The 288,358-nt window shown below is 38.9% G+C and overlaps 6 protein-coding genes across 9 annotated transcripts; 3 read left to right on the top strand and 3 right to left on the bottom strand.

The window, feature by feature from the left end:
* Nucleotides 1–829: 829 nt before the first annotated feature.
* bin3 (bicoid-interacting protein 3) lies at nucleotides 830–25,665 on the bottom strand. The gene is made up of 5 exons (XM_065235729.1): nucleotides 25,085–25,665; nucleotides 13,631–15,753; nucleotides 2,085–2,303; nucleotides 1,875–2,021; nucleotides 830–1,810 (listed from the first exon to the last, which is right to left on the bottom strand). Exons 2-5 carry the CDS (start codon nucleotides 15,638–15,640, stop codon nucleotides 1,193–1,195), a joined length of 2,994 nt encoding a protein of 997 aa, XP_065091801.1. The 5' UTR covers nucleotides 15,641–15,753; nucleotides 25,085–25,665; the 3' UTR covers nucleotides 830–1,192.
* Nucleotides 25,666–35,275: 9,610 nt separating this feature from the next.
* Nop60B (dyskerin pseudouridine synthase 1 Nop60B) lies at nucleotides 35,276–38,203 on the bottom strand. Its single transcript, XM_065235870.1, has 4 exons — nucleotides 37,980–38,203; nucleotides 36,519–37,852; nucleotides 36,059–36,223; nucleotides 35,276–35,990 (listed from the first exon to the last, which is right to left on the bottom strand). The coding sequence occupies exons 1-4, from the start codon at nucleotides 37,990–37,992 to the stop codon at nucleotides 35,928–35,930; spliced, it is 1,575 nt and encodes a 524-aa protein (XP_065091942.1). The 5' UTR covers nucleotides 37,993–38,203; the 3' UTR covers nucleotides 35,276–35,927.
* Nucleotides 38,204–44,187: 5,984 nt separating this feature from the next.
* LOC135712744 (stromal membrane-associated protein 1) lies at nucleotides 44,188–61,921 on the top strand. The gene is made up of 3 exons (XM_065235790.1): nucleotides 44,188–44,512; nucleotides 59,289–59,602; nucleotides 59,664–61,921. Exons 2-3 carry the CDS (start codon nucleotides 59,354–59,356, stop codon nucleotides 60,813–60,815), a joined length of 1,401 nt encoding a protein of 466 aa, XP_065091862.1. The 5' UTR covers nucleotides 44,188–44,512; nucleotides 59,289–59,353; the 3' UTR covers nucleotides 60,816–61,921.
* Nucleotides 61,922–72,482: 10,561 nt separating this feature from the next.
* On the bottom strand, nucleotides 72,483–74,604 carry NiPp1 (nuclear inhibitor of protein phosphatase 1). The gene is made up of 6 exons (XM_065235878.1): nucleotides 74,440–74,604; nucleotides 73,942–74,368; nucleotides 73,802–73,882; nucleotides 73,568–73,733; nucleotides 73,229–73,501; nucleotides 72,483–73,171 (listed from the first exon to the last, which is right to left on the bottom strand). The coding sequence occupies exons 1-6, from the start codon at nucleotides 74,466–74,468 to the stop codon at nucleotides 73,068–73,070; spliced, it is 1,080 nt and encodes a 359-aa protein (XP_065091950.1). The 5' UTR covers nucleotides 74,469–74,604; the 3' UTR covers nucleotides 72,483–73,067.
* A 5,295-nt stretch (nucleotides 74,605–79,899) lies between these two features.
* gek (serine/threonine-protein kinase gek) lies at nucleotides 79,900–242,377 on the top strand. Of its 4 annotated transcripts, XM_065235684.1 has the most exons (22): nucleotides 79,900–80,675; nucleotides 134,779–134,847; nucleotides 170,282–171,024; nucleotides 181,621–181,994; nucleotides 182,138–182,242; nucleotides 182,502–184,390; nucleotides 184,451–184,765; nucleotides 184,836–184,942; nucleotides 217,907–218,016; nucleotides 218,092–218,403; nucleotides 225,822–226,217; nucleotides 226,289–226,384; nucleotides 226,457–227,159; nucleotides 227,223–227,321; nucleotides 227,383–227,493; nucleotides 227,561–227,746; nucleotides 227,846–227,939; nucleotides 228,001–228,148; nucleotides 228,220–228,289; nucleotides 228,341–228,468; nucleotides 239,897–240,012; nucleotides 242,020–242,377. In XM_065235684.1, exons 3-21 carry the CDS (start codon nucleotides 170,973–170,975, stop codon nucleotides 240,008–240,010), a joined length of 5,409 nt encoding a protein of 1,802 aa, XP_065091756.1. In that variant the 5' UTR covers nucleotides 79,900–80,675; nucleotides 134,779–134,847; nucleotides 170,282–170,972; the 3' UTR covers nucleotides 240,011–240,012; nucleotides 242,020–242,377. The 4 variants fall into 4 exon arrangements, with proteins under 4 accessions (XP_065091756.1, XP_065091758.1, XP_065091757.1 ...); XM_065235686.1 differs by having other exon boundaries at nucleotides 228,365–228,468; nucleotides 239,897–242,377; XM_065235685.1 differs by having other exon boundaries at nucleotides 228,344–228,468; nucleotides 239,897–242,377.
* An 8,643-nt stretch (nucleotides 242,378–251,020) lies between these two features.
* Nucleotides 251,021–282,572, top strand: Acsf3 (Acyl-CoA synthetase family member 3). Its single transcript, XM_065235754.1, has 3 exons — nucleotides 251,021–251,898; nucleotides 280,533–280,625; nucleotides 280,700–282,572. Exons 1-3 carry the CDS (start codon nucleotides 251,520–251,522, stop codon nucleotides 282,199–282,201), a joined length of 1,974 nt encoding a protein of 657 aa, XP_065091826.1. The 5' UTR covers nucleotides 251,021–251,519; the 3' UTR covers nucleotides 282,202–282,572.
* Nucleotides 282,573–288,358: the final 5,786 nt, after the last annotated feature.

Below are 288,358 nucleotides of genomic sequence, written 5' to 3'. Positions count from 1 at the left end.
ATCAGTAGTATACCAACAACAGACGTCGGCCGGTGGTGTAGTGGTAAGCGTGACTGCCTTTTACGCCGGGATTTTCTGGAGGCATAAAATCTCTGATCCCGCCTTCCTTCTAAGTAGCCGTTGGTCTCCATTCCATGAGTTTGTGATTGGTCCCGGGCCCAAATCATTTGTGTTTGTCACCCCTATTCTGTATTTCGTTTCGAACGAAATTCTCATACAAAAAAATATTTTTTTGTATGAGAATTTCGTTCGAAACGAAATACAGAATAGGGGTGTGTGTCTTGGAGATCTCAAACTCCCAAAAATCTTATATACGTTTTAGGCAAATTTAGTATTGCAGACATGAATAAATGTTATAGGTTCTGAGACATAAACATGTTCAAGGTTCTAAAATTAACAAAATATTCAAAATTCGAACATCAGATTTATTTATTTTATTTCTAAATAAATGTTTGGTATCCCGTACTAAGGAAAAGTTCGAAATTTCAAACTTCGAGCGTGTCACAACTATTTTTGCATTTTAAGGTAACAATCAAATGCCCGGTTATTTCCTGGTTTACCCAGGTTATTTTCGATTCCCTGTTGATTCCCGGTTCAGTGGCCACGCTGCAATTATTACATATAAAAATGATATAAACTTTAAGATGGCCATCTTGCCCCGTCTACTCCTACAGCAGAACATCCTCTCAGCTTCAGCCGGGAAATTCCCACGATGGACTTACCTACAACATGTCATAAGAGTCGGAGAGCACCAACAGTAAGTGTCCTAGACGTTTGTCATAGAGGTTCGAAGAATTCCATAGCAAGAAATCTGAAAAATAAATAAATCGTACTTCATTTATCGTTATTCATCGACAAATACCTAAGATTTATCCTCTTATCAACTATATACAACAACTACTCCTCGTTCCTATCCTAAAAGCAAATGATTTGAGATGCATCAGCTAGAAGACAACTATTGTTTTGTGGGCAACTTTTAATCTACACTAGATGCTGTATTTTCCGTGATACCAGAAAAATAAGTTCCACGAAGCAAACGGACTAGTTTCGAAGCAACTGTTGGTTATTCTGTGAAATTTCGTTAATATTTGCCAAATTTGAGAAAATCCATTTTAATCACAGCATATGGAAAATATTTCAACAACGTATTATAAAAAAAACTGAAACCTGTAGTAAATAAAGGTACACTTGTCTACTTGTCCGGTTGGGAGTGCGTAGTGCTGGGTGAATTTGACGATTGGTCCACATCGTACTGCGAGCGAGTCGGGGTTTGTGGTGCCGAATTTGACGATGGTTCCGAATCGGAATCTGTTTGCCGTACGCTGGCCGAACCGGGTACAATCGATCGTCCGGCCGATTCCAAAGAAAAAACCTCCATGGGAGGATATACATGTGGGCGATGCTGTTGTGCGTATTGTTCGTCGTTTTCTGCGCTTCTAATACTGGCCGAATTGGGCGTGCTGGAAGCGGATCGACGATTTCGCAGATCCGACGGTGGCGACCAGGTCGTGGAGTAGAGCGGCGAAGCGAAACAGTAGCTACCACGACGATTGCCCGCATCGTAGCTTGGCCGGTAGCTGTCCGTTTGCCTTGGATTGTAATATGGTGACGTGGCCATGAAACTGTGCGACGGTGTACAACGGGTGCTATAGCTCGGTTGATACGGTGTTGTCGAGCCCCAGATGCAGTGGTTCTGCGTCGGGGTGGTTATGTCTGTGTAGATATTGTGGTGATTGACGTATGGCGTCTGTGGATGGTATGTGTCACTCCACTGAGCCTGACTCGGGGTAAAGTCACCCTTTACGTATAGCTGTAACGGGATGTTTGATATTAGAACATGTGTGCATAGGAAAATGGGTTTCCATCACCCTTACCTGAATCGGTCTCCGAAAACCCTTGCTCAGGTGCCTAGGGATACCCAGTGGGTAACTGTGACTGAAACCAACCTCGGGACTTAGTAAATAATCATGAAATCTGTTCGGGAAAAACTCAATGTTTTTGTAGTTTTCGCAAATTGTATCCTGTAAGAAGAGACAAGTGATCACCATGACGTTGCTTATCATAATATTTATCGCATAACTTACCGTCAGCTTCTTCTTCTTTTTGTAGCTTGCCCAATTTTGTGCTTCGAGGATCAATTTTCCACCCGGACGCAGATGGTTGAACATACGCTTGAATGCCGTCTTCAGGCCGGTGTCCCCAAAGTTCAAATGAATCCACTTGGTAACCGACAAGCACATAATCAGATCATACTGTTGAGTATCGTAGTTTATAAGTGACTCGTCCTTGAGTACGTAGTTCATCTGCAAAATAAGGAAACTTGATTTAAAGAAGAATAGTTTTACAGAACACCCCATTTCCGAAATGGTAGCAGATAGGTCTTTCGTGATGGCATACAAAACAAGTGCTTCATTTGCAGACCTTCTCGGAAACACGAGCGACAACTAAGAGTACCATTCGAATGTTTAGCATCTGCACATTGAGACATAATACAACAACATTTACATATTTTTGTATATTGTGCATTGGGGGCTCTTCTCCCCATTTATTGGAGCATCTTCCTGTTGGATGGCTTGTTTTCTGACCAATTGGTTGATCAAATTGTTGGAAGGCGATTCTTAACAGTACCAAGGAAATGAATAGGCGAATTGCCTATCAATCCATCCATTCGTTATTGGCCTTTCCTGATGAGAATCAGAGATTATTAAGCTTGATCAAGTTCAACAGTGAGGAGAGCCCAAAGTTAACGGACTGGTTTCCGTGCTACAATGAGTGGTAGACCACTATCACTATTATGCATTGTTTCAATTTGAAACCCCCATGTAACATATTGGATGTTGGATTTTTCATAGAATCGATAAGCTGGTATCTTAGTTATTAAAAATATCTTTGTCGAAAGATACGAAGGACAAAACGTCGGAGGGACAAAAAATAGAAGACACAAGGTCGAAAAAGCTAGAGCGCCCCATTTGGCATGACGCCGTTTGGCAATAGTTTGTTAGATTTGTTTAAACCATCATTTGGATAACGGTCATTTCATATAAAATGTACAGAAAAAATAGTATGGCCGCTTGGCATAATTGGCATTTGGCATAACAGTCATAAGGCATAAATATATTATATGCAATATGCATGTTCTATAATTTTAGGAGGACATAATATAACACCCTTTATGTAGATGCCTATGATAAAAAAGCCAGTTAAGGCACTGTAATACCAAGGCAGAGGCAACGATTTAGATTCGATTAATCAAATTCAGATACTTGTAGAGATTCTATTTGACAGCTCATCCATTCATCATCCACTAGCTCAGTCGTATTCAGATGAAACATATACAGTTTATGCGCATTGAATTTTTATAATAGAGTAATTCTCATTGAAACCAGGCCGTCATTGACCTAGTTCTTTCAAAATTGGTTGAAAATGATGAAAAAATTAGAATGCTATTTTCCTCAGCTCGAATGGATGAACCCCTCGCTTGCCGAGGGACTAAACAGTTTTAGATGAGTGGTTTTAGGTAGCATGCTAAAGAGTCTCGAGTATCCGTTTCCTTGATCTCTATTAAGCAATGTTGATGGATTATGTTTAAATATTTCTAAACTTTCTGCTGCGTCTAGTTTCCAAGGCGAAGGTACACTCCGCAGGATATTAATGTTATCCTTTGTCAAATTGTGCCCCTTTGTAAAGATATGTTCTGCAACCTTGGATTTAAATTCATAATGAAGTCCTTTATTCTTCTCTTTGTTATCCTTTTTTTCCAAAGTCTTTTTCGTCTGACCAATGTAGATTTTATTGCAATCTGGACAAGAGATTTTGTAGACTCTGGCTTTCCCTAAGACATTTATTAAATGTTTTGTTGATCCTATCAGTGACTTTAGCTTGTTTGTCCTGCTGCTGAATACTAAATCTAGGCCAAAACTTCTAAACTTCGAAATCAATGGTTTGGTAATGTTTTTGTCGAAATACACCGCTACCCAAGGGGTAAGTCACTCAGCACATTGTGCCGAAATTATATTCGGCACAGCTTGCGCACATCCATCGGCACATTTTCGGCATATCTTCGGCACAATCTCATTGGCATTAGATTGTTGTAAATAAAATGGGAGCTCTGCTGGACAACTGTCATTGAAGCAGTTCACTTAAAGATCTAAATACGAAATGTAGATTCCAGAGTGGGCTCAAGAGAAAGAGGCAGTTCATCAGACCTCATTAGTACTGTTCCCGTAAGTCGGAACTAACACCGTTCTTCTAGTTGCGTACTCAGCAGCTTCAAAGCTGTAATTTATTACGTTATGTTAGTGGTGATACAAAGGTAATTATATAATAATTATCTTACATTTTCAGTGTTCTTTTACAGATTATTTCAGGTCAACGTTTGCCATGGAAGGACGATTCCAGTTCAATCTAATAGTAAGTACAATCAAGGGTAAGTATTTTAGGTCCTTTTTAGGTTACGCGACAAATCAAAGGTAAGTGTTATGTTTATGATTTCAGGGAAAACATACCTCAATTATATCTAAGTTACCACTTACTACGTGGCAAATTCAGCAAGGGTTGAATAAACCGTTTAGGTGGCTATAATAAACAGCGGTCGCGAATTTACAATTGCTTCAGCCTCCAGCATGATCGTTTCCAACACCTCGTCGCTAGGATGTCGCTGACTATCGGAAATAGCCTTCATCGCCACCTTCACGGACTTGACCATACGTTCCCATGGTCCTCCCATGTGCGGAGCTGCCGGAACGTTGAAGTGCCACTGGGTATTCGCATTTGTGAATGTAGCGGCACAGTCCTCGATGATGTCCTGGATCTTCTGCTTCTCTTCTGACAACTGGCGATTGGCTCCAACAAAGTTTGTGCCATTGTCCGAAAATACCTCCAGTGGTGCGCCCCGTCTGGCTACAAATCTCCTGAAGGCCATCACGCAGGCGATCGATGAGAGACTGTGCACCAGCTCTAGATGTACAGCCCGTACTGTGAGACAGGTGAACAGACACATCCATCTCTTCACCACGCTGCGTCCGACTTTGACTTCGAAGGGCCCCATGTAGTCTACGCCGACGTACGTGAACGGTCGAACGAATGGTGTTAGGCGCACCCTTGGCAGTGGCCCCATCATCGGTGGTACAGGAACTGCCTTCTTCACCTTGCAGTACTGACAACTTCGGCCAACTTTTCGTACGAGCACCCGAAGCTTGTGTATGTAGTACTCCTGTCGTATTTCATTGCAGACTGTTTCCCCGTTGGCGTGCAGGAAACGTTGGTGGAAAGAATCCACCAAAAGGAAAGTGATACGATGATCTCTTGGCAGCACAACGGGATGTTTCGCTGCGTATGGAATGTGTGGTGCGCTTCCGATTCGACCTCCTACCCGAACGACTCCGTATTCATCCAAAAATGGAACCAGGGAGTGCAATGAATTTCGTTTTCCAACGCTGTAACCATTTGTTAGCTCGTGAACCTCCTCCGAATACGCATGCGCTTGAGCCTGGCGCCAAAGTGTATCCTTTGCTTTCACGAAATCGTCTCGATCGAGGCCTTGCCGTCGACTTTCTTCGTACATAGTTCGCTTCCAGATCCTTACCGCACGGTGAACGTTGGCCATCGTTCGGACTAAACGATTCCATTTCGAAAAGCGTTCAACGACAACTACCTCGTCAGCCGTTTGATGTACGGCTACCATGCGAAGTTCTTCGCTTGCCGCATCCGTTTTGTCTACTACTACTGTTGATTCTCTTGGCCACTGCTCTTTTGCATCTCGTAGGAATGTTGGGCCTTGAAACCAACGGTTATCTGGATCGAACGATGGTCCCGAATTCCACTTGGTGGCATCGTCAGCCACGTTGAGCTTTGAGGGTACGTAATGCCATTCATCCACACTCGTGATCGAAAGAATTTCACCAACCCGAAAAGATACGAACTGATGGTATCGGCGGCTGTCCGATCGCAGCCACGCCAGAACAGTAGCTGAGTCCGTCCACAGAAAACGCTTCCGAATGTTGAGAGTGAGCGCCGAACAAACGTTTTGCAACAAACGTGATCCCATCATGGCAGCCTGAAGTTCCAGGCGAGGGATTGAGAGCGCTCGAAGTGGCGCGACTTTTGTCTTTGCTGCTACCAACGAACACCAGCTACCTCCGTTGACCGACAACCGCAAGTATACTACGCATGCACATGCTGTGACACTAGCATCCGTGAACACGTGGATTTCTATTTCGTCAACTTCCTTCGGCAGAAGATGCCCGAAAAAGCAGCGAGGAACTTCCACTTCATTAATTGTCTCGTACAGCTCGATCCATCTACTCCATAGATCGTGTAGCTGCTCTTCTATGGGCTCGTCCCAGTTGGTACCCATTCGCCAGATCTCTTGCATTAGGATTTTGCCCTGTACAACGAAGTGCGCAACGAATCCCAACGGATCGTACAGCTTCATCACGGTTCGTAGAACTTGCCTCTTCGTTGGAACCACCCCGTTGCTGCCCAAAACTTCCTTGAGCCCTGTCTGATCGAATGTGAAATGATCTGCTGAAGGGACCCACACCACTCCTAAGACGCGTTCGTAGACTTCATCTTTATCTAGGTTCAGCGACTTGCAGGCTGACGATCCAGTCTCCCCTAGACGATCGAGCACATCCTGCGAGTTAGACAGGATTTTGCCGAATTCGAAGCCTGCTGCTGCGTGGATGAGCTGCACTTGTTCGACAAGCTGTACTGCTTCCTCCACCGAGTTGACACTGTCGAGAAAGTCATCCACGTAGTGGTTATTGATGATCGCGTCTACTGCTCTGGGATATAGTTCCACGTAGTCGAGAGCGTTTTTGTTCTTAACGAACTGCGCCGTGCATGGAGAGCTGGTTGCACCGAACATCGCTACGTTGATCACGTAGACCTGCACTTCATCCTCTGGACTGCTACGCCATAAGAAACACTGCGACCACTTGTCTGCCTCCCTAATCAGGATTCTCAGGAACATTTCGCGGATATCGGAGCACACCGCAATCTTGCCTTCCCTGAATCGTAACAAAACTTCCACGAGTGATACGAGAAGATCCGGACCCTTTAGCAGCATGTCATTAAATGAAACACCACCCGCCTTTGCAGCAGCATCCCACACCATTCTGATTTAGTTCGGTTTCTTAGGATTCGTCACCACTCCTAACGGAAGGAACCAGACTCGCTCAGGGTTCGTGTTCTCCAGCTCTTCCGACGACACCTTACAGACGTACTGCTTCTGTTCGTAGCTCTCTATTTGCTCGTTTACTCTTCTGCGCAGCTCTGGATCTTTTGCCAACCGTTTCTCCAAACCTCTCAACCTGCTTACCGCCATTTGAAAGCTATCCGGGAAGTTCACGTTGTCCTTACGCCAGAGCAAACCCGCCTCCATACGAGTTCCTCTCCGTACCGTTGTTGCTTCTAGGATGCTGCGTGCTCGCTTGTCCTCCTCGGATTCGAGCTGCTTCGTCAAAACGGCATCCTCAACAGCGAAGAACTTTCGCATTGAATCGTGTAGATTGCTGTTACTCATCTCCTCGCAGGCATGGAGGTTCAGCTGTTCAATTGAACCTTCGCTTCCATTGTTCCTCCCATACACGCACCATCCCAATCGTGTTTTGGTTGCTACTGGTTCGCTGCTATTGCCTTCACGATTCTTCAGACTAGTCAGCAACCGTACGTGCTCAAGACCGATGATCATGCCCGGTTTGACGTTGACATAGCTGGCCACGGGAAGCCCCTGCAAATGTGGGAATGTATTTGACAGCTCTGTGTAGTGCAACGTTTGACTTGGAAGTCCTAGCTCGTGTACTGTTCGTACGTTGCTTAGTTGAAACGTTTCCTTCTTCCCAGCACCGGATATCTTCACGCTTAACCTCTTCGATGTCTTTTCGTGTCTACTGATCTTTCCGGTCCAACTCAGCCACAGGTTGTCTGGTTCACCTTCGATACCCAACTGTGCTGCGATTCCTTCTTCTAGCAACGTCGATGACGATCCATCATCCAGGAACACGAAAGTTTCGACTTGCTTCCCATCTCCGTATAGCGTAACTGGCAGATAACGGAACAGAGAGAACGATTTCGTGTGGTGATGATTATGGTGAACCGTCTGCCTGACTTTGCACCGTCGGCAGCATCGTTGCTACTACTGTGCAGCAGCATATGGTGTCGAACACGGCATCCATCCTCCCCACATTCCTTTTTCGAGCGACACGGCCACTTTCGATGCGGTATCAAGCACAATCGGCACAAGTTCTTCTGCCGCATTGCCTTCCATCGGCCTCCGATGTCCAACGACTTGAAGCTGGAACAGTTCAGGATCTGATGGCCGTCTTTCTCGCAGTAGGAACACGCTTTTGACGTACTTTCTCCGACTGTACTCTCCTTCTTCGGCACGCTCGGTGCCTCGCTCGCGTGAGTGAACAGCTTCTCCTTTTGTTTCAACTTTTCCACTCTGGGCTGCCGGTGGTGATTTTGCGCAGAGTCCACTCCGATGTTCAGCTCGGAAGCTAGATTCACTAGTCCCGACATGAAACTGTTGAACGTCGCCAGGTTGACGTGTACGAATGCTTGCTTGAAGGTCCCCCACTGCATCTTCAGCGAGGTGGGTAATTTATCGATCAACTCCTGTAGCAGCATCGGATTCGATAAATGCGCTTGCTGATCGGCCAGAATAATGTGATCGACGAGATTCTGAATCGATAAGCCGTAAACAACGATGGTGCCTAAGTTATCCGACTTCGGTGGCGGCACGTTCCTCACCTTCTTCAGAAGAGAACTGATCAGTATCTCTGGTCTTCCGTAGAACTTATGCAGCGTTTCCATCACGTACGGAACAGACTCGGGTAGGAGCAGTCGACTTCTAACTGCCTCCAGTGCTGATCCTCCCAAACTTCGCTGCAGTCTGGCTAGATTCTCGGCATCCGTGTATCCGCAGACCTCCATCGTGTTCTTGAATGAACTATAGAAAATAGGCCACTCCTCGGGATCCCCACTGAACTTCGGCAACTCTCGTGGCATTACTTGCCGGGCTGCCAATTGGGCACTAGTTGGTCCTGCCAAACAGGCTGAAGAACTGATCCTAGTCCCGTAGATTCCCCGCGATGTTGGTATTCCTGAGGGTGTTACTTCCGGCCTTGTAACTAGAAACGCAGTAGTTGTGGCTGGGTACGGAAATGATGCTAAGTTCCCGGGAAAAACATTTGGATTGTTTAGAATTCCCGGAAACGAATTAAAAGTGATTGGGGTTGCGAGCAACAGTGGATTTGCGGGTAAGGCTTCATTGGCCAAAGTTGGATACTGGAACGAACAACTCGTGGAAGGAACAGGTGGATTCCAAGAAACTGCTGGTACTGTATTCGACGAAATCGAACTCGGCAACTGCTGTAACGAACATGCCGTGACTGGAGCCGGATACTGTTGCGGATTTCCATAGATTCCACTCAAACCATACGACATTGACGGAATCATCCCAGCTGCACTCGAGAGCATTGTACTCGTTCCAGGATACGAGTAGACCGGAGCAATACCAAGACTGATAGGCGGATTTTCTATTCCTGTCAAAGTCGCTGTAGGAATCGTTGGTACTGTTGGCACGGTCGACACTATCGACGAAGTAAACGCAGGTGCAGCGACTACAGACGTGATCAAGCTTCCACCAGCTGTTGCCACTACTGTCTCTGGAATCGTTGAAATTGTGGGCGGATATGACAATGTGCTTCCTGGTATAGTTTGCACTACCAAGGACTCGTAGGACTTCGCCAGAGCTGTGACGTTGCCGCCGGGAACAGGAATCGTTGGATCCGAATACAGCATACCCAGATTCAGTGGAACTGAATTGCTCGAATTTCCTATCGTCGACGAAACCGTTGTTGTTGATACCACTTGGATTTCAGGATTCACCTGGCTGACAGTTGGGACCGGCAGGGTAGCTTTATGTCCAGGCGTTGTTGGTTTCGACTGTCCAGTTCCGTCCACTTGGGCTCCCTTATTAAGTCATTTCTCCATCCGTTCACGCCTACTCTTCACGCTGACTCCGCTTTTCCTACTCGACGAATCCTTTTCATCGCCAATCTGCATCAACAGCTGGTATTTCTGCCTCAGATATTCCTGTTCGTCGTCCATTTCCTTCAACTTTGCTTCTTCTTCCAGTTTTCGGCTCCTGCATTCTTCTTCCGCTCGCTTTTTCTTCAAGTTCCGTTGCTCTTCAAGAAGTTGTAGGCTGAGCTGCAATTTTTGCGACACTCGACTGCTTTTGCTGACAGACGACTCGTTGAATGATACAGCAGACTTCGATGCACCATCCCAATTTGCCAGGCAATCACTGCACTTATAACTCCTATCCGGTTCCGCAATAGATTCACTGACACCCGCGCACTGAAAGTGTATCCACGATTCGCATTCATCGCAACACACCATATCATCGTTGACATCGGCACGATTGCACTTTCTGCAATGTTTATCATTGCTTCCCGAATTAATGTTGACATTCATTTCGGTTCCGTCCGACATCTCGAGATCGACCTAACTATCCTAAGCTTTTCAAGACTTCCCTGACGACTCGCTACAACTAACAGCAAAGCTCGCGACCGGCGACGGTGACAGAATCAAATACAGATACCGACTTTATTTGCACTGCCCGCACTCTATGCTGCACTCCAAGTCCAAACTCGTTGTGGCTAGTTGTCTTCAACAGTGGGCCGTCTACTGTTGCGGAATGTCCTTCCTCCGATGGGCAACAATCATCCGACTCAGGATGAAAATCTTTGAAGAAATGTTCCCGTAAGTCGGAACTAACACCGTTCTTCTAGTTGCGTACTCAGCAGCTTCAAAGCTGTAATTTATTACGTTATGTTAGTGGTGATACAAAGGTAATTATATAATAATTATCTTACATTTTCAGTGTTCTTTTACAGATTATTTCAGGTCAACGTTTGCCATGGAAGGACGATTCCAGTTCAATCTAATAGTAAGTACAATCAAGGGTAAGTATTTTAGGTCCTTTTTAGGTTACGCGACAAATCAAAGGTAAGTGTTATGTTTATGATTTCAGGGAAAACATACCTCAATTATATCTAAGTTACCACTTACTACGTGGCAAATTCAGCAAGGGTTGAATAAACCGTTTAGGTGGCTATAATAAACGTTGTTTAATCAATGTCTTCGAATTTTGAATTTACTTAAACTTACGAAAAACGTCTCGATTTTATCTCACTGCACTATCAAGTTTTCTTCAATTTTGCTGACTAACTCGCCTCGTATTGTTCTGTTTGTTTACTTCTATCGTTCACTTCGCCCGACAACGGTGTTTCGCTCGCGAGGGTTCAGTCAATTGGTTCACCACCAATTCGCCGCAACGAGGGGTATCGGCGACAAGTACCCTCAATTCAAATAATGCTGCAACTCATACTAAACAAACTAAAGAAGTCTATTCATCACCCTCTATAGTCGGTCTCCAACAATGCTTCCCACCGGTTCCGGCTCTTTCCGGCATTATAAAACACTAAAACACAGGACTTTTATTACCCTATGGATCACAAAACACCGAAATTTCGCACACCCGCCACTTCCAGCGTCATCCTCAATCCGACTTATTCTTGCGATTTCAAACCAAAACATTCAAGGTGTCAGAAATACCGGGATGCCGGGATGGGTGTTTTACAAACAATCGCAGGTTTCTCTATGACCGGCACAATCGGCATACTTGCGGCACACTGACAAAAAAGATGACCCAAAACTGGTGTGCGGAGTGACCTACCCCTTGCCGCTACCCGTTTTAAACCCTCAGTTACTGGTGGAAGAGCTGTCGAAGTACGCCTAAAATGATCCCTTGTTCTTTTATCGATTACTGCTTGAATTGTTTTTTTCCTTGATACCCAGCGATTTAAAAAATGTGAGCTATTTCCTTTGATTTGCCTGTATCGCTAAGAGGAAGAGTTTGCATCCTGTGAAACATGTGGTGAAAAGCAGCCATTTTGTGTCGATGGGAATGGTTTGAAATGCTTGGTATTATTCTCTTTGTATTTGTTGGTTTCCTATAGATTTCGAAATTGAACGAAGACGTTTCCCTGATGATGAGAAGATCTAAGAAGGGGAGTTTGCCGTCTCTCTCTTCTTCGTGAGTAAATTTGATGTCCTTGTGAACTTTGCTTATGGCCTCCAAAGTTTTTGATAAATCTTCCCTTTTGACAATGCTACAAATGTCATCCACGTACCTATACCAACATTTGGACAAAAATTTTCTATCTTCCAGAGTATTTTCTAGGTTAGCCATGAACAATTCACATAAAAATGGAGAAAGCAGATTTCCCATAGGAGCATCTTTAGTTTGTTTATAAAAATTTCCTCTGAAAATGAAATGATTTTCCTCCATTCAAAGACGAGTAAGCTTGAGATATGACCGAACTTTGTTTTTCCAAGTAGAATCCTCACGTTGCTTCAGAAGCCAGTCCTCTAAAAGGCTGATGGCTTGATTTACTGGTACACTCGGAAAAAGCGATGTGACATCAAATAAAACCATGACTTCATCTTCACGAATTTCTCCTGATGCCTGAAGTTGATTTGCAAATTCCTGTGTGCTGTTAACTGAGCGAATGGTTAAGGGTTTAGGCATATTTTGAAATTCCTTTACTAGCCATTTGGCAAGCTTATGAGTGGGGGATCCTTCAGCCGCGATAATCTCTCTCTCATTTCGTTTCCTGGTTTGTGAATCTTTGGTATACCTTTGATCCTAGATAGAAAAGGGTTTGAAACTTTCAATTGATTCAAAAGATGAGCAATTATAACGGAATTAAAAGGAAATAAACCAACACACTCAAAGCTCTTCATAAAAGAATTCCGTTAAGAGGTTCGAAAAATTTAAAAGATTTTTGTGATGTTAAATCTCTAAAATTTGCTAAGGAATCCCTTGTAAACAGCACGTTATTATAAAGAGGATGGTTAGAGCTATAATTTGAAACAAAAAAAAAGAGACCATTTTGGTTTCGAAAACGTTTTTCACCGATGTCAATTTTGAGGCCACCATCAGAAAGCTGACAAAAAATGCTATCAGATACATTCGATAGATTAAGTGAGCAATGTAATTAACGCGATAAAATAACTAATTTTCTGAGATTTTCTGTAGTTAATTTCATAAATATAGACGCATGACGCGCAATCAACGTCAAGGCAGCAGCTAAATGAAATGAACCTATTACGCTGCTATTATGCAAAGCAACCCAGTATTTTATTTTGATATTAAACCAAATGACTGTATGCCAAACGACTTTATTAAATAGTTTTTCCTCGAGAATAGTATCCATATCAACTCAATTCAAATTATCGACAATTTAGAAATATTTTGAAATTTTTCAAAATTGCGCGAAATTAGCGCTTAGGTCAGCAAAATTACTGGCACTTTACGGTAAGCAAAATCATTTGCCATAATTGGTAAAATGATTAATTTATGAGTGGAACATTCAGATTCCTTAATAATAATCTATTCGTAAAATTCAAACCGCTAATGGTTGAATTTTCTTTCAACCATTTGACCTTAACGTCAATTGACTTTTTGGTTTAAATTATCCCTTAATGACAAACGACTTCTGAATGGGAATGGAATAGCTCGTTATAAGTCGTAACTACAACACTTTAAACTTACCGTTTTGAAGATAACATTATTCGGAAACTTGTTATCCGATGCGGCCATGGTCAATCGACACTCCTTGGCACCGACATTGCCAAGCGATAGCGGGAACGAAATCGGAAAGAATTCCGAACGTCCTTTCTTGGGATCTTTCTTCTGATGATGGTGATACTGATGATGGTGGTGGTGTTTTCCATGCCCATGGCGCCCGGAAAATCTCCTGCGGATCGACTGTGGCCCCTTCTTTGTAGCGGAACCACCTTTGGATGAAGTCTCCGCCGTCGGTTGATCATCTGGTTCCTTCTTCACCTCGGCACTGCTTTCTTCTTTAGCTGGCAGCTTTTCTTCCTCAGACGACAACTTTTTGGACACCTTCCTTTTCCTCTTCTCGGCAACCGGCTTCCCTTCTTCTGTGGATTTTGGTTCCTCTGGCGGAATTCTGACGTGCGTCGTTAGGTTTCGCCTTGCTTTGGCTATTAGTTTACCATCGATATCGATACCAGTGATGCTTTTAGTGTGCAACATTTTTGCCACCGCAATTGTCATCAGCCCTACGTTGCATCCAATATCGAGAACGTCCTTATCGCGAAATAGGTACGGATTGCGTAAGAATACTTTCAATCGAACGTCGATAAACTCGTTCAGATTACGATACCCGTAGTATCGATCGTAATTACCGTAGTGATATTTGGTATCTTCCTGCGGCTTACTTTTAGCCTCTTTCTCAGCTTTATTCGGAGTTGGTTCGACCAATGGTTCTGAACTTTTAGCCTGCACTACCGGTGGTTCCGCAGGTTGAGGTGTTTCCGTAGTCACTTCCCCATCAGGGGCTGCGAGCTTTGCAGGAGGTTCATCACTGTTGGAAGTACATGATTGTGTTCGAGTACGGTTTCGTCCGCCAACGGGCAAAGTCGGCCAATGTCCACGCTTCCAAGCGCCTGGTTGAGGGATTACCGGACTAACAATCTTATCCATCGAATCCATTCTACGCACCTTATTCTTACTAGCACAAGTGGTTTCACTAATCCGTCGCTTTCTGCAAATCTCCAAATCCAGTCGCAAGCAACGGGTGGCCTTATCTCGATCTCCGGTATTTCCACCTTCCAGAGGTGGTTCTGTGATTTTTCCAGTGCATCCAGGCGCTTCCATTTGAGCTTCTTCGGCTGTAGTTGCTTCCGCTTCGGAAACGCTGGTGCCAAGTTGAACCCCAGCATTTCCAGTACTACTATCCAAACTTTGGTTGTTCTTGTCAGATTTGGACTTACGCTTCCGCTTATTCCGGGCCCTCTGCTTCTTCTTCATTGGTGAGCACAGTTGCATTTCATACTCAACAGAATCAACCGGATCCAACAGATGCAGCGGATCATTAATGTTTGGCGGAATGATGACTTCGATCTTATTCTTATAATGCGGAGGAGTCGGAATGGGTGACGATTTAGGGGTTACTGCATTCTCCGATTCATTCTGCAAACTGTTTAAATTCAACGGATCCGATATGTTTCCACCAAGCAGAAACTTCGTCGGAGGAATAATGCAGTCCTTCCTAGGACGTTTATCCGGAAGGAAGAACTTCGAAACCGATTGCAATCGTTTCGTTCTCGCTAGCATCAGACTATTGCTATTCTTGTTCAAGTGTTTGTTCTTCCCTTGTTGCTGTTTGGATTCCGTGTTCGTCCCGGACAGGTTTTGTTTTTCATCCCCTTTCCCTCCGGCTAAAACACAATCCAATCCTTTTGCTTGGTCCTTCTTCTTCCCACCACCAATGCCATCCTTTTGATTGCGCCTAAATTTGTTCATTTTCCACTTTTTACTCTTGTTCTGCTGCCGCGAGAAATGCTTGTTCTGTTGTTTCTTATTACCACTATGAGATTGCAATGGAGGCTGACCGGGTTGACCCTTCCCGGTGGATTTGCTTCTGCCTTCATCTTCCCCAACGGAAGCGAAAGCGCGCAATTCTTCCGTGCCACCACCTCCTCCCCCTTCATCTCCTCCTCCATCCGGCAAAATTAACGTTTGTCCTTCCATGAATGAAACAACACCCTTCTCGGCTGATCCCTAGCGCCGATTTACGCGCGCACCTCGGAAATCTCTTTTCTTCTTTGTACACAATACGCAAAACGGGCGGTATTTTTGGCAACCTGGAAAATAAAAGAAAGCACAAAAACAAGCTATTAATATTACCAGTGATTAGTAACGGCGAACCGAATCGGAGATGTTGGTCGAAATCCAGCGGGCAACCAAAGATGACGATGATGTGTGTATCGGAGGCTGAGAATAAAAACAAAATAGAGATAGCCAAGAGAAGAATAACACCATCATCAGCAGCAATGATTACTCGCTCGCAGTCCCAGTAGAGATGTTCCTAATATAAGAACATAATTTGTTATAAGAATCGCACTTATGATCAAAACCCTACGTCAACGGGCATTCTAAATGGATGGTATGGCACATGGAATTGAAGAGAAGTTATCGATTTTTCAGGTAACGGAAATAATTTAACGAAATTCGGTAACATTTGAACGAAGTGCCGACAAGGCCGGAACAAATGAATATTTTTACTTTTGTCACACATTTGAATCTGGCAATAAAACATAAATCTGACATCTGAGTGGGCGTGCCTTGAATTACTAGAAATCACAAAGAGAAGGTTTTTTTTTTAAAGCTGTTACGACCTAATTCCAGCTCTATCTAGATTTATGTTTTATTGGCGAGGGAGCCTTTATCTAGAAATTAAAAAAAATATATAAAACTTGAAATAAGTATATTTCAACCTTTTTGCTTGCATGCACGCTTCTCAACTGCGGTGTGTTGGTAACTTAAGAAAATGCAAAAATTCAGTAACAAATAAAATTTTCTGAATCTTCATATGTGTTGGTAAATTTAGAAATTTGCCAATTTGGTAAACTCCAAGACTGTCACAAATATAAGAAATACACTCTAAATTCAGAAAACTGATTCAACTTCATGATTTCAAATGCTTTCTAAGTCTTAGGGTTTTAAAATATTCGGAGGGGTTGTTCATAAACTCTTCCTGTCCTTATATTGAAAATCAACCAAATATATTTTTGTTAATCTCTGCACGCAAAACAAATAGATCACTGAAAGAAAAGAAAATGAGATGTAAAAGCCATTGGATAGGCGTATACTCTGAGGAAATAAATCGTTCGAATTTCATACGAAATGTGTATGGATTTTAATCGAATTTAATACAAGCCGCCCTGGAAAAATATAAAGTTGGACATACCGAAGAAACAAATACGGATCGGAACAACCGGCATAGACCTACGCGACGAACTAAGGACTACGATTGCAAATCTATCGGCTTCCCGGGCTACGATAGGTTAATCTATTACGAACTTTTACCACGAAACTTCGAAGCCGTAGCACTGCAGGAACTTTGCTGGACGGGACAAAAGGTATGGAAAGGCGGGCATCGAGCGGCTACTTTCTACCAGAGCAGTGGCATCACCAACGAACTGGGAACCAGCTTTGTAGTGCTGGGTAAGATGCGCCAACGCTGAATTGGTTAGCAGCCGATCAACACGAGGATATGCAAGCTGATGATTAAGGGCCGTTCGCAATCGTCATCAGCGACATGAACGCTCAGGAAGGACGGGAGGCAATGTACAGACCGGCAATCGGGCCAAACAGCCTGCATGCCGTATCGCTCGACAACGGTTAACGATGCGTGAACTTTGCAGCCTCCCGTGGTAGTCCAAAGTACCTTTTTCCCCCAGCAAGGATATCCACAAAGCCACCTGGAGATCTCCTGACCAACACATAGAAAACCAAATTGATCACGTTCTAATCGACGGGAAATTCTTCTTCGACAATATCAACGTCCGCACGTACCGCAGTGCGAACATAGATTCGGACCACTACCTAGTTGCAGTATGCAAACAGACAAACAGACATAACACTCGCAAGTTGTTCATCGAACAAGCATTTAACGGTCAATTTAAAAGTATCGTAGTTGGTAGTACCGCCACATAGTCAATTCCCTTGCGTTTGACGTTTACACACTACCGCCATCTATTCAGCGTACTACCCACCACAGTGTACTCAACAGATGGCGGTAATGTTTTAGCGACGATGTTTTACAGTGATAAATATTCAATGTGTTATGTCTGTTTGTCTGTGGTATGCATGCGCTCAAAACTCTGACGGTGCATAACACCCGTCGAAGTCGAACGCCGCTACCCAACATTGAGCAATTACGGGACGCCTGAGTTGCCAAGGATTACGCGCAGCAGCTGGAAGCTGCGCTATCCACGGAAAAGCAGCTTGGTGCAGCTACTCTTGAAGGGACATCCGTACCGTTCATCGATTTCAAATCCGCACGACACAATCGATCAATATCAGCTATGGCAGATTATGCACGAGTACGGATTTCCGGATAAATTGACGCCATTGATCAAGGCGACGATGGATCGAGTGATGTGCGTTGTTCGAGTATCGGGGACGCTCTCGAGTCCCTTTGAATCCACTACGGATTATTTTAACTTTTGGTTAAAATTTGACAGATGGAAAGTTATCGATTAACCCTGCTATCCGAGCGGGGTTATTTCTGATAGACAAGAAGTTAAATGTTGACAAGCGTGGCTGAGTTCTTCTCGAAAACCGGTCGATCAACAGCACAGGGATTTTCGAACATCAAGAATAACTTTCGAAATGTCAGTTTTATCCACGAGTTAAATTTAACTCGGCAAATGGTTCACAGCCTTAAATCTGGGGGGGGACGTGCTGTCAAATCAGCCTACTGATCATCTTGTATGAAACTGGTTCCAAACGTAAACAAACGCTGTAGGTTTCTTATGGCTTGTTTACGTTTGGAACCAGTTATGCGAGGTAGGCGAAGATTGTTCGTATTTGACAGCCACCTCCCCCCCTGGCCTTAAATACGGCCCGTCTGACGTATACATGAAGGAAAGGGACGCAAATCGTGTTGTAAGCAGAAAGACAAGAGTAGATGAAGCATCAAAAACACGGCCGCCAGCCAGGCACCTGGTTTTTTTGGATTACTAATCTAGAATGTAATGAATGCGGTAAGCACCAACTGATAGTATCCTCGGTTTAAATCCCGATAACGAAAGTTGGGTTGATTTGGTATCGACGGTGCTATTAACCAATTCAATCTTAAGCAAATATTTGGCAGATTTTCCAAACAGGAACGGTATTAAAAGTAAATCCAAGTTGAAGCTTACCGCTATTAATGTATTCGGCGCAAAATGTACTAACACGATTTGATGCAAAAGCGCACTTTTATGACCGATACCGCACTTCCAACACTTCTTTGTTCATTTTGGAGCGAAATACGCAATAATAAAACTACACACCCATTTTTTATTGCTGAAATTCAGCAATATTTTGCTGGATTTTGCCGAGTTGGAAGTTCAGGAATCCATCCAGCAAAATACTGTTTGCTGGACGTTGCTGGCCGTCAAAGTCAAACTGACAGCACTTTGCTGTAAAACCAGCAATGTATACGGTATCCAGCATAGCGTAATGCCAATCATTTTGCTGGAAGAACAGTTTTTCTCAATTGTTTAAATTGTTTATAACATTCTTGATAGAATTTTATCTGAAAAACACTTTATTACACTGGTTTACTGTATTATAATCGTACAAAACTTTATTATTTTCATATGAAGAGACAATTTTTCAACAGACGATAAAAAACTGGGCTTATTTAGGACACATTCCATTGGCCATTCTATAGTTTTCTTCAGATAAAAAGGCTATAAATAAAGAGGAAATAACCTTTTAAACTTAGTCAAATTAAAGTTAAAAATACTTACTCCATGATTAAAATACCATTCATGTAACTTATGGGATGATTCAAAAGTTGTACACTTCTTGACTCGAAAAATAAAAAAAACTGCAGAGAAGTGAACGATGGCCCCGGTCAACCTTGACGTTTCAACCAGATTACTGTAAAATCCAGTATTTTTTTTATGGATTACTGGTTCTTCAGCAAGACATGTTTTTGCTGGAAGCAGTTCTGCAATTAATTTTGCAGGAACTCGATTCAGATTTTTGGTGTGTATACAGATATTGATACAGATTTTTCGAAGAATAAATACAGATGAAAAGATTTGTATAAGCAAAAATACAGATTTGCTTTTGGCAACCCTGCCGATGACATCGACATCATGGCGGAAACGCACATCAGATTGAAGGCTGAAGCTAGGCGGATTGGACTTGCTATCAACGCATCGAAGTCGAAATACATGAGAGGAAGAGGTTCAATGTTAGCCTCCCACCCCGAGTTCAGATTGATGGTGACGAAATCGAGTTCTTGTCTTTGGTCTCACTGGTGACCGCCGAAAATGATACCAGCAGAGAAATTCAAAGACGCATTATGGCAGGGAGTCATACCTAGAAGTTGACTATCTTGGTGTTTTCGAACGGAAGGTGTTGCGTATCATCTACGGTAGAGTGCAGATGGGTGACGGAACGTGGAGGAGACGAATGAACGACGAATTGCACCAGCTGCTGGGAGTAAGTCGTATGAATTAGAAACGAGAGGAATACAGCTTCCCTTAGCTCAGTCGGTAAAGGCGCAGCTACAAAGCAAGACCATGCTGGATGCGGCTGGGTTCGATTCCCGGTCCGGTCTAGGAATTTTTCGGGTTGGAAAATTCCTCGACTTCCCTTGGCATAGAAGTATGATTGGACTTGCCACACAATCATATCAATGCAAAAATGGTACAGGCATCGAAAGCTCCCAATTAATATCTGTGGAAGTGCATCTAGAACACTAAGTTGAGAGCACGCAATAAGCTAATATGCGATATGCAATAAGCTTAAAATGCGCAGAAGAAGAAGAAGGAATACGAAAAGCAATCGAATCAAATATGAAATTCATTGTAGCTATTCCTGTGGATTCTGATGTTCGTTTTTCTTTTTAAGCAAATTAGTTATATACCAAACAATCTTATAACTTCTCGCGTAATACATATTGGATTTTTTTTTGCTTTATTAGAGAGATTTTCAGCCTTGGGCACATATTGGAAATATAAATTTATATTTATTTTATGAACAAAGAAAAATTAAACGTTGGAGCGTTGTTTTTGATTTTTTTGTATTATAATCAACGTCACACAAAAAGTAACTTTAAAATTTTAAGCGCCGTGACTATAAATCTACCTGGCTATTGATGTCACTGCTTACAACTTTAACTCAGTTACGTCTGTTATCGCACCTGGAATTGTCAGTAATAACCGCAGTTTTTTTATACTAGACAGATTCTGTGGAGAACTTGATAGAACTTTATATTATCTTTTTACGTTTTGTTCTAGCCATTCCACAATTGACGCCCAAATCAAATCGCTCTTCTGGATCTACGGGTACGCGATAATGCTTGTTATTAAAGCAACACACTCTATAATTTTAAGAATGTAGGTTAGGATCCGGAATATCATTTAGAATTCAGCGTTTTTACCTCGCAGTACAGCCCATGTTTCCGCCGGAACTTTGACATACGCTAATAATTTCGGCTCGTACGCCATATTGTTTTGTTTTGCACAAATCATATGAGTGTTTCATACGAACGACGTATGATTTTTTTTTCACACAAGATCAAGAATGGATACAAGTCGTATGAAACTATTTCCAGAGCGCAAAATGCTCGTTCATACGAAACATATTATGAAAATCGTAATTCTAGTTTCTTCAGCGTAGAATTTTCGCGTCACCTTTCAAATAGGCCAATCTACATTGATCGATTCTCTTCATCGACTCTCTCGTTTATGAACTATCGAATTTTAAGGTCCCACTTGTCCCAGTGTACCTTATCTGTTTGATTTTTCAAAGCGATAAAAAGGACATCGAATGAAATTTAACGAATTTTTCCAATGAAGATTACATATGATTTAAGTTCAGTGTATGGAATCTACTATTTCAATAACACTATCGAAATTACAGGGCTGGTAGTGGGTATGTAATATAAAAGTAGTGACTTTAGTGACTAAAATAATGAAAATAGTGACCAAATAATGACTTTAAAACAATAAAAAAGTGACCAATAGGCTACGAGATGAACTAGCCTACGGCTAAAAATCTCAAAAATAAAGTTATTATGATTTTAAACCAATATCTTTCGTTGATTGCGATTGCCACTTCAAGAATGTTTATAAACTCACATCATGCGTATTTATCATATTTAAAAAAATAAAACAACTGGTTTGAGGTATCATCAATTTTCAAAAATTCAAAACTAATTTCTTCGTTCAAAACCAAAATTAATTTCATGAAAATGAATTCATTGCATTCTACTTGCCTACCGAAAGATAGATAGTAAACACATTTTCATTGACAGAATTTCGGTTTTAAACGAAAGAAGTGCATTTGAATTTCCAAAAAATAATGCCGTCTCCTTTTCCCTTAAGGATCCCATAAGTTTGATCTCAAAAAATAAGTTTGAATTGAATAAATAAGAGCATAAATCCAATTCCAACCCTCATTTCTCGCGCAACACGAGTAAAGGGCCTTTCATTGTTGATCGATTCTCTTCATAGGTTTTCTCTTTCGCGAATAATACGACTGCAAATGAATTTTCCATTCAGTGTATTATTTCAGGCGCAAGCTAACATCATCTTATGTCGAACTGTGCTGAGAAATTAGCGAGAAATTCGTTTATGTTGCCGTGGTAAACCAAAGAGAAAGTTGATGAAGAGAATTGATCATCAAGGATAGGCCCTTTTCAAATGTTACGCGAGATTTCCTCTTTTTAAACTCATTTCCAAACAATTTACTAAGCTGATATCAAGCTGAACATTGCATTAGATCCTAAGTAACATTGATCGATTCTCTTAGCCGACTTTCTCTTTTGTTAATAACTTGAGCACATAACCGTTTATTGTTGTGTTTGTCGTATTAGATGCTAGATAAAAGCTTCTTTTATCAATCTGTGTGCTGAAGATACCTGGTCAACGAAGCGGATCTGTCAATGTTACTTAGGACGTAATACAATGTTCACCTTAATCTCTTGGTTGGGTGTATGATACTTGTACACTAACCTCCCTCTCTTGGTTATTTACACTTCCAAACTTACAGAATACAAATTTACCGAATACAACCTAACGAAAGTAATCGAACCGAATGGTCGATAAGATTGAATTTTAAAATTGGAATATGGAATGCTTGAATCTTAAAATATTTAGGAGTTAGATAATGAGGATTGGATCGATACTGAATTTTGGACATTTTAATAATCTGAAGAAACTTTTGATTATGATTAAAATTCCAGGCAAATTTTAAGGATAAGTATATGATCTTCTGATGAGAATTTAGAAGGATTTTTGAGCAAATAAATATCCAATTATCCATAATAGAAATGTATAACCAATTTGAAATACTAGAAAATAGAAAATATATATCTGTAAACTATGAACGGCAATCACAACCCGATGATCGTACTGATGAGCACGGTAAAGAGTTTAAAAAAATCATACATATTCTTGGAAATCAGTTTTATAATTATAAAATATTTTACAATTAAAGGGTGATACGGTCAAAATTTGGTCAATATCAACTTGACGTATTTCTTTCAATTTTGCATTTAAAAAACCTGAACACCCCTCATTTTGAAGGTGTGTGTGTGTAGAATGTTGCTCCTATTTTGATTTTGGAATTCACTCTTCAGTTGTCAAAATGCCGTCCAAGCAAGAAGAGCAGCGTATCAAAATTTTGCTCGCGCATCGCGAAAATCCGAGCTACTCGCACGCAAAGTTGGCAAAATCGCTAAAAGTTGCCAAATCAACCGTTACAAATGTAATTAAAGTGTTTGGGGAACGTTTGTCGACAGCCAGGAAGTCTGGATCGGGGGGAAATCGAAAACTGGAAGCCGCTGAGACGACAAAGAGAGTTGCCGGTAGTTTCAAGCGAAACCCTAACCTCTCTCTCCGAGATGCCGCAAATAAGCTGGGTGTATCGTCTACAACCGTGCATCGAGCCAAAAAACGAGCCGGACTATCGACTTACAAGAAGGTGGTGACTCCAAATCGCGATGATAAACAAAATACGACGGCCAAAGCGGGATCCCGGAGGCTGTACACGACGATGCTGACGAAGTTTGACTGCGTGGTAATGGACGACGAAATCTACGTCAAAGCCGACTACAAGCAGCTTCCGGGACAGGAGTTTTACACACTTATTTTTTTTCGCCGAGATTCCAACAGCCGAGTGATTCTGCAATTTATTTTGCTGAGATTCAGTAAAACAATTGCCGAGACTCAGCTAACAAATAAAATTTTGCTGAGATATCAGCTAACAAACAGATAATGTGCAGAGATATCGGCAAAGGCAAATGCCGAGGTAATCGGCTGTTGGAGATTTTACCGAGCTAGATTAAGTGTGTATACGGCAAAAGGAAGGGGAAAGGTAGCAGATGTTTTCAAGCACATGAAACTGTCAAAGTTCGCAAAGAAATATCTGGTTTGGCAAGCCATCTGTACCTGTGGCTTGAAAAGCAGCATTTTCATAGCTTCCGGGACTGTCAACCAAGAAATTTACGTGAAAGAGTGTTTGAATAAACGTCTGCTGCCTTTCCTGAAGAAACACGGTTGTTCCGTACTGTTTTGGCCGGATTTGGCATCTTGCCATTACGGTAAAAAGGCCATGGAGTGGTACGCCGCCAACAACGTGCAGGTGGTTCCCAAGGACAAGAACCCTCCCAACATGCCAGAGCTCCGCCCAATTGAGAAATACTGGGCTATTGTCAAGCGGAACCTAAAGAAGACCAAAAAAACTGCTAAGGGCGAGCAGCAGTTCAAGGCAAACTGGCTTTCTGCGGCGAAGAAGGTGGACAAGGTGGCTGTACAAAATCTGATGGCAGTGGTCAAGCGTAAGGCCCGGCAATTCGGATTTTGAAAAGCGGAAGCCTAACTGAATATTTTTCCTGAATTTTATACTAATTGAACATGAAAAAGAAATTTAATTTGATTTTTTAAATAAACGATTTCACCGATTACACGCGTTTTCCCTTGACCAAATTTTGACCGTATCACCCTTTAGGTATACATTTTTTTTTCAGAAATTTTGAAGAGGGTGATAAAAGTTAAAATTATTATTTTGTGTCGGTAAATATTACTTTCGTTTTATGTCCGACTATCAAATAGGTCGAGGGTGAGTGGGAAATAAAATGGTCGGGGGGGGGGGGGGTGGGAATAAATAACAAGGGACAAATCGAAAGTATTTAAATAATAAATTAATTTGAATTTGTTTTGCCCCTTCAATACTTTGTATTTTTTAATGGGGGGGGGGTGGTTGACATAAAATTAAACTTGCATTATTTCTGAGGTTGCATAACAAATTTCTTGAAAATTTTAAATATTATTCCAAAAGTTTCAAATAAAAATTAGCAAACCATTAACAAATTTTGTTCTTATGATCATTATCAGCCTACTGGGATAGACGCACCGTTTCCAAACCCCCAAAAATATATAAACAAACAACAGAAACACAAACCTGTTTCTCTCCTTGCTCACGAGATTCGACGTTCTGCTGTTGATTAGCCAAACGCACGAAGATTCACACCGCCACTCTCTCACGCTACCACGAGCCAAGTTCTCTTGTTGGACACGCTCTCGCGCTCACCGTTCGTAGTAATTCTTGTTGTTATTTTTGCTACTTTTCACCACTAGTGCCCTACTGCTGATGCATATGCAGGAGAATCCGAGCGCTTCTCTCTCTTTTTTGCACAAGGCGAAGCACAGACCAACGATACAAAAAAAAATGAAAAACCTTCTTCGCACTACTTCCTCCCTTTCCCACCCCTTACTTCATGAGAGGAACAGAAACTGTCTATGAACATGAACCACTACTTCTTCACTTTGGCGCTCCTTCTATGCAAAATACCTAACGTCGTGAAATTCACGTCGTGACACGAATCATCTAGTCAAGTCACTTTACCAACCAATTACAACGACTTTCGAGGAGATAATTTTCTTCTTCACATCACTATTTTTTCACTTTTCTCATCTAATAGCACTGCAAATCAACACAAATCAGACGCCGGTCAAACGCAGACCATCTGCACGCTTCCAACTCTCAGCACCGACTGAAGAACGACTACTCGCGAGAGCAAAAATTACACGCTTCTGTGAAGCATACTGTGAAGTTTTGCCAGCTTTGCTACAATTTGACAGCTCGCAAACCACTGGGCAGCACCGAAGGGAGCTGAAAAATGGCTGCCATCGCATCACTTGCCGGAAATTAGGTGGAAAACTATGCTACAACGAGGCGCGTGTCGTTCTTCCGGATCATTACCGACGGAAATGGAGGGTAGCAAAATTGGAAATTATAAATTACAGGTAAGAAAATCCGTGAATGGCATCTTTTGTGACGAGGGTTGATTTTGCTCCGAGGAGGTCTTAGAAAAATGATCCCCATGATGTAAAAGAAATGCATTTGGGCGGCGCTGAAAAGACGTTCGTGTGATAAATGAAGAGGGCCTAAACCATGATGGGCAATGAAATTTGAAGTTGTTTTTATTTAAGATTTTTCTATCAAATGGATCAAATAAATACAGTACCATCATCATTTGCTTGTTGATACTTCATCCAGTGTCTACTAATTTTGCTTAATAAAATTTCGTGAGATTTAAAGGACTTCATCGGAAATTTTCCAGGATTTTAAAGAAATATTTTTATAATATTGCACCTTTTTTTAGACTCCTGCGCAAAGAATAATAGCACAGGTTAGAAAATGTAAAATCGACTTATTTGAAAGCAGTACCAGCTTAAGAACAGTACTGGCAAGTTACGCTAATGAATTACCATAGAGGTAACTCTAAGACTAGAAGGTCCCGAAATAATGTGCTCAACTTTTTGGCTCAGCTCTGGTACTCTCTTCGGTCCCAAGCTAATCGATTCACCCCTCGAAACATAGGAAAAACCAATAACCCCTCATTTTATCTGTCAAACTTTCATAGCGAATCAAAACAAACATTGCGTAGTACTAGAATTTCGACTAGTATGGGGTACGTTAATCGTTTGCTTGGGACCAATAGGCTAGTCAAGTTTAAAAATTTAAAATCGTTAGTTTCGTATTGATTGTTGGAATTACGCTAGGAATTCTCAGTCATTCTCCTGAAAATATTTCTCCTCGGTATTCACCAAATATTCCTCTAAAATTCCCATGGTATTTTCGGAATTCCCTCTATATTCTGATAAGAATACTGCAGGTTCCGAGAATTTCTTGAAATGAGCCTTAGAATTCTCTAGAAACTCTTCTTTGAGTTCTCTAAAGATGATTACAGGAACAACCTTGAAACTGTCCAGTTTTCCTTTGAAATTAACCTCAAAGCATCGATGGAAATTTCTATAAATCTTTCATCAAAACTTCCTTGAAATATCCTGATGTATGTGGGCGTTTGGTGGAATACATGTATAGAGAGAGAAGGATTAGTAATTTCCATTTAATACCAATACCTTATTTGCTTATCCTTGACAGATGCGTGTATTTCGTCCACCGACAAACCTGACCAAAGCACACTACTGACATCTGGCTCCGTGTTCGCGGGAAATATTAAGCTAAGCCATGAACCCGCATGCAAAAGTTATGAATTGATTCGTGTATGATCTATTCTGGACGAATTTTTTTTTATCTACATCAAAAAATCCTATGGTTTTGACAGTTTGGATCACTGCACATTTAAATCGACCGTTTACGATTTTCGGGCATAAGTCAGAATTAAGTGTCATGTCGATTTGTCGGTGTTTCAGCTCCGCGCTTTGAAAGTTAAACTTGGATTTTATAAAATGGACATTACTGAATCCATTCAATAACAATAAGATCGAAATTCTCGCTCAGCTGCAAGATAAGCGACGCATCACTCAATCTGCTTTGCGCAGAGCTGAGGATAGACTATAATATTATCATCTCTCATTTTTCAACGATTATTCATGTTCCTCTCCCATCCAAACCATGAAAATATCGCTCTCTCAAAATCGGTGAGAACACTTTTTTTATCACCCATTTAACACCGACAATATTCGATATAAACATGTTGACTGAAACCGTTTGGCAGCATTTGCAAAAGCATTTGTAAACAAACTTTCTAAGGCCCTTTACACGCGAACCAAAGTACGCCCACGCAAACCAGCAACATCATCGGATAGGGGCAAGTATCAACTTTCCGAAAGTGGTATTGGTTTGCGTGAAATGAAAATCTTCGTCTCCAAAGCTCATCCATTCTAGTGTGTAGTGAAGTCTTAGTGAGCTAACATAAGTGTGAGTCGCCTCTCCGTGATCTTGTTGTTTGCTCTTTCTTTGCCTGGTCATTTTCCGTGGGATAAAAATGAACTGGATAAGGGCAGGGGCGTAGTGAGGGGGTGACGAAAGATTTTATAGTGACAAACTTGTCCACAAATTCATTCAATTCCCTTTCAAAAAATAAATAGTACATAAATTAACAGTGTACTGATGCTAACTGCGAAAGATACGCTCCTTGCCTCCCATAGCCTAAATCGTGTCGGAGTTCATACAGCCAGTACTTCACCTATACAATGATAACCTTCTTCGGAACTGTACAAGAAATGTTCAAATATTTCAGTAACTCAACTACGCGATGGAGTATTCTTAAAGTCCTTGGGAGTATCGTTGAAAGGGCATCCCTAATAAAAATTGTATGGTTAATTTGCTTAACGACGTGTTCTGGGTATCATCCAAACCATTTGTGAAATAGTTCAATAATTTGGGTTATCGTTCGTTTATGGTTATTTTTTATTAGGGATTCCGGTACAAGATGGTCGTCTAAAAGCAGTATCAGTATCTAAAACGATAACAAAATTGATTTTTTTTCGTTTATTTACTAGACTCAGTCGTGTGTAACACTTTGCGGAATCCGTATTTTTTTAATTAACATTTTATACAGCACTAATCTAGTTTAGTATTGGGTACCAATTACTCGTGGCGGGCTCGAGGTTAATGGGTAACAATTTCGATTGGAAGGAGCTAGGTAGGAAACAGGTTTCTGAAGCCTTCTTCAGCTACTACTCTCGAACGGTTGACCAAATGCTGGCTGGGCAGGGGCAAGTAGCACAGTAACAGCAGGATATTAATACTGGGACACAATGGCTGGAAGTTGTTTGGAAATGGATGGGGATGGGGATGGTCACACCAGACTCTAACATCAGACAAACAAAGAAATTCGTAGATCGCCTGCGTGTTGGGAAGATCAAGGGTTTCCAATACATCTTTTACTTCACGGAAGAGTTGTCTCGAGGGGGACGACTCTATCTACGATGCAAAAAAGATTGTGTTTTGACACAATCTATATATATATTATAGACATATAATATAGAAAAAATAATTTCTTTTCATAATTTTAGGTGTAGACATTGGCAAATCAAAGTTGGCACTCGTGGAGAATAGAAGAACTATGAAAGTGATGATGGTTTCAAAATTTTCCACGGGGAAGTATACGAGTGCAATCTTAAAATGCTTTTATTTTGAAAATGGAGCATTTTATTTAAATCTGGTTACTGCTACAGTGGTAGAAAAGCGGAAGTCTATGTTTACACCTAAAAATCTGAAAAGAAATTATGTTTTCTGTATTATATGTCTATTGAGTAGTCCTGAAGTTTTCTACTAACGTAGCACTAACCAGATTTAAATAAAATGCTCCATTCATAAAATAAAGGCATTTTAAGATTGCACTCGTATACTTCCCCGTGGAAAATTTTGAAACCATCATCACTTTCATAGTTCTTCTATTCTCCACGAGAGCCAACTTTGATTTGCTAATTGTGTATAGAGTTCTCCAGATGCACAAAAGTGTGCGTGAGACCGCGCGCTACCTTTTTAAGTAGTTGTGATATCGCGATACCTTTTTGTTTCTTCTTCTTCTTCTTCTTCGTTTTTACGTATGGATGTTGGATTTTAGTGTTCGTGAGATTGCGCTTGGAGATCTCTATACTCTGTTTTGTATTGTACACAGCAAAAAAAATTGTGATATCGATCAACGTAATTCAAGCTGATGTATGAAATAATGATGTAATAGCAAAAAGCAGATACAATCCCCCTTATTCTGCGAGTCACGTGACTCTCTCTCACCGGTGAGGTGACAATAATCACCTCGTGTGAGGTGACTCTCCATTTGATTTGCATGGAGAGTCACCTCACACGAGGTGACAATTGTCACCTCACCGGTGAGAGAGAGTCACGTGACTCGCAGAATAAGGGGGAATACTACATACTACAATACTATGACGTACATCGTACAACGTAATATTACACAACCAGCGGAATGACCTCTGTGCAGCTGTTTGGATGTAATATTCAACAACTTTTTTTTTTCCGTGTTTTTGACAAATAAAATTATAGTTCGTATGCCTCCGCCATGGCAGGACGGCCAAACCAATGGTCGTGTTTAACTTTATATATATTTTTTTTAATTCTTTATTAAAGAGATTTTTAGCCTTAGGCTAGTTCATCTCTAGTTTAACTTTATATATTACTCCGTAAACACAACGTAAATGGGGTCCAGCCCGTGCGCGATCATAATTTGGTGCCGTGACCAATCGTTAGACACCTGCGGGCAACGTTTTAAAGTCCATGTAACCAGTGGAAATGTGAAGTAAATAACGCGATAGACTGCTACAAGGATTCCGCTCCACTTCCAGCTACGATGGTGTGTCCTTCATGGTAGCCATCTAGCTGAGCATGTACCTTTCTGACTCACCGTGGACTAGGACAGTTCTGGTCAGGGGTTAGAGATGAACTAGCCTGAGGCTAAAAATCTCTTTAATAAAGAATTAAAAAAAAAAAAAAGTTCTGGTCAGGGAACATGCTCACTCCAAAAGGCGAGTGGTTATGACGGATACATGTGCAGTTATAGTGTTTGTCGCTCATCTTCGTGTTATATTCGTAATATTCATCTCATAAATATCCGTTTCATCAATGGAAAATCGTTTGTTTTGAGGGGAGAGTAGTATTCACATGTGTCTCTTTTGTACAGTACACAACAGAAAGACACTTGATAATACAACTGTGGCGATATCTGTGTGAGGATAGATGTACCTCTTGAGCTAGTAATCACTACGTCCCTGTATAAGGGAACACTCAGCCTGAGCTATCCAGAATGTAGGGGTATTTTTTTTTTTTTTTTTTTTTTTATTTTTTTTTTATTGGGTATCAAGCTGGAGCTGCGTGACAGCTTAGTTTTCAAGACTTGACCCATTTGAATAAATTTTGCTTCTATCTTTGACAATACAGCAGAAGGACTAGCCTATGTTGGCCGCTTGAACACTGGATTCCGTATGTATTGTTTCAAGATAGTTATAGAAAAAAGGCTGTGACGTGTGCGCGTAGATACATCCGCGTAGTAAACCGATTGAATACGTAAATCCGTTTCGAACGAAATATCTAAATTATGTAAGTTACGAAAACCGCGCGAATTCCGAAAGCCGTGCGAGACAACCGAAGCGAGAAAAAAGGCTTATTATCATTTAAAGAGTGCCACCAAAATAAATGTGATAGCCTATGTTGGCAAGTTGATTAATTTTGGTTTCCTCCCTAGATATTCTACTTACTTACTGCTGAGCTTTGTATCAAATTAGTTAATTTAAAGAACGTATCAATTATTTCAAGATTTCGCGACCGCACCGAACAAATTCTATGAGCTCAAAAGCGTTTGACAAACTTTACCGAATTGCGTATCACTTCTGCGTAAGCTCCGTAGACGTAGGCGCGTTGAATCCGACAGTCGGCAACGGTTTAACCTGTACCAACACCGCTTAAGGAACGACCTCAAGTCAGTGAAACCGTTTATAGCTAAACATCTAAATTACGTAAGATACGAAAATCGCGCAAATTGTGAACGCCACGCGAAACAACCGTAGAGAAAGAAAAAAAAAACAACTTATTATCACTTAAAGAGTGCCACCAAAATAAATGTGATAGCCTATGTTGGCAAGTTGATTAATTTTGGTTTCCTCCCTAAATATTCTACTTATTTTACTGTTGAGCTTTGTTTCAATTTAGTTATTTTACCGCACGTATCAATCATTTCAAGATTTCGCGACCGTAACGAACAAATTCTATACTACAGAAGCTCAAAAAAACTTTTGGTGAGCTCTACCGCATTTGCGAATCACTTCTGCGTAAGCTCCGTAGACGTAGGCGCGTTGATTCCGACAGCCGCGAAAAGTTAAGCATGCATCAATACCACATAAGGAAAGATCGATTTTACGTATGGTTTAGTTCATAGATTAGCATTGACTGCTGTTTACAAATGTAAGTACTTGAACACTAAGAAATAAGTTAACTCAAATGCTTTAACCGCATATATAAGAGATTTCGCGTATTGAGAGAATTATATAGTAATCGAGTACAACAAACTCAGGGGAATACAATACCTCCAAAAGTTTAAAAGCTATTAATTGTCACATACCTTTACTTTTACTTATTTCCTAAACTATTCCTCTCCTTGTTAATCTGCTTAATAGTATTGGTCTGCCTGCGTTTTCTTGTTAATGTTCAAACCTAAATAAGAAGATTTATTCTACAACTTTAAAGATTAGTTGCCTCCTAAGCGGACCCCCCGCATCCTAATTCTTTTGTTAATCTACTTAATGTCATTAGACTTTCTGAAGTTTCTTATTTAAGTTCATTTGATGATTATGATATCTCATTAGTCTAATTTAATAAATTATTAAAAGCTCTAATTCACCTAATCAATCATAACCCATGCTTTATAAAGTACCTGCACTTGTGCTTGTAATCTAAAATTAAACGTGTTTCAAGTACTTTTGATTTAAGCCTATACCTATTTATTATATCTTAGTTCGACCCAGGTAACACCTTCATGTGAGTAAAATGCTTCATTTTGAAGTTAGTTTCCTAGCTGATATTTACATTATATAGGGTATATGTTTCAATTACGCTCTCACGCTTCCACTATGTCGCACCACAAAAATACATATGGGTATGTCACAATAGAAGCACACCACAGTGGAAATCCCGAGCCATAGTTCAAACACTTATCCCAAATCAAAATGAAGCACATATAAGATTAGTTACAATACCATGTATAAAAATGGTGTTTAACATTGTTCCCTGAGTAATACCTCAATTAAAACAACAATGAAAGCTTGTCACGCAAATAGAAGGAGCACCGATGGGCATTTTCTGAAATACTTCAATAGTATAATTCCCTTGCAAACCCAAATAAATCTATCGTAAAAAATAAATAAAATAAGAGTGATTTGCGGCAAAACCCGCCAGTATCACACCCAACGTCAGTGCCTATACGTAAGCGTACTACGACGCGGCTCTCAATAAAAGGAGTAACAAGTGTGATACTATCACTGCTAGACTAGATCTTTGGTTCTCTCATGCAGTGGTTTATCAGAGAGGGGAAGCTTAGTAATCCCCATTGCCTGCCCATGACGCCATTCTATCGCGGCATGAGCCAGCAACGCCGACCATAAACCTACCGTCTCCAACACTCCACTAGCATGAAATTAAGCCCGCCCACCAACAGCAAGGTGCAAAAACTAGCCAAGGGGAGGGTATCCAGAATGTAGGGGTATTTAATACTGATATTCCTCGTAAATGCGTTATCTCCATTACACTTAGATGTACTTTGGTATTTTAACGATAGTGGAAATGTTTACGATGTGCTATGTGAAAACCCCTAGGACAGGCTTACCCAACCTATCTAAACTAGCTTTTTTTAAATGACTGTATCTAATTTCAATGAACATGTTTCAAACTGCATTTTATTATTATTCATTCATTGTGAGTAAAAATTCATAATTGGAATTTGTAATTTATCAGCCCTCACCCTGGTGGCCACTGCCAACCCATAGTGTTAGGTGAGAACCTACCAAGCATAAGCGTTAAAACATGCCAGACCGTACAGCATGCCGCAATTGTGACTAGCCGGGGCAAAATATCCAAATTAGTACACCGATACATCAAATAGGGATAGCAAGAGATGGAGAGGGAAAGAGCACAGACAAACAGACGAAACTCTTCATTGTGTATCTTCGTTCATGCATTTAACGGTTGATTTGAATATTATCAGTTCCGCGAACTACTCGCCGCAGCGCTGGCATCGGATCACTTTGAACTTTCTATATATTCTATAGAACTTTTATGCAATATTGTTTACGAGTTAGCGAGCAAGCTTGTTTTCCGCGAGAAGCCAGAGAGATGTCGCTACTGAGGTTATATGTTTTGAGATACTATGTTTTCAAGAACAAGTTTTTCAAAGTGTTACGTCTGTTTGTCTGTGGAAAGAGTAAGAGATATCAATTTGTTGAAAGAAAAGAACAATAAGAACGAAAATATTAGTTGCCTCCTAGGTCCACCGCTATGGCTGATCCGTACGGTATACCGATACCTGGCACTACATTGACCGTTCCATAATTGGTTGAACCGTACGGTATATTAACACCTGAAATTATACAAAAACAAATTAAACTTTAGCACCAACCCCCCACCAACAGCTCCAAGCCATGCAACAGGATCATTTCGTGCCCCATGACAACTTGATTCAGTTGCTTCCAGGTTCATTTTTTTGGCGCCAGCCGGGAGAGACTTGGTCCTGTACCCAATGCTTTCCTTGTCTCCATTCCGCTCAGCTACTCGCAATTGATTGTGATATAGTGGGCGGAATATTACAATGTTAGACAAACAATGCAGACGTCTTCCAAATTTGGCCGATCGTCAGGTAATCAGTGGGTTACCACCTGGTACCTCTTAGCAAGCACTCCCCCCTATTCTGCGAGTCATGTGACTCTCTCTCACCGGTGAGGTGACAATAGTCACCTCGTGTGATTTGTCACTCTCCATTTGATTTGCATGGAGAGTCACCTCACACGAGGTGACAATTGTCACCTCACCGGTGAGAGAGAGTCACGTGACTCGCAGAATAAGGGGGATAGTCTGGCGGATAGAATTTCGATCTATCAAAAAGCGGAACCATTTCAATACATTGTAGACCAACAATTGAAAAGGTACTATCAACTATTATAAACAAAAGGTTGATTATTCTTTCCTCGCCAGTCGAAGGTAAATTTACCAGCATCGTCGGATAGGGGAAATTTTCCACATCCTTAAGATGGCCTTAGTTTGTGTAGGTGATCTTTTAGTCTGAGAAAACGGTTTCCGAAATTTTGTTCGCAATAGCTGATATGCTCTTTTCTGTTGTTGGTCGTGATTTGCTCGATTGGTTCCGCTATTTGACAGCTTAATTGATTCCCGAGATTCTATCCGCCAGACTATGAATATAGCGACTATAGGGAAGACTTCCCCTACCCGATGGATATGTTGGTTTGTGTTGTAGGCGTGCCTTGAATTCTTAGAAATCAACGAGCTGTTACGTCCTAATTCCAGCATTATCTAGATTTCTTGCGTCTACTTTGAGTCATCGTCATGGCTCTCCGTGGCAAATCGACATCGACCATCGAGTAGAGGAAGACTTCTCCTACCCTATGGTTATGTTGGTTTGTCAAGGCGTGTCTTGAATTCCGAGAAATCAACGAGAGAAGTCATGGTTTACAAAGGCTGTTATGCCATAATTCCAGCTCTATCTAGAAGTATTCAACGTTCGAAAAAAAATGTACTATAGTAACAATTCTAAAAAAATGTAGAGAAAATACATTGCATTTGAGGAAATTTCGAAGCATAATGACAAGTGAGCCAATGTAAACTTACATTTACAAATAGTGATTATAATTCTATATCTGTATCTTTTGAACGTAAAAAAAAAGTTTGCTTACTAGAATAAACAAAAAATAAACACCAACAAAGACACCCACATTTGTTTGGGTGTCTGATGCTTTGTTTGAGTTGGTACACACGTACGTTTGTTACGTTACTATACTATCTTATCGAGCATACAAACGTCGAACCTTTCTGCTTTGAAACTATTCATACTCTTCATTTTGGTTTTGTACGAAACTAAGAAAAAAAAACACATGACTGTATAATTGTAGTTCTCCGGGTACCGATTTTTGTAAAATTCGTTCCACTATGGACCTGAGCTTTTAATTCAAGAAAACAAATGCCCTTTTCTACTCGCGAGCTGCAAGTTTCGATGAAATTTACGAATATATTAGTATCATCAACCGGAAATTGCGTTGACATAACTAAACCTATTAAACGAGAGTGTACTCTGTTATACTTTCCCCCCTTCAAACCGTAGGATGGCAAGTAAAGAGGAATTGGTTTTCCTCTTCCAAGCCGGCGGACGTGTGAATCAATGATCGACTTAAACGATGATCAGATGCGAGATTTGATGAAAGTACCTATAGGTATGGTTGTTCAAGAAGTACCACTCCAGCTGATGAAGGGCACATTATTCTGCATCCTCCTCTTGCTTTTTGTCCTTCTTCTTCTTCTTTTTCTTGGTTTCAGAGGGCTAAGAAATATACAAGAAAAAAATGGTTAACGTAAGAACAATCAGATCCGAGCAAAAGCAAATGTTACCTCTGCGGCTTCAGCATCTACGGCTTCAGCGGCCTCAGGTTCTTCCGGCGAATCTTCGTCCTTCTTGTGTTTTTTCTTCTTCTTCTTTTTCTTCTCGCCGGCATCAACCTCCATGGCTGAGACGTCCAACGAGTTGTCCGCTGCACTAGTGACGCTCAATTTGCGCTGTTGAAGATATATTGATAAGTAGATGTTATTCAATTTAGAATCTATTTGTGCTACAAATAAAGTTTAATGATCACGGCAATTACAGCTATTAGCAGGGGATAAAGAAAATGTAAGTCAAACAGTTAACTGTCCAAGTTCTAAATTACTGCAACTAAGTCCTCAATTGGTCCTGTATTGGACTTTAAAATCGGTTTGTTATCAATCCATTTGGGATGATCTAACATTGTGGCTGGCAAATGACTTTGGATAGAACCCCTAAAATAAGTAAGCACAATCTCAGGTCAAAACTCACCTTTCCTCCAGCGAATTCATCGTCTTCGGCCGCCGCACCATTTCCATTCGTATCCTTGCCAGCAGCAGTTGGTTTGTTGAAATCTACATAACCGGTCACCCACTCTTTCGGGGTCTTATCGTTCGGTTTGCCATACTTGTCCAGCTTTCCGCTGGCAATCAGCTGCTTCTTCATCGAAGCCTTCGGTCCCAAGCCCCACTTGCGCGGATAGGTGTCCCGTTCCATGATGACACGCTTGATCTTTGCGCACACTCCATGGTCGCAGCTGGCCATCGTAGCCGTCGTCATCAGTGCAATGGCCAGTGCCACAGCTTCTCCCTTCGTAGTCACAATCACAATCTCCTGATCCATTTCGATTCCGTCTTCATAACGGAGCACACCAGGAAGCATAATCTTAGCACCATAGCAAACGGCATTCACCGAGCTGTCTTTCATGATGATACGTTTATGACCGACCAGAAGGCCCTCCAAAGGCTTAATCACCCTTCGGAGCATTGTTTCGTCCTTGTGGTTCTCGTACAGATACTGGGCATCGATAACGTCATGCATGGTGACCATGCCATCCTTCTCCGACTGGATACCGGAGCGAACGCGACGCAGTTCCAACATCTGACCTCCTACGCCGGTTACCAGACCCAAGTGGACACACATGGTACGAATGTAGGAACCTGCCTCGCAGCTGACCCAGAACACACCCATGTTGCGCTGATCATCGTAATCCAGCAGCTTCGAATCGTACACGGTACGAACACGGAGCTGACGCTTGACAGCCGAAATCAACGGCGGTCTTTGGAACAGTGCTCCACGAAGCTTTTCCAAGCCTTGGTTGACCTTAGCCACGGAATCCACTGCCGAGTGTAGTTTGAAGACGGCCACGTACTCCTTGCCAGCGCTCTGTTGGCTCTTAACCAACCGCGTAGCCCTATCGATACAAACGATCAAACAACCCGTCACCTTGGGGTCCAATGTACCCGAATGGCCGGTCTTATCGACTTTCAAAATTCGCTTAATCCATGCGACCACCTCATGAGAGCTGGGATTGGAAGGCTTGTCCAGATTGATAAATCCAGACGTCACATACTCCTTGACCTTCCGATTCAACGGCGACGATCCGAATGGCAGTGGGGTGTAGTGGTTGGTTCGGACGTTCAACCGATCGAAATTCTTCAACAACAACGGCCATTTCGATGTGTCCAACTTGGCAATCGCCTCGGACGGTTTGATCTGGAAGTTACCAGACTTTTGAATCTCGCCTAAATTTTCAATTTCGGCTCCCGGTTCCTGTTTGATCTTCTTCTTTTTCTTCTCCTTCTTAATAGTCGGAGATCCCATTTCTAAAATTGAAATGACCAGACTCAATCTCTTGCTGTTACGATCCACCAGACGATGGAACCTCGTGACAAAACCACGAGCTTCCGAACGCTGCATAATCGAAAAGTAAATAAAATGAACAATACCCACCATAGTCCGACATTTTGATGCAGCTTCGATATTTTAACTTCCCGTGCACCAAAATTCACAGCAATACGCACAATTGAGAAGCGATTTGTTAGAAAATTTAACGAAATAAAACTAACACGCCATTCGAAGCTATAGTTTCGGAATGGCTGCTCTCCGAATGAGACCAAAATATTATGACGAGCACGCGTGCTGCTTGTGGGGAACGCTGGACGTATTTGAGGTTATGTTTTGTAGGTGCGGTTGTGTTTGTGACATCGCTGTTCTCTGTTTTGACTCTTTGCTCGGCAGGGGTGTAACGAAATGGAAACCACTGGGATCAATCAAGATTGTTATAGATCAGTGCACGAAGATTTGCTGCACTCTTCTTTCACCCGTAAATTTTGACAGTTTTGGGGGGTTTGTTTTGGCTCCCATTCGTTGTCATCTCTTTTACTCAGAGACAAAATGATAGGAACCAAAAAGTGAGGTTAGGGACCGTGCACTGCTCTATAACAGAAGGACGTTACACTGATAAATTAAACTATTCTCATTTTGCTTAAAATTTAATCACCTTGACATTAAACTCAGTTTAATCCGATCCGAGGTTTAATCACATCGAATGATTAAAAATTAATTATCTGTTGCTAAAAAATAATCATCTGATATTAAACCCAATTTTCATCTTCTTTGTTTATTTGTTATGTTTGCATCTACAGACTATAAATAGTCCCAATGATGTGTTGTAAAAAAAAGTACAGATTATACAGACTACACAGCAAAAAAAGTTGTTGAATATTACATCGAAACTGCTGCAACCAGGTCAATCCATCGGTTGTGTAATATCACATTGTACGATTTACATCGATTTTGCGAACAAAATTACATCAATTGATGTAATATTGTATCTGTGTTTTGCTATTACAACATTATTTCATACATCATAGCTTGAATTACGTTGATCGATATTACAATTTTTTTTTTGCTGTGTACATATCCTTGATTTAATCATGGTTGATTAAATTGAAAGTTATCATGTTTGAATAAATTTTAATCATTTTTACCCTTCTTACAAAGAAGGGTATAGATATCACTTGAAAAACCGACTATCGATCCGAGGCCCGGAGGACCGAGTGTCATATACCATTCGACTCAGCTCGACGAGATCTGAACATGTCTGTGTGTGTGTGTTTATGTGTGTATGTGTGTATGTGTGTGTGTATGTAACGAAATGAATGCGTTCACGTTTCTCAGCAACCGCTCAACCGATTTGGACAAACTCGGTGCCAAATGATAGGTCTTGGGGTCTTATTGAACGCTATTGAACGGTTTTGGAATCAGTGAACCGGTTCCGGAGATATGGCCAGAATAAGATCCGGTGAATATGGGCCTTCACGCTGGATTTAACGGAAAACGTATCAAAACCATCATATACCATTCGACTCAGCTCAGCAGTGTGTGTGTGTGTGTGTGTGCGTGTGTGTGTGTGTTTGTGTGTGTGTGTGTGTGTGTGTGTGTGTGTGTGTGTGTTTGTGTGTGTGTGTGTGTGTTGTGTGTGTGTGTGTGTGTGTGTGTGTGTGTGTGTGTGTGTGTGTGTGTGTGTGTGTGTGTGTGTGTGTGTGTCTTTGTGTGTGCGTGTGTGTGTGTGTGTGTTTGTGTATGTTTGTGTGTGTGTGTGTGTGTGTGTGTGTGTGTGTGTTTGTGTGTGTGTGTGTGTGTGTGTGTGTGTGTGTGTGTGTGTGTACGTGTGTATGTGTGTATATGTGTGTGTGTGTGTATGTAACGAAATGAATGCGCTCACGTTTCTCAGCAACCGTTCAACCGATTTGGACAAACTCGGCACCAAATGATAGGTGATAAAGGCGCAGAAGACGGTACTTTTTTCTCCGGCCATTTCACAAAATCTGGTAGTGGCCGATGAGATCAAGAGTTGGACGGAGCGACACTAGAGTAGGTGAATAATGAACAGTGACACGTTGTTACCGGGGAGGTTTTCCGGAAGATAACCCATAATTCATGTACGAAAGAAAGGACGATGAAGGACTGGTCCCTGGATGATCCCTGCATACGGATATGATTGCATCCGGATCATATGATGACGATAATGCAAATCAAATCGCACGATGGTGATTTAACCGAGGATTTAACCTAATTGTTCACTTTTGTTTGGTTCATCGCGCATTCAAAAATAACTCGGAAAATAATTTATAATAAGAAATAGAAAATCATACACAGAAACTGCTGCAACCACGTCAATCCATCGGTTGTGTTATATAACGTTGTACCAACAATCAATACGAAACTAACGATTTTAAATTGGCTCACCACTTTAGTAGCCTATTGGTCCCAAGCAAACGATTAATGTACCCTATTCTAGTTGAAATTCTATTACTACACTATGTTTGTTTTGATTCGCTATGAAAGTTTGACAGATAACATCAGGGGTGTGTGGATTCATGCAGAACATGCAGGGGTGTTGAAATAGCTTGGGACTGCTTGGGACCGTTGTTCTGGTACTGAGTGAGCCAAAAATAATAATGATTTTCTTCGGGACCCAGTGGTCTTAGAGTTACCTCTATGGTTGTACCATAGAGGTAACTCTAAGACCACTGGGTCCCGAAGAAAATCATTATTATTTTTGGCTCACTCAGTACCAGAACAACGGTCCCAAGCAGTCCCAAGCTATTTCACTCACCCCTGCATGTTCTGCATGAATCCACACACCCCTGATGTTATCTGTCAAACTTTCATAGCGAATCAAAACAAACATAGTGTAGTAATAGAATTTCAACTAGAATGGGTACGTTAATCGTTTGCTTGGGACCAATAGGCTACTAAAGTGGTGAGCCAATTTAAAATCGTTAGTTTCGTATTGATTGTTGGTTGTGCGCAGGGGGAACGACACTTCAGGATTATCCCATTTTTACCCAAACCTCTCATATAATTTTCAACGTGCACAAAATTTCAATCCATCCTATCTATTCTTTCTATTCCCAACTAAAGAGCCTAAATTTATAAAGAGGTGACATGTCAACATTGGAACAATCGATTATCTGTCAAAATCATAGGAAAAGTCATTCCAATCGAGCAGAAGACCTGTCAAATGGATAAGATGTCGTCTTTTTATAAATTCAGGCTCTTTATTCCCAACATATCCCTTCTGCATGCACACAAATTGTCAAGCAAGCCGTGCAGTTTCTCGAAGTTTTCAGGTCGATCGCGAAGCACTCTGCCATACTCACTGTCAGTTTACAACACTCTCCACAACAAACACCACGTATGTCAGCTGACCATGCCGGTAAAAAATCGGTGCGAAAACTAAAAAAAGATGACGGACCATTCGTCTATAATCGGTCTCGGGGGCAAAAAACATCAAGTGCATCACGGAGGAGACGGCAACGCACATCCATTTCCCGGACTCAAACCGATCGAATTCGACGGATAAGAGCCCGGGTCTCTGTGTGTTGTAGCATGGAAGTTACCGAACAGGCGCGAAGCAACTGTTGATTTCGTTCGAACTGCTGATTCTAGCCCCGGGAAAAGCCTTACCAATGAAACCCCCTACGACAAGCAGGTGGAAAAGGAATTCAGGTCTAGGAGTTACCTCTATGGTATCATTATAGCGTCTAATGGTTTTGAGATTTCTGATTGCGTGAAATAAATTTGTGAGAATATCTTTTTGAGATTTTAGTAGTCACGTTCTGTGTGTAGTTTATATTTTATTTCTTTCATGTAATTATCTTTAATAATAGTTATTCAATAATAGATAGTTCATGCATATATTCGTACTTTGACGCGAAGTGTTATGGTTATGAGATGCTCGATGACCCTGGAGGGATCGTTTTTACTTACTGAGCAGAAAATCATGGGTTTAATCGAGGGGGACGACTCTATCTACGATACAGAAAAGATTGTGTTTTGCTGTGGCTAGCTGCGCGCACGCTGAGTAGATAGAAAGAAGATTGATGACGATTCTGAAGATTTCCTGCAAAAAGATGATGCGCGATGCAAGTAGATGCGACAAATGAAAGAAGATTTTTCGAAGATTGATTCGCTAGTTTGAGATTTGTTGAGCACCTAAACTTGAGATTTAGATGTGTTTACGGTTTAATCCCAAGCTCTCCGTCATGACTCTTAAAATTCATTTTAACTAAAAAAAATGAATATGGTTTTTCGATAGCCGGCTATCGAGAGAATAAATAAACAACAAATAAACAATATATACTTTTGGTTGCATCGCCAACTTGAGGTGAATCCTAACCCTAATAAAAATTGTATGGTTAATTTGCTTAACGACGTATTCTGGGTATCATCCAAACCATTTGTTGAATAGTTCAATGATTTGGGCTATCGTTCGTTTATGGTTATTTTTTATTAGGGAACCGAATACCCTACCCAACCCTCCAACTCCGTAGCACTTATGAGGGTGTCGCTAAGTCGGTGGCCTCTCGTTAAGTAAGTATTATAATCAACATTTCCTTCCCTATCCCTAGTTATGGTAAAGATGGGCGTGGCCGGGAATAGCGACAGTCATGCTTCTGTTACTCTTGTTTAGATTGGATCCAATGTTTACTCCCCAGCATTATTCCTGAAAGTAGTCTAACTGAGAATATCAGAAGAGACGTGAGTGTCGTTAGTATCCAATCTACGAAGTATATCATAACAACGCTAACGCTAACGCTAACGCTAAAACTGTGCTATTGTAATCGTTTTATTCAATAACAGAAAGCAAATATGAACAGAAAAGTAGCGCCGGTAAGAATGGTAAGTAAATCATAATTTTTAAATCCAAAATTATTGAGATTTCTTCAAAATGATAAATATGTTGCTCCCAGCAAAACATCAACAAATAATGCAAACAAGATTGAATTAAATCAATCAGTTTTGCTGTTTGAGGTGAGTTGTTAGAACAATTTTACATATTGAAGCAATCAAAACAATATAATTGTTCCATCCGCAGGAACATCATCTTTCCTATAGCTGAAGGAATACAGCCGAACCTAATCTCTTTCTGCTCTGTCATAAATAGAATCTCTCTGGTAAGTAGAATTAGATATTTAAGTGCTAAATTATTGAAATAGCATTGAAATAACACAAATCGTAGAACAAACATGATAAAACCAACAATAAAACCAACTAAATCCCTGCATGCTTCGATCGATGGTTGCAAATCGTATCCGAATACAATCCTACCGTATTAAACCAACAACAAGCATCGGGTGCCTGCATTGGAATACATTTTACAAAGGGGCTCTTCTATTTTTATTTAATTTGGTTAGTCACGCCCTAATAAAAATACCATAAACGAACGATATCCCAAATCATTGAACTATTCCACATATGGTTTGGATGATACATTGAACACGTCGTTAAGCAAATTAACCATAACATTTTTTTTTAGGGTCTCCATATCAACATTAATCGATGTGGTATGGCTGTTAGCATAACCATGTCCATGACCTTAGCATGTTTTTTCAATTTCATCTGAAAACTAGTAATTTTTATTTTAGGATAGACCTCGGGATAGACACATATCACAATAGTTTTTTAGGTTTTGTACAAGATTCGTTCATTTTAATAGCATATTTACACTGTAATTTGCAAGGGCTGTCACTATCTGATCACTTTCGAATAGTGCTTATTCCTGTCACCAGGCGCGCATTAGTTTAAGTTGGATTCGTCAATACAATAATCAGTCGAAGTATTGCGGATGTTTTCGCTCAGTGACTTCTGGCTTCATTCTTTGCGGGACTCTTACACAGAAACAAAATCCATTGGCAAAAATACTATATTGATGGTTTAAATTAAATACTCCCACCAATAGATTTGTGCAGAAACGAAATTCATTTAATTTTACTATTGTTTCTATCAAAACTACTATGCCGTTTGAGTAAGCATAGTAGTTTTAACAGAATGGCAGTAAATTTGATTATATTTTTAGTCAACTATACTGAAATCATGGTAGATTTAACGGCATTAAGCGTAGTTATACTGAAAATAAGTGTTTTCTGCAAAATAGTATTCCTAACTATGGTCTTTGTTTCAGTGTATTATAACATTGACTCTGGCCCGGCCCCAACGAAAACCGCAGGGCACCGCCTTGCCTAAAAGCGCCCACTCCCCCGTTGCGCTGTCACGTATACGTCTCGTCACTGCGAAATGTCAAAGCAAAAATTTTATGGCGTTTGATGGGTGAAAGTTTGGTCAAAAGGAAGAAGAAGCAGCAGCAGGCAGTCAGGCTGGAAGAAAATAAAAATCCAATCGCGTTTTTGCACTGTAATTTCCATTCATTTTATCCACGGTCATTGATTAGTTTCTGAAAAATCAGTTTTTGATTGAAGTGTGGTTGGAACAAGTGAAACTCCATCCAAGGATCTACCGCATTTGGGAAAGGCAATTTTTCCATCGAAAAAGGGGCAGATCCCAAATGTGTGCTGCTACTTCTGCTGCTTCGCTGGTGGTTACTGTAATTGTAAGAGGGAGGTGCTGCTGAGAGGACAGAAGAAAGGAAAAACACGGAGCGCTGCTTGCAGCGGAAAAGGATTTTTCTTCATCAGGTAGGAAAACTTGCACCGTAACACCTAAATCAATGCTTGTGCTTAGTGGGAAATCCGTTACCAACATCAAGTCGGATTGTGATTTTGGTCGGGCTCTTGAAATCGTTCGAAAACAAAGCAGAATCCCAAAAAGTAAAGAAGAGTAGTTAATTTATACACCACCTCAGAAAATGTTAGTAGGAAAGGAATGCAAATTGGATTTATATGCGTTAATTATTCGATTTTGTTATTACGCTACTTTTTCGGGGGTGGATCCGAAGGAATTTTATGATTTTCATTGTGGACTACTCGGTAGCAGTCAATGGAAACAGTACACAGAGATAAGATAGGTTCACGAACTTTTCCTATAGGAAGAAAGCGCTTAAAGATGATTCATTGGGAAAATGAATATTTCTAGTAGGGTGGGTGCGATAATTAATATTTAGCAAATATGAAGATTAGTTCATTAATTTTTATCTGATTTTCTCATCTGAAGTATCTGACTTAAAACTAACGTTAGTAAAGCGGGGGCCGATTACTCGCGGCTGTCTCGAGGTTAGGGGTAACAAATTGTAACAAATGGATAGCAGGGTAGGGATTCAGAAAACATGGTTTCGATAGCAATGTGGTCTCGATTTCTTTATTATAGAGACTTTCAGCCGTTGGCTGGTTCGCCTCTGAAAAGATAGTGTGGGGTCCAGAAGGGACCTCATCTAGTTACAAAGTTTTTTTTGTTTTCTCCTTTTTTATCATGTAAGGAGATCTATAAGAGGCTTCCTCTAGTTAAGTACTGAGGCTGTCAATGTGCTGTCTTTCTTCGGAGTTTTGATTGTTAAGTTGCTGAGGATCTTCCTTTGGTTTGAGATGTTGGGTGATAAGATTGCATTGCGGTGGTCGGAATTTTGGCAGGTTTCATATTTGATCGAAGAGGCTGGCCTCGCGGAGGAAGCCCACTAATGCTGTGATTCTAGTCGGGTCGTTACTCAGTGCGTCCCTAATGCTGCCCGGTATGCCGTACAGCTCTCGTGAGCTTTCGTATTGAGTACAGTGGCAGATTATATGTTCCACTGAACAGTTGGCTCCTTGAAAAGTTATGCGAGATTCTGGTATGGCCTGTTCTGAGTTGCCAGGACAACCTTAGTTCGGTGGTAAGGGGGGTCTTTTTATCTTCGTGTGTCAGCCTTCACTTTTCTAAGGAAAATGCTTGTTGATTGGGACCATGTATGTGACCATACGTCCCAGATTTTTCAGGTCCCCCGATGGACACTCCTTGGTAAACAGTTGGGCTTGTCTTCCAGGACCTCCCTTAGCTCAGTCGGTAAAGGCACAGCTACAAAGCAAGACCATGCTGGAGGTGGCTGGGTTCGATTCCCGGTCCGGTCTAGGAATTTTTCGGGTTGGAAAATTTCTCGACTGCCCTGGGCATAGCCTATGATTGTACTTGACACACAAATATACTAATGCAAAAATGGTACAGGCATCGAAAGCTCTCAATTAATAACTGTGGAAGTGCATCGATAGAACACTAAGTTGAGAGCACGCAATAAGCTAATATGCCATACGCAATAAGCTTGAAATGCGAGAAAGAAGAAGAAGAAGTTGTCTTCCAGAAGCCGCTAGATGATCCGCCTCCGTATTACCACGAATGCCGCAGTGACCCGGAATCCATACAAATGTAGTGTTTCTGGGGGCATACCGCTGAATGGCTTGGATCCATGAGTGCTTGATAGAGTCTGAGTTGAGGGCTAGAACTACACTTGCGGAGTCCGTAAATACGGTGATCGGCTTGTTTGAAGTAGTGGTAGCAGCAATAAAAGCAGAGACAGCTTCTGCCGAGAATATAGCGTACTGGTGTGGAAGTCGATGAAGTACGGAGATTTGGGGGCCCGTGATGCCGATGCCAACCCCTTCACGGGAAACCGATCCATTATCTGGTTCTCTGGAGTTCCGTGACGGATCTCACAAGTGCCGTAGAGTTGGATCCTGTCTTGAACTTCTTCTTTATTGCTAAGTCGATAATGGGCTCGGGCAGGTTACAATCTCTGGCTCCATACCAATGTATGCTAGACACCGGGGGAGCTTCAGATTGGTAGTGGCTGAAAGGAGTTGTTAAGCCTCGGTAAGGAGGAAAACTCCTTCATCTGAGCCAGCTGTCTTCTCCTCGAAGCTAATTGATCGGTTGCAGATGGTCTGAGTAACTAGAAAGTTGAATGGTAGTACTCCACTTTCCACGCAAGCTGCAGTTGCAGGTGTGGATGGTAGTAGGCCGGATGAGATACGGATAGCTTGATGGTATGTAGAGACTAGTTTTGTAATAAGTTGTTCGCGAGCGAGACAGGTAACTTCGATTCCATAAAGGAGACGTGATTCCAAAATTGCTCTAGCAACTCGAAGCCGAATGGGCCGGTTACTGCCTGGGTGTCGACCTGCGATGGATCGTAGCAAATTACAGGGTGGCCAGCGAACCGGGAAAACCGGGAATACCGGGAAATATCCGGGAATTTGAAAGGTAACCGGGAAAACCGGGAAAAAACCGGGAATTCGGTGAGAGAACCGGGAAAAATAAATTAACCACACCATAGGAATACATTTTCACAACAGAATTTCAAAATAAACCAGAGTGATTTTTTACCGAATGAATGTCTCTCTATTTGCTGCATAATTTTCTTCAGATTCCCGCCTTATTGTTTTTAGAATTTAATCACTCAGCAATATTTCAAATTGATTTATCCGATTCAGTTTCAGATGTTAAGTGCATGGGCCTTAAAACAAAATATTGAAGATGCTGGACTTAAGAAACAAATATTTGTAAAAACTGAAACTGCCTAACAAACATTGAATGTTTAATATGTGCTTATTCAGGCAAAAATAAGCTTCTTTAGCTAAAAAATTGCTTATTCAGCTGTTAATCAACTCAAATTGTTTGTTGGGTGAACTATTCTTTTCCCGGGTTTTAATTTTATTCAAAATTCTCATGATATGAATTTCAGAATGAACTTGAATTCTGCTCTGAATTATTATAGAATTCTTCTAAAATTAACCAGAAAACACTCTGCGTAATAATAACCGTTGAATTCTTTCTGGAATTTCCTTGAAACCCCTTCTATGAAATTGTTTGGAATTGCCTTAAACCTATTCGGAGACTTTGATTTCATTGAAATCGTTTTCAAAATTTTCTTTTAACTCTTAAAACAGCATAAATCTTTCGAAATTTGGAATTATTTAGAAACCCCTTGGAGTATTTTAAAGAATTAGCATTTTTTTTTTGCAATGAATTTTGTTGGAGCTCTTTGATGAATCTTTCACACTAGGGTTGAAATAATCGCCAGAACACTCTTAGAACTCTGTGTCTGCCTCTTGGGATTCTTCAATTTAGATTAGATAATTTAATTTAGAACTTGCAATCTTCTCCACAGAAATCCCTCCAAATTCTTCTAACAATTTCTAAGGACTTCATGTCAGAATAATTCTGGAATTCTGCTCAGAACTTCTCCTTCGACAACTTTGTGGAAATCCTCCTCAATAGTTGTTTGAAATCAACACTTTGAATACTTTTAAATTTGACTCAAAAATTCCATACAATCCAGTTTATTCGCAAGATTCTATCGATTGTTCTGTAATTTGTTTTAACCCTTAAAATGCTTCCAAGTCTCAGAGCCTTGACAAATATGACTGCACGATTATTTAATAAACGTGATATTTTTTTTTCAAATCTGTGATCTTGGAAAATTTTTAAACTCTCACACTTTAACTATTTTTTCTACAAATCTTGCATCACGAATATTGTTATTAATCCCAAATTTTGAAGAAAAGTTCTATTTTCAGACTCTACACAAATTTCAAAGCTCCATAATCTTGGGAATCTATATTTTTAGTAAATAATCTTTCAGTAATTTATTTTTTCCATGTATTGGTCTATTGGTCGCGAGTATTAAATTTCATGAACCATGTTTAGTTTCACGTTGAGCGAGCTCAAACGTTAGTAGGTTTCACATATTTTTTTTTTCGTGTTCAACTTTGTACATCAGCGCGAGAACTGAAAGGTTAATGTTTATGTTAGTATAGACAATGGAGTGAATACAAATTTTCTTTATCCGAAAGCACTATCAATTTGCTCTAAATCTCATTTGTATCAAGTTCATTCTTCTGAAACATTTTTTTAATTAAATCTCGTATTCTTCACAATTCTGTCTTATAACTTATTCATCCAGATAGCATTTGACCCAGTGATCTTAATCTCTGTCATTCAATAAATTCTAGGGCTTTGAAATCCTAAGATGTATCGAGCATAAAAAGTGGTAGAATTCGATTTATCAATGTATATCGAAAGATCAATAAATTGTTTTGAATACATTAAGTGACTCATAGAGTTGAATTTTTCCTATAGCTTTAGAAAACACTTTCTGTAATTTGGCTTTTATTTTTCCCACAAATAATCACTGCAAATTAACAGTTGGACACGTTTTAAAAATGCGTACAATTTCGTTTTTTGTTGAATATCAATAACCGGGAAATTTTTAAGATTTGAACCAGAAAACCGGGAAAAAAACCGGGAATTTCAAAATGAAAAGTCACTGGCCACCCTGAAATTAAGACATGTCTTGCAGGCGTTCTTGACTTCGTCGAAGTGGGCGATCCCCCGGTTTTTTCTCTTCCCACTTAAAGCATTAACCTTTCCCCACAGATCAGCTGCCGATTGGTTTGCGCTGATTCCGTTGAGAAATTTCTCCAAACTTGGGCTTTCGCGTCCCGTGGAAGATGATGATGACGTGTAGGCAGCTGGATCAGCAAATCGGACCGGACAATCCCTTATTCTTCGGTTCAATGGTTGGGCACTCGCAAGAGTCTCGGCCCGTCTGCTGCTGGACTGGGGGTTGAACTGGTGGCTGCGACAGGTTGGAAGGCCACAGAATATCAGAATAACTAAAGCTCCTCCTCTTTTTAGTTTTTCTCGTTAAACTCCTTCTCTAAACAAGTTGGTAAATATTAGCCTTTAGCTGAAAGACGCTTAACACTTAACATTTATGATCCTGTTTCACGTCATGGTTCTTCTCTATGCCTGTTCAGATAAATTAGTACTTTTATTTATTTTCTCTACTGCGCTATATCAAACGAGTAGAAATAAGGGATGTCGGTTATGCGCTCGAATAATTGAAAATTCGATATTTAATCTAATAGCTGGAAAAATCTTTTCGATTAATCGTTAATCGAATAATTGGACTTTTAGGCATCCCTAGAATAGTGTAATTTCGTGTTTTATTTTGTGGTCCTTCGAAAATATCGAACTGCAGAATTGCAACCAGCAAGTGTAACCCAAAAACCAAAAGCAGTGCGATGCTATTTTTCATTTCTATGACGACGACTGAATTAAGGGGCTTAGAAGCAGAACAACAAACGTATCAATGAATGTGTTTGCCGTCGAGTTTATAACGAAACAGAAAGTCGATGAAGAGAATCGATCAAAATCATTTGCACCCCGCTTTCAAGTTTGGTTACAACATTACAACTCTGGAGAGCATTTTCTGTGGTCGTTGGTGGCGTGTGATTCTGAATATGGCGATGAGTGTGCAAAATGTTACGCAATTGATCCCTATTCACACACGCCCGAAGAGGCGAATACCACATCGACTTGTTTCGTCTACTAACGACTCTCTGATGACTGTGGTGGGGAAGCAGCATATGCATGTACGTAATTGGTGGATTTATTCATTATTTCGACGCTTTTGTACAATGCTTGACATTTACCAGTTTTTCAATAGTTTCTTGTTGAAAATCAACAGTCATAAGCATCGATTATATTCTTACTTATTTAAGCGTCCTGTACACCACCGGAGGTGCAAAGGGCCAACGTAAAAGACTTCCATCCTAAGTGGTTGCTTGATTTTGCCTTGACCTGGGCCTAGGTCAGATTCATATCGACTTGCTTTATTTCCTTGTTAAGGCTCCGCCGCCATGAGTCCCTGGGTCTGCCTCTGCTGCGATGTCCTGCTGGATTCCAATCCAGCGCTTGCTTGCAGATTTCGTTTCCGCCCCGTCGAAATGTGTGGCCGACCCACCTCCACTTTCACTCTCAAATTTCCGTTGCTATCGGCTTCTGATGATATCGACGATGGACCTCGGCATTCGAGATCCATTTGTTAGGCCACCACAAATTATATACTGCAGGCATCGGTTGTTGAACACCTGCAGCTTCTGAGTATTCTCCGCTTATACACACCACGTCTCGCTGGCGTAAAACAACACAAATTTCACGTTCGAGTTAAAAATTCCGATTTTGGTGCATTGACTTCATCTGGTTTGATCTCCATACGTTTCGTAAACTCGCAAAGGCAGCCCTAGCCTTCTTGATTCGTGCACCTATGTCGCTCTTGGTCCCGCCGTCCGACACTATTTGGCTGCCAATATATTGGAAACTTTCGACCTTCTCCACAGCTTGCCTCGCTACATTAAAGTTAGAATGGTTGCCCGTGTTGAAACCCAACGATTTGGTCTTGTTGACTTTGATGGTGAGACCCGCCTTACTCTGCATATCAGAGCGCCGTTGTGCTAGTAGAGCAACATCATCAGCCAAGTCGTCAAGATGCTCCAAGGTGATAGCCAAAGCAGCCCACGGTTCGGTACACGGTCAATTGCATCCACCATGATCTCGTCGATTACGATGAGGAACAGTAGCGGTGATAAAGGGTGATACGGTCAAAATTTGGTCAATATCAACTTGACGTATTTCTTTCAATTTTGCATTTAAAAAACCTGAACACCCCTTATTTTGAAGGTGTGTGTGTAGAATGTTGCTCCTATTTTGATTTTGGAATTCACTCTTCAGTTGTCAAAATGCCGTCCAAGCAAGAAGAGCAGCGTATCAAAATTTTGCTCGCGCATCGCGAAAATCCGAGCTACTCGCACGCAAAGTTGACAAAATCGCTAAAAGTTGCCAAATCAACCGTTACAAATGTAATTAAAGTGTTTGGGGAACGTTTGTCGACAGCCAGGAAGTCTGGATCGGGGGGAAATCGAAAACCGGAAGCCGCTGAGACGAAAAAAGAGTTGCCGGTAGTTTCAAGCGAAACCCTAACCTCTCTCTCCGAGATGCCGCAAATAAGCTGGGTGTATCGTCTACAACCGTGCATCGAGCCAAAAAACGAGCCGGACTATCGACTTACAAGAAGGTAGTGACTCCAAATCGCGATGATAAACAAAATACGACGGCCAAAGCGCGATCCCGGAGGCTGTACACGACGATGCTGACGAAGTTTGACTGCGTGGTAATGGACGACGAAACCTACGTCAAAGCCGACTACAAGCAGCTTCCGGGACAGGAGTTTTATACGGCAAAAGGAAGGGGAAAGGTAGCAGATGTTTTCAAGCACATGAAACTGTCAAAGTTCGCAAAGAAATATCTGGTTTGGCAAGCCATCTGTACCTGTGGCTTGAAAAGCAGCATTTTCATAGCTTCCGGGACTGTCAACCAAGAAATTTACGTGAAAGAGTGTTTGAATACACGTCTGCTGCCTTTCCTGAAGAAACACGGTTGTTCCGTACTGTTTTGGCCGGATTTGGCATCTTGCCATTACGGTAAAAAGGCCATGGAGTGGTACGCCGCCAACAACGTGCAGGTGGTTCTCAAGGACAAGAACCCTCCCAACACGCCAGAGCTCCGCCCAATTGAGAAATACTGGGCTATTGTCAAGCGGAACCTAAAGAAGACCAAAAAAACTGCTAAGGGCGAGCAGCAGTTCAAGGCAAACTGGCTTTCTGCGGCGAAGAAGGTGGACAAGGTGGCTGTACAAAATCTGATGGCAGGGGTCAAGCGTAAGGCCCGGCAATTCGGATTTGGAAAAGCGGAAGCCTAACTGAATATTTTTCCTGAATTTTATACTAATTGAACTTGAAAAAGAAATTTAATTTGATTTTTTTAAATAAACGATTTTACCGATTTACACGCGTTTTCCCTTGACCAAATTTTGACCGTATCACCCTTTAGTATGCATCCTTGTCTCACACCAGCGACTACCCGGATAGGGTCAGACAAGGCTCCGTTATGCAGAACTCTGCACGTGAAAGCCTGATACTGCGCTTCGATGAGGTTGACGATTTTATCCGGGACTCCCTTGCGTCTCAGGACGCTCCACAAATTCTCGTGATTGAGTCGATCGAAAGCTTTTCGTAATCAATGAATATCAAATAAGGGGACTCTTGGAATTCATTTACCTGCTCCAGGATGATGCAGAGCGTGACCATATGGTCCACACAAGATCTGCCTGCTGCCGCCGGAGAGTTGCGTCGATCTTCTCCTGTATCCGATTCAGGATAACTTTGCACAGAACTTTGAGAAAAAAACACAGTAACATGAAACCTCGCCAATTGTCGCACACAGTCAGATTCCCCTTCTTTGGGACCTTCATTAAGACGCCCTGCATCCAGTCGGCCGGAAAAGTCGTGGTGTCCCAACATTTGAGCGGATAGCATGGATCAGCTTTGAGCATCTCTGCTGATATGCGATCGACCCCCTGAAACCTTGTTGGATTTCATGCTTCAGATAGCTGCTTCAATCTCCTGCAGTGATGGGGCCTCGGAATTGACGCTAGTGATGCGCCGCACCCTAGGCGGATCATGCCGAGATGTTGATGGCTAGTTGGCCGTCGAAACTTGAAGAAGTTGTTCGAAGTGCTCAAACCATCGTTTCAGCTGGTCAGTGGGGTCGGTCAGCAACTGTCCAGTCGTGTCCTTCACTGGCATCCTCGGGTTCATCCTTGCTCCACTCAGGCGCCTTGAGATATCGTAGAGGAGGCGTTTTCTAGAGCCGAGTACCGTTGACGGGCTCCTCATTCTTCCGCCAGGTTTCTTCAATGATCCACTCTTTCTTCTGGGTGCGCAGCTCACCCAGGTTGTTCTCGCTTGTTTCTATAAAGGCATTCTTCTACGCTGCCACCTTCTGGAACATCCGCAGCTTGAGTCTCAAGTTCTTTAACGAAAGACTCTTTTACTGCTGGATCTTCAAGCATAAGCATCGATGCGTAGAAATATTTCTGATCGACTGGTTATAAAATTATTGAAATTGGTCCAGGAGCAGCTGAGTTATTAACGTTCAAAATCTTTCATAATTTCGTTACATGTTCCATTTTCGGTTTTCACAAAGTGTACCCCCATATAGAAATCACAGATGTAGTCCTACGTCAAAAAACAGTTGAACCTGGACGAATGTTTGTTCCCCCACTTTCCCAAACATTACGATCAAATCCTGTTGCATTGTATAAACGATAGAAACGATATTTTTTTCCATGCGGTCTAATTTTTTTAATACAACCCTAATAAAAAAGTAGAAGGGTCTGTGCCTAGGGGCACGAACGGAAGCTTGACGTAGGACCGCTAGTGGACGGAATAAATGTGAAGAGCATTTAGTTCTTTTAATTGATCAATTATCTATTATCTCAACTCTTTCCGTTTTTGAATTGTAGGCGTACCAAATTTGTAGTAATTTTTTCAAAGAGAAAGTTGATTAAGAGAGCTTGCACCCCTGCTTCCAAGTTTGGTTACAAGATTACAACTCTGGAGAGCATTTTGTGTGGTCGTTAGGGGCTTGTGGTTCTGGATATGGACAAACAAGCACAGATAAATTCTATTCCAACTCTTTACTGATGTAAGCTTGATGGCCCTGAAAAGGGCCGTTTTATTGAACAGAACATCCATGGCCACTTACGCTTGGCGTGTTTAGCGTAGGTGACAGCACCACGGACCTCATTTTCCAGGAACACCTTCAGCACAGCTCGTAGATCAGACCGGAGATACGTTTGACACCACCACGGCGAGCCAGACGACCAATGGCGGTTATCTCGAAGAACTTTGCGATGACGCTTGGCGCCAGACCTTTTCCTCCTTTGCCACGACCAGTCAATTGTTGCTTGTTAGGTGTGAAGGAGTGGACTAGCCACCACCTTCCTACTGCTGCTATTGCTGTTCACCATGCCGTCCGAAGCGAAAATGAGCTAATGCCATACAGCAGCGCTCTTTTATATCTTTTCAGGTTAAAGCAGAATGATGTGCAACCAAGTGGTATAAAAGCTACAAAGACTCCTCCCATTATGAATAGTTTGCTATCAAGAAGCGACACTGGCTCTTTTCCTTTTGCGTACACGGCGAATGAGAACGACCCAAGTTTAGTTCACTCATAATCGCCAAAAGTGCAGGAGCTCAGCGATGAGTAAATTTGTCTCATGGTTTCCTGTGCAAAACCTAAAAAATCTGCCAGAAATTGAGGAAATTGACGTTTTTTAATTTAACGTTTAATTTTATTCAGTCCCGGAGTAGTACCAATAGACTGAGTGAATCCAATCTTTACTTTTCTCAAATTCTGAAATTTTTCCCTGGAAAATCCTAGAAAACCTGGAAAAACAAACTCATCGCTGAGTTCCTGCACTTTATTTCTTATTTCTGAGATAACTAAACTCAAATTTGGGTCGTTCTCATTCGCCGTGATATCGCCTTGAAAGATATCGGCGCCGGTGGTTAGCGTGATTACCTCTCACCCCAGCAGGCCTGGGTCCAATCTCAGTCGGCGCCACCGGCATGTTCTAAGGCATAACATCTCTGATCACGCCTTCCTTCGGGAAGTAAAGCCGTTGGTCCCCGGTTGAGTTGATGGGTCGATTAGTAGGGTCCAGAGCTGCCTCCCTGGCGTCGGTAGCATTGGAGCTCAGTACGGAAAACAAATCTCGCGTCACTTTTTAATAGGTCCTCGATTCTCTTCATCGACAGTCTCTTTCGTAAATAACTCGGCTTCACAAATGTTTCCTGCCGTCTTCGTCGAATTAGATGCTAGATTGGTGCTTCTTCCATCGAAAATATCCGGCCGTGGCGATTCAAAGTTGATCAAGGTTGATCAAAATAATTTGTACACCTGCTTCCAGTTTGATTACATGAGCAATTTGTGTGATCGATGGTTCTGAATATAGACAAACGGGCAGATGAATTCTATTCCTACTCTTTACTGTAATAAGCTTGGTTGCCCTGAAAACAGCCGTTTTGTTGCCAAAGTTGGTGATGATTTAACCTCCGAAACCAAAGAGAGTGCGTTTCTGTCACTTCAAAACGTAGATGACATCCATGGCCGCTTACGCTTGGCGCGTGTTAAGTGTAGGTGACAGCATCACGCATCTCATTTTCCAGGAACACCTTCAGCACACCTCGTAAATCAGACCGGAGACACGTCAGACACCGGCACGGCGAGCCAGACAACGGATGGTGGTTATCTCGAAGAATTTGCGTTTGGTTCTGAATATGGGGCTTAGTGCGCAATTCCATCCTCCCTATTCGCACGCGCCAGAAGATCGGAGGCGAATGCAACTTCGACTTGTTTCGTCTACTTACTACTCTCTGACGACTGTGCTGGGGAAGCAGCATATGCATGTAGGTAATTGGTGGATTTGTTAGTTAATTCGACGCTTTTGGACAATGCTGGACATTTACCAGTTTTTCAATAGTTTCTTGTAGAAAATCAACATTCGGAAGCATTCTCATCGATGCATAGCCATATTTCTGATCGATTTGTGATAAAATTATTGAAATTGGACCAGGGGCAGCTGAGTTATTAACGTTCAAAATCTTTCTTAATTTGTTACATGTTCAATTTTCGGTTTTCACAAAGACGTAGTCCTACGTCAAAAAATACCATAAACGAACGATAACCCTTATGATTGAACTATTCCACAAATTTTTTGGATGATACCACGAACACGTCGTTCAGCAAATTAACCATAGCATTATTATTAGGGAAGAGAATCAATATCGAACATTTTTAGAATACTAAGGTGTCCGGTAAGATCATCTTCAATAAGGAAGTAAAGGGTGGAACGGTCAAAAATTGGTCATTGATTAAGTGCACACTGATTATGTTATTGTATCTGTTGTTGTTTAAACCTTCGTCAATTTACCTTGAACTGTTTCTCATTTCCAACTGTTTTCTGAGTCTTCTTGAGGTTCCGCTTAACGATTGCCCAATATTTTTCAATCGGGTGCAGCTCCGGCGAGTTTGGAAGGTTTTTGTCCTTGAGTACGACTTGCACGTTGTTGACGGTATACCGTTCCTGAGCCATTTTTCCGTGACAGGAAGCCTTGATGTATATTTCATCGTTCATTATAACGCAATCAATCTGCGTGGGAATAATTTAGATTTCGCTTATGCGCGAGCAAAATTTTAATACGCTGCTGTTCCTCTTGCTTCGACATTATTATTTTGACAACTGACAACAGTTTCTACATGGCTGGATCTCGTCAAGCTGAGCCTATTGGTATATAACACTCGACCCTCCGGGCCTCTAATGGAAAATCAGTTTTTCAAACGGTACCCTTCTTTGTAAGAAAGGAAAAAGCACGGGACAAGACGACTGTAATTTGTTATTTGAACATTCGATATCCCACGAAATACTGTTTGAAAATTGAGATAAGGTTCCTTTTTACGATATGAGTTTTTTTAAATGTATAGTTTATGAGTTGGTATATAATTCGCTGCTTGCTATGGACCGATCTTTTTACCAATTACACTTCCTTTATTAGTTTATTACCTGAGTGGTGCGAAGACGGACCTCAAAATCGAACCACTTTCGAGCTGTCAAATCGAACCACTTTTTTATCATTGTGGTTCTTTGAAATAGATAGAAGTATTGTTATCGTCCAAAATAAAAAATAAATATTTCAGTGCCAACATTTCAAAGGGGCGTAATTGCATTTGTAAACAATGGCTTTAGCCATCGATTTCTCGCGAATAAAAGCTCACTCATGAAAAATAATGACACCATTAGGTAGAGGAATGTTTCCTCTACCAGCTAGCATTGTTATTTTGAAGAGGTAAGATTTCATTCGCGAGAAATTGATGGCTAAAGTCATTGTTTACAAAAGCAATTACGCCCCTTTGAAATGTTGGCACTGATTTTTCAGTAATGTTTTTGATCTTTTTAAAAACGTGATTCGAAACGACTCAAACAATTAAAAATAACAGTATTATTGCGTATTTTGGACCAAAGTAGACTCCTGCGCTGAAAAAAACCCCTCCGATATTTTTTCGCTCAGGAACGACTGTGACTTCGGAGAACGTTCTAAGGAGATTTGTGATGATAGTACAAAATTTCCAGGAAATTTCAACAGATTTGGATATTTTGGTTGCTGCCAGCGAGGTTCTACGGGGGTTCTATAGAGTTTTCATGTTCGAGTTTCACACGATTTGGAGGGAAGTCAAATCGTTGCCATTGGAGGTCCCAGGGAATTTCGACAGCACTTCCATAGATATCGTCGGCCACATTAAATATTTGCATCTGATTTGCAACAATTTATACAAATAAAAATTACTATGTTTGATTGCAAGTCAGGTAGAGGATGTGTCAGGGTTTTATTCTTTCTTGACTTCCCTGAAATGAAAAGTATATTTTGCAGACAGAAGCAAAACAAGCGAACAAAAGGTGTAAATATTCATACGTTGTCCTCTTGAAGGCATCGTACCAAACGTATAATTGACTCGTTAATGCCGAAGTCGTAGATTTCATCGTTTTGGTGTTCAACTTGACCGACACTATTTTTAATTCTTCCTGCACGATAGACCAACAATGGGGGATTAGGCCGCAGAGGCTCTCTACCCTATTTTGTTTGTTGATTTCAAATTCAATTTAAAAAATGTCTCACCTTTGCTTTGCAATATTTTCCAGTTCCGGCGATCGCCAATCTTCATCGTTAACAACTTTATCACTTTCGTCAATTGTTTCACTGATAAATGGACCTTCATCATATGTTCGCAGTGTAGGGATTGCATTTTTATCACGATAAGCAACTGAATTCAGATGTTTTACACAATTTTTATCAAAATGAATACTGCACAACCGGTCACTGGGTTTGATTTGAAAATTGAGATCCACCTCACAGAAACTGAGCCACTCTTTTCGTACTGCTGAATCCTTGGGAAACCTGAATAGGCTTCGCTTTTCGTCGTGTCCATCTTTATAATTGCAAAAGGGAGCAAAACACTTCATTCTGAATTTTATTCCACTCCGTAAAAACTCCAGCTATGAACAATGTCAACAAACAATCACAAAGTCACGAATCGGCTCTGCACAAAAAGCCGTTTGACACTTCTCTCTACCAACCGACGGTGATGAAACGTTTATTTCAACACTACCAACATGAAGAAAATTTCACTTCGCACCACTCAGTTTATTACTAGCGCACTGTAGCTATGAAGCACAGAACAGAAGTGGAACTTCGGATCAGAAAGTGGTTTCACTTTTCATTGGCGAACACTAGCGCACCTGCGGTAGAAGGCATCTTCTGTCTGTCTGTGTGGAACGCTACCACAACGCATCGCTTGTTGAGCAGAAAAACGTATCATTTTTTAACTCACCGATTTGTTTGCACTTTCCCTTCTGTTCTGTGTATGAAGGCTAGTCGGATGCAAAAAAATCACAATTCAAAGAACCGCAAAACATAGTACATAGACTGACCGAAGCGATAACAGAACAATACTCAACGCACTCGGCCAACACCCCCTTCGTTAGTGAAGGTCGCTCGCATGGTATAGCAACAAGTTCTGATTGTCTTTTCTCTTGCCATGTATCTCTGTTGTACTAATCATTAATAAAAAAAAAAACAATATTTCTTCTGACCACCGCTCGTTAACGTCGCTATAATATAGTCAGTGAATTATGTATGACACCAAAGATTCGCATTCATGCGAATCGCCTTCAGGTTTCAAGTTCACCCAAACCGGAAACGATGGTTCTCACGGCTAGGTTCTTTCTTCTTCTTTTTTATTTGTCAGATAAAGCAATTCAGTGGATCGAGGAAGTTCTTTGCGAGAAAGCGAACCGTTATTAGAACGTCGAGATGAGTCGAAAAAATGAAACGGAACGGCAGAAGCAGATACAGGAGAAATGTCAGATGCTGCTGACGAAGATGCTGCGGGATGACGACAACAAATACTGCGTGGACTGTGACGCCAAGGGACCCCGCTGGGCCTCGTGGAATCTGGGAGTGTTCTTGTGCATACGATGTGCCGGCATCCACCGCAATCTGGGGGTGCATATCTCCCGGGTCAAGTCGGTGAACTTGGACAGCTGGACACCGGAGCAAGTGGTGAGTTATTTTTGTGACCCCGAACTATCTACTTGATTAGTAATGTTGGGTGTGTTTGTAGGTTTCCTTAGAGCAGATGGGCAATTCTCGCGCCAGAGCCGTGTACGAGGCACTTTTACCGGATGGATTCCGTCGACCGCAGACCGATTCCGCACTGGAAAGTTTCATCCGCGCCAAGTATGAACATAAAAAGTATCTGGCTCGGGAATGGGTGCCACCTCCGCCGCCGAAAGTAGACTGGGACAAGGAAATCGACGAGGAGATTGAACGACAGAAGCGTAAAAAGAAGGCTGCCTCCAGTGGAGGAACCATTTCGATCGGCACACCTGCTTCTTTGGTTAGTTCTTCGGATAAAAAGAGTATAAGCAGTTCGGCATCGGCGACTGCTGTTCCTCTTCCAAAACTGAAAGCTCCGGCCAGTAGTACCAAGACTTCAAATAGGAATTCGACTGAGGCGGCAACAAATTCTGCTGCTGTTGTGAGCAGCAGTCAGGGATCGTCGGATTTGCTTGGCTTGACGTTGGGAGGAGATGTGACACCCAAAAAGACGAACGGCGAGAGCACATTGGACATCCTGTCGAGTGGGTCCGATCGGCCAAGTGAGAAAGCCGCTGGCGGCGATGAATTCTCCAATTTGGCCAAGGAGGAGGCCGACTTCTTCAACCAGGCCCCAAGTAAAGGATTCGATGCGCAAGGGAAACTGACAAAGGATAAGATTATGGCATTGTACGGTTCGGCTCCGACGACGATGGTGAATAACAACTTTGGTGCTGCGTTTGGCAATTTCAACAGCTTTCAGCCAAATGCCTTTCCTCCGGCACCAAATGCTGCGGTGAATCCCTATCATATGAACAATGGCCAGTCAGCTGCGGCATCCGGTGGTTTCGGTGCTTTCCAAGCTTTCCCTGTGACCAATGGGCAGTTTATGGTTCCGGCGGCAGCGGCGGCTAATCCACAAGCTGCCAACCTTATGTACAACAATGGACCATTCCAAACAGCTACTGTGGCTGCGACGCAATCTCAGCCAGCATTCGGTGCAATACAGTTCCCCAATCCCCTGCAAAGTCAACAGCAACAGGTCCCGGCCTCCGGGGGCTTCGTCGGTATGACCGCGCCTGTTGCTACCTTTGCCAACTTCCCCCCGCAGACTCAGCAACCCGACAAGCTAAGCAATCAATTCGGTAATATGAACCTACGAGACGTGTGGCAATAATTTCCATTACTTAGCAAAAATGCTACCAACTAAGTTCTGAAATACTTATTACATCCAAACACCCACAGACAAAAACACACATACTCCTTAAGGGCAAACGCGCTGTGCTAGTGAAAACGAAACCCATGAATCACTTACTTAGACGAAGGAATAACGAATCCTACCTTAAACAGAAGAAAAAAACTGAGGAGACAAGAGAATGAAATATATTTACTTATATATTTTAATACTTAAGTAGGAGAAACACTACAGACATGGGAAAAGTCACAGAAACAGGAAATTGCAGACTGTAGACAAATTCAAGCAGTATGAAAAAAAAATGGAAGAAATATAAATGAGGCATGAAAAATTCATCTGATTAATCATGAGTCGTTTATCTCGCTACCGGCAAACAATTTCATAATCATACATATTGTGTATTAAGGGTGTGACAGTGTAAACTCGCAGCCAGTATTCCATCTACAAATGAAGGAGAATTCTGTGTCTACGCACTCTGCATCCTCCCCACAGGCGACAAGCAAAAGCGGCCGTCCTTGTTTCATCGGTATTGACTTTCAAACATTCTTGCTAGGTTTTTTACACGTTAGAGCTATATATTGACGGGTTAGCACAGGAAAAAAAAACATTTATGAAACAAGTGTACCACAGCATGATATCAAACAATCAATCCTTAAACTGAAACAAAAGAAGAACAAAACTCATATTACAGGAAACCAACAGAACCAACCCTGACATCGCTGGGGAGTGACACACTAGCGGAATGAGCTTAGAAGCACCCTGGATTAGGTACGACCCATCTTTCTAAAACAGAAACCAACGCGGAAACGCTCTGCAAACAAGTGCTTTAGTAAAAACGGAAACGAAATTATTGCTTCCGGTGGCTTTTTGCTATTCTGCTTTTCTGTCCCTCTCTTCCACACACACACACACTATAGCAAACTGAAACACATACACAAACACTTACGTGGACACATATGCAAGAAGATAAAAAGAGAACAATAGTAGGTATTACATTTATATTACGATACACATATACTTTAGTAAGTGAAGGAGAAAATAAAAAGTGTATGAAACCTTAGATAAAAGATTCAATTAAAAATAATGAAGCAAGAAAAAAAAATACACGATAATTTGTAATGATGAGTAAATGTAATTTGACTATGGAACATAACAAAAAAACAACTATTATCGATATAAAAAGTGGATAAAAGTGAATGGTAAATAAATAGGAAAATTGAATACAGAATACAATGAAGAAATCTATGAATAGTGTTGTTTCATGACTAGAATCCCTCAATCCTATTGTCATCGAGCTTCTATTGTGGATCTTCATCAAGACTCCAGAGTCGTTGGATCCGGTTGACATGTGATATTCAAAGATATCTCTGTGGTTGAAAATTGAATGTCGTTTATTTTACGGTTTTGACTTATCCTAAACTTTTCATTTTCTATATCACAAACATGCAACGGTCATCGGACAAGCGATTTGATCTCATATAGAGGATACTTATTCCCTGCGCTTTGGTCAGAGAGCGTATAGGGCGTCGTTGTGCCAATTTGGTCGTGGCACATTTCGAGTATGAGAGAGTGATTGCAGTTTGCTCAAAAGTGCCTGAGTAAAATGCAAGTATTTTCGATGATTACCCGTAGTTGTTACAGTGAAGATATACACCCATATTCTCGTCTATGTCTGGACGTGTTTGCCATACAGAAACATTTTTATTTGATTTTGTGTGGTGGATGGGTTTCGGGCTTGGACGGGCATATGGGTGATAATATTAAGTTTACGTTAGGATAACGTTGAAACATTGAGAAATGTATCGCTTCAGTTTAAGAAGCACTTCACTTCGCAACCGATGAACCATTCTGACGGCCCACATTGCCGTGCAGGCGCCGTGTGTTGGCAGGGTCCAATATTGGACAGTTTGAAGTTTATAAAGTACCATCAGTTAAAACTGTATTTTTGAACTTTATCTCTATACATTCTTAGATGTTTCTTAGTACATTATCATGTTTGTGTAAGCTGATTCAAAGAGTAAATGGTATTAACATTGAGCTGTCCATAGTTGGGCGTTGTTGAACTTCTGGTACTTGCACAACATTTCATGTGAATACCAAAGTAACCATATAATCACAAAATAGCTTTAGGTGTGGGTTCAGAGTGGTACAATGTCACTGAGATATGGTTAGTTGGGTACTCAGATGAAACTATTACTTTAAAAAACTAATCCTGGTTGTATCTCTTTTTCGTTTTTTCGTTTGCATGTAACACTGTTTGATATTACTAACCGCACCGAGCCTTCATTCCGGGTGGTGAGCGAACCTGAAGAAGAAGAAGAAGAAGAAGACCATAAACCCTTCTCGGAACGAGTGTTTTGTTAGTGGACCTGGTCTGCGATTCAAGGTTGGACTCTGTGATGATAAGTATCACATAACAGGTAAAGTAGGCAGCACCATCTTTATCGAAATGTAAGTATTATTGACAATAATCATAACTAGATTATATTATTATTATTTAACTTTATTAGCTAGATTATATGCAAATTTATATGATAGGTACCTGGATCAACGTTGTTTAAACATGCGCATTCAATCGTGACGGCATCTATTTCTGCATTTTAAACCTACCCAACCCTTTTCCTTTCTACAATCCCTGAGCCGCTGGTTCACCACAAGTGTACCTCGCAGAACTTTTTTAACCCCCATGGGTAAAGATGCTGTGTTGCTCACTCCTCTCCCCTTCCCTGGTGTATTATGGATGGTGTGAATATTCACATCGGTGACATGGCCCCTGACCCCCTTGTACATCATAAAATGAAAATACAATGAAAAATATAGAGGATACTTATTAAGGTGGGCCGTTTTTGTTTGTTGGATCACAACTCCCTTCTCCCCACTGCTTTTTCATGATCTGTATTGAGGTCAGCAACAACTTTGCCAAATTTGATCGAATTTGGTTAAACGTTATATATATGCCCTATAGTGGATATTTATAGGAGTTTGTCCATCGTATTGCAAGTTTATAACACTGCTTTCATAAATCAACAATGTAATACAAATTAAATATCGTCAAAAGTTGTTTACGATTTTTTTTCAAAAGGTCATCTCAAAACTTTTTTTGAAACTGCCATGGGGCAAAAATGCCTTGCCGAGGTTACTTTTACTCACAATAAGCCCCGCATGTATGCATCAAATGAAATATTCAAATCAGAGACAAACAGACATAACACTCACAAGTTGTTCATCGCACAAGCATTTAACGATCAATTTAAAAGTATCTCAGTTGGTAGTACTGCCACATGTGGCGCGCATAGTCAATTCCCTTGCGTTTGACGTTTACACACTACCGCCATCTGTTCAGCGTACTACCCACCACAGTGTACTCAACAGATGGCGGTAATGTTGTAGCGACGATGTTTTACAATGAGAAATATTCAATGTGTTATGTCTGTTTGTCTGTGTTCAAATGTTATCAAATGAATATTGGTATTACATTAAGTCGGTGAATAATACACCGACTCTAGTATTACAAACACACTTCCAGGTTCAAAAATATTCTTTTCAAACCTGGCGCATATTGAGTTTAATTTTGATATTTAATTTATAAATCAGGCATAACATTTGAAAACGGCTGAAAAGCTTGTATAAACAAAAGTTGTAATGCCCTTTACACGTGAACCGAAGTACGCTCACACAAATCAATACCATTATTCAAGAGCAAATTTTCATTACGTCGAAAGTAACAAAAGTAAGCAAAGTTAAGCTATCAGTGTCAATCGATGCAATGTCAATATAGGATCACATACCATTTTTAAATTTACTTACCAGTCAAATTGCTTTTTGACGTAATCACCTTCCGATCAAAATATTTTTCGATGTTACTTAAGTCACCCAATTTCTATGGGGATGCCGTTTGTCTCAAGTAACAGTGCACAAAAACCCGTGAAAAGTGTACGTTCGTCGTTTCGCTTTCTCATTATTAAAGTGAATAAATCAAACTGAAATCTTTTAAATTTGTCGAACCTCTTAACGGAATCCTTATATGAAGAGCTTTGGTAATAAAATACGCGTATCTGTCAAAAGATAAGCAATTATAACGGAATTTAAAGGAAATAAACCAACACAATCAAAGCTCTTCATAAATCAAACTGTTTGTTGCAAGGGGGGAGGTGGCTGTCAAATACGAACAATCGTCGCCTACCTCGCATGCCTCGCATAACTGGTTCCAAACGTAAACAAGCCATAAGAAACTTACAGCGTTTGTTTACGTTTGGAACCAGTTTCATACAAGAATGATCAGTAGGCTGATTTGACAGCACGTCCCCCCCCCCCCCAGGTTTGTTGCTAAGATGATTTCGGTGGTCCTAAAATGACGAATGGGCTGCACATAAGGAGACGTGATAGATAATTCTTCCGCATATTCTGGTAAATACACTTTGACTTAAGCAACATTAGGGGCCACCAAACGAGTATTAGTACAAGACACTGAAGAAGTCTGCACATTGTAGACGAAATACGCGTATCTGTCAAGGATAAGCAAATAAAGTAGTGGAATAAAATGGAAAATACTAATCCTTCTCTCTCTCATTATACAGGTATTCCACTAAGACACCCACATTCATCAGGATTCATCATGGCAACCAAGCCGTCGGAGCCAAATAAATTCATCTTATTGAAGAAAACCATCGCATCGCTTCACAAGGACGTAGCATTTCTGAAGATAGCCATAGGATTAAGGTACGGACACCCACCCCACCCAGCGTAGTAAAGAGGATGGAAGCAGAGTTCATCAAGGATAGCATCAGACGGCTATATAGTAAACTGGACATGAAGGTTTTGGAATGTTATTATCTACATCTCAAATTGGCCAAGGAGTATCCAATTAAATTTCAGGAGTTTCTGTCTAGGGCCAAGGTAGCAGAGGAGTGTGAATCAGATAGGAAGCGGAAGCTGCAGGATAGGAAGCTAAACAGACTACGATAGGAGTCTCAACGGAGACGGACGACACACCGAACGGGTGAACAGATCCCATCAACCATCACCACGACGCCAAGGGTTCACTCCAGTGATGGGTTGGTTGTCAACCGATCGTCGACCGCATTCACGGAAGAACAATTGACACACCTCAACAAGGGGCTAGGATACGCGGTTACAACCAAGCCAGACGTGGAGCAGATCATCATTGACGTAGAAACAGCGATTACCAAGACGCTTCCAACAACATCACAGAATACGGTTAGGACTATCAAATCGAACATAATCAAGGACGTACAGGAACAAAGTCGCGCCAACGAAAAAGAAATTCGGATTGTAAATGAGCTAAAAAGTAAAGCAGTATACTACGTGAAGGCGGACAAGGGAAACGCGGTCGTTATCATGGACAAGAACGATTACGATAATCAGATGACAACGAAGATTAACAACGGACCGTATAGACAGCTTCGAGTAGACCCCTTACAGAACATAGTGAGACGCGTGGAGAAAGCACTGAAGGAGTGCAAATCGATATTAGGAGATGGAGCAGGTCGTTTACGGGAACCCAATCCCATTCTACCCAGGAGCAAAGGTCTCCCCAAAGTCCACAAACCGGGAAATGAAATACGAGAGATCGTGTCTGCAGTTGGTTCCCCCACCCAAAAACTAGCGAAGTGGCTAGTCATAGAGTTCCAGAGTATGCCGAATCAGTTCCAGAGTAAGGCAGTTAGTAACACCCAGGAGTTCGCCCAGGAACTACAATCTTCAGGAGACATCAACGAGGACGAGATTATGGTATCTTTCGACGTCACAGCCCTTTTTCCCAGTGTACCGGTCAAAGAAGCGATCAACCATTTGGAGGACTGGCTATTAACACAACGAGAGGATGCAGCATGGAGAAACAAGGTTCGAACGTACCTTTAGCTGACCCACCTTTGTATGGAAGAAAACAACTTCTCTTTCCGAGGTAACTTCTACAAGCAGACGAAAGGAGCCCCAATGGGAAACCCCCTATCCCCCTTCTTGTGTGAACTTTTCATGGCCAACTTGGAGACAATCCTGAAGGAAAAAGGACTATTACCAAACCGTTGTTGGAGGTTTGTTGGCGATATCTTCAGCGTAGTTAAACGGGAAGCCCTTCTACAAATTTTAGATGAGATCAACAGCATTCACAAGGATATCAAATTCACTCACGAGGTAGAAAAAGACGGGAAACTCGCATTTCTCGGTCTTCTAGTCATCAGGGAATCGTCATCATCTTCCTCGTTTGAATACGAAATTTACAGGAAACCAACAAACACCAAAAGAGTTATCCCCTATACTGCCGCTATTCGCATGTCCGTCCCATAGCGAAAATCAGCAAGCCGAGAAAATCGCGGTTTAAGTTAGGTTCGTACCATTGCTTCTTATGTGATGGGACAACTAATTTGACTGTCTTCTCAAACTTTTTCAGAACAAAGTTGTTGAGTTCATCCAGTATTGTGAAAATATGGGTGATTATCTACCATTTGCATTGAAAAACTCAGTTTTGACAAAAACAACTATGGGACCGACATGCGAAGAGCGGCAGTATACTTCCAACCATTCGTTCCAGCAGAAAATGGCCGCCTTTCACCACATGATTCATCGAATGCAGACTCTTCCACTCAGCGATACAGGAAAGGTTAAGGAATTACAGTACATCTTCGAAACAGCAAGACTCAACAGATACAAGGAGACCACAATCCAGGCAATCATCGATAAAAAGCGAGAATTCTACAAAGGAGATTATATACAACCCTCACCGCAGCACCTGAACCATTGAAACGAGTGTCCGTTCCATTTGATCAAGATATTACTTGCAAGCTAAGACCACAGTTAAAACAATTCGGATTAGATTTAGTTTTCACCAGTAGATATAACCAGTTGAAATCATTGTTAGGATCCACTAAAGACCCAGTTAATGTTTTAGGTAAAGCAGGTGTATATAAAATAAGCTGTAATCATTGTAACAAAGTATATGTAGGACAAACCAAGAGAACTTTAGCAACTAGATTTAAAGAACATATAGCGGAGGTTAATAAGGCCAAAAAGCAAGAGGAAAAAGGCCTAACATATGATTTCAAATCAAAGGTTGCAGAACACATCTTCACAGAGGACCACCAACTATCGACGGAGGACATCACGATTTTACGAACCGTATCTACACCATGGAAATTGGATGTTGCAGAAAGCCTCGAGATCAACAAACAACGTAATTCATCTTTACTCAACAGGGATCAAGGAAACGGACACACATGGCTTTTCAAGTTACTACCTAGGACACATCAACGAGTAAGCAGCGGAGTACCTGCTCCTATAGAAAATTAAATTTAAGTTTACCTAGTTTCTAAGTGAAAATGTATATTGGGGGAGGTAGCTCATCGATTCTTCCGGTTCGCCTCCTAGCATCGTGCTATAAGCACAAACGAAGTTACAGACGACTAACTGGCGAAGAAACCCATTAAAATAATGTGGTTCATTGTAATAGAATTTTCTTGGAAGCTTGTGCCATCATCCACCAGATGGGTTAGTTTTTTTGTTTTGATTTGAACAAAGTTGATTTTGTGTACAATGATTCTTTGACAGTGTGCAAAGAGTGCGTATCATTTTGTCATTTTTTTATGCATTTCAGTTTTGAGTAGAGTGAATGATATAGAACCAAAACATTCTAGTACATTTGGTGAAAATGCTAGTTCAATCTAATAGTAGTGTTGCCATGTGGTACAATCCAGTAGTAGTGGTGTTGCCATGTGGTACACTGAAAAATTGCAATAGCAGGTTAGTCACCAAAGTTTTCGAGCCGCTCCGTCTGTCACTTCGTTTGTGCTATAAGGTACCAGGCGATAACCAGGGTAGTTGATCGATAGCTCGATGACGTCATTTCGTTGGCGTCTGCAATGTGAAATTCTCATAGCAGGCGTTGACGTTGGGACGTTGTCGAGTTGTTGAATAGCAACTATCGTGGTAACTCACCGATTACCTGTCGATCCGCCAAATTTGGAAAGACGTCTGCATTGAATTATCTCATATAATAATATTCCGCCCACTATATCACAAGAAATTGCGAGTAGCTGAGTGGAATGGAGATAAGTTAAGCATTGGGTACAGGACCAAGTCTCCCCTGGGTGGTGCCAAAAGATGAGCGCAATAGAATCATCAAGTTGCCATAAGGCACGGAATGAGACTATTGCATGGCTGGGTAGTCAAAGTCTTCCATTCGTTAGTCATTTCAGGTGGATTAGAACAGGTTTAGGTTTAGGGTGGGCGTTGGCCAGATTTGGATAGGATAGGATAATCCTAAATAGGACCTAGATTATTTAATACACTAGTAACCTCAACTTCTGTCACAATGTTTCATTGTGACTAATCAACACGCAATGGGTAAAATATCAAATTTGCGGTAAATTTGAAAAAAGGGAACTTGGAGTGTAGAGCGCACTGCCCACTGGACGATTCTGAAGCCTCACCAAGTGAGTGGGTTACGGGTTTATTTGATTGTACGTCATTTCCAAGTTATATATAGATACATTCATACCATTGGCATTTTGTATTTGAGATAAGACAGAGACAGATCGTTATTACATTTTTTTTTGCTGTGCACTACACCACCGGAGCCAGCAAAGTTCAACAATCCATCGTTGCTTATGCCTTTGTTGTCGTTTGGAACCAGTTTTGCGAGGTAGGCGACGATTGTGCGTATTTCTCGCGTAACTTTTGAAAAGGGCCTATTTATAGCCTGAACAATACGTAAAGAGCAAATTAAAACATTGAACGTCGCGTGAAAGTGGAACTTAATGAAGGCCTAAGTACTTTTTCGTAGTTTTTAGTTTGCGGATTTGAAAGATCGTTGGTTACAGTGGCCTGCTTACTGAGCAGAAAAACGCGGTCCCAGGTCAGATTTATGGTAAAATCGCTTGTGTATCGTGTATTTTGCGAAACTCGTTGTTGTCGTTGGTTCCGGATTTGAATGGATACACAAATTTGAGCAACGGTATTATGTGATATGAGGGGCTCGGTGGCCTTAGAGCAACCGTTTTTGCTTACTGAGCAGAACATCATGAGTCTAATCTCAGGCCCATCCACATTCAAGATTCGTCAATCGTTTTATTTGTTAATATGACTAAATGGTAATAACAGCAACTCGGTGATTAAAAAGGTGCTCGTCTGCCTAGTGGCAAACGTTTTTGCTTACTGAGCAGAAGACCGTGGGTTTAGTCCCAAGCTCCTTCGCGTTATATGATCGTTAGGACATCAATTCAGCTTATCGTTTACCAAAACGAACCCTGCTGCAAACCCAACCCTCTTATCCAACATCCCAGTGATTCCTCGTGGAAGTGCAGAGGTGTTCTCGGCTTCCATCAAAGCGAGTGTCATGTCAACACAATCCTTCCCATTCCTTTCTTGACCTGTGTTCGGGCGCGGCCGGCGCTGGTATTGCCTAATTTAAGATCACCAGTTTTTACACATTGAGGATGATTGCTAGTCCCAAGCATCGTCTATTGGTTCTCTGTGTAATTACAGCTGATCTGGCAGTAACAGAGTAGCAACCGTGGGCGGTCAATCAAACAAAAAATCAAACAAACAAACAACTAAGTGAAAATGTATATTCGGTAAATGCGATGTTTTTCTTCAGTCGAGTATTAGTACAAGACACTGAAGAAGTCTGCGCATTGTAGACGAAATACGTGTATCTGTCAAGGATAAGCAAATAAAGTAGTAGAATTAAATGGAAAATACTAATCCTTCTCTCTCTCATTAGACGTATAATAACTTTTAACTCAAAAACCAGTATTTTTTAGCATGAAAGCTAGCGATCTGCTTTGTATGATTAAAACTCTGTTTAATATATTTAACATTGCTATCAGTATGAGATTATGTGTGTTCAATTGGAAATAGGAGCAACTTTTCGGTCATCAAAATAAAACTTTATTTTTCTCGGATCGGTGCGAATGTTACTTTCGACATAATGAAAATTTGCTCTTGTATTGGAAAGAGAAGAATATTCCCAAAAGGGCCACCCACATTAAGGCCAGCGCACAATAGATACGTTTTCAGGTTTGACAGTTAGCCCATGCAGCCCTGTCAAAAAACCCGAAAACGTATCTATTGTGCGCTGACCTTTAGATCCTTTTGCGTTGCGTTGACGTAAATTTGACCCTTAGACCACAGACAAACAGACGTAACTCTTCATTGTGTATCTTCGTTCACGCATTTAACGGTTGATATGAATATTATCAGTTCCGCGAACTACTCGCCGTAGCGCTGGCATCGGATCACTTTGACGTTTCTATACATTCTATTGAACTTTCATGCAATATTGTTTGCGAGTTAGCGAGCAAGATTGTTTTCCGCGAGAAGCCCGAGAGATGTCGTTACTGAGGTCCTATGTTTTGAGATGCTATGTTTTCAAGACAAACTTTTTCAAAGAGTTACGTCTGTTTGTCTGTGCTTAGACAATAGATTTAGCTGTCACTTTGCCGCAACGCGTCCGATCCGGATCTAATGTGCTTGGGCCTTAATCGATGATGTTGTTGGTTTGCGTTGGCGTAATCCGGTTCGCTTGTAAAGGACTCACAACTTTTGTTTGCAAAGGCTTTTGTGCCGTTTTCAAGTGTAACGCCAGAAATAAAAAATTGGCCCGGTCTCACCAAGTGCCACAGGTCTGCCGCCGTTGTTTGCTTCTTTTGGAATCCCTTGTACTTTTTCTCTAACGCTTCGTATTTCATTCCGTGCTTCACCGGCAATTTCCTTCCGTAGATCGTCCTTGGTCGGTTCTGACATGATTTCGCCTTTTCCGGGTTTTTCTTGTTTTCCAAGGGAGATAAATCCGCCCTAATATCCGTTCCTGGTTCTATGTTGACTCCATCCTCGCTGGTTGGTCTGCGCGAAAACGATTAGAATGGTTCATCGATTGCGACGTGAAGGATTTCTGAAAGTGAAGCGCTTTATTTCTAAATGATTAAATTTTATCCTTACGTAAACTGCCCATACACTGTCCGATATGAAAAGGAAATCAAGCAAAGATGGGACAATTATGCTTTTATGGGCAGTAAATTAATCACCTATATTCCCGTTCACGCCCAAACTTAAAATTCAGGCACTTTAGAATAACCTACAATTACCCTATTTTACTCGAACCGTGCCATTACTAATTTGGCACAACGAGCCCTATATGCTTTCTTACCAAACCGCAGAGAACAATTACAATACTATTGTTTTAAATCATGTTTTTATTCGATAAATTAACCGTGAACAGAATACGTTTTGTTTTAGCCCTTTTTTTAAATGTATTTTTTTCATCTCAATCATCAAGTCGCAAAATCTAAATAGGGGAAAATTAGGCTTCGGCAATACCTTAACCTATTATCGTCTGGGGGTAAACAACGTCTTTGAGAGCTCAATTTTGGCATGTGGATACATTATGTTTCAGAGCAACTATTGGCTAAATTAGAGTGCTCTAGGACTTTTTTTTACCCCCTGACGATAATAGGTTAAGGTTGCAAAAGTGCTTATTTAGTCAAAGTCTACACATCCAGAAAATTTTATTGAAATCTGAGAGGGTGCTGCCAGCTTCGATTCGATTTGGTGCGAAATGCGTCTATACTAAAAAATATTACCGAAGCCAACTTTTCCCCTATGTTTTAAAAGTTATTTTTTTAAATCGGTCTATTTATCTGAAATCGCGATCTCGTAAATTGCTCAGTTGCAGACTATTGAAAATTTTTCTATGTCCAAGATCTTGAAAAAAATGCTCAACAGCAAGGAGCTTAAATTTCTTCTATGAAGGTGGGTTGGTTTTTCTTCATTGTCTCGATTTATTTATATTTTTTTAAATATAGATGACCTATACAATTGTTATGTACCTAAGTCAAAGATTGTCTAAACAATATTGAGGTCCCAGTCTCGAGAATTTTCCAATGTCTAGATTAGCATAATTCTGGATTTTGACAACTTATTAGATTACTGACTAAAAGGAAAAAATGAGCACCGCGGACTTTAAAATGCAAATTAATCATAAAATTACCTTAACACTGCAATCAAATTAACAGAAAAAAGTATCCGTAAGTTTCTACAATAGCTATAAGTTGCGTATTTCCAGGAAGTTCTCACTAAATATCAAAAACATTTCACGTTCCTATGCTTAACGTGTTACGGCATAAACATTCGATTATGTATTAATTATTATTCAGTAATTTTAGCAGGCTACCAAATAGTCACACCAATACCTACGATTAGAATCGTAACGCTGCTTAAAATTTAGAATCCTCCCAGTCCGAGTGGTTTCCTCCCAGGCCACTGTTCCTTTGCGTATTTCTTCTTCTTCGGTTCGTCAGATACATCTGGTTTTTCTGCAATTTTCACTGTAATTTGAAACATGTGAATGGTGTATCAGCACCAGAATGCAATAATTAGCTTACCCCTCTTGGGTGCCATGTTGTTGTACATTGGAGGAGGCATTATAGATGTGCTGGCACTAGCTGGGTCCACATCCGGCGCTGGATTTGGTAGAATAATACCCAGTTGTGTGGTCATACCGCTGGGTGTCGTGTCCATGTTGAAACCAAAACCGGACCCATTGCCGGTGCTACCTCGGCCATCGTGCGATTGCTCATCGATTCCATGGTACAAACTCGGTACCAAATTGTGAGAATGCTGCATGGCTTTACCGGAGGAAGGTGACGTAGAAAGACCTGAAGATAAGGAATGATTCTGATCAACGAGGATGGCTAAAAAGGGCTTTGTATGGCTATTAATACCCATTGAATGGACTTCGAGTTTTGCCCGTTTGGCAGCTACTGGGACGACTGTAGACGAAACGAGATTACGGAATCGTCCTATACTCGGATCAATATCTTCGGGATTGATGACGATTTCATCTTCATTGAACTGGACACCTTTCCTCTTTCTCTTATTCTTCATGTTCTTTGATTTAAAGATTGTAAAATATTCAAATTTCTATGCAATTCTATGATTGTACAATCGGCTCTTACCTTTTTAAAGCTACTAGTCTCGTCAGCTATTCCTAGCATCGTGATCCTCCGATTATGAGCGGTATTATACTCTGTCAAATTCTGAAAATTAAGCCGATTGTAAAACATATATAAATCAGACAAAACCCAACCCATCTTACATCCAGTTCCGTTTGGCTTTCAGGGAGTCCCAGATACGTTCCGTCGCTCGTATCCATCATCGGTATATCTTCCATTATGTTCGATCGCACATTAGGTCTCTCGCGCAGCATGTAAAACCTAGTCGATGCCCCAAAGTGGAAGGTTGAATTGATCTGCAACTGCGTCGGTTTGTGCGCTTCCAGTCGAACCGAACCAATATAAGTTCCATGCGTGGAACCCAAATCTACCAGATACGCTATGTTCAGGTGCTTGTGATAGACGAATGCAGCATGGACGCGGGAACAGGATGCATGATCGATGCAGAAATCGTTCATCTGTGGATTTCGCCCGAAAAGGTAGCACTTCTTCTCGTCGATCATCAGCTTCTGAACCAATTTGTCATCTTTCATCACGTCCAGGTGCAATCCAGTGGGCGGCTTGCCGGCCCTACAAACCAAGAAAAATCAGTGCCATAATTAAAAAACGCCACCGAATGGGCGAATAATGCCGAAACATACCAGGAAGGTATATCGTAGTGATTGGACATGTTTTACGCGTCAATGTGTCGAAATAGATCAGCGATGTCGGAACCATGAATTCTAAACCTTTTTAGAACAGTTTGTTAGTAAAAACTAAAAAAATTAAGCCAAAATGAGAAATTTATGCACGAGCGACATTTTGGGCGATTTATTTTACAAAACAAAATTTTGACATTTGAGTTTAAAAACATAAGGGAACTCACCTTGGGTGTGTTGATAAATGCAGTGAAAGTGTATCTTTTTTGATACACTTTCACCACAGACAAACAGACATAACTCTCGCAAGTAGTTCATCGAACAAGCATTTAACGGTCAATTTAAACGTATCGTGGTTGGTAGTACCGCCACCTGTGGCGCGCATAGTCAATTCCCTTGCGTTTGACGTTTACACACTACCGCCATCTGTTCAGTGTACTACCCACCACAGTGTATTCAACAGATGGCGGTAATGTTTTAGCGACGATGTTTTAAAGTGAGAAATATTCAATGTGTTATGTCTGTTTGTCTGTGCTTTCACTGCATTTAGCTGAGAAGTATCCAATTTTAGGTATTTTGCGAAAACATAGTTTTGAGTAAAATGTAACTGTTTCAAGAATAGCGATTAAGGGCCACCCACTTTAGATCCGTTTGCGTTGCGTTGACGTAAATTTGACAGTTAGACAATAGATTTAGCTGTCACTTTGCCGCAACGCATCCGATCCGGATCTAATGTGCGTGGGCGTTTCTTGAAAAAAAAACTACTTAAAACGGGTCCTTATTTTAGCAAATTTTGTTGTTAACAATGATTTTTTAATTGTGTTTTATTTTATTTTCAATGTTTACGTTCAGCATTGATAAGCAAACAAAGCACTTTTATTTATTCTTATGAGCACTCTAACAGATTTAAAAAAATAAAAAAAAATCGTCCCTCGCCCACCAACATCGACATTGACAGTGATATCACAGACAAACAGACGTAACTCTTCATTGTGTATCTTCGTTCACGCATATAACGGTTGATTTGAATATTATCAGTTCCGCGAACTACTCGCCGCAGCGCTGGCATCGGATCACTTTGACGTTTCTATACATTCTATAGAACTTTTATGCAATATTGTTTGCGAGTTAGCGAGCAAGCTTGTTTGATGTCGCTACTGAGGTCCTATGTTTTGAGATACTATGTTTTCAAGAAAAACTTTTTCAAAGAGTTACGTCTGTTTGTCTGTGGTGATATCACGATATGGTGATACTTCGTCGGTGGTGATACTAATTTCGAAGCGTTTTTCCAACTAGATATAGTAAAATCCAACCAATTACCGGCCACCCGTGGCGCTGTTGTTGTAGCGGTGATAAAAATGTAAACATCTGTCAAACGTGACTCACATTAGAATCACAGACAAACAGACATAACACATTGAATATTTTTCAAAGTAAAACATCGTCGCTAAAACATTACCGCCATCTGTTGAGTACACTGTGGTGGGTAGTAAGCTGAACAGATGGCGGTAGTGTCTTAACGTCAAACGCAAGGAAATTGACTATGCGCGCCACAGGTGGCGGTACTACCAACTACGATACTTTTAAATTAACCGTTAAATGCTTGTTCGATGAACAACTTGCGAGTGTTATGTCTGTTTGTCTGTGTTAGAATTTTCACTTGTCTTGTCTTGGTACGTTTTTGACCACCACCCACCAAGCTTGTAGAATTGTAGGAAAAGCGTCCTGCTTCAAAGTGACAAATGACACCAATGATTTTTTTTTTTTTTTTTTTTCATTATAGTCATTTTAACACTCTTGGGTCATTCGTGACTTGTCCGGGGGTGAGATTTGAACTCGTGACTTTGGCGTGAGAGGTATGGATGTTAACCACTACGCCGGGGTCACCCCCGACTACAATGATATCACTGCTTGCAATCAGGAAAATATTTGAATTTTTAGACAACGTAAACACAAGCTCCACCGCTTAACATTCTCATTGTTGTTGCAGGATCGTTGCATTATCCCGGGATGCAACGAGAACAAATTTCAACTTTTTCGAGTTCCGAATTCGAGGAGCAACAAATTCGTGCAGTGGAGAAAGGTTGCCACTGTTTACGGATCAGAAGAATATAAGTTCCAAAGTTTTGGGGGGGGGGGGGGTAATTTGAGATTAATTTCATGTGGCCGCTCTCCGGGATGGGAACTTTGCAGAACAAATCCATTCCCCTCAATTGTTGCTTTGCTGCTGATCCCGAGGCTGATCCACTGGTGTAGCCCAGGCACACAATATGCTTGGTCTCTAAATCCGCTAGCACGGAGTCCCCAACATCATCCAGTATATCCAGCAGACTGACTTGGACGTCGATTTCAATCATACAAAACATAACCTAAATAATATCGGTGCATCAAAAAACGCATTTTCATTATCTTTCAATGACATTGCAAGGAAAATTGTCATAACATTACATTATTTGACAAATTTCCTACATGTATCATCCATAGTAATGCTCGTATCTCACTATTTTGAACTCTTTTTTCAATAATTTATCACTCAAACTCTGGAATTTAAACCGGCTGCCATAAATTTATCACCATCGACTAGTACTATTTCCCGCCACTAGTGACGCATAAATTTCACTTGGATTCTACTATTGACAAATCCATGTTTCAATCGACCACCGTGACGCTGCAATAGCAGCGGTGATCAGTCCGAAATAATGTGTCAAACTGAATACATTTTTGAAATTTCCACCAAAAAACTATTATTTTCTATTCATTCTAGCGAGTTTCTGTGGAAGTCAAAACATGATCCGAGCAAAAAATTAGTACTCGAAATAATGGTATATAATGCTGAATTTTATCGTGCTTTGTTTCGAAAATATCTTCCAAATAAACAAACATCATCCAAATCACCCGATGCGTCCATCGACTAAATCCATTGCCACTTAAAAATTCATTTCAGTCGGTGTATTAATCAGCACATTAAATCGTTTTTCGTCTGGTGCTACTCCGAGCAATCGGCCTATTTAATAGTTTTTCGTCGATTGATTTAGTCGGCCAACTTTGTCTGCTGTTTAATCGGCAGATGATTTCAAACCTTAATATGTTTTCAGTGATTTATAAGTCTTGAAGTAGCTATTTATTTAAGAACAATGCATTACAAAATAGTTTTATGCATTTTGTACAAGATTCATCCATGCTGACAACAAATTTTCATGAAATCACATTGAAATTAAATAATTTGGCATTAATCAATGAAACTTTCAAGGGCTGTCACAGACTTATCACCGTCGGTAAGTGCTTATTCCTGCCACCAGGCGCACAGGAGTTTAAGTTGGATTTCTCAATTGTTACTTGGGAAACTTTTTTTTAGAGCAGCGACGGCAACAGGCAGCGTTGGGAACAGCAACTCTCCATTTCGGAAGCGGAGGGAACAGAAACTCCACTAAAGGCCCGCGCACAATAGATACGTTTTCGGGTTTTTTGACAGATAATGCATGCGCTAACTGTCAAAAAACCTGAAAACGTATCTATTGTGCGCCGGCCTTAAGCAACCCTAATAAAAATAACCATAAAAAAGAGCTTAACGACGTGTTCGGGGTATAATCCAAACCATTTGTGGGGTAGTTTACCTATCCGGGATACAGTTCGTTTATGGTATTTGTTTATTAGGGAAGACCAACGACAAAACTAGAACGGCAGGAAATAGGAAATTTCTCTCTCAGAGGGATTCAGCTGCTGCACTTTTCAATCTACACGGTGAATGAGAACGACCCAAATTTGAATTTAGTTCACTCATAATCGCCAAAAGTGCAGGAACTCAGCGACGAGCTCAGCGATGAGTAAATTTGCCTCATGTTTTCCCAGGTTTTTCCAGGATTTTCCAGGGAAAAATTCCAGAATTTGAGAAAAGTAAAGATTGGATTCACTCAGTCTCTTGGTACTACCAACAATCAATACGAAACTAACGATTTTAAATTGGCTCACTACTTGACTAGCCTATTGGTCCCAAGCAAACGATTAACGTACCCCATTCTAGTCGAAATTCTAGTACTACGCAATGTTTGTTTTGATTCGCTATAAAAGTTTGACAGATAAAATGAGGGGTTATTGGTTTTTCCTATGTTTCGAGGGGTGAATCGATTAGCTTGGGACCGAAGATAGTACCAGAGCTGAGCCAAAAAGTTGAGCACGTTATTCCGGGACCTTCTAGTCTTAGAGTTACCTCTATGGTACTACCATAGTGGAAACTCTAAGACTAGAGGGTCCCGAAATAACGTGCTCAACTTTTTGGCTCAGCTCTGGTACTCTCTTCGGTCCCAAGCTAATCGATTTACCCCTCGAAACATAGAAAAAACCAATAACCCCTCATTTTATCTGTCAAACTTTCATAGCGAATCAAAACAAACATTGCGTAGTATTAGAATTTCTACTAGAATGGGGTACGTTAATCGTTTGCTTGGGACCAATAAGCTAGTCAAGTAGTGAACCAATTTAAAATCGTTAGTTTCGTATTGATTGTTGGTACTACTGCGAGACTGAATAAAATTTTAGTCAATTTCCTCATTTTCCCGCATTTTCCGGCAGATTTTTTAGGTTTTCCACAGAAAACCATGAGACTAATTTTACTCATCGCTAAGTTCCTGCACTTTTGGCGATTATGAGTGAACTAAACTCAAATTTGGGTTGTGTGTTGAAATAGCTGTGAATATCTTAATATGGCCATGAGGATGCAAAGAGAAAGTCGACGAAGAGAATCTGTCAATGTCACTTAGGACTGAATGCATTGTTCAGCTTGATATGTACCACTACCTCTGAGTAGAAGTGACTCTTTCTCTGAGTTATTCTCAGTGGCCGTGTACGAAGCATAGTGGATATGACATTTCACGTACATCAAATATCGGCTTATTGTTTATATTCAGTCACTTCACCGAAAAATCCAATATGAAAGTGTCGGTGGAGCTCGTGCTCGGTACACTCGTTAAATTCGACACATTTTTATTGACGAATTTCTATGTGAAATTCCACATGATTTTTGTGTGACCACACCTCGGACCACACATAAACAGAATCCACTCAGAAGTACACATGATATTTATGTGTCAAATAAATAGTATGTGTCCGACACATGGATACCATTTGTTGATCACATTGCAAAAATTCATTGAAATTTTCTTAGTGTAGAATGACAGAATAATTTTCAATGGAGTGACCAATGAGTGACCGAATTCGGTTGAGTTTTTTTTCCGTGTAGTGACTGAATAAGGAATAAGCCGCCATGTTTCCAGCCCAGACTGACGTTTTTTAATGGGATTTCCTCGTAGGAGTAAGGAGTTCAGAAGTTTCGATGGCGTTAATACTACACATCTCTACCTAGGAGAGCTACTTCTGTGTGTGTGCAATCGTTTTATTTCTCTCTGCTGCTCTGACGACGACGAGCCTCGACCGTCGATCATTTTCATTCGTCGCCGAACCACGGTCGGGAGCGTGTGTGATTTTTCAGAATCGTGCGTCTGGTTTTGTGCGTTTCGCTTCTCATCTCTCACTTAGAGGTGGGTCATTTCTTTGAGTGAAGAAAAAAGTTTTATTTCGGAATCCGTCGCGGTGGACTCCATTTTCGGGCTTTCAGTTCGATAGTTTGTGAGACTGTTTTGGTATTGATTGTGAAGTGGACTTGTTTTGTGCCGTGGATTGCATGAAATTTTCAACAGCAAATGCGGTTTTGTGACGGTGAAAAAAAGTGAATAAAGAAGCAGAAGGGAATGCACACAGAGAAAAAAAAAGTTCCCACATCAGATGCCCAAGTGAAATCGGGAAAAATCTCTTCGTCTCGCGTTTCCACCCGCACTCGCCGTGCATAGCAGCAGCAAACAGCATCAACAACAGCAGGCATCACACAACGGGTTCTTGCTGGGTGAGTGGTGAATGCTGGCTAGCGAGTGGGTTCTTCTCACCTTCACCTAACACATCAACAAAGCCGTAGCGTAAAGTGAGAAAATGTGATACAAGTGCGTGTGGTAGTGTGTGAGCAGCAGAGAAAAAGACGGGAGAATGGTGTCGGAGAGAGTGAGAAGTCATTCATACGAATGATCTCGCAGGCGTAGAAATTACTGTTGGTGTGTAGTAAAAGCTGTCATTGAGCATTTTTGTCGAATTGACGCTTTTTCGGTGGTGTGTACTTTCTAGCGGTACTGTGTGTGGTGAAGTGTATCTATTGTAACAAGACGACAAACGGCATCGGTGAGCATACTCCAAAGGTGAGAGATAGTAATACATATTCCTAGTAGAACATAACATGTTTTCTCGATAAAAGCTTTGTCCACCAGGCTTACGTTATTAAATAAATAGATTACAAATTACATAACATAACACAATGTTTACCCTTCACATTATATTAAATATCAATATTTACTATGTCTATTTTTATCTTGTGATTTTAATATGCGGTTTAGAAAAAAAATGTATTTTATATGTATCTAAATTGATTGAGATGAATGCATTTAATTTCCTTCTTAGCTAAGTTACATTTTCTTAGCTTATTGGTATTAAAGTTGTTCTTATTTAGTTTGTGTTTATCACCCCTATTCTGTATTTCGTTTCGAACGAAATTCTCATACAAAAAAATATTTTTTTGTATGAGAATTTCGTTCGAAACGAAATACAGAATAGGGGTGTATGTATCAATCCAACATTTTACTGTGCTGTTCGATATATATAACAGCAGCGCATGGCAATTTTCATATAAAATGGTCTACTATGACATGCTGTAACTTTGTTCTCTTATGATCAATTGAGCTGAAACCTACACTACCCATAATCGCATATCAGTCCCATCTTTGCTTGATTTCCTATCCATATGGGACCGATATGCGATTATGGGCAGTACAGTAGAATAGGTGGAATAATGTCATGACATTTTTTTTAGAAAAAAAGTTTCGTGACCACCTCTGCTTGTAATGCGTTACTAGTGTACACTAGTAAAAATCCACACATATCTAATAGAAAATGTCTTTATCAAATGCAGCATAATATACATTTTTAATTTTTTCCTTGATTTGTTTTCCGTCGATCTTGTTTTCCGTGCTGAGCACCAATGCTACCGACGCCCACGTGGACCCTACCTATCGACCCATCAACTCATGAACCGGGGACCAACGGCTTTACTTCCCTTCCAAAGGAAGGCGTGATCAGAGATGTTATGTCTCAGAACATCCCGGCGGCGCCGACTGGGATTGAACCCAGGCCTGCTGGGGTGAGAGGTAATCACGCTTACCACTACACCACCGGCGCCGCTAAAATATTCATTTGGCCACACATAACTAGAAATCACGCAATGAAATACAAATATTATCTGTCATATGAACTGTATGTCGCACATACAGGTGATATGTGCGCAGGAGAATTATGTGTCCGGCATATAGAAACTATACGATGAATCTAATTGCAAAAATCTATGTGTGGGACACATGGAAACAATTATTGGCCTTTTATCAGTGTAGTGACTATTGTACTGCAGTATTGTATGCTTTCGTAGTGTACAATATTGAGTTCTGTTAGCCGGATTTAGATTGTTTTTTTGTCAACTGTTAACCTTTACCTACCCAACCTTTCTCTCCCAAATAATTTGATATTGCTTCCATAGCATAAACGTAAACTACTTATAAACGCATAGCTGTCAAATTAAAATAGGAAATCTAGCAAAGACGTGACTTTTATGGGCAGTTAAGCATAATATACGTTTTACTCTTAATGTAATGCAACACGTTTCTTTTAAATCGTCAAAATCGGTTAATAACTGCCTCAGGCTTGTTTTACCTAGTGCACCCAGTTCCGTCCTTGCTTCTAATTAATTTAAATTTATTGTTGATTTGCAATTGATTTTTTTTTCCTCATTTATATGGCAAATTAGCCATTTAGTTTAGTTTTTTATTCATATAGATTAATTTGTCAAATATGCTATGATGTAGGGTTCTTGATTAAGGTGTCACCCAGCGTGAATCATTGTTTTCTACATGTCCGGGTGGTATGGCCATCGTTGATCTTGTTTCCGAATTCTCATATGTTTTGAGGTGTCGCATGATAATTATGTTTGGCATGATGCAGGTCTCTTCTAGTCTTAAGTCCGGTATTCGGCATAACATGTTCCGGCCATATCTCTAGAATAAGTTGACCGATTCCAAAAATATTCAATAGCGTAATTTTCGTTCGGTGGTACGCCTCTCAAAAATTTTCTAATTTCTAATCTCATCGAGCTGAGTTGAGTGGTTCATGACAAAACAAATGTGGTGAAACATACAAAACTTAAGATAATGATAAGAATTGTAGAAAGTTGCATTGTATTCCTACACTGCAAAAATAAAAAAAAAATATTAAAAAGCTGAAAATGATTTTTGTTAAACATTGAATTTTTGAAAATAATATTTTTCTATGGATATTCAATTCAATTATCTTAAACTTTTTTTTTACTTTTAAATTTCTGCACTGAGTACAAAGTCATTGCATGTGAAATACTAAAGGGTCAATGGAGCTGGCTGCACACTCTCAAATTAAACAAACAGTTTGTGGTGTAGCTTTGTCTAATTAAGCAAGTTAAATAGAGCGTAATATGATTTTGTTCGATGCAGACCTAGGACACGCAATGACCATTTACTCTAAGGTAGTTATGCACAGTAATTAAATTCTGTAAACTACTGTTTTAAGAACTTTAATTACTTTAATTGCTAGGCTGAAAAACTGTACTGTAATTTCAACATTAAAGTTCATTAGTTGGATGTACATTGCATGCATTCCATACATGTATGGAAAAACTAATTTTCATTACCCTCATTACTACTTTGAAATATAATAATTACCACACCCACTTTTGCACCAATAATGCCTCTCACCCCAAAGGGCCTGGGTTCCATCCCTGTCGGCGCCGCCGGGATTTTCTGAGGCATAACATTTCTGATCACGCCGGAAAGTAAGGCCGTTGGTCCCCGGCCATGAGTTAATGGGTCGATATGTAGGGTCCAGGTGTGGGAGCTGCCTCCCTGGCATCGATAGCATTGGTGCTCAGCACGGAATACAAGATTGACGGAATACAAATCAAGGAAAAATATATCCTCCACTCTGCACCAAATTTAAGGGTATATCTTCAGCTATAACGATTTAACTTTTGAACATGATTTTATAGTGATATTTCTTTCAGTGTATATTTACAACTTCTTCTCAGTCGTTGTTTTGATTATGTAATAGTGGTCCTCAGGAAAGCTGTAGTTTAGAAAAATTTATCTAAGTGCAGATAACAAGCTTACCAGTAATAAAGATAAATCAATCAATCAATTAAATTGTTATGGCGAAAAGCTAAGATAAAAAGAAGACCAGTTCCAAGCCAAATAGAAAATAAAATTAAAATTATGACTCGACCTTCTCCGATTTGCATGAAACTTTGCATAATTGTGTGTTATGGGCTATGGGATCTTGTTTTTTTTTTAAATAGCGTCTTTGACATTATTCAATAAATTGTAGCACAAAATCGTCACTTCTGAGACAGAGTTCCTAGTCTTTCTAGGAAAAATATACACGGTATTTTTTTTAAAGTAATTTTGAGTAAAAAAATGTTAAAAATGAGTATCTCCTATCTTCTTTATTTATATATTTATTTTAAATAAAGCTCATGAAAAATGTAAACTTTTGAAGTATTTAAAACTAAGGACAAAATAGTAGAACACCATCGTTTGGGCATATTTTTAAACTTGTTGACAAGCAGGCCTGAACATACTCATTATAGCTAAAATACTACTTTTCGAAATTATGAAACTATGAGATATTATAATAATAATTTATATGCAAGAAGAGGAGGTAAAGTTTGTTTATGACACATAAATCCCAATGTTAGCTCTTCCCATAATCAAATAATGAATTAGTTAACAAATTTCTTAGCTCATGATCTTTTCTATATTCGATGTTCACTCATACGTGTGGTTTACTGAGGGTTGCCCTTGTATGCGCTTAAACTAAGTCATAATGTTAACTCTTAACACTAGTGCACTCACTGATCGCTACCTGTAGCCATTGCCGCGGGCTGCCGTGGATAGAAGCCTTCCCGAAGCTGCCACCACACGGTCATGCACTTTGGTTCGTTCGTCTCGTATGCCGACAAGATATGCGCCTCGCACCCTTGACTGTGGCCGACGTATCGCTTCTGCCGTTCCGATGCCGGATTCAGCTCGCCCTAATCGGTGACGTCCGGAATCGAGTCGCTCCACCAGCACCACGTGAGCAAAACTGTGTATGAGAAAAGAAGCCCTACACGGTGGTGAATTTTTTCATCAAAACTTCACTTCTTCTAAAAGTGCGTCGGAGACTGGGCTGATCAAGACGAATACTTGAAATTTAACAAAACTTGAGTGTGAAACCCTCTTAGCTCTCCAAATGTAGAGCTTCATACTTTATACTAAACCAACACCAAAACAGCAGTATGTTTTGCTCAAAACGAATGATCAGAATGCCAACGTATACTTGGCCAGAATGTGTTCGACTCAGTTCTTGTTTGTTTTCCAAAGCGTCACCCACTACGGTGAACATTCATATGATCTTAAGCAGTATAGGCGTTGAGTTAAACTGTTAGATCTTACAGGTAACGAATATAAGCCAAATAATTGTCTGAACCATGGTATGGATTCAGCACACAAAAAACTCTCAACCGATAGCTATCGGTTGGGAGGTGGTCGTCCTAATGAGGAAAGAGAGGATTTACGCGTCTCCAATCACCATGAGTCTGTAAAAAGGATACATTCAGTGTTTAACGACTGAACTGCCGCGACCTTGATTTGCGTTGCGTTTGTTTGGTAATGTCATGATGAAGGCTCTACGACCGTGAAGACCTTGAAATCAATTTGAATCACTAGTTCCGACCTCGTGAATACCCAAGCCGAGGGCTCTTGGCTGTAATCGTCCTGCCTGTACCGTTCCTGCTTATTGGTCCTACTGGTGTTAATGGTCGTACCTTGGACCGGTGAATGGCTGCTTGATCAAGACTGCTGCTACGTGGCTTTCCTGGTTGCTTCATTGTCCTCCGATGAACTCGGATGATAGGGGAGGTTTCTATGCATGTTGTGGGGCCTCAAACCATATCCGCATCGCAGTTACGTATGTACATAGTTGGATCATATTTTTTCTTCCAGAAGGTCACAATTAGCTATTTTAGCTGTAATGAGCAATCGTCATGAGTGAGTACTATTCGTTATAGCTAATCGCTAATTGTGACACTCTGGAAGCGAAATTGACAGATCTTATGTGCCATACACAAACTTTACCTCCTCTACTTGCATCTTACATGTACAAATTATTATTATAATATCTCATAGTTTCATAATTTCGAAAAGTAGTATTTTAGCTGTAATGAGTATGTTCAGGCCTGTTGACAAGCTTTTTTATATAATTTGTGTACTGATAACAATTTAGGATGTCTCGAATATATTTTCCTGTGTAGAAATTACATAAAAAAACATACTAGCAAAACTTCAAAAAAAAAATTACTAAAAGTTCTAGTTCAACGATTTTTGTCAATTTTCAAGAATCCATAATGTTAAATATAGGCCAGAAGTTTGCTATTTTCATGTGTTTAATTTATTTTAAATTGAAGATAAACTTTTTAATATATTTGATATAACGCCTTTTTTTTAATTGCTCTCAAAATTACCTAAATATTTTTCTATGAAAAACTTTATCAGAAGTGACGTTTTCGTGCTACAATTTATTAAGAAAATACAATATCAAAATGGCAGAATTATTGTAAAAATGTGAATGATTGCCCACACAATTATGCAAAGTTTCATGCAAATCGGAGAATGATGAGTTTTTTCCGATTCGTCATTTGGCGTGGAACTGCTCAGAACAATAAGTTGAACTATTCCTATAGTAATTTCCGAATAAACTTTAAAGAGCAGTATGAGATCGAATTCAATTGAGCTCAAATTTTGGGAGAATTATCAGGACCTGATTTAGAATCGATTGAGCTTGGTGTAGCAAAAGCGTTATTTTTAACCACCTTATCATCTATGGTCTCGACAAGGACTTTTGATTGTATTGGTCGTTCTGGAGCAACTGGGTTGCCCCATATCATTGTTGATTTAAATAAACTATATGACAGCTTTTCCTCCGTGGTTTCTCTTGAGCAGGTTATATATAGCCTTATGCTCGCCGGGAGAATCGGTAGTAGAACAATTTAATGGAGGGCTGCAAAAAAGGGTCCATCAGCTTTTGTAAACAATGACTTCTCTAGATAATTTATAGAAAGTTAAGACGCCCACGTAAACCAACATCACCAGGCTTCCCCTACCCGATGGTTATGTTGGGTTGCATGAGCGTTTCTAAAATTCCTATAAATCATCGAGATAAGTCATTGTTTACCAAATCTGTTAGGCCCTTCTCCATCTCAGTACTGAATTGTTGTTTCAATTCAAAATATGCCATTTGACTTTTCTTATTCCATGGTTTATGCGTCTATAACTTTCAATAGGACCCTTCGAGAAGGTTTATTAAAACGAAATCAATAGTAACATAGGCATAGACGGTTTAAGTTAGTTCTCATATTTGGCATTCAAATGCAATCGAATTGATCATGTACCAACGAAGTTACTAAGTGGAACTGTTGAAGTCGGTACTTTTTTTCGATTTCTAATACTCAAAAATTCGACTGCTTAATACAATGTAATCCTCCTTGAAGCATATCAATAATTAGAGCGATGTTATTATGAACAGTAGAAATCGTCGGTCGAATCGTGTTATTTAACACTCTATTTTTTGTGAATTTCGATCGAACTGATTTGTTTTTTTTTACCTCATAAAACGTTTTACTCGGGACTGTTTCGGCTTTGTAATACACTTGAACGCCGAGGCAATGGTGTTCGTGAATTCTCTAGTTGCCCCGACTTCTAGTATTGGTACTGGCCCCTTCTATGGTTTGTTTCTCGTATAAAATACACATATTTTTCCACCCTGTTCGCCGTAGTAGCAGCAGCTCGCATCTCACGCGTTGTTCTTCGCTCTCACCGATCAAAGTATATTAAAGCACAGGTATAATATTCGCTACAATGTTGACGTAGTGGTGCGTAGAAGCAAAAAATAATGTTGAAGATTTTGTGCAAATTTATGAGATTAGAGCAGTTTTGCTAAATGAAAGGAAATTGGAAAAGTTTTTCGTTTTAGGTATTCAGCTATTATTGCATGTTAATCTAGCATGAACATTAGTTTGCGTTTATATGTGACCGTAGTTAAAAAGCTTAAGACATTACGTTTCGAAGAATTTAACACAAATTAGATTTTTTTTATTTGCTAGGCATATGTTCCAAAATGTCTCCAAATTGGATTTGCTTGATTGATTGAAATTATCATTAATTATCGGCTTTACAGCAGGTTTGGAAAAGTCCAATCTTTCAAATGCCCAACAAATGTTTGAACATTTTTCACAAAAGCTCTGGAAATTAATAAAATCTTGCATAATTCCATACCACATGATGTGTTGGTGCCCAGACCACAGATGTGCGAAAAATTTGATATAAGTTACCTTCTCTTTAAGGTACCTTGGTATACGATGACGGTCTGCTTCTGGTCTACCATCATCATCGCATCGCCTAGAGTAGCGAGTGAGTAGTAGCGTAGAGTAAAGTATGTAGCGAAGCAAGGAAGGCGTAGATCCTCTGCATGCACCTTCCACTCGATGTATAGTCATGAAAGTACAACCGTGCTGTAAAGGTGAACGTGTGAAATTTGCTGTTTCTGCTTAGACCGCTAGCAGTTGTTCAGTTCAGTTCAGTTCAGTCTTTGGGGCTTATTAGAAGACGGGAAGGAGAACTGCTGTGGCCTCAGTCGTCGTGTGTGTATTTTCGGAGTGGGAGGGGTATTGGTAAATTTCAGTCTCAGCAGAGCAGCCGAACAGAAAGTAGTCCCTGCATAGAGCGCAGTAGGTATGGGCAGAGCAGTCGAGCGAAGCCAGCAAGAAAAGAAAGACGACGTCGACGACGAAGTTAGTCAGTATATTTGAGTGATTTTGGCTAATGAATGAGGTTTTTGCATATTCGATATAGAGTGACAGTGTGAAAAGAAAAGTCTAGAGTTATTTTTATGAGGTCGCCGAGGGAAGAAACACCGTGCTACAATGGACTGGAATGAGACAGATTAGTAGTTCCGGATTCCGTGTGAATTTCAGTTTGGATATCAGTGCTGGTAGGTGTGATTTTTTTTTTCCGGAAAATCGTGACTTCTGTCGCTGGAAATATTTGACAGGAATGGTGCCACATACGAAGATTAACGAGTGAGTTCCCATGGGAATGAAACAGACATTGGAAATCGATCAGACGGATAAAACGATTTTGAACTGAGAAAAGCATTTACTGAAAAATACAAGTTGTAGGGCAAACACAACTTTTCAATCAAGAAGTGAAAGATCCCAAAGTGATCTATTAATGTAGCAGCAAAAAATAGTGTAATTGCGAAGAAGACAACTAGGTAAACTGGCTAGTAGGAGGAAGAAATAGCAATAGTGAATATTTTTCTCGTAAAAACAGAAGCAAAGAAAAGAAATAGACATAGGAGCGCCTTGTGTATGTGTGTATCTTTAGTAGTGCCAACCAGTCACCATTAGTCGGAGCGCCACCACCGGAGGCAGGTTTGGGTCCAACCAAATAGTGCAAGTACTTACCAATAGCAGGGTGAGATAGTTGAATCCGCAAGCAGCCAGCAGTAGTAGTGAGCCGTGAGCAGTATAGGCGACATCACATCTGAGACCTACAAAGTCGGAAAGTGAGTGTGAACAGTGAGTTTGTGAGTTCGGATTTGTGTTTGTTTCATGCGAGATATAGTGGAAAAATATGAATGTATGCAGCGTAAGAATGAAGGTATCGCAAAAAGTATGAATAGGTATTATGCCTTTGCAAGAATAATTATACCGATCTACGGCGACGGGGGAACACCCTCACTCAGACGGCTGCCCAACAATTTACAGTACCGGTTTCTATAGAGTGAACATTGTGCGCCGCTGGAAATTGGTAAAAAAAGTGCACCAATTGATTAAACCTTTTGGAACATCTATTGAGTATGTCTCGCTCCAAAAAAGAAGGGGGGAAAGGTTTAGAAAATTGATAAGGGGCCGTTTTTTTTTTTTTGGCGGGCCCCGGTTTAATGTATGCCACATCAGGGTGTTGTATCACTATTTGTTTGAGTGATTTCCACTAGCTGACTATAGGCATTGTCCCAGTAAGGTATTATAGAACGAATGAACTTTATTGCCTTACTGGGATAAGTCATCCATACTTCTGAGGGCTGTATTAAACCCTTATCGAAAAATGTTTTCCTTTTATGAAAAAGTGCTGCATAGTTACATAGTAAATGTTCCGAGTTTTCACTCTCTAGGTTGCAGAATCGACACTTGTCATCTTCCAATTTGCCTAGCTGTTTTAAATAATATTTACTTGAACAGTGGCCCGTAACTAGGCCACTAAAAGTACATAGATCTTTTTTGGAGAGACTAAGAAGTCTTTGAGTTGCTCCTTTATTAGGTGATATAAATCTTTTGGACTGTCGAGCTATTTTAGTGTTTTTCCAAATGTTATCTAGGGGAATTTACGTATTCTCGTCAATCTAAGCAGCGTCCGCACTTCTATTAGCATTTTGTCAGCGTTACGCACATATATCACGTGTCTGTTTGTTAACATTCATCTGCTGCTTGCTTCTCTATCCATTCCAATCGACAGAATTTTTCAAACCGGTTTGAAAGCGATTTTACAACGCTCCAAACTTCTCAGGTGAGTGTGACTATTGTCGGCAGCCTCTTTTTCTTCGGCAACCTTCCCATTAGAACTGCGTGTTAACCAGCTGTTCTATTATCGGCAACTCGAAATCAGCCCCATTTTGTAGTGCGTATACTTAATTTGAAGAAAAATCTGGCATAATAGGATTGCTCGGTCGTACAAATATAATCAGATTGAAGCTGAAAGACTACAGAATCGTTTGAATACATTCAGGGAAGTGTGTTGATGGGAAAACATAGTGAAATTATCGTTTAAATTTTGGTTGCCGAAAACAGTCAATGGGTGCCGAAGCCAACATTTACCCTATCATCGATTTTTCCCAGTTTTTTAGTTCCATTTTGAGGGTACATTCTGAGGCCCAACAAAATGGTTCTGGACCTAGGAATGGTTTTGATGATCCCAATCTTGCTAATAAATCTGCCTTTTCATTACCTTCAACCCCACAGTGAACAGGTACCCAAAATAAGTTAACTGTACTATTTTTAGCCACCTGCTGTAGTAATTGAATGCATTCCCAAACCAGTTTAGAACAACATGTAACTGACCTCAATGCTTTTAGGGCAGCTTGACTGTCAGAGAAAATATATATATTTGTATGTTTGTAATTACGACGTAAACAAACCGTCGCACATTCAATAATTGCCTGTATTTCTGCTTGAAATACGGTTGGCCACTTACCCATAGATATTGATATGTTGACACCAGGACCCGTTACCCCAGCGCCAACTCTGTTGTTTAATTTGGAGCCATCAGTGTAGAAAATTACTGATCCTGGTTGAATACTAGGTCCCCCTGATTCCCATTCAGTGCGACTAGGTTCAGTGACGTTGAATAGTCTTTCAAAGTTATACTGTCTATTCATCCAGTCTTCATGAGTTAATAAAGAATTAATTTTAAATTCCTTCAAAATACTGAGATGACCCCTAAGGTCCCCATCAAAAAACTGTTTTGTTCTTTTTAACCTTAGTGCGTTTCATTCGGCTTCTAACTGCACAAATATATGTAAGGGAAGCAGATTTAGCATTGTATCTAGCGTTTTAGAGGGCGTGCTACGAATTGCTCCTGTGATGGAAATTGTAGCAAGTCTTTGCAACTTTTCGAGTTTTTTTTGAGCATATTTAACTTTTGTTTTTGGCCACCAAACTAATGATGCATATGTTATTCTGGGTCTTATTATAGCCTTATAGATCCAATCGATCATTTTAGGTTTCAGTCCCCATTTATTACCAAATGTTTTTTTGCTTATCCATAGGGCATTTGTAGCCTTGCTTATTATTTTATTCAAATGTAAGTTCCAATTGAGTTTGCTATCAAGAATTACTCCCAGATACTTAACCTTTTGAGAAAGGACTAATTTAGTATCCTCCAAGTGCAAATCTAGTATTTTTATTTTCCTTTTATGTGTAAATGGTATAATAGTAGTCTTATGAGGGTTTATGGACAACCCCTCATCTTTACACCACGCCATCGTTAAATTAAGAGCATATTGTAACCTATCTCTGATAACGTGTTCATATTTTCCACGAATAATGATTACTATGTCATCGGCAAAACCAATTATTTCAAATCCTTGCGCTTCAAGATGTAATAGTAGTTCGTCGGCTACCAGTGACCACAGCAAAGGTGAAAGAACCCCTCCTTGTGGGCAACCCTTCACGGTCCTTACCGTGACCGTTGAACTACCATGACTGCATGTTATTTCTCGTTTTTGCAACATTTCAAAAATCCAATCTATGATAGTTTTATCAAAATTTCGTTTTATCATAACGTTCCTCATTGAATAATGAGATGCATTGTCAAATGCTCCTTCAATATCTAGAAACGCAGCTAACATAATCTCTTTGGCTTCAAAGGTTTTTTTCAATTTTTGTCACTAGTGTATGAAGTGCTGTTATTGTTGATTTTCCGTGTTGGTATGCAAATTGCTGTTTATTTAATGGGATCGAATCTAAATACTTTGACTTAATATAATCATCAATCAATTTCTCTATTAATTTCAACATACATGACGAAAGGCTAATAGGTCTAAAGGATTTTGGACTCTTTTTATCCTTTATGTTAGCTTTAGGAATAAAAACCACACGAATTTGTCGCCAGAGTTTTGGAATGTGGTTCAACCGCAAACTGGCCCTGAACATTTCAGTTAAGCAGGGAATTAGCATTCCTTTGCTTTTTTGAATCATCACAGGACGGATTTCATCATTTCCTGGAGATTTAAATGGTTCAAACGAATTTACAGCCCATTCAACTCTTGCTTGAGTAAAAATCCGACTTGCTAGATCTTGCGTGTCCTGCCTGGCCATTTTTTGCCCAGTTATTTTTGCAATATCATGAGGATCCTCGAAAACTTCTGTGCTGGTCTTCTCTGATCCAGTCAGTGTATCTAAGGAAGTCGTATTTTCATTCAAGACCGGTAGAGATCCTGGAAAGTGTACTTGCATCATCAAATTCAAAGTTTCTGATGCATTAGAAGTAAAACTCCCGTTATCCTTTTTAAGAGTACCTAGACCATTAGAATGATCGTTTGACAAGACTTTTTGCAATCTAGCAACCACTGGAGTACTTTCAATATTTTCACAAGTGTGCTTCCAAGGGGCCGTTCATTAACTACGTAGACAGTTATGGGAGGGGGGGGGGGGGTGACAATTATCCACTACTCGTAAATATTTTAAATATTGTGTATGGACAATTGGCTACGCAGAGGGGGGGGGGATTCAAGAATCCCAAAAAACAGTCCCTTAACTTGGACATTTGGTACACAGTAAAACCTATTCAGTAATATCGCATTGAAAATTGTGCACTTCACCCATGTCGATTTGGATATCAAGTTGGCAATCATAATTAGAAAATCTTTCCTATAAATTTGACTTCGATGTCTGTGTTTGGGGAAGTTTGCTTTCGCGACCGACACAGATACCACTTAATTTTTCGTCAGTTTAGGTACTTGAAATGGGCGGCTGTGTTAGGGATTCCACCACGTTGCTGCCAATGAGCTTGGGTCTCACTGCGATACTTTTTCGGTTTTTTGTCAGTTAATTTTACTAGAGTAGAAGCGTTTCGCGATCTATCAGAGTGTGAAAATTAAAATGCCATATTCGCAGCAGTATTTGTATGTAGAAACACTGACTGCAACCACTTAGACGACATTTTCAAGTTGGTTGGGAGCAAAGCAAAAGCGTTGTTAACCAGTAATATTACCTCTTTATTTATGTAATATACCTTTGAATATTCGACCTCGTTGTAGTGCATTTCATTCACTACAGCCATTAAGTTATATTAAAGAAATTTACTGTAATAAAGCTACTATTTTCTACACATTTCCTAATCATTATTTTTTGAAAAACATTTCATTTTCATACAATTTCTTTGATTTTTATTACCATTCAATTCGTGAGTTCGGTAGGTAGGTAGTATTCGAGAATTATGTGCATGATTCAAATTAATATAAACGAATGTGCAGTTAGTTAATGATGAACAGCACATACTCGATACTTTGCCACCTGCGCAGTACTGTGAGCTACTAACACTTTCTTTAGAAAAAATAATATCAGTGAGTAAAGGCGCCGTCGTACTATCGTTTGTATCCGTTGATAAATACATACGTACACGTTGAAGTTTTTTTTTTAATTTATTATCTTGATATTAGCCGTAGGCTAGTTCATCACTTAACCATATTGAATGTGTCATAGGGTTGCGACGATTGTTGTTATTAGCTTGCAAGTGGAATTTCGACTAAACTTAGTGTCTTAGATTCAATCTCAATTAGTTAAAAAAAAATTCTGTAAAATGGTTCTATTTTTAAGAAATAAATGGTTTTCTGTGCAATGCAATTTCCATGCAAAGATTTATAAAGAAATTGCCTACATTTAGGCTCATCGATGAGTTTTATGAAATCTGATTTGAAATATTTTTGCCGAAAATACACAAAAGAAAAAAGGAATTTAACATTCGATTTGAATTCACAGATTTATTATAAATGCACTCGGAACAAGACTGGGAAGCCATTTGGGGGGTTGATCAATATCGACCCATGTCGATATTCTTAAAACTGACATTTTGAAAATGTCCTCAACATAAATTGTTAAATTGCGTTTGTTGAATCTGGGATATTCACTACCGACAAGCACATATTACTTTAATCTCTGGGACATTCGACTGCTCAGTCTAGGAAAATGTTTCCCTGAATAAGCAAACAAACGTAATGTTTATTGATATCTCAGTAAATTGTGTTACTGCGCTCACGGCTGTGCGCAAAATAAGTTTTCATGTAGAACGACAGAGTTATCATAGCTACTGATTTCAATACCCTTAATTTGTCAAAGTCGTTTTTTTAAATTGATGTCTATATTTACGTGAAGAAGGGATCAATTTTTGCCCTTATTACAATGCATTTCAATGAAAATTTATCGGTATTGATTCGCCGCAAATGCAGGGTGGTCACTGAACCGGTAGAACTGGGAATCAAAATCAACCGGGAAATAACCGGGAATTTTATTGGAACCATACAATATTTGTTTGTACCTATATTAGGCGAATTCTGTTAATAATTATTATTCTCTTAGTATTATCTTATATATTTCTTCAATAGCGGAATTTTTTACTTTTCCACAGTACAGATTATCAACAATTAAGACTGTGATTTATAAAAAAATAGCGATGTCTCAGAGCCTGCCATTTTTAATATTTTTATTCATTTTTGAACGTTGAAAACGAACATTCCATACTGTTACATTTTTCTGAAATTTCTAGTCCCATAATCTTGAACAGTTTTCTAAAACATGCATATTGAAATTTGTTCTCAATGACAGTATCAGTATCTTTTAAATTTTGGTTAATCCTGGACCATGAATTTCTATGCACGGAATCTTGAAACTTTTTCAATGTTTGAAATTACTAAATTATTTATTTAAAACTTATCTCGTTACACGGGAAAAAATACGATCTCCGAAATGAGATAAATGACTCATGATTTCATGAACACAGCGTATTTTCATGTTATGAAAATACACCATGAATAATATTCATGATATCATGAGCAACTTTTGCGTAACGCAGCAAACATTCCCAAAATCATGAATCATCCGAGTTGAAATCATGAGCTAAATTCATGGGTTTAACTTTTAACCAAAAAAATGTAAAAAGAATAAAATAATGCAACAAACTGGATTCGAACCAAGAACCTTGAGATCACTATACCCACACTTTGACCACTATTTTATAAGATGGAAGGCAAAAGGCGAATAAGAGATGCCTATGTAGTTCGGTTTATGAACACAGTTTGCCAAGTACGTGTAACGCTTTTAGCGGTCTTGATTCCTCTGCATTATGAAATCATGAATTTCCATCCCGAAATCATGAATCATTGTTACGATTTCATGGGATGGCTAGTTTTTTCATTTCATGATTTTTTATTCATGAAAATGGAATCGGATTTGTTTCCGTGTATATATTTGCAAATTTCTCAAAAAATTCCTTAGATTATTCCGAAATGTCTTCAGATTTACTTTTAATTTCAGAATTCTCTTTAACAAAAGTGTATTCTCTAGAAAATTATCTCTTCAACAATATCACGAAAACACGTTACGTTAGTCTAAACATGGCATAAATGTAATCTTATTTTCATAAATTATTTGGAGGATTATGCATATTAGTGTTCTGTTATTTAAAATTTCGAATAGAAATCTGCTATGTTGGCATGACTTAAAAAATATTAATACATCATATTCAGAGTTATTATAGTATTCTCCTTTAACTTATCAGAAAATTCCCTTGGAAATCGTAATTACCATTAAATTCGCTATAGATTTCCCTTGATACTCTCCTAAGAATTTCTTTGGAATCCTGCTTAAATACTCTCTTTGACACGCTAGTAAGAAGTTCTTTAGAATCCTTCTTAAAATTCCTTTGCGATTATTTTGAAAATTAGATTCCTTTGAAATTATACTCAAACAAATGTTTGAACTCAATTCTCTTTGAATGATCGGCAGGCCACGTGTGTATGAGAAAATATGCGAAAAAATCTACGGCACCGATGAGATTTGAGCCCACAAAATTGTAATTCTAGGATGAATTTGATAATAGACGGATCTGCTAAATTTGTCAAAATGCTCGTCCACGCAAACCTCAGCAATACCATACAATAATCGTCTACTTCTCTCTTCTTCCATGGAATGCACGTCTTGAAAGTTTCAAAAGAATTTCTTTTAAATTCTCTGTTTTTGTTTTATTATTCTCAGAATATGCTACTTTTGGTATTCTTCTTGTAATTCCCTTAAAGTTTTGACGTAGTTCTAGTCTGTGATTTCTATATGGGGATACACTTTGTAAAAATCAAAAATGGAACATGTAACGAAATTATAAAAGGTTTTGATCGTTAATAACTCAGCTGCCCCTTAACCAATTTCAATAATTTTATCACCAAACAATCAGAAACTGTTGATTTTCAACAAGAAACTATTGAAAAAGTGGTAAATGTCAAGCATTGTCAAAAAGCGTCAAAATTACTAACAAATCCACCAATTACGTACATGCATAATCTGATTCCCCAACACAGTCATCAGAGAATCGTTTCTAGGCGAAACATGTCGATGTAGCATTGCTGCTTCTCCGACACTGTCATTAGAGAGTCGTTAGTAGGCGAAACAAGTCGAAGTGGCTTTCGCCTCCGATCTTTGGGCGTGTGCGAATATGGAGGCAATTGCGAGAAAAAACTAAAAAGGGGACGAGCTTTAGCTGGGTGGACACTGATATTCTGCAGCCTGCCAACCTATCACATACACCCTGTCCAGCAGCAGACGGGCCTAAACTCTTGCGAGTGCCCAATCATTCAACCGAATAATATGGGATTGTCCGGTCCGATTTGCTGCCAGCTGCCAACACGTCATCATCATCTTCCAAAGGTTTTAAGCCTGTACTACCATCATCCCTTTTCAGGGCCACCAAGATTTTCCAAAAGAGTTAAATTTCTGAACATGTGCCAACTAAAATTCATATCAAAAGGTTCTTTTCAGGGCAATCATAGTCATACTAAAAAGTATAAACAGGGAAAACACCGCTCAAATTCCTATTCCTACACAAAACATAAGCTCCTGCTGCAGTTAACAAATAACATGTATTATATAAGACCACGTAGTCCTACGTCACCATTGCGTACAACTCCTTAGGGCTGTCCCTTGTAGTTTTTTTTCTGAAATTTCTTCGGTATTCCTTTGAAATTATCTTCCAGAACACCCTTTACATTCTGCTTATTATTAGCATTGAATTCTTATCAAAATCCTCTTGACATTCTCCTAAAAATTCACCTGATAGTCTCCTCACTCCCTTGCAATTCTCCTCAGAACCACATTGGAATTTAATTCAGAACTTCCTTTCTCAAAAATCTCAAAATATTCATGGAGTTCTGATCAGAACTATCTTTGATATTTTTCCCAGATTTTTTTTTTAAGAATCCTGCTCAGCATGTCTGTAGAATGAACACTTCAATTCATTTAAAATTTACACACAAATTCTATAATGTAAATTAAAAATAATAATTTAATTTATTTTTTGACGTAGGACTACGTCTGTGATTTCTAATGGAACATGTAACGAAATTATGTAAGATTTTGAACGTTAATAACTCAGCTGCCCCTGAACTAATTTTAATAATTTTATCACCAATCGATCAGAAACATTTCTAGCAATGCTTCCAACTGTTGATTTTCAACAAGAAACTATTGAAAAAAAAATACGTACATCCAAACAATGCTTCCCCAACAAAGTCATCAGAGAATCGTTTCTAGACGAAACATGTCGATGTAGCATTGCTGCTTCCGCAGCACTGTCATCAGAGAGTCGTTAGTAGGCGAAACAAGTCGAAGTAGCATTCGCCTCCGATTTTTGTAGTTTTCTGTAGTTTTGCTACTGAAGATGTTTTTTTTTTCCAAAAATCACTTCAATCATTTATACGTGACCATGAACACTTTCGTTTTTTGCTAAATACTAAAAACCGGTAAAATTTTGGATTTTTCACCGAGAAAAAAACGGGAAAAATGAAAACTCACTGGTCAACCTGAATTATTACACTAGGTTTAATGAAGCGTTTGCATTGCCGATATATGGGATGGCCCCCAAATTGTTCACAACCGTTGACGTTAATTTCATTTTTATAGTGGTAGGGTAGAGCTCTACTTCGTCGTAATCGCTCATTTCCGTTCTATCGATCAGAAAAGATCAATAATATCAATGATTTCACCGTGCACAAATCAATAATAGGTTTGTTCCGATGTGTTAGTTCATTAGCTACAACATAAATCCTATTAGAGCGCATTGTATGAATATTTTCGCTCATTGTTCTCAAAACAAAAGGTGCGCTCCTAGCGAATCCCCTTTTTCTACGTTTATCCGTAGGACGAAGAAAATCTAATGGCGTTTTAATGAGTTGGGACGGAATTGAAACTCGTAGGACGAATTTAGAATCAAGAAGCAGTATTAGATTTTAAACAATATCTCAACAATTTGTGACTCTTTATCAAATTCAACGGTACGTATGGAAAGGTGAAAATCCTACTAGGAATCTCACAAAATGGTTCTGGACCAACAAAGTCCATAGCTGATTCTTGTCCATAGCTAATCGTATCGGTCTTTACATTGCCTTCAATTCCACAGTGTCTGGGAACCCAGTACAACATTACATGATTCCTAGTCAGTTACAGTCAACGTGCAGCTACAAAGCATGCTGGGGGTGGAGGGCTTAATTCTTGCTTTATAAATTGCACAACAGATGATGCTTTAAAAAAATATTACAAATGATGATGATGTTTTAAAACCATCCTTCTTATTGCTCTCGGTCTCGTTTGAGCTATTGTATGCCACGAAAATATTACGGAATGATCAAACACGATTGCATCAATCCAATCCTTTTCGGTTCAACATTGTGCGGAAACCGGTATCATTAAGCAACGAACACATTCTTCTTGCCTTCAAAATTCTAAACAGTCCACTCGTCTTTTCATCTCTAGTCTCTCGATCAGATGATATGGCGACACACGCGGTCTATGAAAATAAACATTGCGCTGTTAGTAAACATCATTTATTATTGGGTCAGTCCCCATATATTACCGACGGTTTTCATTCGCTTTACTATTTTCATTTTTTGATGCACGACTAGGCCTCATTTTCAAACGAACGACCAAACGGTTGGTCAATAAAAGCACGAAGGAAAACGTCCACCATCCGGTCAGGCCAAAGAAAAGCGAAAACAACTTTCCTTGCTCCGTTTGACGACACAGCCAGCTGCGTCACATTCTACGTACCTGAGGAAGGCATTCATTTTTTTGACGTTCAATGAAATACCGCGTAAGCTAATGATTATCTCCGAGTGCGCGCCAGCTCGTCTGATCGTTAAATGAAATTGATAACGATGACAACAAATATTGGAATCTCTTCCGCAGGCTTAGATCCTGCAGAAAGATAAGGGTGTGGATCCTAACACATTTTGCTAATCAATCGGGTTTCCACTGAAGTACACAATTTGATAAGATATTAAACTATGCTACAGTTTAAAGGAGAAAAAACGCTTGATGCCTCGCTCTTGTTTTCTTAGTCTTGCCTTTCACCTAAATCCCACATCTAAGCAGTTTATTGTCCAATAATAATTTTCGAACCATTCTAATGATGCTGTGTGTATACGCAACAAGCGCGCAGTGAGCGACGATTGTGCCCATGTGAATTGGGGCGGTCCACTTTTATTTACGGAGTGTAGTAGCCCCCAAAGCAATTTCGCGCGTGCATCATAAACACTTTCCCACACTGACCTTCCGCGCCAAGACCAACCGATCACCATGATGGTGCGGTTCATGGATCATACTGTTTTGGACTGCGAAATTTTACACGGAACCATCGGTACCAAAAAGTGCTCACGCGCACGAAGAGAAGTATTGTGGTAGATATTGCAGCAGCAGCAGCAGCTCGAGGCGCCATTAAAGTCTATAAACGCGTGAAATAATATTATTTTTAAAAATGAATAAATAAACGCGGTGGAAACAAAGTCCGAAATAACCACACAATGCTGTTTCTCGAACGGTTGTGCGACACATAATCTCTACGACTACGACGATGACGACGATGGACGCGACGAATATTATTACACGGTCGAGTTTTTACCTTTCTTCACATGACTGACTTCATGGTACCACCGATTTGCGATTTTTATTATGTAGCTGATCTGAAAATTTTGTTTCTGTTCATGTTCTCTTACGTTTTGTTTTAAATTCATTTGGTTTTTCCAGGGTTGGAGGCGGATGATTAGTTGCATGACGGATTCTTTTTTTTTTCTGTGCAACCATCTCTGAGTATATTTTGAGCGATCATTGGTATCAGTATATAACCTACCAGGTGCTATAATGCACTAAATTTGTATTATTTCAGTAGCCTGAAATTGTTTTAGGGGTCTATCCATAAACTAGACATTCATCCATAAACAACTTCTGAAAATTCATATGAACCGTAAATCTTTGACCTGATTTTAACAGCTAGTTTTCCAGAAAAATACTTTGTTTCGGTCTTGTTAAATTCACAGCAAAAAATAACTTGCCAAACTTTTGGTGTGATATTACTTGCCAAAAAGGACAAAATTATCATTAATACAGTGCATGAGCTGACATTACGCATTTGTTTATTTTTGTGGCTATAAAAATTACATGAGATTTTCGACATGAGTGAATGGATGCAATATTAAAATTTATTTTTTGCTGTGCTGACCATTGAATGGACTTGGATGGCAGTGGGGACCTTGATACAAAACAAAAACAGCATTACAGAGCAGGGTGTTGTAAACTTGACTCACCCTCACTGACCATATCTATTGGTTGTAGAGGAACTGTCATGAAACTTAAAATTCCTAAACCAATTATTCTAGAAGTAAGGATTTTACCGTTCAGTTCCGGCTGTTGGAAGCTCGGTAAAAAATAACTGAAATCAGTGATACCTAGTATCTAATTATGTATACTTTGGATTTGTAAATATCAGAGCGTAAAATTATTGACTGCTTAGGCTGAGTGTGAAAGCAATGCTGTTGTTTCCAAACGGTAAAGGACGAGACAATGAAAGAGCCAACAAAAAATTCAATCACTCACGAACAGGTGACTCACACCGCTTGCCTTCGCTCACACAGCATGTAATTGAGGCATTTTTCCATAGAAAATGTACGCCCATTCATTCAAAACAAGTATTGGGTACCATCACGGAAGAATAAACGTGCGGACTGAGCTACTGACTGAGTGCTCGGCTGTCAGTGACTCGTTTACCTCTCAATCATTCAGACTCTCACGAGGCAGTGAATGATGAGGCAGATGGCAGTTCATATTAATATGAAAATGACTCATTGAACCTGATTATTTTGCGCACTGGTAAATATGTCATGGTATGTATCTTTAAGATTCTAGACATAGATTTTTTGAATAGCAATAAGTGAATGGTTATTTTCAAGAAGTTAAACGTAGACAACTTTTCTTGTTCACCGAGGAGGATTTTTTTCTAATTTCAGACCTTAATTAAAAAAAAATCAAGGACTTATAGTAGTTAAGCTATATATACCGTGCCGATTCAAATTTCGGACACTTAAACTCGAATTTCGGACACTTTTAAAAGTTGATTATCTCGGTCGAATATGATCCACATGTCTTGTAAATTTTAAATCTTTTTTTTTTTTTTTTTTTTTTTTTTTTTTTTTTTTTTTTTTTTTTTTTTTTTTTGACTAGTGCCCTCCACGATCATCTAACATTATTACTTTGTTTCTAACTGGATGTAATATTTAATTAAAAATGAAAGTGTCCGAAATTTGAATCGTCCGAAATTTGAATCGGAACGGTACTCAGTTATTTCTAAAAAATTTGAAATTCTGAAAACAAAATTGAATGTGCTCTGAAAAATTAAAAAATCATTTATTGCACTTCTGTTGCATCACAAAAAAAAAAAAAAAAAAAAAAAAAAAAAATTCTAAATGCAGTCAAAACCCGGAATTTGCTTTATCTACACCCGCGTATCAGTCCAATGTAGTGGTGTGTAAAGTGGTTCTGAACGGTCAAATAATGCCATTTTGATGATCCAAACATCGACTAAAATGCATTTATTGCACTTCTGTTGTTTGTACCACAAAAAGCAAAGGTTTTCTTCACACAAAATCAGATATAAATCGTTATTCACGGGTTCCTGACTGCTTCAAACTAGGGGAACAGGATTTCAGGCATTCAATAATACACTAATACAGTCAACTCTCCACAACTCGATGTCAACTAGCTCAATATCGAGGTTTATATTAAGAATGAATTTCATGGCTACTGTGATTGTGATTTTGTATGGGATTGTTATTCTATAACTTGATGATCCCTTCAATATCGAGTTGTAGAGATTTCACTGTACTCGTATCTGATAATTATCTCAACTGATGTACACATTCGTAAAATTTGCTCGGACATTCAGCAAGTAAAGTTATTTCTGCTGTCTGGAAATCCATATAACATGGGCTGTTATGCCATACAAGGATAGTTACAATATTTTAGAGAATTGTAGTGCATATTCAACTTTTGAGCTATAGCTGTAGCTTTTCAACTAAATTATCGTACCAAACGTATGATTGATTCGTTCACGCCAAAATCATAGGTATATTTGTTGTTTTTTTACTCGATAGGACAAAAATAAGCGCTTAGCCGCTCATGAAGTAGATACAGTGATAACAATATAATGTTAAAGGATGTATCAGACTCTGCATTGAAAAACTTTCAAAGTGGTGGGTCAATAAAATAAGAAACTTGTTTGCCTTTGGACCAATTTCCGTTCAAAGATATCAGTTTGAAAAATCTCGAAAAAGCCCAGATGGAAGCAGCTGGAGGTAGCAGCTAGGGAAAAATATAAAAAGACCTACCGTACAACCCCGTTAGTTTGAATAGCTAAAATCGCAATTAAACGGCGCTCATATAGAATTTGTTTAACTGGTATCCCTACACTGCAGTGTAACGCCACTGGGCACCACTGTAGGAGCGGTATTCTTAAAATAAATTGACATGTTAATAATGTTTTGTTGAAATCATTGGCATAGGCTGCAGCTTTAGAAAATTTGGTGTCTTAAGATGAATTGACCCTTATTCAAGTGATACTTTTGAGCTCTCAGTGATTAGTCTTCTGTTCCCACCCTGTGTATCATTTTGACTAGTGCCGGGACTCAAATTAACCGGATATTTTTAGTTTTCAATTTTAGTAAATTTAGGAAATTAACAGATCTGCCATTCTACATTCACATCGGCACCTAAAAACCAACTTTTTGACAAATATTTAGGACAGTTAAAAAGAAAAGAAATAAATGTGAAATTTCACTATCCGGATATCCGGATAGTTACTATCCACCTGATAACCATCTCAACGTTTTCTCAATTTATTTTATTTCAATATTGGGCACTGAATATTAATTGAACGATATTTCATTCGTATGAAATTAATTTTATTGAAAAAAAAACTTAAGTATCCTTAAGTAGATAGTTGAAGTCCCAGCTCTAATTTTGACGTAGAACTACGTCTTTGTCGACTATACTGGGGTGCAAATAAAAAAATATGTGTGGTGAAATAGTGCTAGGTTTTGAACGCTTGTAACTTTGTCATTTATAGATTGAATTAAAATCCAAGTACGCCAATCGATAGGATATGAAATTATAAATCTATTGAAATATTTTGTTTTCCAGTTTTCTATAAAACAAACTTTTGACAAATGTACAAATGATAATTTTATCACTGTTTTCATAAAATTAACGTTTTTCCCAAACCCAGTCGTCATAATCGAGTACCACTTGGTTGCACACCATTCTGCTTGAACCTGAAAAGATATAAAACAGCGCTGCTGTCGTGCCTTTGCTCATCATCAGTCCCCCATCATTCACTGCCAGACTGTTGAGCAGTTCAGTCGATTTGAATTCTCTCTAGTTTCGTTCGTTCGTTCGCAAGTCGAATTAGCTCCGCGTTGTATAGTGACGCTCTCGCTGACCCAGCCATGGGTAAGAAATCGCGCGGTAACGCGAGTGCCGGCTTACCGGGAAAACAGACTCTCCCAGGAGACGGCGCGACCACCGAGCCAGCTCAGAAGAAGCAGAAGAAAACCCCATTGCCCGTCCCGACAGGCGTTGCGGACCCGCAGCCGGGGCCTCCCGGAACTAAACGACCCAGACCTGAAGACATCAGCGCCACCGCATCGGCAGCAAAAAAGCTGCTGAGCAACAATCCGTTCTCCGCCCTGCAGAACGGAGCCCAGCCGCAGTCGGACCCTGAGACGGTGCCTAAAAAAGTTAAGTTGCCACCCTTCTATGTGAAGGGCTTCCCTCCCGGGCTATGGGAGCAGCTGGATTTCTACATTAAGCAGGGCCTTCGCTGCACCATTCAACGGTGCACGGAAGGCTACAAACTGATGGTCTCGGCCGAAAATCACTACAACGCAGTCCAGGCCCTCTTGGACAGGATGAAGCTGGAGTACTTCTCCCACGACGTCGAGGCCACCAAGCCGCTGAAAGTGGTGCTGCGCGGGCTCCACGACATGGACACCACCACCTTAATGGACGAGATTAAGGCGAACGGCCTCAAGCCGGTCGAAATCCACAAGATGACCCGCAGCAAGGCCATCAAGTATCGTGACCAGCTCTACTTGGTCCATCTGCAGAAGAACTCCACAACCGTGAAGGATCTCCATACGACACGCACACTGTTCCACATCGTAGTGAAGTGGGAGCGGTATAAGCCAACCCACCGTGGCGTCACTCAGTGCTCGAACTGCCTATTGTTCGGGCACGGCACCAGGAACTGCCGCATGGCCAGCCGCTGCATCAAATGCGGCAAAAACCACAAGATCGACGACTGCGACAGCATCGAGGAAGCCGCTCCCACATGCGCCAACTGCGGTGCTGCCCACAAGGCCACGAGTAAGGCCTGTCCGAAGCGGGCCGAATACGCCGAGATCCGGAAGAAGGCCTCGTCCAACAACCAGCCCGGTCGCAAGAAGGTCCCGGAAAACAACGCGCAGAACTTTCCTCCGTTATCACCGGTCCAACCACGGCCAATTCCAGTGTTGGCGCCGCTCCCGCTCAACCAACAGTTGGCTGCTGCCCAGTCGGCTGCCGCTGCAGTACCTAGTCAAGCCTCCGGCCCATCGACGGATCCCCCTGCTCCGGGATTGGCCGGTACAACCGGTGAAGCTACAGATGATTCTCCGCTGTCAACGGATGAGATCGTCACACTGTTGGCCCAGGCCATCATCATCAAGCGCACCTGCGCAACAAGAACACAACAGCTCCAAGCTATCATCTCCTTCGTCGCTAATTATGGACCGTGAACCCATAAAGATCGCCAACTGGAACGCTCGCTCCGTAGGGGCGAAAAACATTGAGCTTGCAGACTTCCTCCGCAAGCACGACATCGACGTGGGCCTCCTCACCGAGACCCACCTCAAGACCGGTGACAGCTTCTGGCTGCCCGACCACAGCATTGTCCGGCTTGATCGCACCAGCTCCAGGGGGGGCGGTGTCGCGGTCATCATCAAGAAAGGCATCAAGTACTGCACCCTACCCCACTACCGCACTTCCATCATCGAGGCCGTCGGCGTAGAGGTGGAAACATCGACCGGAAACATCCGGTTCATCGCCGCCTACTGTCCCCGGCAATGTACCGTTAGCAATGGTACAGCACAGCAGTTCAAGAACGACCTTGCCATCATAACCCGCACCAATGCCCGCTTCGTAATCGGAGGGGACCTGAACGCCCGGCACGAGGCCTGGCGGAACTACCAGCAGAACCAGAACGGCCGCCTGCTATTCGACCATTCCCAGCATGGTCTCTATTCCGTCTGGTTTCCGGACGAACCAACCTTCACATCACCGACGGGCAACCCATCGACGCTGGACCTGTTCTTGGCAAACACCAGATTAGCCAAGCCGGTTGCCGTCAACGACCTGAGTTCGGACCACCAACCGGTGCTGACCGAGCTGGGCTACAACGTGGCCCCTGCACCGTGCCAGCGGAAGGACTACCATCGAGTCAACTGGGTCCAGTTTCGACGCGTGGTCGACCGCCACATCGACGACAACCCACCGCTCGACACAGTGGAGGACATCGACCGGGCCCTGGAGGGTCTCCATCAAGCCATATCCGTGGCTGACGAAGAGTGCGTTCGACGAGTTCCTGTGAGGGGTAAGTTTCAAGCAATTGATTCCCACACCAAACTCTTGATTCGGCTCAGAAATGTTCGTAGACGCCAGTTTCAGCGGACTGGGGATCTGCAGCGTAAATACGAAATGGTCGATCTGAATCGGCAGATCGCTTCCAGAATGGTCTCAATCCGGAACGAGAGTTTCGGGCGGCTCGTTCAGAACCTGGACGACCGTTCCAGACCATTCTGGAAGGTTGCCAAGGTGCTGAAGTCTCACCCCAAGCCCATTCCACCACTTAGAGTCAATGACGAACGGCTTATCACCAACGAAGAGAAGGCCAATGCGATTGGGGAGCACATTGCCCAGTCGCATTTGCTTGGCTCTAAAATCCCAAGTCCACTCGAGAACCAGGTTGCGCAGTGCGTCCTGACGTTAGATGCCTCCCCTTGTGCCGTCCCTCCAGAAGAACGGATTACAGAGGAACAAATTTGCTCAGCGCTGAAATACAGTAAGAACATGAAGGCTCCCGGGTTTGACGGAATATTCATCCTAGCGTTGAAAAATCTCAGCCCGAGGGTGCACTCGCTGCTAGCTGCCACCTTCAACAGATGCTTGGAGCTGCACTACTTTCCAAGCATCTGGAAGGTGGCAAAAATCATCCCGATCCGCAAACCTGGGAAAGACCCTTCACTACCGTCAAGCTACAGACCGATTAGCCTGCTCTCAGCGCTGAGCAAGCTGTTCGAAAAATTGATCCTCAGCCGACTAAACAAGTTTGTGGAGGAACATGACATTCTTCTTCCGGAACAGTTCGGGTTCCGTAAGGGGCATTCCACCAATCATCAGCTAGTGCGGGTGATGAATAACATCCGGAGTAACAAAGCTGTATCCAAGTCCACAGCCATGGCCTTGTTAGACGTCGAAAAGGCGTTTGACAATGTCTGGCACGACGGACTTATATACAAGCTTTGTAACTCCAACTTTCAACCATACCTTGTGAAAATCACCCGTAACTATCTCCAGCAAAGGTCGTTCAGGGTGTCGTTGAATAGTTCCCTTTCGGGACAATTTCCGATCCCAGCAGGTGTTCCGCAAGGGAGTCTGCTGGGACCACTGCTTTACAGCATCTACACGTCGGACATCCCTCCTCTAGGAGACGGTTGCGTGTTCTTTCTGTTTGCAGATGACACCGCGATAGCCGTCAAGGGTAGGATGCCTCGTGAAATTACGAACAAGCTCCAACGATGCCTTGACACCTTTACTGATTATGCCACCACGTGGAAAATCAAAATCAACGCCTCGAAAACCCAAGCGATCATGTTCCTTCACAGACAATCATTAAAACTTAAACCGTCTCCCTCCTGTACCGTAATAATGGATGGTACAAGGGTCGAGTGGTCCACTGATGTTACTTATCTCGGGATGTTGTTCGATGAGAAGCTCCTGTTCCGCTCGCACATAGAGAAAACCCTAGTTAAGTGCTCCGCCTTGGTTAGGTGTTTGTATCCGCTCATTTGCCGCAGATCCCGCCTCTCAAGGCAAAACAAACTGGCTGTTTACAAACAGATCATAGCCCCCGCGATCTTCTATGCCGCCCCGGTGTGGGAATCGTGCGCTCAGACCCACAGGAACAAAATCCAGGTTGCACAGAATAGAGTGTTGAGGATGATCCTAGATCGTCCATTCGACACAAGAATAGCAGACCTCCATCAAGAGGCAGAAATTCCCAAAGTAGATTCCAAAATTGATGATATGACAACTAAATTTATTCAAAAATGCAATCTTTCTGAACATGCTTTAATAAGCAATTTGTACATAGTAGGTTAAGTGTATATAGTAGAGTAGGTTAGTTTTAAGCTGTAAATAGTAGTATTAAGTAGTTTCTCTTCAAATTCTAAAAACAAAACAAACCAATCCCACCAAGGTGGTCGACCGTGTACTAAGTCTAGGACTAATCCTGTAAAACAAATTTTAAATTTTGCCCATACCTAAAGATGAAGAAAGCAATTAAATCACTTAGTAAAAATTTATATGGTAATCGTCCAAGTTAAACTAAAATAAAGATCATTTAAACTAACTAAAAAAAAAAACTAACTGCCTTTGCTCATTACCGCTTCGGACGGCGTGGCACTGCATTCTGCAGTGAGCAGGAGCAAGTCAGCGGTTTAAGGTGGATCACGGCATGATCACCTTGACAACCAGCGAAGGGATGGAAGGTGACTTGGGTCCCGTTCAACCAAGGGGCCGTTCATTAACTACGTAGACAGTTTAGAGGGGGGGGGGGGCAAGAATCCCTAAAAACTGTCTACGTAGTTAATGAACAGCCCCTAATACGAAACGCGGAAAAGTTATTTATGCAAAAAATCCCCCACGCCCTCCTCTATAACAACAACATGGATTTTCACGACCACTTTTTTTCTGGGAAATAATTGTTAAGCAAACTACAATTAAGTAAAAATAGAAAGTTTAATTCCGTTAATTTTTTGCCCGCTTACTAGGGCCCATGCATTAATTATGTCACGCTAAATCGAGCAAAAAATTACCCCCTCCCCCCCTATCGTGACGTTTTTCCTATACCTAATGCATTGCTTATCACATAATCTTAGATCCCCCTCCCACCTTAGAGCGTGACATAATATATGCATCAACCCCTACAAGCTTACCGAGAGCTTCAAATTTATGTCGCTCACGATATGTTGTTGTTATTCTGTTGGTGATTTATCACCAACTGACTCAAAACCTCTATGTTTGCAATTAGATAAACGTCCGAAGTCCATCCTCTATATATGCAATTAGATTAACATCCGAAGTCCATCCTTTATTACATATTCTGCACAAAAGATACTTTCTGCCCCGCCCCATTCATAAAACAAAACGGCGGGAAATCCTGTCAGGGGCGAGGCTTAGAAAGTATTTTTTGTGCAGAATATGTAAAGAAGCAGGGATGTAGGATGTTAACTTAAATGCATATACCGTGCATCATAGAGAAAGAGGCGCGTGGGGAAGTTGAACCGGTAGATGTATCTCTTAGTGGAAGTGAATAATCACTGAGATTATTTCTAATATAGTAGTTTTCGGTAGTATACGTACCGTTTCAACTTGCCCCGATGTACCTTAACTATGATGCTTACTATCAAAGCATTGAACAGGTGGAGAACCTGTATACGAGATTTTGTTCTGACTTTGAAATTCAATAGCTGAATCCCCCAATTTTCATGAGTTATGATTTTTTAAACAAACAGGTTAGGGTGGCCCCTGAAAAATTGGTTTTCTATAAATATCTTTTCACACGTTCATTTCTCGTAAAAACGATGTTCTGGACACTTTTAGAACTTTCAATGAAAAATATTTTTGCTGAAGCAATCAAGTTGCTATCTTTTTTAATGGAAACCCTAATAAACATTAGGGTATTAAACATGGTATTAAACGAACAATATTCCGGATGGGTAAACTGTCTCCCAAATGGTTTGGATGATACACATTGTTAAGCTCTCTTTTATGGTTATTTTTATTAGCGAAGATAAAGGCGGGTTTCTTAAAAAAATGGCCCTTTTCAATTGTCAATATCTCGAAAAGGAGCAAACAGATTTTCAAACTTTTAATTCCATTCGAAAGATCGTTGTTTTTTTACATTTATGGTGGGAAAACTGCGAGAGCCTTTAAAGCATTTAATTTTTTTTAATTCATATTTTTATGCAAAAAACTGTCATAACTCTTCAAATGAAGGAGATAGTATCTTGATTGCTTCGGCAAAAATGTGCGCCATCAAAAGTTCTAAAAGTGTCTACAACAAAGTTTTTGCGAGAAATCAATGTATGAAAAGATAATTAAAGATAACCTTTATTCTACGGTTTACCCTAGCTTATATTATAAAACATCACTGGGACTGTGTTACAAACCTTATTAAATATTACAATGGTCTATTTTCCCTGGAGTTAGTGATTTATAAATATAAAAAAGTGCGAGGATAAATTTAATGATATTTATTGTTTAAATACCCAGTAAGCTATCAATAGTTGACAATTAAAATTTTAAGAGCTTCTTCGGGTAGAGTTTCGTCATTTTGATTATTCCTGTTTCTGTTCATATGCGATGTAATCGGATCAGATGTAAGTAGGTAACAATCGATTAAATACATCTTCGGCTGAATTTGCGAGAATGGAACTCACGGAATTTCCTTATGGATTTGTTGCGTGTTTCTAAAGCTTCTTCGCTTAACATCCCCACTGTAACAATAGAGTGTTTAACAATCGCACTACCGTGGACGTAGAACATCGTTTTTACGAGAAATCAATGTATGAAAAGATAATTGTGAAAAAGTGATTTTTAGGTGTGGTTTTAACAGATTATTCAGGGGCCACCCTAACCTGCTTGTTTAAAAAAATAATAATCATAACTCATGAACCATAAGAGATGGAAATTTGATGTCTTGAGCAAAGTTGTTGCAAATCAATTGTTCTACAACTTTCTAGAAAATTGCATTGGTCTATCTTAAACAATAAAACAAAAAATATGAAGAAACTATCCCCAAGACACCATATGCCTAAAACCAACGGTTTTAGCGCTAACATTTTTGTCTTCCTAAATTCGGCTTTGGGACCATTGTGCATTGTGTGGTCCTCCTCGTTGTTCTTCATCAGCAGTTCTTTCGGTCGATGCGTCGTCGACTTTGAAAGCAACCGTTTCGTGATGAGTGTGTGAATGATGACCACGTTTTGCGTCCATTGCTGCAATGGAAGCGCTCTGTCTCCCGTTGGCGATACTGCTATACAATGAAACCACTGGAAGCGGATTCTTTTCTGATGGAGGAAGCTAGATAGCGGAAGTTTATTGTGTTGTACCTTTTGACTATAGTTTAACGATGTTTTGTATAGTGAAAAAAAATACCTCGGCTCTGTAAAGTAAATTCGATTGCACCTTATCAAATAAATTAATAAACAATACAAAATAATTTGAACAGGGCGCATAGTATTCTAAAAAAACATATAACCTTTCGTTTGGGGGTTGAGTTTAATTCGGTCTAGTGGTTGCCGAGAAACAGAAATTTTTTTGTAATTTTTCATACCTGCACTGAAAAAATAAATAAATCATAACATACTTAGCTTAACTTACTGGAGTCAAAGTCGGGTTTCTTACGACCTGCAATCCCAGTATTTTACAGGGGCAAATTCGTTCCATTTGCAGCGGGTTTGTTTATATTCCCAATCGTCTAGAGTACGAATTAATTTTGAGAAGTTCGGCTAGCTTGGTGGCTGCCGCTTTTGCTTACGTGGGTTTACTCCCAAGCTCCTCCAAAACAAAACAATTACTATGGTCGCATCGCCTGCTTAAGCGAATCCTGATTCATCTCTTACCCAACTATCCAACTCCGCATCATCTATGGGAGCGTCGGTAAGTCGCTGGCCTCTCGTTAAGTAGATGTTACATCAACAATATCCTTCCTTTCCCCGTAACGGAGAAGATGGGCGTGGCCGGCAATGGTAATTGTCATACTTTTTTTGTTCTGAACTTTGATTGGATACCTATTCACTTCCAAATAGTTTTCCTTTAAGCAATCATAATAAGAACGTTTAAGTAGATACATGACAGTTGTCAGTAGGCAATATACGAATTACTCCGTTACAAACGCAATGCAACGCAAAGTCTTCGCAACAACAATGTTTTATTCTAATAATGAAGGGAACTGGATCAAATTTCCCATCTTGGAATGTATTAACAACTTGTAGATAATAAGTATATCTTTTTGTTCAAGAATCAAAATTTGATTTTTTAAGACTAAGAAGGGAAAGCTTACATAATTTCCTACAAATCAATCTTGAACAACATTGTTATAGATCTTGTAATTTTTGAGTTATAATTGTTGTAATGTTATAATTATAATTTATTGTAGAAAAAGTTTAAAAAAGTTCGGCCCTGTTGAAATGGTAAGTCTAGATTTTTTCGTGGAGATCAAGTATCAGGGTGCACTGGGACATCGGGAAACAGCTGGAAATTTGAAGTCATCGAGAAAAGTCAAGAATTTTGATGACAAATTGGAAAAAAATAGTTCGTGCTCTCTTCGAAAATAAAAACAAGATTTTGGACATTGAAAAAAATTCATACTGGACTAGATTCTCAAAATACAGTCACTTCGAAGCAGTGTTGGAAAAAAATATCAAAAGATCAAGTTTCACCAATGAGCATAATCTCATTTGATTATCTTATGCAAACATCAACAAGCAAACAACAGCGGTTGATACTACAAGCTGAGATATCATACTAACAGAACTCTTTAGCTACAATTCTCACCAAACTGTGGTTCAACAAGATTTTTGCTGTGATCATATTAAACAGATCCAGCTATAATTTTGAAAAAAAAAATCGCTATCATCGCGGGATTAAACCAAAATAACTGTTTTTTGAACAATTATCAAAATGAATGTATGTCACATTGTCATCTCACGGCAGTCAATCGTATTCACTTTTATGCTTAATTAAAATGTATATCGCACAACCATGAAAATTTCCAAAATTCAAGGAAAAAATCCGGGAAATTGCTAATCGGTATTTGCTGGTTGGTGAGTATGCAAAGTTGCTCAAGTACGAAATATTTACATCCACAAAGTTCCATAGTCGAGCTGGCGTGAAATCCGTCATAGGCAAATTTAATCGCTTCAACATTGGTTCACTCGGCTAACTATTAATCAAAATTGTTTACCGATAACTAGCAAACAATAAATAGCAAACTCCAGATAAATGTTAATCCGGAACGCCGGATGTACACTTTTAATGTTTCTATCACTTGATTTTTTGTGATGTAGGTACCACTCATAGTTGTTGCTGAGTACATAACTTTCTAGAACGCACACAATGTGTATTACCAAAACTGAAGCATTTATTTTATTTTTTTTACAAAAATCGAAAAAAAGTAGCGCAAATCAAGTCATTAGCTTTTGTTCCCGCAATAAGCTTGAAAATCAGGTCAACTTAATCGACGAAAGTGTACCCACATGTACAAGCGGCATTCGTCGCACAAACAATAGAAACGCCAAACGATAAAGAACGAAAAATGCAGCACATCACGTGAGTCGGATGAACCCTAAGCTCAACGTATAATGCAGGTATACAGGGGATGACATAATATACCATCTCTTTCCTGAATGGCAAGTACGGATGGGCACCGAGAGGCAGACAAGTGCCATCGTTACTTCAATAATAACAACAACAAAAATAGCAAACCATGCAGGCAGAAGACAGCACGAGTCAGTGCCAGGGCGAGAACAAATGTGTTGAGGAAATGTAAAAATTACGTCATTCAGGAGAATTCCTCTTCTATATATCACAACGGCCACGGATGACTTCGAAGACGACGACGACGGTACTTGGTGGTGCAGAAAATGTCGAAATTCCTGCCTAAATGGGGCGGGGAAGTGAGTGTCCGGAGTTGGGGGCTTTATCCTGGGGAGATTGGCAACGTGTGTTGATGTGCGATTTGTAATGCTTGAGTACTTTACGAGAGATCTCGTCGCCGGACGAGGCGTCGAAATGTAAAGATGAAGCAAATGGATAGGTTGAGAACAGAGAAGCATCATCATCATCAAGGCATACACGACGAGAGCGAACAGACCGGCAGGCGAAATAAATGTTGTACTTTGTCTTTCTTTTTCCTGGGTGACAACAGGAAACTTTAAAAGTGTTGCTGAAGTGTTTTCATATAATCGGTGTAGTGCCCTTCTGGGAGTACCCCAACTTTACTTTAGTAGAACATTTTGTGAGTCATCGAAGTGAGAGCAGTTCAGTTGGAATTTTGTTCATTGGCAAAGAATTCAGACGCTTTGTTTTCTTCTACGAAATTTGGTAGTCAAAACGAGTTCCATTACCAATTAGAGCATAACCTAAGCTCTAACTTCTTGGTAAAACTACGTATATAGGAAAAGCCAGCGAAAAAAAAAGAGGAACACTTTGCCATTCAAATTCAATGAATCATCCGTCACGTTTTCCTTATGTGGTCTATCCTCCCCACCCGAAGCACAATGAATGTGTACATAATCGTGGCACAATAGAACAGAGGAACTGTAAGCAAGGTGGACACTTAGGATAGTCCATCAAACTTTGCTACCTTAGCATATTTCATTTGGGTCTATTCCTCCGACTTCATTCGCTCATTTTACCCCCTACTTCTCTATTACGTTTGACCAGCTATCGGTGTATTGATTTTTCCGCACTCTATCTGACTGCCCTATCCTCCACCACTTGCTCTACCACACAACAGAGCTACGAATGAATGGAGTGAAAATTGGAACAACAACAGCAAATAGCCAGATTCAATTTGCAGAGATGAACAGTCGGCTAGTCGGGGATGATAGCCAGAAGAGATTCTTGATGGTGATACAAACTTTCCGACATTGGCAACGGAAGCCAAGCCCGGCCGTACGATCCTTCCGGAATCTCAGTGAAGAGTGACAAGCACAGAGCTCGTGTTGTTCAATATAGCCGCAACCTGCTGGTACTGGCGCTAGTGCAACCAGCCGGTAGATTCCCGTCTAGACTGACTTTCGATTTCATGCGTTTTTATGTTTTATTTAGCCTTCAATTCACAATGCTACCGTCCGGATGGGCAGACGTCGTAGTGCAATGTTGGTTTGGTTTTTAGAGGTTTTGCATTTTTATTTTTATGTTGCTTAGTGCGGGTTTCATGGAATGGGAGGGATAAATTATGATAATATCCTTTTCCCCCATTCGGAGTCGGACGGTATATTTGCTCGACTGGCTGATGCGAAGTGGTGGATGACTATGTGTAGGTGTAGCGCATATTCGGAAATATGGATTTTTCCGTACGACAGGCGGAGTACAACACTAAATAATGGGGATTGGGAAGAAAATCGACCAGTTTAACACACTAGTAGTGGAGTGAAGTATTTTTGCCACTGAGAAGGTTGAATGCTCGAAATTATGATGCGTTACGATTAGGTACCTACTCTTTGGCTTATGAATAAAAGAAATGCTATAAATTATTATTTGTTCGAGGTGAAATAAGTGAGTGGAAGGGTTCGAAATAGAATCATTTATTTGGTGAAAATGACGATCAAAATCAATGTTATTCAATTTGGAACTGGATTGCGTGAGAAACGTGATTTGTACATTTTTATTTATCTAATCGTTGAGACGGGTCTTCAAATGAAGCTTATTCAAATCCATCTCGTATTGCTGAAGAAAATCGTTTCAATAAAGTATTTAAAAGGTATTAGCGTTAGCGTTGTTATGATATACTTCGTAGATTGGATACTAGCGACACTCACGTCTCTTCTGAAATTCTCAGTTAGACTACTTTCAGGAATAATGCTGAGGAGTAAACATTGGTTCCAATCTAAACAAGAGTAATAGAAGCATGATTGTCGCTATTCCCGGCCACGCCCATCTTTACCATAACTAGGGATAGGGAAGGAAATGTTGATGTAGTACTTACTTAACGAGAGGCCACCGACTTAGCGACACCCTCATAAGTGCTACGGAGTTGGAGGGTTGTGTAGGGTATTCGGTTAGGATTCACCTCAAGTTGGCGATGCAACCAAAAGTATGTATTGTTTATTTGTTGTTTATTTAATCTCTCGATAGCCGGCTATCGAAAGAACATATTAATTTTGTTTAGTGATAATGAATTTTAAGAGTCATGACGGAGAGCTTGGGAATAAACCCATGATTTTCTGCTCAGTAAGCAAAAATGATCCCTCCAGGGTCATCGAGCATATCAGGACTACGTTTTCGCTTGATATGCAAATAGTTTCCGAGGTTAATGTTCAATATCAAATATTCAAATGATGGTGGCGATTTATTGTGCTGTGGAAGAGCTTGGGGTTAAATCCATGATTTTCTGCTCAGTAAGCAAAATCGATCCCTCGTGGGTCATCGAGCATCTTATAATCCACAGCGCTTCGCGTCAAAGTACGAATATATGGATGAACTATCTATTATTGAATAGCTATTATTTACGATAATAACATGAAATAAATAAAATATAAACTACAAACAAAACGTGACTGCTAAAATCTCAAAAAGATATTCTCACAAATATATTTAACGCCACCAGGAATCTCAAAACCATTAGACGTTATAATGATACTCTGCACATGTTAGACACAAGAAACGGCCAAAAAGCAAGCGTCCGACACACAAAACCCACCAAATCCACTTGCAGTCACAATCAACGATTCTACGAATCGCGAGCGCTCATGAATCATAAAACCGCTGACTGCGACACTCTGAAAGCGAAATTGACAGGCTCTATGCGTCAAACACCCGCATCCAACAGCACAAATCTCTATTACAACATCTAACGAATTCAAAACTCCGAAAATCACTCATCTATAGCAAGTGAGTGGAAGCAACCCTGCATGCAACCATTCTTCATGATACACTTTTTCTGCCTATCTTTCTATTAGGCCTGTGGACATGCGTTAGCTTCGAAACTTCTAACCAAACTGGGTAAATTTTCAGATCATAAAAAAAACTTGAAAAAAACTTTCAAAGATAATTACAAGTAAAATAAATATTGATTATTTTACTCAAAAACGAGCAAGTAATATTAAATCTCTTGTATCATATGCTAATGCAAATTGACTGTAACAAAAATAATATGCTTAAATAAAATAAAATATTAATTAAATTATATGCGAAATTTACTAGAAGATCATTACTTTATTGGTGAGAAGTTTTTAATAAGCCCTCCCAGTTCCTCTGCATACAGAACAAATCTGATACTATAATCAGAATTGCTCAGTCTGCATAAAGCAGCCGATTTCATCAAGGAAGTTCTATTAACAACCAAGAATTAATCGTTTGAGGCATACTGAAGCATTAAGAAGGTGATATGTGTCACTATAGGAAATTATCATCGTTGCAAATATAAAGAAATTAAACATAACCCTTTGCTTCGGTACCGTCAACCTCCATGTCCATGGGGAGGGACAATAAAGTATTTAAAAGGTATTCATCCAAATCTAGAATAGGGTCAATTTCAGTGCACAATTGCAATGTGCAATTTCACATCTCTTTAATGAAAGCTTATGGTTCATCAAGTGTTTTCATATAATCGGTGTAGTGCCCTTCTGCACAGCTAAAAAAAATAGTGTAAATTTCCGTTACTATGATGCACATAAATGGAGCGTCATATATCATACAAGTTTAGATTATAGATCGTGTAAATTTATAAGACATGTCGTGCAATATTCCATATATTGTATGCAACTGTCCACTTTCGTTTGCAACATGTCTTGCAAGCTGCTAGTTTACGTGAAAAGGAAGTGTACATGTTTTAATGTTTGCATGCATGGATGTTTACATCGCCAGTAAAATTCAGAATTTTTTGGTGTGTGGGAGTACCCCAACTTTTTTTTGCCATTTAATTCAAGGACGTTCGAAACAAATGCTGGATGTGCCTGCAACTGCAGACGTTCGGTATAATCGCTAATGAATCTTTAAAGTTCATAATATTTAATCTATCACATAACGAGTGTTGTTTCTAGTCTGGTTTTGGTCACTTCTTTGAAGGAATTTGCAATATTTATGGATTGTGGTACTATCACCCTGAGCACTCAATAAAACTGTTTTGATCAGTCTCATGTTAGGTTTTGGAAAAATGAAGGGACCACCGAATTCATCGAGTTATAGATAATATCAAGTTATAGAATATCGAGTTGTGGAAAGTTGACTATATTTCATGTCCTTGGGCCTTGACTTCTTGCTAAAAATTTATCTAACACTGAGCTTTACGTCCTAAAATCTTGAGGGGTTTTCTTAGTTCAAGGTCTTGTAAAATGAGATCAAGACCAGAACTGTCGAACATTTCCCTAAACTCTAATAGTTTTCGAAATTTGTTGAAGCTTAAAACCAATTCTAGTCTTATTATCATAAATATGTTTTCAAATCCTGGATCTAAGCCTTTTTACTGTGCCTGATATCTAAACGTAATATTGAACCCTCTACTTTCCCATGCCGCTTTTCGGCGTGGTAAATATAAAGAGCTAGGAAAAAAAGGTTTTTTTTTATCAAATGTTGTGTCAATGGTTGGAAAGATACACTATTTATCTACCTTCTAACATTTATATGAAAATTTGGAATAAATCGGTTACAAAATCATTCTGTGAAGTTAAGTTGAACAAATGTGTTCTATGATTTTAAATAAAAAAAATTATATCATTGACAAAATGCTTATAACTTCAACAAGAAAATTATATTGTAATTAAATTTTGACGGAACAGTTTTTTTTTAAAATTTAGGCCAGAATTCACTCAGGAGTTGTAGTTTCAGCAAACACTGTCCACTAAAAGCATAATATAGGCCAATACCCTTAAACCTAGAAGTTTTTATTAACTAAACCATGTTTCTGTGTTAATCCTTAACAAATTTGTCTTTGTCTAAAAGTTTAAAAACTGCCAAAGTGCTCATGCAGATTTTTTGTTTTCGGAAATTAATTAATTGCACATGAAATTATCTAGTTTTATCTCTTGCTCCCACTATGACTACTTTGCATATCATCATAATTTGGAGTTTTAATTCGTTTACGTTTCGTTTTGACAATTTGTCCATTTTGTTAAGTCCTACACAGGTAAAAAAAAAGTAGTGTAAATTTCCGTTACTATGATGCACATAAATGGAGCGTCATATATCATACAAATTTAGATTATAGATCGTGTAAATTTATGAGACATGTCATGCAATATCCCATATATTGTATGCAACTGTTCACTTTTGTTTGCAACATTTCTTGCAAGTTGCTAATTTACGTGAAAAGGAATTTTACATGTATGAATGTTTGCATGCATGGATGTTTACATCGCCAGTAAAATTCAGAATTTTTTGGTGTGAGAATATTGAAAATTTGATGATTAATAATAAAAAATCTTAAAGATTTTCTTTTCTACAGAATCATGAAGAAAAAAATCTCAGCTGATCTCAAACTTGTTTCTCCGAATTTGATGTTCTTCATTTCTAAGGTTTCTAAATCCATTTGCCTGTTCAATCTCTCTTAACAAATTTGGTGAAAATGCATCTCTCTCTTCTCTTCTAGGTACTTTACGCTTCTGTAGCGCGCGTTTCGGTGGCTCTCAATTTAGTACTCGAATTGAACTTCCACAGTTATTAATTGAGAGTTTTCTATGCCAATCAATGCATGAATTTTTACATTGTGTGGCAAGCACAATGGCACTCTATGCCCAGGAAAGTCTAGAAATTTTTCAAGAACAAGTGTTCTACATTGAGCGAAATTTTGTTGCTTCATAGCTTGATTTTAGATGACATTTGACTATTTTCCAATTTTCCATCTAACAAGTGGCCGACAATGTATGCAAGTAAAATTGTATTACTCTTCGAAGCTTGATATTCGGTCGAATAAACCGATGGCGAACGAAGTAAATTGCTAGACGTAATAGCTTTCGGAGTAATGTTGCATTCGAAGTATTCAGCTTAATAGCATTTATTAAGGTTCAAAATTGAGTAATTCAGAAAAACATAAAATTATGAGACTATTCGATATCTTGAGCTCAGAATAATTACCTAAATGCTGAAACTTGATGCATATTTTGAAATCTTGGACTTCAAAAAAAATTGCAAGATCGCGTACTCAGGATTTTTGTCAAGGTTGTTGGACTTTCACAAATATTGATTCGTCTGCACATATGCCACTATATTCATTCATACATACTCATACTTACCCTAATAAACAAATAACATAAACGAACTGTATCCCGGATGGGTAAACTATCCCACAAATGGTTTGGATGATACTACGAACACGTCGTTAAGCTCTCTAAAGCCTGCGTCGTAATTGATTAGTACTGAACTATTTCCAAGGAGTCTTCTTTATGAACGGCTTGATGGGCCTGCTTCAACCCCCTGTTTGGCCGGTGGACCATTGTGACCAGCGCTGTTTAGAGTTCCACGCTGGTACGAGGACGATGATCAGCCGCCCCTAATATGGGGAACAGACGTTGTTTGAGCCGTCGCCAACATGGCAAACAGGCGTACTGGACAATAGGCTCAGTGTATCTCAAAATTGAACGTAAAACTGTCCTTAAATTTTGGAAAAACCGCAATATGAGCACACTTTAAAAAGATAGGCTTCTAAATTGTTGGATGTTGGTTCATCAAACATTTATCGGTTATCGGTATTACGCTTAATTGGTTGAGTTGACGTTGAGTTGAAGTAAGAAGTTAGAGCTATTTTAGAAAAAAAAACTACTATTTCTTAAAGGTGTAGTGTCATTAGGCCGAATGGATTATTAGGAAATTAGGGATTTTGAAAAGGAAAATCTAAAATCTATCGAGATTTCTTATCTAATGTAAAATCAATCGAGATTTCTAAATAAACGTTTCATAAACAGTTGCATAAACCAGCATTGATAGATTTTCTTCGTTAATCACTCAGCTGCATAACCTTTCCCTGTTCTATTTGACGTTTTGGATGCTAGATAAGAACGTCCGTTATCAAACTATGTGGCGAAAATAGCGCGAAATTTGTTTGCATAGCAGTGGTTATCAAAAGAAAAAGTCTAAAAAATCGATCAAAGCAGATACGATATTTTTAAATATTCATAGAGATTTTCAGTGTTCGAATCAGCCATATTCGACCTTCCTATATTTCTGGGTTTCCCCGTTTTGTTCATGATTGTAACAGTTCTGATTGTACGAATGAGGATGTATGTACCAAGATTTTAAGCGCGATTATTGTTAATATATTGTCATGTGTAACGTCTGCTTATAGACCAAGGTTATGTGAATTGCTTAATTTGTGGGCAAATGCAGCGCGGGGCGCCCGCTATTTTTAAACAACTCAGAGTTGAGGAGGATCTACTCATATGCGTCAAAAATAGTGCTACCCAAAATTGAGTAACAAATTTGGGACTGACAAGATGACGAATGGACAACATCGACCAAAATTCGAATGTTTATTTGTTATCTTGTCAGTACCAACCTTGTTTACTCAATATTGGGTAGCCCTACTTCTGATGGAAATTAGATGGGCTGTTTAGAAGTAACGTGTGCAGGAAGGTAGAAAAACTCGCTGAAGCAAACTCAGAGGGACAAAATCCAACTTATCTTATTATAATACATTGAAAAGTTTGAAAAAATCTCGGTATAGACACAGTACAAGTGCGTACGATTTCTTCTTCAAATGATAACGCCCAATCTGAACATTATGCTTTCCCTCGAGCACCGAAAAACTATATTGATCGGATAAATCATCTCGGAGAAAGCTTGCCTAGATTGCTACACGTCCAAAGACACACATACAGACATCACCAAATTTCGTCTTGCCGAGCCGATTTATCATATTCAATTTCTTTCTACGATGTCGAAGTCAAATTGTCGAGTTGGTGCGAATAAAGACCTATCGATTGAACATGTTTTACATAAGTGAAATAGTTTGTGTGGCTGGCAATTGATCACAGACGAAAAGACGTGTTTAATCCAATTTTAGAAACCTTTAGTTACACGACAAGGTAATAGGACCTAAATCGCGAAATTAGGGGTATTCTGGGGTCGATTTATTTAATCTAGATTATCTCCGTAAATAAAGCCTAAAAAGTGATTTGAGAGTAACAATATTAAACCACTATTTTCGCCATAAATAAGGCTGCGATTTTATTGGTGTTTTGGGGCGGAATTCTTAATAACTAATGGGCCGTATGAAAAGAGTTTACTTTACTTTCCCATGCTTTTCTTACGGGAAAAGTAAAGTAAACGGTTTTATTCATAAGACCTAATGTCTACATTGTGATTTTCAGTATATGATTTTTTCAATCGCAATTATCTCCGTAAATAAAGCCAAAATCGCGATTATAGAGGTCAAAATCGTGGTCAGTGAAATTATGTCTCTAATGTTGACCTAAGTGTCCCTAATATTGTTCCATGCATAAATTTCGGAATTAACTTAGTTACTTAAGTTCTGATGATTGATTGACATTGTAGGCCATTTCTATTACCACAGTAATCCCATATTGAATTCTAACAGCATTTAGCCAACTAGAATCAACATTTTCTTTCCGACCTGAAGCAACCTACCATTCATCACAATCAAGTGTGTCCCACTTGACTACATTAGGCAAATTATGACAATTGTTTACTAATGGCAAATTTGGCAAGCTAAAATAAACCAGATATTTAGCTTGCTTGAACGTAAATTCAACATCCAAAGTAGCTCCACAAATGAAGCCATTTTTGACCAACTCAAACCGAAACCCCTCGTTGGGTCTCGGTCGGAGATGAGCAACATAAACACTTGAGCCTGTGCTGTGTATTTTACATTGTACTTCATTCTGTCTACCAATTTCGTCCTCAAGAAAAGTATGGCAATCAAATGAAAATGCAGCATCATAGCTACTGGATAGACCATCGTTATTCTTAAAAAAAAAATCAGAACCATCAACACAGAAACACCAAAAGGTAGATTAATTGTGAGCATTTTCTTTCCTCATTTTTCTTTTTCTTTTGCGTACTTAAACCAGATGAACCTCCGCATAGTTGGTAATTATTAGCGCACCCTTGGCACACAACAGTCTGTACCACTATGGCATCGTGTATAGCTAACCACTACTGCTACAACAACGTTGTAGTAAACGAAGCCCCAAACGAAAAAGAAGCCCTTTTAAACACTGTAAAAAAGAACTCACTCATTAGACTGTAATTTGGTAGCTAACCAAGCGGCTTGTGGAGTTTTTTTTTCGCCGTCGTTATTTTTTGTGGCACAGCCATTGCAATCCATCCAGTGCATTTCTTCACACGGAGCATTATTAATAACAACACCATATTATAAGTATGACAAATACTAAATTATCTGCGTTTCATCTGTGTCTGCAGCTTTTTTTTCACTGGTCGTGTTTCTCGCGGCAGGGTATGAATTGTTCGGCATGTTGTTATTATTCCATTTAAAACGATTATTCAAAACAATCTGCAAATTGGTGATAATTATAGTACACGAAAGCTTGCGATGAGATGATGGCGTGGTGATTGGGCTTGGAGCTAATGTTCCTCTGCTATTTTTCGCGGAGACTACAGGAGGTGTTAGCGTAGTTATATAATACGCCGTAGGACCAGAGGCTGAGGTGAGGAGCTGCGATTTAAGTTTTTTTTTGGAGGTCAGTGCAGTTTTGCATTTGATCGTAGTAGTAGGTACATATTTTTCGTTTACTGGTTTCTACACACAAACGGTGAAATATGGTGCAACCGTGTTGCATGGATGTTGTCCAAGGTGAGTGTCCTCCTGAGTGAGAGCCACCACCAATGATGTGATACCGTGCAGGTACACATGGTTGGAATGTGGCGCAGCCTGGAGGGAAACCAGCATATGAACCAGTGCGCACGTACATGTATCAACCTCTTTGTATTATCGTGCCTTGTGAGTGAAGAAGAAACCGAAGATTGTACATGGTACAAAATGGGGAGACATAGACATGTTTTCTTACTATAGAGAGTAAATCAAACCACGTGTTCGGCTAAGAGAGGATCCACTTTGTCTGAAATCGATTTATTCAACCAAGTGGAAGAAAGCAACGGTGTGTAGCAACGTTGAAAGGGGCGTACTTTAAACTGCAACGTTTGCATAAAAAAGCTACATGTATGAAAGAGTGATCACTCCCAAAGTCTACTTCACGCGAATCAAAAAAGTAATCAAACTTTTTTCTAGATAGGATGATCCGGATAATCGATAATCGAGCTGTGGTCTTGAAAAAATGTAATTTCGAAACAACCTGACCAATTTATATGAGGCTTTTCGTCAGATATATTATACGGTAAACCATCTCAAACAATGTTTGAATTCAACAGTTCGTTGGGTCTCAGCTAAGATATGATCTAACTTTCAACAGATTTCAAGACACAAAGTTGAAAATGTTACAAAGGAAAACTTTGATCAACAATCCACAAGTGCTTACATAGCCCAAGAGTTCAAAGTATCGACCGCAGCAGCATTTTAAAATATGTAAGTCTCTACTTCTATTTTTATGCTATTAAAACAGAAGCTACACCAGAAAGCGGTGATAGAATGCTGCAATGTGACAAACAGGTGATGACCCCCTCTTGAATGGCAGGGGGGAAACGACGACACGGAAGAATTGTTGAAAGTTTCTTAATAGCCGCCAGTGTGGTGGTGCGTTGAGAAAGAAAGCAAAAAAAAAAACTTACTGACGCAGTACTAAACGACCAGAGTAAAGTGTAACGATGAAATTTTCTAGATTGCTATACCATCCGTCGTTGTTTGCAAGAGTTAAGAGAGTAGACGAGGAAAAACATAGTTGAAGTAAAATAAAGTTTTGAAAATGTTGCCTGCTGTTCGTAGCGGTAAGTTCCGTCTGCGTTGGTGGATTTTGCGTCAATGAAAAACAAACTATTGAAATAAAATATTTACTGCTCCAATAACAATGATTGTCTTTGTCCTCTGCACACAACAAATTTTAAAATTTGCTCCTCCCGTTTGCTTAGAATTCAGATCCTGATTTTTCTATCAAATTATGAGCTCATTTGTTTCAACATGGTAGCATTGACGTTTGAATTTTGTGTGGAAATTATTATGAGGAAAAGCACTTTTACAACAAGTTTAAAGAACGTTAGTAAGGTGGTCATTCACTGGGAATTTGAAATCACTGGGAAACCCTGGGCATTCGGTGAAACCACCGCACAGAGTCCGAAAGCCGGACGAAACCTTGAATACATTTTCCTGGTACGCTACGGGATGTAAGATCTACCACCGATTCCTAGTCATGAGGGGAACAGGATTTTTCAGTAATCAAAGGAACATATCTTAGTCCTTGTTAATTTTTATGCCTTGTAAGTAGTGAAATAGTTATAAGTCCTCGGGTTGGCTGGGATGATCTTGAAACAAGGAAAAAATAGTTAGTATTAATCTATGTGATTCCTAATCGTCTATTCGTTGTTCCTTAGTTTGAAATTGCTTAATTTTGTGGCTAAGGAATCAAATTTTGACTGACAAAGAGGCGCGCCTTTGGAGGGTGTTCTAACGCATAGCAAGGTATAAATAGCGGGACCTTTCAACTAGATTCGATTCCTTGCGATGAAGGCAAGAATGACAACTGTATCAAAACCGGATACTTCATCATTTCTCAATAGTAATGGAGTAATACGACAGGCACTAATCTAAGGACACGGGATATACTACAATAGATAAAATTACTGGTCGCAGTGGTTTTATGTTCCGAACAGAGGAAAACAAATGATGCTAATCACTTGGGCCAGAGGGGCAGTATGGGGCTAAATATTCAATAATTTTGAACAAAGCATCAACATATCCGTGCAGTGTGGCCACTAAACCAAGAAACCCTGGAGAATCGGGATATAATAGGGAATCGAAATCAAATGAGTAATAAAGAATTTTATTTCGATGTTAAAATATATTTTTTTATAACTTCGTTGATAAAATTCTGTTATGATGGTGAATTCAAGAATTTCATTTGATGAATCATGATAAAAAGTCTTAAGAGTTACTTTTTCTGATTCTTTCCGAAATTCATTTGAAATTTTGTCCATGACATTCTCGGGACTTTCGATATAACTCTTTAGGAATTCACTCCTCACACTTTTCCCAAAAGCACGATGACCAGAAAATGTTCTCGTTAAGGTTTTATACGAAAATATATATATTTTTTTTGACTATATGTTTTTCTAATATCTATATACAATCTTCACACTGCCGTACTCTAACGGAACTATCAACTCTATGCTTTCATCTACTCTATCTATCGTATAAAAATTACCACTACAGTCTGTTATTTGAAATTAGCATCTTCAACTACGAAAATATTTATTCTGGAAAACTTGCACTTGCACTTCATTGCAAGAACTGCCATTAAATTTGTTGTGAGAAAAACTGCAGGGGATGTATGAAATCCACCGTGATATTTGATATTCATGCCATTTCTATAATAAATAGTTTGCTTAAATTTATCTCTTGAATTCCATTTCAAATTGGCTTGAAATATTACTCAGAAATCCCTTGGTCTACCTTTTAGAATTGGCCTCCAAATTTCGTAGATGTTCACCTCAGAATTGTATTGAAATTCTTAGCAGCATGATCTTTTAATTCAAGATTTTCATTAAACTTCCCTTGTTGGTATTCAGCTCAACAAAATTACTTTGGACCTCACCTCAGAATTCCACGAGATTTCCCCTCAAAATTGCTTTGTGATTCTCCTTGGAATTTCCTTGAAAATCTTTTCCCTGATTTCTTCTCGGAAGTACCTTTGAACAATCTTCATTTACGAGATTCTCCACTGCTGGACGAGAGTAAGAAGGCATCGAAAGATGCTCTCCTAGCCAAGGTAAAACGTAGTTACAGTGTTAAGGGCCAAGCGCCATGCATTCGGAACACTTTGTAGCAACTGATCAGATTTGGATGCATTTTGTGCGGCTCTTTTCAGTGTTCATATATTTAGGGAACAATGATCATTCATAATTTGAAACTTTAGTGATTAATGTCTTATACTCATAAAATAAATCACATAACCAGTGGAAAATATCCATGTGAATTTCACATAACTTTCATGTGATCCCATAATTGGAAATTGCACCACTAAATCATATGAACGTTATGTGTCCAATGAAATCTATAAGATTTCTCATATAGAATTTTTATGCTATGTGATATTCAGATAACAATCATTTTTTTTTGTTATTGGAAAAATGTTATGTGCGTTCCTTATAGAATCTAAGTGAAACTTTTTTTTCAGTTTCGACCATGTATAACGATAACTTGATGGGGGGGGGGGACGAGGTAAGACGGCTACTATATAAAATTTCCGTGATACTTTCGATAAATACATTGATTTTCAGGACACTATATATACTACAACAAAGAAGTCTACATATTTTTTTTAAAGAGTTGATTGTTTCAATAATGTAAAAAGTGGTCGTTAGACTTATGCAAAATTTGAAATTTTCGCTCCACAGTGCTCAAACGGTTCCAAATTGGGCCCTGATTAGCCTCCGACAGTTTAAACTCATTTGATAAGAAACTGACTTGGCACAAACCATTTGAAGTTTTTATGGAAATTACTATGGGAAAACAAAACTTTTTGTTGATTGTCTTCTTCTTCTTCGCATTTCAAGCTTAATGCATATCGCATATTAGCTTATTGCGTGCTCTCAACTTAGTGTTCTAGATGCACTTCCACAGTTATTAATTGAGAGCTTTCGATGCCTGTACCATTTTTGCATTGGTATAATTGTGTGGCAAGTCCAATCATACTTCTATGCCCAGGGAAGTCGAGAAAATTTCCAACCCGAAAAATTCCTAGAACGGACCGGGAATCGAACCCAGCCACCTCCAGCATGGTCTTGCTTTGTAGCTGCGCCTTTACCGACTGAGCTAAAGGATTGTATTCTAGCCTTTTAACATATTGTACTATTAACACATTCTACTGCTATTCTTATGGGAATTTTTAGCAGCTACAACTTTGCAGTCGTCTTACCCCGTCGTCCCCTACCTAAAATGCGTTTGCTTAGTCGTAAGTGTGGAAGCAAATTGAAGCTGAAATACTAAACAATCGTTTAAGTACATTTAGTGGAACGGCCTACGAGATTTGGACGCCACTAAAGGCTCAGGACCAGATGAAATCCCTCTTATTTTTATGAAAAACTTAGCAACTGATCTCACAACCCCTTTATTCTGACTGTTTAATGTCACTTGAATCCGGTATATTCTCGAAGGAATGGAAAATCCTACTTAATACCCATATATAAATCTGGTACAAATCCGATATTCGAAATTATCGTGGGATTGCTATCATTTCGTGCATTCCAAAACTCTTCGAATCAATTATAAATAATTTTTTTTTGGTCAAATAAAACAAAGAATAACTAGTGCACAAAAAGGCTTTTTTCAAGGCAGTTCAACCACCACAAACCTTTTGGAATTTGTGGACTTCGTATTAAATGCAATGGACAGAGGTAACCAAGTAGAAGCTCTATAAACGGACAGCAAAGCGTTTGACAGAATTGATATCCCAATGCTGATTTTTAAATTAGAAAAAAAATGGGAATTGAGATGATGCTCCTCACCTGGATTAAGTCGTATTTAGTTGATCGCCAGAAAATTGTAACATTCAACTAGGAAACATCTAAGCCAATTCATGTACCGTCAGGGGTTCCCCAGGACTTGCACCTAGGTCCCCTTCTTTTTATTTTGTACATTAATGACGTCTCTCTTATTTTATAAAATATCAGAGTACTTATATGCGCTGATGACATGAAGCTATTTTTAGAAATAGAAAGCGGTAACGATATGAATGTGTTTCAAAATGAAACACATGTTTTTTTTCCGATGGTGTAGCAAAAGTTTATTGAAACTACATATTGAAAAATGTAACCTTATAACGTACAGTAGACAACTAAATTGACATTTGTGGACCATTATAACACAATAATACATAGAGCAGGCGTTTCGGTCTCCACTTTAAAGATCCTTATACAATAAAATCATTTTACGTTGCTTATGTGAGGTCAATATTAGAATATTGTAGCGTTGTTTGGTCACCTTATATAAAAAAGCATGAAGAACGAATAGAGTCAATCCCAAAGCAATTTTTATTATATGCACTACGTAAGTTAGGTTGGACGGCTTTTCCTCTCCCGTAATATGAAGCACGTTGCTTGTTGATCAGCATTCAAACATTGAAAGAACAATATCATTTCGCAACGCATTGACTCAGCTGATCTATTGTCATGATTAAATTTGTATGCACCTTCTCGACAATTACGCAAATGACACTTGTTCGCAGTAGATCGCCATCGGACCAATTACGCTAAATCTGGACCGCAATTTGGGATGACTGTTTATAATCATCATTGTGAAATGATTGACCTAAATATGCCCTCAACAGAATTAAAAATATCCTTCCTTCGGAAGGGAAGTAAAGCCGTTGGTCCCCGGTTCATGAGTTGATGGGTCGATAGGTGGTAGGGTCCAGGTGTGGGAGCTGCCTTTCTGGCGTCGGTAGCATTGGTGCTCAGCACGGAAAACTAGATCGACGGAAAAAAAATCAATGTAAAAAAAAGAATTGAAAATATCTTTCAGAACCCTGCAAAGTCATAGAACCAATCTTAGATCCATAGGCCAATATTAGAGCCATTACATAATTTAATAATTTTTGTAGTTAGTGATCTTATCTTGTATTTTTTTTTTTCAATGTTCGAGGTCTAAATTTAAGTACCAGAATTAAGATAACTTTAGTTAATACGCAATAAATAATCCTAAAAAAAAATAGAAATTCATACGGCAGTCAAAAAAATGTTATTTTTGACTAATCAAAATTTATGATTCCTGTATTCGGAATTAGTTGTCCCTAACGCTATGGCTATTTTCAGATCGTTTCGGCCCAGTGAGTTCACGTGTCACAACGTAGACTCGTACGTTTCATCTTTTGATTGTCATCTGCCAATCACCGTCCGACCATCCTCGTCGCAGATGCCCAAAAACCGAAACCTGCAGTGTGCTCTGATGTCCACAGCGAAATCTTACCGAAAACATCCATCGTTTGCTCTAGTTTTTTTTATGTTTTGCTGGTTGCGGATGACTAGGTATCGTGACCGGATACATTTGCGGTGTACTTCACACCGCTGAATACCGGTGCCGGCAAGTCAGTCTAGAAAATCGATTCCGGAGAATTGTCGTAACTTTTTTCCAGATTTCATTCGGTTCCGTACTGAAGTTGATTATTCTCGGGTCGGTTTCCATTACTGGGTGATATTAAATATTCAGATAAGATACGGAACTTTTTTTTTCGCGTCGGGTATTCGTTGAATACTGATCCGGCAGTGCTGCTACTCTAGATGTAGACTGGTGCCTACATCTTTCTTCGTTGGCGTCATTGTGTGACAACTGGGAAGAGTATTTTCCAAAGCGCAACAGAATGTTCTGTGAGTATGATGGGGAAAAGTTTGCCAACTTTTACAATAGCTGCCAGCGCGTCGTCGTCGGAGTCGACGTCATTCGGCAAACCGCTTTTGTGCTATTTTTGGATAAATTTCGAAGCGTTGGTGTATTGTTGTCTGAGTTGGAGTTGACGCTACAGCCAGGGAAAAGTTTCCTATGTGTGTGATAGACTGAACAGAATGTCAACATTTTTGCAACCTACCATATCTCGACCAGGACATGAAGAGCTGGACGGCCGGCACCGGCAGAGGTTATGGTTTTCATAATTGATGGAATTAGTTTTGCCTGCGCGCAAGTGCTATGCTACGAAAGGTTTTATGCGAGTATGAGGTGGGTGCAAAGTTTGAAAAAGGTCTGTTGTTGTTGTTGTTGTTGATAACTTTACTTGTTATGTTAGGATGGACACCTACCGCTTAACTGCTCTATCTGACCGGTTGGCGCCACCATTGAGGAAAAGTCAGCCATCGGAATTGACGTCACTACGAAAACATCACAGGAGAAAATGGAATTGTCGACAGGTGTCAAGCCAAAGCTGGCGACATTTACTGTGGTGTTGAACCCCTACCGTGTGTAGTTTACTTGTACGGACCAGAGATATAGGGGCAGCTATTTGAAAATACATAGGTTCATTAAACTTCAGCCATAAAGCTGTGGTAATATATTTAACACATAAGAGTTTTTGTTTTGGTGCGTTGTAAACCAAATTTGTTTTTTAACCCTACAAAAAATATGTGCAAAATCATTCACATTATTAACGATTTACTACTTACTTTACAGAACAAAAACGTACTTTTATTGGACAATACATAATTGACTGGTCCACAAAAATAAAAGTTCTAATTTTCCACTGGCCAACCCCTAGATTTGTGCCATTAGGAGATGGAAACCATTATCCGAAAGTTTTAGCTCATTTGGTTCTAAGATAAATTGGCGTTTTTAGTATGAATTTTGTATGGAGAATTTGGATCAAATACGGTGCCGACGGTCAACAGCCCTATTTTTAAATAGCCGTATCTTGTTCGATGGTCATATTTCAAATTGAATGTTGCGTATTTCCCAATCATTTCGGCCAGAAATTCAAGCTGAGGTTGTTGCATCATAGAGATCCAAGCACTTTGGCCATCACTGATCTACTACCTTCATCTTTACTTCTAGAACATTTTATCATCTTCTATGAGGTTCCCCGAACTTCTGCCAAGTTCCATAATAGAATTTTGACGTAGTCTTTGTGGAATATACTGGGGTGCAAATCAGAAAATTGTGTCACAGAAAAGTGTCAGGTTTTAAACCCTTAGAACTTGGCCATTTATGGATGAATTTCAAATCTTATCATACCATTTGATTTAGATTTGAAGTAAGATTTCTTTGGTATTTGTTCTATAGTAGTTTATCATATACCAACTATTGAACATTTATCAAACATTTTGGCCGTAATCATCAAATCACGTACTTGCTTGCTATGACTATCGAGATACGAGCCGATAGCGAGGTTATTAAAGATCGTACTTGACGTTTCATGTCAGTTCGTCTGTGGATGTGACGGTTGTCATATCGTTAGACGCCTTAGATTTGTTCTAATATCAACACTCCGACCAAATAGCTGATTGCTGTTTTCGCCAAAGTTTCTCAGATGGACGTATTGAATGGTTTCCAGTTCAGACGAGAATTTCCTCAGAAGGGGCGGCTTTTGGCATATAATTGCTTGCTTTAACTTATCATATCGACTAGATAGGTCCTCATCAATGGTGTTCAGAAGAATAAAGCCTGTTGGATAATGAACAGCTCAGTTCAGAATTCGCAATTTGCTTTCAAATTACTTGCTGAACTTCTAATTGTTTAATATATTCCTAATTGCTTATCAGGATTCTAATTGCTTGCTTTAACATGTGACCTCGAATAAATAGAATAAATCCGATTCACTAATCAGGTGACGCTAGTGTGTAGTGACACTTTAACTTGACAAAACGACTAGATAGAAGTTTTCTGTCTCCAGTAAAGTTGTTCTGAATGACAAGACCTATCGTATAATCGGTATCTTAGTTCAAAATTCACTCACCACTAGTGCCATTTGGTTCTAATCGTTAGCTTAAGTCAACACCTCGACTAGATTGATGTTTTCAGTACAGTTTTTCAGATGAACTACACCTATTATAAAGTGGACGGATCAGTTCACACCAGGCGGCGCGAGTGTACGATTTGACTTCTAATTACTTGCACTTACTTTACTGGTTAATTAGATAGAAGGTTGCTATCAGCAGATGAACAGTTTAGTTGAGAATTTTCCCACCAGGCGGCATTGCTGTCTTTGGAAAAGTTGTTCAGATGGACAAGACCTTTTGGATGGTGCACAGTTTAGTTCGGAACTCATGTCTCTTTTGTAATAATATCGATAATTTTTTCCATATTCTTCATAGTTATTACGTCCCAACTGGAACTTTGCGTTTGTTTTAAACTTTCATTTCATTTGCGATTTTGAGACTACCGTCGTTACTTGTAAAATGGTGATTGATCAACATCTGTTGGGAGTTGTGACTTTCAATTTATTGAAAGACAGCGTTTGCCATTTGATAGATTTTTTTAACACATATAAAAGACAAACAGAAAGTCTGTTAGCTCAAATGAGATTCAGTTTATCTGCCAGAATGCTGCAACATCCAAATGTTATACGGTGTGAGACGCATTTTGAAGTTTTTTAGACTGGTTTGTTATATGAAATATATTTTAATTAAAAAATTGTTGTTCCGGTATCTGAAAAATAAATATTATTGAGTAACTCGAAGTTAAGTGGATATATTTGGAACCTTATTTTGAATAGAAAAGACAATTAATTTTAAATTTTGAATATAACCTTAATTAAAAAAAAAATCATAATTAATTGTATATTGCATTATACAATAACGTACAACAACAGTACAATAACGTAGTTCTACATCAATGCATTATGCGGTCGTGCTTCGGACACAACCCTTAGCTTTTTTCCAATCTGTCTCATTCGACCAATATCTTAGAACATCCATAAACATCTCCAAACTTCCGAGAAGACCCTGAATATTTTCTATTAGTTTTACATCTGTGCGAAACGAAGTTTCCAAAATTTTCAGGAAGTTCCTGAAACACACACTGAAGTTCTAAGAAGTTTTATGAACTTCTACGCAGTTTGCTGAACTGTTAAATAGTTTGCCGAGCTCCAATGAAGATCTTTTAACCTTTATAAAATTCCCTGCACTTTTTATATGTTATACGAAGTTCCTCGAATGGCTACGTAATTCGCTAAACTTCTAGAAAATTAGCTAAACTTCTATGCTGAATACTGAACTATGCCAAGTCCATTAAACTTTAACAAAGTGCCCTGAAGTTAAAACAAGGTCCCGGAACTTAAATGAAGTTACCTAAAATTACTCAACGTCCAGAGATGAACCACCCAACGACTGAAAGTCTTTCTAATAAAGATAACTAAGTATGTAACAAAGTTAACTTCAACGAAGTTCTCCACATTTGTACAAAGCTTTCACTGTTACGAAGTTTCCCGAGAGGTTTGAACCTAGTTTACGAAAAATCCCTGAACTTCATCGCAGTTTTCCGAGTTCCTGCAAAACTCGTGGAATTTGTCTAACACTCGCTTGATTTATACGAAACTGAAGTTTTCTGAAATTGTACAAAATTTGCTGAAGTTCTAAGTTCTAAAAAAATCTCTGCACTTCTATGAAGTTCTACGAAGTTTACTGATCTTCTAACAAGATCGCTGGGCTTTTTCTATGATAGCTGACGTCCTAAAACACAGCTTCCGGAACATCTACGAAGTTTTTTTTAACAACGTTCCATGAACTTTAACGAAGCTCCCTGATCTTCTTAGTCTGATGTTCTTTTAACTTCTACGAATTGCCCTTGATTTCTAAGAAGCTTCCCGAACTTCTGTAATTCAGTAGACTAAGTTTTACAAATCCAAAATATTGAACACCTTTCCCCCCCGCAAATTTTTAAAGTAGCGCGGAAGACATGAGAAGACATTTCTTTTTCAATTAATTTATTTGGTTGGCTCAATTGTTTTAGCTTTACGGAACCGATATACACGTTTTTTTGATGTTTAACTAGAATGTGAAGATTTTTTCTTAATAAACCTGGTATCGCTGATAATTGTGGCTTATAAAATTTTGAGTAATAATGTTGAAGACTGTATACTTTTAGGCTTTCATCTAGAAAAGTTGCTGTTAATCAATTTAAATCAAAATCATTCAAATAAACGGCGCAGAAAAGGTAAACGTTTAAAATTTTTAAATCACTATCGTTGGATTATTTCCAGTGTCACAGAGGTGAGGTGAGGTGAGGTCAGGTCCTATCTGTATTGATGCATTGATTCAAAAGATTTTATCTAAATTGACGTCATCAAGTTTCAAATACCTACACCGTCGATCAAAAACCTAAGTTTCAAACGATTATGTTTTGTTTATTTTCAAATGATTCTTAAACGATTTGTTTTGTTTATTTTCAGATTCACGGAATATATTTGCAAGGTGGAAAACTTTAATCCGCTGAACACTGAAGTCTGCGGCCATATAAAGTAAGTAGTTACATTCTATAAAATCCACTGTTCTTGTCATACCACTTGATGCACCTCTATTCTACCACGAAATGCATACAATTATGAATATTGATGTGATCTTAAATGCTTCCATTTATTTAAAAAATCCATCAACAATGATAACAACATTCGCATTTCCATTTGCATTTGCCAATGGCTAGATCTAATATTTCAACGGCTTTGCATTGCAAACTCGTCAATCAGATACGAAAACACAACCAGCACATGCTCCGGTCGGCGTGTCCGGCGACCGGTCATGTCTCTTTGTCAAAGCCCGATCCAAAGTGACGGAATAACGAAAGTAAAAAAAAAAAATCACCGCTGCACTAACCGATCGAACCGTTTTGAAAAATAACTTGCCATTCTTCGCATTTTGTACCGTTCACCGCTTGCGCTAAATTTATTTACCCCACTGCACTGCTGCGCGCACCAACTGTCATTGATTTTACTGTTATTCGAAAATGAGAATAATAAAATGAATTTTATTCAAATGCGCAAATTGTGTGCTTGCGGCGGTGGTGGTGGCATACCGAATCAGTGCAACTTGGCACGACGATGGTGAACTTACCTGTTTAAAGTGTATTTTTTCCCATTTACTGTTTCTTTTGCACTTGCTTTTGGTTCTTGAGGTGCTATTTTCTGAGGTCCTGTAAAATACTGTGAACCAGTGGCAACAATATGTTTTTTATTGTTTTTGCTCGTCTCGTAAAACAACCGAATGAATAACAAATGAAATGAAAGATACGGAAAGGTTGTTGGCAGCAATGAATTCTGTGGACGGCTGAGATGCATTTGAATTTATAATTATTTTTCCGATTAACCTTTTACAACTTGTTCCATTTTTTACAAGGAAATTTAGATGAGCAAAGTACGGAAATTGCTTTTTAACAGCATTTCAAATTTGTTGAATTCATAGCTGCCCATAATCGAAGAAATGGCTATTATGCCAACCATGTCAAATCGCCAGTATCACGGGGTAGGTATGATCTGTATCCTTGATCGTGTGGTAAAAGATTGCTGTTAAACAGAAGGTGAGGATTGTCGATTGGAAAATCAAAATGGCTAAAATGCCATATAAAAATAAAGTATTGTTTAATATCTAATAGATTTTTTTTTTAATTTTAATCACAATGAAATGGTTTCCAATTGCACTTCTATTGATTATTATAGCTTTACATGCGATATTTTCGAGATTTAATTGATTTATGACTTAAAATATTTAAAACCCTTTTTACTCAGAATTTTGAGTTTGGCATTATACTGAATTATACTTTTCCGGGGCTTTAATTTTTCGTTGTTCAAAATTCTCCTGATATGAATTCCAGGATTAACTTCGAATCCTGTTCTGAAATAAACCAGAAAACACTCCGCGTAAAAATTACCGTTTAATTCATTTTGAAATTTCCTTGCAACCCCTTCTAAGAATTTAATTGGAATCCTTCTTAGAATTCCCCTGAGCCCATCCGGAGACTTTGTTTCCTTCGAAAATCTTTTCAAACATTTCTTTTAACTTTAATCAAAACAGCAGAAATCTTTCGAAATTTTATTTAGAAACCCCTTGGAGTATTTTAAAGAATTTTTTTCTCATTATCAATTTTGTTGGAGTTCTGTGATGAATGTTTTTCGCACAAGTGTTAAAATTATTGCCAGAACACTCTTAGTACTCTGTTTCTTGTTAAATTCTGATCATAATTCTCTTGCAATTCTTCTTAAAATTCATCTGTCATTTTCCTCATGATCCCCATACAAATCTTATCAGAATCTCGTAGGAATTTTCCGCAAAGTTTTGTTTTTCACAACTTCAAATCTTCGAAAATTACCTAAATTTTTTATTTAGAACATGCATTCTTGTCCACAGAAATCCCTCCAAATTCATCTAACAATTTCTAAGGTTTCACGTCAGAATAATTCTGGAACTCTGCTCAAAACTTGTCCTTCGAAAACTGTGTGGGAATCCTTCTCAATATTTGTTTGAAATCAACACTTTGAATTCTTTTAAATTTTACTAAAAAATCTAGGGTTTGTCCGCTAGATTCTATAGATTGCTCTGTAATTTGATATAACCCTTAAAATGCTTCTAAGTCGCAAATCTGTGATCTTGATTTTTTTTTTCAAAATCTCACATTTTAATTATTTTTTCTCCAAATCTTGCATCACGCAGATTGTTATCAAGCACAAATTTTGAAAAAAAATATTCTAGTTTCAGACTCTACAAAAATTTTAAAGTCTTAGAATCTTGGGAATCTTCTCAAATCAATCACTTTTTTTTTATCTTTTCAGTAAATTCCTTGGAGCACGTTCTTAAAAATGCGTTTATTTCCGTTTTGTTGTTGAATATTAACAACCCGGAATTTGTTAAAGATTTGATCCGGTAAAACCGGCAAAAAACCGGGAATTTAAAAAACAAAATATACTGGCAACCCTGCTGGTGCAACAGGTTCAAATTAATATAATAATAACAAAATTCTCAGAAGTCTAATAAATTTGCAGTTTTTGACAAAGTTGTTCTGCATAGTATTCCCAATATGTTTCAGAAATTTGGCGATATTTGAGCAATATTTGAATTTTCGGCAAGCAAAAGAGTAGGTTCGTTTCGTTCCCATACAAAACTTAAAATTCTCCCACAAATCCAGATTATAACCAAATTCGTTCAAATTTGCCACCGGAAGAGCAGTATGGAACAGGGGGTTGTGACCCACTATACACAGGGCTGGTAGCAGGTCACTTTTTAGTGACTTGGTCACTATTTTAAGCCAGTCACTAAAAAGTCACTTTTTACACCAAAAAGGCACTAAAGTCACTATTTCCCTAAAAATAGTCATCACTACTGAAATAGAGTGAAATTTAAAAATATCAACAAAATGCTTAAATTTAGTACTTGGCACTAAGAAAGTCTACAGTAGTTTTAACAAAATATACATATTTGTCAAAAAATTGAAAATTTTATCCAGGGTGACCAGACTGCAAAACTATTGAGAAATGCCTTCAATTTAGATTAAAAATCTGGGAAAGTATACCTCATTTTCCAGAAAATAAATTGTTAATCTTGTAAACTTTCCAAAGGTATTTGTTTGTGATAGATTTTCAATTGTCTTTCAAGTATGATTACGTACTTTAATAAATCCAAAGTAAATTTAAAGAGAATTGTATAGGATTCTAGGGATGAAACCAAGATATATCAGAGAAGAATAAAGACTACGAAAGTCTCATGTAAATTTAAGTGCTCTGAAGACCGATTTCTTCATCTCCGCTTAAATCTTAAGCCAGGTTAACCTATATAGTTAAACTAGGCTTAACACATACGAGCGTCGCTTTTGACTGTTGTTTAAATTATAAGAGACGCAAAATTCAGCTCCGAAACAATTTTGGTAATAATTCCAATATAATTGAGAGTGCATTTTAACGAGAGTTCTGAGAAGATTTCTATGATGATTGGATGAGGATTCTAGGTCCACTTCTAATAAGAATTCAAACTATTTCTGAAATTTTGCTTAAGTGAGCTCTGATGAAAATTCCATGAAAATCCCGTGAACTCCAAAGATGCGGATAGGATAGTTCTAAAAGAATTCTGGGGTGATTTCTGAAGATACCTCCAAGAGAATTCTAAAGAATTCGAAATAAATTCCGAGAAGTATTCCAATATTATCGAATTTTGAGGGTTCAATCTCAAAGGAATTATGAAAAGAGTTTCAAAGTTATTCTCAGATGGATTTTTGTTTTGAGAATTCTGAAGAAATACTATGGGAATTCTAAGGAGAATACGAATTGAATTTCCAATTGAATGCAGGGGAGAGGTCCAAGATTATTCTAAGCAGAAATTTATGAAATTTCTGAGGATAATTGCATGGAAATTCTAAGGAGAATTCGAATAAATTTAAAATGGATTTATGGAAGGAGCCTTCAGGAAGTTCCTTGAAGAATCAATAAAAAATCGAAAAAATGTAATTTAACTAATCATGTGTTATTACTTCATGCGTGAATTTAACGATTTACATAGTCGGAGATGCTAACATCAAATATCAGACTTAAAGTGGAGATTTTATACGATAGATGAGTTCCGTTATAGTACGACACTGTGAAAATTGTAAATGCAACGAAGAAAGCGATCAAAGGACAATTTTGAGGAAGGTACGAATCGGGTAGTTGTTTACGTCAGATGGCGACTTGAGAGTGAAACAATGGATAGAACTGTTTCCGCACATCGGAGGTACATGAGCAAATCGGCGATCATTCCTTTTGCCGGTGGCAGAGGGAAACATCCCTCACCATCCTTCATTAACGGATGGGCTTAATAAAGGAGATGTTCTACCCGATTCGTACCTTCCTCAAAATTGTCCTTTGTTCGCTTTCTACTTTCTGTATACAAATTTCACACTATAACGGAACTATCCTCTCTTTACTTTCATCTCTTCATCGATCGTATGAAATGTCCACTTTAATCATGACATTTGATGTTATGCATTTCCAACTGAGAAAATAATATATTTCCAAGAATTTTGTTGATTGTTCTGCAAAGAATTTCAAGAATGCAATAATATTATTTTTAAACCTTATTTGCCTCAAAGTTTAAGAGAAGGGGAATTATTCTTGAGATCATTCTGAAGAAATTCTGTAAAAAGTTCTAAGCGAATTATCAAAGCTATCTACCTAGATATATCAAAATTTTAAAGATTTCGAACGCAGAATCAAATTCAAGATCATAACAAATGGGAATTACTATTTTCTAGTCATCATGTATAACGTTAGTAAAAGTAAATTAATCAAATCACTTCAAATGCTCTTCACAGAAGATTCCGTTGTGAGAGTCGATTAAATTAGAGGAGTTTATGAAATTTCCATGACAAAATTTATTTCAATATCAAACCGTATTTGAATCTCTAAGTTACCATATAAATGGTTACTTATTTAGTATTTACAAGTCACTATTTGGTCACTATTTCCGTAATTTTAGTCACTAAAGTCACTACTATTATATCGCATCAGCACTACCAGCCCTGACCATACAAACTTGACCCACCCTATTGCTCATGTGTGTTCTATTACGTTTCCATCGAATAATGCTAAAACAAGACTAATAACTTTGAAATAGGCCAAAATCTAAAGCAATGCATTTTTGGTCCGGAAATCTCATAGGTGTTTATTGGCGTCTTTCAGTGAAACTTTTCCAAGCTTTCACCACCTACATTTCGAAGTGAGAACTACTAGAAAGAGGATAGTTTCCTAATTTTCCATGTAAAACAGACGCTTTTTGGGGCAAATCGGTTCATAAAGAAAAACTAATAATTTCCCGTCGAAAGTTTTGCTTGAATCGAGTAAGAAACGTGTTTGCAAACTAACTGTTATTATTTCGGTATGGATCGGAGATGTTTTCATGGAAAATTATGCATAACAAGTTTGCACCCACAGGTAGAGGTTACCTCCTGCGCAGCTGGATTTTTCGGAAATTGGTGAATATGTGCGATTTCCAGTAGGATGAAAGTTGAAATTAAGTGAATTTACTTAGGAAAGATTGCATCATGCTGTTGATAATGGAGAAATGGTTGTATATTCAATAAATGTTCATTTTGGCCTTTTATGGTAAACATATTGATACTCACAATTTTCGACGGAAAACGCAACGGAACTTGATTTACTCAACACGCACCATACTATAAAATGGTGCTAGATGGTCTTCAAAGTGATAGCAAGATGACAAATCATCTTTATTTTGAGTAATTGAGCAATTTACTTCTGTTTACATCATATTTACGATGCAGCATTGTTGGAGCCGCGAAATGAAATGAATATATCTAATGAAAGTTCAACTGGAAAAGTCAAAGATGCACATCAGTCTTATCGTCAAAACGTTTTCTTCTTCAATTCGAATGTTATATTGGTAGAATTTTACACAGGCTTGATGAAAGTTATGATTTAACGCTAATTTTCACGAATTTCATATGCAGTCGTCAACATTATCATCATCATGCAGTGGCGACATCTGCGTTGAGCTTTTACCGGAATCCTCCAATTGCGCAGTTGAATTTCGAGTTTATTATTGCGCAGTTGAATTTCGAGCTTTTCGTAACACTGTGAACTGGAGATTTGAATCGATGTGCTCAATTTTTAGATCCAATAAAACCACTATCCACTTTGCACAACGTTAGGCTTTAAAGCTGAAGAAACGCTGTGGATTTGGTTATTTTTCGAAATTTTCCCAGGATTCCCAAAAATAAGAAATCCTAAATCAGTGTGAAATGTTTTATCTTTTGCTTTCAGTGGATCCAATATAAATTCATAAATTCAACTACAGTTCCAGGTTTTATTATAAAAGAAACTTTGCATAATTGTTTGTTATGGGCACATTGCTGATTAAATTTGGTCATTATTATGAATTATGTATTTTTTTTTGCAAAATGGCGTATTCGATATTTTTCAATAAATCGTAACACGAAAACTTCACTTATATTCAAAATTACGTCTGAGACAAAATTGTAGGAAAAAAAAAGTCTTTTTGTGGAAAATATTCACGCTAAATTTTGTTTTGTAGTTTTGAAAAAATAAACCAAGAAAGTTAGAACAATTACATAACAAAAATGTTATTGTTTAATATTTATGATGTTTTTTTAAATGCTTATGAATCATGCATACTTTTGGAATATTTTTTCAAGGGTTTTACTTGGACACTTAAAAATTTACAAAAAATATAGAAAAACAATTTTTGAATTTGGTTGAAATCGAAGAAGGTAGAGTCAGATCGATTCGTCATTTGGCGTGGAAAAATTGATGTAAATTTAGGTGCTATGAGACTGACATATCCAAGCGTCAATTTTGACATAAAATTGAGTCATAATAGACGTGAAATTCAGCTCATTGAAACGTATTTTCGAACTTTTCAGTCTCGGAGCACTTAATTTTACATGACGTTTGTTTACGTCTCATCCTTTATGTCAAAGATGGATTCCGTCACGTGTAAGATTAGGTATTTCTAATAGCTAATTCGTTTATTATTCAGTTCCAACCGGGTAACAAGATTGGGTCTTCTTGTCTTCTGACCAACGTCAGTTTGCTTTTTTTTAAACCTAGCTCAGGTTGAGGTTCGCACTGATGAAAAGTTCGGTTTCGCACGGTTAGCTGTAGGCAGGCCGTCTATAGCACCGTTCTTACTTATATGTGATAATCTTCTCAACATAACGTTGTTAGGCAGCACTGGTGTTTGCACGTTCACGATGAGCAGAGAACCCTCGAAGTATCTCTCCTAATACGAAGAGGCTCCGGGTTAGTGTTTCAATTTCCTGGCTATTTATGGGCACCCGGGAATCGGGAAACATCTGCAGGCTCTTCTCGGAAATTTCAGATATTGTTTTTGGATATTCATTAGAATTAGAACTTCTGCCGGTCGAATTATGAAGCATAAAACATATTTCCGTAAATTTTATTTTTTTTTCTCCCGGAAGATTTGCACGAATTTTCCCCAGGCATTTCTCGTGATTCGCCCTGATTTCCCGGAAGATTTTTCCGATGTCTTCTGAAAGTTTCTTCCAACTTCCCCTTGATGATTTCGACCGGCTTCTTCAGATTCTTACGATTTTTCCCGGAAGTTTCGTCCAAATTTGCACGCAAGTTTCTGCCAACTTGCCCTGGAAGAATTTTCCAATTTCCACAAATTAATCAAACGAAGAAATTTCCTGGGTAGTGGGCTATTTTTAAGTGAAAATTTATGCATGGTTTCTGTACAAAACAAACTATATCCTGGGAAGTCAGACTAGGAATTCGATCGGGTCTTAGGTTAAGAGGACGACTTGAGCTGCGATGCGGCAGTGGAAAACATCTTAGTGGTATTTAAATCAGCGCTAATGATTATCATATAGGATCTCTAGAATTTTCTTAGTTTTGGGACAACGATTCTGAGTTAACTACATTTGGCCAAACGAGTTATTCGGTTATTCAATCAAATATAATTTGGTCAAATCTCCAACAATGATGGAGACGGCGTTTTATTTTATCGAACATTGAGTGTAGTCATTTAAGCTCAACTGGGTTATTTTGAAATGTTTGAATCATAAAATTAGCTCATATTTTTTTGTTATTTTCACTGAATCCAAAGCTTTGAAATGGTTATTTTGCTAAACACAAATTGTGGAGAAAAAAAATCTTGCTATGTAGAAGTAGTACAACTTTGAAATTAAGTACATTATAACACAAAGGTACAAGAATATAACTTCAGCCGAGAGAGAACCATCTGTACGATGTGTCTTGTTGAGTTCACTGTAGCGGTCACTCACTGCAGCTCATATTTTAATTGGTTCAATCTACCGCATTGTTCCATCTCAAACAAGTATCTTAAGCTTATCTATTCGCAACAAGATACGCACCACTTATTCAGATATGTTACACTTAATTACGAACTGATCCGTCATGGGAAGAGCTAACGAACGACAGCTTGGTGGTATTCCTCGGATATGGTCATCAACCGATTTGCCGTAAAGCCATTTCCTCCGCTCAATCTCTATTGTATGCAAATCGGCACTCCTATTGTACCAGATAATACCGCAAAACTGGTCGTTTAATTTCAACTGCATTCGTTTACGTACCGCCGCCCATGATGAGCTCGTACAAATGAGTGCACTGGTGCTAATTTTTCTCCGCGTAACAACCGGGCGAATTTTTTATATTTCTAACACGTGCAAAACGAGCGCCGGATACCGTCCTTTTTTTTTCTTTCCAGTCTCAATCAGAGCTCGTCTACTCATCCACGGATTGGATAGCTGCATATCTTGTGCAGAGCTCAGTTCAAGCATCAGCGGAAAACAGATTTCTTTAATTGATGCGTGTGTGTCTAATTAAAATTGCATTTAAATAATGTGAAATGAATGGGGATACAAACGAGGAGCTTTTACTTTTATGCCCTTGGCTATATTGCTCTCACCGTGACATTCACGTAGTGCCTATATATTAATCAAGAGTGCAAACGGGGGAAGCCTTTGTGCGAGATGAACGCGCTCCATGATTGTGTTTTATGGAAGGTTTCACTTTCAATTACAATAGCAGTGCTGTAAGTTTTCCAAATTTGGAACGCTTGGCTTAGCTGTAATTAAAACAAATTAAATCAAGTCGAAATTCTCCGGTCAAGTATGGCTCACTCTTGTCCTTCGCACCGTTATGTTCGGAATTTCATTCGAAACGACGGATAAACTCCTCCAATTCTCGAAATCGGGCGTACAACGCCATTTGACCTTCTGCGTGCGCTGTGTGGTACGGTGCTATTTGCGTACACAAATAGTTGCGATAGAATATCTAACAACACTCGTAAAGTTTATCTCGTACCTTCGACCGTACGCCAGTTGCCACCGCCAACCAAAGCGCCGTCGACAACGAAATCGATATTGAGTTTCGCGAGACGACCATCAATTTCCGCCATTGGCGGCTTTTCCATCTCCGCAGTCACCACATCCCAGTCAGTGGCAGTGCTGTCGGAGTGCCGGGGCAAACCAGGTCCCCCCCCCGTATGTGAAATCGTGTTGGTACGCACCGGTAATTGCTGTGTCGTGTGTGAGTACGAGCGTATCGAATGTTTATGTATACTATGTACAAAATGAATGTTATCATTCCATTGTCATCTCTGATTAGAGGCTTGTTTTATTCTATTTTTAGCTGAGGGTGTTTGATTATTCTATTATATTTGATATAATTTTATCAAGGCTGGAATTCAGGTTCAGAAGGTTCGAATAAGATGATATGACCATAACTAACGTGGTTACTTCTATGATTCCGTCCATTTGATTAGATTGTGTGCAATATTCAACGCCAATGCAGTAATGTTTTAAAAAAAAAATATTGTTTTTAAACAAGTACACTCAGGTATTTTTTACACGGGGATAAGTACAGTGTTAACAAAACCCTACCAAGATTTTAATTTTTTACAAATTAAAATTAGAAGTAGTGAAATTTTTGAATCATAAATCATATTTCAAATCTCCTTCTCCCTCTCCCCATCCATACAATTATCATTCACTAACCTCGAGAAGACCGCGAGTATTCGGTTCAATTCCTTTAACTTTAGATTTAAGACATTAACAATGTATAACGCAAAATGATAGCTTGTCTCTGTAAAGTTTATTAGATTGCGCCTGTACAAATAAAGTAATTAAAAAAAAACATACCGAAAAATATTTCTCAAAAATTTGATTTTGATGCCATTTGTATTTATAGCATGTTATCATCGTCCATATGGACATATGTATTTTAAAAAAAATATGTTTTTATACAAAAAATAGTGATTTTTTTAAAGAATCAAGTCGATAGGTTGCATCGTTATCGAGAAATCGTTACATACGTCCCGTGTAAATTGCAACTCAGCGGCACCAACCGTGTAAAAAATAACCGCGTAAAAATAGACTTGAGTTTATTTAGGATCCTAGAGTCAATTTTTTAGTAATATGTTTAACGGGAATATTTGCATTATTTTTTAGTCTTGTGACCGAATATCTGTATTTCGATTTGGGGGTACCTTGATAATGCTCGATAAATGTAGCATGTTTGAAACTCAAACAATTTAGTTAAAAAATATGAAACTTTGAATGAGTATATAAAGGGTGTGCATAGTTAAATTGCATCACCTTTAAAAAAGCTGTATTTTGTGTCATGGACGATGAAACATACGTAAAAGGGTACTTCTAACAACTACAACGATCATTGTAAGCGATTTTGCACGATGCAGAAACAGCCAAATTTGAATTTATACCACAACGTTGAGAACTTTGAATAAGAAAAAAGTGTAGAGCAATGTTCTTCCATCTTTTGGGTATGCATCAATTTAAAATTAATTTTGATTAATTTTGAAACGACTTTTGGCCTAGATACAAGAAATACCCCTCTATGCGTCGTTCGAAAATTCCAGGTGCATGCTGATTCCCCTCGAGCATTGTCCCATGTCTCGTGCCCATAGCGAGCTACTGGTCTTATCAACGTCTTGTGTATGGTAAATCTGGTCCTCACCTGGACCTCAGAGTCTTGTACACAGCAAAAAATAAATTTTAATATTACATCCAAGAGGATGCACTTCAATCATGTCGAAAATGTCATGTAATTTGTATGGCCACACAAATAAACAAATGCAGTAAAAGCAGCGTAATGTCAGTTCATGCACTGTATAAATGATAATTTTGTCTTGCTTGGCAAGTAATATTACACCATATTTTGACACGATTGAAGTGCATCCACTTTAATGTGATATCAACATTATTTTTTTTTGCTGTGTAGAGTCCGTAGCATGACTCCGGACAATTATGCGTCTCCGAATTTTTCTACTGCAGTTGTTATCTGAAGTTACCAATGAACAGAGGTACACAAATTCATCCACCACCTCAAACTCATCTCCGTAGATTTCTCACTGCTGCCTATACGACCCCTATCGCGACCGGTTCCTCCAGCCAACAGATAATTTGTCTTCGACGTCCTTCTCTACCTGGGTTGCCTGTTCTAGATGCACTTGGAGAGTTATTAATTGAGAGCTTGTCTATGCCAATCAATGCATGGATTTGTATATTATGCGGCAAGCACAATGATAATCTATGCCCAGGGAAGTCGAGAAAATTTCCAACTCCAGAGATTTCCTCGACCGAATCGGGAATTGAACCCGCCGCCTTTGTCTTGGTAAAACCGTGCCTTTACTGACTAGGCTATCTAAGACCCCTTAACCGATTTGCAATACAGCTAATTAGTAGGTTAATATATTTATTTCTTTATTTATTTATTTATTTATTTATTTACTTATACATAATTTATTCATAAAGGACTACTTTTTTTAAATTAGTGTGTAAATCTCCTTTATATAATTTCCATATACAGTGAAAATTTCCGTATAGTAAAGCATACAGCACTTCGTGTCTTCATGAACATTGGATTGCCATTCGTTCTACTCTTTTTCTCTCTCTCTCTCTCTCTCTCTCTCCTTTTCTCACTCGCTCTCTCTCTCTCTCATTCTAACTCTGTGTAGTCAGCTGTCAACTTAATCAGCATTACATCTCCCTATGACTCATGTCGCGTGGTTGACATTTTGAGAGCTAACCTCGGTATCCTTTTTGCGTTGATAGTCAGGCGGAAGGTTTGATGTATGTATTCAATTTCGATTCGACCATGGTGCCAGTTAACTGCGCCACCGCCTTCCACAAGTCCTTCGCCTCCACTTTGCCTACAAACAAACTGCGCCACATCGATTTTATTATTACACAACGTGCCCGGTCCTGAGTTTTGATCAGTGCATTTACACTCAAAGGTCGCGTTAGGAAAATGTTCACTTTTTGCTTTTGGTGAAGTGGGACAGCAAAAAAAAAACTACAGTTCAAAAAGTTGTAAATATCTAGTAGTGGCTGCAAAGTTTTCAGTTGCTCAAGTACAAGTGCAAGTTCTGTGCCCCGTATAGGAAGAAGGGGCTGGGGTTCGGTTGGCGGAACGACGGACGTTGATGGTGGTAATGAAAGTGAGGCGGAGTTACTGAAAAGCTTTTTACGACTGCCTTGACCCTCACAAAGTGTGAGTGTGCTGTTAGAAATTGAAATGAAGACGATGTAAAATGCCGGTCCGTGGCCACGGGTAGTTTTGAAAAAAGCGACGCAAACTCGATGTTGTCTCACGTTTTATATGCAGTTATTCGGTGTCGGTGTATGTATTGAATGGACGTCGTCGCGGTCGTCCGAGCGGAAAACGTTCATATTACCGAGTGGAAATGGGTGAAGTTGGATCCCACCTCAATAAAAGAAAAAATACAGCTTGTATAAGGCTGTAGCGCAGCGAAAAGCAGCGACTGAGGGCAGGTTGTTGGTGCATTGAGTGGAAGACAGGAATTAATGCAGATATATCGAAAGTAAGACATTAAACTGCCAGGTCTATTTACGAATATTATGTGCGAGGGAAATAAAAATGGGTAGGATATAAAAAGTAAAAGGGGAGTGAGCAGTGAGTTATCGAACGTAAATTCTGGATATCAATCGTAGACATCCGATTCGAAAAGTGGGAAAGGTGATGACTAATTCGAAAAGCAAACTGCACTAATTTATGACGTGCATTTGTAGTAAAGCAATAAAGGGGTTTCAATTTGTGGTTTTAATGTTATTGCGTGGAGATGTTCAAGTCTTGTTTGTGTTAATAGCCTTGATCGTAACATCTGTTGGAGTGAATTTGGCCAGTCTCCTTTTTTTATTTGGAGGATGCAAAACCTTGAGTGTCTTTCGCAATGGCTGTATCTATGTTCGATGAACATAGTGCAAGCTGCATTTTATTAATTTCTCATTCATTCTTCACTAAAATTAATTAATTAATTAATTTATCTTTATTAGGGAGGCTTTCAGCCTGGGGCTGGTTCGCCTCCAACCTTCACTAAAATCCATAATGATGAATAAAATTGGACTAGAATGATATAATTGTTGGGACTCACAAACCAAGTCCTGCCCGTGGGCCGCACGATGGGCAGCGCTGGTCTAGAGAATTTGAAATATTTAATGCTGAATAAAGGATTTTTGGAACTTTCCGTTCATGGTTTTATCACTAGACTGGCCCACAAAAATAATAGGTTCTAATTTTCCACGGGCCGACCCCTAGATTTGTGCCGTTAGGTGAGAAAACTATTATCCGAAAGTTTCAGCTCATTTGATTCTAAGATGAGCTGGCACTTTTAGTTTGAATTTTGTATGGGGAATTTGGATCAAATACATGAAAAAATAACACCTCTACACTCTATCGATCGTAAAAATGCTTCCTTATTCTCGATTTGATTCAGATTTTCAAAACTTGTAGTTCAAATAATGAGTAACGACTTTGCTGAAGATTGTACCATGCATGGTGTAGTAATGAAATTTGGTTGTTAGCAAAATGCCTAAATCAAATAGCAGAAAAGGTTATCTTCCATTTAAATTAACTTAATTAATTTTGCTTTCTATGACAAATATTTATTACAAAATAGGTCATCCAAAAATTATGTAAGCATTTAGGGGGAGGGTTGTTTTAGATTTTCTTGCATGCTATGGAAAAGGAAATAATTATACACATTTGCTGGTGAATCCGTTGATCCCGCCCCAGGGCAACCCCTTTCTTTTGATAGCAACGGCAGGTCTATGAAATAATATATTATATAAAGGGTGTCCACGATGAAATTGCCACACACAAAATTGATTCGCAAAATTCGAGTTTTCATCCGATTGCCATCACATTTTCAGGGATTGAGAAATAACTATTAAACTTCATTTTACCATTTTACTCGTATTTTATTTACAGTCCATACGCAAATGCCCGCACCTTGGCCTTAACCCCGGCCATAAGATTCTGCACAACCTGTGAATCAAAAGGTTTTTGCATGTAAACCCACACTTTCTTCAGTTCCTCGACTGTCTTCACTACCTTAGGTCGTTTAAGAAGGTGCTGCTTCATAATCGCCCAGTACTTCTCGATGGGGCGGAGCTCCGGAGTGTTGGGAGGGTTGAACATTTTCGGCACGAAATTGACCTTATTGTCCGCATACCACTTCAGCACGTCCTTGGAGTAGTGGCATGAGGCCAAATCCGGCCAGAAGATTGTTGGGACGTTGTGGGCCTTCAGGAGAGGAAGCAGCCGCTTCTGGAGGCACTCTTTTATGTACACCTGTCCGTTCATCGTGTCCTGGGTCACGAAAGGTGCACTCCGCTTCCCGCACGTGCAGATGGCTTGCCAAACCAGGAATTTCTTCGCAAATTTGGACATCTTCTGAGTGCGGACATGCTCCGGAACGCTGAACTTATCCTTGGCCGTGAAAAACAGGTTGCCGGGGATCTGTTTGAAGTCGGCCTTCACATATGTTTCGTCGTCCATGATGAAGCATTCAACTTTCGTCAGCATATTGAGGTACAACTTCCTGGCACGGGTTTTGGCGGACTTGTTCTGCTTCTCGTCGCGATTAGGGGCCTTTTGTACCTTGAACGTTCGAAGCCCAGCCTTAGTTTTGGCCTTCTGGACAAAACTTCGGCTTAGGTGCAGCTTCTTAGCCACATCCCTAACGGAGGCGTTCATATTTCGGTTGAAGGCCCCAACTACGCGGTTGTGATTTTTGGTGTTGTACGGAATACTTTTTCCTTCACTTCTGGGCTTCCGATCGGTGGTCAACCGTTCCTCGAACCGCTTAATCACTCGCGACACCGTGGAATTCGCGATTCCCAACGTTTTAGCGATGGAACGATGCGAGAGATCCTTGTTCTCGTGATGAATGCGCAAGATTTTATCACGCACGAGCTGTTCTTTCGACTCCATTTCCGCGAGTTTTGATCACAGGACTTTAAAACTTGCAGGATGTAAATAATGCACTATGAACTAAATCCACCCAAATTTTCATTAAATTCTACCCAACGGTTAAAAAGTTAGAGCAATTTCATAGTGTGGCAATTTCATCGTGGACACCCTTTATTAGCATAACATGAATAAAAAAAGATCTGAAAGGTCCTCAACACACTGCTGGATAAATGGATTTCGATGTTTATCGATCGACGTACTTCGGAAATAAGAAGGGTAAAGAACTACTTCGGTCTAAGCGCCCATTTTGGGCCTATCCAGCAGAAAACATCAAATAAATCCATGCGTTAACAGGTAAATTATGCATTTGGTACGATACTTTAGTTCAAATGCCTCCGAACGAAGTCAATAAGAACGCGTGATATGAATGTTTGCACCCAATACTCTCAAATACAAATGAAGCGCTCCGACCGAATCAATATTTTTCTTTATCCGATAGGCCGAAGTGAATTCATTGGCATTTCAATGGCGTTTCAATTCGTTAGGCCGAATTTAGAATCCGTAGGCCGAGTTTGGCGTCAAGAAGCAGTGTTAGACTGTTGACAATATCTCAACGATAAAACATGAACTTATTCCTATTCAGTTTGGAATCAGAAGTGTAATTATACAGATATTACTGAAACAAACATAAAAAACCACATGAACAAAATACAAATTAAACAGAAAGTTAGTCAAACTTACAATCTAAGGTTAAAATTCTTCAAGGAAACATATATGAGTTTCATAAACTCCAGATCGCGTCTACCCAAAATATCCCGAACTGGAGCATTAGGTTGTCTACCTCGAGCCCGAAGGAAATCATACAGCTCAGATCTGACTCCACGATGCTCAACTCAAGACCAAATAATGTGATCTGCGTCCTGGTAACCTTGTCCACATTCACAGAGATTGCTGCCCCCAGCCCAACACGGAACAAGTGAGTGTTTAACGAGTAGTGATTGGACATGAGGCGAGACATCATACGAATGAAGTCTCGATCCACATCCAAACCCTTGAACCAAGGACTCTTCGACACCTTAGGATGATCGAATGTAGCCATCGTCCCTAATTCCCGGCATTTCATTTATTCTGCCAGCTGACGAGTGACTATTGACGATAAATGAAGAAAATTTCATCGTAGGCGATTTGTCGATCGTAAATATCGCCTTCCATAGCGCCCACCTTAGCAAGTGAGTCCGCCATCTCATTGCCTGGAATCGAGCAACGAGATGGGACCCAAGCAAAGGTGATGACAAAAGATCTTAAAGATAAAGCATTTAGAAGCTCTGCTTTTCCGGTCTCATAGAGTGAATAGCCTCGACAGAACTGAAACCATCCGTAAAAATAAAATAGTTATCTGGTGGGAGTGAGGCGATCGTTCCTAAAGTAAAGTATATTGCCGCCAGGTCAGCAATATATACAAAACAGGGAGCTTTTAAAATTATTGAAAACCACGTTTGATGATTTCTTCATACATATTATTACTTAAAACTTCACTCTATATTTTGGCCATGTTTTTTGTACCAGTCTCTGTGCGTCGATAGTATTTTCCATAAATGATTCCGAGGGTACAAAGGATCAACACTCGAGTAACATGTGAAAAGGGCCTATGAGCCAAATGTAAACAATGAATTTAAACGTCAGTTGCTCACGAATCACAAAATGCCCATGGAAACTAATGTCACATGTTGCTCTAGAATAGGGAAATTGAAAAGGAGTCTATATTGATTCCATACGAGAAAGCCACATGCTACCAGCAACATATCCTGATTAGTTAAAGTACATTACTCTAGATGGGAGCTTATCATCAATCATCATATCATATCAATGGTCGAAAGGTACAGTAGCAGCACCTTTCCTACCCATGTCTCCTCGAGATCGTTAAGTTGCCGATGACAGGAGCACATACAACAACAGGCAACAATAGCTGCAATTTCCAAACCTATCAACAAGATGCTTACGTCAGAGGACAACTTGAGTGTAAAACAATCGATATAACTGTTTCCGCACATCGAAGCTACATGAGCAAATCGGCGATCATCTCTTTCGCCAGTGGTGGCGGGGGGGAGATACCCCTCACCATCACTCCCCAACAGGGGAATTTGGTAAAGGAAATGATGAACCCGATTCGGGCCTTCCTCAAACTTGACCCTTGCTCCTAGGTACAATTTTCACACTGCCGTACTCTAACGGAACTATCAACTCTATACTTTCATCTCCTCATCTTTCGTATAAAATGACTACCTAGGCGGGATCGACTGTTACGAACTATGTTGGAGGTTATGTGTCTTTCAGTCTTTTGATGCTCAAAAATGGGGTTTTAAGTTTTCATCTGACGTTTCGGCCACATGTATTGTGCCTTTTTTCAAAGCATTAACTAAATTCTGTTTTAGTTAATTCTTTGAAAAAGGCACAATACATGTGACCGATACGTCAGATGAAAACTTAAAACCCCGGTTTTGAGCATCAAAAGACTGAAAGCCACATAACCTCCAACATAAAATTACTTCTTTAAGTCTGATATCTGACGTTAAGCATCTCCAACTATGTAAATCGTTAACTTCACGCATGGAGTAATACAAATATGATTAGTTAAAGCACATATCCTGTTTAAATAGGGTAGATAACTTAGGCACAAGTGCCCATTTCCGTCATATCGAGCAGAAACGAAGTATATATCAATTAATTCGACGTGAACGAATCAATCATACGTTTGGTACGATAGTTTAGTGTAAAAGCTACAGAATAAAGTCTATAATAACACAAAATATTCTCCATTCAATTATTCTCATAAATAAGAGAATCACTCCCAGCAAATTTTTTTTCTCCCCTCATCCGTATGCCGAAGTGAATCCAATAGCCGTGTGAATTGAAAATTTAATGACGGAATTGGAATCATGAAGTAGTGGTAGACTTTTTACTATATCTCAACAATCTGCAACTCTTTATCGGTACGTATGGAAAGGTAAATACATTTAAACGTCTCTTTGATGGAAACATGCCATTTTTGTTAAAACCCGTTCAAAAAGGGTGGTTATGGGTCCTGAATAGATTCGTAGCGTGCGATTACGTAGATTTTTTAAATTCAAATTTAATGGTTTCTGTTTAATATCTTCATAATGAAGCGACAGAGCAGGATGGTATTTTCGGCAAATTTTCTAATTTGTTTGCTTAACTTTTACAAAAACGTTAAAACCTACAACTATCTTTTATTTTTATAAAAACATAATTTGGTGGTAAAAATCGATTTTTATATCTTTTAAACTAAGAAAATCAATATCTTGTAAACTAAAGCTGCTACGATTTTGACATGTTCACGAGAGTTTTATTTTTTTGACAAATAAACAATTTTGTCGAAGACACCAACTCTCAATGAATTATAAAAAAAAAACATTCGATAGCAGTTTAGTACAACTTTAGTTCATTTCTCGTTTTTTTTCTTTCTTCAAAATATAGCGCTTTTTATTCCAAAAATCATTGCCCAATACACCAAGTCACTAAAATGACGCGTTTTGAAGCTATTAATTTTGTTCCGCTAGATTGCATTCCTGGAACAACAAGGTGTGGAGAACTAGCCATCACGTATGTGCTGGTAAAGGTAAAAATGTAAACATTGCGGGACGACGTGATAACACTCGAAAGCAACTTTGCGAACTATAAAGTAAAACAAATCCTAGCTCATTTGCATAATGATTGCGCTTGATTGTATTATTTTGTAAAGTCACTGGGAAATGTCAGCTGGCGTTTTGTATTTTTATGATAGCTCTTTACTTGAAAACGGTCAAAATATCACCGGCAGGCTGCTTTTTCATGGTACAGGGTGATTCAGAATAACTTGAGTAGAATATCTGCTTGTATTGATAGTAGGATTTTAAATTTAATTCGTTTTCGATTTCAAGCAGCCACGAAAGTGAAAATGGAGTATGTGTTATCTTTTAGAAACTGAAATCTCTTCGAAAGAATGAATCAATCGCATCATTAAAGAGATAAAAAGGAACTATGCGTGCAAAATCCGTTCAATATTAGAGCTTAGACACATCGCCAGGACTCTAAAAGTGCTGGAACACAAACGTACGTGGCTCATTTTCGTGACAAATGTGGCTGGTAATTAAAGGTAAAGGGAGAAATATTTGAATTAAAGTATGCTATGTTGAAGGTTATATATGTAGTATATCTGGAATATACTGATATCAAAAAATCTTGCAAGCGTTTCAATCGTTATGACCATTTTTAAAAGCGACAGTTATTCCGAATCACCTTGTATACAGTGTGATAATTCAATAATCAGTCAATTATCTCAACGTTCAGTGGAAGGACATTCATAAATTTTAGAAACATACAGACATTCTATATTGCATATTCCATTTCCTATGCAAACGCTTATCGAAACAAACGTTATGACGTCACTATAAGGGTGATTGAGCGAACGAAAGAAACGAATCGTGCAAAGCGTAATGAATGCCGAGTGAAAAACGATGTGCACCAATCCATTAAGCCCTTCAATTTCACACCTTGTATAGGGGGAGAGGTAGCTCATCGATTCTTCCGGTTCGCCTCCTAGCATCGTGCTATAAGGTACCAGGCGATAACCAGGGTAGTTGATCGATAGCTCGATGACGTCATTTCGTTGGCGCCTGCAATGGAAAATTCTCATAGCAGGCGTTGACGATGGGACGTTGTCGAGTTCTTGAATAGCAACTATCGTGGTAACTCACCGATTACCTGTCGATCTGCCAAATTTGGAAAGACGTCTGCATTGAATTGTCTCATATAATAATATTCCGCCCACTATATCACAAGAAATTGCGAGTAGCTGAGTGGAATGGAGATAAGTTAAGCATTGGGTATAGGACCAAGTCTCCCCTGGGTGGTGCCAAAAGATGAGCGCAATAGAATCATCAAGTTGCCATAAGGCACGGAATAAGACTATTGCATGGCTGGGTAGTCAAAGTCTTCCATTCGTTAGTCATTTCAGGTGGATTAGAACAGGTTTAGGTTTATGGTGGGCGTTGGCCAGATTTGGATTTTTCAGATGTAATCCTGGATAGGACCCTGTCATTGAACGTCGCGTGAAAGTGGAACTTAATGAAGGCCTAAGTAATTTTTCGTAGTTTTTAGTTTTCGGATTTGAAAGATCGTCGGTTACAGTGGCCTGCTTACTGAGCAGAAAAACGCGGTCCCAGGTCCTTACATATCAAAGAGATTTATGGTAAAATCGCTTGTGTATCGTGTATTTTGCGAAACTCGTTGTTGTCGTTGGTTCCGGGTTTGAATGGATACACAAATTTGAGCAACGGTATTATGTGATATGAGGGGCTCGGTGGCCTTAGAGCAACCGTTTTTGCTTACTGAGCAGAACATCATGAGTCTAATCTCAGGCCCATCCACATTCAAGATTCGTCAATCGTTTTATTTGTTAATATGACTACATGGTAATAACAGCAATTCGGTGATTAAAAAGGTGCTCGTCTGCCTAGTGGCAAACGTTTTTGCTTACTGAGCAGAAGACCGTGGGTTTAGTACTAAGCTCCTTCGCGTTATATGATCGTTAGGACATCAATTCAGCTTATCGTTTACCAAAACGAACCCTGCTGCAAACCCAACCCTCTTATCCAACATCCCAGTGATTCCTCGTGGAAGTGCAGAGGTGTTCTCGGCTTCCATCAAAGCGAGTGTCATGTCAACACAATCCTTCCCATTCCTTTCTTGACCTGTGTTCGGGCGCGGCCGGCGCTGGTATTGCCTAATTTAAGATCACCAGTTTTTACACATTGAGGATGATTGCTAGTCCCAACCATCGTCTATTGGTTCTCTGTGTAATTACAGCTGTTCTGGCAGTAACAGAGTAGCAACCGTGGGCGGTCAATCAAGCTCAAGCTCAAGCAAGCTCAATTTCACACCTTGTATAGGCCAGGTTGTTCCTGGATCACTGTATAATGGAAGCTGTACGTTATTATGGAATGTCTTCAATTATTATCAATTGAATTTACCAGATGCCCAAAAATCAAAATGTCTTCTCGACTTAACGCAAAGCAGATAACTCAAAATTCAGTGCTCGCGAGCAGGCATGGAAAATCATTTGCATTCATTTCGTGCATTCATTTACATTCATTTGCCTCTAACTTTTTTCATCAACAGCATTCCGCAAAATGATGTAGAGAGCTTTTGTAAGTTTTGATATTAACTACAACTTTTGTTAACAAGTCAAATCCGTATTTCTGATGCATGACAAACCAGAGCGAACAGAAGCCACTACTGTTTTTCAGTGAATGTATTTGCCTTCAAGGAGAAGATTTGTTGCCTCTTTTATGGAATATACGCTGCTTAGGAACAACAACGGGTTTCCTACCTATGGTTATGCTGATTACTATCTCATAGGGCTTAGATCTTATTTTATGCCTTCTAAGCACAACCCAATCTTTGCCTCTATTTCTCGAGTGGACTTTTTCACAAGATCCTAAAAATTTGTTATGATTAGTATCAATGACTGAAGTACTCAAATGTTATCGAAAAGCGGACTATTACTCACCGTGTAATCAAGTTTGCAAATTTGACCTTATTTATTTGCCCAGAATTACGGACTGGAAAAGAGTCATATTTGTTCAAGATCCGTCCAACTTACAGGTATTCACTCGTATTGCACAGTTGTTGGTGGGTAGAAGCAGCACGAGAGGAGAAAGGCAGCAAAACTCGAGCAAGCCAATTTCACAGGACAAAACTCGACTTGTGCTTTGGTGGTATATTGTATTTATTATTATTTAGCTTTATTTAGGAGGCTTTCAGCCTTAGGCTGGTTCGCCTCCAAATAGGTATATTGTTAGAATGCATTGGAAACGAGTCAATTTAAAGGAATTCACGTGGGATTCCTATAATTTCTTGAAGAAAAAGATAAAAACTGTTAAAATGGCCGCTTGACTGGATTTTGCAATACGACCGCATTTTGATTGTTGCTGATACATTTTGCTCTTAGTTCTGCAGTCCCGAACAATTCCACTACGCAGATAAAATCCCAAATCAGAAACAGTACAAATAGCCGAATATACTACAGATACCACTACTCGTTGACCTGAACAAGCAAAACAGTTACCATCCGCTTAGTCAGCTTCTACACGAGCACTCGCTTGCGGATGATGACGAATTCACGAAATTGTGTTTGGCTCTGTTCCAGAAGAGAAACAGCAAGCGACACATTGCGACTATGAACAAACCGAATTCCTGAGAGGCAACAGCCAGCAGCACCAGAATGGCAATTTTGTTTCGATTTATTTCTTTTTTATTCGTAAGTACAATATTTGTGCGCGCAATCGGCATGCCGTTGTCGGGTCGCACCAATGTCCAGGGCATGTGTAACATTATGACTTGCGACATATTTATGAAGGTAACTAAATTTCATGGTTTCACCACGCATCCCCCGTTGGATTCCCAGAAAATCAAATACTTAGTTCAGCATTCGGCTATTCGTGTTCGAGTAAACCACTGATTCGATGGATTACCATTTCATGCTTCTGAAATATTAATTATGTGTTTGCCATTCGCAGCTCAGAACTTCTCGGGTTTGATATCAGTTTATAGTTCCTGTAGCTGGCACATAAGCGATCGAAGTGTAACTCGACACGTAAGCTAATAAACCGATAATTTGAATTTTTCACAAGTAGCCCCGGTGGTAGTAGTGCAATGGTTAACAACCGAGTGGCCAGACTTTTTATGGCTATTTGCGACTATTAATTTCACTCTAACGTGCTGTGTTCTCTATAATGGGCTACAGTGGCAACATCAGCAACCGGGTGAATTGTTGTTGAATGGCACCTGAGCCTTGGATGTAGGCTTCATTACCGATGGCCATCAACATAATTCACCACTTTTTATTGGTCAAATTGGAATGGCTGGGCCCCCGGCCACAGAACAGCGCACGACAGACTCTGTGTCTTTCTCTCGTGGGACTATGTGCTGGTTCAGTCTACGGCGCTGAAGGTGGCATGCGCGCTCGTGGAAGCAGAACAAAAATTACAATCAAACTATGGAGCGACCAGCGATAGTGATGACGATGACGGTCTCTACGTGCCCAATAATTAGAACAACTCCGAAACAATACAATACGGTCGTCTCTTTGTTTCCCAATTTAGTTTCCTCCCCAAGTGGGTCGCGTGTGTCGGTGATTATTATGTTGCTAATTAATTTACAGAAACTATTGGTGCGGTAGCTCTTGACGTGAAATCTACAATAATGCTGGATGCTGAATCGTTACGTACCAATATGGACATGTGGGAAGTTGAAGACACGCGATCCATTCGAGCATAGACTTAGAGGAGAGCACTGCAGACAAACGGCAACACATGGCATTATGACAGCCGAGGGTCGTCCTAGCGTGTGTTACGTGCTTGTTACTTACATGCTAATTGTTTGAAAGTACTTTATATTCTCCACTCAGCACCACCCAGCGTGAAACCCCTTCTCAGTATTAGTGACAGTCCATATAGATGAAATATTATTCTGAACGTCACTCTTGTGGTAACAAAGTGCTACTCCGCACAGTTGAAAACCGCACAGAAACAGTAACACCATTAAATGGAAGTGTCTACACAGGCCCGGCATAGGCAGCCAAACCGTGTTGAAGTAGTAAATCAAGACAAGTGCAACACCCAGGCACGTACACGGGTCGCGCGCGGGTTTTCTACAGTGTGGCGTTACACTAACTTAGATTTCTGACCTACTTCCGTCCCTTTGGCAATCTTTCTAGACTTGTCTGTTGTCTTATGCTGCTTCTGTGCAGGCCGGTCCTACTTCTAGCATTGTTGTTGTTTCAGAAAGTAGTATCACTTCTGATTCCTTTCAACCACTAGGAGCTAATGCGGGTGCACTCTGGAACATTACCAGTCCATAACTGGTCAAAATGTTCTTCTTCTTTTGGCTTTAATACGTCCCTTCTGGGACTTTAAGCCGGCTCTCCACAGTTGTTAATTGAGAGCTTTCTAAGCCTGTACCATTTTTACCATAGTACTATTGTGTGACAAGTACAATCATACTCTATGCCCAGGCAAGTGGAGACATTTTCCAACCCTGAATATCCTACACTGGATCAAGAATCGAATCCAGCATGGTCTACGCCTTTACCGACTGAGCTAAGGGAGGCCCTGGTTTAATTGTATCCGCCACGAATACGAAAACTTCTAATGGAGTCACAGGTAATCAAAGTTATTTACTAAAAAAAAACATTTGCACCCAGTGTGTGCACTGCCGGTTTTTCCACCCGTCATCGATGATAGCGCACCCCCAGATACTCACCAGAAGTACCATTGTACGAACCGGTTATACGAAAGACGAACGCCAAGAACACGCGCACACGCCAACTTATCATAAGTACTTATCATCATACATGTGGCTCTAAATTGCATAACCACACTCGCAGCAACCAACCACGGTCATGTGGAGCAAAATCGTGTGTATAGGAAGCGATCCGGCGCGTCGTGCCCCCCACATATCACATGATCTGGCTGGGAGAGCAGCGCATGGCAGGAAGGTACTTTTCGGTATGCTTCTTGACGTAGTGGTGCTACCTACTGGTCTAGATTGTGTGCAGACAGGCCACACTTGAAGTCAGATTAAATTTTACGGTCGATGATGCACGAATGCAGCAGCGATCTCCTTTTCTCTCCGAATCTCTGCCTCCTTCATTCAGAAGAGCACATGCATAAAACGTTTCCTCATCAGATGCGGCTTCCGATAGGGTGATGCACATTCCTTCATTTATATATTAGTATGCATGACGCCTAGGATGGTGAATCCATGCGCTACTATGGCCTCGTTTCATCATCAGTAAGCTGCTACCGGTGATAGCGTTTTTTCATGGTGTCTACATTCGCGGTGTATAGACTCCCGCTAGCAGTAATTACTTAATTATAACTCGCTTTGCCAGGAAGATATACTGCATGGATGCATTTGTTAATGTTTTTTTTTCATAAACTCAAGCCTTAATTGTATAGGATACATAATCGATGAGTTCTTCAACCGTAGCCCTGTACTGAGCCATGCATTGATTGAGGTGCACTTAATGTGATGTACAGACGTTTTGGAATTGACAAGTGATATCAATTATGGTAATTACCAGAATTTTCATTACCTATTTAATTTTATTTCATTCAATCCTATTTCATATGACAGGACATAGGACTAATTGAATAAATTTTTGTGGTGACAACCTCTAAAGCTGTCAATACCTATTACACAGTTTAACCATTGTACCCAAGGATGAAACCATTTCTCGATCTTTTTTTTTTTTGAAGGGACGTATCAGCTTTTGTAAACAATGCATTTTATCGTCGGTTTGGCGTAAGTGGTAGCTCGCCAACGCATACTAACACCACTATCAGGTAGGGGGAAATTTTCTCTATCTGATGGTAATGTTAGCATTCGTGGGTAAGCTACCGGTTACGTTAAATCGAAGCGAACAGGGAAATAACCGGGAATTTTAAAAGTAACCGGTAAAACCTGGATTGAACAGGACAACCGTGAAAAATCAATAAAACTTAATAGGGGAATTTACGTATTCTCGTCAATCTAAGCAGCGTCCGAACTTCTATTAGCGATTTCTCAGCGTCACAAACATACATGACAGGTTTGTTTGTTGACATTTATCTGCTGCTTGCTTTTCTACCAATTTCAATCGACAGAATTGATCGAAACGGGTTGAACATGTTTTTACAACGCTCCAAACTTCTCAGGTGAGAGTGACTATTGTCGGCAGTCTCTTTTTCTTCGGCACCCTTTCCATTTGAACTGCGTGTTAACCAGCTGTTCTATTATCGGCAACTCGAAATCAGCCGTATTTTGTAGTGTGTATATTTCATTTAAAGAAAAATATGGCAGAACAGGATTGCACAGTCGTAAAAATGTAATCAGATTGAAGCTGAAAAGGTAAGGAATCGGCTTAATACATTCAGCGAAGAGTTTTGATGGGAAAATACAGTGAAATTAACGTTTCAATTTCGGTTGCCGAAAACAGTCAATGGGTGCCGAAGCCATAATTTACCCTATATGGTCACTTCTTTTATTGTTTATGAATGTACAAGTTTATTTTAACTGACGATACATTTTTTTTGCACCAACTTATTATAAAGATTTAAAAAAATAAATTTCTGAAATAGTCATATCTCTGATTCATGCAGATTTAAAATGTATCAACTTGTGTGTTAATTATACAAATGGCTTATATGGGGAAATGGCTCTAATGTTGGCCTATGGATCTAAGATTGGGCCCATCGCTAGAATTTTTCTATTTATTAATTTTATCTAGATGAACGCGTCATTGGGACGGTACTAATGGATATTTTTGGTCGCTATTGAATATTTAGTCGATTGCTTAGGCGCATTTAGGCCAACATTACACATCCATTTTCCCTACTAACACACATTTTGTCCATAATTATCATAGAATTCTGCTCAGAATAGTCATGGGATTCTCAATAAACTCACAAGAAAATATCCTTGGAACTATTCTCGTACCGTACCTCTTCGGAGTTTCCTTAAGAACTTCCATAAGAATTTCATCGGAATCCTTTAATATTATCCTGATTCATTTGCAAATATTCTAAAAATTTTAATTAAAGCATTCCTTGGATATCCTAGTATGTGTAGACTAGACTAAACTGATCTAGAAAACTCTCATCAGGAATCCTCCTTACGCACAGACTACGTCTGTGATTTCTATATGGGGGTACACTTTGTGAAAACCGAAAATGGAACATGTAACGAAATTATGAAAGATTTTGAACATTATTAACTCAGTTTCCCCTGGACCAATATCAATAATTTTAGCACCAATCGATAATATTTCTACGGATCTGCTCAAATTAAGACTTTGTCATTTTTCAAAAGTCACTAATGAAAACTGCACGAATGTACAACTGTTGTTATGATAATTAAAATTATCACCGATTGCCTGCGAAAAGCGATTTCCCTACTACAGGTTTCAAATTTGAAGTCCATCTGGTCTCACCAAACGGTGTTTATTAAATCGCCGCGTGGTGAGTGGTGGTGTTCTCCAGTACACTCAGGTCTTCTTTTACACGGGGGATACGTACCGTGTAAAAAAACCTACGAGATTTTGATTTTTTACATGCTTAAATGTTTTTCAAAAATCGGATTTTTTTGATGCCATTTGTTATTATAGCATGCTATGGTCCATATAGACATATTTTAAAAATTTCTGTATTTACACCAAAAATTGTGATTTTTTTCTAAGAATGCCATTCGATTACCTATAGCTTGAAACGGATAATGTGATTGAAATCAAGTCGATAGGTTGTATCGTTGTCGAGAAATCGTTAAAAACGTACCGTGTAAATCCCGAAAAACCGTGTAAAAATAACCGTGTAAAAAAAAACCGCGTAAAAAAAACCGTGTAAAAAAGAGTTCAGTGTACATAACGAAAGGCTCCCCGCAAGCAGCTAGCTATCAAGGCTGCGGATTCAATTCCAATCACCGTGTGTGGTGGTGTCCGATCGGTCGTCATCAGCAGCAGCAGTGCTTTCGGTGCGTGGCGTTGAACATTGTTCTCCAGTACACAACGAAAGGCTGCCTGCAAGCAGCGAGCTGCAGCCCACATGAGCATCCATAGAAGGAGGAAGAAGCCTCACCGCTATTGATTGAAATCATTAGCTCTTCGTGAGTCGCTGTGGGTCATCTATACCAAGCGCGTCATACGGATATAGAGGACTGAATTTAACATTTGATAAAAAAAAAATGCAATTTTGAAGCTTATTTGGAAGATACCTTGAGTTAGTAGTAAGTTTTCTGGCAAATGTTGGGGGTTCGTGAGCATTCCTGACATTGCTGAAAATTATGATAGCATCAGATTGCGGGGCTGCTAGTGTAATAGGATGCTTTGTTGATTGTTCATTAACTCTTGATTGCTTGTAATACTTATGAATATTTTAGGTGGACAACAAGGCGAACTAAGAGGTGGACGCCTGAGCTTTTCCACATTTATATCACTGTGAAGCAACTGTAAGCTCTAGAGGGAATTTATATCTGTAACTGAAACCAGTTCGATTTTATTTGCCAACCTGGTTAAAATGTCATATTTAATTATCTTAATGATAAATCGTCCAGCTCAGGGGGGTAGGGGTAAGAGGTGGGACCATCATCATCATCATAAACAGAGAGAACCCCGCTCAAATTCCTATTTATACTCAAAACACAAGCTCCTGCTGCAGTTAGCAAATAACATTTATTATATAAGACCGCGTAGTTCTACGTCAGTATTGCGTACAATCCCATAGGGCTGTCCCTTGTAGTTTTTTTTTCTTCTAATTATCCTCAACACACACTTTACTTTCTGTTAATAATAATCTTTGAATTCTCACCAAAATTCCCTTACAATAATTCTTAAAATTCAATTGATATTCTCTTCACAATCCTCATATCATTTTTCTCAGAATTACCTAGAAATTCTCCGTGATGTTAATTTCACAACTCCTATGGAATTATTCTAAAAATTACCTAGGAATTCAATTCAGAATTTCCTTTCGTCGCCTCTGAACTTGCTTGGAATTCATCTCAGAATACCTTAGGACATTATCTCATAATTATCTTGGAATCCTGATCAGAATTCTCTTAGCATGTTTACCAGATTTTTTATATATTCTTCTCATTATCGCTATATCTCTTTATTCAGTTTCTCACTCTTTACAATTAGATCTTATGACCCATTCAGTTCAATAACGTTCGGTGGTTAACTTGATACTTTATATATTTCACACAATCACTCCACATTTGAGGACCACTTCCAGTTGACTTTCACACTGGACTGGCAAATTCCTAATTATTATGAACTGACCCATAATTGTTAGATAACTGTTTGTAAAACATAAATAATAGATCAAAACATCTTAAACATCAATAGATTATTTCTTAACTATTATACTTTCAACATTGAAAAAGGATTCCTGTTGCTTTGCTGTTGAAAATAATTAATCCACAAACATCATCGCAAATTTGCACTTGGACAGGTTTAAAAAAATCATGGATTACTTTCGTTTTTTACTGAATATTATAAAGGGTGTCCCAATGCATTTTTATTATCTAGTTGACCGATCCTTTTCAAACTTTCAGACAATAAAATATAACCCACCAGTAAGCTTTTGGCATATTTATTTCATTCAACTTCAATACCATAACCGTACGCTCGCACCTTACGCTTAACTCCACTCATTAGGTTCTGTACAATATCTGGCTGCAGCTTCTTCTGTACGGAAACCCACTTTTTCTTCATGTCTTCCCCAGACTTGACCTCCTTGGGATGCTTCTGTAGTGCCTGCTTCATTACAGTATTTTTCAATGGGCCTTAGTTCCGGTGCGTTGGGGGGGGGGGGGTGGTTCATGTCCTTGGGTACGAAAGTGACCCCGTTGGCTTTGTACTACTCCAGGACTTTGAATAGTAGTACGAAGCTAGATCCGGTCAGAAGATCCTAGGACCCTCGTGTTGCTTTAACAGCGGAAGTAGACGCTTCCGTAGATACTCCTTGAGGTAGATCTCCCTGTTTACAGTCCCGGTAGTCACGAACGGCGCACTCCGTTTGCCACATGAGCAGATCGCATGCCAAATCATGTATTTCGTGGCAAACTTTGAAAGTTTCTGCTTCCTTACTTCCTCCGGAAGTCCGCCTTGACGTAAGTCTCATCATCCATGATGAGACAATGAGGCTTCGTCAGCATCTGCGTGTACAGTTTCCGGGCCCGTGACTTTCCCACCGTATTTTGCCGTTCGTCACGATTTGGAGCCTTCTGCACTTTGTACGTTGCAGTCCCTCCCGGTTCTTGGCTCTCTGAACGAAAGACCTGGACAGATTCAACTTTTTGGCTACATTCCTGACTGAAGCATTGCGATTCCGCTTAAACGCTTTCACGACACGCTTGTGATCCTGATCACTAATAGAACATCCATTCTGACCGCATTTCTCCTTCCGTTAGATGCTCAGAGTTTCGTTTTCACGACTCACCGTTGACTGCACGATTCCAAGTTGTTTTTCGATGTCCCGATCAGAGAGTTGAGGATTTTCCAGGTGCTTGCGCAAAATCAATCCGCGACGTTGCTTTTCGGGTGATGCCATTTTTTTCAATTTTCGAAAAACTGACAGCGATAAAAATACAGTGTAAACACTCTAAACTACTTCTACTCAAATTTTCAAGAGAAAAAAGCCAATGGGTAATTTTCTACAGCATTTTTTCCGTGATGCAATTTGATGTGGGACACCCTTTAAACCGGGGAAAATCCGGGAAAATTTAATGTAGAGCCATTCAAAGTAAGGTAATAGAGAGTTCTTGGTAATTTTCAATTGAAATCTTCAATGCGATTCAGAGGATTATTTTATGGGAACTTCGAAGTGAATTCCATGGGAATTCGAGAAGATTTTCAAGGGAATACTGAGATGAATTCTATGACAAACAAATTCTGAGGAGAGTTCCAAAGGAGTTTAGTGACGAGTTCCAACTAAATGGTGAAGGAAAATTTAAGTGTTTTCAAGGAAAATTTAAAGGTCATTGAGAGAAGACCACTAATGTAATTCTTAAGAGTTGATAATTAATAATTGAGTGCATATTGCATTTGAAGAACTTTCACTTATTCTGCTATGATTCTCAAATCATAGAAAACTAAAAAAAAAACATTTTTTTGTCTTTCTAAACTGCTGCAATTTTTCCATGAGCATTTGAAACTTTCTAGAAGAAGAACATGTCTTCACACGAAAAGTCAATGTTTTATGGAGTTCTTAGATTTTTGAATAAATATTAACAACCAGGATTTTTTTAGCTTGGAACAGGGAAAAAGTCGGGAATTTCAAAATGAAAATTTAGGGTGGCCACACAATACTTGAAGAAGGATATAATGTATTGTAAACTTTTGAATTCAGAAGTTAGGATCATAGATGGGTATACTGAAGTCAATTTAAAATAGTTTATTATGTATTTGTGTAAAAAAATCTCAAATCAATCTTATTTAAATCCCACTTGTAGCTTAAAAATATGACCAAAACTTGATGTTTTTGAATTTTGTCAATGGTTTTAAATATCCCAAAAGTTTGCATTTTTCATGAGCATTTTTTTTTTAAATATGAAAATTGAAGATGTACTTTTTGAGTTGCTGAAGTTTGTAACACTTTTTTTTTAATTTCAACTAAATATTACAAAAAAAAAAAATATTTTGTATATTTTACCGGAAAAACTTTACTAAGTGAGAAATAATTTTATTTGAAAAAAAAAAACTAGATCAAAAATGGCCGAATTTTTGCAAATATGTGAATAATTGTCCAAATATTTTTTCCAGAAAGACTTTACTGTTTTCAACCACTTTGTTTCAGAAGTAATTTCGATCAGAAAAGACGTTTTCGTGCAATAATTTATTGAAAAATTTCAAAGACGCCATTTTCAACAAAATTACAAGATCCAAACTGACGAATTTTTGCCAACATGTGAATGATTGCCCATATCAATTATGCAAAGTTTCATGCAAATCGGACAAGGTCAAGTTAAAAATTTCCTTTTTTTGCTATTTGACATGGAAATGCTGGAACGGTACTGTAGTCTCTCAATAAATATCTCATATAATTGGATATGTACACTCTCGATCATAAGTATGGGGTCACCCTCTAAGAAAACAATTAAATGGTTTTGCTCATATGTCTGCAATTTTACGACCGATTATCAATATTTATAGAAACGTATTCACTGAAATTTAGTTCGTAGATAACAGTTTTAATATTGTTTACAATTTTTGTATGCTAAAACTTCTCCTAAAGTTACATCATTTTCCAAAATTCAAACTGAATATATATGACTGATTTTCAGAAGCTTTAAACAAATATAAATATTGACCAAGGACGTTTTGAGATATTTAATTTTTGGAATGTTTACTGATTTTTTTTAAATCTTTTTAAGTAAAAATTCCAGAAACATGATAAAAACTTAAATTACCTAGAAAGACTTAATTTTTCTCTGACACTTTGTCTCAGACGTCATTTCGATTAGAAGCAACATTTTCATGGTACGATTTATTAAAAAAAATGCAAAATGGTTGAATTTCATCACACATATGAATGATTACCCGCAACAAACAATTATGCAAAGTTTCAAGTATATCTTTCTTTTTTCTATTTGGCCTAGAACTACTAAAATTAATGAACTCAATAATAAAACCTTCTCTGACAAGCAGTGACACAAGGTTTTGCGTAGGACTACGTCTGTGATTTCTATATGGGGGTACACTCTGTGAAAACCGAAAATGGAACATGTAACGAAATTATGAAAGATTTTGAACGTTAATAACTCAGCTGCCCCTGGACCAATTTCAATAATTTTATCCCCAATAGATCAGAAATATTTCGACGCATGGAAAGCAAGGCTTATGACTGTTGTTGACAAGAAACTATTGAAAAAGTGTAAAATGTAAAGCATTGTCCAAAAAACAAGGTAAAAGGCAACGATCAAATAGTTATTAAAACACACACACACAAATTCTTATAAATATTTGTCAACTTATTCAATCCTATACGCTAAAATGACCTTAAATGTGCCTAAAAAACTTTAAATCTAGACTAACATTTGAAAGGGACGGAACAGCCAAAATTTAAACAAACCATATTTTTTCACATATAGCGAGAACAGTTCACAAACTACTCAATAAACTCGCAAAAGTAGAACAAAATTTATTTTAAATCATCTGAAACATGATGCAGGAAGAGAAGGGAAATTTATAAATGACACATAACAGAGTGTCATAATTAACGATTAGCTATAACGATGAGCATTCCCCCTTATTCTGCGAGTCACGTGACTCTCTGTCACCGGTGAGGTGACAATTGTCACCTCGTGTGAGGTGACTCTCCATGTAAATCATCGGTGAGAGAGAGTCACGTGACTCGCAGAATAGGGGGGATTCACTCATCGCGATTGCTCATTACAGCTAAAACCGCTAATTGTGACCCTCTGACCTCCTGTGCTTGCATCTGACATATAAAAAGTATTATTATAATATCTCATGGTTACATAAATGCGAAAAGTAGCATTTTAGCTGTAATGAGCATTTGCAACACAATGACCCATTCGTCTGAGTGACATTTGGCTCATGGTTAACGATAACCTTTGAGTTTGGGACTTTCCTTCTTAGTCTAGTCAGTTAAAGTACGGCTATGAAACGTAACCATGGTGGAGACGACGAGTTTTGACTTTTCGGTTTTTTAAATTTTCTGGAAGTTCCAAGTATAGAGTAACATTATGATTAGATACCACACACTATACGAATGTAAAATTAATATTGATTGTGTAAGTTATCAATAATCCATTGCGGAACACTAAGCAAAATACACTTAGCTGCCAAAGCAGAAGAAGTAGAACCACTAGTTTCAAATTCCATCAACTCGTATTACTTACCGTCACATTTCCGCAATTGTTAATCATACGAAACCCCAAGTTCCAACTTTTTGCAAGATCTCTTCTGTCCGTGAGAACATCTATCTTTCTACCACAATCTACCACAGAAGCAATAACGGTTAGAGGAGAAAAAAAAAACGGCGCACCACCATGCCCAACATCGTGCGGCAGATGTTTGGAATTGTTCGTCCTTCTCCAGTCCTGTCGCTGCACAGTGCACTGAATATTTGTTTTGCAATTAAGAAGCTTCTGTATAGTTTTGGCCCGCGAACGGGATCTTGCTTTATTGTGTTTATGTATCACGCAGATGCAGCAGACATGTTTTGCACACTATATTTCACATTGTCCTTGATCCTTATCACAGTGCTACTGCTGCTGCATTGCTCTGAGAGTTTTCCAACCCAGTGTACATACCTACATCCGAAACTACGAGGTCTGTTTGTAGTTCACACAAGTTTGCTTATCTCGACTATGTCGCCGTTGTTGTCCAGAAATAGATCGGTAGGGGGTATGTGATATGTGACACTGACAGAGGCACGTATCGTAGCAGAATGGTGGTGGTGAGCCATAAAATTGCGTATGACGCTGTTGGTTTACTTTGAGGGACGTCCGAAAATGGTGCAGCTGGAAGGATAGAAAAATATAGCAATACAGAATGAGCCGAGGGATAATCTGGGATGAAGTTGTATTTAATCTAATTGATTTTTCCCCGAAACACGATTCCATTTTCATCAGTTCGAGAGTTTCAATTGAAATGGATCGATTGTGCAGAAAGTGTTTGGATGATGAAGGAGAATTTCCATTTAGGAAAATGTGTTTTTGTTTAATTAAAAAGTTATCTTGGGATGCAGAAGAGCGAAGTTTATTTACCGAACAATGAAATCATTTAATGCAGAGTGATGCGTGAATTTATCCTTGGTAGAAATTCCAAAAAGTTGTGAACGTCCTGTTTGAATTGCATCCAATTTAAGTAAAGATTTGAAAATCGGTCAAATTGAAATTCTTATGTTGTGAGGGTCTGTCGAACTTGCAAACACTTCTTCAAAACTTTCATCGCAGAACAACCACATCATATGTATTCATGCCAACTTTCATCTTTGACCCCAAAACATGTCGAATGAAAAGCAGACCACTCCATTGCTCCAGGCAGTTTTGTGTTGTCCACTAAACCTTCAATATTCATCAAAATGATCCATTATCCTTAACCCTCCTTTCACCCCAAAATCCACTTCACTTCACTTGGCTGAGCAGTAGAGCTGCCTGTTGTTGTTGTTGTTGTTGGGGTTTTCCTGTTTCCGAGTGGGCGTTCTTCCATGAATTCTAAATGATTGTGTGAGGAATATTCCATCAAGTTCGGTAGTTGTGGTGTTGGTGGTGGATGAACTTTGAAATGAATGGATAAGCTTTTCCCATGAATAGGAAGTCAGCTCTATAGAGTGAAAACTTCGCGCCTGTACACCCACACTGTTGACTGACATTTCCATTGTGCTCTGTTGCGAATTCTGATGAATAGCCCAGATTGTTTTACTTAGTGGTATTATTATTCTTACAGTCATATTTTGGACTAGCATATATGTTCATGAGCAATCATAACAAATGATAACAATTTAGAGCGATTTCATATTTTTTTGACACGTGAAAATAACAAAAAATACTCTTCCTCGAAAAACTCAAATTAAATGCTAATTCTGATTCGATTTTCTTCTTCTTGTTCTTTTTTCAGGATACTTGCTTCGTGGTGGTACCGGTGCTACTAAAGCCAATCGTAGGGGGAGCAGCTAGAATGAAAACAGTTTGGCGTCGCTTGGTTCTGCCGAGCTGGACACCATGAAGCACCGGCCACTGCTGGGTATCGGTGCTGGCAGAGTACGACCGGGACTGATACAACAACCATGGACAACCGTTGTCGTTGCTGTTACAGTGATAGAGTGCAAACGGACCATTTCTGTTCCGACAGCAACATCCATAGTGGCAGAGCATGCAGAATTAGTGCCTGGCCAGTTTTGTTCAGCAAACCAGCAGGTCTATCATTAGTTGAGCCAGTGCTAGCCGGGTTCGATTGAAAAGAAAACGTGCAAGTGTGAGGAAAATACGAGTGAAAATTAGAATAATATGAAAATAGTTGATTCGAAGCCAAAATATAGTTTAGTGCAACTGCGAAGAAAGAAAAGAAGAAAGCATATCGTTTGGTAGCGTTGCGGGGGTGAGGTAGAGAATCGTGAGGAGCAGTTGTGAAAAATAGTTGTTTATTGTGAAAAATAGAACCACACAAATAGCGTACGAGCAGAAAAAAGGTGCAAAGTGTGAGCCAAGAGTTCGGGTAGTAGAGGCGTGTGTGTATGTGCTTTAGCAGTGCGAGGAAAGCGTTTCGAAAATTTACGTTGAACTGCGGGAAGCGAAAATAAACCATCAAAATGACCGACCAAAAGGACGTCCTTGCCGGACTAAATCTGTCCAGTCTGTCGGGTATGTACCAATCAATCATCGTTTGTTTATTTTTTTCCGCTCAACGGATTCCTTTGTACCAATTAGTGTTTTTTTTTCAGTGATGAAAAATCAATACTACTTTGCTACATACATTCCGGGAAGTGGGGCTATCTTATTTGAAACATAGTTATTTGACATAAGGACGAGTGGGGTGAAATAAATAGTTCATGTTAATTAGACTAAAAAGTATATCTTTAGGTCGTATAATTATGACCAAAGAAGAGACATTATGTAAACTCAGAATTAACGGTCCAATTTGTTAGAACAGATATAGCTATAGCCATGATCAGGAATAATAGCAGAGCACTGCAGTTTAAAAAGCATTGTTTCATATATTATCATCAAGAATTACATAAGCACTTAGGGCGTAAAAGGGTGTTAGAAATGACATGCGAGGGGGTCTCAGAAATATCTTACGGAAGTAATATTCGAAGCAAGATTTTTCAAAGGGGGGGGGAGAGAGAGAGTGGGGAGACTTGTTAAATATTACTTAAGTCTTAAAATGGGGGGGGGGGGTAGAACGTTGAAAGTCTGTATGTGTTTATATGTGTTTACTCGATTCTGTTTGTTACTCACGCACTTTTCCAGGGTGGCCAGTGAACCGGGAAAACCGAGAGAGCTGAGAATTAAATCGGAATGAAAGACAATATACTTATCACATCAAAGTGTATGCACTTTAATCGTGTCTAAAATATGGGTGTCATATTACTTGTCAAAAAGGACAAAATTATCATTAATACAGCGCACGAACTGCAGGGCTGTTACAACAGGCGCGGATTTCGCGGATTTCGCGATTTTCGCGGATTTGTCGCGGATTTGAACTTTCAGTCGCGAAAATCGCGGAAACATTAAATGATGTCGTGAAAATCGCGAAGGGACTGATGTGCTGTCACAAAAATTGTGGAATTCCTTGTATCCGTCCCGGTCAATTTGGCTGTCATTAATTTTGTTGTTCATTTGGCTCTCAATTTTTTACCGGTTCAAACCATTTTCACGGAAATTCCCTGAGGTCTGTCCAATGTGAGACATTTTCCTTTTTTTCCAACATGAACATAGCATTTTTCGTTGTCAAATCATAAACGAATCGTATATATGCTAGTAATTGTCATGTATACCGGATATTCTAAGGTTCTACAAATCGTCCTGGAGTTCAGTTGATTTGTTCTACTATATCAACCAAGGCTGCAATAATGTCTGTAGTATCGAAATATGTCCAAACAGATTCAAAGTGTCTATGTGGATTGTACCCGACCTATTGCTAGGTATACACGATGTTATAGTTTCGGAAATCATTCTGGAGATCAGATTATTTTTCTACTAGACTAATTCAATATCTGTAGTATCGAAATATGCCCAAACAAATTTGCAGTGTCTATGTGGATCATGGCAACCTATTTCCGTGTATGCGAAATGTTCTAAGATTTTCAAATCGATATTTCGATACTACAGATATTATCCAGGCTTTGTTGATCTAGTAAAACAAATCATCTGAACTGCAGGACGATTAGGAGAACCTAGATCATCTGGTATACGTGGAAATAATTAAACATTATCCATATAGACACTATGAATCTGTTTGGACATATTTTGATACTACAGACTTTATCCCAGTCATGGTTGATCTAGTAGAATAAATCATCTGAACTCCAGAACGATTTCTTCTTGTTCTTCCTTTTCTTATTCACATTTCAAGCTGATTGATTATTGCATATTAGCTTATTGCGTGCTCTCAACTTAGTGTTCTACTAAATGTACTTCCACAGTTATTAATTGAGAGCTTTCGATGCCAATACCAATGCATGAATTCGTATATTGTGTGGCAAGCACAATGATACTCTACGCCCAGGGAAGTCAAGAAAAGATTCCCTCGACCGGACCGGGAATCGAACCTGCCGCCTCCGGCTTGGTAATACCGTGCCTTTACTGACTAGGCTATGAGGCCCAGAACGATTTGGAGAACTTAAAACATCTGGTATACATTACAATATTTCATGCATGATCCACATAGACACAGTGCATCTGTATGGAAATATTTCGATACTAAAGACATTGTCCCAATTCCCAAAATCGGTTGATCGGTTGGACGATTTGAAGAACCTTGAACATCTGGATTACTCGGAAACAGATCATGCATGATCCACATAGACACATTGAATCTGATTGGATATCGATACTACAGACATTATTGCAGTCTTGTTTGATCTAGTAGAACAAATCAACTGATGTTCTGGAGGATTTGGAAACCCTATAATTTCCGGTATACATAGTAATAAGTCGTGCATGATCCACAAAGTCACATATATTCGATTCGGTTATGATTTGACAACGAAAAGTGTTAGGTTCATATTAGAAATAAAAAAAATATCATGAAAATGTCTCACCATTGGACAGACCCCAAGAATATCCGTGTAAATACACAATCGCGACGTGACCAACAAGCGAAACTCTGGTAATCATTCGATTATGTGCAGGGTGTTTGGTTTGAATCGGTAAAAATTGAGAAAACTAGAGACAAATTAACTACCTACAACATTTAGGACAGCAAAATACGTCAGAGACTCAAAGGTTCATTTTCAAGAAAATTTGCATTTCAAATGAAAATGCATTATTATTTTTTAAATAATGTTTCATCAAATCTAGGCCGGTATTATTTAATAGAATTTCATAATGTAAGGGTGTTTTATTATGTTCACTGATTAAGTTAAGTTAAGTTTTCTTTATTATGGAGGCTTTTAGCCTGAGGCTGGTTCGCCTCCGTGTTCACTAATTACTCAGAATTTATACTATAACTGAAGATGATACAATGTTATTAAAAATATTCAAAGGTTACAAACGATTCAGTCGGTAAAGGCACAGCTACAAAGCAAGTCCATGCTGGAGGCGACTGAGTTCGATTCCCGTCCGGTCTATTAATTTTTCGGGTTGGAAAATTTCTCTACTTCCTTGGGCATAGGATGGTACAGGCATAGAAATCTCTCAATTAAAATGTGAAAGTACTTCAAAGAACATTGAGTTGAGAGCAGGTAAAAATCTAATATGCTATGAGCAATAAGCTTAAAATGCCATGTAGTAGTATAAAATGCTATTTTTAGGCAATGAAAACAGTTTTTTTTTGTCGCGGATTAGTATTTGAAGTCGCGGATTTCTTTTGAGAACTCGCGGATTTCGCGGATCAAATTTAGAAAATCTTGTAACAGCCCTGGAACTGACATTACGCTGCTTTTACTGCATTTGTTTATTTTTGGGGCCATAAAAATTATATGAGATTTTTGATATGATTGAAGTACATCCTCTTGGATGTAATATTAAAGTATATTTTTTGCTGTGTGCTTCATTTGCCTTGCACAGTGTAAGCAAATCTATCGGTACTTTTTCTTAGTTTAGACATATTAGACCAATTGCATCTTTAAACGTTCCATTTTCAACCATATACCATAGCAGTTAAATCTGTCTAAGTTCAAGACCTTGATTTTTTTTATAGTAATTCATGTAAGAATCTTTAAAAAAAATTAATCTTAGTTATCTTCGGGATGTCAAAACCTCAAAAGTTCAGCATTCCATCAGGTCTCAGAATCTTGATTTTTTATTCTAAATCCTGTATCCTGAATTTCTGTAACTGGTATCTTGGAAAATAAATAAAAGTGATGATTTCTAAATTTACAAAAGAAGAAGGTGTCTTCAGAGATATATTTAGGATTCCTCAAAATAATCTTATAATTTATCTCTGGTATTTGCTTGACATTTTCTCCATAAATATTTCAAAACTCTATATAACACTTAAGGAATTTCCTGCATGATACTTTTTATGCTCGCTCTATAATTATCTTCGTAGTCTCAACAATTCGTTTAAATTTCTCTTCGTAATCAACTGTAAAATTCTCTTGATATATTCCTCAAAATTGTAATGAAAATTCCCTTGGAGATTACCTCAGCATTCTCAGAGTATCCTTTAAAATGTTTCTTATAATTCACATCAGAATTTCGTTGGAGTTCTCAGAAATTTCCTTGAAATTTCGTTTCCTTGGATTCCCTTAAGATTGCATTGCAGTTATATTCAAATTCTTTCAGTGTTAGTGTTAGTGACAATTCCTTTAGAAATATCCTCAGAATTTCTTGTGAATTCTTTTAAGAGTTTCTTTGGAATCCTCCTTTGTAACTGCCAACAAACAATTTATCTGGTTAAAAGGTGAATAAACATGGATTTAGCTGCATAAACCAATGTTTGCCTGTATAAGCTGCTCTGCAGTTAAAATTATTTGCTGAGTACCTACAGCAATAGCTTGAAGTTATTCAAATATTTGTTTGCGAGCTATTCTCAGGAGCTGTTCATTAACTATGTTGACAGAAGTCGATTCTCCTGGAATTATTATCGGTAGTCTCTTTGAACTCTCCTCAGAATCCACTTGAATTGATTGATTAATATGTAGGGGCATAAACTACGCAGGCAGTTTAAGGTTTTCTGCATATAAACTAAAGTGCTGAAACCTTTTTTATACTAGCGACATTTAATCATCCATGCAGGTATTGCATTTTATATTTAAGCCAGGAAAAGCACGTAGGGAAACCGTGAAAAACGGGAATTCAAATGTATGAATCGAGTCCAACCTGACTTTTCGCAGAGATGGCTAGACCAATTTGAGTGTAACCGGTTCTGTTTTGTTCGTAACAAACTCCCATAGAACCTTAGAGTAAGGTTTGGGCAAAAGTTCAACCTTTTTTTTCCTTGATTTGTTTTCCATCGATCTTGTTTTCCGTGCTGAGTAACAATGCTACCAAGAGCTCCCACATCTGAACCCTAACCCATCAACTTATGGGCGGGGACCAATGACTTTACTTCCCTTACCAAGGAAGGCGTGATCAGAGATTTTATGCCTAAAAAAAATCCCGCCAGCGCTGACTGGGATTGAACCCAGGCCTTTTGGGGTGAGAGGCAATCACGCTTGCCACTACATCACCAGCGCCGCTAAAAGTTCGACCATTGCCGAAAAAAAAAATTCTCAAAACTCGAAGCATTTGGAATCAAACTAACTGAACTAACAGGATCCTTCATTCAAGGTTTACAACTTTCTCTTACATAACTTTGATGAGTTTTTAGTCAAAACATTTTTTTTCGGAAGTGTGTTCAAACGAACTTTAGCCCCACTTAATGGCAGCTTTTGAAAAGTTTTGTTGCTACTAATCTTTAAATATCCCATGGTGCGAAGAATATAAAGAAACCACATGTTTATGCCCAGATATTTGTCAGCACTTGGCGAACAATGTAATCCACTCTAAAATAGTGCTTTTTTCCACAATAAATGCAAAAGATTCGCCATTTTTTCAAGGTTTTTGTCACATTCTGCTCCATTTATACTTAGAATAAATAAATGTGTTTTAGGCATTTTTAACGCGACTTGAACTTTTGCTCCTTATAGGTAATTCCTAAAATATTCATGCAGATTTCAAAAGTGTGCTGAACTTCCCATAAGAATTGATCTAGAGTTTATGGTTTGAGTAGCTCAAAATGATTTTGTGAAATTTTTGCACTACTCAACAACCACTCAACAAAACGTTTCGAGCTACTCAAATCAGGAACTCTTGATCAATTCTTTTTGGAAATGTAATGCACTTTGTAAATCTGCGCAATAATATTTAGGCTTCACTTTTCCTTTTTTTCAGTTACAGTACAAAAACTGTCAAAACACAGCCAAAAACCGTTGTAACGCCACATAGAATGTGTCACTCACTTTTCTCGGCGATGCACAGAGGTGTAACTAGACCAAAAACCACTTTATTTTACCTGTAAAAAAACCTGGAATTCTCAGTTTATTTTCTAATTACTTTATCAAGCAAATTTTTAAGTCTATATATGCAGGAATTCTAAAATGTTTCATAATAGAACCAACTTTATCTTACTCATTAGTTACTCTTACTCTTTGACCGACATAATTCTGGCGTATATTTATCTTCAGTAACAACATACATTCTTAGGCTTGAATTGTTTTTTTTAAGGTTCTGAAGCATGGATAACTTCTACAGATTTTAAACTTCGACTATTTTTTTGAAATCTGGGACCTAATGAAATCAAACTTGGATCATCAAGGATCTCTAGGAATAATTTCTTTAAAGTTTAAAGTAATTCAGAGGAAAATACCAGAGAATATTTGTTTATGAGAAACTCCAGACTTCAGGTGACGCTTAAGGAGAATTCCGAGGTAGTTCTGAGTAGAATTCCAAGGGAATCCTGATCCAGAGTAGGATTCAATGTAAATTTACAAGAGAATTTTGTAGAGCATTCTCAGGCAATTCCAAAGAGAATTCACAGAAAATCTGACCAAAATTGCTAAGAATTTTGAGGAGTCTTTTTCAAGGCCCTTTGTAAGTAGAATTCCATGAGAAGGAGAATCCAAAGGGAATGCTTAAAATAAATCAATGGACATTCTGAGGATGATTCGAAAAGTACACACTTAGATAAATAATTGTACTCGTGACCAGTGGCGTCGGGCAACCTTACTCTTTACCTGTTAAACAACTTGGAAAACGTTATTTAGGGTCATGTTTACATTCAAATAAGTTTCAAAAGACATAGGGCCTCCCTTAGCTCAGTCGGTAAAGGCGCAGCTACAAAGCAAGACCATGCTGGAGGTGGCTGGGTTCGATTCCCGGTCCGGTCTAGGAATTTTTCGGGTAGGAAAATTTCTTGACTTCCCTGGGCATATAAGTATGATTGGACTTGCCACACAATTATACCAATGCAAAAATGGTACAGGCATCGAAAGCTCTCAATTAATAACTGTGAAAGTGCATCAAGAACACTAAGTTGAGAGCACGCAATAAGCTTATATGCGATATGCAATAAGCTTGAAATGCGAAGAAGAAGAAGAAGAAGAAGAAGAAGGGTATTCCAGTTTACTGATTTGTATCCATTTGAACCAATATTGTTTTGTTAGTTTAAGTTTTGAGAGTTGTTGAGTAGGTAGATTGAGGTTAGGGCGACGCCACTGCTCGTGACATAACTCATCTTTGACATAATGGATGAGACGTAAACAAATATGTCATGTAGAATTAAGTGCTCCGAGACTGAATGCTTGACGAAAATTACGTTTTATTGAGCGGAATTCCGCGTTTGTTCCCGAATAGAATAACATATCTAACCAATAGCAAATAATAATATTAAAAATATGGAATCTAAATAATTCTTTTCAAAAATAATATCAGAAAACCTATGATCTAATAACTGAGTAATATCAAAGTAAGCTTTTGGCATATCTCATGAACATATGCTATAACAGAGTTTTGTAACTTCACAATAACAAAACAATAGCATATTGAGCTATTACAGAAATATAAAAATTAAAAAAAGCTACAGTACGTATCCAACGAGTCTTGAACCCAGGCCGTTAGCGTGACTGTCACCACTCAGCTATAGCTTCTTATTGAATGTAGGAGGAAAAAGGACCTTCCTTAGCTCAGGCGCAGCTACAAAGTAAGACCATGCTGGAGGTGGCTGGGTTAGATTCCCAGTCCGGTTTTGAGAGTATTTGATTTTACATGACACACAAGTATACACCTAACCAGTGATGTAAGAGTTGCTCACAATTATGTGTGTTATTCATCATCGCAGGATGTGTTAGTAGATACCGCATGAACGGAGGATGAGATATACCGAGCTACGGTCCAAATTCATGAAAATTGGAGACCGAAAAAGGTGGAGTATATAAGTGAGAGAAATCAATTTATGACGAAAAATAAATAATACCGACTGGACTCGAACCCTGAACGTTGCGCGATTATCAGATCTGTGCTTTCTCCACTGCTGTCCCCATGCTTCGGAACATGGATAGGCTAAAAGCCTATAAGATGCGCTCATAGTACGATAATTTGATTTCGCATGCTTTTTCTGCTGACCCGAAATTGGAGAGAAGCGAAGCAAGTGCGTGCGTCGTTCTACAATGATAAAATTAAAAAGCTTGCTAGTATAGTCGAAAGCCTAGACAGAACACGGAATAAAAAAGATAAAAATTCTGCATGGTAAAATTATACCATTCAATTGTCGTTACGGAGGCGAACCAGTCCCATACTGAAAGCCTTCCTAATAAAGAAAACTTAACTTAACTAATATTGTCGTCAGCATATGAAATATTATTATTTAGTATGTGATTTTAATTGTCTACGTAAATGTTTGTGTTCGTATTCTTGAGGAAAGTTTCAAAGAAATTTTTAACGAACTTTTAAGGTAAATTTCATCATCTTTAGTGAACTCAATGAAGAGGTTCTAGGGAATAATAAGGACCATTTCAAGAAATTCACGTTAAAAAATTTTTTCTCCAAACCTGGTAATTTGCCGTTGAAGTCCTGGGAAAATCTGAAACCAAGGGAATCATATTCAGCAAAATGAGTAGACACTCTGTTACAGCATCTGGTCGTGTCGTGAATCCTTACAGATTTCGTTAATTTTTTATACAAAACTGTATTGAAATCTTACATTCCGTGGTTTCTCGAGAACTTCAATCTCGATTTCATTACTTTTTTATATTTTCGATTGACATTATATTCATTTTATGGCCATGATAACATTATTTTTGAGAAAATATGGAATAGGGCAAATGGATCTAAGATTGGGCCCATCGCTAAAAATATGCTATTTATTAATTCATCAATTAATCACCAATTGGCCGTCGGTGATTGGCACTCGATTGCGGAACAAAAACCGTCGTTAAATAAAAAAATATTTTGAAGTCGATAACTTTCTGATACAATTAATCGACTGCTACGAAGCACTACATCTTGCACTATGACATAGTAGCCTGGATAATGTTTCCCTATTAATCGTGCTTACCAATTTTTTCTGCTGCAATAAACTACAGAGTATGTCAGAAGAACATCATCTTCCTAATTAATTAATAACTACAAACTGACGTTCATTGCAAATTTGGTCTTCAGTCAAGCTGTGCCTGAGAAATTAAAGTACAAAATTTAAAGGCTGGGACAATGCAAAAAAAAGTGTATCTTTCACATCAGCCATAGCAAAACGATATAGTGGTTCTCAGAATTTCGTAAAAATTGGTAGTTTAGTTCCTTATCGCAAAATATTAGATCCGTATTTTTTTATTTTGGCATTAGGGTGACCATTTTCCATGAACATGTTACAGTCGCCATGCTTGGCACGCACAATTGTACACACCAACTGCTCATTTGTTAATAACTTTTCACTCAGTTGTTGAAATTTGTTTTTCTTTAAAGTAATTGATAGATTAGGATTATAGTTTACTATAGATATGCAAAGAGTAGGTAAATGTTAACATTTGAATCAACACCAAGGAATTTTTACACTTAAAGTCTGAGATGTGCAGCGATCATTTCTCACTTCATTTTTCAACGCAAAAACAAATATAGGGGAATTTACGTATTCTCGGCAACCTAAGCAGCGACCTTCTTTCTATAGCCTTTTTCTCTATGGAACGCACACATATGGAGTATTGGTTTGTTTACAATCTTTTGCTGCCAGCTGCTCTAACAATTTCAGTCGAAAGAATTGTCAAAAACTGTTTTGAAACGCTTTTACAAAGCTCCAATCTTCTCTAGTGAGAGCGAGTATTGTCGGCAACCAGTTTTTCTTCGGCAACCGTTCCATTTGAACTGCATGTAAATCTGCTGTTCTATTATCGGCAACTCGAAATCAGCTACAATTTGTAGTGCGTGTGTTTCATTTCAAGAAAACCCTGCTAGATTGCTTTTTCTCAGTGGTAAAAATATAGTCAAATTGAAGCTGAAAGCATAAAGAATCGTTTGCATGCATTCAGCGAAGTGTTTCGTAAGAAAATCCATTGAAAATAATGTTTCAATTTGGGTTGCCGAAAATAGTCTGTCATGCCGAAGCCATCATTTCCCCTAGTTTATTATTAGAATTAAAATCTACTTTTTTTGCGTATCTATAACAAGCTAAAACCCTATTCTATCAACTGCTTCAAAAACAACTATGTTTCGTCAACTGTGTGCAAAGTTATTAGCAATTGAGCAGCTCGTGATCACAACTATGTATGCCAAGCATGCTTGATAACTTCAAAAATTTATAACTCAAAAACGAATAAAAAACACATGTCTGATTTTTTGATCGATACTTTGATCCACTCTTATATTATACTATTATTCCTAGGCTGCGCTGCAGTAGCATTTTTGAGGCTGTACTTTGTAAAAAACCGAGAATTAATTTGAGTTTCCATATTTCGTCAGCAAGTACAGATAAACGACTTCATGTAGCAATTATAAACAATACTAGATATAAAAGATTACAACAGTGCAAAGAATATTTACGACCTATACCCCACGTCCTAGGCGCCGAAGATTCTGTTGAAGACATTCAAAATGTGTTTATTTATATCTGACAGAGGGTATAAATTTATTATTTATTTATAAAATGTATCCACACTACATCTCCATTTGATTTCAATACTTGTTGTTACTATTCCTATATACCCCATGAATATTTTCCATACAAACACATTTTCCCCGACCTTCTACAAACACATTTTCCTCGACCTTCCGAATAATAATGGCTTTTCCTCGCTTCTGTTTTTTTGTTTCGTTTTCCACTAGTGATCTCAGCGTCCACACGGTTGCGGGAGCTCGAGTCGCTCATCATCGACAATGTCACCTCGAACAACAACCTGAACAGCGCCGGCTTGTCGGCGGAAAAATTCCTCTCGATCGAAACCCTGCTCGATTGCCTGCTGGTGCTGTACGACGAGTGTTGTAATTCGTCCCTACGGCGGGAGAAAACCGTCTCCGATTTTATCGAGTTGATCAAATCGGTGGTGCAGTGCATCAAGCATTTGCGTCTCTCGCGGGAGGACTTCGAGGTGCTCAAGGTCATTGGCCGCGGGGCATTCGGCGAGGTATGCGTCGTCCGGATGAATCACACTAGTCAGATCTACGCGATGAAGATTTTGAACAAATGGGAAATGTTAAAGGTAAGTGGCAGATACGAAAATGAGGAGCGGTGGGGTTCAATTGACTTGGCTGGCTGCCGGTCGGCCGGCGCTCTTCGTATTAATCATCAATGTTTTGGTTTGCCTCCTCCCTTACAATCGCTTTCGTGTGTATCTTTTTGCAGCGTGCTGAAACCGCGTGCTTTCGTGAAGAACGCGATGTGCTGGTGTTTGGTGATCGAAGATGGATTACCAACTTGCACTATGCGTTTCAGGATGATATTAACCTGGTAAGTGTAAGGAGAAAAAGTGCGTAACGAACGAACGCAACATGATTGATGTTTGAGTTTTCGTGTGCTATGAAGTTCAGGTGGAAATGGGAAAAATATCTGTTGTATCATTATTGGGGAGAGGAAATGGAAATCTCGCTATGATACTTCATCATGAGGGATGACTTTGCATTTCTATTATCTCAATACAATCTATCTCCCGATTCCACTACTTCATCTCAATACTGAATCTGTTGTAACAATTTTTCCCCTATCGCAGTATCTGGTAATGGATTACTACTGCGGAGGCGATTTGCTAACGTTGCTGAGTAAATTCGAGGACCGCCTTCCAGAGGACATGGCTCGGTTTTACATTGCCGAAATGGTTCTGGCCATCAACAGCATCCACGAACTGAAGTACGTCCACCGTGATATCAAACCGGATAATATCGTCCTGGATGCAAGCGGTCATGTACGACTAGCGGACTTTGGGTCCTGTCTGAAGCTGGGTCCTCAGGGTACGGTGCAATCAAATGTAGCGGTGGGGACACCGGATTATATTTCGCCGGAAATCCTGCGTGCGATGGAGGATGGTCAGGGCAAGTATGGTCCTGAGTGTGACTGGTGGTCGTTAGGAGTTTGTATGTATGAAATGCTGTTTGGCGAAACGCCATTCTATGCGGAAAGTTTAGTGGAAACTTACGGGAAAATTATGAATCATAAAAACTGCTTCGACTTTCCCAACGACGACGAAGAGTTCCAAGTTAGTGATAATGCAAAGGATCTAATCAAAAGGTTGATTTGTTCACCGGACTACCGACTGGGGCAAAATGGGATAGAAGATTTCAAGACGCATCCATGGTTCGAAGGAATCGACTGGGATACGATACGAAACGGCCAGGCGCCGTACATACCTGAGGTTTCTAGTCCAACCGACACGTCCAACTTTGATGTGGACGATACGGACATAAAGTTGTCCGATGCGGTGCCTCCGACGACGAATCCAGCCTTCTCAGGGCATCATCTGCCTTTCATCGGGTTTACGTTCACCAAGGACAGCAGCATATCGGATGTAGGGAAACTGTCACGTGCCATTAGCAACTTAACCAATAGTCAATTACAACAATCGTTAGCTCCGCTCAAGTTAGATGGTAATCAACCACGTTCCGAAGAAAAACGCCTCAGTCCGGACAGCACCCGGAAGCTGCAGGACGAAATCAACATACTAACCAAGCGGAACTGCGAGTTGGAAAGTCAAATTAAAAGTTTCGAGCGGCAGGAATTCGCCGTCCGAAGCAGTGGAAACTCTGTGCTGGGAGATACGGTCGATGGCCAGTTAGATGCTAAGTTGAAGGAGTACGAGAAAATCAATCGCCAACTGCGGCAGGAAAAGGAGGACCTGATAAAGGAGCATGCAGACGCACTTGAAAGACTGAAACTACAAGATAAGGAACTAAAGGATGCTCTTGGCCAGCGGAAGCTGGCGATGGCTGAATACACCGAAGTAACCGACAAGCTATCGGATTTGAGGCAGCAAAAGCAGAAATTATCTCGTCAGGTACGTGACAAGGAGGAGGAAGTGGAAGTTGCTATGCAGAAGGTGGACACGTTGCGAAGCGAGTTGCGGAAAACGGACAAATCGCGACGGGAACTGGAAGCAAGAATGCAAGATATACTATCAGAAGTTACCAGAGAACGGCAGCTACGGGAGCGATCCGAGGACTACTGTCGGCAGCTGCAGGCCGAAAGAAGCAGAAGTTCATCCGATTTGGGTTCATCCTCATCCCTTGGAATCTCGTCGTCCGACTCGATTCGGTTAGAAATTGATCGATTGGAGGTGGAATACAGCGAAAAGATCAACCTGCAGCAGTCCCGATATAATGCGGAAATCTCCGCCCTCCGTGAACAGCTTACCGAGGCGGACAACCATCGGGAGATGCTGCAGATCGAACTGCAACAGGCTCGCGAAAAGCTGGATTCGACACGGCTTGAATCGCTCACCGACTCGGAGGAGACCATCATGGAGCTGCGGAAGCGACACGAGCGTGAGAAGAAGATCCTTCTGGATGATAATCGTAAGCTGAGCGCCGATAGAGAAATATTCAGCGAGCAGAATCGACGTCTGCAGAACGAACGACTGCAAATGGAAAGCGATTATGAGGAATTGAGGTAAGACTGTGTGATTAGGTCGCTAGGGTAGAAAATTTTATCATTCTTCCGTGGTTCCAGAAATAAACGCCAAGCATTCAGTCAGTGGGAACGGCAGATTTCGGAGATCATCCAGTGGGTATCGGATGAGAAGGACGCTCGAGGTTACCTGCAGGCCTTGGCAACCAAGATGACAGAGGAGCTCGAATTCCTGAAACACTCCGGTTCGCTCAACCACAATACCAGTGACAAGAATTGGCGCAATCGACGTTCGCAGAAGCTCGACAAGATGGAACTGCTCAACCTACAAAGCTCGCTGCAAAACGAAATCCAAGCCAAGGCACTAATCTCGGAGGAGTTGACACGGACCCGAACGGATTTGGTTGCCGCTCAAAAGTGAGTATCTCGCCAAAAATTGAAATACATCATTATAATCGAATTTTATTCTACTCTCCGACGTGTGCAGGGATCTTCGCGAGGCGCGCCAAATTTGCGAATCGATTGGCTGCGACATGAAGCGCAAAGACTGCCAAATCAAGGAACTCCAGCAGCGGTTGGAAACGAACGAAGGATGTGAGTATATTGATTTTGTTCATTTTGGCATCATTTTTTCTTATCGTACCCACCGACCAGTGTCGGTTTTTCTTCGCTCCATATTTTTTTCTGTCATCGTGATTTGATCGTTTTATTGTTTTTCTTGATTGATCTACGTGAAACGATTCGGAAAACTGTTTCAGGACGTGTTATTTTTAGATGGAGCGTTTTTTTTTTATTATAAAATTTAATGGTGCAATAGGAGCAAATTCAACGAATAATCGACTTTTTATTGCGGAGGAGGAAGCAGGGAAATCCGTTCGCGATGTTTCCGCCCCCGCATAACATGCTTTTCTCATCTGTCTGCTACCGAATTTCCATCGCCATCAACCAATCATCCGCATACGTCATGTGCTCTAGTGATATCGTTTGTTTGTTTTTTTCTCGGTCTAATACAAGGGAGTGCAAAGTCGAGGCTTTAGACTGGTTCAAAAATAATTCTAGCTATGGGGGATGCAAATCATGCCGCGTTTATTAAAGAGAAGAGATTTCTTGGGCAATTATATTTTCAAGAAAATTACATTCTGAAGAAATTTCGAGGACTGTTCGAATGAAAGTCTTACGACAATTCCAAGAATATTCTTAGGAGAGTACCAAGGGAAGTCAGGGAAGAATTTTGGAGTTTCTAAAATTATTCCGGAATAAAAACAATTAACAATTGGGATTTTATCGTAGGCTTTTAGCTCATACACTGCCGCTGCGTAGGGGGAATGCGTTAGAGCCTTAAGGCAAATATAAAATGGTCTTTTTATGCTCAAACTTCTACAGTTTCCATACAGTCAACTCTCCCTAACTGGAAATTCAAGATACTTCAACCACTTTTCCCACAAAAAATTCCAACATTTACCTGCGCAACTCGATTCTTCCATCAGTATTGTACGAGAGAGTGGACTGTGCAACATTTTAGTCAATTTGTGTCCTTGGTAATATGATCAATTTTCCACTAAATTCTTTTGCTTTTAAAATATCTAAATAAATTGTCCATGAAAAATGACTGCAGTAGCTTTAAATTCAGCAGATAGTCGTTTCTCTCAAATCTCCGGTTCTGCTGTCTTGCTTGAGAAGCTCCTTCAAACTGGCTCCGGAAGTTTATTCGATTTTTTTTTAAATATTCTTCAGACTTACCAGGAAGTTTTTTTCTGAGTTCACCTGAAGGTGCCTTCCGACAACTTTCGACAGTTTTTTTCTGATTTTACCAAGAATGATACAAATTTTCCCGGAAATATCTTCGTGGAAGCCAGCTCCATTTTGTTAAGGATGTTTCTTACTATTTCCACCAGAACTTCTCCTGTAGGTTTCTTTTGGCTTGCCATAGAAGTTCTTCCGGTTTTCTTCAGAAGCTTTATCCAACATCAATCGGCATGTTTTTTTATATCATCCAGAAGTTTCTTCTGGCTGCTACCAGAAGATTCTTGCTATTCATCCTGAACGTTCATTCTAACTTCCTCCAGGAGTTCTACCGACTTTCCCCGAAAGTGTCTTCTTACTTCCTTCTCAAGTTTCTCTAAACTTTCTCTGAAGTCTGACTTGTCTTAAAAGCACTTTTAATCATCCTGGTATCGGATGACAGATTCTTTCAGCTTTCCCCGGAAGTTCTTTTAAATATCTTGAAAAGTTTCCATAAATATCATCTTGATTTTTTTTACATAGATTTTTTTATATTACAATTTTTAATGATAGATTTACATAGATAACACTTACCGGGAATCGTTTCCTTGCCCTTATGTTCAGTAAAATGTTTATTTAGCTTTTGCTCAAGAAATTGAAATCCAAGATGGCGACTTCTGGTTTCAGAAAAAGTGGGACATACTGTCAAATACCCATCAATAGGTTATTTTAGAAATCCCAGTAACGATGTCCGACGCCATTTTAAATTCTAAGACGGCGGCTTTGGTTCAGAAAAAGTATGAAACTGTGAAATACCGATCAATGTGGATATTTTGGATTCAGGGTGACATCTAGAGGCCGAAAATCGATGGCCGACGCCATCTTCAAATTCAAGATGGCGGCTTCCGATTTCAGAAGAAGTCGCGTTTCACCTTTCAAATAGACTAATCTACATTGATCGATTTTCTTCATCGACTTTCTCTTTAGATAATAACTCGGCTTCAATAACATGGTCAGTTATTCTTATTGTCCAATACCCGATGGCTGCCATCTTGGATTCCAAAATGGCGTCGGACATGGATTTTCTTCACCTTCGCGTTGTCCCCGCTTCGAAAATACCCATATTGTAGGGTGTTTGAGACTTTTCCTGAGTCCGATGGCCGCCATCTTGAACTCCAGAATGACCTCGTTAATATAATTTTCAATTAATATAAAATAACAATTTATTACTACATATAATCCGGATGCCATCCCTATCGGCGGATATTGTGCGGATACCATCCGGATACTATATTTTGATGCTAGACGACGCGACGCGGGACAAGTCGAATGAGCTCCGAATTGAAGTGAAAGTGGAAAAAACGAAGGAGCAGTTTTTGAGTCATTCATTGCGTCAATTGAAACAAATCTTTGCTTCAAATGAAATGAACTGATGAACTTCACAAGTTCAAGCGATAGCCAAGTCATGTTTGACGGGAGGAACGTTTATCGTGACTCGATAACAAGAAACACAATGGCTTACACGAAATTAATATTTCTTGAAATGAAGCGATTCTTTTCTTTGTTCCGTAAAAGCAGAACCCTGATTATAAGTGATCATACCAGAGAGATTATCAAGTTTTTTTTTTGTTTTTTACGAAGCTTGTTAACAACTTCGAGAAAATTATAGGATGATTATATGAAAAGTTTTAACTTGAAATATAAGACATCAATAATGTATAACGAAAATGATAACTCGGCTCTGTAAAGTTTATTCGATTGAGCCTGTACAAATAAAGTAATTAATAATAATAAAAATATATATGAAAAGTTTAAAAAAAGTTTAAAATAAATCTTATGAAGATTCCCCGTGAGTAGGATTTATTTTCTTCTAAATATCGGAAGATATAAATCGGTTCTGTCATTCATACACAGTAAATGCGTTATAAAGAATCAATTGAAAAGAAAAAAACCTCTAACAATTTATTTTCGAACCAGTCTAACCGCTCCGCAGTGTTTTTTCTTTGGCCTATTCCCACGTGACGTCATCGAGGAACATGTTTCCCTCATCCACGCTAGTCCTTGTCCTATTATGTGATGTATTTTATGGTTTTCGTGGCTTAAATTTTTCTGCTCGGCATTTCTGTCGTATGTGTCACGTTGGTATGCTCACGTGGGGAACGCTCTTTAAATTTCGTCTCGATTGCTTTCGGGTTGCGAGCGAGCGAAAGCACAACAATCTCAACTTTTGCTACGTATTTAGTAGATTACCCTCAGGACTGTCGAGAGAAAGCAAATAAAAAAACTGGAAATAAACAAACTTACCCTCCAATGAACGATGCACTCCCTTGTAGCAACGGACTTTGCAGAGAAAAGCAATTTCCACCCCAGACCTTTCAAACTCTCACTGTATTTACAAAGTTGGTGATGGTTTTTCTTAAGCTAATAAAAAAAAATCAGTTGAAATCAACGCGTTCACGTAAAAACATAAAAAATCGCTTCGCTCAAGGCAAGTTCAGTTAGCATTAAAACATTTACCTGAAAATCAAATCAGCGACGAAAGAAAACAAACAACTACTCACAAAGTACCAAAAGCAGTGCACAAATAAGCAAAATAAAAACAATACAAAAATGCACATACACACACAAACGTGTTCAAGAAAAAGTATCGGAGAAATTAGAAGTTCGATAGCGTGTGTAGACCGGTGCTGTGCATGAATGGCATGCATACCGCGAGAAAGAAGATGAAAGGGGGAGAACCGAAAACTAATAAATTAATAATAACAGTGCGCCGCAGCAGCTCACAAATCAGCTCTAATCTCGAAGTGCGCGCCGCGCGGACAAACACACACACACTCAAACAGCGTAACGTGTTTGATAATTAAATCACTTATCGAAATTATGCTTCCCAACCGCGCCCGCCACGGCAATGCAATAATGACAGCGACGACGACGCTATGCGAGAGACATAGAGAAAAAATGGGAATTATTGTTTTTGTTTACGGCATTCTATTGTTGTTTCTCACGCATTTGTTTTTGTTTAGCTTTTGCAATGGAAAATAATGGAACTGATTGGATTGTGGCGTTTTGGAAAGTAGTGAAGTGAAATTTAAGTACCTTTCTCATAACTTTGCTTTATTTCCTGTGTTTCTTCTAGTCGTCCAATTAAGATTGGCATTGTATAGTATCGGGTTATATCATCATTCACGTCTAATTGGATCGATTAATCAAGGGGCCGCAGATGGCCTAGTCAGTAAAGGTACGGCATTACCAAGCGGCGGCGGGTTCGATCCCCGGTTTAGTCGACAGTGGTCCGGGATGGGAATTTAGCAAGACAAAAAGTTCTAGTGCATTTAGATTAAGTTTTAAAGGTGTAGTGTCTTCTGTAAACTTTTTCAGCTAAAAAAGCCCCTTCTTTTAAAATGAGAGGGGGTCCTCAAATTATTGTTATAGCAAATCTATTTATTTTTTTATTTTGAAAATATAAACACATTTGCTCCAACAAAGTTTTAGCTGAGATGATTTCATGGTACTTTGCTGAAGATTTTTTTTACCGTTCTCATTTTGGAGCAATTTTTCTCATTTGTGTATGCTCCCTAAGTGTATTTTCCAACCGATTCGAGTATGAATATGCTATTAAATCTGATTTTGAAAGTTGATGCACAGGTTAAAAGTGAGGCTACGGGACGCCACTTATGAGAACGGCTTGGAAATCCTCCAAATAATCTTTAAAGCATCCTTAAAACGTCAAAAATGGCCTCTAAATTTACAAAACGGCCTGAAAACCTTAGTTATAATCATGAAAACGACAAAAAGCCCTGACAACGTTATAAATGGCTTTTTAACTTATTCGATCCTCCTACACAAAATAGGCTGTCCAAAATCACTGTTTGAAAATAATCATATCGTTTCTTGAGCAATATTATAAAAACTTCAATTATTGAGACAAACTATAATCTGGGATATTAATGAAAGTGGCCTGGATCTCCAGAACCTCAGGAAATAATAAACCAGCACCATATCAAATAACGAATCTATATGTTGTACCAGTAAGATCAAAAAGATACATCTGGAGACATAAACAGGACAAATGTGGTAATAAAAGTTATCTAGATCATCTTGAAGATTCAATCTTGAAGCTCTATAGGCTCAAACAATCATATAATATGTCCCTAAGTAGTACACCATATCCCGATCGTATTTTTGATCCCCTGCAGCTTGGTTAAGCCCAAAAGAATTCTATAGACTATGTATATTGTTATGTTGACTAAATACTTCTGGTTCTACAAATCATCCTGAAGTTTAGATCTTCAAGTTCTACAGGCTTAACAGTGACTTGTAAAATGTACCAACAGATTGTTTTAACTCAACCTGCATCATAGAGCGCCGTTACATCTTGTGAGGCATATAACGGTGTTAACAAAATATGTTTCACTCTCCAAATTGTCCTGGAGTTCAGATCTTGACGTTTTTTCAGATTCAACGAGGTAATTTTTGAACCCAGAAAACTTTGTGGAGTCCCATTTCATAATGCGGGATATGTAGCTGTAATGACAGCATATTTTTGAGTCGCCAAGTTATCCTGAGGATTGTGTCTTGATGTTCTACAGGCTAAACAAAATGTTGATTGATGGCCAGATGTATTATGAGGCTCCGTGCGACTTCATCACATCACGAGAGATAAGAAGTTAACAAAATATGTTCCATTTTCCAAATTGCCCTGGAGTTCAGATCATGATGTTCTTCAGATTCAACGAGATGTTGTAGAATGTCTCGACTAAATTTGTGAACCCAGAAAGCTTCAAGAGCCCAATTACATCATGCAGAATATGTAGTTGTAATGAAAACATATTTTGGGGCCTCCAAGATATATTGAGGATTGGGTCTTGCCAATTCCACGATATTTTGTAGCTTTAGGAAACTCTTCGAGTGTTAGTAGTCTGTGTTGACAAAACTATGTCATACATGATGTAATAAGTTCTCACATTGCTCTACAAACTCGAATGGTCCGTTGGAACGTCATACAATACTTCGATGAGCCCTTAGAGGATCAAGATCTGACAGGAATCCTTCGAATAGTGCTGTGGGTTATATCGTTCAACCACCGCAAAAGTCTTGGCTTTCCTCCCTCCGATTAAGCCGATTTTATGTATGTGACTAGAGTTAATCATAAACTTGTCATCTGCAGAAAATCAGCTCATTTGGTTAGAAAACAGCCGAGAAATTACGGTGGGTGGACAGCACAACCCACCGCACTATTCGGGGGATTCCTGTATATTCAAGATTTTGTAACCTATTTTTTTAATGCTACTATATGTTTTGAATGATGTAATAAAATATTAAAAAATATTACATCATACAGCAAATCGATACAACGTGAAAAATTTCAGTGAGGCTGTAAGTAGAGCTTCTTGATATGAAATTGTGGCACTTTGGAGCACCTAAAATATTTTTAAAATACAGGTCCACGAAGCTACATGGATTCGTATAATAAATCAGGATATCGTTCAAGGCTTTGGTTGAGCCTGTAGAACTTCAAGTAAGCGTGATTACCTCGCACCCCAAAGGATCTGGGTTCAATCCCAGTCGGTGCCGCCGGGTTTTTCTGAGGTATAAAATCTCTGATCAAGCCTTCCTTCGGAAGAGAGGTAAAGCCGTTGGTACCCGGTCCCCATGAGTTGATGGGTCGATAGGTAGGGTGCAGGTGTGGTACAAAAGCTCTACAATTGCAAAAAAAAATAGTCGGAACATCATACAATATCTCGTTGAGTCTGTAGAATCTCTAAATCTGAACTCCATGATGATTTGACGAATCTTAGATATTTTTTAACACATCTATACGGCTCGGATTAGGCAATGAGGTCCCATATAGCTCCATGGATCCAAGAAATAATTCAGGACATCGTACAAGACTTTGGTTGAGCCTGTAGAACTTCAAGTTCTTAACTTCTGGATGGTTTGGAGGACTCGAGCTATTTTGTCATTTCAACTATGGTATATTCAACATGATGTAAGGGGGCTAGACGAGGCTCTACATATGCCAAAATAAGGTCTGAACATCGTTCAGTTGGTTGAGTCTATAGAACATCAAGATCTGAACTTCAGGATGATTAGGAGAATCTTAGATATTTTGTGAATACAAAAATTTATCTCCTTTGATGTAATGAGTTCTAATAAAGCTCTCAGGAGTCATACATTTAGTCAGGACATCGATAAAAAAATAATTGAGCTTTTTTTTTCTTTGATTTTTTTTTCCGTCGATCTTGTTTTCCGTGCTGAGCACCAATGCTACCGACGCTAGGGAGGCAGCTCACACACACCTAGAGCTTACCTATCGACCCATCAACTCATGAATCGGGGACCAACGGCTTTTCTTCCCTTCCGAAGGAAGGCGTGATCAGAGATGTTATGCCTCAGAACATCTCGGCGGCGCCGACTGGGATTGAACCAAGGCCTGATGGGGTGAGAGGCAATCACGCTTACCACAACACCGCCGGAGCCGCTGTTTTTTAATTCATATGGCGTGTTTCGGTTTTGTGAAGTTTTTTGGACACATAACTTGCGATAAGATCTCCTTTGTGTCTCTGTTGTTCTTTATCATTAAAGTAAGGTCTAAACTTTAGAAACATTTGGATGTCCTAGATCATCCCAAAAACATTTTTTTGTTTCAATGTGTTTATACTTTTATAGCTGAATTCTTCTAAAAAGCAGAAACAGCTCATTAAAATAAGCCTTAGAAAAAGACTCAATCGTCAACCTGGACTACAATTGCCCAAATAGTTTAAGAAACACCAAAAAGGCCAGTAAACTAGTCGCTTTTTACGCAGTTTTTTACGCGAATTTCGGAATTTACACAGTTTTTTACGTGGATTTTAGAATTTGAGCAAATGTGCCTTATAAATGTGGGTTCCCTGATTGCGAATCAGATGTAAGAATCCTTGTGGGCAGTGTTTTTTCAGCAATGCTGACATAGATTTCTTAAAATACACATTTGCGCCTCGCCTAAATCTAGGTAATTTCTGTAAAAAACGTTGGAAATTTTAGAATCTTTTCTTTCGTGATATTTTAAATAATTTGAATTAATAGTGATAGTGACAACAATTGTTGCAGTCATAAAATCGTTTGTTTGAAAGATGATATTATAAACTGTAGAACGCCAGTGAAATATAAGCAGTAAAAATACGTTTGCGTTGACAAAAAACTCATCAAAACAATCATTAGAGTTCCATGAGGAAATACTGTCAAGATTTCTCTTATACTAGTATACCGAACATTTTCTGAAGGACTGCTAAAAACGCTTGCCGTTTTGAGCAATTTCACACTAAAGATTAATTTTCCCCCCGATAACGGATAGCTCAAATGGAGCACAACTTTGATTATGGCAACAAGATGCAGATACATTTTACATAATCTTTGAAACAGTTATGAGTAAGTTATCTGAATTCCTGCGACCCTTCTAAGGACAGCCCACGACCCAGAAACGCTGCGATAAGCATTACATATTATCAAGTGATATACACTGTAGTGTGAGCGGACTATTAGGCGCCAGAGATTAGATTAAATCAATTTCAGAAACCTTATCAATTAACTTCAGATATCTCCAGAGGCCATGAAAGCTACTTTTGAAGAACTTATGTCTCAATTCTGTATGACTTATGAGTTAAGATTTAAAGTTAAAAAAACGAATTTCAAAGTCACACCGTAATATCATATTTTGAGTCATACCGAAGCCAACATATCTAGAAGACTGACAACTCATCCAATTTACCATACGACCGCTATGAGACAGGTGCAATCGCGCCATCTGGCGCTCAAAGGTAAATGCTTCGAACGAATTTGATAGCAAAGATTACATCCTCAGAATAATGGTTTGTATATTTGCTCATTTTTCTATGCGTTGCTTCCACCTTCGCCCAAGAGCAGCGCTACTGTATATGTCGCTTGGTTTCTGGCAAAGTTTCCAGTCTTTTTGATGTCTTCGATCATACCCAAATATCTATTGGATCATCTCTAAAGAGGTACAGTGACTGTTGCAAAATTTAAAATTTTCACTCCACAATGCTCAAACGGTCCCAAACCGGGTCCTGGTTAGCCTCCCAATATTTTAACTCATTTGGTAAGAAACTGTCTTGGCACATACCATTTGAAGTTTATATGGAAATTACTATGGGAAACCAAACTTTTTGTTCATTGTCTTCTAGCCATTTTCCATATTGCACTGTTTAAAATTTCTATTGCTAGAGGAATTTACGTATTCTCGGCAACCTAAGCAGCGACCTTAGTTCTATAGCCTTTTTCTCTAAGGAACGCACACATTTGCAGTATTGGTTTGTTTACAATCTTTTGCTGCCAGCTGCTCTAACAATTTCAGTCGAAAGAATTGTCAAAAACTGTTTTGAAACGCTTTGACAAAGCTCCAATCTTCTCTAGTGAGAGCGAATATTGTCGGCAACCAGTTTTTCTTCGGCAACCGTTCCATTTGAACTGCATGTAAATCTGCTGTTCTATTATCGGCAACTCGAAATCAGCTACAATTTGTAGTGCGTGTGTTGCATTCAAGAAAACCTTGCTAGATTGCTTTTTCTCAGTGGTAAAAATATAGTCAAATTGAAGCTGAAAGCATAAAGAATCGTTTGCATGCATTCAGCGAAGTGTTTTCGTAAGAAAATCCAGTGAAAATAGTGTTTCAATTTGTGTTGCCGAAAATAGTCTGTCATGCCGAAGCCGTCATTTCCCCTATCTATCAGTATGTGAAATCTTCTCAGCTACAAACTTGCAAAAGGTTGTATTTCAGCCAAACATCAATTAAAATAGTTATTAATTGTTTAAGATATTGATAATCTTATGGTATGATCAAGCAGCTGTTTTGTATGCAACACTGTATTCTGCGGTGCGACATAGTGGCCATAATTTTTCTGCTCTATTTGATGCGCTAGAAATACCAATGTGCTGAACAGTTGATTGAGCATAATCGTAGGACATCACTGACTTGAATCATTAGTAACATTTGCTCCTTACATTTGATCGAAAAGTGGTCTTGAACAAAGTTGTAGCTGAGAAAATTTCCTACGAGCACAACTATTATTTTTTTAAAGCAAAGCAGTATGGTGAATTGTTAGATATATATGAACAACAAATTTGTTTTTGCCATAGTTAGCGTTAAGAGGGGCATAGTGAGCATCCCGTGCACCAGCTTGGACTTCCGGCCGTTCGGAACAAATTGGTTGGTAGTATGATCAATATCATAATGATATTGAACCTACTACCAGTTGATTTGCATCATGCAGCTGGAGATCCAGAGCCAAACTGCGGGATGCTCACTATGCCCCATCTGTTCACTATGCCCCTCCTCCCCCTATTTCAATATGAATTTCAAATGGTTTGTGCCAAGTCAGATTCTTATTGCATAAGTTCAAACTTTGGAAGGCTAATCAGGGCTAGGGCTGGCAAATGTCATTTTCAATGAAAGATCTCATGCGATATTTACAGAGATACTTCTGTCACTATCATCGGATGAGAAAACGACGATAGAGATTTTCTTTCTTTTTTCTTTTCTTTCTCATCGAATTTTTTGTCATGACAGAACGTAATAGTGTTGTGAACATCGTAATGACTACCTCATTTATTGCTGCTATTAGTGGTGATGTTAAAACCGCATAAGAATTGTTCTCATGAGTTCTTGATCATTGTAAAATGACAAGAAAGCTAATGATAGGTAGTTTCGTCTCGTGATAGTGAGAGGACCTGTTTTCTCATTATCACATGATGGCCGTGACGTTTACCAGCTCTGATCAGGACCCAATTTGGATCCTTTTTGAGCACTGGAAGCGAAAATTTCAATTTTTGCATCAGTCTAGTCTAATACACCCCTTACAGGCAGTGCTGAGAATTGCCATTATCATTGAAAGTTTTCACGCGTTATTGACCGAACTATTTTTGAGGGCTTTGGATCTTTTGTCCAGTGAGATGGGTCTTATTGGGCAAGTATAAAGATCTTGTGACGAGAAACATACATCTTTTGGGGCAAACTTAGAGATATTGATGAGTAAATCAGTCAATCCTGAGATCACAAAAGAAGTGTCTTATCACCAATACGACTACCTGCTGAAGTTAAAAAGTGATTCAAAGACTGTGGGTTTTCTGTTACAAATTATATGATTTTTATTTGGAGATCTGTTATATTTACACATGCTTAAGGAAACGTTCCAGGGTTTTAGGATTTAAAAGATTACTATTTATTTTTGTTAAGGTACTACTGACTTTCGGTTCTCCCTTTCATCGGAAACTTGCATCCCAGAAAATGTGCATCAATAATGTTAACGTTTAGTAACTGTTCACGAAACTTTCCATTGGAAGCTAGTCATTAGAGTGCATATCAGTGTGTAGAATAGAACTGTGAATCAAAAACTTAAACCGTCAGCTCTCATTTGTGAGTCCAAACAATAACTACCAGTATTAGGTTTATCGATAACACAATAGAAACCAACACCCACAGCAGCAGTTGTTGTTATTGTCTGGAACAGTGTTACGCTCCAGTAAAGCAAATCAACCCACAACCGTACCTAATCGCAAACGGATGGAAATGGTTCGTCTCATCGAACACAAAGTGGTATAGTTGTAGAGTGCTTTTCCGTTCCATTTCCATTCGTTCGGTTGTTGTCCCAAGCGACCGGAATCGCCGTTAAGGGACCCCAATCCGAAACCTGTGTGTGTTATTGATTAAAACAGCCAAGTACATCAAGCTTATCATTCATTTATTGCCTCCTAATCTCTTGTATATGTATCTGATTGTTATATGGTGTTTGTTATGTCATCGTACACAAATGCAGCATTGAAGAGTTCCTGCTCTGCAGCCATCGAGCTATCGGAAAGTGCTGGTTCCCCGTCTAGTGGACAGCGAAGTACGGCCGGATCGTTGCAACACTTTGAGGGTGACGATGAGAGGCCGTTAATTATTCTAGATATGGAAGAATCCCTCGCAACTATTGCGAATGAAACTGCGCTAGAAGTGGATGGAGACGACAAGTTGGTGCAAAACTTGTTGAGTGAATTTTTAGATCACGCAGTCGACACTAGTGCTGTCCAGGACGATAACGACTCGGAGTTGACTGATTTCGAACGCCAAGTTCTGAGTAAGTACATGAAGGAAATGTGTGAACAAGAGTTTACAGATAAACCGGATACCGTGTGTCACCTAACGTCAGCGGATCACCAACAAGAACGGGATCCAAAGCAGGTGATTGAATTTTCACCTCTCTCGGCAACTGCCGATTTACCTCCCAACGATGAAAGCATACACGATCTCGATCAACTGAATAACAACAGTAGTGATACTGACAGTAGTACGACAGCGTCACGAATAGATGAAAACGCCAACCAAATTCGAATTGAAGTTTCCAAACTGGAAACGGAAAGCCTACCTACGATGGCGTCAGCTGAAACTCCTTCGGAACCAAGTCAGCCAACGAAGAGCAATGACGATTCCGGTGGCCAACAGCCAGCTGCCAGCCCAACGCCAAAGGTTACTAGCGATAGTGAATGCACCAGCACCATCGTCATCACGAACGATAACAGTGCGGGAAACATTGGCGCTCAATTGGCAAATACTCATAATACCACTAGTACTATCATTAATTGCACTGCTATACCTTCTACTACTAGTACTACTGTTGCTATCACTAACATGAGCAGCACTACTAGCTCGTACAATCAGGCCCGTGGGAACCAAATTCTGCAACAAACCCAGCAACAGCAGCTTGAGCAAGAGGAATTACTGCAGCAACAGCAGCAACAACAGGAACGCAGTCGAGCGATGAGACGAAATTTTTCTGTTTGGGTTGGTGTTACATCGTGTGTCTGGGGCATCTTGATCTATCTAATCAAATCGTATACGTAATGTTGCTATTTTTTTATATATTTTTTTTATCTTGTTTGAGTGTTTTTTATTGTTGTTTTCGTTCTTTCGATTTCATGTGATCTCATTTACGTTTTCCGTTGTTTTAGTTTATATTTGATTTGCTTTCAATGCTAAATTTAGTTCCGTTTATGCGATTATGAGTTTAGTATTCCGTTCGGCTCCAATTATTCCCCGTTTGGCTTTTGTTAAACCTGTTTATATTTGTCGAATTGGTTGTTTGGAATTATTAGTTTCCGATTTCATTTACCAGTTTGTTTTCTTTCCCTTCCGTTTCTTTTTTTCCCCAATTTTTATAAATGCCACCCTCTGGATTCTGCGTGAGTAATACACAAAATTAGCTATTTTTTGGATTGATCTGTTCTGGACTTAACGGACCGTTTTTTGTATTATTTTGGTTTTTGAATGAAGTTCTTCACGATTTTAATCACAGCGTCATTGGATTGTAATGGTACAACAGAGCTTAAACATGATAATTATAATTTAGGGGGAGTAGCATTTCGAGCCTCTAAATTCGTAAGTAGCATAAATAAGACCTATTGCATTCAGATCCGAACTATGTAATTGTAATATTAACCTGTTATACTCGTCTTTTCATCTACGGATTTCGTAGAAATGTGAGTATCCCTCCCCGATTTCCCGAACTTTGCATAACTGTTCGATATGGACTCAAATTTATGCTGTAAAACAGGCCAGGAAACAGAACAGCCAAATGACTAGGCTTTTTTGTTTTGAAAATGGCGTTGATATTTTTCAATAAATCATAGCTCAAAGACGTCTTTTCTAATCGAAATTATGTATCATACTAGGATTTAGGAACATTGAAAATAGATGACCTTTACAGTAAAAAATACACGGTGAATAAATTTAGAAGTCATCTTTGACAGAAATATTCCATTTTTTGTTTAAACTCTTTCAGAGAGGGAAAGTTTGTATAGCAGATTTTTGATTGTTCTGATGCTACTTGTTCATTTAGTCGAAGTGCGCAAGGTCAAACCAAAGAGAAAGACCGGACTATGTTAGGCTGAACTAATCATTCGATGATTGAAAAGTAATTCATGAAATGGGAAACAGGCCTGCCGTAGTGGTTAGCATCCACACCTTTCACGCTAAAAGTCACGAGTTCAATCTCATCTTCAGACAAGCACTGAATGCAAAAAATGTGTTAAATTAAAATGCTCTGCTCACAATACAGATACGACATATTGTATGAGCTAACTTGAGAAAAAGCATAATAAAATAAATAAAAAACGCCAAGAGTTGCTGAAGCAATATGAGTGACTCCATGAAAAACTGATCATGTTTGAGCTTGAGCTTGATTGACCGCCCACGGCTGCTACTCTGTTATTGCCAGATCAGCTGTAATTACACAGAGAACCAATAGACGATGCTTGGGACTAGCAATCATCCTCAATGTGTAAAAACTGGTGATCTTAAGGGGAGGTTTACTTGGATTTGGCTGAAAAACAGTTGAACTTTGGATTTTTTTTCAGGAGAATGAAAAGACATACGAACTTCCGGTTTCGATAATTATATTTGTCCACTATTCCTGAATACTTGGAAATTTTTTGAAGGTAAAAAAACAAAATGGCGGCTCAAAATGGCGGCTCGCGTGGAGGAGTGTCAGTCAGGTTTTGCTGCAGAACTTCGAGTGCACACCCTCTGGTGGTGAACTGAAATGAAAATTTTTTATTGTGGTTATAGTTGATAATATTCCCTATGGCTTATACCTAACTAGAACGAAATCCGACAAAAATTGACCAAATTATGGACATTTGAAAATTTAGTGCTTTTTTTACCCCTTTTTTTCTCACTTTGACCTTGCTTAAAAAATAGTAACTAACAATTTTTTTTTCATTTTAGGTATGAGCCATACAAAAAATAGTATCCTTCAAAGCGCAATTTTCCGATTGTATATCGGATCATTTATTCAAGCCCTATGCTCTAAGTTGTTATAAAAAATATGGTTTCGAGAAAAACGCGTTTAAAGTTTTTGTTGCGTCCCTCAGCGCGCATGACAAAGGTTCACTCAAAGCGCCATAACTCGCTAAATATGTTTCGGATCGTAAAACCCTTTTGGCCACATATTCTACACACTTGTAGCTTTCATTTTATGCCAAAAAAATCAATTTTTTGAAAAAATCCAAGTAAACCTCCCCTTAAATTAGGCAATACCAGCGCCGGCCGCGCCCGAACACAGGTCAAGAAAGGAATGGGAAGGATTGTGTTGACATGACACTCGCTTTGATGGAAGCCGAGAACACCTCTGCACTTCCACGAGGAATCACTGGGATGTTAGATAAGAGGGTTGGGTTTGCAGCAGGGTTCGTTTTGGTTAAACGATAAGCTGAATTGATGTCCTAACGATCATATAACGCGAAGGAGCTTGGGACTAAACCCACGGTCTTCTGCTCAGTAAGCAAAAACGTTTGCCACTAGGCAGACGAGCACCTTTTTAATCACCGAGTTGCTGTTATTACCATGTAGTCATATTAACAAATAAAACGATTGACGAATCTTGAATGTGGATGGGCCTGAGATTAGACTCATGATGTTCTGCTCAGTAAGCAAAAACGGTTGAGTGAAAAACTGATCATGTTTGACAGCAGGAAGTATCGACAGTGATATCTTATAAGAGCTCAAGTTAAAAAAGCGACAAAATGTCGAAAGACAACATGTTTAATTCAGTGGTGTCGTGTAACCTCACTTTTTACCTGTGCACCAACCTTCAAAACCAGATTTGCCATGTTCATGCTTGAATCGGTAGAGAAATGCAAATAACCTTCTAGTTTACTCGATATCTATCCATTTCAATCAATATTTTTATAACTGCTGATGATTTGAGCGATGCTGCACAAGTAGATTGAGGTTAAGGTGACGCCACTTGTTGAATTACAAAATATCCAAGAGGCAAAATGGACAAAAGGTCGGACATAAGGTCAAAATGGGTAAATGGACAAAAGGTCGAATTAAATTTAAATGGACTTTGATCGAATGTACAAAAGGTGGAATGGACAAAACGTTGAATGTAATTGCTTTTATCAGTTAAAGAATAGCTCATGTTATAAAAAAGTCAACTTCAATATTGAGAAATGACTTTCGAACATTTTCATCTGGAATGTTCAATAGCTTACAAAAAACAGCTCATGTAAATCAACTTTCGAAAATTTTCATCTGAAATGCTCAATAGCTTGTATCTATCAAAGAACTGCTCTTTTTATAAAGAATTATATATAACTTTTAAACTTGTTCTATCGTTCAACTGTTAAACTACTTTTATCTGTCAAAGAACTGATCATGTTATAAAGAAGGATGGCTTCGGTAATACCTTTACATATCAGTGCTAACATTTGAAAACGGCACAAAAGCCATTTGTAAACAAATGGTTTGTGGGCCCTTTACTCACTACTTGAAGTACACCCACGCGACACAACAGCAACATCGGGTAGGGGAAATTTGCCCCTTCCTGACGATGCTGTTGGTTTGCGTGGGCGTTCTTCGGGTAGCGAGTAAAGGGCCCACAAACCATTTGTTTACAAATGGCTTTTGCGCCGTTTTCAAATGTTAGCACTGATATTATTGTTAGAGGGTACTTAAAGTCCTTGGCACTCATTTTTTGTATGAGGATACATAATGTTTCAGAGCATCGATTAGGATTTGAGCGCTCAAGGACTCTGTTTACCCTTCTGACGATAAAAGGTAAAGGTATTGCCAAAACCGACATTTCCCTACATGCTTTACTAAAGCATATTGACTTTTCGACCATTTGATTTGTTGATCCACTACACGCAAAATAAATGGTACAACCAACGGGGAAATGTATGGGTTTATAACAGATTTGCATGCAGAGATTGCAAGGTTCCACCGCATGAACAGATTCTGTAATTTGGTCGTTGGAAGGCTATTTTAATAATTTTGTAATGGTTATGCTAGCTTATTTTTCGAACAAAGTTTGTTTTCCCAAATTAATTGCGGTTAGAAATTGATCTCATCATGGTTTTGAACGAACATATTCATTCTAGAACAACTTACTTGTACGCTCCAGTCTATTGTAAGAACAGAACTTAAATTTGTTGTAAGAAAACATGCAGACGATGTAAGAAATCCACCCTTACATTTGCTGTTCATGCCATTTGTTTTGCGTTTATGAACATGAAATGTAATGGTCGATTTCTTACATTCTCTGCATTTTTTCTTACAGCAAATGTAATAACGGTTCTAACAATGATCTGTAGCGTTCAAGTAAGCTTTTCATAATAAATATTTGTATGAAACCATCAGCTTCATTGATTTTCTAGCTTAGCTGCAGTGCATTTGAGGAAACAGCTAACATAAAAATTACTTAAATATTCTGACGACTACATTACAGTCTCTGTTCATGCGGTTAAACATGATAAATGACCAGTTCCAGCAAAAAGTATAAATATAAAAAAAATTGACTCGACCTTCTCCGCATTGCATGAAACTTTGCATAATTGTATGTTATGGGTTATCATTCACATATTTGCAAAAAATCGGCCATTTTGGATCTTCATTTTTTTAAACGGCGTCTTTGAATTTTTTCAATAACTTGTAGTATGAAATTGCCACTTCTTATCGAAATAACGTCTGAGACAAAGTTGTCTAGAAAAGTAAAGTCTTTCTAGGGAAAAAATACACGGTAATTGTTTTGATAATTTTGAATAAAAATTCAAAAAGTGTTAAAACTCAAATATCTCAAAAAATATATCTCCGATATTAATCATTTTTGTTTTAAATAAAGCTCATGAATAAGGCAAACTTTTTGAGTATGTAAAACCATGAACACTTGAAAATTGACAAACATTGTAGAACATCAACTTTTGGTCATATTTTTAAACTTCTTGTTAACAAGCTTTTTTATGTAGTTTTTGCACAGATATCAATTTAGAATGTCTCAAATATTGTTTCTTGTGTAGAAATTACACAACAAATTGTCCTAGAAAAGTTCGAAAATTTGACCAAAAGTTTTTGAAGAGCTTTTTGAGTGTGTTGATTTATTTCCTTTTAATTCCGTTATAATTGCTTATCTTTTGACAGATACGGGTGTTTCGTCTACTACTTGCAGACTTCATCAGTGCCAAGTGGTGTTTAATACTTGGCACTGATGAAGTCTGCAAGTAGTAGACGAAATACGCGTATCTGTCAAAATAAAAGCAATTATAACGGAATTAAAAAGAAATAAATCACCACACTCAAAAAGCTCTTCATAAAGGGATTCTGTTAAGAGGTTCGACAAAATTAAAAGATTCAAAAGTTCTTGTTCTACGATTTTTGTAAATTTTCAAGGCAGCATTTTTTGTGAGCTTTTTTTAAATAAAAAAATATAAAAATTGTAGATTGAGAATTTGAGTTTTTTTTTTATTTGTCCTCAAAAATACTAGAAACAAAGACTTTATTTTTCTCTACATCTTTGTCTCAGACGTCATTTCGACCAAAAGTGACGTTTTCATGCTACAATTTATTGTAAAATGACAAAGACGTCATTTTGAAAAAAAATCCATATGGGCCGATTTTTTTTTTGTAAAAATTTTAATGATGGTCCATAACATACAATTATGTAAAGTTTCATACAAAGTGGAGAAGGTTGAGTTTTTCCGATTCGTCATTTGGCGTGGAACTGCTCACATTCTGTATACTTTTTTATGAAAATCTTTAATAGATTATTACATTTTCCGGTTCCCGGTGTAGAAGTGATTTGAACTTTTGACCTTTGCGACCTTTTTCTCCTTAGCTTTAATTCGACCTTTCGTCAATTCAAAAAAAAAATTCGGCCTTTTGACCTTAGACCATTAATCCTTCGGCCAACACGTACAATAACGTTTTTCGCAAATTTCTCGAGAATTGATATATGCTCGAGAAACCACCAGCTTCATCGTGTAGGGGAGCAGTTTCACGCCAAATTACGAATCAATCTGACGTGACCTATTCAGATTTGCATGAAACTTTGCATAATTGATTGTTATGTTCAATCATTCACATTTGAGCTTAATTTGGCCATTTTGAATCTTGCAAAAACAATCAAAATGGCGTTTTCAATATTTTTCAACACTTTATAACTCTAAAGCGTCACTTCCAATCGAAATGACGTCGGAGACAAGGTTGTAGGAAAAATAATTCATTTTCAGTAGGAATAAACATGGTAAAAAATCAAATAAAAATGTTTAAAATTAAAATTACATCCCTCTCTAAATTGGTTTTATGATTTGCTAATGAAAAATGCAAACTTCTGTGGAATTTTCAAGTTGAACATTTGAAAATTAACAAAAACTTTTGGTAAATTTTGCTCAGAAAACGATTTTGAAAGTCATAAAAATAGGTTTCTGTGCTGAATTTAACAAAAAATTGTACAAACAAAAAGTTGAAATAGTTCACAAAAAGTTTTTAGTTCTTAAGTGTCGAACTTGAAAAGATTACAGAAACTAGCATTTTTCATAAAGTTAGAAGCTTTAATCAAACATTGTTAAAAAAATATCAAAGATTGTATTTTTTTGTTATTTTAGTTTAAAACACCTTTTTAGAATGTTAAAATTATTTAAAAAAATGTACGATGTAAAAACGAATTACTTTTTCTTACAACTTTGTCTCTGACGTCATTTCGATTGGAAATGTCGTTTTCGAGTTACGATTTGTTGAAAAACACCTTTTACGCCATTTTATTTTATTTTTGCAAGAATCAAAATGGCTAAAATTTAGGTCAAATGTGAATGATTGAACATAGGGGAAATGGCTCTAATGTTGGCCTATGGATCTAACATTGGGCCCATCGCTAAAAATCTGCTATTTATCAATTTTATCTTGGTGAACGCGTCATTGGGACGATACTAATGGATATTTTTGGTTGCTATTGAAAATTTAGTCGATTGCTGAATTTATGTATGAACCCAAATTAGGGACATTTAGGCCGACGTTACATACATTTCCCCTATCAAAAAATTATACAAAGTTTCATGCAAATTGGAGATGGTTGAGTTCGAAATACATTTTTTAAATATTTGGCATTGAAATCCATCATACAATAATAATTACTTACGTTACGTTACAAACGCCTTTATGTTAGATCGTTGTCGCTATTAAAATCATTATTCCAAAATTTTACATTATCTGAATCTTTAAAATCTTGAAAATCGTGACTTAGTCTTTGCTTTGATTGTTCTCCTTAGTTGAAGGTCTTGAATAAGTACTAGAAGGACTTATTGTGACTAGCTGAAAGTAAATTCGACAGGTTTTATGTCAAACACTTGCCTTTCAACCTCTTCTTGTATCTAACAAGTACACAATATCATTATAACATCTAAAGATTTCAAAATTCAGAAAATGATTTTTTTATAGCAAGTGAGTGGAAGCAAGCCTTTTTGGAACTGAATCAAAAACAAATTCGCTATTAATAAAATTTGTATTGGAAAAAAGCGAGTGAGTCAACTTGACATACGAAGACTCGTGATCAGAGCGTAAAATTGTTGACTGCTTAGGCTGAGTGTGAAAGCACTGCTCTATCTAGACCGTATGTACCAAACGGTAAAGTACGAGGCAATGAAAGAGCCAACAAAAACATTCAGTCACTCACGAACAGGTGGCTCACACCACTGGCCTTCGCGTACACAGCATGTAATTGAGGCATTTTTCCATTGAAAATGTACGCTCAGTCATTCAAACCAAGGATTGAGTACCATAACGGAAGAATAAACGTGCTGACTGAGTGCTCTGCTGTCACCAGTGATTCGTTTACTTCCCAATTATTCAGCCTTTAACGAGGCAGTTAATGATGAGTCGGATGGCAGTTCCTGTTCATATGAAAATGACTTATTGAACCTGACTGTTTTGCGCACTGCTCGTGATCTACAGCTTTCCCCCGAAGAAAGCGTTACCCACTGAGTTCTACCCACCGCTTTCTCTCGGTGGGTTTTCAACCAAGCGCTCTGATTTTCTGCAAGTGACTAGTTCTCCATTGGCACTATTCACATGCAAAAAATCAGACCGACTGGTTGAAACCCCGCCGGGAAAGCGCTGGGTGCAACTCAGTGGGTAACGCGTTCTTCGGGGGATAGCTGTAGTAAAATCTAAGCCCGAGCGAGAAGTCGATGTTTACCCAATTAATCGATAACCATTAAAACGTGGCTCTAATTTGCCCTATATGTATTTGCATATGAAATAGTGATTTAATGCTTACCAAGCACTATCTTAATATAGCATTGATATGAGAGCGGTTCATTTCCCCGAAAAAAAAATCGACGGGTGGGTAATTTCGCCGAATAGGTCATTTCCCCGACGGATATTTTCCTACCCAAATTCAAGCTAATTTCTTGCGAGATTTTCATTATAAAATCTTTGCAAAACCAGGATTCAATAATTTCAAGAGATTATTTTTTTCATCTTTTAAAGGCTACACTTCTTTCTTATAAAAATGTTTCACAAAAATTAAAAAGCTTTAGGCTGCTTTCCTTCTTTTAATTAAGAGCAGTTCTTCCTAAATGTACGATTCTTGTAATTATTATTGAGATCCAGCATTTGTCATGTTAAAACGAGTATTTTTCTCTTTTTTGAAAGCTACCAGTTCTTTTATTAAAATGTTTCCCATGTATTTACTGCTTTTATTATATTTTTCCTTCTTTAAAACATGAGCAATTCTTTCGAAATTTACGATTCTTGTAATTACGTGTTTTGACAGATATTTGGAAATTTTAAATAATATTTTCATTCCTTTAGAAGCTGCTCTATCCTTTCTTATTTTTTTTTATTTCTGCTCAATCTTTTGTTTAAATTTATTCCATCCAAATTTTATGTCAATAGAAAATTTTGCCTTCTTTTAAACATGAGCAGTTCTTCCTAGTTTTGTTATTTCTGGCCTTGTGGATGAAGTATGATTTAAATTTTCTTTTGAAAGATGTTTCTTTTTGCATCCTTACTTTGCTTGTTGATTAATTCGTTGTCAAAATTGCCTTTTCATTCGGCAAAGTTAACCGCAAAACTGAAGTTAATTTATTTTTCATATATATTTCATAGATCATAGTTGAAATTCGGCAAAAAAAAAATATTACCGACGAAATAACCCATTTGGTGAAATGACACAGCCCCATTTGTTATAATGCTATAAAGGTGAAATAGCGGGCCTGAACACAGGGGATAAGCAAAATAGACGAGAAAGTCAAAATTCTGTCCATATTTGAAGTGCCATAGTACCGTGATTAATTAACCGATTTTGATGTACCGTAAAACGGGGTATCTTTGATAATGCAGGTAACTTTGATAGTATAATATAAAGAATAAATTTACTCGCTGTGCTTTTTTCCAAATAAGAAACATTGGTTCCACATTGTAGCTTAGGGTATTTCCGTTGATATCGTATTTAGTTTTTACATAGTATGTGTTACATATTTTATAAAAAATTTAAAAATCCATTTTCGTGTTTTTCGCTTTTTTGAAAAAAGCACTCAAACCATCTTTTGTGAAATGTATTTCCGATACAGCCATCACAAATTCAATGTTGTATTCTTACCCCAAATTAAAAATACTGAAGTTCGGTCACAAAACTAGCTTTAATTTTCGTTCAACATATTACTAACGAATTAACTCTTGGATCCTCAGTACCTCTTTTTAAAAATATAAAATTTGAAAAACATTCATTGCTGTAAAAATTATTTAGAATATACTTTAAAAATTATCAATGTTACCCCGTTTTACAGTACCTCGAAGCATTCGTCGGGAAAAATATTTATTATAATAACATATTTTTTCCCGAAGATTGCTTCTACGAACATCTAAATCGGTTAATTAAGCAGGGAATCGTGGCACTATTTCACATTCATAGAATTATAGCTGTGTTCTGTTTTTTTAATGAAAATAAATTAATTAGGGTGGTCCCCATTTTATTTTAAATTTGTGGTCTAAAATGTTTTATTAGAAATTAAAGGCTAGATAAATGGTGCCTTCAGTATAGCATTTTCTCCAACCACCTACCTGAAGTTATAATTTTAGATTCCACATTTAAAATAAAAAATAGTACCACCCTAAGCATCGTTTTGCGAAGCACCATTTAATTTCACCGTCTAAAACGAATAACAACGGTGTGAATTTTTTATTTCTTGTCGATTCGAACCACACTCAAGTAACAATTTGCGTTTTATGAAGATTTTGAAGATTTGTAGAATGCTTTAAAACTTCAATAAAACTTGCAATGTTATTTGAGCAGTGCACTGTTTTGATCATTTTTCGTTGTCATTGAAAGAGAATAAACTTCCTCACTCATATCAGCCAACAGCGGCGAACGCTTGAAAAAATAGATCAAGTTCGCATCTTTTTGAAGTTGATAAAGCGCTGGCATTAATTTAATTGCAAACCATAGCAGGGTATTAGTTGTAATTCAATGTTTTAATCCCATGGATCAACGATTTTTTTTAATGAGATAAAAATTACCTTCTTTATAGCCCGGTTAGTTCAGTCGGTAGCAAACTTTTTACCTATGTGACTGTAGAATATAGAGTGCTTGCGAGAGAGTAATGTCATTTTCGTTTTTACGGTGTAGCTACACCGGTGTTGCACCGCGGTACACCGAAAAAATTCAGGGTGTAGCTATCGGTTGCACATTTGTTTTCAAACACTTATTGCTGCTTACACAACACCGGTGTAGTGTCAATGTCCTTTATATAAGGTCCGGGCCAACAGGCTTATTGGTGTTAGTGAAATGTACAAATGTTTTTTGGTGTTCATATTTCATTGCAATGTTTATCTTTTTACACGAAACAGCTGTTGGTAGTGACGTAAATCTCACTGTTCGCAGTATGGAATGTTATGGTAGAGTGACGTCGTCACTTGAGTGCTCAGCAATGTTTACAATATGTTTGCTTGTAACATCAGCAAGCTGCCTGTTGGCCTGGACCTTATATAAACATCATTGGTATAGTGTAGCAAACACGAAAATGACATACACGCTATTTCTAAACAACCCAAATTTTAGTAGGATCTACTGATATCCGTCAAAAGTAGAGCTACCCAAAATTGCGTAAACAAAGTTGGGACTGACACGATGACAAATGAGCAACATCGACCCGATGTTGTCTATTCTTCATCTTGTCAGTCCCAACTTTGTTTCCTCAATTTTAGGTAGCCCTAATTTTGACGGATATGAGTAGATCCTACTCAAATTTGGGTTGTTTATAAATAGCGTGTAAGCAAAATCAAGCGGTGTAAGCTGTCTCTTCGTGAGCGACCAAATGTTTCGTTTGCTCTTTCTTTGTCTTAGCGTAGAATTTAAACGTGTAGACAGGGACATAAATTGAATGGTGTGGTGCTTTAGCATTTAACTTGCACTATCAAAAGTTTCACAATTTGCAACAGTGTTCTATGGAAATTAGAATATTTAGACGGTTATAGAATTTCAGTTAAAAATTTCAACAACTCATTCAGTCGATGAGGTAAGTTAGCAACAGACGAACAGTCGTCCTATTTAAAAAAGAAATGTAAAACTCTCGAACATTCTAGCATACGTTTTAGTAATGCGTTGTTTTATTAATTGAATAATATAGAATTATTGAGTAGTCAGCAATTCCTATTTAAATTTAAATCATTTTTTTGCATTATAATTAAATAGGCACTACGAAAGGGCTTACCAGATAGTTGTTTTTGAAACTTCGTAGATCATTTGGGTCTATTGCAAAAGCTAAGAGTTGAAGGAAGTTTAAATTTTCTTCGTCCGTCTTCGTAAGAATGTGTTGTCATGCTATTCCTCTAAACTTATCGTAACGTACAAGCACTTATATCTTAAGACTATCTTCATTTTTATTTTTAAAATAAATTGCTAAAATCGCCGCTATAACGAAACATATTGCATTAATATGATTACAATCCAATGACGCAATAATAAACTAAAGTGGATATTTAGCTAAATTAACAGTAATACTCATTCAGAAATCTCGCCAACAATGCTCGCCTGATCACCGCTTGTACATCTACCTCACCATAGAGTAAACATAAACAAACCAATTGCAAACCTACCAAAACCAAACCAAAATGAATGAAACCTTGCACTCATCGTACTAGATACATCCAGCTAATCCAAACAAAACCTACGCCATCTAGTATTACTTTTCGCTAAAACCAAAGCTCACGCCAATACACCTTGCAAGTGTTTGTTATACGCACCTCTACAGCGATTCTACGATTGTTCTTCTTCCAGATCTATGTAACAATCATAAACTCAAACAATGTTGTAGTAGAAATAACAGAAAAATAATCGACTCTCACTCGACTCCGGCGGTTGCCGCGGTAGCAAAGGTGGACGGGGGCAGCAACCGTTTGAGTAGTAATAGTAGCAACAGCTTACCATCCACCAGTGCTGCTACTACAGAGACAACCCGGGTAACCGCAATGACGAATGCAGCAGCGCCGCCACAGCCAATACTCATTGCTTCAAAGCCAAATGCATGCGTTGCTGCAAATGAACGATCGCTTAGCGCGTCACCTACCGCAATGGGTACTGTGCTTACTCCACCCAATACGCCATCGCCAGTGTTCATCAACGAACGATCTAGTACTAACAGTACCGCAAACAGTGGCACAAAGTTGTTGAAAAATATACACCCGAGTAATCATGATCACCCCCACTACCACCAGCAACGAGCATACGAACAATCTATTCCACTTAATCCATCACCAAAGAATCAAAATTACTCGAAGAAACTGACCGGGATGAAACCGGCACCCAATAATCTAGTCCAGGATGCAAACGACGACGGGGAGGAACCGATAGCGATCGATAGAAATCGTCGCAAGGGTAGCTATAAGAAACGTAAGAAGATAAAGAAACGAGAAAAGCATAATTAGCATCATCAGGACCGTGCTGAGACACGTGTTAAATAGGGCATTTAAAACAATTGTGCAATCATCTTCAATCTACTGTTACTATCTATCTTACTCCTATGTTCTAGGGTTTTGCAGCTATCACTTGAAAACAGAATTTATCCTACCAACCAAAAATGGAGTTCAAATCTCACAAACCGTCGCTTACGCAACAGTGATATTACAAATCAGTTCATAATTTCATTTCAATCATTTTCAGTTGATCTAACACTAGTAGCATAAATCGGTAAACACTTCCCAAAGTAATATCACAAAACTAGGTACACAATCTAAAATCTCAGTATGAAAGCAAAGTAAACGAACAAAAATAGTAATCAAACAAAATCCCAACCCAGTGAGTCAGACAACGGAGCAAATATGTTTAGTTTACACATTGACTATCACCACCTAAGCTTCCTGCTGCGATTTTTTTCGTTACTCAAACATGGACGACCATCGAAATGAAAAAAATAAATAAATAAATAAAAAAACAAACGCTTTTGAAGTGAGAAGTAAACATCCAGTGATATTTTGAAGTTTGATCAAAAGCTAGAATGCTGTTAACTGTTTTAAGTTATGTTTTGCGATTATTTGAAAGGTTTAATTTCTGTTTTGTTTTGAAATCTAAGCTATTGAATTTTTTTGAGCACGAATTGTCAGTTATAAAAAAAATTAAATTTGTATTTTGGCAGAAGATGTACGATTCGTAAGATTGTTACCGGTTTTTTCGTGATAGATGAAAATATAGTGAAATTGTTAGTAAAATAATCAACAGTGTCTTTTATTTTTTGTATACAGGCTAAAATGTTTTGAGATTTTGTTTTGTTTTTTAGAGCTAATAACATTTACTAAAACCATTTGCCAGGACGCGCTCCACAACGCTGCCCATTAATTGTGTTAAACACTTGTCAACATTATTTTACACAGCAATAATAGCTTAACCTAAATTTTTCTTGAACACCTTGTTACGGCCATCCGCGTTGCCATTTATCAGGATTTTCCAGATTTATATCTGCTTACCCTACATAGAAGTTGTCTCGATTTCACTCGTCGTCAGCCTCGCAGTCTACGAATGCTCCACAGAGGACCGTCGACTTGGTTGATGCACCTTGCCCGCTGTGCGCCTCTTCATCTCGGTTCAATCGTTTCGACATTCTTACGACGTTCCCAGCCCACCGTAGTCGCCCGATTTTTGCGGTGTAGACGATGGGTTGTTCTCCATGTAGCTGGTGCAACTCCCGGTTCATTCGCCTCTTCAGCGCTGCATCATCCATCTGCTCTCCAACGTACATGGTACGCAATACATTTCGTTCAAAAACACCAAGTCCACATAGTCCATGTCTCGTGGCCGTAGAGGGCTACCGGTCTACACTCTAAGCTACGTTTAGCTAAAATTATCGGTATTTTTACCGATAAAACTCGTTACTTTTGACTTTAAATAAGCTATTTTTTTCTATAAATTAGGAAATTTTAACGTTAATTTTTGGTAATCCATGATTACCGATAATTTAGGTAGGGGAAATGTCGACTTCGGCAATACTTTAACCTATTATCGTCAGGGAGGTAAACCTAGTCCTAGAGCACTCAAATTTGGCCAATAGATGCTCTGAAACACAATGTATCCACATGCCAAAATTGAGCTCTCAAGGATGTTGTTTACCCCTTGACGATAATAGAATAAAGTATTGCTGAAGCCGTCATTTACCCTATGTGCACTTTCTTCCATTATCGCTATTTTTTTACCGATATCTAAGTATTCTTTACTGGCTTTTGAGGTATGTGCATCTTAGCGTGTATAACTCAACGTTTTGTAGATAGTGAACTTCGTGATGCGACTAACCTTCGGAGTTCCTACCATAATGCGTCTTTGGATATCTCTGCTGGTGAATACAAAATGTTAGTCAACTATTACACTTTTTCATGTGTACAGAATTTGAATCAATTTGAGCGATTTTTGTTATGGGCTTTTCGTTCAATTCCTTTGGATGAAATATATCGATAAAAAGTATGTTTGTTCAAGATCCACCAATGAACATTTTCTGTAATAGTTTCAAAATGCAGAAAAAAGATTTTTTTTTTGTATTTGTTTCATTGTAACAAACACACTGTGGGTTGATTTAAGGCGGAAGAAATGGAGGATTTGAATGTCCGATTATTATTATTTTTAGGTAAGAAGTTTAATTTTTGATAGTTACAAAATGTTCCAATGTGAATATTTGTATAGGGGCTGTTCATAAACTACGTATACCGTTTTTGAGAGGTTTAAGACTTTAAGGCAATTGGTCCCAAAGCCATATTTATGAAGACAAAAAGGTTTGCACCAAAACCGTCAGTTTTAAATATATAGTGTCTTCGGGAAAGTTTCTTCATATTTTTGGCCGATTTTGTTGTGTTAGTGAAATTAGGGTAATCCATAAAATTAGTGAATTTAAAATACAAACTTTTTATTATTTAAGATAGACCAATGCAGTGTTATAAAATTTGTAGAACAATCAATTTGAAGCAACTTTGCTGAAGACACCAAATTTCTATCTCTTATATTTTAAACAAGCAGGTTAGGGTTGTTGTGGACACTTTTAGAACTTTTCATGACGCATGTTTTTGCATACAATTTAAAAGAGTCATTATTTAGGAGAAAATCCTCTTTAACATTCTAATCATAAAAGATAACAACTTCGTTGCTTGACCAAAAACATGCGTCATCAAATGTTCTAAATGTGTCCACAACAACGTTTTTACGAGAAATAAATGTATTTAAAGATATTCAAAGAAAGTCGATTGTTTAGGAGCCACCCTAACCTGTTTGTTTAAAATAATCTTACCTCATGAACCATAAGAGATAGATATTTGATGTATTTAGCAAAGTTGCATCGAATTGATTATTCTATAACTTTTTAAAACACTGTATTGGTCTATCTCAAATAATAAAAAAGTTACCGTACCGTTGTTTTAATTCACAAATTTAATGGACCACCCTAATTTCACTAACATCAAAAAATCGGCCAAAAATATGAAGAAACTTTTCCGAAGACACTATATATTTAAAACTGACGGTTCAGGCGCAAACATTTTTGTTTTCCTAAATACGGCTTTGGGACCATTGCGCTATGCCACTGCCATTCAAACAAATTTTTACGTCAGAAACTCAGAGTAAACTAATTAAAAAGAGCGAGTCTTTCCGTATTTGCTACATAATTTCCATCACTTTCCCGTCTTATTTGTTTTATAGGATTCAATCATTCAGCAATTTGAAATTGATTTTAAACTGGATGGGCCTTAAAAGAAAATAATGATGATGGTGGACTTTGGAAAACTTATTTGTAAAACCCGAAACTGAACTAAACGTTTTTGGGGTTTTAATTTTGTGTTTAATTCGAAATCAAAATAACCATGCAATATTATTCACAGTTTTCATGATTTGATTTCCAGAATTAACATGGAATTTCGGTCTGAACTGAAGTATCATGGAATTCTTCGTATAATAACCATACAAAAAAACTCCTAGTAATATTTTGAAATTTGCCTCAGAAGCCCCTTGAGCATTTTAAAGATTTCTCAGCCACTTTTTTGAATTTATTAGTTTATTAACCTAACGCCCTATTCCTTTGAAATTATCCCCAAAACAATTTTAAAATTATGTTATTTGTTGAATTCTCATCATAACTCTTTTGAAATTCTTTTTAAAATTCATCTGTCATTGTCCTCACGATCCCCATACAATTTTCACAAATTGTCACAAATTCTTTTAAAATCTTCAAAATTTACAGAAGAATTTAATTTAAAACTTCCTTTCTTCTCCACAAAAATCCCTCTAAATTCATCGAACAATTTCTTAGGACTACATCCTAGCATCATTTTGGAATTCTGCTCTGAACTTCTCCTTCCAAAATTATGTAGGAATCCTCCTCAGTATTTCTTTGAACTCACAACTTTGACTCCTTTTAAATTTCACGTAAAATTCCAGGGTTTGTCCTCAGGATTTTATAGAAAGTTCTGTAATTTGTTATAACCCTTAAAATTCCTCCAAGTCTCAGAGCGTTGATAATGATGACTCCTGGGCCCATCAATATGATTTGTTTAAACCTGTGATCTTGGAAATTTTTCAAAATCTCACATTATAATTATTTTTTTTCTTTCAATCAAGGATCACGAAGATTGGTTTTGGTCACAAATTTTAGAAAGTCTACACAAATGTAGCCCCAGGATCATGGTAATTTCCTTGAATCGCATTTTTTTTTTTAAAGATTTATTTTAGTGCAGACAAGGGAGTGAAGACACATTTTCTTGTTCCGAGATCTCCAACAGTTTTCCTGAATCGCATTTGTTTCATGTTTTTTTAGAACAATGTTTTAATTAAATCTCTCATTTTTTACAGTTTGGTCTTATGACCCATTCAGCCAGATAGCATTTGGCCTAGCGCCCTTTATTCATAACTCTGCTACTCAGTAATTTTTTGGGATTTGATCGAGATCGAGATCGAGAACTGATACAAATAGATTTTTCAAAGTATCTCAAAAGATTAATGATTTCTAGATAGAGCTGGAATTAGGGCGTAACAGCTTTTGTAAACAATGACTTCTCTCGATGATTTCTCGGAAGCCATGGCTTTCCCTGGCAAATCAACATCACCATCGAGTAGAAGAAGACTTCTCCTACCCGATGGATATATTAGTTTGTGTAGACGTGCCTTAAATCCCGAGAAATCAACGAGAGAAGTCATTGTTTACAAAGGTTGTTACGCCCTAATTCCAGCTCTATCTAGATTTGTTTGGAGTAAATTATGTGACTCATAGATTTAAATCATAATCTCAACTTAAAAAAAAGACTTCCTGTTATTTTGATTCTGAAGATATTTTTTCCACAAATGACTTCCCAAAATTTGCAGTTGGCCATGTTTTAAAAAATGTGTTCAGTCTCGTTATTTGTTGAATATTAACAAGTGAGATTTTTTTTATGATTTGAACTGGGAGAACCAGGAAAAAACAGAAATATCAAAATGAAAATTCACTGGCCACCCTGCGAGTACAATTCGATAGGTTTCAGTGTTTAGTCTGACGTACGTTTCCGCCATCGTCTCAAAGTTCGTAGTACTTAATTTACATGACATGTTTACGCCTCATCCTTTATGTCAAAGTTGGATTCCTTCACGTATAAAATTAATAAAATTTCTAAGTGTGTAGGTCTTTTCCGATTGTTTCGATCCGTAATTTCTTCTCTATTATTCGCTACAATTGTTTTTTAAAGGGCTGCTTGTTGGGCCTACCCCAACTTTTTGCTTGCCGGAGGACCATCACGTACAGCTCTGTTTAGAGTCCCACGCTGGTATGAGGATGAGGATCAGCCGCCCCTAACTTGGGGAGCAGACGCTGTTTTGAGCCAAGCAGACCCGAAGAGACACTAGGAAAAGCTACGCTCTTCGAAGAGAGGAACCCTCCTTTCCCTGTCAGTATACAACCAGGTTACCACCGGGGTTTCTTATCCCATATTTCCTATAGTTACTCGTACTCCATCCGGCTCCGCGGGGAGGAAGCGATAGGAGTTACTGTACAAGAGGCTAAATACCACATTGGGGTCTAATTAAAACCTGTAGGTAGAACTGAAGTACTTCCTGGCTGCTAGTTAAATCTGGCTAAAATTACACAAGACCTTTGTGTGCCTTACTGGACGGTACAATCCGTTTTTTCGTTATCAGCGAAAACAAACTTAAACATGTCGAGAACATCTCCTCGAGGACAGGAAGCTTCCAAAAATTTATCTTCAGGTATATTTCGTCGTCCATTCTTGGTACTTCGTGAGAACCTGATCGTACCACTTCCGAGTGCCATTGCTTCAGCGTCCTGTTTGGTTGTTAGCTTGCACAAAAATAACGATAAGCTTTTCGTTGTCCGCGGAAGGTACTACGGCTGGCACCGTATTTTCTGGCGACATCACGATCTGAGAGTCCTGTGTTCTCCTTGATTATACTCAATATCTTCCAACGCAGCTGCCGATCGTAGGTTCCTCTACGATGCGATCTAAACTTAGTCTTAATATTTTTTATAATTGACAGGGTTAAATTAAGGTTAAGCATATTACTACTGTACACATCACTGATACTTGAATAATACCAGTAAACACCATCTTCAACCAGTAATTGAAAGTAATCCTGCAATTGAGGGTTTAAATTTCGAGAATACTTTATCATCTACACTAATGTTACAGAAATAAATGTTAAGCCAAATGCAGTATTAGATTTTCTTTCAAAAATATTTCGGTGATGAAGATTCAAATCATATTATATATTATGCGTATTTTCCACATTCCTCTAATGCCATTCGACTTTTGTGTGATACAAACATAAATCTAATACTGCATCACACCGAATGCCGACAACATTAAACTTCGTTTTTTAAACGTCCGTCTCCGCTAACTAGCAATTGCAATTAATGCTTAAGCGAAGAAAGAAAGCTACTGATGCTAAAGCTTAATTCAAAGCTTCACCATCAATTGACACAATTTTCTCAAACTACAAGTATTATATACCCTCAACATTGACATTCCACTCTTCAGTTCATAATGTACCTCATCTTGTTTGATATATTCCCCCATAATTCAGTAAACTGTATCTCGTAAATTAATCATACATTATTCTAACAAATGCGTTTTCTCTCTCTTTCTGTTTTATCATGCCAAAATCACAAATCCACAAACAAATCACACCGCAAATATTATCTGCGATCGCGCGCCCTTACTGTTGTGATGTGCCAATCTAAAACCAAAAAAAAAAATACATAAACAATAACCACACAATCCAAACGACACTACTGCCGCGAACAACAATCGTGTTTGTGTTTGTGTGTGTTTGCTAATGCCGCTGTTGCTAATCAACTGAAAACACCACTTGCTGCGTCTTGGTGGGCGACCAATTGGATGAAACTATGTACCAACAAAACCGAAACGTTAAATTCGAATCAAAATTTATGCTTCATCCTTTGTTGTTGTTGTTGAATAACACCGATTAAATTAACGATCGAACTAAACCGAACTATGTTTGGCGCAAATTGGTCGCGCAAACTTGCAATCCGAATCCACCGGACGCCGACGGTCAATAGTTTTGGAGAGACCTTCATCGCAGATGTCCTATTTGGACCATTTCCTGAAAGAATCTCGCGATGGTTCCGGTTCGACAACGCACACCAACTCGACACTAGCAGTGAATATGGTAATTTGATCTGTTTATTTCGCAAGTTTCATGATCTGTTTCACAAACTTAACGTTTTCTGTTTCTCACAACTAGCCGTCCCAGCAGAACAGTCAACACGTAACGTCTACTAGTTCATCGTCGAACAATCTTACCAACACGCCAATGAACCAGCATAATCAGAGCCTGTCGTCGCTGCATCAACAGTTGCAGCATCAGCAGGTCCAGCAGCAGCAACAGCAACATCTTCAACAGCAGCAACAGCAATCCCACACGTACAGCAATCAGCAACAGATGCACCAGATGCATCACTCCAACTACTCGATGGAAAGCGAGGAAGGTGACGTCGAGGATAACCGAGGCCATTCGCTGTCCAGCTCCAAGAGCAATCTGAGCGATCATTCGCTGGTATGTACATTTTTCTATTGATCCTAAAATGTTAGGTTTTAAACTCAAAAAATCATTCTTGGAGGATCGATCCGTTTTGTCATTAGGATTACTGATTTTCTTCGTAATGGCGGCTACTTGCCACCAGACAACCACAGGTTCTTCAAATTTCAATTCATTTCAAACAAACTAGTTTGTGTGGTTCAAAAGGCTTCGCATATCAATCTGCTCCATACTGAGTTTCAGTATTCCATTATTCCAATTTCATAGTGGGTCGTATGAATGGAAAGAAGCATAATCAAGCTCACAACCATTTCGGAATCCTATACGCCATAATAGCAGCATAGCATAATAGGAACGTATAGTTATACCACCGCTTATCACATAACGGTTCATGTCCTGTGGATTTTCTATCTCCATGGGACATTTATTGGCTTCGGAATCTCTCAAATTGCTCCATGTCCTGTATATTTATTTCTATTATTTTTGAGATATTTTTTTAAATCTTAAAAGGATCTTGTTTTTTTTTGTGTCTGAGATGAAATTTTTCAACGTCTGAACTGATTTGATAATTCCCTTGGAACTCTGCAGAGGAACTCCTTAGGATTCAATTCAGAAAAAAGCTTGGAGAGAACTCCGGAATTCTTTGAAATTGCTCAGGATTTCCTTTGTGTACCTACCTTTGAAATTCTCATTCACATAAGAACTGTCCTGCATTGCCTTTCAGAACTCTTTTGCTATTCTCCTGGTAATTACCTTGGAATATGCTACTTAGAATTCTTTTGAATTCTCCACTGAAATTTGGTGGAATCCTCCTTTTATTATTATTAATTTGATACATTTTTTTCAGAATGCCGTTCGAACGCTTCTCAAAATTACTGCAGCTATCGTTATATCAGAATTTGATTCTTTAGATATTTTCCACGGGATTCGCTGCAAACTATTTTCTAAATTGGCTTGTATTTTTTCTCATAATTATAGGACACTATTCTCAGAATTGGATTACCTTGGAATTATTCCTGGTATTTCTTTGAAGCTTTGCTCAAATTTCCCTTATTCCTTTGAATTGTCCTTTTGAATTATTTTTCGAATTCTCTGTGAATTAATCTCGGGCAGATCCGAGGAGCGCTACCAGAAATTAATTTAAATACTCCACATAATTACCTAGCCATAATTCCCAAAACTCCCTTTGAACTTTCTTAATCATCCTCCTAAAAATCTCCTAACAATTCTCATGTAATTTTTTTCAGGCAAGGATCCCACTGGCATTCGATATCGTGTGGCTTTAAGTTAAGCACACAATGACACATAGCCACAATCAGTGGGCGCCTGGCTTTCGAATAACTTTGAAATTCTACTCAAAAATATCGTAGAGTTCTCCTTAACATTAAATAAAAAAAACATTATGAGATACAAGCCTGAAACGAAATCTCGACAAAAGACTTGGATTTATCCATCTATGGTGAGATCTGACTCTTCTTACTAAATCAAATTTTGAGCCACTTCTCAGGTGGTATCCGAGACATGTCCAGTAGACTGATGAAAAATTTGAAATTTTCGCACAACAGTGCTCAAGCGGTTCCAAATCGGGTCCTGATAAGCCTCCCAAAATTTGAACTCATTTGGTAAGAAACTGACTAGGCACAAACCATTTGAAGTTTATATTGAAATTACTAAGGGAAAACCAAACTGTTTGTTCATTTACTTTTAGCTGTTCTAGCTGACTGTTAAAAAGTTCTTATGGGAAATTTTCTCTGAAACTTAACAGAAGATCGATTTCAGTTAAACTTAAATTGAAATGTTTATTAATTGTTCAGTGACATCGCCGTAACCTCAGGCTCAAAACGTAAAAGAACAAATATATATATATATTGCTTTCAACTGAAAACAAAAGTCCTACGGTATTTTATTTTAAATGCAGAAATCAAGAGAAAAACCCTCGCCCTCCACACCTCTATTAAAAACACAAAATACATTTTCAGAATTAGGATCGCTATAAATTATCAAATTATGCTCCATAATCAAGATGGTTTAAAGAAGTCCAAAATTTGAAATATTCTTTAAAGTCTCAAAATTTTGAAATGTATTTAAGTTACTTATAAATTATTAAAACTACAAGGGACAACCCTATGGGGTTGTACGCAATGGTGACGTAGGTCTACGTGGTCTTATGTAATAAATGTTATTTGTTAACTGCAGCAGGAGCTTGTTTTTGTGTGTGTATGAATAGGAATTTGAGCGGGGTTCTCTCAGTTTATACTCTTTAGTATGATTACGATAGCCCTGAAAAGAACCTTTTGCTATGAATTTTAGTTGGGTAGTTGGGGCAGCCTTGATAGTTAGCTGCTTGGTGGCGAGCCTTTCATTGTGTTCTGGAGAACACCATCACTCACCTCGCGGTGATTGCATAAACACCGTTCGATTAGACCGGATGGAATTCAACTTTGAAATCTGTGTTTAGTGATAAAATTATTGAAATTGGTCCAGGGGCAGCTGGGTTATTAACGTTCAAAATCTTTCATAATTTCGTTGCATGTTCGATTTTTGGTTTTCACACGTAGTCCTACGTCAAAAAAAAAAACGCTAGGCCGAATTGATGGATAAAGTTTTGTAATTATTTTCGTAAACAATAAGATCTACCGAACCTTGAATGCTCAGACTGGAATTATGTTGAATGACAAAATTATTAAGATTATGAAGCTGGGCCAGTTTTTCGCATTTTTGGTCTTTGCGAGATGTTTTACTTTAAATATTGCGTATTTTAAAGATATCAGTGTAAACAAATCATGGCTCTTGAATATGGATAATATTTTAGTATTCAGACACTATGAAGCATTGGCTTTGGCTAGAACATTATAATGAGACTGCCAAATGAGTTTGGAGGATAGTTGTAGATGAAATCTAGGTATAATGCTAAAGGACCTCTGGGAGAACTCTAATGGAATTTAACTAGAAATTTCAGGTTATTTTGAGAAGTATATCATGAAAATGTGTAAGGAGGAGTAAAGCCCATTCAACATTACAAGTTGTATCAAGGTTTTAAATCATTCTTCAAGTCTAAATCATGCTCCACAGAATCCTCATAAAACCAAAACTGTTACTTGGAAAGGATAGTGAGTTTTAAGGTAGTTCTCAAGAGACTATTATGAGGATTATAATTATAATACCAGGGAACTCTAAAGCAAATCGAAGGGAATTATTCTTCTTCTTCTTCGCATTTCAAGCTTATTGCACATCGCATATTAGCTTATTACGTGCTCTCAACTTAGTGTTCTAGATGCACTTCCACAGTTATTAATTGAGAGCTTTCGATGCCTGTACCATTTTTGCATTGGTATAATTGTGTGTCAAGTCCAATCATACTTCTATGCCCAGGGAAGTCGAGAAATTTTCCAACCTAGACCGGACCGGGAATCGAACCCAGCCACCTCTAGCATGGTCTTGCTTTGTAGCTGCGCCTTTACCGACTGAGCTAAGGGAGGCCCCATCGAAGGGAATTTCAGGGAGCATTTCAAGGAAATTCGGAGCCCCTTTCCTTTAAACTGAATTAACCCTAGGGCAAACTTGACTACATGATTGCAATTGTGAAATTACGCCTAATGATTACCTACGGCTGAAAATCTCTTAAATGTTGATCAATCAAAGCGTAATTTTGAGAAGGGCTGCCTGAAAATATGGATGATAATTCCATGGAAATCTAGTTATTAAAATACCTCAACAATTTCTTTGCAGTATTTCATGCTAGTTTGAAGATTGTTTCAAATTAATTTATAAGAATTTTAAGGTAATTTCAAGGAGTTTCTGGAAGGGTTTGGCAAGAAATACTGAGCATATTTTCAAAGAAACTGTGGATATTGCTCCAAGAGAATAAAAAAATCCAAAGGAGAAAATACTAAGGAGAGTTTCAAGAAAATTCCAAAATAATTCGCTCAAGGGCAATTTAAGAAGAATTCTGGAGGAAATTTATGGAAGATTTGGGAGAATACATTTCTTAATTCTAAATGGCATATCAAGAGATTTCTTACGCATATTTATAGCGACTTATCTGTAAAACTTTGCAGAGAAATTAAACAAATTCTCTTAAGAATCATTAAAAATGCGAGATTAAATTAAGAGTGAATTTCAAGAATGTTCTGCATAGAATTCTTGGGCTGTTGAATCATAAAATTGTTGAGGAAAATCCTGATAGTTCAAGTAATTGTGAAGACTCTTTGGAATGGTCTTAATTAAATCCTTGATAAATTTGCAAAGATATCCAGAGCTCAGTTTCTATGAAACAGTTTAGTAAATTCTAAAATTGAAACTTTTTCAAGATTCCGTGCACAGAAATTCAAGAGCCAGGATTAACAAAATCTTCAAGATTCTAAGAACAAGTACATATTTCAAGATCCAGGTCTTAGAAAGCTGTTCAAGATTATGGGGCTAGAAATTTCAGAAAAGTATAACAATAAGAAATGTGTGATTCAATCTCTGGACGTGTATTCCCAGAAATGGAGACATTTCTGTAGTTCTGAAAAGTTGCCATCGTTCAAAAATTATCAATCTTGAGAATTTTTGTTATTCCTTGATCCTGTATTTCTGTGTTGTACGGAACCTGGATGTTTGATTTCAATCTTTTAAATTACTTTTTTTTTCTTTGGAACTTATCTTAGGCAATGTTGCAAATACTCATTTCAGTTAAAACAATGTTTTTGTTTTTAATTATTAAATAATTAGATACCATGATCATATTTTGAATTGGTAGGATACAAGAAGAGGTTGCAAAGAATGTGTTTGACATATTAAACCTGTTTATTTCACTTCATGAGAGTCACAATCAGCGATTTTTCACAAACTCACTCACTCAACACTCACTCACTCAGCGATCGGCAAATCGCTGATTGTGACTCATAGAAAGCAAAATTTACAGGTTATATGTTTCAAACGCCAGACATGTTTATGCCTCAGAACATCCCGGCAGCGCCGACTGGGATTGAATCCAGGCCTACTGGGGTGAGGGGTAATCACACTTACCACTACATCACCGGCGCCGCTTTATTTGCAACCTTGATCTTAATATCTTTGCAAATATCTCAAGGATTTCCGTTGGATCATTCTAAAATGTCTTCATCATTACTTTTAATTTCATGATTACGTTAAATAATCTGTGCGGTATTCCTTAGAAATTTGTTCCATAACAGTCTCGGAAGTCAGCGCACAACACTTATGGAATTCCTTCCAAAAAAACTCACGAATTCAGTTTACAATTATATTTTAAATCTTAATAACTCTCGCGAGAATTTTGTATAACTTCTTTATAACTTTCTGGATTGGACCTAAGAATTCCATGATCATTACCTCCTTGAAATTCTTCTCAAAATGTCCTTGAGAGAATCTTTTGGAATTTTCTTGGAATTATCTTGAAAATCCTGGATATCTTGGAACACTACGCACAAAAACTTTGAAAATATGATCAAACCTTCCGGAAACTCCCTCAAAATCCCTCAAAATGCTTAAGAATTCTCTGAGGAATTCTCTTGAAACTATCTTCTAACTAGCTGGAAATTCTGCAACGATTTGTTTTATGTATATTAAGAATTAGATCTTCGTGGAACTATTACCATATTTACTTGCAGCTCTACTAAGAATTTATCTTTGATTAATTCATTGATCCACATTTAAGAGATTTTCAGCTGTACATACTTTTTGCCGAGATTTGCACAGCCGAGTGCTCGGCAATCTGTTTTACTGAGATCTCAGCGAACAAACGACATGTTTGCTGAGATCTCAGTAAAACTGATTGCCAAGCGCTCGGTTGTGCAAATCTGGCGAAAAAAAAACTAAGTGTGTAGGTCATCATTAGGCGTAGTTTCAGGATTGTAGTCATATCATCATAAATTTTGCCGTATGGTAATTCTCTCCGAATTTCCATAGAATGCTACCTGAAATTCATGCTGATTTTTTTTTAGAGCTCGATGGAATTCTATTCAAAATCAACATAGCAGTATTTTCAGGATAAGCTTAGGATTCACCTTTAGTTTCCCTCAAATACTTCTCAAAATTACTTGAAATTTATAGTCATCCCATTGGTTATCCTTCCAGAATTTCTCCGTAATTATCCCTAGAATTCCCATTTTTTTCCTGAATTTTAGGAATTATAGTCATAATTCAATGCACCAAAGTGTAAGAATCCATAATTTTTTCCTAAGTCTAGGAGCCCTGATTTTTTTTTTAAATTTCAATATTCTGAAATTTTTAAAAATATGTAAAATTTCTTTAAACTCGAAATCGATCATGCCGGTATTCCTTTCATTAAAATCCATGGAAACTTGAAAACTGACAAAAATCTTAGAACAAAAACTTTCTTTATGTATTTTTGTTCTAAGAAAATGATTTAAAACGTCTCAAACATTCAAAATGTTTGTGTTTTACCTCATACGTGAAGTTAACGATTTTCAGAGTTGGGTTGGAAATGCTATCTAACATGAAGCTATTATTTTCTTCTACAACTTTGTTTTAGACGTCATTTCGGTCGGAAGTGACGTTTCCACGCTACAATTTTTTGAAAATTTGTGAGTCGTCATTTCGAATGGACATGGTCGGATTTTAACAAAAATGTTAATCATTATCCATAACGAACAATTATGCAAAGTTTCATGCAAATAGGAGAGAGTGGAGTTTTTCCGATTCATCATTTGGCGTGGAACTGGTCAATTAATGGTTTGAAACCAATTAATACGCCCATCTCCCCTAATGAAAGCAGCCCCGGCATCTCAGATTCTAAATCCGGCACTGCTGCGATCTGAGTGATGAATTTGCAATATTGATATATAAACTCATAAGTTCAAATAGTTTGTAGAGAATGGCATAACGGTTATTTGTTGTGCACTTGTCAGTTGAGTACTTGGCACTGATGAAGTCTGCAAGTAGTAGACGAAATACGCGTATCTGTCAAAAGATAAGCAATTATAACGGAATTTAAAGGAAATAAACCAACCCACTCAAAGCTCTTTATATAAAAAGTAATTTTTCCTTTCCGTTCGTTAAATATTTAAACAAAAATGACACAGCTGACTATCCCTAACTCGATATTAAATGATGGGTGGTATTGGTGTCGCTATTCTCAGAAGTTAGTTGTCTGGAATGTAATTTCCCAGATTGTCCTATTTTCCCGAAAATCATTTGCGTTAGTGAGGGGATGGGCATAGAGTTAGCGCTAAGTAAATCTAGGAAGAGGAGGTGGCGGGTGTTGTCACGCGTTAATTATTGTTATAATATGTATTCCGGGATGTCTGGGTTTTGTATGAACGCTACATGAAAATAGTTGTAAAATTCCAGTTAGGATATAACAGCCAAAAAGAAGAATATCCCGAAATAATGATGTTCTAGCGATTTTCAACAAGTTGAAAATCAAAGATCTATTCTTTGCTTAATTTCTTCATTCTCTTCCCTTCCCACAGAGCATGCACAGCGTGATGATGCCGAAGCAGAAAGTGCACCAATTCCTGGTGCGCACGTTCTCTAGTCCCACTAAGTGCAACCACTGCACATCGCTCATGGTCGGCCTGACCCGGCAGGGCGTTGTGTGCGAGCTGTGCGGCTTCGCCTGCCACATGATCTGCTGCCAGAAGGTACCCACGCAATGCCCCGTGCCGTCCGATCAGACAAAACGGCCGCTCGGAATCGATCCAACCCGCGGCATCGGAACGGCATACGAGGGCTACGTGAAGGTACCTAAGCTGGGAGCCGTCAAACGTGGCTGGGTGCGCCAGTTTGTTGTTGTTTGTGATTTTAAACTATTTCTGTACGACATCTCGGCCGACCGCAGTGCATTACCAAGTGTTCACGTTACTCAGGTAGGATGGAATCTTCTCTTTAATTTGAATATTCAATGATCTGTAATCTGTACTGTATTGCAATTAATTAGGTATTAGATATGCGAGATCCTGAATTTGGAGTATCCGGGGTTCGGGAGAGTGATGTAATTCATGCAGCTAAAAAAGACGTTCCTTGTATCTTTAGGGTGAGTTCTTCAAAGCAATCACACTCGGCGTCAGCTATTTACACAATTAAATGCCATTCTCATCTTCTTCAGATAACAACCTCCCTGCTGGACGGTGGACCCTCGCTGCAGACGCTTATGCTGGCGGATACCGAATCCGAGAAAGCCAAATGGGTGGTTGCACTAAGCGAATTACATCGAATATTGAAACGAAACAACCTACCAAATACGGCCATATTCCGTGTGAAGGAGGTGCTGGACAGTTCCCTAACGGCAATTCGGAGTGCGCTGAGTGCGCTCATCATCGATCCGGATCGGATTCTGCTGGGTACGGAAGACGGTCTGTTCTGTTTAGATTTGGACCGTAGCGAGATCGCTCGGATAGGTGAGAGTAAGAAGGTCTACCAACTGTGGTACATTGCCGAGGAACAGTTGCTGGCGATTTTGTGCGGCAAACAACGACACTTGAGGCTGCTGCCGATTAGAGCTCTTGAAGCGACGGATGTGGAATGGATTAAGGTAGCTGAGTCTAAGAACTGCATAACTGCTTGTACAGGAATAATCGAACGTGGACCGCAACCTGTGTATTGCATTGTGATTGCTTTGAAGCGACAGAATACTTCACAGATTGTGGTGTACGTTGTCAATCGAAACCGAAGTCGGCATCATAAGATGTGCGAATTTACGGTAGCTTATCCGGTACAGAGTTTGCAAGTGCTTTCCGACATGCGACTGGCGGTAGGCCACCAGAGTGGATTCACGGCGTACTGCTTGCAGGGAGAGGCCCAAGCAATGCGTAAGTTTGCAAATCTTAGATGTCGATTGGTATGAAAGAATAACTGGACTGGTCTTGTTTCAGCTCTTGTCCATCCGGATAACCAGTTGAACAATTTTCTCGCTTATTCTGGGGTGGATGCCTGGCGAGTTATCGAGATCCAATCTGGGCAAGGATCGAGTGGTAAGTTCTAAAGTGCTTCCACAGAAGATGCAAATATGTTAAGTATTTTCCTCCATTTTAGCCCATGGAGAATATCTCCTAGTATTCCAAACGTTAGCCATTTACGTAGATTTGCAAGGTCGCAAATCTCGTGATCGGGAAATCATGTACCCAGCCGTACCTACCCATATAAGTAAGCTCTTTGCAGGGATATTCTAGTAGAATGGAACCGGTTAACGATTGTTTCCTTTATCTTCCAGCCTATTGTGATGGTCATCTGCTAGTCTACTCGGAAACACATCTAGATATTTTCAACGCGCAAACCGCCGAATGGGTCCAGTCAATTGGACTCAAACGATCCCGTCCGCTGATGAACAATGGTAGCCTTTCGTTGACGACGCTGAACGACACGTCGCACGTCATCTACTTGGCTAACATGCATACAAGTAAGTGTGATACAAAATGTTTGACCCAAGAGCTTTGTGCTTTTCAATTCAAACGTTTGAAATTTAATTCAATGGTGTTAATCATCTCTTTCTCCACAGGAGAGCTACTTAATTTAGCGCCATGCGATCGAGATGGACGGTTGAAAACGAAACGTTTCTCGTTACGCAACGAGGGTAGCCGTACTATAAGATCGTGAGTTCCTTGCCATTCATAACCCTTGTTGATTCTATACTAATACTAAGTAAATTTGCAGAAGCACCGATCGACGTTCGAAGCTGATTTCCGCTCCGACAAACTTCAACCACATCTCCCACATGGGCCCTGGAGACGGTATCCAAAAGCAGCGGCTACTCGATCTTCCGACGACGATCGAAACGGCGGACCAAAATAACCAGCTCAGAGTAATTTCCGCTTTTCTCCAGATTAAATAATCGAACCCAACAATTTCACTGTCCACTTGGTAAATTTTTAGGTTTCAACGATGCGACATGCCCCACCGCCACCGCGAGCACCACCTCGACCGATGATGCATCCCCACAATGGTAAGTAATTTGGTAAAATAGCGAACGATGCCACACATCGCCCATTAAAAGAAGGTTCCAATAATTCTTTCCCAGGTGCAAAGCGGACGGCACCAGCGCGGCCACGTGATCAACCCCCCTCGTTACCACGGTCACCCAGTCCACTGGGCAGCATGTCGTCTCTGCAAGATGTCCTGAAAGTAAGTTATAATTCACAGATCTTTTGACCAGTGTACGATTTTTCCTGAAAAAAAAAAATCCCAAGAATTTCCAAAACATTTTTCTAATACACCGGAAATATTAAAAGTGTCGGCAGTTTACCGAGTGGTGGAAATATGCAAGTCTTTTCTCCCCTCTACGCAATAAATTCCTGGGAGTACCTCAAGAAAATTATATGAAAAATAACAAAGCAATTTTGGGAGACTATTTAGGACATCAATACTTAAAATGTTTGATAGGTTTTAGGCCCCTTCCTTTACTTAGACAATCTTCCATATACATTTTGAATTTTTATATGAACCGTGAATAATCACAAAGCACATCCCCCCTACTAAACTGTCTTCGTGGCTTATGGACTTCTCCTAAGCTACACTAAGAGGCTATTCATAAACAACAGAAACCATACACAAGATTGCAGTTCCAGGTTGTGCAAGTTGCAAACTCCATTTGAATAGCCATTTTAAAACTTTTTATTTTATTTATAAACAGTTCCAATGTATTCGAATATAAAGCGCATTAGTCAATTACTTTTTTTTATTAAGGCTCAAATTTACAAAAGGACTGTACGGAGCCAAGAAACAAAAAAATATTTATAAGAAACGAGTTGAGTAGTTCTTCTTAGCTTTCCTGGGAGACAGCTTGAGCTTTACTTCAGATTTCTGCCGTGATCACACCTCCTTTTCTTCTTCCAATCGTTTTTTTTTTCATACCGCCAACCGCCTGGCCTCCTCTTTGTCCTTTATCCGCTCCTTCTCCCATCCCAAATTTAGACGGCTGCTGTTTCTGAACATCGCTTGCTTCCTCTCCACTGTTCATGTACATTTCGAACACTTTTTTTCAATCACCTCAACCCCACTGCTTCCTTGTCATTGTTGTCCTAAGATACACTTCCACCACACCAGTGCATCTCTAAAAATCTCAAGGAAAACTAAAGATGAATCCCTAAAAAAATGTTATCATTAATTTGCTTAACGACGTGTTCGGGGTATCATCCAAACCATTTGTAGAATAGTTCAATCATTTGGGTAATCGTTCGTTTATGGTAATTTTCTATTAGGGATTCCATGGAATTGAAGGAAATATTCTAGGAAAATTCGGAGTAGAATTCAAAATATGACAAACTTAATGATGATCTGGCTGCAATCCTGAGCTTGATGATCACCTACTACTGACTATCCCTTTAGTTCTTTTAATTGATCGATAATCTATTATCTTAACTCTTTCCGTTTTTGAATTGGTGGCCCTGGCCCTGAAAAGGGCCTTTTGTTTTTCAAATGGTGGCCCTGAAAAGGACCGTTTGTTGTTTTTTCCTGGTGTCCATCGAACGGGTTGTTGGAGTTGGAGGGTACGGAACAAATCGCTGTTGCCTTTTGGTGCTCCTGTTATTTTGGCACTATTTGTTGATATTGCTGTTCTTTTTGCATCAGTGGATGGACAACTAACACGAAAGGCATAAACGTGCTACCAATTGACGTCTGCGTTAGGTTCAGCCTAACGGAACGACTGCAGTGGAACGTCCGAAAGATGGTGAAGTCACTCAGAGAGCCTCCGATGTCCGCGTCCTTCAGGGTCCTACCAAATTGCAACTGATCGCGTTCACTGAATTACAGTCTGTTTTGTACTTGCAGAACAGCTAATTAGGCCCCTTCTTTTTGGAGTATTTTTCGCCAGAACGTTCCTAGTTCCAAGTATATGTCGGCATTCACACCAGACCAAGACGTGCTCCGACGCCTCCGACCAGCATTGAATTGGATTGTTGTGAACGAACAACTAACGCTACTTGACTCTTTCACACCAGTGCAAGTCGATGCCGACCGGATGACGGCGGCGCAGTCATGCTGCCTATGGTGCGAAGCCGTTCCTCCGGTCGATGTGGGTGCATTCGTCGTCGTCTTCGGATTGTTGTTGTTGTTGTTGTTGGAGTTTCGATTTGTTGGCCCGAGGAGCTGTGCCTCATAAACGCCAGTCGCTGTGACGGTTAGTCGTTACCTAGCCGTTATGGATTTATTCTTGCCATTCGGATGAATTTTATTATGTTTTTCAACTCTACGTTATTTACTCCTTCTTTGTCACGTACTAGGTCTTGTATGCGTCTGTGATCCTCCCAATCAAAGTAGTTTCGAATGTGGGTGTACTTTATACAGTTTAATAGCAAATGTTCCGTTGTGTCAATTTCATCGCAAAGATCACATTCTTCTGATTCTACCAGCCGCATTTTGGCCAGCCAGTAATTCGAAAAATCGTGACCGGCCATAATCCTGTTGAGTGTTCGCACCTCTTCACCGTTGAATTCCGAGTTCCAGAACCACGGTCTTCCAGGAAAACAGTTGAACAAATCGTAAAATTTCTTCCCTTTATTCTGAGTGAATACGATGTTGGTATACCACTCATTTGTAGCTTCTGCTAGCTGCTTCTTATAGCGAAGTACCACATCGTTCCAGAGGAGCTTGTTGACGATAACCGCATCATTGTTTAGTCCTGCTTTGGCCAAAGTATCTGCTGCTTCATTGCCCTCCAGGCCCACATGGCCAGGGATCCATTGTAGTATAGTGCCCGTTGATTGAAGTTCCTTGCAGATTGCTCCTGTTAGACTGTCCCAAGTTTTGCATTCCTGATGTTTTGCCAATAGCAGACAGGCTGATTGCGAGTCGGTGAGTATCACAGTGTTCTCTCTGTCTAATTTTGAAATTTCTTCTAGGCCAATCCGTATGGCAACGAGTTCCGCCGTCATGATGCTGGAGTGTTGTTCTAACTTAAGACTTATGTCCATTCCGGTCTCGCGTTCGTAAACTCCTATACCGCAAGCGTCCGCTGTTCTCGAGGCGTCCGTATATACCCTTCGCCATAGAGGGTACTCTTTGTTCATGTATTCCAGGGTGATTTGTCGCATAGTAGATGGAGCCATTTTAGTTTTATTGATAGGCATTCCTTCAATTTGGTGCCGAATCGTGACATCATATGCAGTCTCTTCCGTGACTTGCTCGTAGATTCTGCTCACTTCAATCGCGTTTTCAATGTAGACTTTCTCGATGAATGTGAATCTCTTGTTTCCAGCTGTATCGTGGTTTTGTAGGGAAATTAATTGATGATATACTGCATCTTGTTTGCGAAAGTGGGATGATATTCTCTTCTTTGTCCAATAGTACCGCTGCAGTTCTAGTGGCTCCTCATTTGCTAGGGCAGCCAAGGTGTTGATCGATGTAGTCTTAGAACATCCCGTAGCTATGCGTTGACATTGTCGATGTGTTACGTCTAAGTCGTTCCGGTAGGTTTTAGATGTGCTGCCGTAGACCGAGCTGCCGTACCGGAGGAAGCTATCGTATAGTGCTTTATGGAACAGTATCATTACTTTTGGAGTCGCTCCCTTCTTTATGCTGCCTATGACTTTCAGCATATTTTGTCGATCTTTGATCTTGTGTTTCAAGTCTCGTACATGCGTGCCGTAGTTTAAGTTGCTGTCTATACAGATTCCCAGATATTTGTAATATCTAACGCACTCTATAGACTTATCCTTGATCTTTAGATCTATTTTCGTCTCTTTTGGTTGGAATACTATTACTTTCGTTTTATTGCCGTTGATTTCGAGTCGCAGGCTATCGCTGTGGTCCACGAAGTTGTCTATCACTCGTTGTGCTTTCACTTTGACTTCATTGAGACATTTACCGCTAATTATCTTCACAAAATCGTCCGCGTATTGCACTGTCACCACATTTTCCTCGTCGTCATCGGTTTCGTGCAGCTCCTTGGTATATAAGTTAAAGAGGGTGGGAGACAACACATCCCCCTGAGGCAATCCTCTTGAGATTGTGGTTGATACCAACCCTTGTTCCGTTTGTATAACCAGCTTTCGGTTTTTCAAGAAATTCTCGATCCATACTATGATATCCTCTGCAAATTCCATTCTGGTCAAAGTTGCTATAAGTATGTCTGTATCCACCGCATTGAATGCATTGGAAAAGTCAAAGAATACTGCTACACTTATCAAATTGCTTCTTTTAGCTGCCATTAGATGATTTGTTACGAACTCGAGACAGTCCTCCGTTGATTTTCCTGGTCTGAACCCGAACGATAGATCCGGTAAGAGTTCCTCCCTGCTCTCATGTTGTTGTATTCGATGTAGTACTGCAGTGTTAGCTGATTTGACGATCGTCGACAGGCATGAAATCGGCCTGTACGCCGATAGTTCGGTTGCATCCCGTCCGGGTTTCGCAATTGGTACTATTTTGACCTCCTTGAAGCTTTCCGGCAGGTTTCCAGCGGCGTAGTACGTATTTATTTCTTGAACAATTTTTTGCTTTGTCTGTGTGTTTAGATTCCTCAGAATCTCGTAAGTTAGGCGGTCTGTTCCTGGCGCCGAATGGGCCTTCTTTTTATGGATGATATGATTCCATTGCTCTAGGTTGAGCAACTCTTTTGCAGAAGCCGTACTTGGAGATTTGGGCTGAGTCATTGTTGGTTGTGTGGGCCCGAAGTGTCCTTCTAGGAATGTTTCAGCTTTTTCTCTCGCCGTAAGTACTATGTTGTTCTTGGTTTTGTTTTCGTGGTTGTATCGTAGCCTCCTTACCATGCTCCAATTAGACTTGGTATCTCGTGGATCGATATCCTTCGTGATGGCCGCGAGATTTTCCTTCATCAGTAGCTTTTTCTTCCGTAGAAAAATCGCTTTGGCTTTTTGCAGCTTAAGTAGATTTTCTTCGTTTGATAACCTGTTAAAGGTTCTCCAGCAGTCTTGTTTCTCTTTGTACAGGAGGGAAAGTTCTTCGCTCCAATAATATTTTGGGACGAAGTCGCTCACCCCGCTGTTTCTGCTTATCGTGTCGGTAGCTAGGCGTTGCAGGTCCTTAATTGACTCCAGCTGCTCTGCATCTATGAGCGCAATTTCCTCATTGATCTCCTTCCGATTGAAAATAGCTCTTTGTTTTTTGGATTGTATTTTTTTCAGCTCGATATCTATTATACGATGGCCTGAGCCGCCAAATGTATAGTGCTTTACACTCCACATTAGTTCATTAAACAGATCTGGTGTGCATAGAGTCAAGTCGATTGCACTGGGGGTGTTATTCAGTGCAGCGGGTCGGTACGTCTTCTCTCCATTATTCAGGATCAGTAATTCTGTTGTAGTAATGGTTTCTAGGATTAATTTACCCTTACTATTGGTAGATTCACAGCCCCAGGCCTCGTTGTGGGCGTTGAAATCTCCTCCAATGAGTAAGTTTTTGAGCATTTGTGTTTCTCCTAATAATTTCTCAAAACCTGTATTTAATTCCGTTATTGTAATCCTAGGATTTATGTAAACTGAGGCTAGACTCAGATTTTTGCTAGGTACTGTAATACCGATAACCTCCAGCGTTTCGCTAGTGGTCAGGTCTAGTGGAATATAGTTATACACATCGCGGAGGTATATGCCAACACCTCCACCCACGCCTACCAAACGTGGTTGTAGAATTTTATGATAGCCCGTTATGTTTGATGATGCTATCGTATTTTCATTCGTCCATATTTCTGATAATAATGCTGCGTCGAGATTTCTTGCATGTAATTCATGCGCTAGTTCATTTTTATTTTTCGTGAGACTTTGAATGTTACTCTGTAATATCTTGAATGCCGCCATTTTCGATATCAGTATTCGGTATTCCGTCTTTTACGTCATAACCTAGAGAAACTGCTAGCTGCTTGACTACTTCTAGAACAATATAGTATCCGTTTTCGTCTTTTGCCTCAACGGCTTTCGAGAGTTTGTTGAAAGTTTTTCCAACCGTAGATTGCAAGTTCTCTTTTTGCCGTGCGATTTCCTTCATTTTATCTTCCCATCGTTTTCGGAGCTCGAGGTGTTTTTCCATCGTCATTACCTGGGTTCCTGCCAGGCTTTCTTCTTGTCCAGTCGTGTTTTCGTTCTCTGTCCTGCTTTTTTTGCTTCCGTATCGGACTTTTTCGAATCCGTCTTCGTCAACTTCCCTTTCTATCCTGTTGCTAGCTTCTGGCCCTTTATCCTTGGGTAGAGTCTGCTTCTTGACTGCTCCTAAATTCCTATTTCTTGTGACCACCGGGCTGCTTCGGTTGTTCGTTTTTGCTGTTGGCTGGTGCTTAGGTGCACTTTCTTCCCGGTTGTTAGATTTCTTCAGTATGTTGGAGAAGCTTTCGTAGACTGAGGGAAACTCATCTGCTTTTTCTAGAATGGTGAATCCATTGCTTACGACAATTCGAAACTCATCCCGAGCTTCTTGGTAGGTGAGATTCTTTCTTGCCATCATTTTTTTGTCATTTTGTTTGCTACGTTCTGGACACTTGACGTCCGACGATCTGTGTTTGTCCTTGCAGTGTACACATTTTAGTTGGTTCGGGCACTCTGAATCCTGAACTTGTCCATCGTGTGTTTCTCCGCAATTTCCGCAACGTTTTCGGCTCTTGCAGTTCTTGGCGATATGCCCGTAACGTAGGCACGAGTTACACATGACTGCCTTTGTGATATACGGTTCTACCTTCGTTATGACTGAGTAGATTCTAACGTATTCTGGAAGCTTATTGCTTCGGAATACTACTCCTAGCTTCTCGATCGGTACTCTTTTGCCTGATGCTACGGTCCGCTGTAGTCAGAATACTTCCAAAATTTCCTTGTTTGTTTCGATGTCTTCGATTAGTTCCTCCGGCTGTAATTCCTCTGGGATTCCTGCTATTACTCCTTTGACGGTCACAAAACTCTTCGGAATGAAGGCTCTGAACCGCTTCAGACTCAGGTTTTGACAGTTTACTAGCCTGTTTGCTTCCTTCCATTCACTGAAGAGCACCATCACTTTTGCTCTTCCGATCTTCTTGATGTCCATCACTGCTTTCGCAAATCCGTTTTGTTTCAACATCATCCCCACTGTGATTTTGTTGATTCCGCTCAATCGTACGTTGTTCTCGGTGTCTTCTTGCATCTTCTCCACAATAACCTTGTACGGTCCACTGTCACACTGCTTGAAGTAAAATTTCTCGAACACTCTTTCCGTGTACTTGTCGCCATTTTGTTTTTTAATTGCACTGCCTAGATTGTTTGATCTTGTGTTTTCAATTGCGCCATTTTGTACTATCATCGGTGCCCCACCAGGGGCACCGTCACTTGCACTCATTTTCCTGTTCTAGGGCTTTTATTTTTTGTTCACTGCACTTGTAAATTAATATAGTTTCACTTAGCTTGATAATTAACGTTTAGGATTTGTTTCAGGTTTTCAATTTGGAAAAATTCCGATTTCCTTTCACACTCTTCAAGAAAACATCCGTCACGCGAGAGAGCATCCAAAAATGATGCGTCTTCGGATTGGTGCGATGCGTACTGTTTAAGATTGGGCGATCTTGGATCGATCTTTGAGATCGATTTTCGAATTTTAGGACCGATTCTTTATTTATTAAAAAAAATCGTAAAAATCGATCTTTCTTCGATCTTTTTGATCTTCAAAGAAGCAAACGAATGTAATTTTTGTGCATCGGAAAACTAATTTCCATTCACCCCAAACCTAAATTTAAGGAACATACCCTCAAATTTAATATCAGCATAGTCGCTCCTAATGTTGTATAAAATAGGGCTGAGAATATAAATTTGATATGCAGTATCTTTCATTATTACGCATTATGACAGTTAGGTTGACAACAGGGTTACTTTCATGCAATCTGGATACTTAGCCCATAAATTCGAACACTTTTGAAAGTTTATTATCACTGCCTACTATGTTAAAAAAAGCACGTAAACGTGTTTTAGTATCGATCTGAATCACACATATTAGTTATCTTGCAAAGGAGACGAAATATTTATTTATAATTTAAATATCCGGGTTAACCGACCGTCCAGTATTCAGTGCATTACGGTAGTTCAGCATTATGAAGAAAAGATCGATCCTGCAAAGATCGATTCTTTTGTATCGATTAAATCGATGGATCGATTCTAGTGCCGTAACAAATCGATCTTCTAAGCTCGATCTTATACTAAAGATTGCAAAATCCTAGGTTGTTCCTCTCATATGTCCTGTACGACGCTTATCCGTCCGGTGCTCGAAAGTAAATGATGAAGAAAACGATTTGGCAAGCTTTTTCATTACCGCTGCTTTTCTCCTCCCTTCCATTCATTAAGACGCCATTTTGAAACAAATTACAATATCCAAAATAGCCGAATGTTTGCAAAAATGTGAATAGCACATTGCAAAGTTTTAAGCGAACCGGAGAAGGTCGAATGTTACATTTTTATTTATTTTTATCCTGCTTGGCATGGAACTGGTCCTATGTTAAACGGCATTATGCCAAATGGAGAACAGCCAACTATTTATAACAGCACAGATTTTACGTTGGAGTTGAAAATTCAAATGTGGACTCTGGTGTTATCTCGCAAAGGCAGTTCTAGCCGAGGGGGGGGGGGGGGGGCGACACATCGAAATTGTCGTTTAGCTTCAACTCTATTTACATATGATTTTCTTTTTCAGTGTAGATTTGCAGGATTCCGTTTCCTACCGTTTCCTACTGTTCGCTGGCATCTACTTTTTCGATGCTGCAGTAGATAGAAGTCGATGGCGATAGATACGAAATGATTTTTCATGAAAAGTAGGTGTGTGTGCCAATTCATTTGCTGCTAAGTAAACACAAGCCTACATATGCTTCAAATCAGTGAGCTTGCAGCTCTGAGGTGCCGCGGTCTAGAACAGTATGTTTCTCGGAAAGTGAAAGGATTATATATACCGTAATAAAATTGGCATATTTCATAACGAACCAATACTCGGAAATAATCAATTTTATGAGCAGCATACAAACTTTTGTGTAGTAGGGGAAATTGATGTAATGTCGGCCTAAATGCCCCTAATTTGGGCCCATACATAAATTCAGCAATCATCTAAATGACGCGTTCATCTAGATAAAATTGATAAATAGCAGATTTTTAGGGATGGAACCAACCTTAGAGTCATTTCCCCTATATGTTTAAAAAATGAAATGGTTTAAACTTTCGGGAAATTTCACTCCTATATTCCTATAGAAATGTAATCTAGAACTTTAATTTAAATAGAAACCCTGAGAAAACAAAACTGTTAAAACGTTCATACATAATAATTCAATTCTTCAAGTATTTAGTTTTTAACGCTTGTTACAGCTTGTTTTGCAGAATGGCTTTGCGGGGTGGGATGTACCATATAGAGATACAGGTGTTGTCAATCAGGCTGGTTGGTTTATATAACACACATGTTATCGATAGGAAACCTTCAAAAACTAGAAGGCTGGTGATTCAGTACAGTAATAGATCAAGTGGATGGGAAGAGTTGTGGATTAAAACTTGCATTTTTCCATGAATAGAGCATTTTACGAGACATTTCTGGTTAAATTCATGAATGAACACATAATAGCCTCATGTGCAAAAACAGCGTTTCAAAAGTGTTTAAATTTTCATCGTCCATGGGATTTTAATGATTGTTCAATCTAGTTGTGGGATTTTGAAACAAATTAATTAATACTTCGCATATTCATGTAGATAGCTAGTAGTCAAGTATGTACTCACGCTAATTCTAATGCTACTCTTGTAAATTTTTGAAGTAAACCTGCCGACCCAGAGTACGTGCCGCTACAGTAATAACCGAAGAAATTCATGTTACAGTAAACAAGCCCGGTCAAACCGTGAACGAGGTAGTTTTCACAATACAATACTCCCTGTTCAAATCAAATGAAGAGTCACGTCACCACTACGTGACTTTTCTCACTTCATTAGTGATAATAGTCACTTGGACTCTCGGAATAACCCCCGGGGGGCTGACTGACTTTGACTAGAAAGATGCCGGAGATTTACGACCATTGCATTTCTCATGGTTGAACCCTAAACTAGCAGTGGTTTCATTGGCCGGTACGGTAAGGATTCACATTTTGCTTCGCAGTGGACACTAGCTTCCACAAAGCAATTTCGTAATGCTGAATTCATTTGCTCTTAAAAGTATAGATTCTTAAAATCTGCAATACTAGAGCTTCCTAAATGACCATCATTTGGCGGCACCATCTCTATCTCCGAACGGACCGCTTTAAACTCACAAATCTATAATTCTGGTGTTACGACGTTGAACAATTATCACTTGACCACAGTCTCACCGAAATGTAAATAAACACCTCCGGCTTGCTGCTTCGTCTGCTATGGTTGTTTGTTCAGTGATAGCTCGATCACGAGAAGATTCGATCATGCGAAAGTAGATGGTAGTAGATGCCACAGATGCAAACAGATGGTGTACGGTAAATAAATATATGAAAAATAGGACAGATTCACGCTGAAAATGAGATAATCTGGATATATCGCCCCCTCGGTTCAAGCATAGAGGTCCCGAAGAAACGAGCTCAACGTTATTGTCTCTGTACCAATCCAACGTCGATCGCGCGTAATGGCATGATGCCAGGTCCGGCCAAAATAATGTCTCGCCTCCGTGGGACCGCAGGAAGGGCAACAGACGCTTCTGGAGGCACTTGGTGCGGTAAATTTCGCTGTTGATGGTACCCATTGTGATGTACGGTTTACTCAGTTTACCGCATTGGCATATGGCCTGCCAGAGCAAGTATTTTTTGGCGAAATTGTCCACTTTCTTCTTCCTTATGTCTTCCGGAACATCAAACCGTGATTTGGCAACGTAGAACTCCAGCCCCGGTATCTGTTTTGCGTCTGCCTTGATGTAGGTTTCGTCATCCATAACCACACACATCGGTTTCGTTAACCACTCTCGATACAGCTTCCTTGCGCGGGATTTGGTCGCCGTGTTTTGTTGATCACGCCGGTTCGGTGCCTTCCGGACCTTGAATACACGAAGCACAGCTCGTTTCATGGTTTGCTGAACGAACCAGGCGGAACACTTTGCCTTCATAGCCGCGTCGCGAATCGAAAGGTTCGGATAACGCTTGAAATAATCCAACACCTTCTGGGCCTTCACAGGGTCAGCTGTCTTCGATTTTCTTCCACTTCCAGCCCGCCGTTCGGTCGTCTGGGACTCCTTAAATGATTTTACCACCCGAGACACAGTTGTATGGTTGATTCCCAGTTGTCTTCCGATCCATCTCATGGTCGCAGTCGAATTTTCCATGACGGCGCGCAAAATTCTCCGGCGATTTTCTTCTTGTTTTTATGACATCTCAATAACCACTGAACCGATTGTTATGAAATTTTGCACATGTAAACAATTCACTCCAAACTAGTTATACTTAGATTTTCATCAATTTTTACCCACGGATAAAAATTACACACGGATAAAAATGGTGCATTTTTTTTCGGGTACAAGCCTTAGTGAGCCAATTTAAAATCGTTAGTTTCGTATTGATTGTTGGTTCTAGTGCACCAGTTCTAGTGTTGCTTTTGAGTCCGCCGTCTGTCGCTTTCTGATTAGAAACATGGATAAATGTTTTAATGTAAAATTCGTCCATCCATTCCAGGTTGCCGATATGCAGTCCGAGTCGCGGCAGAGCGTAGCCAGCAACAATTCCAGTTCGGTTTCGACGCCACCATCACCAACCAACGATCGGCTCAGCTCCAGCTACGACTCCTAGTGGTAAGAAAATTGCTCATTCCGAATGGGCAATCAATGGAAGCAAAGCGTTTCATGGGCTCGAATCCTAATTCGAGTCGCATTCAGTTAGTCAGTCATCTCTTCTGTGTTTAGTGTCATGTAAATTTTTAAGTTTACCTACGTGTCGTTTGTATTCACAATCTCTGTTACAAAACAAACAAACAAACAAATACTCGTGGCAAATCATCAATTGCTTTTGATTTTATTTTTCTTATTTATTTTAACATTTTCTTACTTATTTCTAAGAAACGAAATTATCGGATGTTTAGTGCAAAAGCGAGCTTCGAAAACTAATTGATCTCTATGATAATACAAAAGAAAAACTGAAATTCTTACTGAAATTCTCCTATGACAAATACTATTTATGAAACGGTTGTGTTACTTTGAAAACGGACACAATCAAGGTCCTCATCTGCAATAACTCTTAAACTACTACTACCTACTACTCTTATTATAACTACTAAAAAAAAACATGGAAATCAAATTATGCCATTTGTGGAGGCGTACATCTACTAAACTCATCGTAGCAAAAGGATCGTTGTGCAATATCAATAAGTAGGCAAGCGAGTGGAGATGGAGGCGTTATCAGCTCGATCATTCGAACTGTATAGCGCGTCCCGGAAGAAGAAGGAAGTCATTTCATAATTCACTAGTAGAATAGAGTAACAGTTCCCGTTTTAGATGCATTTCCTAACGCAAAAGCAACTGACTTTTAACCACTTCAAGCTACAACAGAAAGAAACATAATCAACTGAGTAAAACCTAAAACAACGAGTTCGTAAACAACAATTACACAAAACACAAACTAAGAGGAGAAATCCGGTATGTCTTTAATCCAGTCCTTTTTCTTATTGCTGCTCGTAAATTGTAAACTACAAAAGTCATCTAGCATATAGAAGATCTATTGATTGCAAGAACCTCCCGTAGTTGATCATGTCGTCCATTGACAAAAAATTAAAACAAATCTTCGAATGAATAAAAAAATAACCCGTCGAACTGGTAGACGGTCGAAGTGTTCAATACGATTTTAATGATTCCGTTCTTATACATTTGCTTGCAATTGGTTTCTCAAATGGCTACTTAATATTCTTGCATTTGCACGTACCATCTTTTACCAGTTCGACACGTTGTATCATTCGAAATGTTTTGTTCCCAATCCCATTGTAAATTGTTCATCCCATATTGAAAGCTTATCGTCCGTACTAGCACTCATGTTTGTATCGTTCATCCGTTCGCATTAACCGTTAAGCAAATGGAAATCATCAGCAGTCAATATTTGAGAAAAGAGAAGCAAAGAAAACCGGAATCAAATTTACTACTACCTTCAGACACAAAAATCAACTCTCGTAAGTAATTAAGGAACAAACGGTTCGATTAAGCAGGTTTAGCCATTCGACTTCTTGACAGTAGGAGCAGGAGCCATGTGAAGATGAGAACGAAAATATCGTTGAAAAGATAAAACTGAAGACAATATTTAGTATTTCCGATGCAGATTTACTGTATTTGTTAATATTATATACACGGAAGAAAAAGATAAAAAAAGAAGCGTAGAAAATATAAAACTATTTGAAATGCTACTGAAACCATGTAAAAAGAAAAAGAAAATACAGTAAGTAATTATTTTCAATTTAATTAACTCTGCGTTGTATAAAGAAAGCACACATTTTACCAATGTAAAAACAACTCACTCAGACATACTGATTTAAGCTAATTTCAACTAAGACGTAACTTATTTGATCTGGAAGGAGAAACCCCGATTCGTTCCGATCCGAACGAACCAACATTCTTGTCTTCACCGGGTTCGTTCGCATCGACATTTATTTATTTACACCAAGAAAGCTCTAATTATAATTTATTTTACTAGCAAATGATTTTGTTGTTGTTTTAAACTTGATTCTAAACCAATTTGTTTATTCATATTTTAATGGTTCTGTTTCGTGGATCGCTGCATTTCCGTTTTAAACTACTTTTTACAACTGCTGCTATTAGCAAAGCTACCACCACCACCACCACCACCTTGAGATCATTGAATAAGAGAGAGAGAGAGAGAGTGACATTTCACTAAAATATGACATGTTACAATAAAAGAAGATACATTTCGCGGAGCGGAGGTGCACGCGTGCAATTAATTGAAGAGCAGACAAATTGCGACCCGCTGTAGAAGACGTGGCAGATATAAGAACACAACAACAACAACGTGGAAAACATATACTTCACTAAGGATAAGGTTAGCAGTATATATAGAATATACCGAAAAGTCTAGTGTTTTATAAAATTATATTAATTGTAAAATTACCACGACAAAATATATTAATATTATACAAGTACTAAAAACAGAAAAATCAAATGTTACAAATGTTTTGGAATGCATCTTAATCGAGTGAATATCACTGCCAGAAATATGGTTCGAAACGAGGGGTTTACATAAGCAGTGGCATCGCGTCCACATATTTTTTTTCCCTTGATTTGTTTTCCGTCGATCTTGTTTTCCGTGCTGAGCACCAATGCTACCGACGCCAGGAAGGCAGCTCCCACACCTGGACCCTACCTATCGACCCATCAACTCATAGACCGGGGACCAACGGCTTTACTTCCCTTCCAAAGGAAGGCGTGATCAGAGATGTTATGCCTCAGAACATCCCGGCGGCGCCGACTGGGATTGAACCCAGGCCTGCTGGGGTGAGTGGTAATCACGCTTACCACTACACATTTAGATTTAATAGATTTCCTGGTCACATTATAGGGAAGTTCTCGGATCCGAAAAATAATACTTAAGTTTTGATTTTTATAAAAATATTGGAAAAAATATCAAAAATATAAAACAATCACTTTTTTCTATTTAAAAAAAATCACACGCAAAAACATTTTTTGTAACTCACTATGACTCAAAAAACCATAGAACGGTGACCTGTCGGTTCGGCTGAGTGAGTGTTCAATTTATTTATTTATTTATTTATTGTCGTCAATCATATGTAGACAATTTTTTACAAGTTACAAGTCCTATGTAAAAATTATGAATATAATTTGATTATGACTGCTTACAATAAACATAGTGAAACTATTGATTTTATAATGACAAAAACCAGTTTAAAGCAGTATTGTAATATTAATAGTGGACCGAATTTGGCATAATTTGTGCGATAGTGATTTGTAGTATATATATTTCGAGTTCGCAGTTGCCGAGAAGGTATGTAAAAATTAAGCTTTGCTAACAGTTCTACTAACCGGTGATGCCGGATGCCGGATCATCCTAAGAAGGATGATTAAATTCAGTTCCGACGGTTTGCCTAATGTATTGATTTCTAAACGTGTCGATATCACTACCATGACAAAACTCGTTAAATAGTGCACCTAAAAGCGAGCTTACTTAGTGGTGGGTGGCATCGTTTGTTAATCGTCATTTGCCGGATTTAAGCTAAGTGATCACCTGGAGATCAAATTAAATCATGCTTGAAACATACCAAAAATTTTCCACAATACATGCTGCTTAATTGAAAGCAAACACGCGCTCAAAAACAACTATTGTACCATTCACACGAAGGAAAAAATGTTCATAAACAATATTCAACCGAAAAATATAACTTTAGAACTTTCAACACACAGTCAAATATCTGGGGGAATCTCAATACTCTTTGGATAAGTAAAAAAAAACTCTTGGTAGGAAATAGGGACTAAAACCTAAAATGCCTAAACATAACCTGTGCATCATTGGCCTAAAACCAATGACCAAAGACTAACTACTAAGTATGGTTCTAGATGCTCTACATTATCTGCTTCCGTTGCATCAATTTTTTCATAGCACTTCCTTGAAGGTGATCTTAGAGGACATATGAACATCCTAAAAATGTTCAATATTGCGATTTGTGGGAAAATGGGGGACCAAACATTCGTCCATGATCAATTTTCTTTTATACATACGGCTCTAGATTGAACAATCGTGTGGGAGCAGGGGTAACAGGTCCAGGAATAAATATCTGAATATCTACCGTGTTCCAAGCAGAAGTCCAAGGAATTCTTGAATGCACTAAAATTTGCTTACGTAGAAATTATAGCCATTCGAATATCTGCATTGTGTCTAATAGCCAAGCAGCACTGAATGCTTTGAAATCAGCAACATGTAATTCTATGGGAATGTGCAATGCACATTGGTCCAGAATGCAGATTTAGGTGGAATGATATGTTTTGAGAATGAAATTGAAACTTTAGACTAAAAATCTCTTCTACAAAGTTGTTCCTTATAGTTAGGCCCTCATTTTTATGACAATGAATTCTAGGGTGGTTCCTATTATCATTAAAATCAAAAATCTAAATTATTTGTTTGAATAAATTAAGGTATACATTCTTCGGCAAAGTTATAGCTGAGCTAATCTCAAGCAACTTTGTTCAAAATAACTTTTTTTTCTCTTAAATTGGCCGATTTAGAGCTATTTTCTTGAATTGAGTAAGGGTGGCTCTTAAAAAAACAGTTGTTTTGCTCTAGTTTTCTTATTTCGAATTTCTCAGCAAAGGTGTCTTCAAATAACTTTTAGATCTTAAGAAGGCGCAAATTTTTCCTGCACAAAGCTTGTCAATATCTTTCGCCGATCAAGAGCTATTGACGTTTTTATACTAAAAATATGCACTTGTCAAATGTTAATATCTTTGGTTGGGGCAAACAAAAAAAAGTTATTTACGGCATTTGAAAGGGTTTATGTTATTCTCAATAATATGGAAAAATTGGAGGTATGTTATTTTTTAAACTCGTATAAAATCAATTTGAAATTATTCATATTTTTTACTATATTTGGGAATATCTTTTTTATTAGAACAGATACAGGCAACAAATCAAGCTATAAAACATTCGTCTTTAAGAGTTTTAAAAGTCTCTAGAAGATGACTTTCATGATAAATTTCAAATTCCAAAAATTTATTGTCATAAAAGTGAGGGCCTAACCATAAGGAACAACTTTGTAGAAGAGACTTTTAGTCTAAAGTTTCAATTTCAGGATCAAAACATATCATTCCACCTAAATCTGCATTCAGGACCACTGTGCAATGTCACTCCAAAAATTAGCCTGCCCACTCAAAGATAAATTAAACCAAAAAAGCTTAAAAAGTATGCAGATTCCTGCTTCACCTTATTGAGTCCGAGCCATGATTGCTTCGGCAGTAATCATGCATGATTAAAATCGAAATAATCTTTCCAGTATTAAATTTTATTCTTTTTCAATACTGATATATAATCAATAAATATTAAAATTCAAACAAAAAACATTAAAATAGAATCAGAAATGATTAAAATTTATTCAAAAAAAGATAATCAACAATCTAATCAACCATGATTAAACTGGGACTAATATCAGATGCTTATTTTTTAGAAAGAGAGGATTAATTTTTAATCATTCGATATGATTGAACTGAGTTTAATGTCAAATTGATTAAATTTCAAGCAAAATGGGAATAGTTCAATTTATCAGTGCCAAAAGTGAACCTATTTTGGGTACCTGGTCACTGTGGAATTCAAGGGAATGAGAAAGCCGACACACGAGCTAGGCTTGGATCTTCTCAACAATTTATAGAACCAGAACCATTCTGTGGAGTTTTTGCTTGATCTCTTAGAATGGAGTTCAAGAAATGGAAGTTTAATAACAGGACACTGTCCATGTAAATATCACTTGAAGCTAATATGAAAACTTCAAGATGACATGTGTCCATTATGTGGCATAGAAAAAGAAGACTCTGAACACCTTCTATGCTCTTATGCAGCTATCTTCGATAAGGGGCGTATTTTTCTGGATAAGGGGCTGACAGAACCCTTTGATATTTGGAATTCAGTTCCCAGCCAAGTAGTGCAATTCGACAGTGAGCATGCATAAGGGCGTATACGCGATGATCGATTCTCTTTATCGATTTTCTCATTGCATTACAATAGCTAAGCGAAACAATTTTCTAGAATTTGTTTAATGCAGAGTTGTAACAGGTTGTATTGGTTGTATCAAAAGCAACAGCAAACGCACCGAGAAACGTTAAATTTAGCGAGTTATTAACAAAAGAGAAAATCGATGAAGAAAATCGATCATCGCGTATACGCCCTTATGCATGCTCCCTGTCGATTTGTTCAATGCAGAGTTATAACAACAATCAATACGAAACTAACGATTTTAAATTGGCTCACCACTTTAGTAGCCTATTAGTCCCAAGCAAACGATTAGCGTACCCTATTCTAGTTGAAATTCTATTACTACACTATGTTTGTTTTGATTCGCTATGAAAGATTGACAGATAACATCAGGGGTGTGTGGATTCATGCAGAACATGCAGGGGTGAGTGAAATAGCTTCCCAAGTAACATTGCTAGTTTTATGGAGGTTTTAAAGCATGCTACAAGTCTAAATCATGGTCTACAGAACCCTTATAAAACCGAAATTGTTACTTGGGTTGGGACTGCTTGGGACCGTTGTTCTGGTACTGAGTGAGCCAAAAATAATAATGATTTTCTTCGGGACCCAGTGGTCTTAGAGTTACCTCTATGGTTATAATAGGTTGAATTGGCTAGCAACAGCAAACGCGTCGAGAAACGTTAGTTCTAGCGAGTTATTAACAAAAGAGAAAATCGACGAAGAGAATCGAACATCGCGTTTACGCCCTTATGTATGCTCACTGTCGAATTCATTCGAAATTAAATACCTGACTGGGAAAATGCTTTCGGTCAGGCTATGTCGGTCGCTTCACAAAATGGTGATACGACATACTGATAAACTGTAACGCACCCTATGTATCTTTGTTTTCGACAATTGAAAAGATAATTTTTGAATATAATCTCAAATAACCACCCTAATTTTTATAATGACCACGGAGGGGACTTTTTGAGCAAAAATAAAACCACCCGTCTGAATTTTAAAACAAATGCACTAGGGGATATGTCTTGCTAAATTCCAATAAACTGTTCATGTGCAAATTCCACTGTGCATGGGAATGAGAGAGTTAAAGTGTTAAAGCATTGCATTATTAAATGTTAACACTAGAGAGCAAATATGCTTATCCATTGCACGCAGGACCCTTGTTTAGAATTGTTTCAATAATGCTATGTTCAGACTGAGCAGTTATAACACAGTTATCATATGTTCTAAGGCTTATGCCATCTTAATGACATTCCCAAAATTATTACAACATGTTACCAAGATATGTTAGCGGCCATGTTAGCAAGACCATGCTGGGGGTTGCTGGGTTCGATTCGCGGTCCGGTCTGGGGTATTTTCGGGTTGGAAAATTTCCCTGAGCTTAGAGTATGATTGTACTTGCCACACAATTATACCACAAACGAAGTGACAGACGGAGCGGCTCGAAAACTTTGGTGACTAACCTGCTATTGCAATTTTTCAGTGTACCACATGGCAACACCACTACTACCAACAATCAATACGAAACTAACGATTTTAAATTGGCTCACCACTTTAGTAGCCTATTGGCAAATCAAAGTTGGCACTCGTGGAGAATAGAAGAACTATGAGAGTGATGATGGTTTCAAAATTTTACACGGTGAGGTATACGAGTGCAATCTTAAAAAGCTTTTATTTTGCAAATGGAACATTTTATTTAAATCTGGTTGATGCTATGTTAGTAGAAAACTTAAGGACTACTCAATAGACAAATAATACAGAAAAAATAATTTCTTTTCAGATTTTCAGATGTACACATAGATTTGAGCTTTTCTACCACTGTAGCAGCAACCAGATTTAAATAAAATGTTCCATTTGCAAAATAAAAGCATTTTAAGATTGCATTCGTATACTTCCCCGTGGAAAATTTTGAAACCATCATCACTGTTATAGTTCTTCTATTCTCCACGAGTGCCAACTTTGATTTGCCAATTGGTCCCAAGCAAACGATTAACGTACCCTATTCTAGTTGAAATTCTATTACTACACTATGTTTGTTTTGATTCGCTATGAAAGTTTGACAGATAACATCAGGGGTGTGTGGATACATGCAGAACATGCAGGGGTGAGTGAAATAGCTTGGGACTGCTTGGGACCGTTGTTCTGGTACTGAGTGAGCCAAAAATAATAATGATTTTCTTCGGGACCCAGTGGTCTTAGAGTTACCTCTATGATATTACATTCAAACGTTCCGCTGGTTGTGTAATATTACCATAGAGGTAACTCTAAGACTAGAAGGTCCCGAAATAACGTGCTCAACTTTTTGGCTTAGCTCTGGTACTCTCTTTGGTCCCAAGCTAATCGATTCACCCCTCGAAACATAGGAAAAACCAATAACCCCTCATTTTATCTGTCAAACTTTCATAGCGAATCAAAACAAACGTTGCGTAGTACTAGAATTTCGACTAGAATGGGATACGTTAATTGTTTTCTTGGGACCAATAGGCTAGTCAAGTAGTTAGCCAATTTAAAATCGTTAGTTTCGTATTGATTGTTGATATTACGTTGTACCATTTAGGTAACTCTAAGACTAGAAGGTCCCGAAGAAACGTGCTCAAGTTTTTGGCTCAGCTCTGGTTCTATCTTCGGCCCCAAGCTAATCGATGCACCCCTCAAAACATTGGAAAATCTACGCACCCCTCATTTTATCAGTCAAACTTTCATAACGAATCAAAACAAACATAGTGTAGTACTGGAATTTCAACTAGAATGGGGTACGTTAATCGATTTGCTTGGGACCAATAGGCTAGTCAAGTAGTGAGCCAATTTAAAATCGTTAGTTTCCACCGGTTGGTTGTACGATGTACATCGAATTTTGCGAACAAAAATACATGTAATATTGTATCTGCTTTCTGCTATTACATCATTATTTCATACATCAGCTTGAATTACGTTGATCGATTTTACATTTTTTTTTGCTGTGTGCATCTATAAAACTAAGTTAAGAGCTCGGTTAAGAGCACGCAATTAGCTACTATAGAGATGTTCATGTCCGGTGCGGTATGTGAGAGCGTGTAAGGAAAATACATAACACATCGCTGTCAAGCTCATTTTGACAGAAATAAGTTCATATATTTTTTAGGATAGCCAGAGGAAAATAATAAACAACTTTACATGGCGATGCGCCCGCTTGTGTGCGTACGTTAAACGTCTCTAATCTCTATGCGATTAGCAATAAGATTCAAATGCGAAGAATAAAAATGTTACCAAGGTTCCGCCAGTTCCCTTAAATTTGGATAATAAAACATAAGGATCATCATTATCAAAGGTCGAGAAATATTGTAGTTCCAATCACTGATATTTTTTAAACGAGTCGTTGATTGAGTTAATTTTCCAGATCGTATTTTAAAAAATACTGTTTTTAGAGTACTTTTTGACGTAGGACTACGTCTTTAATTTCTATACTGGGGTACACTTTGTGAAAACTAAAAATGGAACATGAATCAAAATTATGAAAGATTTTGAGCATTGATAACTCAGCTGTCCCTGGATCAATTTCAATAATTTTATCACCAATCGATCAGAAATATGTATGATTTTCAATAAGAAACTATTGAAAAAGTGATAATGTCAAGCATTATCCAAAGTACAAAGAAAAAGTGATAATTTTTTCACTGTTTTCATGAAATGAACGTTGTTCCCAAACGCAGTCGTCATAATCAAGTACCACTTGGTTGCACATCATTCTGCTTTAACCTGAAAAGATACAAAACAACGCTGCTGTCTAGCCTCAACTCATAAAACAAACCCATCCCACCAAGGTGCTCATACTCTAATAACAGGCCTGACAGGACTAGGAACTGTAAATAATAATTAAAATTTCAAATGTACTAAAGTTGAAAAGACGCATCTGTGTCAGGCAGCAGAAGTAGCAAAAGCAGTCGTCTGGCTCGCCGTGGTGGTGTAAAACGTGTCTCCGGTCTGATCGATGTAGTCTACGCTTTGAAGCGACAGACGAACTCTGTACAGTTTCGGAGGTTAAATCATCACCAACTTTAGCAAACAAAACGGCTCTTTTCTGGGCCAACAAGCTTATTACAGTAAAAAGTTAGAATAGAATGTATCTGCCTGTTGGTCCATATTCAGAACTACATGCCCCCAACGACCACACAAAATGCTCTCCAGAATAGTTGTAATCTTGTAACCAAACTTGGAAGCAGGGGTGCAAGTGATTTTGATCGATTCTCTTCATCAACTTTCTCTATGAAAAAAAAAATACTACAAATTTGGTGGAGTTCCTTTACTAAATTTTCTTCACATTTGTTCCGTGCCCTAGCGGTCCTACGTCAAGCTCCCGTTCGTGCCTCTAGGCACAGACGCTTCTACTTTTTTTAACTACTCAACGGATGTAGATCGGTAGATCTGCCGGTTAGACAGTTCGTCACCATCCATGCCACGACTAGGGGCACGCAATAACCTTAAACTCCAACGCAGGCAATGGCTGTAATTAAATTAATTCTATTAACTACTGCTTTAATTACATTAGTTGCACAATGTAGAACATTAACTACTTTTTAACTCCGTTAATTACAGTTGAAATTTCATACTTAAAGTACGTTAATTACATTTTCAATACTTTCAATTACATTAATTACGGATAGATAATTTTAATTACCGTCAGTACTACTTCAAAACGCATTAATTACTTTAAGTACTTTTGATTGCATTTTAACTTCAACGCACCGGTTCTTTGTATTGCGTGCCCCACGTGCCACGAGCAACGGGTTATTGAAGTCATTGTTGCGCCCTAATCTCAAATCAGTCCGGAAATGTCAAACCTAAGCCAACATACCTTTAAAACACCATCATCAAGTCTGTCAATAATTGACAATGTACGCCATTTAAAAGTATTTTCAAACACTGTCAATTATTGACAGTGTTTGAAAATACTTTTAAATGGCGTACAGTTGCTTGAAAGAGGTTTTGGTGAGAAAATCATGAATCAACTGTACCTGTATTGGTATACTACTGTATATTGTTGTGTTTAACCAGGGTTCCTGCTCTGCTTTTCATCGGCGACAACTGCAGCCTGTCAGTAGTTGACAGACCCGAACCCGACCAGATCGATCTCACAGCAGATCAAATTCAGAGCGCTGCTGGAGCAGTCAGAAAAAGTTGATTCGTGGATAGCCGCGTAGTTCGAAGCAAAATCAAATCACTCGTGAACGGGTGCAAAAACAAGCACGTCTATCAATAATCGGTCTACTGTGTTTACGAATTTATAGCAAGCAGATAGACGGGGCAAATTGCAGCCAAGGAAAACGTCCGCGAGAGTGATAATTTTAGAGGAGCTTCTCCGTAAAGTTAAAACCGATTGGTGAACCGAAACAACACGCCTCTGCCTTCTGGCTATTTTCGGACTGCGAGTGCAAAGTGCCGTATCTTTCACTTGACGTTGTCTGCCCGGAAAAACGTGGGATTCCACTAGTAGTGAATAAAAAAGAAAACACGAAGAAAAACTCGCCGCTAGCTGCGTCTGTGTCAGTGAAATTTACTTAAAAAATACACTTGGATTTCTGTCGGTTCATTTAGCGAAATAATATCTTGTTAATGTGCTAGGAAGTTTTTCCGAATGAAGATGTCCAGGTTTATGCTAGCAAAAAGATGTGTTGAAGCAGTAGCGGCCTTCGGTGGTTCTAGCTGCGGAAGTAGAACGGCCCTGATTGCACAATACACTCGATCACTGTCGACTCAAGCTGGAAAAGTGCATCAGACGACTGGAGGGGTCGACCAGCATCCAGTGGATCCGGAAGCGGTTCACGCCGACCTTCATCAACGATTGACAAAATTGTTCGAGGAGGAATCTAAACGGGAATTGATTGTTCCACCATTCAAACGGGCTCTGGTTTACGGCGAAAAATCGGCCGTACGGGACCACACCGGCGACTATAGTTTTATCCAGATCTACGAGGCTGTCAAGCGATTGGCTTTGCAAATTTCCAACTGCTGTGGTAAGTACTAGACCTTGCAATTCTCATATAACTTACTCTACAATACAATACAATGTACCCACTTGATCGATGATGCAATTCATATGCAAGACCAAAAGTAAACATAGTTCAAGGACGTTCAGCGGAAAGCCTGTGGTGTGGAGCTGTCAAAAGTGCCACGAATTTTGAGTTGTAAGAGGTATTCGTTTCTGACTCAGAGGCGCCTGTTGTATGGGAATTGTATTGTTTTGCTAATTGGTCTCCCAAATATTATTTCGCTAATGTGCTGCGAAGTAGAATGAACCCATGACGTAGGTGACGTATTACCGGACTGCTTACGAACGAGAAAGACATTTTATTGTAGCGATTTTATTTTGTATTTACGTGAACCGAGCAATGCGTACTAGCTTTGCTATTTTTTGCACCTTGTCACAAGGGGCTGATGGATGTGTCGTCGCTGAGGCTAAAATTAGCATGATTTGTTTATCGCGAACATGTTTACAAGCATTTTTCTATCCTACTAAACAACATTTAATCTAATGAATCGTTCGCTGCATCTAGAAAACTAGATCAAAGAGCATACAGAGTAGGGTGGGTCATCATGGCCATTTTTTTTCAGAACAATGTTTTTTTTTGGTTCCATTTGGGGTCCCAAACAACTGTGCAAAATTTGGGGACGATTGGTTGTAGCCCGGATTGCGATTGAAATTTGTATGGAAATTAGTATGGGAAAATCTAGTTTTTTTTTTTCCTTTTTTTACATTCGTAGGGACGACAACTTTGCTTTAACCACGGAACTAATAATCTAAAAGTATAGTCCGAGAAATTCCTAACAACTTTGCCTAAGGATGTACGGTGCAATAATATCGCTGAAAAAGGTTATAGCTATTCAAAAATCGATGTTACTAATTAAATTCCAAAAATCACTTTTCCTGCCAACACTGCCGGTGTACCAAGAAAGTTATATTTCCAAACTTACTTTGAGAGATTACTTTAGGAAATCTGAAGAAACTATCTGGAGGAGCCGGTTTCTTCCGAAGGAAGCTGGCAGAAACTTCCATTTAAAACAGAAGTAGAAAGTCAGAAGAACTTCTAGGGTAGTTAGAGTTAGAATAAATTTCCAGGATAAATCGGATGATACGTCTGGCGCATGCTTGGCATGCACAGTTATACACACCAACTGCTCATTTGTTAATAATTTTTCACTCAGTTGTTGTTTTTTTCTTCTTCTTTAAAGTAATTGATAGATTAGGATCAGACTTTACTATAGATACTATATAATTAAAATCTTTTTTTACGGATCTACAACAAGCTTAAACTCTATTCTATCTACTGTTTCAAAAAGAATTATATTTCGTCAACTGTGTGCAAAGTTATTAGCAAATGAGCGTGACCAAAACAGTGTATGCCAAGCATGGTCTGGGGAAAGTCAGATGAAACATTTCGGGGAAAATTGTTTAAAAAACTTCCTTGAGAAACCTCCGGCCCAACTGACATACATTTCCAGGATGAATTAGAAAATAATAATCTGGGAACATTCAAAAGGAATTCCCAGGGGGAGTTGGAAGACACCTACTACTTTTGGGGGAGAAAACATTTCCGGGCAAGTTGGAAAACTCTTCCGGAGGATGTTTGAAGAAACATCCGGTTAAATCAGAAGAATCTTTTCGAAGAAACAAAAAAGTCTATTAGAAGAAACTATCTTAGAAAGAAGGAAGAGGGAAGATTCAAAAAACTTTTGGTCAAAACCAAGCAATACATTTTTAGATTACAACTGTATAATTCTTCATTAATCGTTCGACAGAAGTTAAAAATGAACATTCTAACACTCTGAATAAAACTATTTCCCGATTTTCGGATAGCCAAAAATGGCAGCAAAATCGAAACACTACACTGGATTGAATACAAACCTACATATTAGCTATAATCCTGATGCGGCTTTAATAGCAAATCTTTAGGGAGCCTCGTCTCTGAGGTTAATGGATGTATGTTGCGGACACCTCTAGTTTATTTTAATCGTAGTTCAAAATAATTTCTAGTATATATCTAGAGGCCAGCAATCTCATGGTGGTTCAAAATATAAAATCGTTCAATAGCAACTGTTATTCTGAGTACACGGCGTAGAAAGCGACTTAATTTTTTTTTATCATTTATCAATTGCAGAGAATGTGATAAGCAAAGCATCCCAACAAATCCCTAAAACATAACGGTGTTATCTATCCGAAACCTCTTGAAGTCAGACCTGTGAGTCGTTTTCATTCACACCCCTCTCCTTTACAGTGCCTTTATCTAACACGAAAACAAGCAATTCACCAACAGGATCAAAAGCTGTATCCGGAAAATCGATGTGGCAGCCAGTCATGTTCCAATCAGGGCTGGCAAATGTCATTTTCAATGAAAGATTTCACGCGATATTTACAGAGATACTTATGTTACTATCATCGGATGAGAAAACGATGATAGAGATTTTCTTCAAAATCTCATCGAATTTTTTGTCATGACAGAACGTGACAGTGTTGGGATCATCGTAATTACTAGCTAATTTATTGCTATGAAAGTTACTTGTACCGAGGAAATCTTATTAATATTTTCACCCATTACATACGGTTGCTTTCTTAAATTAATCAAATCAGTTAGAAATGTTGATGTCAAAACCGCATAAGAATTATTCTCATGATTGGTTGATAATTGAAAATTGACAAAATAGGTATTCATTATTTCATTCATTCTTTTAATTTTAATTTTTTAGTGGACACCCGTTAGACGCTCACATTCATCAGGATTCGGGATTTTTCAATTAAATATTTTACCTTGCCAGAACCATACTTTGCGGGGGTCCTAATGATTGCAAACTCATATATTTTTCATTGTATCTCGATGTTGATGAGATGCATTCAATAAGTTTTCCACCATTGCGCTAAAAATCTTGTTCATAAAGTAATTAAAACAAAATAAAAATAAGTTTGTCGTAAAAAAAATCGAATTACGAACAAACAGCACGGCGTTTTAAAAAGTCGCTTAACTACTTCTAATCTTCTTGAATGTGTAACCTTCATTATTAACGCAATGGACAATGGCAAGCACGTAGAAGCTTTTTATACATTTTTGTGGTAGATCTACCGCCGATTCCTAGTCCTGACTAAAGGGTGTACCGTTTAAAATCCGCACACACTCAAATTGCTCTAACTTTTGATCCGTTGGGTAAAATTTATTGAAATTTTGCGTAGACATAGTTTAATGTGTATTGTTTACACTCTTAAGTTGATTTCATAAGGTGCGCAAATGTTTTCAAAATGGCGACGACAGAACAGTGCGCGCGCGAAAAAGTTTTGCACGAGTACTTTGAGAATAGGGATCTGCCGCATCGTGCCATCGGAAAAAGTTGGGAATCGTGAATTCCACGGTGTCTGGTATCATTAAACGGTTTGAAGAACGTCCGACTGTTGACCGGAAGCGAAGATCCTGAACAAAACAGCCGTCGGGTCAACGAGAACGATCACAAACGCGTGGTTGGGGCCTTTAAACGGAAACCGAACGCCTCAGTTCGAGATGTGGCTAAAAAGTTGCATGTGAGCAAGTCTTTCGTGCTTATTTTATAGTTTATCAAAACTCGAACTGGACTACGTACGTTTAAGGTTCAGAAGTTCCCAAACCGTGACGAGTAACAGAATACGGTCGCAAAATGCCTTGCCCGGAAGTTGTACGACCAGAAGTTGATGAAACCACACTGCTGCGTAATAAATGACGAGACATATGTGAAGGCGGACTTCAACCAGATTCCAGGAAACCTGTATTAGACTGCCAAGGATAAGTGTGATGTTCCCGAGAACCTCCGGACACAGAAGATGTCGAAGTTTGCCAAGAAGTTCTTAATTTGGCAAGCGATTTTTACTTGTGGAAAGCGGAGTATACCTTTCGTTACTTCAACCACCATGAATAGACAGGTGTATTTGGAAGAGTGTCTCCAAAACGCGCTCATCCCTCTCCGGAAGGCTCACGACGGTCCGACGATCTTCTGGTCGGAATTGGCATCCTGCCACTACACGAAGGACGTGCTAGAGTGGTATAAGGCGAATGATGTCGATTTCGTGCCGAAAGATCTTAATACCCCGGACAGACTATGACTTATATCATGTAATATAGGCTGTCTTGCAATGAGCACTCATGCATCTAGTTTTCACTGGAAATCCTATGTATGAGTGCTCATTGCAAGACAGTCTATATTACATGATATAAGCCATAGTCTGTCCAGGGTATAACCCCCCAAACACTCCGGAACTGCGCCCAAAAGAAAAATACTGGGCCATTATGAAGGAGCACCTTCTAAATCGACTTAAAGTAGTGAAGAATGTAGAAGAAATGAAGAAAGCATGGGTTAATATGCAAAAAAACTGTATATTCTGAGGTCGTGCAGAACCTTATAGCTGGGGTTAAGACCAAGGTTCGCACATTCGAATATAAAGGCGAAATACCCATTTTGGTTACCTCGAGAGTGCCCCAGGGTTCTCATTTAGGTCCAATTCTTTTTTATTGTGCACGTAAAAGACATTTCCTACACACTTAGAAAAAAATCATGTAAATTTAGGTGCTCTGAGAGTGACATATACGAGCGTCAACTTTGACACAAATTTGAGTCATAACAGACGCGAAATATAGCTCAATCAAACGTACTTTTCGTCGAGCAACGAAATTTTCAGTCTCGGAGCACTTAATATTACATGACATGTTTGTTTACGTCTCATCTTTTATGTCAAAGATGGATTCTGTCACGTGTAAAATTAGTTATTTCTAAGTGTGTACATACATTAAAAAAAGTGCTTATACTAGGTGGGGTGAAAAGTAACCTCCTTGACCGCCAGAATGCGCTGCTACTGCAAAAAAGGTTATGGTGCCTTGTAGTCCGTTCATATTTAGGCAGATACTGTCTTTAGTTTTGTTTTGACAGCTGATTGTTGTTGACGTGTTTAGCATCATGTTGAGGATGGATAAAAATGATTTTCGTTTTCTCATAAAACATTATTTTTTGAGAGGCAAAACGGCGAAGGAAACAAAAGAAAAGTTGGATAAATATTATGGGGCTAATGCTCCGTCAGATTACTTCGTCAAATGTTGGTTTCGAGAGTTTAAAAAAAAATATCCATGAAATGGTGTTGGCTGACCGGAAAGTGAAGGTGCGCGAGCTAGCGCACTGAGCGCACACGCCATATTTTGGCGAGATTCTGCATATGAAAAAGTTATCCTCACTCCTGACTAAAAACACGAACGCGAGAGCACTACGAAAGAGTGTTTGGACTTGCTGATGCGGAATTGGGCGGACTTTTGGCGCCGATTGGTAACTGCTGATGAAACCTGGATCCACTATTACACCCCAGAGAACAGAATGAGTGCCCGGCAATGGACTGAAGCTGGCACGAGTGCTCCGAAGCGGCCGAGGGAGGTTCGATGGGTCGGAAAGGTTATGGCGTCGGTTTTCTGGGATTGTCATGGCATATTCTTCATGGACTACCTCGAAAAAGGAAAAACCATCAACAGCGAGTAGTACCGGTGGAAACTAACGATTTTAAATTGGATCACTTCTTGATTAGCCTATGGGTCCCAAGTACATCGAATAACGTACCCCATTCTAGTCGAAATTCTAGTACTACACTATGTTTGTTTTGATTCGCTATGAAAGTTTGACAGATAAAATGAGGGGTTCGTGGATTTTCCTCTGTTTCGAGGGGTGCATCGATAAGCTTAGGACCGAAGATAGTACCAGAGCTGAGCCAAAAAGTTGAGCACGTTTCTTCGGATCCTTCTGGTCTTAGAGTTACCTCTATAGTATTACTGTGCATTATTGGAGCGATTGAAGGCCGAAATCGCTGCAAAACGGCATCATATGAAGCGAAAAAAAAATGTTTTTGCAAGACAATGCGCCCACAAGCATTGCAACCACGGCTAAAATCTATGACTTACGGCTCCAATTGCTTCCACATCCACCGTATTCGCCCATTTTGACTACCTCAGACTATTCTCTTCCCAAACCTCAAAAGATGGCTCATCAATCAAAAACACTTAATTTTTTTTTTCATACTCAATGAGGTTTCCTTTTACCCCACAGACACATGCAGATCTTCATGGAAATAAATAATTCTAGCGACGCAGAAGAATTGCAAATGAAATCAACTTATTTTCACTTGGTGTAGTAAAATTCTACTCCAACTCAACTTAAAAAAATGCAATGCAATAGTATTTAGCAGAAAAATAGGAACACTTCGTTTTGAAGTATTTTTAGGCAACCAAAAATATAAAATTGTAAGGGATCTAGATGTAATCCTAGACTCCAAACTCACTTTTGTAGAACATTATAATACAATCATAAAGAAAGCAAATAATAATAGTATATAATAACTCAGTATGGAATCCGTACATTGTCGTACACGAGAAACGCATAGAATCCGTCCAAAAATCAATTCTTTTTATATGCCCTTCGCTAATTGAATTGGACCGCATTTCCTCTTCCATCATATGAAGCGCGCTGTATGCTCATCAACTTACAAACACTCAAAGAACATCGCGAATTTGCAATGCTTTTCTTCATCAATGACATTATTTCACATCGCATAGAATCATCAAAATTACTCTCAAAATTAAACTTTTACACACAACACGGAAATTATTCTCAGAAAAATCACAGAACAAATTACGAAAAATGGCCCCATCAATCGAATGATGCGACAGTATAATCTACCTTGAGCAGTCATTAGCATCACTATGTCAAAAGAACAAATTAAAAACCGACTAAAACATAATGGAAATAATGCATAGCATGTAAGTAAACCATTGTAACCATTATATGTAGTCTACTTTGCTTGACGAAATAAATAAATAAGTACCTACTTTCTCTTTCGTTAATAACCGTTTCTTGTCGTGTTTGTCGTATTAAAAGCTTGATAATAGCTTCTTTCATCTATCTGTGAGCTGACAATGACTGGGAAAGTCTTAACATGGCCGTGTGGATGCAAAGAGAAAGTCAAGGGAGAGAATTTGTAAATACTACTTAGGACCTAATGCATTGTTCGGTTTGATTTGTTCTGGATCTGGATTTGCGGGAATAGTTTAAAGTTCGTGTGAAACGGAACAAAACTGTTCATTAGCATGCCAAACATTTAAAAAATGCTAAATTTTAACGAAAGCTGAGCCTTAGATTGAGAAAACTGTGCAGAACAACTTTGTCGAGGACCGCAAATTGATGCGATTTCCGTGCAAAAAGTTATTATTTTTATGCTTCAGGCCTCGCTTTAGGCCTAGTGCTTCGCGCATACCTACAAGTTTATATACAGTGGTGGCCTTTAAATTAGCACAATAGAGATCTCCAAGCGCAATCTCACGAACACTAAAATTCAACATCCATACATAAAAATAAAGAAGAAGAAGAAACAAAAAGGTATCGCGATATCACAACTACTTAAAAAGGTAGCGCGCGGTCTCACGCACACTTTTGTGCATCTGGAGAACTCTATAGGCCGATTTTCATACAAACTAGCCAACTTTGGTATGTTGCAACTATGTTTTGTTATGATCAATTGAGCTGAATTTTGCATGTATGTAATATCAAATTATTGGAAGCGCTTGCCGGAAATTTACGGGCTGGTTGAAAATGGCCAACTAATTAGCACATTTATAATTCGAAATTTCCGAAGTGACCAAGCTGCAGGCAATAAACAAAACGCAACGAAACAATTGCTTGTATCTTGAATACACATTGTTGATAGCGTGATCTACATCAAGAGATTTTCCTGTGCTGCTGTCAACAGCTGAGAGCGAACTATCTACATGATTTTTTGACATAAACAAAAGGACTTGCTAGAATCCAGCATTTGAATAAATGAACTACTTCACAACATTTAAATATAACGGCGCCGGTGGTGTAGTGGTAAGCGTGATTACCTTTCACCCCAGCAGGCCTGGGTTCAATCCCAGTCGGCGCCGCCGGGATGTTCTGAAGTATAACATCTCTGATCACGCCTTCCTTCGGATGGGAAGTAAAGCCGTTGGTCCCCGGTTCATGAGTTGATGGGTCGATAGGTAGGGTCCAGGTGTGGGAGCTGCCTTCCTGGCACGTCGGTAGTATTGGTGCTCAGCACGGAAAACAAGATCGACGGAAAAAAAACAAACCAAAGGAAAAAAAAAAAAAAAAACAACATTTAAATATTGTCATGGATATACATTCAACTAAAAGGAAATAAATGGCAAAGACTTGTTCTCGGCCAAACTTTCATTAGGTCGAAAGTAACAAATGTAAACATTAACACACTTGAAACCACCATCGCCATCAGATAGAGGATGATTTCCTCTGACGTTCAAGTTAATGTATACATTTATTACTTTCTACCTAATGAAAATTTGCTCGAGCGTTCTTTTCTTCTCTTATGACTGTTTTTATCATTTACCATCACACGCAATGAATAGCGCTTCAATTTTGAATATCTTCTCTGTTACGTACGAGCGAAACGAAAAAATCAGTTCATTATTCATTAACGAATGCGTGTTTGTTGATATTCACCAGTACTTGATTATCCAACCCAAAATTTTCAAAATCAGAAGCGATCCTCAAAAGCAAAATAATCAAATTCCTTTGGGCAAAATGACTATTCGCCAAATCGACGATCAAATGCATTGTTTACAAAAGCTGATACGTCCCTTTGAAGAAGTTATCGAGAAATGTTGACTTCGATACTCAAAGGTTGCCTTGATCAAGAGAATCTTTTTATGTCAAAATTCAATTCGTTTCAATGCATTTTGACGGAATTAGCGAATCAAAGCAAGGCCAAATCTGGTCATGCAACACCTAGTTTTAAGATCCACAATTACAAAAATGATGATGTACTAAAAAATGTCATGCACTTTGACATATATCAAAACGCCATTACCATTTTCACGCATTCGCCATCTGTGAGTCAATCGTCACTTTGATTCTTCAATTGCAACTCGTAGGACTAAAATAGATTCAAGAAGCAGTGTTAAGGCTCACGCACATTAGATCCGGATCACACGCGTTGCGGCAAAGTGACAGCTAAATCTATTGTCTAACTGTCAAATTTACGTCAACGCAACGCAAACGGATCTAATGTGGGTGGCCCTTTATATTTTTAACAAAAGACATATAAACAATTCAGGCGAAACATTTGAAAACGGCACTAAGCTTTTCAAAACAAAAAAACATTTCATATTTTTTCCAAATATGTTCGCAAAAGAAAGTTAAAATACGGGTTATGCTTTGCTTAGTAGGACGTAAATTAGATCAAAAAGCCTAACACCTATATTCATAACAAGAACATAGTATTTGTAGCATCGAAACGAAAAAAATCTCCTTAAACCCATGAAAACCGCTCCTTTGCTGCGTAGCTACTAAAATTTACTATCTGGCCCTCGTTATTTTAGTAAGAGAAGTGAGCGACTAAAATTGACTAAAATAAGATTCAAGTTAAAAAAAGCATCTAAAATAAAAGAACCTTAAAGAAGATTCTAATGGAAAAAATCCGGACACATTAAAAACGCTGCCATTAACCCTTAAATGCATAGTGTTGCCATTTGGCAACATACCTATGTTGGTCTTTAAACATGGTGAAACAACATTTTAATAGTAAGAACAATATATACTACAAGAAAAAAAAATCACCACAAAATAAAAAATCATGCATTTAAGGGTTAAGGCATTTTATGAGTATTATTTTTTCAAAATTTCAATGAATCAATAAATGAGAGTGTATAGAATCACAGTAGGCAATCTGCAGTTGTGGGCGGAAAAGCGAAACTTTCGTTACTTCTGGGACCATGAACCAGCAAATTTACTGTCTTTTCTGGAGCAGCATGAGGTGGATTGTCTATTCTGGATTCATGCTACCACTACTCAAATTCTACCAAACAGTGATACAGCGAAAATGGCGTCACAGTGGTTCCCAAGGAGATGACTCAGGCCAATACTCCGGAACTAAGGCCAATTGAGGAATACTGGTCAATAGTAAAGCACATACTGAAAAAAATGGTGGAACTGCAATTGATCTGAAGAATTTATGCAATGGAATTTGGCAGCCGAACAAGTGGAAATAGGGCTCGTGCAAAAGATGATGGGTCGTGTACGAAGAAAAGTTCAAGCACAGGCCTATGGTAAGAAGGAAGATTGAAACAATGGTCGCATAGCTGTTACATTGAACTTTGACATATAAAACGCATTTTTAAACCCTAACCAAATTTTCGTTCGTTTTTTTTTTTGTGTTCAACCTTTAAAAGAAACTTCTTATAGAAACTCAGTGTAGACGCTTGTTCGTCACTTCTCTGACTAAAAAACCAAGGACCGGACAGTAAATCTGAATAGCTACGCAGTAAAGGAGCATTTTTCATCGTTTTAATCCCAAGTAGCATTGCAAGTTTTACCGAGGTTTTGAAGCATTCTTCAAGTCTAAATCATGGTCTACAGCCTTGTACTTGTCAGCTGCCTTGTACTTAAAAAAATAGCTGTTATGGGTATCGGAAAAAGAGATTTTTAGTAAATTTTCCGACAAGTTTCTTTGTCAATACTTGAAATCATCGTTTGTCTAAAATCATGGCAGATTAGTGTGCCTTTTGACTCTGAAACTCAAAATCCAATTGATATCACAGAAACAGTAGAAATAAGATACAATTTCCGTCTGTCAATCTAATTAGTGAAATTTGAAAACATTTAAGCTTCATTCAATTGCATTGGATACGCTGTTCTAATTAAATGTGCAAGAATCGATACTTAGTAGGGTATGTGTGGCAGTTTTGGCACTAGTGCTCCAGCTTTTGGTCCTAGGGCCTAAATCTAATTTGATATTTTTTTGCAAACGTGGTTTTAAATTAGACCGTGGTCTTTATTTCGTCCATCGTTAAAGCTCAAATTTGAAGCAAATTTGTCAGCTTATGAAAGTATCGAAATCTGTTTACAAATCTTCAACAATCGTTGAGTTTGCAAATTTGCACAAGCTTGTTGACAGTTCCCGTCAAAAAGCGTTTTGTATCACGTTACAGATTGGCGTCGATAACCATGACGCACGCATCAAATTGCCAAACCATACTGCAATAAAATTCTGATAAAAATAACCGTTTCAAGCCGAAACACAAACTCTTGCGGTCAGTTTGTACGCTCGAAAGAAAAAACGTCACACATTTTCAATTTCAAACTTGTTTTTTACCATCGTTTCTTCATTTGTTTGGCACTCCAATTATCAACAGTTTTGTTATCAACGTCCATTCTAAATTCTGCGAATTATCATCTTTTACCGCACCGAGTGCGTTGTGTTTTGCACTGCTTTCTGCTGCAAATGTATCACTGACTGTTGTGTTGTGCTGTGGCATTATCATAAACAGCGAGATGAAATTTATACCTTCCTATCAAATTCGTTTTGGTCTGACCGGTGTCTTTTATTTATCGCGCCCTGTTGTCACACAAAAAAGAAGCTCTCCGGATGGTTTAACTCAGCGCGTTCTCTCGTTTCGATATTTTTTGTTCTACTCGGCGTCTTTGGCTGCTTCGCTGAACATGGGATAACATTTCGAGCCAGTGTTGACTTTTAAACGACCTCTCCCATGGATGGTGTTGTATATTTCTGCTTTTTAAAATCATTCCGCACAATCAAGGCTTCGACCACGGTTGATCAAGTTTCAAAATGGAAAGGGAAATGTGCAGCAGAACAGGTGCACCCGATAAATTAATTGATAATCAGCGTGGTAGTTGATTTTGAATTATCAGAAAATTTGGGAAAATGTCAGGGAATTTCAAAATGAGAAAATAATTTTTGGGACATTTAAACGATGCTCTTTATACCTTTGAAAAACGCTCTTTTACCATAGAGGTAACTCTAAGACCACTGGGTCCCGAAGAAAATCATTATTATTTTTGGCTCACTCAGTACCAGAACAACGGTCCCAAGCAGTCCCAAGCTATTTCACTCACCCCTGCATGTTCTGCATGAATCCACACACCCCTGATGTTATCTGTCAAACTTTCATAGCGAATCAAAACAAACATAGTTTTTTTTTTTTATAATTACTTTATTTGTACAGGCTCAATCGAATAAACTTTACAGAGCCGAGTTATCTTTTGCGTTATACATTATTACTGTCTTAAATTTAAAGTTAAAGGAACTGGACCGAGTACTCGCGGTTGTCTCGAGGTTAGTGGAGATTTACAATTTTTTGGATGGGAAAAGGGAAGAAGGAGGTTTGAGATGTGGTTTACGATACAACTATTTAATTAATCCTAAAGCATGAAATTATTTCTATTCATCTTGAAAACAAACATTGAAAAAAAAACCCACACGTACAAAATACAAACTAAGCACAAGGTTAATCAAACTTACAATCTACGGTTAATATCCTTAAAGTAAACATATATGAGTTTCATAAACTCCAGATCGCGTCTAGCCAAAATATCCCGAACTGGAACATTAGGTTGTCTACCTCGAGCCCGAAGGGAATCATAAAAATGTGATCTGACTCCACGATACTCCGCACAAGACCAAAGGATGTGATCAGCGTCCTGGTAACCTTGTCCACATTCACAGAGATTGCTGTCTCCCAACCCCACACGGAACAAGTGAGCGTTTAGACAATAGTGATTGGACATGAGACGAGACATCACGCGTATGAAGTCTCGACCCAAGTCCAACCCTTTGAACCATGCAAACTTCGACACCTTAGGGATAATTGAATGTAGCCATCGTCCCAAGCTCCCTTCACTCCATTGATGTTGCCAGCTAACGAGCGACTGCTGACGATAAATAGAGAAAAATTCACTATAGGCGATCTGTCGATCATAAATGTCGCCTTCCATAGCGCCCACCTTCGCAAGTGAATCCGCCTTCTCATTGCCCAAAATTGAGCAATGCGAAGGGACCCACGCGAAGGTGATGATGAAAGAGCGCACGGATAAAGTACTAAGCAGTTCTCGTATTTTCAAGAGAAAATACGAGAAGTGCTTTACCGGCCTAATGGAACGGATAGCCTCGACAGAACTGAGACTATCCGTAAAAATAAAGTAGTGGGCTGGAAGAAGTGAAGCAATAGTTTCCAAAGTGTAGTGAATTGCTGCCAGTTCAGCCACATACACAGAACAAGGAGCTTCAAGTTTTCGAGAGGCGCTATGAAATTCATTAAATACACCAAAACCAGCGGACTCCTCTATTAGAGATCCATCTGTGAAAAACATTCTTGCAGAATCAACATGGCCAAACTTTGCAGCGTATAATGACGGAGCAATCATAGGACGATGATGCTCTGGAATTCCGCGGATTTCCTGCGTCATAGATAAATCAAAATTCACTGAATTGCCGAAATCGGAGAAGATTACACGATTGGGAATATTTCTTGAAGGGCTGACATCCTGTGTTAAATATAGGTAGTACAAAGTCATAAAACATGTTTGAGGATTTAGCTCCAGAAGCTTCTCAAAATTTGCAATCACCAGTGGGTTCATTACTTCGCAACGGGTGAGGAGCCTCAGAGATAACTCTGAAAAACGGACGGATAGTGGCAACATGCCCGCCAGCACTTCGAGACTCATAGTATAAGTCGAGTGCATGCATCCTAACGCGATACGAAGACAACGATACTGGATCCGTTCCAGCTTGATGATGTGCGTTTTAGCTGCCGACTGGAAGCAAAAACTACCGTACTCTAAAACCGATAAAATCGTTGTCCGGTACAACGTCAGAAGATCTTGTGGATGGGCTCCCCACCACGTTCCGGTAATTGATCGAAGGAAATTGATCCTTAGTTGGCATTTTCGTCTCAGATACTCAATGTGGGATCTCCAGGTGCATTTGGAATCGAACCAGACCCCGAGATATTTAAAAGACATGGAATGAGTGATCGGTTTACCCAAAAGTTGAAGCTTCGGTTGTGCTGGGCTATGCTTCCTAGAAAAAACGACCAACTCAGTTTTCTCCGTGGAGAATTCGATACCTAGCTGAATAGCCCAAGTAGACAAATTGTCCAAGGTATCCTGTAAGGGTCCTTGCAGGTCAACCTCTTTTGGCCCTGTGATAGACACTACGCCGTCATCTGCAAGTTGTCTCAACGTGCAATTGTCACTAAGACAGACATCAATTTCTCTAACGTAGAAATTGTACAAAAGGGGGCTTAAACATGAGCCTTGGGGGAGACCCATGTAGCTAAATCGAAAAGCTGTAGAGTATCCATGAGAAAAGCTCATATGTTTTTCTGACAGCAAATTGTACAAAAAATTATTCATTAATGGAGACAATCCACAAGCGTGGAGTTTCTCTGAAAGAACTTCAACGGATACTGCATCAAAAGCCCCCTTGATATCCAAGAACACAGAAGCCATTTGCTCTTTCTTAGCAAAAGCCAACTGAATTTCCGAGGAAAGCAACGCGAGACAGTCGTTCGTTCCCTTACCCCTACGGAAACCAAATTGAGTATCTGAAAGAAGGTGGTTCGTCTCAACCCATTTGTCGAGGCGAAAAAGGATCATTTTCTCCATCAATTTCCGAATACACGACAGCATCGCGATGGGCCGATACGAATTGTGATCCGACGCGGGTTTATCAGGCTTTTTAATGGCTATCACCCTTACTCGTCTCCAATCGTCGGGAACAATATTGAGCTCCAAGAACTGATTGTAAAAGTTCAACATGCGCCTCTTAGCGACGTCTGGGAGGTTTTTCAGCAAGTTGAACTTGATTCTATCAGATCCCGGGGCAGAATTGCCACACGAAAGGAGAGCGAGTGAAAGTTCCACCATTGAAAAAGGCTGACTGATTTCGTCTACCGAATTCGCGGTTTCGCGAGGAATCAACTGCGACGGCACGGAATCCGGACACACTTTTCGCGCGAATTTAAGAATCCATTGATCCGAGCATTCCTCGCTTTCGTTGTTAGTAGACCGGTTACGCATTCTTCGCGCCGTACTCCAAAGCGTATTCATAGACGTTTCGCGCGACAATCCGTCTACAAACTGCCGCCAGTAACCCCGTTTTTTGGCCTTGATGAGGCTCTTGAGTTCGCGTTCAAGAGATGTGTATGCGTTGAAATGCTCGCGTGTTCCGCGTTTCCGAAAAAGTTTAAACGCGTCGGACTTTTTACGGTAAACCTCCGTGCATTGTTGATCCCACCAGAGCGATGGTGTTTTCTTACGAATAGACGATCGCGGCACCGGTCGTGTTTGAGCTTGAAGTGCGCTGTCGACGATGAGATTAGAGAGGAAATTATATTCCTCCAACGGCGGAAGCTCTTCCACTGACGATACTGTATCGCCTATCGCGGATTGGAACTTAGTCCAATCGATGTTACGGGTTAGATCATACGCGACGTTAACGGATTCTGACGAGTTGAACCCACTGGCAATCGAAATTTTGATCGGCAGATGATCACTACCGTGCGGATCCTGGATTACATGCCAAGTGCAATCCAACGATAGTGAATTGGAGCAAAAGGTGAGGTCTAATCTGCTACCATTCGAGGATGGACCAGCCAAACGTGTTACTTCTCCATTGTTAAGGATTGTCATGTTGAAGTTGTCGCAGAGATCATAAATCAAAGTAGAACGGTTATCATCGTACAGATCCCCCCAGCCTGTACCGTGGGAGTTAAAATCTCCCATGATCAACCATGGAGCGGGAAGTACCGCACATATGTCGAAAAGTTGTTTGCGATTAACAGACACTCTAGGAGCAATATATACAGAAGCAATACAAAGGCTCTTACCTTTAATGGTAGCCTGACATGCGACAACTTCAATACCGGGGAATTCGGGAAGATTCACTCTATAGAAGGAATGGCACTTTTTGATCCCCAAAAGTACCCCTCCTCCACGTGAATCCTCACGATCCAATCGAATAATGTTAAAATCATAAAAAGGGAGATCAATTTCTGAAGAGAGCCATGTTTCACAGAGGGCAAATGCATCGCAATTATTGTTATGGACTAAATACTTGAACGAATCTAATTTCGGAATAAGACTTCGACAATTCCACTGTAGAACAGTGATCAAATCCCCGACCTCGTTTGGAAAATTATCCATCGAATGAGATGATAGCTGCAAGAAGGGGCCATTTTGAAGTCAATTGCTTCAAGAAGGATTTCACAGTGGGAAGCAATGTGAGGACAATGCTTTTCAGAGGATCAGAAATGTTGAGGTATTTGAGAATACCGTCCACAATGTCATCAAATGAGAACAGCCCAGATGAAGAAGGGGTTTCTGTTCTTAAAATTGGGGCATCAGGGGTTTTGGATGTCCCCGGAAGAGGTGGGAAATCCTGGGTATAATCAGTTCTGCGGAATCCAGGAGGAGTAGAAGTCTCCTTTTTTCCACCACTCCTTGATTTGGGCAAGCTGATTTGGGGTTCTTGATCTGCAACTTTCCGCGAACGGATGCGTTTTCGTTTCCGGGCAGAACCTTCCGGAAAACTGAAAGAAACTCCCTCCTCAGCCAAGTCAGAGCCAGACTCGTCATCTGACAAAAGAGCGAAGGGATTTGTTTCGTTGGTCGATGGCTTGGCTGTCTTAAGCATTTCTGCAAAAGACCGCCTGGAACGTTCCTTAAGGGAGCGTTTCATTTTGTCCCCGAGCTGTTTGTACGCCGGGCACGACGAGAGAGCATGAGGAGGAGTTCCATTGCAGTACACGCATTTTGGTGCAGTAGCTGCGCAGGCGCCATCCTCATGCTTCTCCCCGCATGTGGAGCAGCGTGCCTTGTTGCCGCAGTGGGAGGCCGTATGTCCCAACCGCTTACAATTCTGGCAGTTCATGACCCGAGGTACAAACAACCGCACAGGAAGACGAAGTTTTCCCAGCTCGATGTATTGAGGAAGGGCAGATCCAGAAAAGGTCACCCGAAACGAGTCTGTGGGGGTAAAACTCTTTTTACCCTCGCTGAGCGATACTGACTTCATTCTATGAACGGCCAGTATCTTTACCGGAGGAAGCAAGGGGTTCTTGAATCGGCCAACCGCTTGCTTCTCCAGTACCTCGGGGTTCAGACTCGCCTCAGTGACCACGCCTTCGATCTCCACATCAGAAGCTGGAATGTACACCCTATATTCCAGTGTGAAAAATTGGGAAACAGCAATTTCATTGGCCTGTTTCAGGTTAGCGACGGTCACACGAAGTTTGTTGTGCCTAACCTTCGTTATTTCGGTCACGGCAGAGAATCGCTTTGTCAGATCATCAGATATCTGAACAACATTCAAGGGTTTGTTTTTGGGCTGAAAATAGACAACCCATGGGCCAGTCGAGTCATTCGGGTAGGCCCGCAATCTGGTGCTTTTCTCATCCTGCCCATTGACAGAGTGAGACGACGAACCAGGGATGACATCATCATTATTCTGAGATGAATGGTCATCCATGTCGTCTTCTGACAAAACATCCATTTTGTTCAACTAGTGGGAGCGCAAAACGCTCTCCCACTGAACACACAGACACAATACACAGAAAACACTACAAACACAGAAATACAAAATGAAAATTTAACTAATGGGGGAGTAAAAGAAACAAGAAAAAAAACAAAAACTTATCTGATTATCCTATACTACTACCACCGAGCGTTATATGTGTAGGCGTTTACACAGATGGCTGGGAAGCGACGCGCAGCGTGGATGACCTTCGCTGTGGTGCACTTGATCGAGGCGCGGCACTCAGCGCACACAGGCGCACGATGAATGATGAACGATATAGATGTAGAAACGGGTGCTCACACTCGATGATGATGATACGTGAGCGGGTATGCGCGAGCGCGTGTGCGTGACCACGCAACGATGATGCTCAAATTGGTTTGCGAATTACCAATAGCACGGATTAATCGTTCCGAAAATGACACTTTCTACTACAAAAAAACTCACTTTTCGATCAATTTACCGGGAACTATGCCAGGAGTCACTTAGTGAGAAAAAACTGATAATTTATATCAAGCGAATACCGAGAAAACTTCCAAAACAACGGAGCGCGAAACAAGTCGACCGTACTTCTTGCTAGGGGAACAAACATAGTGTAGTAATAGAATTTCAACTAGAATAGGGTACGTTAATCGTTTGCTTGGGACCAATAGGCTACTAAAGTGGTGAGCCAATTTAAAATCGTTAGTTTCGTATTGATTGTTGCTTTTACTGCGTAGCTACTCGGATTCCAGAAGAAGCTTCTTAAGAAGATTATGCTGCTTCTGCTGCTGAAAATATGTTTATTTTGGATGCTCATTCTAGACGCTTCTACGTCGCTCCGCTCCTCAGACAAAAAAAAAAACATGTGTAGGCCAGTAAATCTGAGTGGGAGACGGCCCCAGCGTTGTGGTTAACATCCAAACACCTCATGCCAAAGTCACAAGTCTAAATATCATCCCAATCCCAATCATCCCAATACGTGGTTCGAAACGGAAATTTAACAGGAAACATTATCTACACTGTTATCATTCGTCTTTGGCGGTTGGTAGAAGTGGTTTATAATTAAATGTTTATTTAAAGTTGATTAGGGTGGTCCTCATTAAAATTAAAATCATGAATCTAACTTTTTTGTTAAAGGTTATTGGTGGTTACATTCTCGGTTACAAAACATAGTTCAAGCAACTTTGGTGAAGACACCATTTATATAGTTCTTTATTTGATCATGCTAGAGCAATTTCTATGTTTATAGATAGGGTGCCCAATGGTGGCAATGGAGGGTTAAAACGAGAAAGATAGGGGCACCGTGCCCCTATCTTTCTCGTTTTAATCCTCCATTGCCCAAGCCCGCTTTTTGGCGGGGTAAATTTAAAGAGCTGGGGAAAAAACTCGAACTTCTCAACAAATGATGTGCCAGAATGCAGATTTAGGTTGAAGGATATGTTTTGAGCCTGAAATTGAAACTTTAGGCTAAAAGTCTCTTCTACAAAGTTGTTCCTTAAAGTTAGGCCCTCATTTTTATGACAATGAATTCTAGGATGGTTCTTATTATCATTAAAAACAAAAATATTCAGCAAAGTTATAGCTGAGCTAATTTCAAGCAACTTTGTAAAAAAGAACTTTTTTGTATCTCTTAAGTTAAGACCGATTTAGAGCTATTTTCTTGAATTGAGTTAGGGTGTCCCTTAAAAAACAGTTGTTTTGATCTAGTTTTCTTATTTCAAATTTCTCAGCAAAGGTGTCTTCAAAGAACTTTTAGATCTTCAGAAGGTTTAAATTTTTGCTGCACAGAGCTTGTCGACATCTTTCACCGATCAAGAGTTATTGACGTTTTTCTACTAAAAATATGCCCTTTTCAAATGTTATTATCTCCGGTTGGGGCAAACAAAAAAAAGTTTTTTTACGGCATTTGAAGGCGTATGTTATTCTCAATAATATGAAAAAAAAAGAGGTACGGTGGTGGCCATTAAAATAGGACAATAGCCGATTTTCATACTAAGTATACATCTAAGTGTGTGTTTATGAAAGCTCCAAATAAATGTTATGCAATAAGTTTTTAAATAACGTTTATTTTCGATAATCTGTGATCAATCTTATTACATTTACAGGAATTGTATACATTTAATGGCACCTAAACACTTAGAAATAACAACTTTTACACGAGACGTAGTCCATCATGGACGTAAATCATGGAACGGAAATATGTAAAATTAAATGCTCTCAAACCCAAACATAAGCAACTCGATGAAGAAAACGTTTAATTGAATTGATTTTCTCGTTTCTTTCAACTGATTCTTATGTCAAAAGGGCCGCTTACATGTATCGGTCTCAGGTATGTAGCATAACTGGAACTGGAACCACGGTAAGAAACAAGTACCCAAAATTAAGTTCCTTTCACTCAACACGTGGCTTCAGTGGGGCTAGGTAAAATTAAGTTAAACAAGAAATCTCAATTTTGAGTAATCCTGATGAAGAATCCATTGAGTAAAAATTACCTAACGATCAATCGAATGGAATAGGTGAAAAATACTCAACGTACCAGCATCCAACCGGTTTTCGTTGCAACTTTTTTTGTCACTACCCCCTACACAAACGATATCTTAGATGGTACGACCATACCGCATGGGATGATATCCTGAATTGGTGGTTAGGCGTTTCTTATGTTTATGCGGGATATATACCAAACACTAACGAAGACTAATGTGAGGACTAATTGAGCAGCAACGGAGACGATGGAGCACAAACAAATGACAGCGTCGATGGTAGTGCAGGTTGCTATGATTTTCATCCAAAATTAAGTTAAAACTACCCAACGGTGAAAATATAACGGTTGAGTCCTATTAATTGAAAATTGAGTTCTTTTTTACTTTGAATCGCAGCGTGTTTTAGTTAAACGGAATGTATCGATAAATATTTCAGGATATTCTTCGTAAATTAATTTACGCAATACAATTTACTATCATGTACATTTCAAACAACTACGGAAAGTACTAATTCAATCAATAATGACAAATACTACGTTTTGAGCTAAACGATGATTAACAGAAAATTAACTTAAATTTGAGTTCATCTATTATTACTCAATAGATGAGTAAATTTGACCCATCGCCGCTTTCCTGATTCACTCAACGGTAGACCTCAAATGATTGAACCCAACGGTGAGTTTTTTTAAACCTAATTGTGAGTATTTTTTTCTTACCGTGCACCTAACATAACTGGAAATAGGGTTACCATATTAAAAACTTGAAAAGGAGGACACTTCATTTGAGGTTTGGAGATTAAGGAGGACAATGATTCCCTTTCTTAACATTAAAGGAGGACAATAAATTTTCATCAAACGTTTTAATAATATGTGCGCTATCACAAAATTCATGATTTGCAGATTCAATTGAGATTGTTCATAACTTGTAGTTGTTACCAATTCAATTCATCTTCTCGTTATACTTCTGAAAAATGCATCAAACTAGCCTTCATAATTCATTTTTGATACTTGGAAATGATCTAGTCTAGCTGATTTGTATGAAAACTACAGCTTTACAGCCTTAAACCCCCCCCCCCCACTTTTATCATATTTTCATGGAATATCTAAGCAACCTGTTAATTTTACCATTGATTCAGCATAGGACTCTAAGGCTGCTGCCATAGTGGGAGCGAAGAGGCGCGCTTAGCGTTCTATACAAAAGAATTCCTATTATTGATATTATTCCCCAGACAACCAGAATGCACGTATATTCAAAGTTGTTCCTGTGATATACAAACAAACAAATCCTATAGAATGCAAAAAAGAGCCTATACCTACAAAAGTGGAGGCCATATACGTCCAAATTTTAATTTCTTTTTAAACTAGTTGATTTGACATTAGGGGAAACGCTCCTATAGTTGCGGTACGTTAGGTTCCTATAGTTGTGTATGGAGACTCCATACACAACTATAGGAACCTAACGCTTCTAACGTACCGCAACTATAGGAGCGTTTACCCTATATATGATTTAATCAGTAATAGCAAATTCAATTTGAAAAGCCTTGCGATGTCATCCGATTAAATTTGTGATACAGAACGATGGAAAAATGATTCATCGCATATAAGTCGGAAATTTTCATTCTTTACGATTTAACTTAAACACAATGCGATGTATGTCATACTTACATACGATGTTGACTTAAACTGTAGTTTTTTACGATACTGTATGTACATTGTTATACGACTTCTGGTTGTCTGGGTCCTTACATTCGATTTCACGATTTGCGTGCCTCTTCGCTCTCAGTATGGTAGCGGTCCAAACAAATCAAACGTAATTAAACGTATACTATGTGTCATAACTGTTAACTCACCCACGCAAAGAAACACCAGCATCAGGTAGGAGACAGTTTCGCCTACTAACTGGTGTTGTTAGTTTCTGTGAGTGAGCTTGCAGTTGCCACAAATCGCCGATTGAAGTGATTGTTTACAAAATCAGATACGTCGATTTGAATAGTTATGCTTGAAATACCTAAAATCCCATAGAACCAGAACGTCAAAATCGAACACATGTTGAATTAAATCTGTGTGGCTGTGTTCCATTTGGTGAATTTTAACTTAAATTTTACAGATATATTTTTTTTTTAATAAACCTGCTATTGTACCAGAGTTATTTCTGGAAGACCAGAAATCAATTCGAACAAACACCTCGAAAATCACACGATCAACAACAGAGAGGTTTTTAAACATAATAATTTATTTTCGAAATTTCAAATTTATGTAAAAATTCACAAAAATGGAACACAGCCTAAGACTGTGTTCCATTTGATGAATTTTCACTGACAGTTCGAAAATAAATTGTAATGTTCGAAAATCCCTCTGTTGTTGATCGTCCGATTTTCGAGAATTTTTTTGTTAAAATTGATTCCTGGTTTGTCTGAAATAAGTCTGGTAGAATAGCAGGTTTATTTGAAAAAATTTCATCTGTCAAATATAAGTTACAATTCACCAAATGGATCGCAGCTTAAATGTAGGGGGGTTGACAGCTGTAGTATACTCCTAGTCCCACCATCGAATGGCATTTGCTAGATAAGATGAAGTTGCGACATAATTAAACAAATAATCTCTGTAAACAACGCTCTTTGAAAATAATTTTATGAATATGTTACTGGAAAAAAAAAATGCGAGGATTAAAAAGGAGGACATTTTCGGGCAAAAGGAGGATGTGGAAAAATTATTGAAAAAGGAGGACAAGTTCTTCTTTAGGATACCAACTGAACCAGGTTCTCTAGTGAAACAGTGGAATTTGTAGCTTTATTTAATGGATCTACTTCAGGACATACAGTGCACTGGTAGTTACAGATGACGAGTTCATAACTTAACGTCCACGATGTCCAATTAGCTAAACACCGATTTCAGTAACAAAGATTCTTCATTCACTGGGTTTCATTATCTGTTTGGCCAGCAACAATTTCAATTCCAGTTCCAATTATGTTAGGTACTATTGAGGCTATTACCAACAATCAATACGAAACTAACGATTTTAAATTGGCTCACCACTTTAGTAGCCTATTGGTCCCAAGCAAACGATTAACGTACCCTATTCTAGTTGAAATTCTATTACTACACTATGTTTGTTTTGATTCGCTATTAAAGTTTGACAGATAAAATGAGGGGTTATTGGTTTTTGCTATGTTTCGAGGGGTGAATCGATTAGCTTGGGACCGAAGAGAGTACCAGAGCTGTGCCAAAAAGTTGAGCACGTTTCTGCGGGACCTTCTAGTCTTAGAGTTACCTCTATGCTATTACCACTTGTTAGAAAACATCTAGTGCGCGATAGTCTGTTTTTATTCGTACTCTCATGCTCTACCGTCGTCTCTCTTACACAACACAAACGGTAGAACAACATTCGAGCAAAATGAAAATTTTCAAAGAACTATCATATGACATGTGTGATTTCGTTCTAATTCCTCAATTTGGTGTAAATTAAACCATTTCTGATCAGAAATGTTATTACTAGGACATCTTTGCTTGCTATTTACAGAATTCACACAAGCACAACATCAGCAGCTCTTATTATGAGAAAAACTAAAATACATACATTCGTGACGGTCTTCGGCAATAGTGTCGTATGACAGAGTCTGTCTAATGACATTTTAGTTTGGTATTGTAATTTGATAGCTTGTTTTGCAAGTGTCGGAAGTAAAGGCAGTCGATTATCACAGAAAATATGTCGACTACGGTGACCACTTACAAGACCGGGTCGGGCTAATGTATAGAAACGCGAGAATTTTTACAACAGGGAATCTATTTTCTTGTATTTTGACAGTCGACTGCGTCGCCCATAGAGCTTTTTTTCGTTTAATCGGCGCACACTACCGCACCATTTAAATCGAACGAGTGCGAGCAAGAGGGAAACAGATTAGTGGGAAAACAAACCGTTCATTCATTCGTGTGTGCTGGATAGAGAAAGACTATTAAACGTCAAAAAGGTCTATAATGAAATAGTTTTTGCACGGTCGTTTCCGCTAAAGAAGAACACGTCACAGACAGAAAAAGCCATTTCCTTCCTCTTAAGGTGCGTTTAGACTATCTGATTTGTTGGTCTGATTCGAGCGGACTGCTCGATAATTTTGTCGGATGCAATGTTCGAATTCGTTCACACTTTTTCGACATGATGATTAGATTTGACGTTTGATTTGTCGAACGTAATAGATTTGTAGTTAATTTTCATTCGACTCATTCAGCAAAATAGCCGCAAGTGAAATGAATATATTGATTTTTTCTAAAACTTCAAGGATTTGATTTGTGTTTTGATGACATCCAGCAGCAATGTAACCCGATTTCACTATTCAATGTGTATACTGACTGATTTTTATTTTCCAGTGTGTTTGGTCGTCAACAAAACAGTTTTTATATATTACGAAGTATGTATTATATAAGAATAAGCATGCCAGACAGCAAGTCTGAGAGCCTACTGAGAATGTTTTAGAGATTCAGAGAAATTTGTTGAGCTTCAGAGTAGTTCGTAGATCTTGTTAAAAGAACTACAAAACTTCAGAAAATTTTACAGAAATTAAAAGAAATTTGCAGAAATTCAGAAAAATTCACAAGATCTTCAGAAAAATGTTCAAGAAATTTCCAAAGCTTCAAGCAAGATTAAATATTTTCAAATCAATTTGAAAAACTATAAAAATTTTTTTGGTAAATATTCAGGGAACTTCGCAGATCTTCAGAAAAGTTCAAGAATCTACAGTGTTGTTAATTATAAATTATTGAACATCAGAAAAGTTCGTAGATTTTCCGAAGCTACAGAACTTTGAAAAAATCTCATGGTCCTAGATCTTCAAATAATTTTTTAGACCTTCAAGAAAGAGTGCAGCTTTTGTGGTGCATTTTTAGAATGTCAGAAATTTTAATGTATCTTCAGTTTAAAGAAATATTTATACGATGTCAGGGAAATTTGTAGATCTTGAAAGAAACATTTAAAACATCAAGGAAGCTCAAGTATTTTCAGATAAATTTTGAGAACTTTAGGTAATTTAGAAGATCTGCAGGGACATTTTCAGATGTTCAGGGTAGCCCGAGAGCCTACAGAGGAATTTACAAAACTTCAGACAAGTTTGCAGATCTACTGAGAAATGTATTGAGCCTCAAGGTAATTCGTAGATCTTGAGAATAAAACTACGGAGCATGAGACAACTTTACAAAACTTTAAAGGTATTTGCAGAACTTCAGGAGAGTAGATATTTAGAGAAATCTGTAGAACTGCAAGGAATTTTACAGATCTTCAGAGACATTAAGTAATTCAGTGTTTCAGAAAAGTACTTCAATTCCAAAAACCAATCTCAGCGAAGTATGAAAGTCCAAGATTTTGCAGAACTTTATGGAAGTTGGAAATAGATAGATCTGAAGAACTTTAGAAAAGTCCGTATACCTTAAGAGAAGTCTGTTGAACTTCGTACATTTTTAGAAAAAAAATGCAAAACTTCAGCAAAACTCACAGAACTTCTGGAAAGTTCACCGATCTTTAGAAGTATTTTCACAACTTCAGAGAAATTCAAATATTTTCAGATAATTTTTAGAGCTTTATGGAATTTTAAAGTATTTGAAATAAATCTGCAGAACTTTATGGAAGTCCAAGAATCCACAAAGAAATGTAGAGAACTTTAGAGAAGATCTGCTGAAAAATCTGCAGAATTTTATTGAGGTTCTTGGATTTTAAGTGAAATTTACAGAACTTCTGGGAAGTTCGCTGACCTTTATAGATATTTGCACAATTTCAGAAATAAAATAGTAGATCTTCAGAAAACTTCCTTAAATTTCCGGGAAGCTCAAAAATTTCTAGATATTTTTTTATACTTAAGGGAATTGCGTAGATGTTCAGAGATATTTGCAGATATTAATTGAATCATGATAATCTACAGAGAAAATTATAAAATTTTCGAAAAGTTCGTAGATTATTAGACATCAAGTGAAGATTTAAGGATCTTAAATCGGCATGGATTCAGGAACTTTGTAAATTTTTAGAGAAATTTGCAGATCTTCTACAGAGAACACACAGGATTTCTAAGAAATCCGTAGCACTACCGAGATCTTCAAGAAAGTTTGTTGATCTTCAAAGATATTTTACCATCGAACAGGGACGTCCGATGGCCTTCAGAGAAATATGCAGAATTGAGATCTTTACAGAAATTTTCAGAACTCAAGGAATCATGTAGATCTATAGAGAACTTTTCCCACTACCTTGTCGACAGTTGGTATCGATATCCTGGCGAAGTTTTCTTAATATCGCAGTTCTTGAAGGACAAGATGAGCCAGATCCCTGCCGGTGTTCCTCCTGAGTAACCATTTTCTAATACACAAAGTTCATCTTCTCCTTCTCATTTTATTTAAAAAAAATAAAGGCAAATACGCTTGCCAAAGCTAGGGCAATTTTCCGGTAGGTTGCTCAGTTTTTAAGGATTTAGAAGCGAAGCATTCACTGCGTGCTTACTGCTTATGTTATTGATGGTCTTCAAAGAACAATCATACAAACTGATGTGACCGCTCCAAATCATCTGGAACAGATTGCACAATGCGAGATAAAATAGCCGAATTCCGGCACAAACCTAGGTAATTTGTCCATACCGAACAATTACAATCGTATTCGAAGTTTCATAAAATTCTGAGAGGTAAAATTTGAAAATCGTTGGCGTGCAATGCTCCACTGCAGCATTCACGATGATCGAGATTTCGAGATCGATGATCGAGATCGAGCGCCTAAAGGGTGTCCACGATGAAATTGCCACACTATGAAATTGCTCTAACTTTTTAACCGTTGGGTAGAATTTAATGAAAATTTGGGTGGATTTAGTTCATAGTGCAAGTTTTAAAGTCCTGTGATCAAAACTCGCGGAAATGGAGTCGAAAGAACAGCTCGTGCGTGATAAAATCTTGCGCATTCATCACGAGAACAAGGATCTCTCGCATCGTTCCATCGCTAAAACGTTGGGAATCGCGAATTCCACGGTGTCGCGAGTGATTAAGCGGTTCGAGGAACGGTTGACCACCGATCGGAAGCCCAGAAGTGAAGGAAAAAGTATTCCGTACAACACCAAAAATCACAACCGCGTAGTTGGGGCCTTCAACCGAAATCCGAACGCCTCCGTTAGGGATGTGGCTAAGAAGCTGCACCTAAGCCGAAGTTTTGTCCAGAAGGCCAAAACTAAGGCTGGGCTTCGAACGTTCAAGGTACAAAAGGCCCCTAATCGCGACGAGAAGCAGAACAAGTCCGCCAAAACCCGTGCCAGGAAGTTGTACCTCAACATGCTGACGAAAGTTGAATGCTGCATCATGGACGACGAAACATATGTGAAGGCCGACTTCAAACAGATCCCCGGCAACCTGTTTTTCACGGCCAAGGATAAGTTCAGCGTTCCGGAGCATGTCCGCACTCAGAAGATGTCCAAATTTGCGAAGAAATTCCTGGTTTGGCAAGCCATCTGCACGTGCGGGAAGCGGAGTGCACCTTTCGTGACCCAGGACACGATGAACGGACAGGTGTACATAAAAGAGTGCCTCCAGAAGCGGCTGCTTCCTCTCCTGAAGGCCCACAACGTCCCAACAATCTTCTGGCCGGATTTGGCCTCATGCCACTACTCCAAGGACGTGCTGAAGTGGTATGCGGACAATAAGGTCAATTTCGTGCCGAAAATGTTCAACCCTCCCAACACTCCGGAGCTCCGCCCCATCGAGAAGTACTGGGCGATTATGAAGCAGCACCTTCTTAAATGACCTAAGGTAGTGAAGACAGTCGAGGAACTGAAGAAAGTATGGGTTTACATGCAAAAAACGGTTGATTCACAGGTTGTGCAGAATCTTATGGCCGGGGTTAAGGCCAAGGTGCGGGCATTTGCGTATGGACTGTAAATAAAATACGAGTAAAATGGTAAAATGAAGTTTAATAGTTATTTCTCAATCCCTGAAAATTTGATGGCAATCGGATGAAAACTCGAATTTTGCGAATCAATTTTGTGTGTGGCAATTTCATCGTGGACACCCTTTAACTTCGTTCACGTGGATTCACGCAGCGTTGAATATCAAGCAGATTTGTTGTGAAACATAAGTAAAACTACAGGGTACTGGCAGAAATAAAGTGCTCATATCGTATTTTTCGTTTGATTGCTATAACTTCGTAATATGCAGCTGTAGAATTTTTATGTATTTGAACAAAATACAGTAGGGCTTTGAATCTTCTTTCGACTTATGAAATAAAAATACTGATATTATTAATATGCTTTTAATTATTAATAAAATCGTCATTTATTGTTCGATTCTTCAAAACCATGAACATAGAATTTAGTATTTCGTGTGCCCTCCCTTAACCTTGATGACTGCTTGCAAACGCTGTGGTATACTTTCAACCAGGTTCTTTAAATGATTTTCGTCAATATTCTGCCAGGCATGCTCGAGGGCTTCAAACAGCTTATTTTTGTTTGTGACTTCGCCTTTGTCAACCAGGCTAAAAAATGGAACTCGGATGTACAGAAATTTTCTTAAAACCCAAACAAGTAAACCTTTTGGAGATCAGAAAAAAAGTTCTTAATCTTGAAGATTTTGTATTTAATGACTACAATGTTTTACAGAGAAAAAAAGATAGATATTTGAAAATATTTTATAAAGTATTAAATTTGGAGAAAAAAGTTCTGGGAATAATCATCTAAATACTAAATGTATAAATATATAAACTATAAACAAGTGTACCAAGTGTGACTGTTTTCCTATTTTTCACTAAATCTATATTTCATTCTCTTAATTCACAGGAAGTGCCTCGCAGTCTCGAGTGGCATTTATCTGTCCCAACAACGCAACCTACATCATCAGTCAATGGGCATGCTGGTTCTCCGGACAAATTGGTATATGATTTTGTTTTTTACAAATTACCCAATGAAAATTTTCTCAAGCATATTTTTATTTCTCATTTCCATAGCTGTCCCCTTGAATCCAAAATATCCCCAAGACCTGCTAGAATACTACATTAAGGATTCCGATGCATCACTGCTAATTGCGACACCAGAGTTCCAAAACATCGCCCAACCTCTGGCTACGAAGTTGGACAAAAAACTACTTCTCGTACATCACGATCTACTGAAGACCGAAAACAAGCAGCCGCAGGAAGAGGAAGCATGCTCCTATCTTGATCCAAAACGTGAAAATTTGCTACAACTGAACGAGAGCCTGGTGGTAGAGGGGTGCCTAAATGGAGAGTTTTATCGCGATGCCAACGCCTTAATCTTGTACACCTCCGGAACTACCGGTAAACCGAAGGGTGTTGTGTTAAGCTTTGCTAATTTGGATGCTCAGTTTAGTGCACTGTCCCATGCTTGGCAGGTCAAAGGGAACGACTCAGTTCTTCATGCTCTTCCGCTCAATCACGTTCATGGAACAATCAACGCGTTGAATCTGCCGCTGACCCTGGGGGCCAAGTGTGTCATGTTGCCCAAATTCGATAGCAGCAGTGTTTGGAGTTATCTGTTGAACGTCAACATGACCAGTAAGGAAAGAGTAAACATTTTCATGGGAGTTCCTACTATGTACGGGCTGCTGATCAAGGAATACGACAATGTATTCGGAAATAATGCACGAATGAGTGACTACGTGAAGACACATTGCAAAAACAAGATCAAATTGATGATTTCCGGATCGGCTCCATTGCCCGGTACGATCTTCAAAAGATGGTTCGAAATCAGCGGTCATAATTTGCTGGAACGATACGGAATGACAGAAATTGGTATGGCCATCTCAAATCCTTGCATTCAAGATAAAACTCGGGTGCGCAAACAAGGCTGCGTTGGAATGCCTATGCCCGGAGTTAGCGTGAAAATTGTAGACAAAGAGAATAACAAGGAACTGACTCTTGAAGGAAAACCAAACGAAGGATATTGGAATCCTGCTCCAGATGCCAACGTTGTGGGCTCCGCCGGGGCTGAAAAAATTACCGGAAATGTTTACATCAAAGGCCGGTCTGTCTTCCAAGAATACTGGCAAAAGCCCGAGGAAACCAAATCAGAATTTGAAAATGGATGGTTCAGAACCGGTGATACGGCTGAATACAGCGATGGAAGTATCAAGATTCTCGGAAGAACCTCTGTCGATATTATCAAATCAGGTGGCTTTAAACTGTCCGCTTTAGAAATTGAAACTGCCCTCCATGAACATCCAGACATTACGGATGTTGCTGTGATTGGATTGCCGGACGAAACCTGGGGCTCGAAGGTGGTTGCCGTGCTCAGTGTCAAAGATCCCGAAACGTTTAGCATTCCTCGGTTGCTAGTGTGGCTCGAACAGAAGCTACCGAAGCAAGCAATTCCCAAAGAAGTAAAACTAATCTCCGAAGTTCCACGGAACGCAATGGGTAAGATCAACAAGAAAGACTTGGGCGAGAAACTGTTCGGTGAAGAACAACAGAAGCAGGCAAAAGTCGTGGAGTAAGTTGGGCGGTCCAGTTACGTATCTGTGTGTTCCATTATTGCTTAGTTATGTACGTGTTATGCTATACGACATTTATCTTAAACTTCGCAACTTAAAGCGAGGAATGCGAGATGATAAAATCATGAAATACTAGTCAACGATGTCAGACTGGATTTTGAGAAGGACTAGATTAGTTGTATGTCAAGATTATTATAGACTTATTCTTTTCAAGTTAATACTTGTGCACATTTAACATACATTACAGATAAACTCCATATCTTACGATGACAAAGCTTTTTCATACTTAAAGCTTACACAATTCGATGTTAGCGAAAAAGCTACGATTAATAAAATTTGAAACATTCACAGACAACATTGTTGAAGTACTGATATAGGTTTGTGGTTGCGTTCTTGCTATCTAAAACATATTCGAAAGCCATCAGTAAGATTTGATTGTAAGGCTGTGTTCCATTTGGTGAATTTTCACTTAAATTTGACACTTCGAAAATAAATTATGATGTTCGAAAATCCCTCTGTTGTTGATCTCCCTATTTTCGAGAAGGTGTTTGTCAAAATTGATTCCCGGTCGGTCGGAAATAAGTCTTGTACAATAACTGGTTTATTAGAAAATTTTCCATCTGTCAAATTAAAGTGAAAATTCACCAAATGGAACACAGCTTAAGTATTTATTTTTAGTACTGGTACCTAGACATATCTTCTCCTAATCTAATCTATAATCTAATAATATATGTAGGGGACAGTTTGTCCACCTTAAGGCTCTGAACCATTTGGTGGTTTTTTTTTTAACTTTTGGTTAAAATTTGACTGAAGGAAAGTTATTGATTAACCCTGCTATCCGAGCGTGGTTATTTCTGACAGACAAGAAGTTAAATTTTGACAACCTTGGCTCGAAAACCGGTCGATCGACAGCACGGGGATTTTCGAACATAGAAAGTAACTTTCGAAATGTCACTTTTAACCACGAGTTAAATTTAACTCAGCAAATGGTTCACAGTCTAAGGCTGTGAACCATTTGCCGAGTTAAATTTAACTCGTGGTTAAAAGTGACATTTCGAAAGTTATTTTCTATGTTCGAAAATCCCCGTGCTGTCGATCGACCGGTTTTCGAGCCACGGTTGTCAAAATTTAACTTCTTGTCTGTCAGAAATAACCATGCTCGGATAGCAGGGTTAATCGATAACTTTTCATCTGTCAAATTTTAACCAAAAGTTAAAATAATCCACCAAATGGTTCAGAGCCTAAGAGAATCATCACTACCCGAGCAAAGTCTGAGATCAAATTGAAATCTAAATTTGATGTTGTGATTTCGCTGATAATGATTGCTCAGGTTGCTGTCGTTTTGGTCGTTTTAACGGTTAAAATATCAAAATTGAGAGCAAAAAATCTTCCTGTGACATCACATTGAAAACTATTTCTGCTATCAGTGAGAGCAAACTGAAAACTCAATTTGATATCAATTTTTCCTGTTGATAACAAAACAAGTATTCAATTTGATGTTATGCTAAGGCAATGAAAACAAACCCGCAAAAGAGCAAATGTACAGCAAAATGAAAACAAACTTTCTCAATTTCATAAACTGAAATCAAATTAGGATTTCAGTTTGATGTTGATATCAAAACTTGATTTCAATAAGCTGTCATTTTGATGCTGGACTTTACTCGGGATGCCATTCGATTACCTATAGCTTGAAACGGATAATGTGATTTGAATCGAGTCGATAGGTTATATCGCTGTCGAGAAATCGTTAAAAACGTACCGTGTAAATTGTGAAAAACCGTGTAAAAAAACCGTGTAAAAAAAAATCGTGTAAAAAAAGACTTCAGTGTACTATCAAATTCTCTACAAAATCTGTCAAATTTCAAAATACTGCGGTTACTGTGGCGGCAATAGCCAGGCAGATTGTAGTTCCGGACCTATGTGGTTTGTCTTATGGAACGTATAAGGCTGATGTTTTGGCAAAAATGCATAAGTGAAACACATGAATAACATAATTGATTTTCGTTTGGTGTAGGAGTAGTAGGGTAGAGAACTACTTCGGCCTAATCGCCCATTTTGGGCCTATCGAGCAGAAAACTTCAAATAAATCCATGATTTCAGAGTTAACAAGTCAATTATGCGTTTGGTACGATACTTTAGTTAATAAGCTACCGATTGAAGTCAATGAGAACGCGTGGTATTAAAGTTTGCATCTATTATTCCCAAAAAACAAAAGAAGCGCTCCGACCGAATCAATTTTTATCTTCATCCGATACGCCGAAGTGAATTCATTGGCGTTCCAATGGCGTTTCAATGCGTTAGGCCGAGTTTGGCGTCAAGAAGCAGTGTTAGACTTTTGACAATATCTTAACGATTGGTTTCTCTTTATCAAATCTTACGGTACATACGGAAAGGTAAATAAATTTGGAAGCCATCAGTAATAATAGCATTCCGTTTGGTGCTAAACTACAGTAGATTAAGAAAGACTAAGTGTGGGTTGTGCTTAATAGGCCGGAAATGGGTTAGTTAACCCTACCAACAATCAATACGAAACTAACGATTTTAAATTGGCTCACTACTTGACTAGCCTATTGGTCCCAAGCAAACGATTAACTTACCCCATTCTAGTCGAACTTCTAGTACTGCACAATGTTTGTTTTGATTCGCTATGAAAGTTTGACAGATAAAATGAGGGGTTAGTGGATTTTCCTATGTTTCGAGGGGAGAATCGATTAGCTTGGGACCGAAGATAGTACCAGAGCTGAGCCAAAAAGTTGAGCACGTTTCTTCGGGACTTACTAAGTAGTCTTAGAGTTACCTCTACGGTAAAAGGTCCCGAAGAAAAGTGCTCAACTTTTTGGCTCAGCTCTGGTAGTCTCTTCGGTTCCAAGCTAATCGAGGCACCCCTCGAAACATAGAAAAATCCATGAACCCCTCATTTTATCTGTCAAACGTTCATAGCGAATCAAAACAAACATAGTGTATACTAATATGAACCAACAGGTCTGTGCATAAAAAGGGAGAAAAAAACACATAGTGTAGTACTAGAATTTCAACTAGACTGGGGTACGTTCATCGATTTACTTGAGACCGATAGGGTAGTCCAGTGTGAGCCAATTTAAAATCGTTAGTTCCACCTAAAGAGCCTGAATTTATAAAGAGGCGACATCTTATCCATTTGACAGGTCTTCTGCTCGATTGGAATGACTTTTCCTATGACTTTGACAGATAATCGATTGTTTCAATTTTGACATGTCGTCTCTTTATAAATTCAGGCTCTTTAGTTCCACCGGTTGGTAAAAGTATGTACGTCTGTCAAAAGTTTTTCCAATCGAACATTCAAAATGCATAGCTTTGCTCGATTGGAACAGCTTTTTTTCAGTTTTGTTGTGACAGTCGTCCATACTTTAACTAGAGGGCTTTAGATGGGAGTGCCATCCGGTTGTAGCTATAGTCGCTATATTCATAGTCTGGCGGATAGAATCTCGGGAACCAATTGAGCTGTCAAATAGCGGAACCAATCGAGCAAATCACGACCAACAACATAAAAAAAACACATCAGCTATTGCGAACAAAACTTCGGAAAACCTTTTCTCGTGACTCAAGGCTCGCCTACGCAAACTAACACCATCTTTGGGTTGGGGAAAATTTCCCCTATCCGATGATGCTGTTAATTTGCGTTCGATTGGCGAGGAAAGAATAATCAAGTTTATAGTACCTTTTCAATTGTTGGTCTACAATATATTGAATTGGTTCCGCTTTTTGATAGATCGAAATTCTATCCGCCAGATTATGAATATAGCGACTATAGTTGTAGCAAGTGTTAACTCTATGTAGAGCTATTTGACGTTTAAACAGCGCACACTAATGCACCATTTAAATTGAAGGAATGAGAAGCAAGAGAGAAACAGATTCATGGGAAAACAAACCATCCCTTCATTCCTGTGTGCTAGATAGAGAAAGACTATTAAACATCAAAAAGGTCTATAATCAAGCCAATAATACCAACCGGTGGAAACTAACGATTTTAAATTAGCTCACTACTTGACTAGTTTATTGGTCCCAAGCAAATCGATTAACGCACCTCATTCATAGAGGTAACTCTAAGACCACTGGGTCCCGAAGAAAATCATTATTATTTTTGGCTCACTCAGTACCAGAACAACGGTCCCAAGCAGTCCCAAGCTATTTCACTCACCCCTGCATGTTCTGCATGAATCCACACACCCCTGATGTTATCTGTCAAACTTTCATAGCGAATCAAAACAAACATAGTGTAGTAATAGAATTTCAACTAGAATAGGGTACGTTAATCGTTTGCTTGGGACCAATAGGCTACTAAAGTGGTGAGCCAATTTAAAATCGTTAGTTTCGTATTGATTGTTGCCTCATTCTAGTCGAAATTCTAGTACTACACAATGTTTGTTTTGATTCGCTATGAAAGTTTGACAGATAAAATGAGGGGTTAGTGGATTTTCCTATGTTTCGAGGGGTGAATCGATTAGCTTGGGACCGAAGATAGTATCATAGCTGAGCCAAAAAGTTGAGCACGTTTCTTCGGGACCTACTAGTCTTAGAGTTACCTCTATGGTAGTACCAAAAATCAATAAGAAACTAACGATTTTAAATTGGCTCACTACTTGAGTAGCCTATTGATCCCAAGCAAACGATTAACGTACCCCATTCTAGTCGAAATTCTAGTACTACACAATGTTTGTTTTGATTCGCTATGAAAGTTTGACAGATAAAATGAGGGGTTATTGGTTTTTCCTATGTTTCGAGGGGTGAATCGATTAGCTTGGGACCGAAGAGAGTACCAGAGCTGAGCCAAAAAGTTGAGCACGTTATTTCGGGACCTTCTAGTCTTAGAGTTACCTGTGGCGCGCATAGTCATTTCGCTTGAGTATGACGTTTACACACTACCGCCATCTGTTCAGCGTACTACCCACCACAGTGTACTCAACAGATGGCGGTAATGTTTTAGCGACGATGTTTTACAATGAGAAATATTCAATGTGTTATGTCTGTTTGTCTGTGGTAGAAGTTCAAATCAAAAATGAACCAAACCCATCGACTAGATGTCAGATGGCGACTTGAGTATGAAACAATCGATATAACTGGTTCCGCACATCGAAGGTACGTGAGTATATCGGCGATTATCTCTTTTGCCATTGGTGGCGAGGGGATACCCCTCACCGTCTCTCCCCAACAGGGAAGTTTGGTGAAGGAGATGATCGCACCTTCCTCAAAATTTACCTTTGCTCACTTTCTACTCTCTACATGGTAAGAAAAAAGTACCCAACGGAAAGTTCACTTTTACCTACTTTTGACTAGTTTGTCTCCTTTTCTCCTTCTAATGTTGTCAAAAACGGAGGAGCAAAACCACCCAACAGGGGTAGTAAAGTGTGGGAACCCAACGTTGAGTATAATCATATTTACCTACTGTAGGGTACAACTAACTTACTTTTGGTTAAAAAGCCAGTGGAAAATTCCATACGAACTGCACACAAGTAAATGAACATTACTTTGACCTGCTTTACCTACTTTTGGGTTCCTGCACTATAGTGCCGAGATGAGTGAAAAGAACTTACTTTTGGGTACTTTTTTCTAACCGTGTATATTTTCACACTGTCGTACTCTAACGGAACTATCAACTCTATACTTTTATCTCCTCATCTATCGTATAAAATGATCACTTTAAGTCTGATATTTGACGTTAGGCATCTCCAACTATGTAAATCGTTAACTTCGCATGAAACAATAGAAACATGATGAGTTAAAGTACCTATTTAATATTAATGAAGTTACGTTCAGATTAGTGGGAGTCGACTGTAGTTTGAAACAAAAACTAAATAAATTTGATTTTAATATGTCGATGCGTATAAAATTGTTTCATAAACCTTCGGCTTCGTATATATACGATATATTCGACGATGTACGAATGAATTCAATTGGATAATCTATGTTGTGCCGGTTTTCAGCTCTGTCTTCATCTAGTTTCAGTATGAACGACCAGATGGAGTTGTTTTTCTAGGTTTGTATACCTGCACACATACTAATTACACGATAAGGCAAGGACACAGCCGTGCAACCGAATGATATGACTAAGAGCATAAGTCAATCGAAAATAGTTGTGATGTAACCGTACAGCGCTCCAAAATATTCTGAATAATCAACATCG

The sequence above is a fragment of the Ochlerotatus camptorhynchus genome, unplaced genomic scaffold (assembly GCF_037179485.1).
Source record: "Ochlerotatus camptorhynchus isolate MF236.1 unplaced genomic scaffold, CSIRO-AGI_Acam_v1.1 ptg000503l, whole genome shotgun sequence".
In the NCBI taxonomy this organism is placed as follows: Eukaryota; Metazoa; Arthropoda; class Insecta; order Diptera; family Culicidae; genus Ochlerotatus; species Ochlerotatus camptorhynchus.
This window is presented reverse-complemented; position numbering and strand designations above follow the sequence as displayed.

Excerpts from the sequence above, each read along its gene's own strand:
- LOC135712744 (XM_065235790.1), top strand. The coding sequence starts at position 59,354 with ATGAGTCGAAAAAATGAAACGGAACGGCAGAAGCAGATACAGGAGAAA. Across the intron at positions 59,603-59,663 it reads GCTGGACACCGGAGCAAGTG|GTTTCCTTAGAGCAGATGGG; the intron begins GTGAGTTATTTT and ends GTGTGTTTGTAG.
- Acsf3 (XM_065235754.1), top strand. The coding sequence starts at position 251,520 with ATGAAGATGTCCAGGTTTATGCTAGCAAAAAGATGTGTTGAAGCAGTA. Across the intron at positions 251,899-280,532 it reads GCAAATTTCCAACTGCTGTG|GAAGTGCCTCGCAGTCTCGA; the intron begins GTAAGTACTAGA and ends CTTAATTCACAG. Across the intron at positions 280,626-280,699 it reads CTGGTTCTCCGGACAAATTG|CTGTCCCCTTGAATCCAAAA; the intron begins GTATATGATTTT and ends TCATTTCCATAG.
- gek (XM_065235684.1), top strand. The coding sequence starts at position 170,973 with ATGACCGACCAAAAGGACGTCCTTGCCGGACTAAATCTGTCCAGTCTG. Across the intron at positions 184,766-184,835 it reads GATTTGGTTGCCGCTCAAAA|GGATCTTCGCGAGGCGCGCC; the intron begins GTGAGTATCTCG and ends CGACGTGTGCAG. Across the intron at positions 218,017-218,091 it reads CGACACTAGCAGTGAATATG|CCGTCCCAGCAGAACAGTCA; the intron begins GTAATTTGATCT and ends TCTCACAACTAG.
- bin3 (XM_065235729.1), bottom strand. The coding sequence starts at position 15,640 with ATGGAAGGACAAACGTTAATTTTGCCGGATGGAGGAGGAGATGAAGGG. Across the intron at positions 2,022-2,084 it reads AAAAGAAGAAGAAGCTGACG|GATACAATTTGCGAAAACTA; the intron begins GTAAGTTATGCG and ends CTCTTCTTACAG. Across the intron at positions 1,811-1,874 it reads GTTTTCGGAGACCGATTCAG|CTATACGTAAAGGGTGACTT; the intron begins GTAAGGGTGATG and ends ATCCCGTTACAG.
- NiPp1 (XM_065235878.1), bottom strand. The coding sequence starts at position 74,468 with ATGTCCAATCACTACGATATACCTTCCTG. Across the intron at positions 74,369-74,439 it reads CACTACGATATACCTTCCTG|GGCCGGCAAGCCGCCCACTG; the intron begins GTATGTTTCGGC and ends CTTGGTTTGTAG. Across the intron at positions 73,883-73,941 it reads AAAGCCAAACGGAACTGGAT|AATTTGACAGAGTATAATAC; the intron begins GTAAGATGGGTT and ends CTTAATTTTCAG.
- Nop60B (XM_065235870.1), bottom strand. Across the intron at positions 36,224-36,518 it reads ATGAATTCGCTGGAGGAAAG|CGCAAATTGAGCGTCACTAG; the intron begins GTGAGTTTTGAC and ends TATCTTCAACAG. Across the intron at positions 35,991-36,058 it reads TAGATGCTGAAGCCGCAGAG|CCCTCTGAAACCAAGAAAAA; the intron begins GTAACATTTGCT and ends TATATTTCTTAG.